Genomic DNA, 288,358 nt, shown 5'->3' with positions numbered 1-288,358 from the left:
TCAGATTGCAGACTCCATTTGAACTGAGCGGGTTCATTGTCATCACTGATACCTTTTGCTTTCATGTTAAGGTAAAGCCTAAAGAAGGTCACAGGAGAAGTTCTTGTACTTGTCATAAAGTTAACAGTGAGGGTCATTAAATGTAGATTATCCATTTAAATAGAGCACCTTTGGAAAAAATGATGTCTAAAATCAGGGGTACTAGTTTTTCAAGGGTGATCTCCTGAAGAAAGTAACTAAATAGCCAGGTCACATTGTGGGGGAGGGACTTTGATCACTGACAAGGCTGATTATTGGGTCATCTGACAAAAGGTGCAAGAGGTTGACAAAAGAGTGGGTCTTTCATTATCCATTTTAGAGAAAGCATACAGAGGTTAGGAGGAAATGGGACATGTTGTTATAGTCAGGGAGACCAGGCAAAGTCAAAAGAAAGGGACCTAGAGGAGAAATAAAGACACCCCGTGATTTGGAAAAGGAACTTTGGCTAGTTTATAAGCCCCTGAACAAAGTTCAGAGAATGCTCTGAGGCATGGAAATACTTGGGGGTTTATTACATCTTTTTTTGTCTGGATCTATGCATCCTCTCTGCTCTCTGAGGTAATTAGTAATCGTATTTAGAAACCTTTGAAAAGCCTATGTGTGTTTGCTTTCATTACCATGTGCCCTTGAAGGAATAACTGCAAATGTAGAGTACCTCTAAGGCTGAATCTCTGGGAAACAGTATGCTTAAGCCACTGGGGAATCAGCAGTAGTCCTGCAGGTCAGAGCAGCTGTTATGCTGAGCTCCTCTTCAGTGTAGAGATAACAAACAGAGCTAGTACCCAGAAAGAGTGTCAGAGCAAGGGAAGAGGCAGTGCTACAGCACTTACAGCAAAGTGGCTTTTTTGAGCACATAGCATAGTGGGATTCAAACACAGCAGCCTGGTGACTGCCCACCTAGGGCAGCCCTACAAAGGCCATGTCAGTATTTTATTTTTCAAAAAAAATTAAAAGATTGTTTCAAGCAGTCACTGGACACTGATTGCCTGAAATTTGTGCGGGAGTTTTTTCTGGGAAGAGATAATTCAGGGCTTGGTTTTCTTTGAGTAATTTTCAGTGGATCAGATATTTTTGGAACTTTCATAGAAATTAATTTCCTTTTCAGCTCAAAATACCTTTTTAGGTACTTGTTTGATGCACATAATTCCCCCTCCTCTCCCTTTCTAATAACCTGCTCACCTTCTGATATATTATGCATAGCATCTTGTTCGTGTTAGGATGGATTTAGACCTTTGAGACTTGACTTCCTATGCTTGTTTGAAACAAATTTCTTCAGAAAAAAGATTGTGATGCAGAGTGCATCCTGAACATTTCCAGTTGTTCCATTTCTGTTGGAGATCCACACTCAGCTGTTGAAATTTCCTGACAACTTTAATTGGCAGTACATATTTTAAAACAGGCCTGTTTTATTTTAAAAAATGAATTAATAAATTATGAAGGTACAAATGGTGCTATGAGGTGAGCATATAAGTATCCATCTCTTCAGGGGCTTGCTTTTTAGAATACATACCTCATTGTATTGCATCTTTTCAGTGGCATGTTGAGCACTTCTGGTGTGATAGTCTTATGGCAGAATTTCCACAAGTTCTCAGGGTTGTCCTGACTCTGTTTCTCTTGAAGTTGTTTGTCACTCCTGTTTATTTCAGCAAGGGCAGAATTAAATCAACATTGAATTCTTTTGAAATTATTCCTTTTCTGAATCATTGTTGGATGGCTTGAGGTGGTGGTTGTGCGGGCCGGGAGCAGTCCGAGGCCCTTTTTTTCACGCGGCGGGCTGTGGCCACGTCAGGTCGGGGAAGGCAGGCGGCATGCTAGAATTAGGCATGGACGCGTAATGGTTGTTTAAGATTGTTTACTTACACCGTAGATGGTCGCGGTGCAGGCTGGAAAACTTCCAGGAATACTTCGCTTAAGCCCCAGTTTAAGGACTCGGACAGAGCTCTGGATTCACTCACACGAAGTTTGCTAGGCTCCGTGGAACTTGCGCGCAGGGAAAGGGTACGTCGAGGATTTCGCTCGGCGACAGGGAGAGGCTAGAGGCTGATCAGACCCCTGATGCCTTCTTGATATTCACACTGGGTCCAATAGGCTCCACAGCGCTTAGAGATCTTCACGAAACGTGAAGTGTCCTCCTCCTGATGTTCGTGGAGTCCTCCAACTTGGGCGGAAACCTCTCAAGCCTCTTATATGGCTAGCAAGCCAATCGCTAGCCGCCACGTAGGAATAATTTAGAACTGACCAATAGTAGGGCATGAATTTGAATACGAATGGTGGGAACTTCTTGCAACATGCATTTCCCTTCTGCAGCTAAGAAATGCACCCTGCAAAGAAAGCTACAAACGGCAGGAAAATAATTTAGCAGTGCCGAAGCACACACAAACAAAAAATCACACCCTTGGGTTGTGACAGTGGTAACTCTCATGTTACTAGTGAAAATTTTAGAATACAAGTATTTTGCTTCTGGAGTTTTGTTTAATGCTTGTTCTTTCTTTTGTCTCCCTGTGATCATGTTTTCGTGGTACAAGCTGGGATATTGTACATGCTGTTGTTATTTAGAACAGGAGTATTTAAATCACATATTTTTCTTAATTGGTGTAACTGGTGAAAAAGCATAACAACTTGGAAAGCTATAGCACCAACTGCTGAATAGCTATCTCGGGTATATCTTTTAGCACAGATACTGATATTTCTGCAGAAATTATCTTGGGAATTAAGAGCCCTAAGAAATAAAGGGTTAATATATTCTTGCTTTACAGCAAACTCATCCTATTCTAAGTGAGCTACTTTTGGGGAGTAAATTAGAGTAGCATTTTTGCTGAACTTGTGTATTTAAAGAAGGATTATGCATAGTGCACTTGTGTTTTGTCAGATTCAGATAGCTACTCAAGAATCATAAATGTTTCAACAGCCTGAAGCATCATTTTGTAAAAATACACTGTGACGTTTGTCCTTTTCCTCTGGGATTTTCAGGGGCTTTTCCTAGTTAGGATACTGTGTTCAGAAACATTTCAGGCTTCTAATATAAGCATTTAGATACTCTATTACCTAGAATAGGAAATAGAACACTATGGTTCCAGCTAACAAATCTGGTCACTTGTTAGGTTGGGTAGTCAAATGGAGCACTGGGGGCTATTTATCAGAACATTCTGCCACACAATGCTTTGTTTGTACAGCAAGGTAAATGCTTAACTGAACTGCTAAAATGCAGGTGTTAGGGCCCAACATACGTTGGAGTTGCCATGCTAAATAAGAGCATCCAGCCTGGGCTACCCTGTCACAGACAAGAGCCAGAATCAGGAACTGGGAAGAAAGTTATGAAATAACATATGGGAGAAATGTCTTCCACCTCCTCACCCCAGTGCCTCCAAAGGTAACCTAAGAGTTTAAATTATGTTGTAAACATTGTATCTAACACCTCTGTCCTGCAGGCATATATGAACAGGTTTAGCTTTATGTAAGTGCTGATCCTGTTGTTATCAATGGTATTTTTTACATATGTGAAGTTCAGCACCAGTTTAAGTCTTTGTAGCAACCAGAGGATAATATAGCTGTGGATGTTATTCCTTTTCATGTACTTGTCCAATTCTTTTTAGCTCTTGAACTCATTGCTATAAGGTAGCAGTAAGTTTCAGAAGCTAGCTTTGGGTTGCATTTTTAAATTAAAGTATATAACATTTAGTGAATAATTTATATGGGTATTGTTTAAATCCTTTATGAAGTTAAAAAATGGGTGGAAGATACACTTTTTCTTCACCACCCATTGTTTTATAATACTATGTGATACCCCCTCTTATTCCTCTCCAGTTTAATCCAGATAAGCCTAATTGAACTATTTATCTCCATGTTAGAAAATTTTCCATGTCTAACATTCATTGCTTTATGCTAGAACCTTCCTTTTCCTGCTATATTTCATTTGAAATGAGATTACTAAAACTGAACTCAGTATTAAAGATGAGGCTTCACCATTGGTATCATATAATGACCTAGTATTTTCAGGATCATTTTCTATCCTTTTCTCAGCATAGTTTAATATCTTCCTTGATTTTTGTGGCCTCTGATGCACAAGAAGCAGGCAGTTTCATTGAGCTGCTCACAATGTTGCCTAGCTCCTTGTCCTGTTTAATTTAGGGACCCATCAGTGTGTGGCTCCAATTGTTCCTTCCAGGATGTATCACCTTGCACATTTCTATCATACTTTAAATGTAGCCAGCACGGTGCTGGTGATTCACTTAGTTTTGCTAGGTCTTCCAAACCCTCTTTAGAATTTACTACAAATTTGGTCAGTTTGCTATTTGCCTCCATTTCTAGATCATTAAAAACAATCTAAATACAACTCCTTGTGATAACTCATTGTTTGCACTCAGATACAAAGGCAATAGGGGAGTCAAAGTAGGACCTAAGATAGTTAATCTCTTCCTATATTAAAAATGATAATTTAATTCCATTAATTGCTTTCTATCCATAATAAAACCTTATCTCTCAGCTTGTGACTACTTAATTTTCCAAATAACCCATTGTTACTGAGGAAACTCTGCATGGGAGGCAACCCCTCACAGCCTTAACATTTGAATCTCAGTTTTTGAAGTCTTTGCCCTCTCGGATCGCTTTTCAGAAATAAATGGTGTTCATTTTCAATAGGGTGAAAATGACCCCATGGTAGAGGGCTTATGCTAGGACTTTTTCCACAAAGGTTTTGTGTTCACATCCACAAACTGTCCTTTGATAGCCAGAGAGGGTTCCCCCTGGTTTTGAATAGGTTATGGAGTTGATGCGGACTGGGAGGGGACCGTTAGAGCTGATATATTGAAGTTTGGGCTAGAAATTCCCAAACTCTAGCCACCATTCTAGTACACAACAGGCCCAGCATTTAGAGAGGGGAATAGATCTTCTACTGCCTTCAACCTCTGAAAAGGTTTTGTGTGGGTTTTTTACATTTCCCCTTCACAAATATAAGCATCCTTCAGAATCCTAACTCATTATTCTGTGCATCCTGTAGGCATAGAGTTATGGGTATAGAGATTACATACTCTAAATGTGGGATTCAGTGAGTAAGGAGTTCATAAAATTCATGCAGTTTTGTGTGTGTGTGTAAATTCTGTGAATTTTGAATCCAAGTGATATACAAATCTTCAGTGAATAGGTCCCCTACTCCCTGTCATTTATTTTTATGGATAATGGCTTTTTTTATATTCCATTTTCTACAAGTTTTCATTTGGCAGAATTAAGCAGTGCACATGAAGTGCTTTAACTTGACTTTGATGCACACTCTGTATCTGAAGGAAAGATCAGGCCTTTTATCTACAAACTGCAGATCAATTACCTTTCTAAAAGCTTGCTTCATAATTTTCCTTTAAATTAAAAAGAAAAAAAAGTAGCACAATGAGGCTATGAAGACAGGGACAATGAAAGGGGCAAAAAATTCAGAGTTGCCCAAGATGAAGGTATAAGAGGAAGTCTGGATTGGCCATACTATGATGTAACTTTACTGGCCATAGTACAATGTGACCTGCACAGTAATTCCTACCTCTGTAACAGAAGAAATGGGACCTGTTTAAAAAAAAACCCATTCTTGAAACAAGCAGATTGCTGGCATGCTAATGAATTAACTCTGTGACAGCTTTTAAGTGCAGCATGACTTCTGAATTGTCAGTGCAGGTGACTATATCATCAACAGACTTTTGATGATTATATGCTTAGGATGAAATAACCACTTGTTACAAAAAAACAGCCTCTAATATTTTATGTGAAGGTCGGTCTCATAGATTTGATTCCTTAATATTCTAGCTGACATTCCCATTTTCTGAAGTATGAGTCTTTAGATACATAAGTCTTAGATATTGTAGTATCAAGAAGGCTGCTATGTTCAGCATTGCAATTAGGTAGAGAAAATCCTCTTACTATGGCACATATGTGACTGGTAAGCCAGAGCTTCAGAATCCTTTTCCATTACAGTTGAAATAATGGCACAGTCTTATTCTAGATAGTAATGATTTTTATTGTAGAAATAAACTAATATAAGGTATTTTGAAGTGCAATTTAATGAAAATAATGTCAGCTTTCAATGTGAGGAACTGAAAATAATTATAGCTAATGCCCTACTAGTAACTCTGATATTTAGGTTCATCTTCTGACTCATTTTTTTTTTTTACCTCTTGAGGTGACATGACATTGAATTATTATTTCAAAATGGAGGAAATGAAGCAGTTATATTATTAGTTTGTATGCTAACAATATTAAAATTGCTGGTTTAAAAAAAACATACTCCTCCTTGAAAACTAACAAAATAGTCAAAGCAAAAGAAGCTGTTCAAAAATGTCTTTTAATAAAAGTTTAAAGTCTTCAAAATATATTTGCCCCTCGAGCAAACTTTTTTCATTTAATATTGTGTCTGTTAATTAGTGCTTCAAATTTGCAAATTCTTTATTGGTTTATATCAATGTAATACCCAAAGCTCATCTCATTGCCAGATTTGAATGAAATATGATCCTGTTTATTCTATTAAAATGAAGGCTTGAAATTGTTACCCAAATGCCACAGGAATTCTTGCCATTTTCTCATCAAATTCCTCATCAGATTTTTTGTTAAAGTCACATTGTTTTAGATTTTGTGCCTTGGCATTTAAATGAAATTCAATGTGCCCCACTGGAGAAAGCATCTGCAGGGACATATTATGTACAATATCCATTCCAATCAAGCAGGAGTGTACTGTGTGACTGAATGAGAAGCTTTTTCTTGCTCCACTTAGATTGACTCTGATGTGGCTATTGAGTCAATCTATGAGAAAGAACATTTAGAAAATTAAACTAGCAAAACAGAAAGGGTTTTTTATATACTCAAAGCAAATACTTCCAGGTGCATAACATTAATTTAAACCAGGGACTTTCAAAAGAACCTGGAAGATTTAGGTGGTCTGATTCCCAGTGAAATTCAATGAGATTTGGGAGCCTAATTCCCTTAAGATTGTTTGTAAATTATTTTCAGAGTGAATAAGATCCAGGCTCTTCTTTTAATGTAAATCTTTGTATATAAAGATCCAGTTAAAAAAACAAAAAGGTTTTTGGTCAAACATGTTCAACGCAATAACAATGTGACATCCACTTAAAAATACAAATAATAAAAAAGCTGCCTGAGCAAAATGCTGGTTGCCCTAGTAGTCACTATTTAGCTCTGAATTGTCTTTATGGCAACTGGACTGCTGAAATTTCACTAACTTAAGGCTAGATGTAGAGAAGAAGGTTGTGCTTAATCAGAGGAAGTCCATTCTTTTTGGAAGCAGTTGCATAATGCCTTACACAGCCATGTGAGCTGCCCCTCTTTTCCCACTTGCCAAATGGCAGTTTGAAAATTGAGATGGGAAATGAAAACCCCTGGTCCAAAATAGCAATAGGAGTCTGTAGAACCAGCCCCCTTCCATGAATTTGGGCAAAAAATTTCAAAGTGTTTCTCAGTGTGTATCAATGTTTGGAGGGCTCTACACCATTAAGTAGAGGCCTTATTTTTAAAGCAGAGCCAGAGACAAATACTTTGCCTGTAATCTCTTTGCTGTTAGATATGAGAATTACATTAAAATGTTGGCCTTTGTAGCCCTTTTGGGTGGAAAGGCTAAGATACAGATTGGGGAGAAGCAGTGACCAATTTCCTCAGCCTAGACATTTCCAGACACTGCTAGTAACAAACTGTTCAATTCTCCTTATTTTGCCTATATCTTTTTATACATTGGTTTTGTGATCTCTACCAGTCCATACAGACCATGGGGCTTGTAATAGGGGTGTCTTGATTTTCCACTTACAAAGCGTGATTGGGAAGCCTGTCTTTCCACAGACTCTCAAGCAAAGCCTTAAGTGGTGCTTCAGTTGCAATTTGTCTAAAATTTTACACATATGTGTCTTTAATAGCTGATATTGCCCAAAGTCTTCCTTTCTAGGTCTAGTGTTAAATGCATGCTTTAACTGTAATAGGCAGACGAGGTTCCTTGGGTGAATTTGATATCTTTTATTAGACCAACCCAAATGGTTGGAGAATAGTTATTAAGCAAGCTTTCGGGTTCAAAAACCCTTCATCAGGCTAAGGAAGCTTCAGCAGTTGCTGTGTGCTCTTCCTGGATGGAATGAAAAGTAAAGAAGCCAGGGGCTGGGCTGGGCTGGGCTGGGGAGTCAGTTGCCAGGCAGATTGTAATGTATCAAAAATCCAATATCTATGTTTAGTCCATGATCTCTAGTATCCAGCAGGTTGATGAAATGGAGCTCATAGGCTCGTCTCTGGGAAGTGCTGTGTAAGTTTCCCTTGAGGATCAGGACTGAGAGATTGGAGAGAGAGTGGCCCTCCTGTGAGAAATGTGCCCCCACCGGTAATTGGGTGTTTCTGTCTTTGATGGATTTCCGGTGTGTGTTCATTCTGGTGCGCAGTTGTTGTTTGGTCTGTCCTACATATCCATCAGATGGATTACAAAAATAGGTTTACCTGACTAAAAGATGTACAGTGTTACAAATAACTTGCTAACCATATCAGAAGTAAAAATATTCAATCCCTAACACTATCTCACGTCTTTTGGTTTCTCAGTCAAAGGTCTGATGGAATAGGAGAGTTTTCTATCATGAACTAGAATTCAACAGATACAGGCATTGACACACCAGTGGGAGAAAGCAATCTGAGTTGGGGACCCCATGCTGAAAATATTCTGCTTGCAGCCTCTTCTCTTTAATGCCTAGGGGCTGTTAGCATAAGTGGAACAGCTGGTCCCAGTTGTCAATGAAGCCCTAGAGAATCCTGGCAGGTTTCTCAGGTAGCCAAGACCCAAACCATATAGATCAAAATCAACACAAAGAATAGAATATGGAAGAAAGTAACCAGGTGGAAAACAGGTGTTATGTGCTCCTTACAGCTGACTCCACCAAACAAGGCATTAGCTATAACTTCTAAATGGCCTCCATAAGTCCATAAAGGATGGTGATATTATTTAGTATTTGTAGTATGATAGCACCAGAGGCCCAAAACAGCTTGATCCTGTTGTGTTATATGCTAGACAGGTATATAGTAAAAAAGAGGTCATGATCCCCAGTTGAATCTTGGTTTATGATAGGATGCAAGTTATGGATGAATCAAGCTAATGGCAGGATAAAAAGAAGGCGAGTGAAGAGTAAATAATTAGGTTCTTTTTCATAGATTAGTTGCCTTGCAATAGATTAAAGATTTGATGGTCTTCTTTGCTAGTCATTAATAGAGACAAATAAGCAGATCATTTGCATTAGAGTTTGTGCTCTCAACCTGCCTAGACATTAGTAGTCAGCAGTATAAGTATATCACAGAAAGATTTGAAGGATAAGAGGGAAGCAGCTTTATGGAATATTTGATGGGAGGCATTAAAAAGTTTTCTGGAGAAAAGGTCCCTGTGGTACTACCAAGAGTAAAAGTGATATTTTTTTTGTTACTAAAATCAACAGATATGACTCTGAAGATACATGGGGAATAGATTTGTTAAATATAAAATGTCCCATTTTTGTAGTCACAAATGTTTACTGAAAAAATAGAGCTGATAATGCAACAGAGATACAGGAATGATTCGTATTATTTTCTCATGTTAATTGCTCAAATGTACAGAGTATATTGATCTGTCAGCAACAGGTTATTGAGCAGGAGTCAGGGATGTAGCAGTATATTATTCAAAACTTCCCTTCCCCTCTCCTCCTTTTTTAACATAGTATTTTTTCATTTATACTATGAATCCTATGTTGCAATAAGGCTAGTGATTAATACTGACACATTCATACTACTTTAAACAAACTAGAAAAATGCAGGGGTTGTACTCAGTGTCAAACCAGGTTCCTTCTTGGCGATAACATTCTGTGAAGATCATTCTCATAGCACAGTATTGAGAATGCCAAGTTGTATTGTGTGCAAAATATTTCAAACAATAAATATTATGTTCGTGAAACTATTTGCATCATTGTTATTAATAACAATACCATGGCTGACTCCTGACATGTTTCAATTTTACAGGACTTTCATAAAAGCAATTCCATTCATTATTCTGGTACATCTTCTGAAGAAAGTCTAACGGTGGAGAAATGTAGTGCTTTTATTAAAATTTGGTCAATATAGTATGCAGTTAAATGACAGAAAGATTATGTGGTGTTATCCAGAACCTGTAATTCATGATGGACATTATGTTCCACTGTGAAGACTTGTTTGTTTGCTTTTTCAAAGCTCCCTTGAAGAGCGAAGGAAAAGGTAGAAATAGGAGTTTTGAACGGTCAGGTTGGACCTACCTGGCTAAAGAAACTAAAATAAAAATGATGAGTTTCACTGTGACACACAACCCTTTGGTAGTTGTCTTAAGATCAAATTCAGCCCCTTCAGAAGTCAATAGATTAATGCATTTTTCCTTCAAAGTGTCCAAGATAAAACTGCAAACCATAAAATTCAATGGGACTAACATACTGCAGTTTCTAGTTTTAATAATTTATTTAGTAATTTTGCACATTTCAGCATTTCTCCCTTTATATCCTCTTCATGTACTATAATATTTTGCAGCTTCATGATAGACAAGTGCATTGTCTAATATGGGGCAGACAATTATTTTTGGTAGAGGGCCGCTTACCGAGTTTTGGCAAGCTGTCAAGGACCACATGGGTAGCCCAGCCCCTTGATGGTTGCCCCCCTGGTTGCCATCTCGTGACTGGAAGTCCCGCCCCCTAACCCCTGACCTTTGCCACCAGAAGTCCCCCCCGTTACCCACCCTCCAGAAGAATACCTTTCAGCAAGGGGGTTTGCCATCTCAGAACCAAAATACCAAATTATATTCTTAAAATCAAACATCTACAACATTTATTAATTTGATTTAAAAAAATTGTTTTGTCTTGTTTACATGCGTTTGTGTTTGTACAATCACAGAGGGGATTGTACAATAGCTTAAAATCAGATCTTACTCTTGTATATTGTGGGGGGTGGGTATAGGATTCTGGGGGCTGTGGGTGTGTGGGTAGGTGGGCTGTTGGGGAGGGTGTGTGTGTGGGGTGAGGGAGCATGTGGGTGTGTGTGTGGATATGTGGGGTGGGGTGGGGGGATGTGTGTGGAGGGGAGGGTGGATGGGGTGTGTGATCGGGTGTAGATGTGGGGGTCTGTGTGTATGGCAGTGTGAGGGGGGTGTGGGTGGGACTTGCCCTATGAACACACATACACACACTCTCTCCCTGTGTGAGGCACTCCCTGCCTCATTGTGCACACATGCGCACACACACACACACACACACACACACACACACACACACACACTTTGTTCCTCCTTCATTTCCTCCCCCCCCCACTGCTTTCACTGCTTCCCTGCCCCCCACTGGCAGCATCAGCACCACGTGGCTTCTGGCTACATAGCCACTACTGCGGGACTCAGCAGGAGCCATCTGGTCCAGCCCCCAGGACTGGGGCGATATCCTGTAGTCATCTCCTGCCTTCCTCCTCTCCCTGCCTTATCTGAGTTTCCTTTTGAGGCACAAGGAAGCAGGAAGAGTCCCACAGTTCCAGCCAGAAGATCTGCTAAGCAGGGGCTCTGGTTGGAGGGGGCGGGGATGCGGGGGCTGGGGGGGTTGGGGCCGGGCAGGCCTTGCTGCCTAGTCCTGCTGCTGGCTTCCTTTGGGTCCTGCTGCCCCTGGCTCCTGTCATCTTTGACAGGCAGCCAGGGGCAGATGCATATTAATTTTCTAAATTTTTTCGGGGCTCTGCAGGCTGGATAGAATGACCTGGCAAGCCAGATCTGGCCCGCAGGCTGTATTTTGCTCACCCCTGCTTTAGCATCTTTCATGCCAGTGGGCCCCAAAAGAAACAGAAAGACTGGTGGCTCTGGAGAATATACTCCAATGTTATTTCTCCTCTTGTCTGCCCTGGTCTCTTCTCACCTTGGGGATATTATATTTAGGATCTAGACTGGGGTCAGCAACCCGGGAGCCAGATCTGGCTCACAGAGCCATTGGATCTGGTCTGCAGACATGGAGCTTCAGTGGCCCCAGGTGTTCTCCCTATGCCATTTATCCTAGTGTCCACCCATCTCTGACCCAGGGTGGGTCAGTGTGGCCCACAGCTGGAAAGGTTGCTTACATCTGCCCAGGGCAATATCCAACCGATACGGGGCAAAGCAGCTGCTCTAAAACGTGCTGCGTTCAGCATACAATAGGCATAACATTAAGATTTGCAGGCACATCTTCTGAGGTCTTTCTGCTACTTACTGACATGCCACTTGCACTGGAGGCAACAGAATATGTGTGTTATAGAATTCTGTAAATTCTTGCTGTTTTTTCTTTACCATGCAAAGCATGAACAGCATTTCCAAACACCTTAGCGTAATAAATATAAGGGGCAATTTTCATAGGTACAAAGAGGAATTAAATGCCCATCTTCTGTTAACTTTCACTGAGAGATGGGTGTTGAACTCCCCTTGGTGTTTTTGAAATCTCCCAACTAATGTTAATATTAGCTTTCATATTCACGCATTTAGTTAATGGTATATTGTAAACGTTTTTTAATGACACCTACTATTTTGCCTCCTTTCAATATGTAGAATTACTCCTCTGTTTGGTAACATTTCTGGCATACACAGCTGTAAAGCAAAATGCATTCTGAGCTGAGTACCTCTGATTCACAATGTCCTGTATGAACTCAGCATCTTTCAAGATCAAGCCCTAGACTATGAGTTTCAAAAATGTTTCTAACTTAAAGGATTAGTGGCTTTGGCTTCACAGAATGAATTTTGTAAGTTACATATTGTAATAGAGTTGCTCCTATCTTCTTAGAAACAGTTGCTCCAGATCAAAAACATTTCCCACTCTATTGTCCCTTACCATATCAAATAACAATTGAAACAGCAACAGCCAATGAACATGGATCAATGATATCTGCAGCCACCGCATTTGTGTAGGTTTAATCCATTTATGTGAAAATCAAGTTACTGCTGGTCTGTTTTTTCTTTACTGGAAACAATTGATAACATTACTTCAGAAGAAATTAATCCAGAGAATTAATTAGCAAAATCTAATATCCAATAAATGTAGGCTTGAGAAAGATTTCATGGGTGGTCAATTGTGACATTTAAATGGAAGGTAAAAGGAAAAAAAAATCCTGAGCTGTGTGTGTGGCTTCTCCCCTCCCCCTAACTCCCATCCATATAGAAACAGCAGTGACAGGAAAGGAATAAGTAGAATGACATTGGTTCTTGGAGAAAATAAATAAGATAATGGTTCTACCAGTCACAACATGACTGAGAGGTGAACTTTTCAGCCAGGTCTCAGTATGTGCCTTCACATTTGGGGACACAATTTGCAATCCCAGAAGTTCAAGGAGGGAAAGCTTTGAATCTACAAAAAAATAATACTGATTAGTTTCCTGAGCTCAACACAGATAGTTAGTTGGTATTGGTTGTTCTTTGCTGTGTATGGTAGCACCAGGACATGAAAATGGAGATCAGGGTGCCATTTGATCTATGCCACATGAAGGCAGATAGAGACAGATTTTAAAAATTGTTTAGCATCCCAAACATTCATACAGGCATCTCGTGGGATCCTATTAGGTGTCTATCTGTATCTTTAGGAATCCATTTTTAAAATCTGGGATTTATTTAAATAGCTCTTAAACTCATGTTCAAGTGTTTTGTGGAAGCATGGCCATATGCAAGGCAAGGTTGTCCAAGTTCTAAATTGCTGATAGTGTTCACTCATACTTGTGCATACCCATCACAAAATGGAAGGAGATCTTGCTGATGACAAGGTGAAAGTTTAACGAAGTCCTATTTTTAAAGACTGGGGTTCTCTACTGGTTATAGCAAGTATCACTTTAAGACGGAAGCAACAGATTGCTGGATATTAGTTTGGTTAACTAATATCTGACTCAAACAGAGGGGTCTCTGGTTTAAACCCCTGGGCCACGGCTTGTAATACAGAATGAGTCCGCTTTTCACAGCTGTGTTCATTCAGCATATGTGCTAACTCTTAGCAAGTGTTCTTCCTCTGAGAGGTAATTTGCTTTGTTTTGGTTTCTGCTCAGTCCCTTTATGTACAGAATATTTTCAGATTTTTACTTTTGGAATTGCTCATGTTGAGTCGAGTAAGTTAAACATGGGATCGTCTGACTGTTGTCAGCTGTTTGAGGGTTTTTATAGGTCCCAGGTCCCTGTGAATCACTAATTTACTACAACTTAAAGTACAGCATGACTAAAAAACAGCCATTAGGAACATTTGTTGTGCTAATATAATTCATATTAGGAGTCATTTTGGTATAGCCTTACTTTCAAACTGAGGATATATTTTTTAAGATATAAGCTTATTGAATGTATTTAAAATTACTAGTTAATTTTTTTCAGGGTGGGAAAAACCCCTGGGGCATGTGTAAAACTAGTAGCTACATAAAGAAGAAGAATCAGATGTCTGCTGGGCAAATTGACAGAACTCATTAATCTTAGATGCAGTGTACTATAGAGTCTGTCCTTTCATGCACCTGCCCATGCCTAAAGTAATTACATGATGGCACTATTAATACTGAAGAGCTTGAGTGGGGATAGGGTTATCTTCTCTTCTTAGTAATTGATTGCTAGCTGATTAGTGGACAACATTTTTCTTGCAGTATAATTGCCTTTGTGCTATTGTAGCCTTTCTAACCTGGGGGTTAGGCCATCTTTACTGGTTTTGAGGCTTGGAGAATAGCACCCCAGCCCTCAAAGTAATGAACTGGAACTCAATCATTGTGAATTCCCCAAACAGTAGATGCCATTTAAAAATATTTCACTGATACTGTCTTTCACAACAGTACAGCGGCAAAAGATTTGTTGGCATTTTTCCCTCTCTTCTGAAGGTACTAGCAGTACTTACAGTTCGGCAGGGGAAAAGCAGGCATTTGATGTACACTTAATCATATTGGTTATGAGGAGAAAGCTGTTGCTTAAAGTTTATCAGATGTGTGGAATAAACTCTTGCGATCTGTGAGTTCCCACAGGAACTGCAAATTCATGGATTCACATCTTTGAGGAGCAGAGCCGCTCATCCACTTCCATAGCTTTTTAAAACTGCTAGTGTACTTGAGGTCTTGCTTAGTTTAGGCAAGTGTGCCTCTCTCCCAGAGTGATGATACCATAATGTGTATGTAGATTGCAAGTTATTTTCAGTCAGTCAAGTTGGTGAATATTCCAGGCAAACCTTAGTGCAGTTATATAATACCTTGAGGGCACAATACAGTTTCTATTAGATAATTTTTCATGAGCAGTTCTGGTTCAAGCTGTATGGCAGCCTTCAAAGCAAAGCAAAACTGGTTTTATTGTTGTTAATAAATTTACTGAGCCCCATAATTTCACTTTGTACTTTACAGACTAAAGGTTTTCTTTTTTGGGGTTTTTTTTTGATGGAGTGTCAAGAGCCTAATTCTGCACTCTGATACAAATTTAATAGAAATCTGCCTTTTAGGGACCAGAGAATGAGATGTGGGCCTATATATGAAAAGCAAGTTGTGCATTTTAGTGAAGAAGGGGCTAATAATAGTTAATGAAACACGCATTATTTTTTCTCCTTCTGTGTAACTTTAAAATAGAATCTATCCTGAGATGCTTCTCTTAGTCTATTCTATTTTATGCTTGCACTGAAATAGGAAACAGTAAGTGTGCTAGGTGAGGTGGAAGCATTGTAGTACAGCTGTAAACTGACCCAGAGCACTCAGCTTTGTGTTGCTCATGCAGCTGAACTGAGTTTCCTAATAAAGTTGCTATTTTTTTTTTCTAACTCTCCTCTTTATTTTAATTAATTTGGTTACAAAGGAATGGTCAATAGCTGTCAAAGTTTCCTGTATTAGGAGACTTTCCTTCTGTTACCTTGCATGCTATCTGTTGTTTCCCAGTCCAGTGCAGTTTTCATATGAACCCTTGAGCCTTTTTTAATTGAATGGATCCTGGGTTTGATGTGTCTTATAAACATGATGAAAGGGTGTTGAAGGCCTATTGGTCCCTCCACTAGTATCAGTCCCATGGACTTTCTATTTCTCTTCCTGAATCTTCAAACTGTCTAATCTCCCTTCCCCCTCAGTCTTCATGGAAGTTGCCAAGGGATTGGCAAGTATCAGCTATACTGCCTCAAGACAGCATGAGTGAGACACTTCCGTAGCAATCCTGTACTAAGTTAGGGCATGGAGTCACAACATATTTACACAAGCATTATTTATATCAGTTTTATATACAGATCTAGATTGCACTGGAATCTGGAGAGGACAGATCTGGGTAGCTGCATGAAGTAGGCACTATTGCAGTGCCACATCAGTAGGTGGGGGGAAACCTTGCTGCTTTGAGTTACTTGGGAAACAGTACCTGTACCACTGTAATTTAAACTAGTGTATTTTTGCTTTTGATTTTTCCTTCGATAATTTACAGTGGATTTGAATGAACTCCTGCAGCATGTTCATAGACTCAGCAGTGCTACGCTGACTAGCACTATGGACGAGAGGGACTTGGGGGTCAGGATTGAGCACAAGATGAACATGAGCCTTCATTGTGATGCTGTGCCTAGTAAAGCGAGCAAAACCCTGGCTTTCATCCATAGATGCTTCTCAAGCAAATCCCAGGATGTCATTCTCCCCTTGTACTTGGCCTTAGTGAGGCTGCAGCTGGAGTACTGCATCCAGTTTTGGGCTCCACAATTCAAAAAGGATGTGGAGAAGCTTGAGAGAGTCCAGAGAAGAGCCACGTGCATGATCAGAGGGCAGGAAAACAGACCTTACAATGACAGGCTGAGAGCTATGGGACTCTTCAGCCTGGAAAAGCGTAGACTCAGGGGCGATCTGGTGGCCACCTATAAGTTTATCAGGGGTGTTCACCAGGATCTGGGGGAAACATTTGTTCACCAGAACGCCCCAAGGGATGACAAGGTCGAACGGTTATAAACTACTGCAAGATTGTTTCAGGCTGGACATAAGGAAGAACTTCTTTACTGTCTAAGCCCCCAAAGTTTGGAATAGACTGCTGCCGGAAGTGGTTCAAGCACCTACTTTGAATGTCTTCAAGAGAAATCTGGATGTTTTTCTTGCCGGGATTCTATGACCCCAGCTGTCTTCCTGCCCCTGGGGCAGGGGGCTGGACTCAATGATCTTCCAAGGTCCCTTCAAGCGCTGATGTCTATGAAATCTATGAAATTATTCCAGGATAAGGATGTACTTTGTGCGTCCACTCTTTTTGTTAAATAATGTTGTAGAGACCAGTTACGCTGGTGTAAATGTGTGTCTCACACCCTTGTAACACAGATGCATAGATGAGCAATGGACCCTATGTGAATCCATTATTAACAGGTCTAGCTAACAGGCTCTGTGAAACACAGTCTTAGGTCACACTAATTTTAAGAAAAGAAGATATTTAGCCTTTTTGTGTGAAAATGGCCTTGAAAGGATAAGCAGCTGGACTCCACTTCTGCAAAGGGAAGGAACTGAAGATCTTTCTCCTCAGGCACATAACACACTTTATGTCATATGTCAGTTCATCCAGTGTTGTGGTCCAGAAACTCATCTTTTTAACATTTGGCAAAATCCTTGGGCTGTCCCTGTCTGCTGAAATTGCAATTCTTAAGCACTGCAGTTAGTATCTATGCTAATATTATTCAAAAGCTGAAAAAAGTTAGGGGGCTGAGACTCCCAGTTCTCACATTTTCAAAGTTAGTGAGACACTTTAGAAAATATTACCCGTTGTCTAATCTGATAGCCCAACTCTAACTAGGCCCACTGTCAGATTCTTTGAAAGAAGGTGCAAGAAACCCCATATTGGACAATTCTGTAATAACCTGCTCATGGAGAAGTTTCTCCCTAACATTCTCCCTAATATTTCCCACTTAGCATTTCTTTTATTTCAAAGATGATACTAAAGTGAATGGGGGTTGAAGGTGTCACAACCCAAAGTTGTGAGTTTTTGTTTGTGTGTGCTTTGGCAATGCTAAATTATGTTCCCGCTAAAATTACAGCTTCCTTGCATGGTGCATTTCTTTTGCATCTCAGAGATGCATGGTGTAAAGGAGTTCCCGCCATTTGTATGGGAGTTCACGCCACATTATTGGCCAATTCTGAATAAAGGCACACGTGGCGGCTAGCTATTGGCTTGCTAGCTGTATAAAAGGCTTGGGTGGTTTCTGCCCAAGTCGGAGAGAAAGGAAACCTGGAGAGAGAGAAAACTCGCCAGGAGGAGGAGACTTTGCACTGTGTGAAGATCTCTAAGTGATGTGGACCCTTACGGACCCAACGCGCCTCTCTTAAGCAGGCAACAGAGGTCTAAATAGCCTTTGGCCTCTCCCCGTCGCCGAGCGCAATCCTAGACGTATCCCTATTCTATAAACCCAAGCCGGATCCTCGGAGCCTTAACAACTCCGTGGTAGAGGGAACCAAACCAAGCCCGCGGAGCTTTAATAACTCCAGGGAAGATTAGTGCCTTACGAACCCACAGAGATTCAGCCACTCCGGAGGGAACTGAACCCACAGAGCCTTAACAACTCCGGGGGAACTGAATCCACGGAGCCTCGACAACTCCGGGGAAAAGAGCTGACTTGTCGTAATCCTCCAATGGGGATTCAAGTGGAGCTGTGCCTGGAAAGCTGTCCAGCCTACACCACTACCATCTTTTGGTGTAAGTAAACAATCTTTTAATCAACCACTACGCGTCCGTAATCAATTCTAGCTCGCCGCGGTCTTCTCCGGCCCCGCGTGCCCGGGCTGCTGGCCACAGCCCGCGTGCGCGAAGACGGGCCCCGGCTTGCCCCCGGTCGGCCCTCACAGAAGGGACTTCACATTTGACTCTGTAAAGGTTCCATAAACAAACTTCCGAACCAAATTCTTTTATCTTCAGAGACATCAAAACAGATTTGTGACAAAATTCCAAAGCTTGAACTGATGGTGTTTTGGGAACCTCATAGCATGTTGTATGTTAAACATTTGAAGAACAGTATGAATTGAGAGTAGGGAAACAGAGTTGGGAACAAGCCACCAGACCCCACAAGTCAAAAAAATATCTACGGCTAGGGACAGACAACACATAAACTGGTTAAAGTGATCAGAAGCTGGTTTAAACCTGTAACAGAACAGATGTTCAGTGCATATAAACTGGCTTGAAGATGTCTGAAACTGGTTTGAGATAAACCTGGTTGAATGTAGTCTCAGACTTAACTGATTTGGGTCAAACTGTCTGCAATGCAATGTCTGTCCCAGACCCCTTCCTGGTTTAAGTTAAATCAGAATCCTCCAGCATCCCAGTTGCTCTTGTCTCTGCTCCAACCCAGCAGGGCTGGCCCCTCCCCTCTGCTTCCTGGCTGCAACTCTGGCAGAGACCGTATGTACAGGGAGTCTGCCTGGCTTCCTCCTGCTCCCCGCCCTGCTGAAGCAGAGATTCCCCTGCTTCCCTCTGCCTTACACAGACACCTCTTAGCATTAGCTAGCATACCACATGTTGTCTACAGTCCATGCTGTGGGAGACAAGGCAGACAGGACAGTGCCACTTAGGGTTTTTTGGAGCTAATCAACAGGTACCTGGTAATGTTCCTCCATTCCTTCTTTAGAACAAGTTGTTTAAGAAGAGCTTGAACTAATGAGAGTTTGGCTGTGTACCTTTGGGTACCTGCCATTTTAAGGGCAGAGTCAGGCAGCCAACAGGTGCCTGATGGCAGCAGCCATTTTCAGAACAAGGGATATAAAGGCTGCGGTTTGCTGCTACCAGGTCAGGCAGAAATATTGCCTGGCTGAGCTGCAACAGGAACATCAGAAGGTAAGAGCAGGAGACTCTTGGTCCCAAGCATGACCTAAAACTGCACCCTGCTGGGGATGGATGGCTTGGTGGGGCTCCTGGTGGTGTGGGAGCCCCCAGAAAATGCCAGGCCAGTTACCAACCTGGTGAAAGGTGGGTTGGGGTGTCTTAATCCCTAGCCCCCAGAACTTGGTGGGAATGAGGACCAGACAAGGCTATGGCCACCTGAGCCCTAGGGGGTGGAAGACCCCAGGAGAGGAGTGGGAGCCAGGCATGGTTGCAGCCACCTGAGCCTGCAGGGGAGGAATACCCTGGAGGCCCCTGGTTGGGGATAGTTGTGTGGCCTTGGAGAGAGAGGGCAGTTGTGAAGGCCCTGAGAAGGCAGGGATGTAGGTGGCCCTGCACAGAGTAGGGTTGAATGGGAGTAGGCCTGAAGGTCTGTGCGTGAGGGGGACTGAGTGGGGCTGAACAGGGAGTATGCCTGAAGGGCAGTCCCAGGGGTGCATTGAGTAGGGCCAAACTGGGAGTAAACCTGAAGGGCAGTGCAAGGGCCAGCCCCATATGTAGTTGATTGTGAAGATGATGAGAAGACCCCAGGGCGGGGTGTGGTATAGAGCCCCTAGAGTGAGCATAGTAGGAATCCCATGTATGGGGAGTAGGCCAAGGTTTGAGGCTGTAGGTGGGCCTGAGGCCAAATAGTGGGGCCTAGCCGGGAAGCTAGAGGTGAGTCCTGACCCTGGTAAGCCCCTTGCTGAGGGGAGGCTGAGTGTGGGTCGAAAGAAGAACATATTTCAGAGCACTGAGCCTCTCTTTATCTCTCTTGTAAAACAAAGGCATACATCATTATTTGATGAAAACTTTGACAAATATTTAATCCTGTTGGTTGAGCTAGAACACACTGACCTGAACCCTTAATCAAGATTTGAGGTCCTAAGACTGGCTAGTCTTTTTAAGAAGTTCTTCCTGCCTGTGACTTAGTTCCTTTTAAGTACTTCCCTTACCCTCACTTATGTTAACTTGGCATAACTTAAAGTTAACACATCCAAAGGCGTACTAAAGCTAGTAGAAGGAAAGCTAAAAGAAGTCAAATTTAACACAAAGGTCTACAGTCCTCAGAGCAGTTTTTACAGCTGTCAACTTCTGACTGCTTTCATAAACTGTTGAACATGGGAGGAAAGGAGTAGCAGTAATTATCCTTAGTACCTCACATAAGTTTTGCAAAGGTGCTTACATAAGATATGTTGATTGTGTGCATATTGATGCATGCAAAGTATGTGATGTGTGTTACACACAAACCATGTTAAAATGTAAAGGTTCCAAAGTGAAGCACTCAAAAGTTAGAATAACCCAAAATTAAGGTTGTTCACGCAAACTTACTTCAGATCCTTTGTGCATATGAATTTTGGTATGTACAATTTTTTTCCCCACAGGACCCTGCCTCATGTAGTGTATCAGGTGGATTAGGCTTACTGAATGAGTAGCTTTTCAGTGTGGAACCTAGCACTTATTGCACATGCAATGTATTCTCCTCTGAATACTGAATTATTAATTTTTGTATGTATTTATGTATGCTGCTCATCACAATAGTAAGTTGAGGAGTCAGAAATATTGCATTAATTTTTTATGGTACCTCACTAGAGGGGGTGCATTAATTTTCCATCTGTAACTAGGGCTATTGAGGCAGGTTTTATGTCGTACTATGACAGGCCTCTGACCCACTTACCACCATGCGAATGTTCTCGTGCCTGGGGGTGAGTCGACTGGCACCTCATGGCTGGAAGGTGTACCACCAGTTGCTCTGGTGCCAAAAGGCTTAAAAGAAGCCCAGAAATGGAGCCCTAGGGAGGAGAAGGGGGAACACTGGCAAAGGAGCCGGTAGCTCTTCCATGGCCAGAAGTGACCCAGTGAAACTGTCCTGGTTTAGTAAGCCAGAAGGAACAGTGCAGGCTTTAGGTACTGATGGGGTGCCAGGGGAGCACCCAGAGGCATATACCTCTTTTAGCAGAGAGCCAGTAACTTTCCCTGAGGCCAAAATCTGCGGAAAGGGTGGTGAAGCCCAGATTGCCTAGGTGGACCCAGACACGGCCGTCAACACCAGCTGGATTGTGGCAGCCGGTGAGTTGGGCAGCTACAACCCCATACTGCTGCATGGCACCTGTGAGTATCATCACAGGAGCACACAGATCAGCTGGGGCTGGGAAAGGGCAGCACAGTGGGCATGGCTGAAACCTCCAGAAGGGAGAAGCTGGCACGGGACCCTACTAGCTGCACACACCCCCATTGAGCATGCACAGAACCTGCAGGAGACCCAGCAGTGGATTTGCAGAACCATGAACAGACTGCAGGCACAGAGGGATGCACCCCGCAACACTATAGCACCTGACTGAATGGAACAGTATCACAGAAGCAGGCCCAGAAGAGGGGCTTCCTTGAGTAGAGAGTCTGTGGGAGATGGGTGCATGGTGCACCACCCAACCTCACATGCTGAAGGAAAGTGCTTAGCATGGGGACATTGTTGCCCTGCCCACCACCACATCTGAACTATTTTGAGTTTAATTTTTGTTTTATTGTAGTTTTAACAAGACTACAGGGTCACAGCCAGACCTCTGGCAACCATCCCTGTTACCAGGCCTCAGTGCAAGAGGGGAGAACCCTGCTGCCACATCAGGAGCATCATCCAGGCTGATCGGAAAGACCCGAGTGGAAAGGGGTGGGGTGCAGAGGAGGAGGAGGAGCCCTACAGAAGATGTACCAGTAGAGTCGCCTAGGGTCACTACTGAACATCACCTGCAGAGGTAAACTTCACTGAATAATAAGTTGAGGTGGGCAAGTAGACCCTGCTGTAACATAGCCAAGGAGGTGAGACACACCCATCAGTTGACATGGTGGTCATGAGCCTGTCACATACATTAGGTCACGGACAGGCAAAGTCTGGTCCATAGTTCAATAGTTTCATAGTTGGTAGGGTTGGAAGAGACCTGAGCAGATCATCAAGTTTGACCCCCTGCCATGGGCAGGAAAGAATGCTGGGGTCAAACAACCCCGGCTAGGTGATTTTCTAGTCTCCTTTTGAAGACCCCCAGGGTAGAAGTGAGCACTACTTCCCTTGGAAGTTTGTTCCAGATCTTAGCCACCCTGACTGTGAAGTAGCGCCTCCTGATACCTAGCCTGAATCTACTCTCAGTCAGCTTATGGCCATTATTACTTGTTACTCCTGGTAGTGCTGGGGGGAACAGGGACTCTCCCATAGCCTACTGGTTCCCCCTGGCCAGTTTGTAGACGGCCACCAGATCTCCTCTCAGCCTTCTCTTGTGGAGGCTGAACAGGTTCAGATCCCATAGCCTCCACTCGTAGGTCCTGACTTGCTGCCCCTTGATCATGTGAGTGGCCCTCCTCTGGACCCTCTCGATAGTGTTCACATCCCTCCTGAAGTGCGGCGCCCAGAACTGGATGCAGTACTCCAACTGCAGCCTGACCAGTGTCATATAGAGGGGGAGGATCACCTCCTTGGACCTGCTCATGATGCATCTGTGGATACATGACAGGGTGCAGTTAGCCTTCCTGACCGTGTCCCCACACTGTCGGCCCATGTTCATTTTGGAATCAATAACGACACCAAGATCCTTTTCTGCCTCTGTGCTGACTAGAAGGGAGTTCCCCAGCCTGTAGGTATGCTGCTGGTTCTTCCTCCCTAGGTGCAGTACCTTGCATTGACTGGATCTGGCCGCCAGTGGGCTCCTTTTCCCAAGAGCCGCTGCTCACATGGCTGGGGCTAGTTTCCATGGAGACCCCAGCAGCAGCTGTGCTGTGGTAACATGGGGCTGAGGTTTCTGTGGAGACCAACCTCAGCAGCGCTGGCAGGCAGCAGTGGTGCTAGCCACTTTCTGGTGGGGGGGGGCTGAGAGGGGGCTGTGCTGCAGGCAGGAGCTAGTCGGGCTCAGCTGCCACCCCTTGTGCAGGGTGTGCAGCGGCAGCAGTGGCGCTGCTGGGAGGGGTGGCTATGGGGGCCTACAGGAAACTTTGGGGTGGTTATAACCCAACCCCTGCCTCTAGTGCTGCCCCTGCTGGCAGGGCACATGGCAGGGTGGGGAGCTGCTCCAGAAACTGGCTGGGGTCTTGTGGCAGTGACAGTGTAGTCTGGAACCAGGGCAGAGCTGTGATCTGCAGCCTGCAAGCCCCGGGCAACTTTGGACCATGCTGTTACCACCACAAGATCCCAGCTAGGCTCTGGAGCAGCTCCCTGCTATGCCATATGCTGTTCCAGCAGAGGCGATGCTAGGGGATGCTTGATGGAGCTATAGCCACCCCAAAATTCCCTGTAGCTACCCCTTCCAGTGGTGCCAGTGCTGCTGCCACTGCCTGCCCTGCACAGGTGGTAGCAGCTGAGCCCACCCTGCTCCTGTCCACAGCACAGCTCCCCTCAACCCTCCTCCCTTCACCACCAGGAAGAGGCTGGAGCCACTGCTGCCTGCCAGTGCTGCTAGGGTCGATCTCCATGGAAACCTTGGCCCCATGCTATCACAACATGCCTGCTGCTGGGTTCTTCATGGAAACTGGCCCAGCTATTTGGGCAGGGGCTGCTGGGAAATGGAGTCTGGCTGCCAGCCGGATCTGCCGTTTTGCCCACCCCTGCATTAGGTCATTGTGTTATACATTAGGTCAAACGTATCCAGCAATTTTGGCTGATGAAATCTGTGAGCCTCCAGCCTGATTTTTTTTCAGAACATTCCACATAGTAAATGAGGTCATTCATCTATGGTCAAAGTACAACCTCTCCTATTCACTTTAGTGGAGACTGTGAGCACTTCTGCAGATGACACCATATAGTGTTAGAGCACCCAGAAAACAAGAACACATTATTACTAGTCACTTTTAAAAAGTCTCTTTTAAATGTCTTCTTCAGCATCATAAGGAATGAGGCAGGAATCCTACTGACAGTGGCTTCTCTCACTGTCCAGTCCCAATTCTTTCCCAGAGCAGGTTTTTCTTGTATGTGGACTTGGAAGAAACACACAGAGTGCATCTACACAAAATGCTATGTCACTGTAGCAATGTGCTACAGTGGCGTAGTGTTGGCAGGCACAAACCATGATATCACAGATACATTACCGTAGCAATGCATTCCCTCGTTATAGCATGTTGCTACAGCAACATAACACCTAAAAATAATTGTGTGCCCCTGACACAGCGCAGTGTGGGCTGTGACTGTGTGCCGTCATTTAGTACTTCCAAAAGGTGCTGTAGGGGCACATGTAGATGTCCCCAGTTATGCGCACACACCGTGGTGTGTGTAGTTCCTTAGGGTGTCAGAAAGCAAACTGAAAAACCAAAAATTTGCTCTTGCCCACATATTCCATTAACAGACCTAGGATCTTCAAACACACCATGTGGACTTACACAATTTGACTTGGTGTAAACTGGTAGTAGTAGCAGGCTGTCACTTCAGTACTAGAGCTAGATGAAACATGTTGATGGTGGGTTTTATTAGTAATGTTGACAGCTATTGAGACTCAACATTTTGGAATCCTGCAGAGAAGTGATTTTGTCTCTGATTCTCATTTAGGGTAGCTGATTCCTTTGCTCTGTCTTGATTCCCCTCTAGGCTGCTTTTGGTACGCTTCTTTCTCTCCCTCATCAGCTAGTACCCAGTCTTGTTCCTTTCCTTTTTATCACGGGAACAGCAAAAGCCATACCACAGGCACTGGCGTGATTTCTCCTTTGCTGAATTTCAAGTCTCTGCTGCACAGCATCGAGATGCTAGACCTGCTTAACTGGTATAAGGATTTTTTTAACAGTTGCAAGACACATTTTTCATTTATCCCATTCTTAGAAGTTGCTGAACCATTTTTACTGAAATACAAATTCAGCCAGAGGCAAACACCTGAATGAAATCTTCAGCATGAACAGTTTTTAAGCATAAAAGTTGCAAGTAACTAAAAATGGGGTTTTATAATAGGAAGCATCTGGCAATTTTAACTATAGGTGGCACTACCACCTATAGCAGGGGTGGGCAATTATTTTGGGCGGAGGACTGCTTACCCAGTTTTGGCAGGCTGTGGAGGGCCACATGGGTAGCCCCGCCCCTTGACAGGTGTCCCACCTCTTGACAGGTGCCCTGCCCCCTGGTCACCATCTTGGGACCAGTGTCCCAATGTCTTGGGACCAATGTCCCAGGGCCAGCATCGGTGAAGCCCAAAGTGGGGCGCAGGCTAGCAGAGGTCTGTGGAGCCAGGCTGGGCTGCATCAGCAGGGAGAGGGTGGAGCTGGCCCAGCTTCATAGAGCCCCTGCTGGCTGGGACCCCGTGCTCCTGCCACCCTGCTCTGGGCCCCGCCGGCACTGGCCCAGTGTGGGCCCTGTGCTCCCGCTGGCTCCCCACGCACTCACTCCCAGTGCCCCACAGCCCCGTGGTACAGGCGGGGGGCAGTGCACAGCCCTGACCCCCTGCTTGCCAGCAGGGAAGAAGCTGGTGCTGAGCCTGGGGAAAAGCGGCCCCTCACCGTCCCCATGGCCGGTGCTCCCTGTTGCAGCTGCTTGCAGCCTGCACAGGGCTGTCTGGAGCAGGCACAGGCAGCCCCACACAGGCTGTGAGCAGCTGCAACATGGGGCACTGGCCACGGGTGGGGAAGGGGCTTCTCCCCCCTGTGCTCCTTCCCTGCCTGGGGTCCCCCCCCCGCCCTTCTCCCCTCCACTTACCTGTGGTTCCGGCATGGGGCAGCTACATGCTCCCAGGCCAGAAGTCCCGATAGGGGCTTCTTGCTGAGGGGGCAGGGCCAGGCAGGCCCCACTGTTGTTGGAGCCTGCTGGGCTTCCCCTGGGTCCTACTGCCCTTGGTTCCTGTCATTTTTGACAGGACAGGAACCAAGGGCAGAGAAATATTACTTTTCTATGTTTTTAGGGGCCCCGTGGGCTGGATAGAATGGCCTTGTGGGCTGCATCCGGCCCGTGGGCCATATTTTGCCCATCCCTGACCTATAGCATATAATATCTAAGTCTAAGCAATGCTCTCCTTCACTGTCATGTTTCCTGTGTTGAACTTCTTGAATTGGGAATCTGAAAATAAGCTGAACTCATTAGTAGATTAGGCGCTGCAGTGAATCCATGTATTTATTGCAAATTCTTGTTCTTCGGCCTGATAGGGTTTCTCATGGAGAGCAATTACATCTGATTGACATGTTTTCATTTGCCTCCAGCCCTGACTGTTTCTTACTAAACAGTTCTAGATCAAGGACAGTGATTTTTCTATTGCTATTAACTAAAATCAGAATTCCAGAGAAAAAGCTAAACCCCCTTTAAGATGCAACTTGAAACAAATTATAAAATATGTATAAAGAAGAATATATTTTGGTTTCATATACTGTAGTTGTTGAAAGTCAAGTAGAAAACCCTGTTTAAAGCATGGGTATGCATTAAAACTAAGAAGCTATTTGGATTCTGTTTTATTGTTGCAGATAAGGAACATTGTAAAATAAAGGACTGAATTCTGTTCCTGAATGTATATTTGGATCGCCCATTATTATAAATTATGGAATTTAATGAATTTGTTGCATACAGAACACTACAATAAATCATAGTAAGTAAAGAAGGTAGAATTATTTGACCCAAATATTTTAGCAAAATATCTCCCAACTTGGTGATTACTAAAACATTTTACACACTGAATTGTTCATTTAGAAAAACCTTAACCATCTGAAAAACAACCTAAACATTTTGGCTGCCTATACACATGCTTGGGGATGCAGCCTTTTAATTAGAGCGGTTCCTGGAGAGCCGTTCTAATTTAAAACGCCACAGTGTCACGTGTATTAATCTCCCACACATTTGAAAGTAGATGCAGGACGCATTTAACTAAAGCTCAAGCTCAAGCATATACATGTCACGCTGTGGCAATACTACAGCATTCTAATTAGAATGTGGAACAGACTCCATTAATAGATGAACTAATTAGAACGCATTGGAGCACATGTATAGGCACCCTTTGTTTCAACCTGTAAGGGTTGATTGGGGCCATAGGTGATCAGTCTGAGCATGCTAGATCAGGGGTTATTAGAGTGTAAGCCAAGGTCAAGCTGGGTATTAGTCCCAAGTATGGGATAGCAAGCAGAAAGTTGAGACAAGTTCATGGTCAGGGCAAGCAGTTAAGACTGGAACTGAGGCAGTCTAGAACAGGAAACAGCAGGAGCAGGCAGGAAGATCTAAGGTAGAGGTCCAGAGCACCAAGTTGGGTTCAGGAATTCAAAGCAGGCCAGAGGCACAACCAGGTAGTGTTGCCCAGACAGCCTTCTGCTGTCTGGTCTGATGTTATATAGCCAGTGCGGGTGAGGCCTCTCCTTGAGAGATGACTCAGCCTGATGGCCCCAGCTAGACTTTTGCTCATTACACAATCTTTTCCTAATGTAACAGTTCTTTATTTTATAAATTCAAAGGGACTTTTAACTTTTTTATGTAATGCTTTTGTAAAATATATTTAAAAATGCTCAGAATAAAAATAAATGGAATTTTAACCCAAAACATGAAGATTTTTAAAAATCTGTTTACATAAATGGTGAAAATAATTTTTTTAAAATGCAGCTTTAATCATAAATCTTGGATCAGCTAATAAGAACATATTATGCTTTCATCTGTTGTCTTTCATAAGCAAAATTCCCTGCTCAAATTTGTACCTACAGCACTTACTGAAAATCCTCCCTCCCTTCTTCTTCCTGTTCAAAGATATGTCACCTCTCTGCCCCTCCCCTGCCTTTCCCCACTGTGGGTGGGGTGGGGAAGCATGTGTGCTATGCAGGAGCTGGGTTCAAAGGCAGCAAGAGTGGAGGGGGTTCCCCAAAGGCTCCCATGGTGTGGTCCAATCCAAAAGTGGGGTGCAGTGGCATGTCTCTGGATTGCTACTCCTGTCCTCAGGTCTCTCTAGGAGCATGTATGTGAAATTAAAAGGCATTTGCAATCATACACTATGTGGATGAGGGAACAGAAGGGGACATGCAGCAAAACAAAACTAGGGAAGACCCAAGGAAGGGCAGTTTGTGCCTGAAAGCTTGTCCAACTCCTCTCCCAACTATACACCTGGTCTAATAAAATATATTGCAAAAGAACCCTTGTCCCATGATTTTTCCATCTAGTCATGGTTCATGTTTACTGGTCAAGCAATGGACTTTAAAGATGCCTTGTCCAGCTGGCTAGGGCTGCAAATTTGTCCTTTGAAGTGTTTGTCAATGAACTGATATAATGAAGGGCAGTTTTGTTCTGCCATGAATCCCCTTTTGTTCCCTCATCCATGTACTGTATGATAGTGAAACTGCCTTTTAATTTTATGCATGTGTTTCCTAGGCTAACTCAAGGAGCCTTTTTCTGTTTTCAGCTCTAGATTGACTACTGGCTTGTACAGTGTGTATGTAAATAGTATTTGCATTTTACTTTTATGTAGCTGAGTGCATGGTGGGTTTCACTAACATTTTTATGGATATTTTGTCCACTTTTGTCTTTTTTTTCCTTTTCTTTGCTAAATAACATTTCTTGAGATTCAGTAATTCTCGCAGGAGTCTTGGGATCAATTTCCAGCTCTTATTCAAGGGCACTGATATCTCAAATGAGATGCAGGTAAGAAGTGGAATGATATATAATGATAGAAGACAACCAACAAATCCTGTGAATACTTTCTGTTGGTTCAGATCTAAGATTGAGAATGAGGCTGAATCAAAACACTGGATCTGATGAACATGCCTGCTATTATGGAGATTTTGACTTCACTTTTGAATATTTTGATTCATACCAATTTCTAATGAGGTGTCTTAAATGCTGGCATAATTTTGTCCCTGGCCTTCAAATTGGCTAGTCTAAGGAACATCCAGTAGAATCAGTTTATGTAGGCCTGTGTTAGGATTACAGAGGATGAGGTGCATCCATTAAAGAGGATCGGGTGTTTCTCTTTGGGGAGTTTCTGTCCTTGGCAATGGTTGTTTATCCATTTGCATTTATATTTGTTAATAAAGATGCAGCCTATAAACTAATTTATTGAGTTTGCCAATGACGGACAGGCCAGGACGTGTCACTTAGACTGAAACATGCTCTGTTAGTCATTTAATGCTTGTACTGAATCATGCTACATCATCATGATTTCTATTTGTTGTTCATTTAGACGAATGTTATAATAAATACCAAAAAATAATTCCTTGGCACTTTATGAAAAGTGTTGTCCATTTTATTTATATTCGTTAATATGGATGCCATGCAGTATGTATTTCCCAAGCAATCCTTCAGAATCCAGTTGAATCTATTGAAGTATGTTTTATACCACACAGATGAAAGCTGTATGAGGTTGCTGGAAAAATGCCAGATTCATGAAACTGCGGTTACTAAATACTGTTTTTGTGTGTAAGACTCACAATTAACATGGCTATAATTTAAACCAAACAAGTTAGGTTGGGAGTCCTTTGGGGCAGGGACTGTACCTCTTTTTCTGTTTGGTACTTTGTCCTTTACCAAAACCAGCAACCACTATTACTGCTACAAAATCAAATAACCTGGGATGTCACCCCAGTGGAAGAATCCTCTTCCCAGCTATTTGGCTTCCTTTCTGTCAGTCTGGTTGCCCCTGGTTACAGCCTACATGACCTTGATCAGGTAAGAGGGTGTAGACCTAGCCTCTATTGTTTTGAGGTCTGACCTCATAACATGGGGGCAGGAGCTTGAGTCCAGGTCGAGGTGTGATGCTTTTCAAACTGACTTGTCAGCATCAAACAACACCTGCCCCTGACTGGGTCTAGAAGGCAAGTCAGGAGGGCTATTAAAGAGAGAGGCCCTCCAGGAAGAGGGGAAGACATATTGGGCCATTTACACAGCAGTTTGAACCTCTGCAACTCCCTCTCTCTCTCTCTCCTGGGACGCTGGAGTGAGTAAATTACCAGAAACTTAACTAGAAAGGTAGCTTACAGGAATTTAGAAGTATATTATATGACTATCAGGCCAGTTCTGTTTGCTTGGGGTTATTCTTTTGATACTTCTCTGACTTGTACCCCTTCCCAAGCCTACCCTCTCTACCCAATAAAGCTATCCACTATAGCCAATTTTGTGGTACATGCTTGGGAGGGTTTGGGCATGCCTTTATGCTCACTTTGCTTGGCTGACTAAGGGAGGCTACTTTTTGTGCTTCAGGTTAAAGGAAGCACCCCAAGATTTTGCAGTGGGCTCAAGCACCTTCAAGGTCTACAAGGCCTGTGTACCTTGAGGGGCACAGGGCCCAAACAAAGACCAGACCCTGAGAAGTGGCAGTGGTTACAGCAGACTTGTGGGTGTGCTCCAGGAAGGGAGTTGGCCTGTCATAAGCACTCCAGGAGAGGTGCTCTAGGTTTGGTTTTTGGTTGGGTGCAGTGAAGCAGGTGGCTCTGTGCAGGAACGCCCCTTACTGGCCTGCTACAACCCTTAGCTTTGGATTTCCCAGTACATCCTTTTCCTTGGGCCTATCCTTTTCACTGATGCAGTAATTGTCTTGTTCTTGTGCCTTATACAATATTGGTGCTAAATAATTAAAGTAGAACCTCATGTTTTTCCTATCAGATTGGTGGCAACTAAAATGGGTAAGAAACAGACTAAGGCTGAGCCACACAGCTGGTTGCTACAGCTTTCATTTCAAAGGGGACATTTCTCTTCTCATTTTGAACTCAGCAGTGGTCCTGTACAACTGATTGGAGAAATAAAGCCTTAGCAAAGCTGGAGCACCTCCATGGTCCTGCCTAGCTGTTTGCTGCAGCTCTCTTTGCCCTCAGGTAGTTCACAAACTTTCATCTTCCCAGGAGGCTAGGTAATCTAACCAGACAAAGAATCTGGGTTATAGGATCTTTTTTAAGATCTATAAGATCTTTTTTTAAAAAGCCATTAGAGTTAATTTGGATTAACATGTGAAACAGCCTCTTGTGTTTACAAACTTGTTACAGACCAGGCTTCATACATTTGGCTCATTTGGTCATCAGAAAATTGCCCAACATATGGACTGGGCAGTTAACCCTTATAGCGCAAGAGTCAGCAACCTGTTGTACCTGCCTTGCAAGGCTGGTATGGTAGTAGGCTTCAGCAGTGAAAGAATTCCTAGTGTCATGCAGCGGCAGGGTGAATCAGTCATGGCTGGGTTGCAGGCAGCCTCCCACCTTAGACTGAGCAATATTAATTCAGCCTGTCACTGCTCAAAAGTTGCTGACCTCTGTTCTAGCCATCTCAACCACTGTCAGAGGTGTGCTATTGGTAGCCCTGAAATTGAGTAGGCCCTTCCAGTTTAAAGGCCATTGTTAGAGGTAAAGCCCTCTGAATAACTGTGCAACAAGTCCTAATGAGGTATGAATAGCTGAGCCTACACTCTGAATAACGCTATAGTGACCAATGGTGAGCTGTGAGAAGCTGGGAGCTCGTTGTTCCTGAACAAATTACCCAGCACATGTAATTTGGCATAATAGGCACCATGTATACTGAAATCGGTGAGATTTGGGAAATGGCTAATGCCATTTATATGATTTAAATAGCTGTCTGCCTTACCCATGAGCATCTTAAATGTCTTATAAGATACATGTGATGCAGCTAATATTGAATTGAACACTTTCAAGATTTTGGGACCATCTTCTTGGGTATTTATACTTGTGTTCTGGGAGTGGAGGGTGGGGTGTTTTAATTAGAGAGGCTCTGAGAGCTGCTTTAATCAAAGCACTTGGAACATCTTGTGTATCAGTGTCTCTGTGCTGAAAAATGGTGGTGGGGGTGCTTTAACTAAAGCTCATTCAATGAGCTTTAAAGTGCCCCTGCTGCCATTTTTCAGCCTGGGGACACTGATACACAAGACGATGGTGTCTGCTGAAGCATGGTAATTACAGCTTGTCTGAGCAGCCTCGCTGCACGTGTATAGGTGCCCCTTGAGTGTTTGTACAGTGCCCACCAGAAAGGGGCTCGTCAGTGCTTAGGCTATGCAAATTGTTCATAATAAAATTGTCATGTACACTGCAAATGTGTCACAATTTGATGCAAGAGGTTGCAGAACAATTTTAAACCTCACAGTGTTGAGCTAACTGTGTTATGTTTATTGAGGCTACTTACTAACTTTTTCACAAAATTGTGCAACATTTGAAACCATTACACATTGTTCTTAAAAAATCAACAGTACTAGGGTGTTTTTATTAAGCTAGTTATTGTCCTACTGTTTTCAGAAGCCTCTCACTGTTATCTACTGGTTATTACACACATTCCGCCACTCACTAATGTGTTGGTGCTACAACAGTGTTAGCCACATAAAGAGTACCCTGGCAAACTTTGATTTTAAAACAGTGAAGACCAAATGACAACTGTGTCTGTGCATTCCCCCTCCCCCTCCGCAAAGTAATTTTAAGAAACTTGTATCTCTGTTGCCCAAATTAACAGTTTGACAGCAATTAGCAAATATTGCCAAATATCTGCTCTAGCAAGGAATTGCATTTGGGACCTTTTCTATCTTTTTCCCTAAGCAGGCCCGCAGAACTTAATTAACTTTCTTTTCCATCATAAATTCCAGTGCAGGCATTGACCACCGAGTCCTCCCCTACTCCTACGTGTTCACTTATGATGAATTGTCCCTTACGCAGCCAACCTGGAGGCAGGTGCCCATGTGACTCTCAGGGGTTATACATACTATACTAGCTATGGGGCTGACTAATGATGATCTTTCCACTGCAACAGCTTGCTTTATTCTGTGTTTATGCTTCACTGAAATAGGGAGACATTTATGGCAGAATGAGCGGGTTCCTCTCCTCCAGATTGCAGTTCTCATTTAAACTAATCTCCTTCAAAATGATTTGCATGTATAGTACTATTGGTAGAAAGATGCCAGAGTTTAATCCTCTACCCTACATGGCTACTCTCATTGTTCTGTTCTGTGGAGAAATTCACCTAGCTGCTTTTTCTCTGGGGCTCTTATATTAATACATTTTCAATATATTTCCAGAGACTCTTTGCATATTATAGGGTGAATGTGTAGAGTTGCTTATTTTTAAAGGTGTCTGACACTTCCCTTTATAAATCTGTTTTCAGGTTCTTGTAATGTTTGCCTGGTGGGATTTTCAAGATTGAAATCAATAGAAGTTAGCTGACTAACATGCTTAAGTGCTTCAAAAAATCCCACTAGGTGTCTCTCTCTATCTTTTAAGCACACAAGTACACCTCTGAGGATGCAGCCATTGGACTTTTAGGGTATGCCTATGCTGAATCCATAGAATTCCCAGAAGGGTTGTTCTTGACCATGCCTTGGCCACCCACTCCCACTTGCACACACCAACCCACAAAAGAGGGGGTGAAACTTCCTTGCTATTGCTCTGTTTCCAGTGTTCTTGAGTGGCAGCAGAGGCTGCCACTCTTGAAGTGGCTTTACCACCTTGTTTCTGGGTGGGGTGTGTGCGAGTGGTTGGGATGCATTTGAGAGTGAAGGCTCCTGGGAGTGCTGGGGAGATGCTTTGGACATCCCCTTAAGATCCAAAATTCCACTGGAAGTCAATGGGACCTAAAGCTTTTATAGAAGTAGATAATTTTTTACAACTGTATGTAGGTTCCTAATGCAGATAGCTATTGAAATGCTCAATGGAAAAACACCTAAACATTTCTAAAAATCTGGGCCGTAGGCAATTCTGGAACATTTTTTTTTCTTGATCTCTTCAATCTTCCTTCGTATGGAAATCTTTTCATGCTTTTAATAATCCTCATTCCCTTTTCCTGGATCTCTTCTGTTTCTGGTAACCTGATCTTGAAAAATGTAGAGTAAAGCTGAACAGAATATTCAAGAGAAGGAAAGTAGCTTTAATTATTTACATGGTATTTTCACTGTGGCTCTTTTTCCCTTTCTTAATTCAATTTCTCACTCTCTCTCTCTCTTTTCCTTTGGACTACTACTGTTTGGTATTATGTTTTCATTGAACCACCCACAAATATGCCCAAGTCTTTCTGTGGTGACTGTAGCTTCTTTAGGACCTGTCAGTGTAAATGTGTGGAGCAAGTGTTAACAATTTTCACTAATGAAGTTCCCCTCTGCCTGGCTAAATTATTCAGGCTGGATGCTGGGGAGACTATTTTGGCCATAACTGGTTCTTGTTATTCTATTCAGTTTCCATTAATAAAAAATCTGGTTTTGTCTTTGTTCCATCTCTTGGAAACTGTCAGTCTCTCTAGTACTCCTGATATACTCCTACCCCTTTTATTACTATCTTCATAACCTCATTGTTCCCTGATATTCTGGCCTGAGACCCATCTATGTTTCTGCTGTAACTATGAGCTACGTTTTGGCCCCATTGACCAGACAAATGGTGAGGGGCCAGTACACAGGCTGGATTGGACCCTGTGCCCTGGTATTGGGCCTTGTGCTGCCTTGCCTAGCCCCACACTCTAGGATCGGGGCTCTGGGGCTGGCACCATCTCTACCCAGCCCCACATACCAGGATTAAGCCCCACTGTGCCCAATCTAGCATGCAGGGCTATGGCCTACAGGGCTCCTCACATGGCCCTGGGGAGCCCCATGGACTGGATGATGTGGTGCCAGGGCTCGGACCTGGCCTGCGGGCTGGGGGTTGAGCACCCCTGAGTTAATTCAATTTAAATATGCACTTGCCCTTAAATTAATAAAGACATTTTAAGGCTCATCTTAGAAGTAACTCTATTTAGTATTCATCTCTTTCTCCCATCTTCATTGTCCATCCCCCTTCCTTAGCATACTTTAGAAAAGATTCAAGCAGCGTAGCAGAAGGGTCAGTACTACCCTTTCTTAACTGCTGTTGTTTTTGGTTCAGAACCAAAGCAAACCATAATTAAATCAAGCTCAAGTGTCTGTCGCCAGATTGCACATGAACATTTTAATTATTAACACATTCCAAAGGGGGAGGGAGAAAGAAATAACTACTTGAAAGAAAAAATTCAATTGCCACATTTTATAATATTTGTCACATGAAGTTGCCAAATTCATTTCCCATCTTGAGAACATCCCAATGAAACTGCTTGCTGGCGAGTGGAGGTTAAGCTGAAGTAATGTTTGGCTACAATTTATGAATCTTCCTCTGTTGCCAAGCAGACTACCACTAATAAGAAGTAAGATATGGAAACTGCGTTTTTCACTCATCATCCAGTTCTAACTACAGTTTGTTTATTATCTTGCATTCAAAATAAAAGCAGGACACAGAAGAACAGTAGATGTCATGCTGAGCCCAGACATCATCAAACAAAAGGCTTCTTTGCACTTAAAGGCTTCTCTTTCATCTTCAGATCAACCCTCAAAAAACGCAAAAAACAATTAATGCCCAAGGGTTTTCTGATTTATTTTTGATAAGGACATGCTAAAGATATGGTAGGTTTTGTTGTTGCTGTTGTTTTAATCATATTCACGTGTAGTGAAAATGAAAGTGAAATTTTGTTTTTAATAGGGAAAACTTAGCTTGTTAAAAGAAAGATCCTGGTTATTTTTAAGGCGTCTCATAATACTGTATTACAATGGCATAATAAATGTGGTCTTTGCTTGGGAGAAGTGCTGTCTGCCTGCATACGGTTTCCTGTAAACATCAAGGGAGCTCTTGAATTCTTGTAACATTTACCTATAATATACTAGCATAAAGTAATGATCACCAATAATGCTTTCCTAGGAACCTAAGCTTGAAGCCTGAAAATCAAGTCAGATCTATTAATAGCAATGGGTGTAGAACTTAGTATACTTTTAATTGCACTTAAAAGAACCTGTTTGCTCTTAGCATTGAAAACCAAGGTCTGATGATTTGCTTTGAGGTCTTCTAGTAGCAAGCTTTGGCTTTCACCTCAGGTAAAATAAAGTGTTTTTTTTTCTTAATTTATTTTTTAGTTCTTGATGCTTTTGCTGAACGCAGTGTTTGAAATGCAAGGAGGAGTTTCCAATAGCTCCTACTGTGGCAGTATGTGATTGGACTAGCTGTGAACCCTCTTCTGAAAAGAAATACTATGGCTGATTTTATTAGTTACACTGCATGTACTACAGGTTTCAATAATATAAAACTCAGCTGTGGCTGTGTATATAAACTCAATATTTCAATAGATCAAAATGCATTTCAGGGTGGGCTTGTAGTCTTTGTTTATACATTGCCTCTGTATGCAGCCACAGCCAGTCTGAGTCTACAGCTTCCCCTTGTGCACTTATCTGAGGGAACTAGAAATATAAAGAAGAATCCCAAGTTCCTTGTAATTTTAAAAGTAAGCTTCTAGTTCCCTTCCTCTGCAAAATATTCTTCAGTATATAACTGATATCAAGTGACAGTTAATCTGTGTCTGTATGAAAGAAGGGCTGAAATCCTAAAGGCTTTTATCCCCCCATAAGAACATATTATACAAAAAGTGCTTGAAATTAGTTGAATTTAGGCTACATCTCAGAGGGTGTATCTACCTACCACAAAATAGTGCTGTGAAGAGAGATGCTGAACAGGTTCTTGAAAGTAATCTTTCAAACTGCCTTTTTGCAGAGAGCATGGAAACTGTGTTCTTTAGTGATGGTGAAGATGGAAAAGGAATTGGTTTGCAAGTCCATCCCAGAAACCTGGGTCTGGCTCTAAATGAGGCAGCTCTAATGGATGAAAACTTCTAAAATAAATGAAATTACTCCTTATTAACACACTTGTAATTGAGAATAGAATTTTCTCTGTAAAAATCCCTCAGGACCTGAAATTCTAATGTAGGATTTTTTAATGTATGCTCCTCAGTAACTATAGTTGGGTAAGGGGGGCATGAGCCTGGAGCACAAGAATAGAGGAAAGATGGCACTGGAATAGACATAGCTATGCAGCTACTCCAGCAGCTACAGGTTCTAGATGTGCAGAGTGTAGGAAGGAGCCAGAGGGTGGAAGCAGGGTGGCTGTGGGGAGTTAACCCACCTTCCCCTTCTGCTGCTAAATGAAGGGTTTTACATCATGGTTCTGCATGGGATTCAGCATACTTGCAGAGGAGCAGGCACGAGACTTAATTATATGGCTGAGGGACTTTTTCCATCTGTGCAGCTGGACCCCATAACTTTCAGGACCTTGAAGCCTCCCGTCTCCACTCCCTGGGTGTATACAGCCATTTGGGAGGGTTGGGGGGAGGCTAAATAGTGTTAAAAATGGCCATCCAATCTAACTTAGTTCACCCAGGTGCTGATCTTACACTTGGATCCATAGTTAGGTCCATCTAAGAGTGAACTGCACAGAAGTTCCAGGAAGGTTAGACTGGTCTAAAGATGGCCAACTTGATTTAAATTAATCCTGCTTCAGTGGTAGTCTAACTTAGGTTGGGTTGGCTGTTTTTAGACTGATCTAACTTTTCTGAACTTCTGTACAGCCTTAGGGCTATGCTACCTAAGCAGTAACTCATTACCTACCTCCTGGCACAAGGCTACTTTTAGCCCCCTGCTGCCTTGCCCCAAACCTCCCCATCCCATAAGCCACTCCTGATGCTGGTTTTATCAGTGTTGGTTGATGCCAGGAGCCAAGGCAGTAAGATCCAGTGAGGGGAAGGGGTGGGAGAGATGGGCGGGGAGTAGATTCACCAGATGGGGGTTGGGAAGATAAAAATAACCCATGGTCTGCCCCCAAACCCTCTGGGCCCCAGCAACCCCCTGCAGATCCCACATGCTCCCCTGATTCCGCCTCCCCCCATGGGTCCTCCTTGCCACCTGATCCCACTGATACCCCTGCCCCCCCCACAGACCCTGCTAACCCCCACAATTGCTCCCCAATTCTTCCCGTGGATTCCGTTTGCCCCCCGATGCCCCAGCAGGTGGTGCCTACCTCCTGATCTCTCCTCAGACCCTCCAATCTCTCCCAGTCTCCCCAACCTCCTCTGCTAGCCCCCTTACCTCATCCTGACTTACCTTAGATCATGTGGCTATTTTTAACTCAATCTAACCTTCTCCTAGCCTCCCCTAATGTCTGTACCCAGCCCTTAAGTCCCAGAAATCAGCTGGAGCTGGTAGCTGATAGCCAGGATGCAAACCCTTCCAGGGACACCTCTGCCATTCCTTGAAAATGTATGTAGAAGTGTAACTCAGTGAATTCTTTAAGTTGAGGTTCATGGCTTGTTAGTTGATATGAGGACTTAGATTTCACAAGAGGCTGTTAATTAAGTTAATTAGAAGTTACCCACTATTCAGTAAGTTGTTACGCTAGCAACTGGCTAAAATGCTGTTGAAACTGCCCTTCATTCAGAATAAATGCAAGAGCCTCTTAAGCTCTTTAGGGGTCTAGTAGCTGAAACAAGTGGAGCCACCACAGAAAATAAAGAGCATGTACAAGGTCAGTCAGAAACTGAGCTATGTAGGTCGGGGGGGGGGGGGTTGTGGTGGACTGACTACAAGAACAAAAGTCTGAATGTTGTTTTTCACAACACTGAGTGTGTTTACACGTGCATTAATGTGCCTTTTCTAAGGCACATTCAATTTAGTATCTCCAATGTGAGGTACTAAATTAAGGAGCATTATGCTGCACTGATATAGAGCATTTGCATGCTTTTTTAGTGAGAATATGCAGTAGACTATTTTATTGTGCATTAGCATAGTGTCACAGTTTTTTATGTGATACTTTAATGTGTAGTAAAATGGTTTACTGCACATTAAAGTGCATGTGTAGATGTGCCCATTGTGTGAGAGAGATGGAGAGATCCAGAAGCAGGCAGAGAAGGTAGCAGGGAGCCGAGAATAGCCAGGGAAACACTTGTTACATGACTCCCAAGTAAGGCTGAGTGAGTTGCTTTGGTGGAGTGCTGACTGGAAAGAGAGGCTTGGAATATTGACTGAAGGACAGTAAATATTCACTGTTAAGATAAGTGTGCTGTCCCATTCACTGGTTATTGACCAAAAGAGCTGATTGTGATACTTTACCTACAATGATCAAATCTTACTTAAGAGAAAACTTCAGAACTCTTCTCAGTGTGTGGTTACTACTATTCAACTTGATAAGGATATCGTAATCTGGTCTTGAATAACAGTAGCTTGTCATCTTTTTAGAAGTGCTTGAAGGTTGGGCTGTTCCCTTGAAGAATAGTTCTGCATTGTTCTATTTTTCTTTTTTTAGTCTTTAAATCCCTTTTACAGTTTGTTGTATGTGTGCCATTCATATCTGAATACAGATAAAATGGCAAACAACCTCCAAAGTATTTTCTGTGTTAACTTTAATAGCTGCTTGGTGCTATTTTGATTATGTTACTGAACTTTCAAGGTCATCCAGTGTCCTCAGTTCTCCTATCAAGGCCTAGTCTAAATGCTGACTTTTCTGACAATAACCAAGTAGTACAAAAAGGGAGTCCATCAAAATTTTATACTCCACTGAGTATTATTGCATTTGTAAAGATAATATTAATACACATTCCTAATGTTCTATGGATCATTATCTGGCAGCAGACCAATAATAGGATATAAAACATTAACAACTAAAAGGGATACTGATTCCTTTGGGTTTATAATTGTTGTTCATTACAAATAGCTACCAAAGTTGGCTTGAGCTGATTCATAGAAAATTAAATAGATTTGGTTTAATAATATCTTCAGGTCTCTGAATAAATTATGAATGCATCATGACTGTTAGAAGGAGACACTGACATTATGAAACAGTAATGAACAGATCTTCAAGAAGAAAACAACCTCAGCTGATCACCCCATTCAAAACCTATTAAGGTCTGATGAAATGAAAACGTTTTTTCCTTCCACGTGTAGATGTGCAACAAGTCATAAGTTGTGGACTTTAATAATATATCTTCTTCACAAGCAGTAACACAGCAATTAGGAAGTGCTCATTGAGATAGAAATAATGGTAACTGCTGTGCAGATTAGCTTTGCTGAGGGGAGCTATCAGACATACAGTAAAACAACATATTCCAGGTTCTTGTTGGTGTATAATTTCGACTTTATTTACTTATCATCTTGCTTAAAGAGGACTCCTGGCAGTAATGAGGCTTCATAAATGCACATCTAATATTATAAGATAATACAGATTATATAAAAGATAAATCTAATGATTACCTATTATAATGACAGCACAATATTGTCTGTACTCATGGGGAAATTGTACAGTTTTGAGAAGCTCAAGGCTGGTGAGAATACCATTGCACAAATGTATTCATTATTTCAGAGTTTACTTTGCCTCAGTGTGGCTATTGATAGGAGTCATGTAATTTGCTTGAACAGGAGCCACTTACACAATTGTTCAAAATCTTTACATGGTACAGCAGTACTAATAAGCAGTATGGTAAATCTGAAATAATAAGCCTAAAATATACGTATGGGTTTTTGTTTCGTTTTGTTTTCTTTGCTGCACATTTTCCAGCCGGGGTTACAACTGTGTTAAAAAAGAGGAAGATAACTATCACATCCTATCTCTTACCTTGTAATTGCCTTAAAAGTAAACATCCATAAAATGCCACATAATGCAAGTTACAGTACAAGATGGTATTTTCAAGTCCATCAGTACTAACTTGGGGAAGTGGATATTAGGTATTGGGGATCCCCAGCAGAGTTTTAATCTTTAAAATCGGCTAGAGCTCTGACTTGTAGTTCTGTGATAAAGAACATTTAAAAATATGTTTGACAAAAAATAGTTAGTTAGTGAATAAGCATGGGAAATTATTTCAAATGTACACAAACCAGGTTTTTATTTATATAGAACAGCACGTTCTAAATAAATAATTTTCAGAGATGTCAAGTTTTCCCCTTTTTGTTTCAATTGGTGATTTATTTAATCCCAAAAAGCATTGCAGAAGGACATAGCTATAACATAAAAAGCAAAGGTAGTATAGGACATCAATTATATAAAGTGCTTTAAAGACATCGATGGGATTCTATGACAAATAAAGTATGTAGAATACCAAAAAGTGAACAAGAAGGAAAAGGAACATTTTAAAAAATCAGCAACCAACTTTACATCCTCTGTGTCTTATGAGATGTGCTACATGCTTATACTCTTGAAAATCAGGCAATTTATTTAGGTATTTAAAAATAGCTTCAATGATGTAGCAGACACCCAGTTTTGAAAATTTTGGCATAGAGGGAGCAATTAATTGTTTTAAGATGAGTTTTATAAACAGATGGAGACTAATGGAGGTGAAAGCCTTTGGTACAGTGGTGATGAGACTATAGCAAGTTAGAAGAAAGAAGCAGGCTTTAAATTAAAGGAGGTAGCAAGGAAGGAAGGCTAGTAAAGAATAATAAAAGTGCAGAAGTAGTCCATGGAAAGATGTAAACAAAGTAGCATTTTGGAGTAGTTCCCAAAAGAATCCAGGTGAGAGCAGGTCTTTGAGGACATTGTACTCAAACGCCTTAGTAAGTTTTAGAACGTACCTGACGGGAATTAGTGTCAAGCTTGAAGGGGCCAAACATTGGAGGGGGACCTCTCATTTCTTTTGTGAGAGGAAGAGAAGGGTAAAATATTAAGTAGTTTGATATTGTATAGGTAGAAAATGGCAGACTTGCAGATGTGTCAAGGAATAGAAGGAGAGTAAAAATATAAACAATGAACACAGATTATGAGGTGTGGAGACATTCTCTTAAGTTTTAGAGGGAGATGGATAGGTACTATTTGAAGCTATTCCTCTTCTCCAGTGGAAGTATTTACATCTCCATGGCATTTATTTGGCAAATAATTATACTACTCTTCTGACAACCTTTGTCTCACTTGTCTGTTTAGATTGGGACAGAGATAATCTAGGTCAGAACAGGGACTTTTTATACTAATGCTTTTCCAATAATTGGCACAACAAGGCCTTGGTCTTGAACTCCTGAAATACCACTAATACAAAGAGTACTGTATTGATGGAAGATGAGATGGACTCTAATTTACAGGGAGCAAGGGTGAGAAGGGAGGAGTCTGTAAATTGTCAAGATTATGAAAGGTTGAGTAACATCCACATAAAAGCATAAAGGTAGACAAACTTATTGAGTGGAAATATAGATTTGCAAATGACTGAGAGATGAATATGGTGAACTTCAGGGACTTCGTAGAGAGGTGGGTGTTACATCTGTGTCTGAGTGGCTGGCTCATAGAGATGGTGGGTGAAATGTTATTTGAGTTTTTGCTTCCCATGCCAGTCCTAAAACAACACTTAATTATAGTTCAAAGCCAGATAGTTTAGCAGGACCTATTTAAACAGAAGGGTAGCTGCATGAACTGTAGAGGACTAATGTGCAGAAAAATAAATGGACAGTCATGCAGCGTGTTAAAAAAATATGAAGGACTGTTTTCACTTGTTAAATTGGAAGTAGGATTCTGAAGGGTAAAGGATGAGCTGTAACTCTGTGTGTGTGTGCTCTCTCTCTTTCTCTCACCCATTGGTCTGCAAATTTTGTCTCATAGTTTGACCTCCAAGTCACCAATGAACTTCCTGGCTAGGGACAAAAGTTACACATAAATTGGTTTAAGTGATCAGAAACCAGTTTAAACCTGTAACTGAACATAAGTTCACTGTACATGAACCACTTTCAAAATGGCTGAAACCAGTTTAAGATAAACCTGGTTGGATGTAGAATCAGACTTAACTGATTTAGGTCAAACCAGTTTGTGGAACTTCTGTCCCAGATCCCCTCCCAATTCAAGTTAACCCACAGACCCCCAGCATCCCAGGATGCTTTGCAGCCCTGGGCTGTAGTGTGCTATCTGCTTCAACAGAGCAGTGTCTTCCCTACCCCACTGCTCTCTAGCAGGAGCAGTATTACTGCTCCAGCTGTTTGGGGGGGTGGGGAGGGGGGAACCCTAGCACTAGACCCCAGCTAGGGTCTGCCTGGCAGGTGGAGGGGAGGTGAGAAGCCCTCAGAGGCTTTTCCTCCCCTCCCTGCTCAAGCAGAGAGGGGTGTCTGTCAGGGATTCACCTGATATGGCTGTGATCTATGCTTCTTATGGGTCTTGGGGGGGTTGTGTCATTGGTGAAGAGGCCTAAGGCTATCTCTCTCTGCAGTTCTGGTTAAACTATACTCTCGCTCTCTTGACCACCATGACTTGATGGAATACTGTGTTTGTAGGCAGGAAGAGTATGTGGATAGGCATGTCCTAAAGGGCATCCACGAGCTCTTCTAGGGGCTCCTCCTTCCCCTACACCCCCAGCCCTTGCCAATCCATTATGATGGTAATGTCCATTAAATCAGTAAAATTCCTGCCCAACTCTATACAAATCAGGATGATTTCTTACAATGTTCATGTGTTAAATCCAGTTAGGCCCAAGGCTCTAGTTCAGTAGTTTAGTCTAATCACCGAATCCCAGGAACAGAAAGGGAAAAAGTAGGAAAAAAACCCACAATGTCCTGGCATTTGCATCTAACCAGCATCACACCTAAAAGTCATCATAAACTTGTTTAAACCTGTAACAGAACATAAGTTAAGTGCACATAAGCCAGTTTCAAAATGACCAAAACTGATTTAAGATAAACCTGGTTGAATGTAGTATCAAACTAAACTGATTTGGGTCAAACCGGTTTATGCAACTTCTGTCCCTTCCTGGTTTAAGTTAAACCAGAATCTCTCAGCATGCTCTGCAGCCCTGAGCTAGGTTGTGCTCTCTGCTCCAGAAAGCAGGGCTGGCTCTGCACCTCTGCTGTCTAGCTGGGGCTGGGGGCATGGCCAGGCACCAACTGGCACGGCCCCCTGAGGCGAAGGGAGCAGAGAAGGGGTTTATTCCTCCCCTTCCCTTCTTCTGCCGGGGGACTATAGCTGAGGTCTGCCTGGCTGGGTTGTAGCACCCTGTCAGGCATTTGTCCCCCTTCCCACTCCAGGGTCAGGAGTGGGGGCATGGCCAGAGCTGGCCGCCATGGCACCACCATCCACCTGCCTTGCCCGCAAATGCGGGGCAGGGGCTGTGAGGCTGAGCAGGGCTGACCTGCAGGCACTGCTGAGGGTGGACACACAGGGGCTAGGCCATTGGGGCTAGGCCCTTGGCTTGGGCTGGGGGGTATGGGTGGCAGCTGGCAGCCCCTGCCACCCCCCTGTCCTGTGCAGCACCTGCTGGCTGCAGCTGCACCACAGGATGTGTGCTAGCTGGGGCCAGAAGGGCTTTTCTGCCTCCCTTTCCTCCAGCTGCTGGTGCCACCACTCTGAGTGGGTAGGTGGGTGGGTGGAAGCTTTAGCTCCATGGCTTCTGCCTAGTGCATGGAGCTCTGGCTTCAGCTCTGGCTTCTTTCCACCTGCCCTGCCCTGCAGGGACTGCTCACTGCACTGGGTGGGCGGAAAGCAGCCAACACTCCAGGCACTGTGCAGAAGCCTCCAGGATAAAGCTTCCACCCAGCCACCTGGAGCTGTGCAGTGGGGCAGGGGCAGGAGCTGCAGCTGCAGGTGAGGAGAGCAGAACAGCTCTGCAAGGCCCAGCCAGTGCACAGCTTCCTCTTTCACTCCAGTAGCTACTTCCCCTTCTGCTCTGGGCAGCAAGGTCTGGTGGTATCTTTAGTCTGACGGCTTCTGCTCAGAGTATGGAGAGCCTACTCCAGCTCCAGCTGCTTTTCACCCACTCCCCCTGTGGGGCCTGCTCATCATGCTGGATGGGTAGAGGAAGCCAGCCAGAGCTAAAGCCAGAGCTCCATGCTCTGGACTGAAGCAACCCCCCCACCCCTCCCCTTGCTTCCTGGAGTGGCATGGAAGGGACAGGAGGGGGAGTAGCCACTGGTGGTGATGGGAAGCTGTATGGTGGCTGGGCCCAGCAGGGCTGTTCTGCTCCCCTCACCTCTAGCTGTGGCTCCTGCTCCTGCCCTGCCATGCAGCACCACTCAGGATGGGGAGAGCTTCAGCCTGGTGGCTTCAGCACAGTGCCTGGAGCTCTGGCTTCAGCTCCAGCTCCAGCTGCTTTCTGTTTTCCTGGCATGGCAAGCAACCCCTGGGAGGGGAGGAGGGGATGGGTGGAAAGCAGCAGGAGCTATAGCCAAAGCTCCATGCACTGAGCAGAAGCTGCAGAGCTAAAGCTTCCACCCACGCAGTCTGCAGCAGCTCTTCCTGCCCCGCCCCTGCTCCCACCCTCACCTGCAATGCAGCCCCCTGCCAGGAAGAGGCTTGTGCTCCTAGGACACCATGACAGAGAGTGCTGCCTGCTCAGGGTCACTCCCTCCTCACCACTTCAGTGGTAGGGACGGGGGCATGGCCAGAGGCCAGCTGGCATGGCCCACTTAGGTGAGGAAGCAGGGAGGATGGTTATTTTTCCCCTCCCTCCAGTGTCTGGTGGAGGGGGCAGGGAAGGAGCTTATCATGCCACTTGCCCTATGCAGGGAGTGATTGGCAGTGGCAGTTGGGGCTGGCAGTCCCTGGCTGCGGTCCCCCGGGGGCAGAGGGAGGAATAAATCCCCTCCCTTCCTTCTCTGCCTCGGGGCCATGCCAGCTGGCCTCTGGCCATGCCCCCACCCTTGCCACTGCAGCAGTGAGGAGGGAGCACCAGGCTGACCCCGGCTTGAGCCATGCTGGTGGGACAGGGAAGGGGGAATTAAATCCCCTCCCTGCCAGTTCACTTGAGGCTACTTCCAGGGCTGGCCATGCCCCACCAGCACAGCTTCCCTCCAGCTGAGGGTCCCCCGGCTTTGGCCTGAGCCACTGCAGTCATGTGCCTGCATTTCCTGAATGACTATTCACTTGCAAATCGGTTCAATCTAGGCAGGATAGACCAGGGGCAACCAGTTATTTCAGGTGGAGGGCTGCTTATTGAGTTTTGGCAAGCTGTTGAGGGTTGCACAGGTAGTCCTGCCCCTTGATGGGTGTCCTGCCCCCTGGTCGCCATGTTGTGACCAGAAGTCCTGCCCCCTAACTCCCAACCTTTTGCCACCAGAAGTCCCTCCTCTTTCCCCCAGAAATACTCCTTTCAGCAAGGGGTTATGCCATCTCAGAAACAGAAAAATACCAAATTATATTCTAAAAATGGAACATCTACATTTATTAATTTGATCTCAAAAATATTTTTGTCCTGATTTATGTGTTTGTGTAGTGTGCATAGAGGTGTTAAGCACAATAGCTTAAAATGAAGTCTTACTCTTGTATATTGTGGGGGGTAATGGGGGTGGGTATAGGTTTGTCGGGGGCTGTGGGTGTGTGGGTATGTGGGGGAGGGTGTGGGTGTGTCTGCAGGGGGTGGATAGGTGTGTGGGGTGAGGGAGCATGTGAGTATATGTGTGGACACATGGGATGTGGGTGGGTGTGGGGTTTGTGGGGCTAGGGTGGCTGGAATATGTGAGGGGTTGTGGGTGAATGTGTATGGTGGGGTGTGCATGTTGGACTCGCCCAATGAACACTCTCTCTTCTCTCTCTCTCTCCCCTCTTGTTCTCCCCACCCCTCATTGGGTATGTGCACACACCCACACCCATCTCCGTTCTGGCCCCGGGGTACTGGCGTGGGCCTTGTGCTCCCATGGTCCAGCAATGCAGCTGGGGACCACGTGGTGCTGGAGCAGCTGGTGGGCATGCAGGTAAGCTGTGAAAGCTGCCGCAGGCAGAGGCTTCCAGTTCTGGGGAGGGGAAGGTGGGAGGGGGCTGCAGGTGGGACAGAGCTAGGCTAGCCTTCCTGCCAGCTCCTCCTGGGTCCTACTGCCCTTGGCTTCTGTCTGCTTGACAGGCAGCCAGAAGCAGATAAATATACATTTTCTAAATTATTTTTAGGGGCCCCATGGGCTGGACAGAATGGCCTGGTGGGCCAGACCCTACCTACGGGCTGGATTTTGCCTGCCCCTGGGTTAGACTAACCTGCAAAGATTGAATCAATTCAGGCTCAGGCTTTTTGAATGTCTGTCCCTAGCCCCTCAGGCTACAGGCTCTTTCATCTATTTCAAAGTTCATTTGTTCATAAATTCCCTCTTGAAGATCTCCTAAATTGCAAGTTGAGCCCCTTAACCCCACTGTGTTCACATCTCTTGCAGGAGATTCGAGGTGGTCTTCATCTAAAGTGACCAGGTTTTTTGAAGCATCACAGATTTCTCAGGAAAACTGAAATTTGGGCCCTTGTCTCCAAAAATTCCTTGAAATGTGAAGTTTGTCTTAAATTTGAGAAATTGGTCCCAAATCTTCTTCCCAACCTCTGGTAGCAGCAGGTCTTTATGGGGTAGGGGAAGTGGGGAGGGTATTGAGCCAGTTAGGAGGCTTGGTGAGAGCTGTAAAGAGGGCCTGTGACAATCTATTTGTATCAGATTCGCCTCAGACTCTCATTTAGTCTCTCCCTCTTGGCCCCATCAATTTCAGCTCAGCAGCCAGGACAGAACCATGACTTACTACTCCTGGTGCTAGCCTCTTGGGCACTTGTTTTTTGAGTTCTACTCAAATATGTCCTATCTTTGGTTAGGTTAGACAGTTGCACCCTTTTAAAGAGAGGACCATGTTACTGTTCCGGCCTCTTTCTTCAGTCCCAACCCAACTAATGCTTCTTGCTGCTTCGGTGGATTTTGTGCTGGTGAGGTGAGGACTTGCAGAGAGGGAAGGAATATAGGTGTCATTTGGTAGGTATGGGCAGTTGGTGCAGCAGATCTAATTAACTTACCTGCAATACAGGGGGTTGTTTCATGTTTCAGTTTACATGTAATAAACCTGTGGAATGTCATGCAGTATTAAAGTCAGTAAGAGGTATGAGTAGTCACATGCTAACCTTTGCAATAAGCTCTGATGATCTCTGATCTGCATACTTCTGACTTGCTGCTAGAGGTAAGCGGGTGTCCCAGTAGTCATGTCAGAAGCAGTCATGCCACAGACGTTCTCAGACCTGCTTGCTGTTCTCTTCAGCCACTAGTTGGGCTGGCTGTCAATCGGAGGATGCCAGCTCTAGGGTATCCACTCCTCCCCACCGTCTTTCCATCTCCCCTTTATGGCATCTTCAACCCACTCTGCCTAGTGTCTGGGCAATTAATTGAGTCCTACGAACATGTGGGGACCACTTGGTGGAGCAGACTAGGAGGGAGGAGCATGTAGAGGTGAGCATTGCTGGGACTGCTACAGCCCTGTCTGTCCAGCTCACCAGTCTGCCCCTGTGGAGGCTTTGCCCAATACCTGCATTTCTTTGCAAAGGGCCCTGTACAGGTGCCTAGGCTGGGATGAAAAATCCTTCCAGCCATCCTGGAGCAGCAATGAAGCTCATATGGGAGCCAGGCAGTGGTGTCAGCTTAGCAGCAGTATCCCCTGCTGGCCTGTAGAGTCCTATCAGGTAGGTAGATTGTCCACAGGAGGGTGTGTGTGTTAGGGGGAGTTTGTTGGGAGTGGTGCACCCTGGGATACTGGATTACTGGAAGTCATAGAATCATTGAAAGTTAGGGTTGGAGGGACCTTAGGAGGTCATCTAGTCCATCCCTCTACTGAAAGCAGGACCAGCCCCAACTAAATCATCCCAGTCAAAGCTTTGTCTATCTGGGTTTTGAAAACCCCCAAGGATGGAGATTCCACCACCTCTCTGGGTAACCTGTTTCAGTGTTTTACTACCCTCCTAGTGAGAGAATTTTTCCTAATATCTAACCTAAACTTCCCTTGCTGCAACTTGAGGCCATTGCTCCTTGTTTTCTCATTTGCCACCCGTGAGAACAGTCTAGCTCCATTCTCTTTTGACCCCCCCCTTCAGGTAGTTGAAGACTGCTATTAAGTCTTTGGTCAGTCTCCTTTTCTCTAAACTAAATAAGCCCAGTTCCCCCAGACCTTCCTCATAAGTCATGTCCCCCAGCCCCCTCACTATCTTGTTGCCCTTTGCTGGACTCTCTCCAATTTGTCCACATCCTTTCTGTAGTGGGAGGACCAAAACTGATCACAGTACTCCAGGTGTGGCCTCACCAGTGCTGAATAGCAAGGAATAATCATGTCCCTGGACCTACTGGCAACACCATTACCAATGCAGCCCAGTATGCCGTTAGCCTTCTTGGTAACAAGGGCACATTGGCTCATATTCAGTTTGTTGTCCACTGTAACCCCCGGGTCCTTTTCTGCAGAGCTGCCACCCAGCCAGTCAGCCCCCAGCCTGTACTGGGGCTTGGGATTGTTCTGTCCTAAGTGCAGGACTTTTCACTTGTCCTTGTTGAACCTCATGAGATTCCTTTTGGCCTAATCCTCTAATTTGTCTAGGTCACTCTGAATAGTTTCATAGTTTCATAGTTGGTAGGGTCGGAAGGGACCTCAGCAGATCATCAAGTCCGACCCCCTGCCATGGCAGAAAAGAATGCTGGGGTCAAGCAACCCTGGCTAGGTGATTATCTAGCCTCCTTTTGAAGACCCCCAGGGTAGGAGCGAGCACCACTTCCCTTGGAAGTTGGTTCCAGATCCTAGCCGCCCTGACTGTGAAGTAGTGCCTCCTGATGTCTAGCCTGAATGCACTTTTCAGTCAACTTATGGCCATTATTCCTTGTTACTCCCGGTAGTGCTCGGGGGACCAGGGACTCTCCCAATGCTTGCTGGTCTCCCTTGGCAAGTTTATAGACTTGCCCTACCCTCCAGCATATCCAGTGGCAATGCATAGGGGGTGCATGGTGATGAACGTGCATCCCCTGAGAGTGCTGGTGCACCCCCTGACAGGCTGTACTCCCCATTTAGGTGACAGGCGGGGGGGCCTGCAGGAGTGCCAGTGCCCCCTGCGAGTGCCGGCCAGGGAGTGGGAGCTCTGGGGCCACTTCCGGAAGCTGGTGAGTATGAGATCGACCATAGGGGATCACCCCCCACCCCCACTGGCTGGTGAGATTGGCCGTAGGAGAACCTCTGGTTGCTGGGGCGGCATGTGTCCCCCCTGAGTAAGGTGGCACCAGTTGCCCATGAGTATATCTATTATCTCCATGAAGTGGTTGGATGACAATGTAGCACAGGCTGGAGATACTTCTTGTATGAAAAGGTATAACTTTATGAGAATACTAGGGCACTTGGCACATTGTTTTCCTGCTTGAATTCATGGATGCTCAAGTTTTAACTGCATTTAACATGTGCAACGTATAATCTGTAACAAGGCTCATACACTCTGTTGTGTCCAGTTTTAGTTACCCTATTTCTACTTCTAGAATTCTGTTGCAGATCTGTCAAGTGTTCCTAAAAATTGGTCTCTCTATCTTCATTTATTATCCCTTTTGAGCACCAGGCAGCTGAACTCTGTATATGACTATTGTTTTGTTCTCCTACAGGGTTTAGCCCTTAGTCACTTTTTTAGATAGCAATATAGTAACTACCAAATCTGTGATATATATATCACATTCATAGAAATTAATACAGATAATTCCCATATTCTTCACAGGGATACAATAATACTGCCACTAAATTGATTTAACTTGCTCTAAAATAGAATTGTGCTGCTTTTGAACCTGAATAATTATATCAATTTAAGTCCAGGGATTTATTGATGGAAACTAATTTCTGCATGGATGCACGTCACCTCCTACCAGAATAATGAGAGAGATATCAATGAAAGTTGTATGTGAAGATTGAACACAAGTGTCATCAGTAAAATTTAAATCATGGATCTAGCTGGAAAGGAGGTTCTCTAAAAAGACTTCGAGGTGGCATGTTTGAGTCTTAATTTTCAAGATTTCTTTCTCCATTCAAAAGATATTTTAGTATAGATTTTTTTCCCCCTGGCAGTCCTGTAAATTCATCCTCAAATCCAAGATTGGGTGCTTATTCCTCCAGGTTTTTTCCATGCTGAACATCATCACTAGTTAATGCAGGCCTCCATTACTAGTTCATGGCTATTTCTGCGCAGCACCATTTTCTGTAGTATGGCAGCACAGCTGGAACAATTCTGCTGATGATGCACAATTAAAAAAAGACTTCGGATAGTTCTCCCTGAGTTGTGTCTTTTCTGCCACTCTAAAAGGAGTAAAAACCCCAACCCTCCTTCCCACATGCATGCACTTTTTAGTTACTTAAGTAAAATGATTTGACTTTGATGATAGGGAAAATCTAATGCTGTAAATAGTGTAAGGAAGGAAATGCCACTGTTCAACATTCACTTTGCCATCTAGATTTACACTTTAAGTCACCAGCACCTGAATAACTTGTTTTTTTTTAATTTCTGCTTCATTGTAACAATTTCAGACTTAAGTCATATTAACGAATGTGTCACAAAGCAATGCTAATCAATCCCAAAAGAGGCAATGCAGCTACCTTAAAGTGGCCTTGAGGGCTTGCCCAGCACTACCCTTAGACTGGGGTGTTGCTTTTTAGGTTTATTAGTGCATACAAGCCTTCTTTCAAGGTAGTTACATTGCATTATTTCCAGGATTTAGTGCTCTGGAGTAGAAATGAGTGGGCATGATGTGTTTTATAGTGGCATTCCTGGGCATTATATGGAAGAGAGATAGATAAATGAATCAGTGTCTCTAATGCTAAAGCACTTCCTGCTTCCAATGTATTGCTCAACAAATAAGATAATGTATCAAAATGGAATGCCACCCAAGTTCTGGATCCATATCTTAAGGTATAAAGCCTAATTATTCAAACTGGCATTTTCAGTGAAGTTAGAGAGTGATGATGAAATTTCAAATTGAAGGGGAGAGCAGCATGGTCAACTTGTGTACATATGTAACCTGGCTGTGGAGCACTATTCTACCAAATAATGCTCCCTATTGCTATTCATTTCTTGTGGCTTAGTCTACATTGTTAAGGGTTGTTACTGATTGCCTATAGGATACAGGGCACCATGATTTCTTTGTGCATGTTTAAAAACAGCTTTTCAGCATATTGCAAGGAGAGCACTCCGTCTTCCATTTACACGAAACTGCAACTCTTTGAAATTTAACTTTTCAATTCAAGAGAAAAGGGTGAGTTTGAAATTTTCTTCAAAGTCAAAATTCTGAGAGAAATTCATTTAGGAAATAGCAGAGCATTCTTACTGAACAGTTCCATTTCGATGAAGAGGAAGTGCTTCATTTTGATTCAGTCAAAGCACTTCATCTTGAATTTATTGCTTCAACTTATTATAAATTATAATAACAAAATTAAGTGCTTCAATGATTTTTCATCAAAACTGTTCCCGCAAATATGTTCCTGCAAATATTTCAGTTTTGTTAAGTCAGCACTTTTTACATGTTCTGTCAGAAAACTTTGAACCAGCTCTAATTACAAACTACTTGCACAAATAAATAAACATGTATACATATGGAAGTAGACAAGCACAGTGTTTGCAAATTAGGTGCACATACAGTATGTGTGTACATGCCTTGATTTGCGCTACTCAAATACAACTACAGCTAAGCATAATGTCATACAACTGTAATTTTCTTGAAAACTGTGTGGGTGGACAGTTCCTAATCTAGCTAAGGAACTTTAAGACAAATAAAAACTTCAAGGCTGATTTTGCTCTCAGCTATACTGGCTACCCCTCCATAGTGTTACTTCTGATTCATATTGGCTTGGGTGGCTTTTGGCTACAGGAAGGCAACGAAAGGGAATATGTTGGACCTTGGTCTCTAGTGGGCATGAAAACAGCCATTGGGATGAAAATATCTGCAAGCATGCTCAGCCCATTGCCCATGAGTATTCAATGCTGCTGCAGCACAGGAAGCCCTTAGTCTTGCCTCATTTCAGTCACAGAGAACACACATTTATCTGAGTCCTGATATCAGCAAAATATTGAGTGAAGCAATCGGAGTAAAGAATTGAGGTCCATCTGCTTAGTGGACATACCACAACCTATACCATTCCATTAATTCTCCTGTAAACCTTGAACATTATTGGTAAGGGGATACTGCCAAAATGTATCTCACCTTCCAGTCAATAAATATTCTGCAATAATGTGCTGAAAAATCTTTTAGGTGGATCAGTCTATCCCTCACCAGGTACCACTGTGCCATCAAGAGTGAGATGACCAATGCCAAGAGATGTTGGACACCTGTTGAGAAGGGTCTAATAACTGCTGCTTTAAGAAAAGCTGAAGGAAGATGTATTCCCAGTCATTCATATAATAGATCCATTGTCTCCCTAAAAGATTATTGGAGGGTATGAGGGAATGGTTCCCAGGGTGCCACTTAAAGTGAGGAAGAGGATTCTGTCCTCTCACCACTGCATAGGTCACATGTACACACCTGGCCTTCTCAGTTTCTGGAAGGGTGAGGGCTGATTCCCCTTCATATACATATATCTGGTGATATGGGACTGCACTGTCGAGCAATGTATGATTTCAATAAGGCATGACAACATATCAGTACTGTGAGCTATAGATTATATCCATATACTGTGCCTGACTCAACCTCCAAATGGTAAATCATGTCAGGATCTGAAATTCATTTCATTCCATAAAAAGGAATAGAAGGAGCCGAAATATTTTGTGCATGCAGATATATGTGTGCGTGTGGCAAAAACTTGTAAAGTCATTTCATGACTCTGACAATCTCTGGGAATAAGTCAGTTTTATCCTAGTGAGCGCCCCAAGGGAAGCAATGGAAGTCCAATCACCTTGGACTTTTACAACTAGATGAGACAAAGCACCTCAGTAATTTAGAGTAGGGACCACTCCTGCACTGGCAGGGGAATGGAATGAATGACCACGTCAGTCTCATGCATCTCTAATACCTGTTCTATCAGTCATTCCTGCACACAGACCTGCATGAACATATATTCATGTTTCCTGGGCAAAATTACTTACTCAGACTTTTAAAAAAGGATTCCATCTTATTATTTTTCAAGATTAAAACCTTAAGGCATGATAGACAATAAATGTATTACTATAAATATTCTTTCTAAAAAGTTTGGCAATTATTAAAAATATCTTAAAATATATAAATCATCCAGCATAGTTATTACATTTAAGTGTTACATTACACTTATGTTATATTAATTCTTAATAGCTCTGATTTTTTTCTTTCTGAAAACATAATTGAAAACAATATTTTCCCTCTTGTTCTAATTAAAATATTTTAATAAATGTTTATTTAGATACTGTGTCATGGAAGGTTACAGCCTTGGCTGCCTAATGTAATGTAAAAATCAATTAGGTACAGAAAAATATCTATTTTTAATTTACAAAGACTAGATATCTGCCCAATCTCTGCTGGGTAGTAATAAACATAACATTTTATATATTAAAATAATAATGCTTATTATTAATCTTGGATATGCTGTAGTATTTACCTATTCATATATTCAAAGGTAATCTGTTTTCCTTGAATGCTGCTTTTGAGTTGCCATGTTGTATAATTTCTTTACCACGATGTCTTCTATAGAGGTTTGAATGAAATTTATAACATGCATCATGTACTCTAAGTTTATTTGTCTCATGCAGTGATCAGCATGCGAACAACGTTGCATATTTGGGCTGCCTATGTAAGCTTGTAAGTAATCTATACAAAACAATGCAAAGATTTGAACATTGTATGGCAATTAATAACATCTCTGCTAGTGTAAATACGTCCCCCCCCATAAATCATTTCCAGCCTGTCAAAATGGATCTGTGCTGGCAAAGAAACAAGGGTAATGTTTCAATTTTCTCCATCTGGCAACATATTTTCTGTTTAGTTTCCCTCCCTCCCTGCTTCAGTTATTGAATTTACATGAGAAGCTACATATCATATGACTAATAAAGGTTCTGTGTGAGAGTGCTGAGAACAATGCTGTGTGGTAGAGACTTGCCTCTGACTAAGTCTCAAGCTGCATGTGATACAGGGCAAATTCTGCTGTCCTTGCCTGCTTGAGATGTGGGATCAAGTTTTCTAAAAGGAGGGGAAAAAACAACCAAACAAAAAATGATTCCTGCTTAGTGCCAAAGAGTGCACAGACTGGATCTGGACCTTTATGAGTCACTGTAGTCTGAATCCAAAGGGATCATTAATTTCCTTCCTCATTGACCAGAAGTGGTAAAATAAAAAATGATGAGAAAATGTATCTTTAAAAAATTTAGTTATTCAAACTTTTGGGCTTCTCCATAGGTATGTCTACATGTGTGCCAGATTGTGCAGTTGTTACTGCACAGTCATTTAGTACTTGCTTAAACAAGTACTAAAGCACAAGTACTTTAGTACTTAGTGCTTAAGCAAGTACTAAATGACTGTGGAGTAACCAGTATTACTGTGCAGTCCTGATGCCACATGGATTTTTCCCATGCTGCTGTGCAATGAACTACAGCTATGGTGATGGCAATGTAGCTTTTCGTGTAGATGTGTCCCATGTGTCCAATCTGTGTGGTTTGGACTGAGAGCTCTCTGAAGAAGGAGCTACCTTGGTTTTGTGTTATGACTGGTGTCAAGCATAGCGCTTTAATTTTTTATTTTATTTTTTGTAAAAAAGGTGTCTAGATGCAAAGATAATGTAATCTTCCCTGTGTGACAAATCCTACATATTGAAAGGCCTTTGAACAGTACTTCCCTTCTTCCATTGGGTTTCTCATCCCCAAATGTTTCACAAACTAGGGAGAAGCAGAGCTTTTTTGTGGCAGAACTTTTGTTGGACCAATTGTATAGTTGGGAGAGCTGTTGGTCAAGCTTTTGGGCATCAGGTGCCTTTCCTCAGGTCTGAAGGGGAAGCAGACACAGACTGCATTAGATATCAAAGAAGAGACTCCATGTAAATATGAACAGTCTGCTTGGAAGGATGAAGGAGGGTTCTGTAACAAAAAATGAAGAGGTGTATAGCAGCCATTATAAAACAGAAGGAGAGCAGTAGAATAGGCAATCTAAGTTAGTGCCAGAGTGAGACCATTACAAAAGTGAGTATTTATTAATTTGTCTGTGAAGTGCAGGGAGATGATTGGCAGTGTTTGTAAGGTTGTAATGAGCCATAAAGCCTCTGTCTATATTAAGAACAGACTATTTAGTGTCTAATAGGCCTGAGAATGGAAATGGAAACTCTATCTTCTGGATGTATTCTGTAAATTCCCTTTGAGTATGAGGATTGTGATGTCAGAGAAGGAGTGGATATTCTGTGAAATATGTGTACCTAGTGGTGTTTAGGTGTTTCTGTCCTTTTATATTTTTTCTGTGGGAGTTCATTCTAATGCATAGCTCCTGTCTAGTTTCACCCACGTAGTTTCCATGGGGGCTTGTAGTACACTGGATAAGACATATACCACATTCTGTGATCCATGTGTAAGATCTGTGGATGAAGACTTATTTTACTGAGGAGAGTTCACTGTCGTGTTGTTGAAGATGTGTTGACACATTTTGCATTCGTTGTTGAGGCAGGGTTGTGTCCCATTTGGCCTAGGAACAGATATTCAAAAAGCCTGAGCCTGAATTGATTCAATCTTTGCAGGTTAGTCCAACCTGGCTAAGCTAAATCAATTTCTAACCACACAGACATCCCAGAAATGCAGGCACATGGCTGCGGTGGCTCAGGCTAGAAGCCGGGGGGCACTACAGCAGCCCTCCTTTCCACAGGATGGATGTAGCCAGCATGTGGTATGCTAGCTAATGCTGAGAGGTGTCTGTATAAGGCAGAGGGGAGGGGAGAATCTCTGCTTAGCAGGCAGTGTTGCAGGTGGGGGAAGAGCAGGGGGAAGCCAGGCAGATGTCTACAGTCTCTGCCGGAGCTCCAGCCACGGAGCAGAGGATTGGGGCCAGCCCTGCTGTGGAGCAGAGAGCCCAGCCCAGAGAGCATGCCAGAATGCTGGGGGAGACTGGTTTAACTTAAACCAGAAAGGTGTCTGGGACAGACATTGCACAAACTGGTTTGACCCAAATCAGTTAAGTCGGATACTACATTCAACTAGGTTTATCTCAAACCAGTTTCAGCCATTTTCAATCTGGTTTATGTGCACTGAAGATCTGTTCTGTTACAGGTTTAAACCAGTTTCTGATCACTTAAACCAGTTTATATGTAATGTCTGTCCCTAGCCTTGGAGTCCGTTAATTGGAGGAGAGTTTGCTCCTGATAATGGGCCAGGTTTGGAGATTCCTTAAAAAGCAGTCAGTCTTTACTTAGGTAAACAGAGAAGGTTACTTTAAGAGGGCCCAAATTCATGCCAAGTTTCTGTGGATAAGGCTGTACAAGCAACAGGAAGTACCTAGATATGGGAGCATGGCAATATATGTGCATGGAGTATAGGCGGAGTTAGCAAAGGAAAAGTATGGCAATGAAAAGCTTTTCTAGCTGCTGGATAGAAACAGGCTTCAAAGGAGCCACTCCACAGTCTAGATGGAAACATCCTTTCCCCCTTTTTCAGTTTCCAGCATGATTACTCGGACTACAAATTTAGCAAATTTTTGCTGCCTTTTTTACAGTACTGCCCAACTCACATATGCTTAATTCATGTTTTCAAGCTTTTTTTCCTGCAGCACTGGGTACGCCTGCACATTCAATTAATGCACTTTAGGTAATGTGCATTAAATCTGGTAACTCCGGGAACTTTTACATGTGCTGTGGGGGCGCACTTTACTTAGAGAGCCTCTCAGAGCTGCTCTAATTAAAGTGCTGCAGTGGCTCATGTATCAGCATCCTCACACTTAAAAATGGCAGTGGGGGTGCTTTAACTACAGCTTGTTCAGTGAGCTTTAGATAAAGCGCCCCCACCACCATTTTGAAGCACAGGATTGCTGATACACGAGACATGGGAGGCTGTTGGAGTGCAGTAATTACCATACTCCAGTAGACTTGTTTAATCAAGTCTGCTCCAATGTGTTGTAATTACAGCATATCAGAGCAGTCTCTGTGCTTATGTACAGGCACTATCCATTGTAAGGTACTAGAAAAATGCATATTAACCTATTTTAATGCACATTAGCTAAAGAGTACTATGATGCTTTAATGTGCATTAAAATTGGTTAATGCACATTAAAGCTCACATGTAGACATGTCCGATGGGGGCTTGATTTTTTTTCTTTAAATCAAAGCTGAGTTACCCAGATGTTCATGTTATTCCAGCAGCTGGGGCTTTAAAAAAACTCATTGGTGGCAGCAGTCTCTCAATACAAGGATGAAAGTCTTCTAGTGTCATCAGTGAGTTTGTAGATGACTGAAAAGGACAATTCAAAATCCACATGTTCAACTGCAGACATGGCAAACAGTTCTGAGATGAAGGAGTAGATCTTGGTGATGTCAGGTTACTGCTTTCCCTTTGTCTCTTATCTTTCCACCACCATAGTGAGGCAAGTTTGTTCAAAATGATTGATGCCTTGGCATACATCCCAGAGCCACTGGAATGATTCAGTGCTTGAGTCTCCCATATTGACATTAATATTGCATTTTTTCAGATTGGCCTTTAAAATGTCCTTGGGTCTCTGCTTTTGTACACCTCTACTGGTGACGATTGGTGAGTTGGAAGTATGTGGTCTGTTTTGGGAGCTGGTTATCAGGCATCTTTATGACATATATGTCCCATCCATTGGATCTGGTACTGTATAAACATTAGTTTAATGCTGATGGTGTTTGTTTGAGCCAGAAAACTGCTGTTTGTTTTTCTGTTCTTCTAATTGGTATGAAAGGTTTTCTTAAGACATCACTGATGATAATGTTCCAAAGCTTTCAGGTGTTTTTGATATGTCATCTGAGTTTCACACCTGTACAACAGGGTGGGGTTACTAGTTTAGAAAAACTAGCAAATAACACAAGACTCGTGACAAAAACATGATTTGGATACATGGACAATGTTCTTGTACTATACTTCATCAGACTTTGAGTACTGAAACTACAGGGTAGCTTACTGGAATCCATATTAGTTATTGCTACATTTCTCTTTATACTAGAGCAGAGGAAGTCCTTATGCAGGGCCTTAGCCTGAAAGAGAACAATAAGGAAGAACAAACATAAATGCTTCAAGAAAGTGTGTGTGTCTGAGCCCACTGTTAGCCATCACTAAGCTATGAAAATAAACTGCTATTCAACTTTGGAAGTTGGGGCATGCTTAAAAGGTGCAAAAAGGCCATACAATCTCATGCCGCAGACACCATGATTACATCTAATGCAATAGCCACATTTTCAAATGATCTCCGTTTTACAAATAGCATCACTGAGACAACTTTTGGGCAGGGGAGGGCAGCAAGCTAGCCACTATTCCACACAACCAGGGAGAGGAATTTGAACCAACTTGAAGATTGTGAATGAACTACTAACCTTTTCAGTGTTCCCTTAGGATTGTTTGTGTACATACAGTTCTGATAAGACAGACTTTAAACTGAAAGACAGTTTACAAAGACACACACACAGGGTACTGAACTCAACATGCATCTCCAGAAGAGTTAGATATTTCTCAGCTGAGGCTCTGTCCACTAAACCCTCTGGGTGCATTTCCATGTGTAATAATGCAACACGATAAACTCCAGAGCCATTTGAACCAGAATACACTGCTCCTGGGTGCATCATCTACATGTGTGCCCAGGACAGCAGCAATTTGAGCTGGGGCAGAGCAGCCCTGGGCTGGCAAGGGAAATGGGGGGTCAGCCTCAGGCTCTGGGTGGTGGCATTGGGCAGTGGAAAGGCTGGCAGGACACAGTGGTCTGGCCTCTGGCTGGCTGTGCTGACTGGGGACAATTTGCACCCAGTGGTCACCATCTACAGGTATGTTTGATCACACTTAATGACTCTGCCATAAGATAGTACTATCTAGCTGTGTGTTTCCAGAGACAGACCTGACCCAGCCCCCGTCCCCAAAAGTGAGCAGACCACCAGCTGCTTCCCAAATAAAAATGTTGGTAAAGAAAAGTGAAATTTGAAAGGGCATTTCCATAGTATAGTATGCAAAAGTGGTATAAATAATCATTAAATCAAATGAAAATTAATTTCCTGCCCAGCCAGATTTCTGATATGCTGTTCATTCCTTGATAAATATAAAATATATCATAAAAGGTAGAAAATGAGGGAAGCAGAAGAAAAGAGTAGAGCAACTATTATAAACGAAAAAGGGCTCTTGTCAAGTAAAATGGGAAGAATTAGGAATTTTGCTTGAAAATCTTTGCAAATTTTTTATCAGAATTTTGAAAATGTATTTTTGAGTTCTGCTTTTGCCACTGTAACTATGCTCCAACCTCCACCTTGTCTGTTTGCAAAAATCTACGCATTTTTTATATTTTGTCCTCAAAAATACATTTGAAGTGACTTTCTTTCCACTAGCAGACAAAATAGTATATAAAGGCAATATCCAGCAGGTATGAGTAACAGCATATGAAATAACATGAATGTACAGTGCAGAAGGGGAAAATAGGTAATGTCAATGTTACTGCTTCTAAAGCCTCATAAATAGAAAAGATCAGTTAATAATTGTAAGATTTTTCTGAATTGTTTGTATGCATCTTGTTCAGATGCAGTACACACAAGTTTTCTACTTATTGTGATGATCATAGGAACCTAGCTTTTTAGGATCTCTGAAATATGTGGGGCCCAGAAGTGGCTCACATTTGCAGGTCAGTCTGGAATTTAATGTGGGACTAATATCTACTACGCTCTGTGGTCTTTTTTGAGGAAAGCATTTAAACAGCTGGGCATTTAGTCAATGGGACTATTATGTACTTAGTTTTAAGCATGCACTTAAGTCCTATTAAGTTTAAATGAGACTTTAATAAAAGCTTAAAGTTTCATTTGAGTCAATGAGACTTAAACACATGCTTAACTTTTAAGCGTGTGCTTAAACTGTAGTTTGGCATTTGATTGGCTGAAGCACTTGTATAGGTCCTGAATTAGAATGTAATTTTTGTGAAATATGTGAGAACATGCATAAAGTGCATGCTTTAACCAGGAGTTATTGTTATGTAATAGCCAGAGTCTTTTATTAAGTGGTTTCATTTATATCTAGCTTTATGGGTAGCCCTACTAATACTGCAGGATGAAATAGTGGTAAATTGTTAATAAACCAACTGACTGGGATTCCACCCAGAAGCAAAACACTTTGAGAATATCTGGGAAGAAATGAAGCTACAATATTAGTGACCCGGCATACTGCCAGTGATAATACTGGACTTTGAACACTGCAGAAATGCTTAGGTATAGGTAATAGACAGACAAGGTTCCTTGGGTGAATTTGATATCTTTTATTAGACCAACCCAAATAGTTGGAGAATAGTTATTAAGCAAGCTTTCGGGTTCAAAAACCCTTCATAAGGCTAAGGAAGTTTCAGCAGTTGGTATGTGCTCTTCCTGGATGGGATGAAAAGTAAAGAAGCCAGGGGCTGGGCTGGGGAGTCAGTTGCCAGGCAGATTATAATGTATCAAAAATCCAATGTCTATGTTTAGTCCCTGATCTCTAGTATCCAGGAGGTTGATGAAATGGAGCTCATAGGCTCGTCTCTGGGAAGTGTTGTGTAAGTTTCCCTTGAGGATCAGGACTGAGAGATTGGAGAGAGAGTGGCCCTCCTGTGAGAAATGTGCCCCCACCGGTAATTGGGTATTTTTGTCTTTGATGGATTTCCGGTGTGCGTTCATTCTGGTGCACAGTTGTTGTTTGGTCTCCTACGTATTTTCCATCAGGGCATTTGGTGCATTGGATGAGATATATTACATTTCTGGAGGTGCAGCTGTAAGATCCTGGGATGCTGATGGCTCTGTTGTGGGGTGTAGTAATAGCGGGGGTGGTGGAGATGTGGGGGCAGGTTTTGCATTTCTTGTCCTGGCACGGTCTGGATCCGTTTGGTGTGTTCTGGGCTTGAGGAAGTTTGTTTCTGGTGATGAGGTTAGTGAGGTTCGGTGCTTGTTTGAAGGCTAGGATGGGTGGCTCTGGGAAGATCTTTTTAAGAATAGGGTCTCTTTCCAGTATGGGTTGCAATTTTTTGAGGATTTTCTGTACAGGTTCAAGGAAGGGGTGATATGTCATAACCAGCGGTGTGCGATTTGTGGGGGGTTTTCTTCTGTACTGCAGCAGTTCTTCACGTGGTATCCAGGTGGCTCTTTCAAATGTGCGATCTACCTCTCTGGAGGAGTGTCCTTGCTGGGTGAAAGCCTTTTTAAGATTGGTGAGGTGGCAATCCCGGGTGTTCTCTTCAGTACAAATGCGGTGGTATCTGAGGGCTTGGTTGTATATCACAGCTGTTTTGGTGTGTTTAGGGTGATTGCTGGTTCTTTACAGATATGTATGTTGGTCTGTGGGTTTCTTGTATACTGTGGTCTGTATTTTACCCTTCTGGATACTGATCATTGTGTCTAAAAAGGAGATGCTGGTGCTGGAGTATTCTAAAGAAATAGGTATAGGTAAGATATTTATTTTCAAAGTAACAGAAATGCACCTTTCAAGGGTGTATCGTTATAATGACTTTATTGCTACTATGTTGAAACCTGATACAGTTGTAATGATTTTCCTGATTATTTTCCGTTAGTGCAGTGGAGAATGACACCCATTCTGACTGACTTAGTAGATGTTCTGTTTTTTCCACAATCAAGGAAGAGTTTATCCATATACACTTTCACAACTGCTCTGCTGTTTTTGGAACAAGCTGATTTCTGACATACCTATTTTTTTTTTTTTCTTTTTAGTAGTGTATAATGGTCAGCCAGCCGGTAATTTGACTGAAAGGCCCAATCTGTATAAAAATATTATAATGAAAGATTTTTGTATCCTATTGTTAATGTAATGGTAAATCTGTTTTGGGGAAATAGTTGATCCAGGAGATTTGATTTAATTTTTATATTCATTTGCTCCGAGGTGGGCTCGGTTACCTCCATTACTACACTGTTCAAATTCTCATCTTAAACAAATTTCAGCCCAAAGCAAATTTCAACAGACGGGTTACAGGCTTGATAAAATCGAATTTATAATAGAAATGCTGATAGGAAAGACTCTTAAAAGGCACAATAATAAACAATTTTGAGCAAACTGCAATAAAACCAATTAATGTTAGAAGGGTGATTTTATTTTATTGTTTTATGTCCTAAACTTTTGTAACACATCTTGAATTGTATTCAAAGTACTTTGGGTTTTAATTTATTCAGTCAAATGTCAAGCCAGCCTTGTTTATCCTGTGGATTACATTTATGCTCACTGCAGAATTCACTAACATTTTGATTTCTAATTATTGTTCTTATCCATGTGGTAGGATGCTTTGCATATTACCTTGTGACCAGTGGACAGTTAGAAATACAATTTCCAGTTTCATAAGCATTTTGTGTTGGAAGGTGAACATCTTGTATATTATGTACATGTCTAGTATATTTGCATATCTTTTTTATTCAGCATGTTAGAGACTTTCCAAATTTAATATATACTTTATTAATGGCTAAAGGACTTATTGATGCATTGCATTTCATTCTTTGGTACCGAGTGTCCGTACATTGTATTGTATAGAAAGTAGAGACATATAGTGCAAAGTAATTGTATACTTCAGGGGTATGTAAATAGAGTTTCATGAATGCTGGTAGAACGACTTATTTAGGCAGGATGCAAAACTCCCCACAGTGGAGTTCTTCGGAGGAGAGCTGATGCAAATACTCACCTAGCTTTTCTTGTGACAGTTTTTGCTTCTGTATAATTCAGGGGAGAAGAACAGTAGTCATTTCCTTCTGCAACCTCAGCTAAGAAACAGATGGGCTTTGAAGTGCACTAAAACCAGGTGAGGTAGTTGTATGTACATGCACCAGTGGGTTTTTGCTTCTTAGGCTATATCTATATAATCAGCCTTATATGTTTGGTCATCGTGGCTGTTTGTGCTCTCTGTGACTGACATGTAGAATGGAGATACTAACCATGGAAGACTAAAAGTGAAGGTCTTAGCCTCTTTAGCGTTATTCTGAAGAGCCCACGTTCCATAATAATAGGCTGGGAAAAGCAGCTGATTTGGGTGCTTGAAAGAGTACTATTGTCTCACCTTTTCCATGATGTTATACTATATTATCACCTCTTCTCTTCACATCCAGGGCAGATCCAGAGTGGATGTAGTGGTGGGGCCTCACCTTCCTTTCTGATCATGCAGCAAGAGGAGCAATCAGGGACTTTAAGTCCCCAATGAAGGTAAAAATTCCTTAGTCCCTTCCTCTCCATGCTCAGAGGCATGTTTCCTTCCTTCCCTGCTGGTTCTGTCCCCTTCCTTTTCCTCCTCCTCCACCACTGCTGCTGTTCCCACTGTCCCAGGGGCAAGAGGAGCTCCTGTCTTGTTCCATCCAGGTTACATGGGGCCTGAGCTCAGCCTAGGACAGCAGCAGCAAGCCAAATGGTTTTCCCCTTCCTGCTTGATCCCATGGGGTTATTTCCCACCAGCTTGAAAGAGAGTGCAGAGCAGAGGAACCCATCCATTCACTGCTGCCACAGCTGCTGTTGTCCCAGGCTGAGCCCAGCTCCCATGGAACAGCTCTGGAGCTCCCCTCGCCCCAGGACAGTGAGGAGAAACCAAAACCTGTGGGTTCACTTCTACCTAGATAAGGTCTTGAATATTTAATGCAGCTCAGCCTTTATCAAGTCAAATATATATATCAAATTCACTAAAAGCTAAGAACATTTTTTTCCACCATTTTGTTGTTGACTGGCATTTTCAAGTCACTAAAAGTATTAACTGTCTTAGTTGCTGGGTTTCCACCTTGAGGCATAATACCTAGCTATTATCAAACATGTTTCCGTTGCTCCAAAACATATTTCGAGGTCAGCACCATGTAACCATTTAATAGGTGAAACAGAGGCACTGGCAGGAGAGTGACTTACCTAAGATTACACAGAAGAGCTGCATTTTATCAAGTGTTGAAAAGCCTTTCTTATTGAAAAGCATACCCTTTTTAAGGTCTTTCAAATTGGGCACCTAATATCAGTAGCTACTTTTGTAAATTTAGGCCACTGCCTTTTCAAAATATATTTTTTGTTTTACAATAAAGTTTGCTTATGTAAGATTAAAAACTCAGATGCCGGCCAGTCAGTGTTCCCTCTAAGTTGTGCGATGTATACGGCTGTGCAGGTGCGCTCATGCCACGCTGCCAGGTGCAACCGCGCAGCTGCGCAAGCCACACAGGTTAGTAGGGGTGTGCGAAGTGGGCCCAATTCGATTCAGATTTGGCCTGAATCAGGGACAGTGATTCGATTACTTGATTTGGATCACTGTCCCTGATTCAATTTGGTTGAATTCAAATCTGAAGATTCGATGCTGATTCAGAGAATTATCTATTTGGCCAAAGACACAGCTTTAAATGCTTTTTCTATATACCTTGAGGTACCAGCGTAGCTTGTGAATGCTGTGATACTGGGGTGCATGGAGCATCCCATAGGAGTGCGGGGGGCCCTTCCACATGCTCAGTGGCAAACCCAGAAGTGGACCAGAAGTACTTTTGGTCCACTTCTGGGTCTACCAGGGAGCATGTTGGGGGGCCACCTGCACCTCCCTGGCTTGGCAATCAGCCACGGGGGGACCCTGGGTGCCCCCCCAGACCCAGGACGCACCAGTCGTCAAGTTGGTGGGCACAGGGGGCCCCCCCAGCGTGCTCCCTGGAGGATCCAGAAGTGGACCAGATGTGCTTCTGGTCCACTTCTGGGTCTGCTGCCGAGCACACTGGGGAGCCCCCCACACTCCTGTGGGGCACCCCATGCACCCCAGCATTGCAGTGTTCGTGAGCCACCTGCTACCTAGAGGTATGTAGAAAAAACATTTAAAGCTGTGTCTATGTATGAATCTCCGAATCTTTCCAAATCTCTCCAAATTGATTCGGAGGGTTCTGATTCGATTTGGACAGATTAAAGGGTCCTCTTATTTGGTTCAGACTTGGAGATTCGGCCACCAAATTGGGCCGAATCTCCACCGAATCGAATAAGGGACCGAAGCTTTGCACAGCCCTACAGCTTAGAGGGAAAGCTGCTGCCAGTCCATGATGTCATGTTTTAAATATGCCTTTACATAATAAAGGACTTCTTACTCCTTTTAAAGCAGCTCAACTTTATTATTATTGCCATTATTGCTGTTGTTATTAATAATACTAACAGTAATAATGAAAATGACAATATGCTAATGTTGTTGCTAATTATGGTATTAGATGTACAGGACTATCTAGACCAACTAGTGCTTAGATGTAAAGATTCTTAAAACACAGCATTTAGGCATCAGTTGTCCTAGACTCTAAAAAAGTTTTGATTGTGATATTCCCCATAGGCCTTTTCTTGTGGTTGGTCTTTAGGGTCCCACTTAAACTTATAATCTATATGAATTTTCCAAACATCCTAAAATACAAGAATCCTACCGTGGTGAAAGAACTGATCAAAACAACACTTGTTTTCAATCACTTTTCATTTGATAGGTATTGAGCTTTTATTTTGTAAGAACATTGGGCTGACACTCATTCCTTTACTCTCGTACCAATTTAGGACCCAATCTTACAGTCTTTTCTCATGCAAAATTCCTATTGCTGTCACCAGGAATTGTTCCTGCTGAATAACTGCGGTAGCTAAAATCAGTTTTGAAAAAAATACAAGAAGCTGCACTGCTACCATTGTGATTCATCTTTGCTATTCAATACATTTCTTATCAGTGCTAACACTGTACTGTGTGTATTAATGTAGTACATTTAAACATCAGCAGATGGGGCCCTTGTTTCCTTTGAAGAATGGTATGCATCTGAATTTTTTACTGTCTGTGGCAAGAATGAATTTTTCTTGTTATAGCACATTAAATTATTGTAGCCTATACAGTGGATATGGATCTAAACACACATCAGAACACCCCAAACTCTAGTGAGTGTTTCCAAATCTAAATAGAGATCTGAATTCCATGGCTGGCCTTGAAACACCTCGGCTCTAAACACCACCAAAGTTTTCTAGGGCTAGGAAACCAGCTCTGAATCTTGTGGGAGAGGCCCCCTCTGCTGAATTTTTTCATAAATCCTTATGCATGTAAAGGGAGAAAGCATATTTATGGCTTATCTCCCCTAGAAGGAAATAAACTTTGAAGCTATTTACAAATCAACCCCCAGATGAAACAGTATAAAAATGTGTCATATATTGCAAAAACAAAACAAAAGTGAATGTTAAGATAACAGTGGGCTTAACTCATGCTTCTCTGAAAAAGCACAGTACCATATGTTGAAGAGTGGCACATCAGACCTAACTCTGAATTTCTTTGGTTTTGATTGGCTTGAATCATGGTGTATTTTAACTAGAGAGGGCCTTATACTTTGCTGGGTTACACCAGCTTTATATCATAGCTCCATTTATTCATCATGGTGGTGAGTGACCTCCTGTATTTGTATTTCTGAGCTCAGTTGTTTTGTTAATAGACTTTTCCATTGCCCTCCAGTGCATGCATTTTATTTTTCAGTGCTAAAAATGTATGAAAGATGAGGCAAGATATTTTGATGCCTTCACCAGTCATATGAGTACATTTGCAAATACATACTCCTATTTTGCAAATGGGTATGTGATGGTTTGGAATGGCTTTTTTGCATTTGTTAGTCTCTGTGGCTTAAATAAGCACAGTATTTGATGCTTATGTACATGTATTGAGCTATGCTTCAAACTGTATGTATTAAAATATACATTTTCATACACAGTATGTTTGTTATACTTACTTTTTAACAATCAGTCTAACAGATATTTTAAAAAGTTCAGCATATTATGGAAGTCAACATTGTTATTAGGAATATGAGGACTTCATTATTTTAATTGAATTGGATACGGTATTAGGGTGATATTTCGGGTTAACTTCCTGCTAAGATTACTTCCCAGTTTAATTAGAAACAATGTGCGAGGCATAGTATTAGATAAAACGTTTTAACTTGATATATATTTTGTTTATACTTACAAACTTTGGCCTTGAAGTTTAACATTATGTATGGACTTGCCTTGTAAGGATCAGTCGTATAACAAAATTGTCCAAAAATGCATTTGCATCTGGTAGTTTAATTATGAATAATGTTATCTCTGCACAGACCATTTGTTTTTCAGGGGTCAGTTTGGAATAAATTTTAATAATGCTTTTTCAAAAAGCGGATGTCCTATCTACAGAAAATGTGAGTGCAGTGCATTTGCACTTGAAAACTTGTATTTGTACACATAATTTGGTTGCTGAATAATAGAATAGATAGCTACATCTTTTGTCTGTTGTCTGCAAAACCAGCAACCAAATGAAACATGGAAGTGCTCATGTGACAAAATTTTTGCATGGTCCTTAGCTTTCATCCTTGGCAAGTATGGACTTTACTGTTTAAGTTTTGATTTTTACATGCACATACTCAATCAAACAGTTAATCGATTTTAGTGGTCTCTTTAGAGCATCATTTCCCCCCCTTAATTATGGATATGTAGTTCATATTAGGCCCAGACACTATCGTTTCTGGTTGATAGTGATATTTTATCCCTCATTTATAGCAATTCTAGTTAGTAATGCATAAGGAAACTGTATTGTGAACTAAGTTTTTAATATCTGCTTTGGTTTGGACGTCTGGTCTTCAAACAAATTATCTCATTAAAACATCACCAGGCACACTTATTCAAAGTAGTTGAAATAATTTTAATCTTGAACCTCAAATTTATATTTACTACTAATTTTCTATACTACATGTGCTCTCCACTTTTAGGTACATAGTTACAGATACTGGACCGAGTTCTACTCTTGGACATATACTGTAAATCCAGAGAAACAGCATTACTTTGAATTTATACTGGTGTATAATCTCAGGCAAAATTTGGTCTTTATATTTATCATAAATGGTGATATTTGATGCAAGAGGAGAAAACTGACTCATACATTCACTAAATTTACCAGCATTTTTTCCTAAAATGTCAGCAAATGATTTTTATGGCTAGTAAGAAATCACAATTTCAATTGGGCTTCAAAGCACTCAGGAAAAAAAAATCCATATGGCATTTTTTATATACACATGGAACTAAAAATCTGTGATTACAAGTTTTACGGTGCGCGTACAATATATTAAAAATGGAAATATTAACTGTGTAATATTTTATTTATAGTGTATCCAATATTTAGTATGGAAAGGGTTTCAGTTCCAAAGCTAAAATGGAATTGTCTCAGTTATATGATTTTTACAGTGTCCCACTGCCATTTTTACTTTAACACATTTTTTGTATTTTTCTTTTAACCATGTATTCATCTCCACTAAGTGTCTCACAAATTCTTTCAAGTGAGATCAAATGGAATTTCACTTCCTGTTATTTAAGAGTGGGCAAAACCATTGAAAATGATGGGTGCCTGAGTTTGGGGGGTGGCAGGAGGGACTTTAAACTAAAGGGAAAAATCTCCCTTTAGAAGTATGGAGCTCAGCTTTAGTTGAAAAGGAAAGACAATGCAGCTGTTTAGAGCAGCTTACATCTTTAGAAATGCTAATGATTGTGATTGAATTTCACTAGGAACTGTTCTGCACATTGTGAAGTCAGAAAGAAAAAAAGATTTGAAGAACTAAGCCTATATGGAGACAAATGTCTTATTTACAGTAAATTATCTCAACATCTCTGCACCGGATCCTTAGTTTTGTGAGTAATCTTACTAAACAAGTACTTGTGTTGACATCAGTAGGACTAGTAATATGAGTTAATTGCACTACTATTACTAGTTTTTTGAGATTATTGGACAGTATATTATCTATATACCATCTGTGTATATAAGAGAGAGATGTGTATATATCTATATATACACATATACATGTATACGCTTTGATTTCAGTATACTAGATTTTATGTGTGTGTATATATACGTGTGTGTGTGTGTGTATACACACACACACACACATACATACATACATACAGACTGTGTGTGTGTATATATGTATGTACATGTAAAATAAAGTGAATTGGACTCAAATTTATATAATATATATTATATTAAATATAAAAATGAAGTATTGAAATCAAAATATGAAAGGAAATGTTAAACCTCTTAGATAATCTCAGTTCTTTTCCATTTAAGAAAAAGGAGTTTTGTATAAATATTACTGAGGGATTTGGGTTTTAGGACTATTAACAAAGCCTTATTACGTATATGGTCTATACACAGAAGCCACGCGGTGGTGAAGTCAGTACTGTGGATTATGTGGTGGTATGTGACTTCTTGTTGGCTTCAGATAAATCAGTGAGATAAGGGCTGTATGGGGAATCACTGAGGGCACTGACAGACATGCAGCTGCCTGGTATAACTCATGGCACTTCACAGAAAGCATCATGAGTTACAGTGACACCTCGCCCACCCCCCTGACCCAACAGATGTTAGCTGTTTGATTGGGGGGGGGGGGTGCGATTGGGCTCCACTTTGGAGCCAGTCCAGTGGAGAGAGGCCTGCCTGTCTCACTGTTTCACCCCAAGCCCTGCCCCCCCCAGCTCCAGTGCTGTCTTCAAGATGGGGTGGAGGGAAGGGCTGGGAGGGAGCTCCGTCTGGGGTTTGTCCAGCCTGTGCTGGAGGGTGGGGTGGGTAGATTGGAGCCCCCCCAAAAGGTGTGCAGCTCCAGTCTACCCATCTTCCATCTCAGGCTGGGCAAACCACAGATGGAGCTCCCTCCCCTCCCTTTCCCCCCTCTCATCCTGAAGGCAGTACCAGAGGCAGGGCTGGTCTGATGTAGCTGAGCCCTGCTGCTCCTGGTCAGGGACAAACAGAAGTTAATGAAGGCACTTCATTTTGGAACACCTTCATCTTAACCCCCATTAAACAAGATGTCCCAAGGGTGCGAGTATAGGGAAGCAAGGAGCCCTGCCCACGGGGGAATCTGGGACAGTGGCAACCCGACCTCGGAGATAAAACTCTGAAAGGAAGAACCACTTACTTGTTTTAGGATGGCGAAGACAAAATGAGCCACACCAGGAAGAAAGACCCACGCGGTTCATCAGCTGTGCTTATCTGTAGCTGGAGCCAGCACAGGTGTGTGACATCCATGGGGAACGCTGCCCAGTGGGAGATATAAAATCTGGCACCAAGAGGGAACCGAGGGGAATGAGAGAGGCAGCGGAGGCTGTAAAGATTCCCCACACCGGTTGCAGCCAGCCAGCAGCAGGCTAGTAGAGGTCCGGTGCAGGGGGAGATGCTGGAGTCAGCAGAGGCTGCGAAGACTCCGCACACTGGCTACAGATGGCATCTGGGCATAGAAGTGGAGCCGGCACAAGGGAGAGCCAAAGAGGACCTCAGCAGGAGCAAGAGCCTGGAGCTGTGCAGCAGGGCACACTGAGGCACAGGCAAGGGCTGGAGGGTAGTGGGGCTGGCTAGTCCAATGACCCTCCCTTTTCTTTGTTTTTTTTTTTTAGTTCTATTTTGAACGGTGCCTTTTCTTTTCTTTTCTTTTCTTTTCTTTTCTTTTCTTTTCTTTTCTTTTCCTTATTGCTTACTTCTTTGTTTCCTATTGGCACAGGTTGTTATATAGAGTTACTTTTTTTGTTTGTTTGTTGTTGGTTGCCCATGATCCTTCAGCGGTGATAGACGGGCAGTATTCCTAAGACGACAGCGGCGTAGAGCCGCCACGCAACCATCAAGCCTCCAGAGAGAGGTACGCCAGAGAGTTGGATATCCAGTTGCCCGAAGTCCAACCCAGGAGAGTAAGACCAATGACTCAAAAGGGCGCAAAGATCAGGAATTGAGGTAACCGGAAGGCAAATCACATAACATCAAGAGGCTTGTCTCAAGGGCTGTTGCATGGATGGGGTGTAGGGAAGGTGGAGCCCTGCATATAATCGCCAGAAGGTGTGACCATTCCCGAGGGACCCTCAACAGGGGACCCCCACTACTGAAGATCCATCCAAAGTCATGGCATGTGAGTTTTGGGGTCCTCCCCGGGGTAATCCAGGGCTCCTTCAAAAGGTGCATGAAACCTCACTGTGCCCGACATTCAGTGCAAGCACTAGAGCAGCACAGGAGCGGATATTCAAATCAAGGTGGGCATGCAAGGATTAATTTGTCCTGCTATTGGGCATTGTTAAAGAGCTCTGCAGCATGTACTTCTGTGAGGATGTGGCTGTAGAGCGCTTTCAAGGGGCCAGTCATGCGACAAACATAACTTCTGTCTATGCCCTAAGGGAATTACAATGCATTCATTCTTGTGTAATTCCACTGGGAAAGTCTCCTAGGTAAAGGGGAGGTGTGGAGGGAAGCAGCTGTGGATCACTTTACAGTCTTTACATGGAAAATGTATAAATTAGTTGTAGTTTTTTTTAAGTCTGATGCTTTGCATGTGTCTTCAATTTCCCTACTGCTACTGTGGAGAAAGCAGTGGCAGGGGGACAGGCAGTGGTGGCATAGGCAACCTGACCTCCACCCTTTGCCTCCCTACCATTTGTCCCCCCAGCAGTGCCTGCGCCTCTGCAGGCTCTGCCCCCTAACATGCCCCTTGCAGCTGCTCCCCACCCAGAGTCCTCTGCCTCTGTACAACCTTGCCATCCCCACATTGAATGAGGGAAAAAAACCTTGTATTGGATTTTAGTAAATAAGGTATATTATTCCTGTAGCAGGGCACTAAGGTGCCTGCTACTTGGAGAGCAGGGATAACTACCCAGGTGCAGATTACTAGAGCAACCAGAGGGAGCTAGTGACCCACACCTGCCAGCGGTCAGCTGACAGGAAGGGGCAGGGCCTAGCTCACATACAAGGCCCAGGCCTGAGGCCAGGAGGCAGTTCCCTGCTGGCAGCCAAGGGGGAAGGAGCTCTGCTGGAGCAGACAAAAAGGGAGAGTCCTGACTGCACCAACAGCTTGATACTGGTGAGAGATGGAGCACCCCTGGGGTGGCTTGAAGGATGTTTCAGCCAGGTGGCTAGAATTTATGCTATAGACCAGGGGCTTGTGTTTTGTGTTTGCTGTTAACCAGTGACTTGGGTGAGGCTATTAGGGGATGGAGGAGGCCTCATAGGGGACTCACGGTAGTGTGGGGACCCCAGCCCCAGAGAGGGGCAGCAGTTGAGAGGCCCCAGAGAGGGGGCAGCGATTGAGAAGCCCCAGAGTGAAGTGCAGGGCGAGACAAGCCCACGGAGAGCATGAACGCCAGTGAGGCGCAGGGCGAGACAAGGCCGCGGAGACAAGGCCGCGGAGAGCCTGAGCGCCAGTGAGGTGCAGGGCGAGACAAGGCCACAGAGAGCCTGAGCGCCAGTGAGGCACAGGGTGAGACCAAACAACGTCCGTTACATCAGCGAGGCTTGGGGCATGGTAAAGGGGTGGTTGGAGCCACGCATAGCCCATAAGGCTGGGGTGTACGGAAACACCCATTACAGAATGGGGCCCGCCCATGTATAACAGGAAGCTGTGGCCAAGGGCGGAAAGGCAGCCTCCCTAATATATATTTTACATCAAAGACGTGGCAGACTAGAATCAAGGGTGCTCTTTTGGCTAACTTGGCACGGTAAAGGGGGTGTCAGGGGAGAGCACAGCCACCCCTAGGATGCCATCCTGTTACAATTCCTCATGGAAATACAAAATTTCACTGAAGCAGAACTTTTAGCAAAGCTAATGCTGATGCCAGGATTTTAAATAAGTTTCACCAAATCTGAAAATGTCTCGGTCTCTTGAATTATAACTTGCCATGCTTCAATCCAAGAAGTTGTTGTTGTGAGCCCACTCTTTTTTGCCCATGTACGGTGTGTCCAGACAAGCTCGCATGTGCCTCTTGCAGCATCTCAAACCGCTTTGAGACCCTGCAAGAGGCACATGCAGGAACAGGAAAAGGGTCCCCTTGCTGCATGTTTGCAGTGTGGGGGCCATATTAGACCCCTGGATATTTCAGCTTTCCAATAGAGAACACCAGAATTCCTGCTAGGGAGGCCAGTAGCAGGACCCTGCCTGCTCAGAGCTGACATTTTGGACACAGCTGAAGGTGGCTGACCTCCTGGCCAACTGGGGCCAGAAGGACCTGCTTTGACAGTTCAAAGCAGGCCACCACACTGGGAACATCTTCCGGGTGATAGCTGCCCAGATGGCCAGGCAGGGGCACACATGGCAGTACTGCCGAACAAAGGCCAGCCCTGCAGACACAGCACACTGGCAGCTGGCCTCTACTGGCTGTGTAGCCCCCATCTGGTAGCAGCAGGTCACAGCCAGGCAGCAGCCCCCACTGCCAGACTACTGCAGTGGGGAAAGGGTGCAGGGAGCTCTCAGGGCTGCTTCAGGAGTCTAGCTGACACAAGGGGTAGTGTCCCCAGGTACCAACTGGCTGGGCCCCAGATGCTTCTGATAGGAAGTAGCCCTGAGCTACTTGACAGGGCAGCTTTTTGTACTGATGGGGCCAGGACAGGGCAGCTTTTTATACTGCTGGGGACAGCACAGGTGCTGGCACCAGGCTCTAGCTCCCCTTGGCTGCAGATCCAGGAGGAGCCAGGCAGGGTTATTTTGCCCCAACTGGCACAACTTGCTCCGCAACAAAGTGCATGTCCGAGCATGGGCACTGAGGCAAAAAGCCCTGGCTCAAATTTGCACCACTTCTATTTGAGCTGCTGCAAGCACATGTGCTTGTGCACATACAGTGCACATGTGTGGTTGTGCCCATACAGTCCAGTTGCTTTCTGGGAATGGGCACCCTTTTCACCCTCAGAAAGGTTGACTTTTTTTTTTTTAACCTAACTCTGACTTTTAAATGTAACTCTGAATATCCTCCCTTTATAATGCTTAACTGTTTAATTAAAATGTTCTAACCTAGTTTTCAGAACCATAGTGTTCTAAATGAGTAATGTTCAATGTGCCACAATGTTTTTTAAATTGATAGATACCTATTTACAGCATTAACTTTTTCTTAATGAAAATTTTTGTCTGGGAATACAAACAGCTGCTGGAAATACTGTTTCAGCTCTCGTTTATAATCTTTTATGAATTCATACCTGACAGCACAGCTATAGTTAAATGGTCTGTTCATTATCAGGGTCCCATGTTTGGGAGGTGTGCAAATATCATTTCAAATTTTCTCAAGCAGACACCTTTTTTCCTGTTTCACCAAAATTGTCGAGATTTAACTTCTGGCACAAGAGCTTTTTGGTGATTTCATCTGAAGGTGCAAAAAGGGTAAAGGATTCACATGATTTGGTCACATAAACTATTTCAGGAAAGTAATCTTTGGCATGACTGACCCTTTCAACATCCCCCTTGTTAGGAATGAGTAGATATATTGGAAATGCAGGCATGGAATAGAGATGAAAAAATAATGTGTTGTAAATAAACTATAAAACAAGTTTAATTCTTTCTGTTTGTGAAATGTCCATGAGCTACTTGTGCTTGTCTTGAAATAATTTTCTATTCAACAGTGTTCAACAAATGCTTAATATGACAGATTTTTGTTGGCAAGCAGTTTGTGTAAGCTGTGTAGATTCACAGGTCATGTGGTCATGGTTTATTCCCTTAGATGAGAAGGTAGTAAAATTCTGAGTTATATTCCATTCTAAATACTGGTGTTTATGGGATCAGGATATGTTTTTCATTAATATTCTTATAACAGGGAGCTGGTCCTGGTCCTGGTCCCAGTTATAGTTTGGGCATGTCAGCTGAACCAGAGACTGATTAAAGATTTATCTGGGAAAAGGGATGTTGGCTACAAATGTCCAACTTGGAATCCTTAAAATTCTGGTTTATTAGGCGGATTGAAGCACTGTAATGAAGTTAAATCATAAACCTTGGGGCTAGTCCCCCCCACACACACACACATGCACACACACAGTAGCAAGCTACAAGAGTCAGGTATACCTATCCCACAGGTGCTGGAATCTGCCGTCGAGGTTTCTTTCAGCGTGGTGTTATCTTCCAGAAGGGGGTCGCCGGCTGGTCCTTCTGGCTGGACGGGTCGGGTGCTGGTCAAGTTGGAGATCAAGAGGGCGCCCCCGAGGGTCAGTTTTCACTGCTTTTTATCTGTCCTTGGCAGACTTTGGTGACTCCCCAGTTTTCAGGTTTGCCCAATCCAGGGGTCGTTGACCCTCGTGGGACTTCCCCCTCAGTGGCTACTGGATGGCATCTGTCAGCTCCAGGGGTTGTCCGCATGTACGTGCAGGTTTGGGAGTCCGTTGATGAATTTTGAATAGGGCTCTGCGAGTGGCTGATCTGGAGATATTCAGCCCAAAAGTTGGTCCCCGGTGTTGATTAACTCAGACCAGGGCTTCTAGCCCTTGAACAGTGACGTTTAGAGATTTCCCGGTTGCTACATTGTCTTCTATTGATTTCTTCCATTGGTTGATCTGCGGTTTTCCTAGGTGTTAATTGCTGTCTGCTACTGTGTTACACATTCAATCACTGATTCACTCGCTCTTTCAGGGGCTCGCCTGATACAGGGAAGCGGCAGTTTGACTCTTGCCCTTGTTAACATTGTTACAATGTATAACTTACTTCTGAAACTAAACACATTTAGTTGAAAGGTGAAGAGTATAAAATATAAGCTACAAAAGTAATGCCATGGCGCACAAATAGATAAAAATACCAAAATACAAGGGGAGATATAAAATGCGCGCACACAAATTTTAAAACACAATTCCTTATCTTAAAGTGAAAGAAAGAGGAAGGAAGAAAAGGTAGAAGAGGAAAAACACATCCAAGGAGGGGAGAGCAACTGCAGGCAAGAGGAAAAGGGGGCTTTCTGCTACAGGGATATTGCAACACACACACAGGAGCCATGGTGGAAAAGTACCATTCAGCAGGCAGAAGCTAAAGGGGCCAGCTGGGGCAGCACGTGCCCACGTGCAGTGGGAGCCAGCTCCCATTGGCCCCAAGTATTCTGCAAGGGACTTAAAGGGGCTGCCAGCACACTGAATACCCCCAGAGAAGGGAGTCCGCAGGGAGCTATGAGAGCTGTGCGAGCTGCATGGAGATGCAGCACTGGAGCTGAAACAGGGCCCAGAATAGAGGCTCAGCTAGAGGCCTGGAGAGTGAAGGGCCCTGTTATCAGATTTGCCTATTACTTTGGGGTGTGCTCATTTATTAGGGATAGTTTCTAGGGTCTTGGTAATTCTGTCAATGTGCTGCTTGTGTTACTATATGGAGCTGTATCTCTCCCTTCTGCAGGCCCTCACCCCCAATGGAGCGATCTTGCAGGACTCAGTTTCAATGGGACTGGGTTCCTCCAGTCACCAAATCAGTCATCCACACAAACACACACAGATTAACGTGACATGCCTGACCCGGCCGGGCTGATCAGCATGGACAGGCTGACACCCTCATATGCCAAGAATCAGTTCATAAGAGCAACGATAAAATGCAGTCAGACACAAGCACACAGGTGAACAGAATCCCTCTGAATCCGGCTGGGTGTCCAGCTGACACCCTCATGGGCCAGCATTCAGTTCATAAAACTGGGTCAATCAGCCTGTACAAGCTGATTCCCTTATGTGTTTCAAACTCAGCACGTCCCAATCTTTGGCCTCTGGATGAGCAGACCCCACAGTATTTTTGGGCTTCACAGGGATCTTTAGCTTAGGTAAAAGAAACGTTGCTGCAGAGCACGGGAGGAAAGAGAAGCAGAGAAGGAAAAATATACCCAGTTACTACCAGTTTGACTATAAAAGTTATTTATTGCTAAGTATATGAAATATATAATGGTACTAATAGTAATAGACATGCAAAAGAAAAACAAACACAAGCAATTACAATACTATCCTGGTTTCACTAAGTATTTGGGGAAACTTAGCTCAAGCTTAACTGATACAGTTCAGGTTCAGAAGTTTATGCCTAGAGAGAAAAGAGAGAGAGAGAGCGCTGGGATCTCACCAGTCCAAGGTACTCGGGCTGCAAAGCTGACAGGCACAGTCCTTGAAGGGAGATGATCTGTTCTTCCAATGTCCCCGGAACAACAGGGGATGGTGTCAGCACAGGAGTTTTTCTTCTTTCTTTCTCTCTTCTTTCTTCTTCTTTCTTCTTGAAGCGCACACACTTTTTACAGATTTTTATACCCTCAGTTCAGCTGCTTCGAAGCATCCTTAATTGTGTAAATCATTGTCTTTTCTATTGACAAGGGGTTATCTGGTTTGGAACATCTCAAGAAACTGATTGATAATCAGGAAACACTTAAGATTAGGGAGTAACCAAATACTTGGGAGCCAGCTTGAAATTCCTATGGATGGCAGATATACTGATGGGATATCTCATGGTTTCTTCAGAAACAATAGATAGCTTGCAGCATCAGGATTTGGGATTTTTACTTGTTGTGCACAAGCCTCAGCTTAGCATGACTTTTCCAGATCTTACTATAGTCTTTTAACAGACTTCAGACAATTATTGGGGTGTTGATAACCTTTTGTGGAGATGACTCCCACCAGTTGTCTCGGGAAAAGTATGACAACACCTGTGATTTAGGGCTCCAACGGGCTGGATGCTGTGATGAACCCTTAACCATTGTTCAAATGTTGCCCATACCCCCTCTGACTCAGTCTCTTGCCTCAGCATTCCCTAACCCGGCAACCGAGTTTTAGTCAATCAAGTTTAAATAGGCTTCCCATAATGGGACCGGGGAATGTACGGTCCGAGATGCCTATTAAATTTAGAGGTGTGTGTGGGGGGGGGGGAAGTCCTTAGTAAATCCAGATTAGAACTGGTCTGATAAATGCTGAGCTGGGTGTGTGTGAACATGGGTTGATTAACATTTGGAGCACAGATTCCCCATCATGCAGTGTTCCCCTGCTTCTCTGGTCCCAGAATTCACTGCAGTCTCTGCTTCAGGCTTTCTGTTCTCCATCTTTCATGTAAATGAATGGTCATATGGTTCCATCTTGGATGCAAATGAGACCTAGGGCAGTTATTTCACTCTTGTCACCCTTATCTGGAGGGTCTTAGGTGTGTCTCTCACTGCATCTTAATCAGTTTTATTTATGTAGAGGAGGGTGCGGGACGGGGCGCGAGTCAGACAAACTGCATCCTGTGCCAGGGTTGCCCAAGAACACAGAGCTGAGGTGTAACAGCCCATGAGTCTAAAACAATGACCGGACCCATAGATGTTGGGAGGAGATAAGATAAGAAGGTATTGGGACCCAAAGAGATAAGAGGGTGAGGCTAGCCTTGCCTGAAGATAATAATAAGAAACTTATTGGCAGGGCAAAGCCAGGTGAGACGGCCACTGGGTGAAATCTGAGGCTGGTGGCTCATAGCCCATTAGTTGATTAAGTTGGGCCTGTGAAGGCAGGAGGGGCTAAGGAAAAGAGAAAAAAAGAAAAAGAAAGCCAATGGACGGTGCCTTGAGCAATCAAGTTGATATTCTACCAGTGGTGGGGGAACCTACCAGCCCGACAAGGAAAGCACAAATGCAAACATAACTAAGTTGACTTTTACTGGTGGTGGTGACAATAACAAGCCAGCCTGAAGAAGCACAAGTGCAAGCATAATTCCACTGACTTTCTACTGGTGGTGGTGACAGTAACCAAGCAGACTGGGAAGCCCAAGTGCCAGCAGTATTAAGTTGATTTTCTACTGACAGTGGTGACACTAACTAATCTAATCGGGAAAGTGCAAGCATAAATATGTTGATTTCTATTCCAATCGGGGGCAAGGCTGATCAGCTGGGACTGGCTGAATAGGTGTGGAACAGGGCAGAGTGCAGGGTAGGGAACCCTGTAAAGAGAATCACTGACCTGGAGTGATACCACTAAGTTATTGATAGCACCATACCTCCCTTTACTCTTATTGCAACACCAAGGCATGGTGGGCAAAAAAGAGGGAACTTGCAGTGATAGCACAGGCCAGCAAAATATCTTTAAGAGCCATCACTTACAATTCTCCAGAATGTGGCATTTCTATGAACATTTTTTATGAATTATCTCAATTACTAGAGTATTGCAGATGACTATATGTGTAAGTCTCTCTATTTAGGTCTGTGAAATATCAGTAACTTTATAACTCAGTTCATGAAAATTCAGGATTTTATATATGCAAAATTTGCAGAACTTTGTCAAGGTATTAGCTTTATCTTATTTTTAATACATATCATCTTCACCAACTGATATGGTGTACAGATTACCCTTTCTCATGGAAACTGCCATTGTCGAAGAGGATTAGAGTGGAGGCTGGTAAAAGGATTGGAGCAGCATAGGGGAGCTGAGGGAATAGACTAGAAAGAGAGCTGAGAATTTCATAGCAGCATAAATAAATCTGTCAATTTAGGGGCCACATTAAACCCCACTGTATCATATTCTTTTAAGATGACAAATCTAATGGAGAGTATTGGAAAGGCTGGGGACTAGAGAGAAGACTGATTTAATTTATCACTTTTATATAGCATTTTCATATAAACTATCTCTAACCAGCTTACAGATAATGAGATATTGCTTTACAGAACTGGATACAATAGCTTTTACATCTAGCATACCGTAAGATAAAACAACATCTTGTAGAAAGAAGGACTAGATAAAATGATCAAAGATGTAAGAGAAACAATGTAAGTTTTTATTACACTGAGGTGAGCAGAAAGCAATACAAAGAGGAGGAGAATCATAATGTACTGTTAGGACTAGAACTGACCAGTTGGACCATCACATCTGATGTCCTATGTGTTTCAGGAGTGAATGTTATAAGGGAGACTTTCACTGGTTTTCAACAGGAGTTAGGCAGGCAGGGTTCTTTGGGTAGATGTGATATCTTTTATTAGACAAACTAAATAGTTGGAAAAAAGTCCTTTGAAGGCATTTTGACACAAACACCCCTCTTCAGGTATTGGGAGACTCTGCTGTTGTTCTAGCTCTCCAAGGTAGAGAAGAAGCTAAAAGTGTGACAAGAAGTCTGTGAAAATGTAGATGAGTGGAAATTTGAAAGACAATGGGTAGAGATAGGAGGGGAGGGGAGGAAGGGGGAGAGAGAAATGTGTGAAGGAGTGCAAATGGTCAGCTTCAGGCAGGTACTTGGTGAATCAGATGTCAGGCAGGGTACAATGTGTCATAAATCCAATATCTATACTAATTCCATCATTTTTAATATCCAGTAGATTTATGAAGTGAAGTTTGTAAGCTCGTCTATGAAAGGTGTTTTGTAAGTGTCCTTTGAGGATTAGAACTGAGAGATCAGAGAGGGTGTGATTGTCTTGTGAGGAGTGGACACCCACAGGTAATTGGATATTTTTGTCTTTGATGGATTTACGTTGTGTGTTCATTCTGGTGCATAGTTGTTATTTTGTTTCTCCTACATATTTTCCATCAGGGCATTTGGTTAACTGAATGAAATGAATTGTACTTCTGGAGGTGCAGGTATAAGATCCAGGAATGGTGATGGTTCTGTTGTGGGGTGTAGTTATTGTGGGGTGGTGGAGATGCGTTTGCAGTTTTCACATTTCTTGTCCTGGCATGGTTTGGATCCATTCGGTGTGGTTTTGGGTCATAGGAAGTTTGCTTTTGGTGATGAGGTTAGCAAGGTTTGGTGCTTGTTTAAAGGCTAGGATAGGTGGTTCTTGAAAGATCTCTTTAAGAATTGGGTCTTCTTCTAGTATGGATTGCAGTTGTTTGAGGATTTTCCATATAGGTTCCAGGGAAGGATGGTATGCCATAACTAATGGTGTGTGATTCGTGGCGATTTTTTTTCTACTGCAGCCATTCTTCTCATGGCATCTGGGTGGCTCTTTCAAAAGTGCAATTTATATCTCTGCAGGAGTGTCCTTGTTGGGTGAAAGCCCTTTTGAGATTTGTGAAGTGACAATCGTGAGTATTCTCCTTGATTCAAATGTGGTGGTATTGGAGAGCTTGGCTATAAATTACAGCTTTGTTGGTGTGTTTAGGGTGGTTGCTGGTTCTGTGTGATGTGTATGTTGGTCCATGGGTTTCTTGTATATGGTGGTTTGATTTTACCATTTTGAATATTGATCCTGGTGTCCAAAAAGGAAATGTTGGTGTTGGAGTATTCACAAAATAATCTGATGGAGGGGTGATAATTGTTTAATTTGTGTTGGAAATCAATTGAAGGCTGCAGGTTTTCAATCCAAATGATGAAGATGTCATCTATATATCTCAGGTATAGCATGGGTTTGATAGTGCAGTTCTTAGACCAACATGGCTACAACCAACAACCCTGCAACACGGAAGATATCAAATTTTGCCATTTTCAACAGGAATTAGGCTTCTGAAAATTCTCCTTTTAGTGGTAATATTATATATTCCAAGGAGGTTAATTAAATCAAATTGAAGGAAAACCCTAAGCAAGGTTTGAAAATAAGTAGTGATTTTTGAGGGACAGAGGACAGTATCTGGCTGTGAAAGAGTGACCGTGAATTATGGAAAGTCAGCCAAATGAGACAATAAAGAAGCTAGTACTGTATAGGCACTGGCCCTCATAGATACAGAGTGCAAGTGTATGACTGGAATAAACCCATGAACATTTTTTTGAAAACCATCAAGGATGTTTTGATTTGGATTAATAGCTAGGTAGTGAGGGTGCATGGAGGAACACTATTTGGATGAAGGGGTAGTCTGGTTGCAGCATTTTGGAGGCTGCTAAAATTGAGAAAGCAGTAACAGAAGCAAAAATAGATGAACTGTTTTAAGAAAACAGATGTGTGAGACTTAGAATCTGAACAAAAGCATGATCAAGGAAAGGGATAATTTTGGCAATGCTCTCTGGGGTACGCCAGGAAAAATTGCAAGCAAGTTAATCACATGAAGAAAAGGAATGTTGAAAATTCAAGGGTAGCACCAACATTTTTGGTTTTGAAGGCAAAGGTGAGATTAGATTATGATCCTAATTATACCCATGTAGCCCTATTGAAGTTAGAAGGAGTTGCATAGACACAGGAGAACAGAACTCAATCCTTTATTTTGCTGATTAGATCAGTATCATAGTGTGTGTGATATAATTTAAATCCACTATACTATTTTAGATTGTATTTCTGGACTTTGCTTAAAGGTAGGCTCACTTCCACACCAGACATTTCTTTTAAAATTTGTATATTATTCTTTAAAGTATGATTTTCTACCACCACTTCTCCTTAGTACACTGTGTATCCCATGCTTTTGGGAATTGCTGACACAATTTCTTATTAATGTTGCTTTACATCTTTCTAGTGAAATCTCTGTACTGAGTGATTTGGGTGGAAATTTGCAATTTGGATGAATAGTTGAGGGTGTACCAAATGGCTGCATTCAGAGGTATCTGACCAAGAATGATTGACAATGTCTGTAACTACTTATTATGTCAAGGCTTCAGCACACCGATTGATGGGAAATGATGTATAATAAATTAGAATGATCACACATCATTTCCCATCGATTGAAATGCCAAATCCTTTGATGGAGTAATGAGTTATGGCCAATACCACTCACTGTCTTAGTGGGAGATTGATTGCATATCCCTTCATCAATGTGATCAAACAACTAAGGAATCCAAAGTACATGTTTAGCGCACAAGTTTTACTGCACTTTTAGCATGAAGAGAAAGTTAGTGGTACTTCTTTCAGTATTATCAGTTCTACTTAAGCTTGCATGGATGTACCGCTCAAATCATCAGCTGCCATGAGGTTAGAACACTTCAGAAATACAAACTGTTTTTCACTACTCGTGTGTATCACCAAATGCCTAAGAATAAGAGGAAACATGTGGAGGTCAGTTATGCAAGTACCATATTTAGCTAAGGAAATTCATGGATGTTGCATGCTTGGTCCTTGCACTTTTGTCAGTATGAGAGAAATCTAAAAGAGAAACCACAGCAGTACTATATGCAGCTGTGCACAGAAGAGTGAGTGAAAGTATATCTTCAGGAAAAAGCATACCTTCCAAAAAGGCTAGCAGTAGTGGGTTGTTTCTAGTAGACACCTAAAATGGAAATTCCTTGCTTTGATATTTTTAATACTGTTTCATAGGAGAGGGACCCAATCAACTTTTTGACCTCTTGCAACTGATTAGCAAGGTTATATATTAGAAATCAAATGGGATGGACCAATCCGTATCTGTATCTAAATGTTCTATCTCTAAATGAAATGGGTGTGTTTATCATACAAGTAGGTTACATTATATATATTATAATATGCATAACTTTTTAATAAAATGCTAGAAGGTGGTAGGCGGTGGTGTCCTTCACTTACTCTAGCATATTGCTTCCTGTATCCTTTGGGAGTCAAACCATTTAGTTTTGCTCCATAGATCTTTTGCTGCAAAGTGCTTGAGATGGCACTCTCCATTAGGCAAGAGACACCAAAGAACATTCATTGATCTACAAGATAGTGCTGCTGCTGAAAATATCATAAAGAATATAAACATGATAGGAGAAGTAGCCTTTTCCTCAGCTCATGTATAGCACAGTCTGTAATGTGAATTCATCATAAGCTGCAGTCATTTATTGTTTCCTTACTCTATAGAAAAGCTCTTTTCTCCCTCTGGGAAGGGGACTGAGTCTCTCTGTACAGGAAGGTTCTCTTGTAGAACTCTGGTTAAACTTTGTCAGGTAAATTCCCCCAGGAAATAAATCGATGTATTTCCCTGGTTTTAAATACTGTTTCATTGATGTATATAAATTGTTTCATGCCTGCTCACTCACTTTGTAAGAGGACACAGTAAATAACTATGAGAATATAAAAGTTCTTACTTGTGTTAATGACTTGAAAATAAGGTTTGTGTGAGTTCATAATTACATACAAAATAACTACAAGGTAACTATCTTAAATGAATGTGGGTATGTTGAGAGTGCACTGACTTCAGTAGAGAGTAGATCAGGGATTCTCAACCCTTTTAGACTCAAGGGACCCTACAGAAAATCCGAGCTCTTAGCTCTCACTTGTTTTTTTCACTATGGAAAAATAGAGCAATTCTACTGTTACAAAGAATGTAGAAAGACGATAGCAAGTCAGAATGTTTTTTGTCACTATGGATTTCTATTTGAAATCTTTTGGTTTATCCTGTGAATCATGTGTAGGTATTTACACACCTAACAGTGTTAATATTTCATGGCACTCTGTGACGACCTCCAAAGAGTCTCACAGTACCCCAGGGTGCTACAGCATCCTGGTTGAGAATCATAGTAGACACACCCAGCTAGCTTTAAACTAGCAAGTTCAGGTATCAGTGCCAGTCTAACCATGGCAACACAAAGCTTGGCCTGAGTTAGTTTAGCCAGGGTTTTATAGTGTTTATTCAGACTATGGTCCTTCTTTCCTGTGACTGAAGGATGTTCCAGCACTCCTCAAAGACAATGCAGCTATCCAAGCTAGACGGAAAGAGCACTTTGAGGCACTTTTGAACCATGAGTCAACTGTGATTGGATACAACCATTGGCTGGATCCAGACGTGCAGGCATGTGTGGTTTGTGGCACTGCAAACCTCTTTACAGCACTACAATTTGTATGTGTTGCACATTAAACCATACGTGATGCTGCAAATATGCAGCTCCCGGGCTAATATGCAGCTCCAGGGCAAAATTTATTTACATAATTGACTTGCTTGCAATTTACAGGTAGCAAAAAACACCTGGAAGAAAAAAATGGTGCAAAGCACACCAAAGTGGTGTGCATCAGGACAAATATGGAGGTGTTGGAGCAGGCAGCCCAGGGCTGCCTGCTCCCCCACCTCCATGTGCTGCAGAGTCCCCATGCTGAGACACCCTGTACCCCAGCCAGCTGCTTCCTGGCTGGCTGGGGCACAGAGTGCCTCAGCATGGGGGAGCAGGCAGCCCTGGGTTGGCTGCTCCCTTGTCTTTGCATGCCTCAGCATGGGGGCTCTGCTGAGAAGCCCCTGTGCTGAGGCACATGGAGACGGGGATCAGCCAGCTCAGGGCTGCCTGCTCCCCCATCTTGAAACACACTGAACCCCGCCTGGCTGGGATGCAATGTGCCTCAGTTCAGGGGCTCCATATGCCTCAGTACAGGGGCTCTGCAGCCAGCTGGGAAGCATCTGGCTGGGGTGCAGTGTGTCTCAGCATGTGGGCTCCACAGCATGTGGAGTGCTACCTGCCCAGGGCTGGCAAAAGTTTCCTGTTCCCCCTGTCTCCACATGCCACTCCTCAGCTGGCTGGGGCACAGAGTGCCTCAGCATGGGGACTGCCTGCCAGCTAGCTCTGCACTGAGGCACCCTTTGCCCCAGCCAGTTTCCCCTGCAGCACATGGAGCAGTGGGACAAGGTATTCCATGGCAAAGCACATGGGCAGGGGCATGCACTGTGGCACAAGGTAGTGGCACAAATTTGTAGTAGTGGCACAAATTTGTGCCACTACTATTTGTGCTGCTGCAAGTGCACACCCCTGCTCGTGTGGATGTGGTCATTGAGTTCATCCCTTAACACTGAAAAAGGATCCCTTGCCAGCATTCTATCCTAGAAGTCTGGCATGCCGTCACATAAACCAAGAACAGCCAGACTACTGGTCCAAATGGCATACCTGCTGATATCTACAAGGCAGATGACAAGAAACTGGCAAAATATTCAAATTTAGCACAATGAATAGATCTCTGAGGACTTGAGGAATGCCAACATTATGACTATCTTCAAGAATGCAGATAAGTCTGTGTGGGGGAAGTATTGAGGTCTCCTTTCCACAACAGGAAAAATCCTCAACTTCATCCTCCTGAACCATCTTCTACCTCTTGCTGAGGAAGTCCTGCCAGAATTTCAGTATGGAACAACATCAGGACCTGTATATGGCCTTAAATGACCTACTAGACCTTTGATTCCATCAGTTGTGAGGCCTTGTGGAAAGTACTAGCCAGATTTGTGTCCTGAAAAATTCATCAAGGTCCTGAGACTTCTCTGTAGTGGATCAGAGATGGATCCATTTGTCATCTGTACTGGAGTCAAGCAAGGATGCATTATCACCCTGTCGCACTAAAGCATGCCTGCTCTTTTAAGGGCAGAAGCAACTTAGCTGGAGAGCCCTGAAAGCTAGGCAGAGCTCCACAACTGTGAGTTGCCTGGGAGGCAGGCTAACAAGGGCATTAGCTGGCACCTGCACCTGGTCAGCTGACCAGGAGGAAGCAGGGCCCTGGGTTCAGACTGGGGCTAGCAGAGTTAGTTCTCTGGCAGCAGCCAAAGGGAAAGGAGCTCTCGTAGAAAAAGCTACTTGCAGATGTTTGACTGCCTGTTCTGCTGTTGGTAGGATTAATGGGCTATAGGAGCTCATATGTACTTGTGGGTAGGAGGCACGTTATTAGGGCTGTGCGAAGCTGTGGTCCCTGATTCAATTTGGTGTAGATTTGGACCAATTCGGTGGTCAAATCTCTGAATCCAAATTGGATTAGAGGACCCTTTAATCTCTCCGAATTGAATTGGAACCCTCCAAATTGATTTGGAGAGATTTGGAAAGATTTGGCAATTCGGACATAGACGCAGTTTTAAATGTTTTTTCTACATCAAATCTTCAGATTCAGCCAAATTGAATCGGGAACAGTGATCCAAATCAATGAATCGAATCACTGTCCCTGATTTGGGCTGAATCCAAATCTAATAGGGCCCACTTCGCACACCCCTACACATTATACCAAGAGAGAAACTTGCCTTCTTAAAAGGCATAGAGTATGGACCCCATGGTCATTGTTATTGTTGTGTGGTAGACTAGGGACTTGTGTTTTCTGTGATTTAAACCAGTGGACTGGGCTGAGGCTATTGGGAAGGAGGAGGCCTCATAGGGGCACACTACAGTGCAGAACCCCAGTGGTGGAGAGGGCTCAGAGACAGGGCTGCAGCGAGTTCAGTGGCAGAGAGGGCACAGAGACAGGGGGTGCAGAGACCCCAGCACCAGAGGGTGCAGCTACAGGGGCCAAGGGCCCAGTGATGACAGGAGGCCGAGTTAGACTGAGGCCTCATCAAAGTAGGGACAATATTTAAATACTGCCTACGAGGCATGGGGTGTGGTAAAGAGGAGGTGTTAGAGTCATGCATCTAGCCCACAAGGGTTGGGGGTACCGTAAGGCACCTCCTGAGGGTGGGACCCAGTAAAGGTTCCAACTACCCACAGGGTTTAGAGGAGTCTGTCAGGACTGTGACCGAGCAGCAACTCAAGGGAAGCCTCCCAATTCATCATTTATACCAGCAACACGTGGCAGGTGAAATTAGTAGGCACCGATAGGGCGGAGCCGGTATGGTCACAACACCCTAGAGACATCACAGCCATCCCTGGGGAGGCCATATCATGACACACCCCAACTCTGTTCTTCATTTTTTTTGAGAGTCATCCTGGTTTTCATTAAGGTTATGGTTCTCATCAAATGGGAAGGTCACCACAGAAACAACAGCATCCTCACTGAAGCTAATGTTACCATCACTTAGTCAGTGATTCTCAGGCACCAACTCCACTGAACTGGACATGGTGTGTGGATGCCTGACTCTTGACTTCCAAAACAAATACTCTACTCTCTGCTAGGTTGCAGCCTGAGATCTCACAGCGGCCCGAGGAAGTGCTACAACCACACATTGAAGGCATACCTCAAGAAAATGGATGCTGACATCAAGAGCTGGGAGGAACTGGTTGCTAAATGACTTCAGCGGCACTGCAACCTCAACCAAGCAACAGCCCATTTTGAAGTAAAGCTCCCAAGACTGAGAAGAGAGATTGGGGAAGGGAAAAGGAGAGGAAACCAAGCCTACAGCCTACTCTCTCCCTGTGTGAAAAGACCTACAACTTCTGTGGACAGAACTGTGGCTCAAGACCCATTAGTGAACCATGGTAGATCATCCTCAAATTGAGGGATTGCTGCCACTGCTGAGGTATCCTACATTAAGGTATTTTTCCATTGTTTAATACATTCTGACTTTTCTGTAACATTAAGAATTATTCTCTCACGTTTCTCCATAGTACCACATCAGTACAATTCAGGCAACCCTTTTCCCATTTTCTGAATGATTTACAGAGTCAGATTCTGTTTTCTATTTCTCTCTTGTAGGACAGCACCAAATGCATTAAAATCAGTATTGTAGCAATATTTTGGATTTTATGCCATTCTAACTCAGAGCAGAATTTGGCCACAGATGTCTAACTTTCCCACCATGGAAATCAACATGACCATGGCACCCCTTTTCTAATCTAAATGTACAATGAGTCAGTGAAGCACTTCTATAAAACTAGATTTTTGACCAAGTATAGTAAATTGTAACAGTTTCTGACCATGTTATGATAATTACATAATTTATCACAAGTATTCTACTAAATAAAATTTTTCTGATGCATCTTGGAGAGGTAGTTTCTTTCTATGCATATGCAGTAGTCACTTTTTAATATTTAAATATCCTGGTGGTTGTATTTTTTTGTTCAAAATGGCAAAAGCACATGTCAAATGTCACAACTGAATCAAAATCAGTTTAAATCATTACAGATGAAAAATCATCTGAAGCTATCCAATATATTTTTTTTATACAATTGAGTAAGGTCAACATAGAGTCTTAGAAAACATGCATATAATAACAGTTGCCTTGCAGTATTTCAGCAATAGATTCCTTTTGTCTTTATGGCTGCTTTAGGAAGACATTAAAGTAACTGGAGATGTAGCAGGGTAGTAGTCTCCAGGTCTAGGTACAGACTTGCAAAAAGCCAAAGGCAGATTCAAACTAACTTATGTGAATCTCTGTAAGTGGACTAGGTTAGTTCAGTAACAAACAAAACGCAAGTTTGCCCCTTGTGAGGTGAGGGGGTGGGGCATGCAAGCTTCCTGCACTAGCTGAGGCCAGCAAGTTGGGGTTGCTTCTGCACTGCCAGGCACAGCCCAGCGGCTGGGCCACCCCTGATTGACTGCTAGGCATACAGCCTGTTCCCTGTGCTTGTCCTCTATCATCCACAGGCATCTGTCAGCTGCAGTCAAGCATCGGAGGCAGCAGCACGGTCTGCTTCCTGGATATGTGCCCACTTGTGGGGGACATGGGGGTCCCTGGGTGGGCTTCATGCCCCCACAAGCAAGCACAGACCCAGAGAGAATAAGCAGGCTGCAGGGGATGGGCAAGTATCCCTCTTTCTTCCCCTCCCCCTCCCTGCCCCGGTAATCATCAGGCACTGTGCTGACTCCACTTTGTGAGAGGCTGGGGGCAGGGCTGGGGGCAGGGGTGGGGCTGGCTGGGTGTATAGCCACAGCAGCTGAATGCAGGCCAAGTTCTAAGATGCCTCCCTGTGAAGGGGGAGTTAGCAGGGACACACAGAGTTGCCTGGGATGCCTGTGTCAGTGAACTAACTTGATTTGTTAGGGGATCTGAAACAGAAGTTTGATGCTGTGGTCTAACCTAATTCTAATAAGTTTGAGTGCATCTCAATCCAGGACCATTTTAGACATAGTCTTAACTAAAAATGGCATAATCTAGTATCCTGAGCCTGGTTTGAATTCCAATAATTTAGAGTGGATTATGTGTAACGTCTGTACCCAGCGAAGGATGTTAAATAGATATATAGAGTTCCTGGTATAGAATTCCTCCAAGTCATCCTGGTATTTGGTTCCTTTGGCACTAGGTGAAGGTGTACTGTAATTGTTACTGAGTCATCATAGCACGTAGCTTTAATTAGCACTAACCAATTTATATACATTGTCCTATGACTAGAGGAAACCAGGGTCTTGAGATGGAAAACCCTTAGAATATTGAAACTTGAGGAGAAATTTGGTCAAAGTTTACTGTGATGCTGTTAAGATTACCAATAAAGCCAAATCTCAAAGAGGAGGTGTGTTTAGACAAACTGTACATTTTATCCAGGGTTTGGAACTCTTCTTACACAGGTGGTTTCATGGAAATTCTGTTAGACTTATTTTGAGCCATATATTGTAGGTGTTAGAATAATAATAATAAAATACCTTTCATATAGCACTACTGTTGGACATCAAAACATGTATAATATATTAGGACTGTGTGAAATTTTGCCAGCGGTTTCGTTCCAAAACTGTTTTGACCAATTTCGAGGTCAAAACAGCAAAATTGGAACGAAACAAAGGCTGTCGAAATAGCCTCAAAACAAAATGAGGCTGATCAGAACATTTCAAAAGTTGAAACATTTCGACCATAGGCTGGGGATGGGAAGTCAGTCCAGCTGGCCTGACTTCCCATCCCCAGCGCAAGATCTGGCAGGGGGTGGGAGGCAGCCCAGCAGCAGGCTGCTTCCCCGACCCCTGTGCTTGATGGTGCCGGGGGCGGGAGGCAGCCCAGCGGGGTTTTGCTGCTGTTTCGAGTTTTGATGGTCTGACTCCCCAGTCCTAGCAAAACTTGAAACAGCGGCAAAACAGCCTTTCTGTTTCAATGGAACGAAACAGAACAGCTGTTTCGACTCTAAATGAAATTTGAGACGAAACACGGTTCCGTCAAACCATTGAAACTCAAGATGAAACGGAACGGTGCTGTTTCGCACAGCCCTATAATATATAATAATACCTAGACTTCTTACATATTTTTGGTACACTAAATGGTTTTTTTCAACTAAATTCCAAAATATTTTTATTCAAACAAAGGATGAAATAGTGAAAAAATATATAAAAGCACTACAATCACATACTGTATGCTAGTATTAATATTTATAGCATAAATATTTAGAAACTTTGCCATATACATCTCTCTCTGTTGTTCTCTGATGACTTGTGGTAGGTGAAATGGAAAGAAAAAAGAAAGGAAGTAAATATCTTAAATATAAGTCTCTCCTAAAATCCTTCTGGCTGCAACCAAAAATCATCTATGAAATCATGATTTTTTTGCTTCTACTATGGAAACAGCTGAATCTCATCACTGGCAACTTCCCTAGGAATTAAATCACTGGGTCTCCAGTACTTCCATGCACACTTAGAAGTCAGATCTATATGATTGTGAACTATCAACCTTTTCTTTTTTTTTAAATAACTGAGTACTCCTAGGATACCCCTTGTAGGTAACATAGATTAATTCCAAAAACGCACTTCTTCCCGTTACAAAATTTAGCACACAGGACAAGGCCCTTTACATTCATTATGGACAGAGAAGTGTCCTGCCCTACCTTCTAGCCATCCTGAAGCATACCCGAGCCTGTCCTACTATAAAATAGTCTCCTGTTTCAGTCCACTTTAAAAGCTAATCTCCCAGTTTTTGCTTCTCATTTGAGAGAGAAGTAATTAAGAAACTATCTGGGAGTTAACTTTGAACATAGCTCTTGGTGCTGCCACTAGCAATAAAACTCTCAGAAGTGAGTTGCATCAGAAGTGAGTTGCACACCAGTTCACAGAACTGAAATCATGTGGTGCTGATGGCTGGCCATATCCTGCTTTAGCTTTTGTGGGGAAGAAGTTAATTATTTATTTGTATTGCCTATTCCTGTTTGTTTATTTTTTGTATTACCTTAATGCCTAAAGCTCCTAATAATGGACCAGGGTCCTGTTGTGCTAGGTGCCGCATAAATAGAACAAAAATAAGGTCCTGTCCTAAAGAGCATACAGTTCTAAGTGTGCGCCAGGAATCATAGGTGAATGTGGATTGATTTCATGGGCAAGTACAAAAAAGCATTGAGACAATCTTTGTCAGCCCCATAGGCAGTGGTCTCAGCACAGTAGTGGTCTAATGCTGTCAATTTTTGGTAGGCACTGTGGAAAAGTAGAGTAATGGAGGATAATGCATTATTTTTCCAAAGATCATTGGGGAGCTCCTCCGAGATGTAGGAGATGGCATGGGAGTATGTATAAAGGTGCTTACTAAAAAAAGCAACAAGTGAGTGCTAGAAGCTGGCATTTTCTTCTTCCAGCTTCTCTGTTCTCTGTGCCAGGAATGAGGACAATCTACCCTGGTGATTTTCAAAAAGCATGTCAATGCCCATCTTGCTGAGGTCATCTGATCCCAGCAGCCTGGACCTGATGATCTGTAATGTCCCTTCCAGCCCCTAACAACTATGAAACTATGTAGCCTTCCACTCTTCTATAGACTGCTTAGCAAGTGTTGCAGAGGCTGTTTAGGGAACTCTGATGTAGATCATTTATAAATCAAATCATCAGCTTTCATTACTTAATAAAATGTATATGGACAAGATAATACAAATAATAATACATTTAGAATAGTTTTTTCAGTGTTAAAATTATGCTCAAATTAATTAGAGTGATTTTATCAGAGATAAAAATTATTGGAAACTCCAGTGTCTTAAATGATGACTTTATACCTAAATGAAGCATTTAGATCCAGAAATAAAAACTTCTGGCATTGCTCATCATTAGAATTTTCCCCCTCAGGCTTTGTCTTTATTAGCAGCTTAAGAGTATATTTAGCACTGTCAAATGTGAAATCTCGTCTATTTGCTAAACTAATATGGGATAAAATGTCTTTTTTTACAGTGTTACTCATTCATTATATAAAAATGAAAGAAACTACTTTAGTGTGGATATAGAACTACTCACTATTTTTATGACAAAAGGGAGGTGACAATACATATCCCTTAGGCACCCAAGGGTATTATGTAAGAGTCATTAGCGTAATTGATATCCATATAAAGAGTGTTGTATCAAACATGATTAAAATGTGCAATATATTATGGAGGTTCCTGTGTTGCAACTGCTTTGTTATAGTCCTCCTTCAGCTGGATACATTTCAGCTTCCTTGTAAAAAAAAAAAAATCATTTCAAGAGAAAGGATCATCTTTTCCCTCTTTTCTCATTTAAGGCGGTATTTATGAAGGACAGGTATTGTCCTAACTGTGGTTTTTCCCATATTCAATGAGATGCGCATATACTGTGTACACATATGCAACAACAATATACCAAGAAAATTCCTTGTTTTATGAAACTCCTTATTTCAGACCATTTTAACAGACTGCTAATACAGAGTTGAGAAAATGAAATAAACAGGTACAGCTCCCATATTTGCATTTACCGCTTAAGTGATGCTTCTTCTGGAAGAGTGAGGTCATGCGACATCTCTAGACACAGATTTTTAACTTTCTCTTTTATCTTGTTCTGCAAATAGAGATTTCCAGTGAATTCTGTTTTTAGCAGTAGCTTTCAGTTCAGTTTTGTAGCAGTAGTTTTCAGAAGAGCACGTTTTCTTGGTTCAAAATCCTCCTGTAACTTTCACACTTCCCATAAACATTTTCAGCAGAAATCTGCTAAAAACTATTTTTAAAATAACTCACCTACAAACTTCCTTCTTAGATGTTAACCTCTCACTGGCCTTTTGGTGCACCATATGTCCAAGTTCATTTGCAACCCTCCTCTTCTTCTACCTGATCCACTGAGCATGTGTATTATTATAGCCTTTACCTACAAAGCTTGCACAGCTGATGTTATGTAGCTCTGGAGGGCCCTTTCAATTCCTTGTGTCAGCCTTGAAGCAGTTGTCATATGGGTGGGACCCGTCCAGAATTTTTATACAAATTAATGGATGTTTTTATAGTGGTGGTTTTAGATTTTCCCTGCCCCAGTTCCCCATCCTCAAATGGATAAAGTGGGAATAAAGATTGTAAAACCATGGGACCTCCCAATGATGAAGGAAAAAATTAATCCCTTTGTATTTATGAAGTGTTCAGACAATCATCCCAAAGAACTGCCTAGGAGGATGTTAATCCTTTTCTTTTTAGTCCAAGGTTTCATGATGTACATTGTATGACGCCAGGGGCCTTCCGTACTGAGGGAAAAGGATAAAAAGAAATGTTCAGAATCTCTTTATTCAATAAAAGAGGCAGAACTCCTTTGGAACATATTGTTTATGATTGTGTAATTAAAGATGGTGTCATCTTGCAAATGCCTGGAGGGCTGGAATTAAGGTTGCACCAGCAAGTGTAACCCTAGTATTTCTAAACCTTTACGTGCTTGACTTTGCAACCTTAATGTTAAAATGGTGTTTTGAATTATGACTTGTTTTAAGCCTCAGGAAAAATTCCTTTCTTTCTGCATGGCAATAAAACTTGTCCGGTTTGCTCCCCTTTCTTTTCTCTCAGGTAACAACAGACCCAGAGCATAATCGGATACAAACAGAAACCTATGCAGTCATAGCTTGTCTCTTCCTGAAATCTCTCTACTGGTCCCATTTCCTGTGTATAAACTGGACTCTGATAGAGATTGCACAGTTTGTGTGCAGTGTTTAAGTACATCTTTCATTCTACCATTCCTACTATAGCATGACCTTCTTCCTGGCCATGCACTAAGGGTTTGACTACCTGGTGAGAATCGTAAGGATATGCTAGGTCCTTCACTGCAGGCTACCCTTCATCTAGGAGAGAAAACCTGGTGGAAAATTGGTCATTAGATCTCATTGTTAGAATGAAGAGGGACTTCCATCAACTTTCTTAAGTTGTTTCTCTCTTGGTCTCATTGACAATCTCCAAACTACTTTTGGGGAGCTGTCAAACTGTCACAGATGAACTGGTCAATGAAAGGAGATAATGAAATCTGAACAAGACTTGGGGGCTTCAAGTGTCTTATGGATGCCTAAACTAGGTGCGAGAAGATTGTGTTCACTGGTTGGTATTTGCCTCAATGGTGAGAGTTTTGCCAGGGGAGGGAATCCACTGCCTCAGTTGTCTTTCCATCCTACTCTATTTTAGGGAAAGAAGTAGCCTGCTTACCTTTGGGGGTTAGTAGGTTTGAATGTACTAGTCTGACAGCCTACAAAGGAGTAGGGTATTTGCTGAGGAGCAGAGACATGCTGCTTCTGCTCTCTTGTGTTTTAGTCTCTGTGTAAGGCAGCCATCTACTTTTCCCTGGCATCTCTACCAAAGCCCTTGTCCACAATGGGGGCAGGTAATAATTGATGTTTGCTATTTGATTTGATAGTCTTATTTTCCTGATAAGGTCATTTTAATGGTATGATTATTCTTTTCCACTATATCATATTTTGGAATGTATCCTTATAGAGAACCACCTTGGGACATGTTACCCAAGAATGAACATGTGCTGCGATCTGATCTCTTTGACCCCATATGTAACTGCTAAATGGATGTGGTTGTGTGTCTGTGTAAGATGACATGTTAAAAAGTATTTGAGACTGCATTCATGGGGGTGGCTAGAAAATATTGATAAAAAGCCGGAACAGTTTCTCAAATGTTTTTTAGTTTTGTTTTCCACTTTCCAAACAGCTCCATACAGCAACACTGTAAACAGCAGGCACCTGACATAGCAATAATAGATATTTACCATACAGAAATGATGACTTATTCTGTAGCAGAAAGCAGAATTCTTTAAAACAGTGAGGCTGCCGTGGGCAAGATGATAGCATGGGCAAAAAGAAGAGAAAAATGCAGGAAGGGAACAGCATCATCAGGCAATAATGGCAGTTGACAGTTACTTTTGGCATGGTTCTCTTTTGCAGCACTTCATTTTAACCCTGAGTTAAGTACTGGAATCTTGCCTGTTCCTTCCTGGTGAAATGGTTACCATTTCTATTATAAATATATATCTAAATTGTTTTATAGTACTGCATACATCGGAGTTTATTGCACTGGATGGCAGTAGTATAAAAAAGTACAAACTTTTTCTTTACACAACTAGAATTATTGATTGTGGTGAACATGCATTACTGGCAGCACAGTAACTTTCCCCACGCAGTAATTGTACATATGCTGCAATTTGCAAAGGACATACCTGATTGCCTGAGAGCAGTATTGCCCTCTGCTATGGTAACCTAATTTCAAATTTGGTTCTTCTGGCTTCTGTTATGTATAAAGTGGCACAACAGTTTTGTACTAGAATGTGTCTGAGAGCAGGAGGATTCTTGGCCCTTGTGGTTTTGTGTTTTCCGTACAGAAACTACTTGTATGCATCCATGTTTCCTTCTAACCTCAGCCTGAGTCAAATTTATGACAACACTTGTGTGGGTGAACCAAGCAATCTGCAGGTCAGGTTCAATGACGACTGAATTGGGTAAGTGCACTTAAATTCATGTAAACCTTTATTACCAAATGTTTGTTTTCAGGGAAGAAAAATCCATACTGCACAGCTTCATTCCAAATATTGGAGTTTTTAGTTTTTAAAAGATTATCAAACAGAGCATTTCCATTGGCCAGGATAATTAACAATTCATCTTTCAGCAGTAGGTTTCGTTCAACTGATTTTTTTTTTTCCAAATTTTATTTGCAGCCTCAGGACTGATGCACAAATATGTGATCTCCAAGGGAAAACCGTTTTAAAAACAACAATGGATTTTTGCCTATCCAAATTCTAATGCACACTCCTCTCAGGATTTAGATTGTTTTGTACACACAATAGCAAGTGAATGTCCAGATGGGAGCTTTGAAAAACAACCTGTCTGTGTGTTAGATGACACACCTTTCACGTTCAAGGAAAAGCCTGAACTTCACAAACATGAAAACATACATCCGCTGTGCACTTGAAAATCAGGGTTTGAGAATAAAGCAAACTCAGATTAAATTGGTTTCATTTTAAAAAGTCAAACCCCATAAGACTTTAATACTTGGGTATATGCTGATGAAATATCATGACTCCAAAGACTATTAATATTCATAGGAAGTCTGAAATAATTCATGACTTTCTAGAGTAATGTTAGATGATGTACGATGGTAAACAGTATCATTTACACTGAACCTTAAAAATTATTGACAAAGACAAGTTTCTAAACACTGACTAAACCTTGTATTTGTTGTTATGATTTCTTGGTTTTATACTTCAAGCAGATTTTCAATTAACTATACTGTATTCAGAGTAATTATTCATTTATTATAGTCAGTTTAGATATGGTAAAGATTAAAGGAGTAAAACAAATCATTTCAGTGACACAGGCTAGTGATACATTGTTATTATTCTGATTCTTTTGCCTCTTGCACAAAGAAGATTTATAGCATCCACTTTTGAATGCCAAGACTGATTCCCTGTTAGTCTGTATTTTTATAGGTCCATATTTGCTAATAGAAAGTATTTTGATAAACTGAACTATCCTGATGAAGTAAAATTTTATTCCTTTTTTCCTTTCCTTCAAGAAGTATAATCATTTCTAGAATTTAAGCCATAAATTGCATAACATACATACTGTCCATGAAATAAGGAATACTTACACATTAATGAAAGAAATGATAGATCATATGATGCACAATTATACTAAAATAACTGCATGTATTGGATGGTGGGAAATTAATGGCGTGAAGCAAAGCAGTCATCCAAGAAGTATGATTTTTCCCTGAGTACTGCAGCTACATGCCCTGCAGTGTGTCATCTCCCTTATAAAAGGGTTTTACATGCTTATAAAAGTGTGTTAAATATTGGTAAAGTTTGTTTTATGCATTATGCATAAAAGTTGTCATTAGGATTTAACAAAGCAGCTTGCAGAGAAAGATTAGAAATAAAACCTCTGTATACAAAAATGATTTGGATGGTTTAGCTAGATGGTAGTGACTTAAAAAAATTAACATTTCACTTACTGCTCTCAAACATTCAGGGAAAAAAGAAATACAGCTCTAACTGAAAAAAAGTGAAATGTACGTTGTTAAAGCAGTGCCTAGTAGAATCGCTGGTACAGAGGTATGTAAGCATTTTCATCTTGAATCCTGATTATTTGGTGAAACTGGTAGTTTCAAATTACATCGTGCTAAATCTTGGTTAATTATCTGTCAACAGAGACATTCAATTTGTTAATGTGAGATGTGTAGACTGTGTTATTCACATACAGGCACACACATTTCTAGCATATATATTTTAAAATAGGCAAAAATTGAAAAACTGTTATGGGTTTTGGTCCAGTTTTCCTAGCCATCTGTTTCAAAGGAAGTTACAGGTAGTTTTCAAAATCTCTATGTTAGTCTAAATACTTCCATTAACTTAATGGTAAAGCACTAATGGATTTAAATGAGAGTAGATTTAGGTTAATGCCAAATGCTTTTGAAAAACCCATCCCAAGTTTAAAAATGTGTTGATGAACTACTTTAATTAATTTTGCTGGGAGAAACTGTTTTTGAAGAGCCTAGATTTTGAAGTTTAAAACTTAACTTTTCATGTCCCATTTAGCTGAAGAGAAAAGGCCATTTGACACGGTATATGTTCACATTTAATGAAAGTATACATATGTAAATAACAGAGATGAATAGCACAGATAGTGTTTGGAGACTAGTAGGAAGTCTGGTAGGCATACAGAGGAAACCCATAGACAATAATGAAAAAGAACATGTTAATGCTTTCACTTTTGTTATCCTTATTTTAACTGTATTTTAGTACTATTTATTTTAAATGTGTATATCTGCATCTGTTCAAACTAGTATTTTATTACAACTACAGGTAAAAATTAGATCACCTCAGCAGATCATCAAGTCTGACCCCCTGCCCCAGGCAGGAAAGAGTGCTGAGGTCAGATGACCCCAGCTCGGTGTTTGTCCAGTCTCCTCTTAAAGACCCCCAAATAGGGGAGAACAACACCCCAGTTGGAAGTCCATTCCAGATTCTGGTAACCCTTACTGTTGTTGGTGCCTGTTTTCTTGAGCATTCTAGTTAATCCCTTGGAACAACAACAGTGTCTTTGTCACAGGAATACTACCCCATAAAGTGGTAATCCTAGTACTGACATTAACATTTTACTTACTTAATGTGATAAATGGTATAACTGTTGTAATGTTGACTGGAAGTTGAGAATAAACAGGACATCAATTCAAAGGTGATTCCTTTTGGGCTAGGGACAGAAGTTACAAATAAACTGGATTAAGTGATCAGAAACCAGTTTAAACCTGTAACAGAATTTAACTTCACTCCACATAAACCGTTTTCAAAATGGCTGAAACCAGTTTAAGATAAACCTGGTTGGATGTAGTATCAGATTTAACTGATTTAGGTCAAACTAGTTTATGGAACTTCTGTCCCAAATTCCCTGCCGATTCAAGTTAATCCACAGTCCCCTAGTGACCCAGGATGCTTTGCAGCCCTGGGCTGTGCTGTGTTATCTGCTTTAGCAGAGCAGTGACTGCCCCGCCCCTGTGCTCTCTAGCCAGAGCAACATTATTGCTCCAGCTGGTGGGTGGAAAACCCTAGCACTGGACCCCAGCTGGGGTCTGCCTGGGGGGTGGGGGAGAGGTGGAAAGCCCTTGGAGGCTTTTCCCTCTAAGTGAAGAGGGGGGTCTGTTGGGGATTCACCTGATATGGCTGTGATCTATGCCTCTTATGGGTCTTGAATAGTTGTGCTGTTGGTGAAGAGGCCTAAGGTGTCTCTCTCCTCCATTCCAGTTAAACTATACTCTTGCTCTCTTGCCCACCATGACTTGATGGAATACCGTGTTTGTAGGAGGAAGAGTTTGTGGCTAGGCATGTCCTAACGGACCTGCATGAGATCTTTTAGGGAGCTTCTCCTTCCCCTACATCCCCAGCCCTTGCCACTCCATTATGATGGTAATGTCAGTTAAATCAGTAAAATTTCTGCCTAACTCTACACAAAGCAGGTTGATTTTCTTACAATGTTCATGTGTTAAATCCAGTGAGGCCCAAAGCCCTAGTTCAGTAGTTTAGTCTAATCATAGGATCCCAGGAACAGAAAGGAAAAAGTAGAAAAAAACCCCACAATGTTCTGGCATTCGCACCTAACCATCTTCATATAGCAGCAGTGGACACAGTGTAAACCAATATTTTGTAGCACTGGTGACAGTTCAATAAGGACTTCTATCAGTTTGTGCTATGAGTCAAAATCAAGACAAAAAAAACAACAACCTATATCTGGCTTACTCTGGGTACTGTACGGGCACTGGAGAACACTCTTGCCAGAGAGGCTTCCCATATCAGCTGTATTGTCAATAATACTGTCCAAGAATCAGGAAACACCTTCTTGAGGGCCAGTGGGCTTATTTTAATTAAGGAGTCTAGAGCTGTATTGGCTTTTAAACAAAGGTGTTTTTATATTCCTTGTCCTCCTGGCTCAGCTTTGCCTTCCAGGGAAGGATCAAGGCAATAAACAGAAGGAAAAATCAAGAAAAAAACTATAAAGACTCACTCTCTGTAAGGTGTTCAGGTTCAGGCTCTGATGTCGTCTCTTGCTCACAGACACCTTGGTAGTGGAGCCAATCTATCCTTGCTCCTAAGGTGTCTTCTTCATTGCCACTGGGGATGGATATGCTCCCTGATGGCAGATGTGGAGCCAGCTATCCTCCCCTCTCTTCCAGCTGCTGGCAACTTTTCTGGCTCTTCTGGTGCTGCTGCTTCTGATTTGGGTGGTTCTGCAGAGCTCTCTGGCTTCCTGTCCCTCCTTTCCAGCCCGAAGAGTTGTGGGCTGCTTTAAGAGGTCCGGAGTTGTGTTCCCTCCTCCTATCTGGAGGGACCACCTGGCTTGAAAAACATTGAGCCGTGCTAGCGTCTGGGTATGTGGGAGAAGGTCCTGCCTATAAATATCCCCCTTGGACTGCCTCAGTCTCTGCTTGCTTGGGGGTTTCTCTAACTCCCTCACAGGGTCATGGCCAGGGTGAAGGAGTCCCTGTGCTGGTGCTGGCCCCCCAAGCTGGGCATCTGCCCACTGGGGAGTGGGGGAGCCTCAAGCTTCAGGGGACTTCCCCTGGCTCAGGGCCCCACAGCTTGGGCTGCCCTTCTCCAGAGAGCTGAGGGGGACCACCACCCTCCCCTCCATGGAGCTGAGCAGCTTGGCTCCATTGTTGCCATAGGTTGGAGTGGGGGAGGATCCCCCTGGGCCAGTTCCATACTCATGAAGCTAGGCATGGGGTGGTGTCTACACCTCAGGGGGCTTTCCCTGGCCTAGCCTCGGGCTGCCCTGCCCCAAGGGAAGACCTATGCCAAAGAGAACCTCCTCCTCCCCTGCATGACTGGCTTGGCTTGGCTCTGCCACTGCTTCATGTGGGAGATGGGGAGCATTCCCCCAGACTGGTCCCACACCAGTGTAGCTGGGCATGTGAGCACAAGGGATCCTGCGGCTGGGAGAAACCCCATGCTGAGGGGAATCCCCCCCTCCCCTTGCCCTCTCCCATGTGGCCGGGTGGCTTGGCTCCACTGCTGCCACAGGTGTGGGGTGGGGGGGAATGGGACATTCAATTAGGCCAGGTGCCTGCCCACACAGACTTGCATGGGGGTAGCCCCATGCCTCGGGGGGGCTTCCCCCAGCCCAGAGCAGGGTCCCCCAGGTTAGGGCTGCCCTGCCCCAGGAAGCAAGGTGGAATGCTCCCCCCCTCCCACTTGTAGCAGTGGCAGAGCCAAGCCTCATGGCCACACAGGGGAAAAGGTGGGAGGGAATTCCCTTTGGTGCAGGGCTTCCCCCAGGTGGGGCAGCCCTGGGCTGAGGGACCCTATACTGAGCTGGGGGAAGCCCCCTGAGGTATGGGGCTCTCCCCCATTCCCCATGTCAGCTGTGTGGGCAGGTACCCAGCCAGGGGGAATCCTGTCTTCCTTCCACCTGTGGCAGCAGTGTAGCCAAGCCACCCAGGTGCATGGGGGAGGGGAGGGTTCCCATTGGGTCTTAAGGGCAGGGAAGACCAGAGCTTGGTTGCCGGGGGTCTGTTCCCTCACCGCTTCCCTCTGCTGCCCTGCAGGGCTGACTGGTGCAGGCATGACTCAGGCTGGGGAGCAGAGGCAGAGGCTGTGACAGCCCAGGGGTAGGGCCAGCTGGTGCTGGGCTGGAGCAGTGGAGTGTGAGCCATGTTTCAGTGGGCTGCCTTTGAGAGGAGATTGTGGTGGGGGGAGGGGGTTACAAAGTATCCTGGGTGGTAACTTGAGTAGGGAGGGGATCTGGGACAGAAGTTTGACAGACTGGTATAACCTGAATCAGTTAAGTTTGTTAGTGCATCCATCCAGGTCTATCTTAAACTGGGTTTGGCCATTTTGAAACTGATCTATGTCCACTGAACTTCTGTTCTGTCCCAAGTTTAAACTAGTTTCTGATCACTTATACCAGTTTATGTGTAATTTCTGTCCCTAGCCCTAGTGGCTACATCACAACATCCATTAATAAAATTGGGCAAATACTGAATAGCCTTGCAAACAGAACACCCACACAGACCCAGGCAGTGTCTCTTCTAAGGTAGAATTGAGAGATGTTGGTAAGGTGTTACAGAAAAGTTACTGCTTCTTCTATCTTGTTTTATAAGCCATGAATTGCAGTGCCTAGTGCAGCAGACCCTTTGCATTCATAATGTTCTATTGTGTAAAAATAGGTTTAGCCAATTTGGGAAAATATTTGTAAATTTGTTAGACATTTTTTGAGAAATATTTGACCCCCAAATAGAAGAGCTTTGAAGATAGCATTACAAAAGAGATTTTTTTCAAAGCCACACATGGAAATGAGTTACTCCACTCTTTAAGGCTGGTTTGAAAATCTCCCCCCATGTGGATATTTATTTGGGCGTATTACCTTGAAAAAATACACTTGGACTTTCAGTAAGATATTGAGACAAAATGGCATGCCAAGTGACAATGGTAACTAACAAAAATATCATTAAGGGAATTAATGTGTTAATTCAACAATTTTGATTCATTTTTAGTATGAAGAGAACTCTTTATGGACTAAATCCAGAAATAGGTTTTTTTTTAAAATCAAGCTTCTCTGTAATTATAGGGTCACACAAAGCTATTCACAACATTTAATATTTTTAAACCTCGCTTAATAGCTTAGCAGTCAAATCTATTTTAATGCTTTTTTGTACTTCCTCAACCTTTGGGCAAAATTAGAATTTGTATTGCTGAGCTGTTCATTTCTGGAAAACAAGGTAAATGATGGAAAAAGAGGTACAGGGCCTAATTTTATCTTCTTCACTAATAGAAGTAAGCTCTGCACCTGCAGGAAGCATCATTACCATGCTACCTAATAAAACCTGTTCTCCAAATAAATGTACAGTGAGGTGAATCCTGTCTCCTTTGTGCAGATTCAGACTACCCTGCACAGAGTGGGGATCATTGCCTTCAGTAAAACTATATCCCTCTGTATCATGAAGCTGTGCTCCCAGGAGTCCAATGAGGAATAGTGTTTGAAGGATCAGATAAAACTGAAGTTAACTAGCTATATTGCCTATTCCCTTATAGAAAGGAAACTTGGGATATGCAGGGGCTACTGGGATCATAGAATGGTTCCGCTATTGTGCCCATAAGGAAGTTCTGTTACCGTTTATGGCCTGATAGAAAGATCCCGTCTCCCATTCCACCTCCCCCTGCCTCCTCCCTCCCACCCACTCCTCACAGAGGTGTGAATTTGACCAACTTTGATGGTAGGTATTTATATTTTTTCGGGATTGAAGGCAGGGTTTGAATTACATTCCAACTCCGGGTGTGGGGGGGGGGGGGGGGGGCAGTGGCAGTGGCAGCCAGAAGCTGGAAGGAGCTGCTGCCACTGCCACCTTAGGTGCGAGGCAGGCTGGGGGACCCTCATCTCTTATGGGGGTGCTCAGCTCCCCCAAGCTCCCCCCATAATTCAAACCCCAATTGAAGGGCTAGATCCTCACATGTACCGGTGGAAATGCTTTGTTCAAATAGAAAGATAAAGAGGGGGTTTGGGTATCTTTCTGCCACCTTTCTGGCCCTGATCCTCAGGACTCGTGGGGAACAAAATAGCCCTGAGCACACAGAGAGAGAGACTTCTGGCTTTTCTAATTGTACCTGTTGCAAACATCTGCTTCACCACCTGTGATGGCTGGACAGCATTGTGCTCTGGCTATGTCTCCTTATAGGCCTTACCATCCTCAGCATGCTGGGGGACCAGGTAATATAGGAATGGCTTTGCCAGCTAAGGAGTCTTTTCAGCAGGGGAATCTCCAGGTGTGCATTTAAAATAGCTTTAAGCCCTCTTTTCAATGTCAGAGTGCCACAAGGGCATGTCAGAATATTTTAAAATAATTTAGTTATTTCTGTAGGATTTTCATAATTATTTGAACAGAATTGCCTTGTTCTGCTTGATCCATTTTATTTTTATTTTTCATCCTCCTTTAATTTCTTCTGTTAATCAGACATTTTTGTATTCTGTGAAAGAGGGACTTGCAGCAATCAATGTGTTATGCCTTGCAATGTCTTCTTTTTTTTTATGAAGTGGAATTGTTGCCTAAAAAAAAGCAGAGATTGCCCTCAGCTGCTATGTATTTACTAGGACATGGATGGTCAAATAAGGTCTTGGAAGCTGTTGCTTTTGCCCTGAAGCAGGCTGTGTTGTGCCATTGCTGTATACGTGTCATGTAAATAGCTGGTGATTCCTCACATCCACCCGCACCCTGCCAAAAGCATAAGTAGGATGGTAAATTATGCAATTGTTGGGTGTTAATTTTCATAGTATTATAATCACTGTTTCTGATTGCACCACAGTAAATAAGGGCTCAGAGTCAAAAATAGCCAAATCTATTTTTCCATTTTTCCCCCTCGTGTTCATGTATGAAGGATAATTTCTTCACATAAACCAAGTTAAAAGGGTAAAGAAGTGAGGACGTGAAAATACATTAACGCTAGATAGTTACCAGAAGTTCTATTTGTCTTGAAATGTTGCTGTTCATATGTAGAAGACAGGATGGCTTCTTTTGTGCCCTATGTTGTGCCACCGATGTTCACGAAAGTAATGCTATTAATTTAAAAGAGAATGGGGTTAATTCTTCAATGATGCTTCTGTATCATCTGTGTGTGTATCTTTTTATTCTAAATTTTTATGGTGCTAAATGCAAGAAGGCCCTAAAGTACTACAATAATAGAAATATTAATATAAAATGTATTGTTGCTTCTGTATTTTGGGGTCAATAATGATTGCTGGTAGATGACAATTGCCCATTAAATAAGGAGATATTAACAGCTATTCTGGTTATGTAACAGATTGTATCTAGTCCTACTGCAGAAACAATTGGTTTTTTGTCTATAGTAGCTCCAGGCTCATGGTTGTAGCATTTACAACAGGATCATTTGTGCTGTTTCAAAGGACCACCATCAGAATGCTTTTGGTTTTCATTGATCATCTCCATTATTGTTACCTGGCAAATGTTATACTGCCATATTTCTTAAGGGTGCAGAGAGCATGCACAGAACATCTATACCACTCTGTGCTTTCCCACAGGAAAATGGCTTTACACAGATTCAGCAGTAACAATCTACATATCTCTTTTGACCCAGAGACAGAATAGAGACTGCAGAGCTACCCTGTTGTTAGGTAGGCAACATTTTTTGGCTGGAGTGCCGAAAAGACCACAATGTCTACCTTGGAAGGTGCCGGAGTGCCAGCATGCCAGAAAAACAGAATGAGGGCAGGGGGCACATGGCAGGATGCACTGCATATTAGTATAGTTAATAATCATCAATGTTGCCTTTTTTATGGTAAATACCAGATTTTCTAAAAATTGTAAACCTGGTGACAACAAATAAAACTTCTGATGCTACCTTTGATCTTGTATATTTGTTTTGTGTGGGTCCCTCCACAACAGCCCCCCAGCCCTGCCGAGGGGGCCCCGAGCTGCCAGGGCTATAGGGCCAGGGACCCAGGTCTGCAGCTCCCTGCCCCCAACAGAAGGCAGTGGCTGCTGCAGCAGGAGCAGGAGCCAGCTCCCCCACTGCTGCTGCCTGCTCTCTGCTGGGGGCTCGGGCGGGGGTTGGGGCTGGCTCCTGGTGGCAGCGTGCACTCCTGGGGAGTATACGGGAAGTGTTGATGTAGTCTTTTTTATGGTATATCTAGCTTTTGCAAATTATATCTAACTGAATACTTAAGGCAGCTTGCTGGTGCTGGGAGGGGTGTGGTATATGTATGTTAAGGAATGCTTGCCCGCTGGGAAAGAAATGCCACGTAGGCAAGCCCAGACAAGTACAGACATGTTCTGTGGCTAAGGTAATATGAGCATGGGCTAAGAGAAGGCAGCCAATAGTAACGGTACAGCATGTTAAGCGGGAGAAAGCTATATAAGGCTGAAGCAAGCCAAAGGGGGTGGTGCTTGCTTTGCGAACAATCGCCAAGCACCCCTCTCTGTGCAGACTTGAAACAATAAAGATTAAGTTGGATCCTCCACCCCGTGTGTTTATTGGCAAAAGCGCACCGGGCACGAACTTACACTGTCCTTTGGGGACATCGGTGTGACCAGGGCAGTGTGGAGCATGCAACAGCAGGCAGCTTCCCTGTGCGGCCCCTCTGTGTGCTGCCACTCTGGGTCACGCACACTGGGCTCCCAGCCTGCTGCCCTCCCTCAGGCCCTCTGGAGCGCAGCATGTGCAACCCGGAGTGGCAGCTAACAGAGGGGTCACATAGGGAAGCTGCTTGCCACTGCAAGCTCCGCATTGCCCGGTCACACTTCCTCTGTGTGCATGGGGGTAGCGTGGCAGCAGAGCAGGGTTGTGCCCCTCACTCCTGCCCCTGGCTGCAGGGGAAATGTGGCCAGGGCAGGGGGGAGCTCGGAGTGGCAGGCAGCTTTTGTGTGCTTCCCCACTGTGCCCTGCCACATCAGGTTCCATGTGCTGTTCTGCAGAGGCAGCAGGGGAGGGCAGCATGATGGGGAACATTGCTGGCACATGTTGCCTCCCCAAAGCCTGGGGCTAGGGTTGGGGCTGGGAGGCAGCTGGGGCCAGGGCCAGGGCCGGGGTCAGGGTGGGGAGACAGCAGCTGATTGCAGCCTCCTGGAAGCAGCCAGCCCAGGCTCTGGGTAGCTGCTGCCAACCACAGATCCTGGGCTGCTTGCAGCAGGGCTTGCATCCTCCCAGCCACCTGCTGGGAGCAGCCTGGGCTCTATGGCTATCAGCAGCTACCCAGAACCTGGGCAGGCTGCAGCTGGGAGGCTACAAATAGCTGTTGCCTCCCTGCCCTGGGCTCCGGGAAAGCAGCAGGTGCTAGCACTGCGCCCATCAGGGCTGGGGCAGGGTGGGGAGGCAGCAGCTGTTTGCAGCCTCCTGCCTGCAGCTGGCTTAGGCTCTGGGGTAGCTGCTCGCAGCAGGGCTTGCAGCCTCCTAGCCACCTACTGGGAGCAGCCCGGGCTCCATGGCTGGCAGCAGCTGCCTAGAGCCCAGGCTGGTGGTGGTCTTATGGCCAGGTGGCATAACACTTTTTGTGTAACTGTACCCACTCTTATAGCTGGGTAGCATGGGGATACTCCTGACACAGCACAGATTCTGGGATGGAGGGTGGGGTGCCATTTCAGTTCCCAGGGCTGGTGCCCCTTCCACCAACTCCCTTCTCCCACCTTGTTATAGTACTGGTTCTGAGCTAATCCAGCAAAAAAGATTTAGCTCAAGTTAGTGAGAGGCACTTTTCAGGATCAAGACCTTGCTTACAAGGTTTCAGTTGTGCTTCTAGTTTATTAAGTAATTACTAGCACGTTAGCTGTTGTTGATGGACGTTTGTGAGTCCAAGGTTAAGGCTGATTTGGATAGATGGGTGTACAGGCACAATTGGATGAAATACCTGATTAGAAATAGAGTGCAAAGTACTGTCTGTGCACTCTCTGCTTGAGAACAATAGGCTATATTTTCACGTGGGTTTTAAACTATTTGTTGAATTAAACTATGTAAGATGCGCTTTATACTTAATATTGCACACATCTTACTGATGTTAAAACACAGAGAGCAGCAGCAGCACGAGTGACTCACTGAACAAAAGTTGCTATTAAAGCATTTGTGCATTAATGGTTTCTATCTGTAATCCATATTACATGATGATGAGAAAAGTGAGGTGAAATAGAAGATTAAGAAAACAATCAATGGCAATTTCTGCCTTCTTACTAAATAAGAGTCAATTTATAGCTTCAGTGTTAGAATCTAAGTACTGTACAAACTTGACCGAAAATTAAGCGTTTGATACTAGAATTCATCTCCATGCATGTGTATCTTTGTCTCAGGACTGAAGCTCTAGTCTAAACAGGAAAGTTTGTATGATGTGCTGGTTGTCTTTAGGGAAAGTAAAGTATCTAATCCTTAGTTTTGTACAGTATGCATCTTGGAAGTAGCTAATATTATTTTTCTTTCTCAAAGGCTGTAGTAAGCTGTTTCTGTATTTCAAGAAAAAATGCGGCAGAAATATATTTCTTATTTAATTTCTACTATTCTTTCAAATGGCAGTTTGCAGAATGCATCTGGGTGTACAGCTAATGACCCATGAGCAATAAGCAACTGTTTAAGTAAAATGCACTATGAAAAAGCTTTTACCAAACAGCATTTTAATATTTTAAATAGATTTTCCATTGCAGGCTCTTTGTAACTGGATTAGTTCTCTGATGTGTTCTGACAGAGCTGTTGTTAGGGATACTCCATTAACTTTGTCTGTCATCTTATTTTCCCCAGTATCCAGCATAACACCCTTATATTTCATAATTTGTATTGCTATCAGTGCTGATTTGTAAATGTGCAAATTATAATTAACAACGGCCACTACTTCTATTAAATATTAAATCGTTCTTGCAGCTTATATTTTCCACAGCAGATGGAGCCCTGTGGTATGCAAATAGACTTTCTTTAAGTAGTCAGCAGTTTTTACCTAAATTTTGGCTTTAAAAATGCATTTTTTTGTTTGCTTTAGGTTTTCTATAGCATTTAGGTTAATATTTATTCACTGCAGATTCCCTTTTTCCCAATAAGAATTTCATGGACTATTACATTCTAGCACTGTGGTTTTGTTTCACTTCATTAATAGCTCCTTAATCATATAGCTTGCTTGTAAAGTAGAAACACTTGTTATTTGTACTTATGCTGCAGTATTGCATAAGAAGAGGCATTTAGTTATATTTTAATATGTATAGCAGAAGCAAAAAATGCTGGGTACACCAACATAGTTTTTAATTTGAAAACCAATCTATGTGCAGTTTTTTTTCCCCCAGAATAAGCAAAAGCATTTAAGGTTTTATATTGTGCCTTAAAATTCTATTAAATGTCACCAGCTGATTCAGGAAAATGTTTTGCAAAAATATTCGAGAAGTATAAAATGTGTAAATGTAATGGATGCTCAGTACATGGAGGGGAATTTAAGTCCCACATTTATCAGGTAACTATAAAGCAATAAGAAATATTGATAGGATGTTATGTTTTTGTGATATGTAGTATCTTAAGCGTAAAACTCTTATTTCTAGTATTTACTGCTGTGCTGTTTTATTAAAGAACACTGATCTAGAATTAGTACAACCATACTTATTTCCAAAAAATCTGAAATACAAACACCTAATTTCAGAAAATGGTTTTGCTATCCATAGGGGCAAAGGGAAAGGGCACTTTTTTCAAATAGTGAACTCAGATTTTAATCAAAAGATAAGAACACCCCATTTAACTGATTTTAAATAGCCACGGAAACATAGAACTCAAAGGTATTAGCTGCCAAATTAAGCAAAGATTAATGAAAACTTCTCTGAGTTTGAAATCATCATTCAGTGAACTGCAACAGCTTCAGCAGTACAGAACTGAATTGTAACAAGTTAGTCTTGACTTTCTGCATTTTTAATAAAAGTTTGAACAACATGCTAAGTAGTATCAACAGCAGTAAGTGACTATATCAGTATGTCCTGGAATACATAGTATGATTGCACATTAGCATTTTGATTTCTCCCATAATTCTGATCCACCCTTTACTTTTGGGTATTCAGCAGCAAGTTTTTAGTCTATATTAGGACTGAGCTAGCATTCTGGAGGGATTTCTGGGCCAGATCATTAGCTAGTTTGAATGTATGTAATTCTGTTGCCGTCAATGGGACTATACACCTACTAAGAAGGTGCCTTTAAGATTATGCTTTGAAAACACCACCAAAAATGAGAGGGATGCCAATAGCAGATTAAGGTGAATAATAAACCTGTCAATGGCCAATCAGGAAGTTGTACATGGTCCGTAACAGGGGTGGCTAACCTGCAGTATATATGCCGCAAGTGACATGGGCTGCCTTTGTGTGTGGCACACAGCAGATTGGGGAGGGGACAGGTAACCCAGCAACAGACATGGAAGGAAGCAGAAAGCAGAGCAGGCAGGGTGCACAGGTCAGGGAGCAGAAATCATAGCAGCCAACTGGGCATGGGAAAGGGATTAGAGTGATACTCCAGGAGATTGGGGGTCAATTTGTAACACCTGCCAAAAATGTTGGCCCCTACTGGTCCATAAGAAGTCTATAAGTCTTTGAGAAGTGAGAGCTTGTTTTTTGTTTGGGCTTTTTTTTAATTCAGGTTTATGATGTCTAGATTTTTAAAGAAATACAGCATCAAGTGAGGTGGAAGGAACCCATTATTTGAACATTTCAGGGGAGATGGAAATGTTCTTTAATCCACCTAAGTGATTGCCTTCATTAGTCTGAGATGAAGTCAGTTTGCAAAGATAAGCGTTAAGCACTATGTTAGTTATGGGGTCTAACATATCTATATTATATTTACACTGAAGATGACGGTGTAGTGTGGAGACACCTGAGCTAGTTTTAAATTAGCAGTAGTAGTCAAGCCACAACAACACAGAAGACTAAATTTTAGCTTCTCTGGGCTAATTTGCTTATCAGGTTGATAAAATTAGCCTCTACAGAGCTCTCTGTTGTCATAGCTGGATTGCTGTAGGTGTCCAAGCTAACTGAGGCATCACTATGCTAAAATGCAGTGTAGGTGTGGCATGAGTTATAAAGGTTTTACCAAGATTTAAGAGAGTGTTGCAAGTTGGCAAAATAGTTCATGTCTTTGAAAAAAAGTCAGGGTGAAAAGATCCTATTATAGAGGCTGAAATAGGTTAAATCAGCATGGCCATCTTAAAGCACATGTGCTGCAAGTGAAGTGGACAGGCCCTTTGCATGGCATGTGACAAACTGGGGAAGGGACAGGCAGCAAAGTGGAAAATAGGGCAGAAAGCAGAGGTGCAGATCAGGCAGGGGAAGGGGAATGAGGTGGTACTTGGGAGGAGGTGAGGCTAGTTTGTGGTATACCTGCCAAAAACATTGGCTGTCACTGGTATATATTATCATACCAAAAATTAAAGTTAATGATCAGATGATCTCTTTTGTTCAAGTTATACTATGAAAATCTAATTAGATCAAAGCATCTAGTGAATGTTAAGGATTCCTTTGTCTTCTGAGGAATATACAGCTGATGGACTCCAGTAAAATGTGAAGGAATGCAAAGTCATTCAGTTTAGGCTGACTTTTCATGCTTTTCAAGAAATTCACTGCTGTGTGTTGAGGGTGGAAAGAGAGTTCATTTTTAGATAGGCAGACCAAATTTGCTGCTTTCATAGCTTCATCTCTGAAGTTTCTATGCTGTTTCTAATTACTGGGAGAGGTCCATTGCCAATTGTCCCCTTAGCGGAACAGAAAGCTAAATTACAGTGGCAGGTGGGTGTTCCTTTTGGAAGAGAAATTGGTGACAAAGGCTCAGGATGATCCTTGGTGTAAATCACTTTATCCACAGAAATACATAAATCTTGTTTTCCTGAGCAACTTACAGCACACTGGCTTTTGAAGAAATCCCAAGCCAGACATTTCAGTGCTGTGCCCAGGACATCGTGAGGTCGCTGGTTCTATCTCTAGGCAGGATCCCGTTACAGCTCATGCTGCTCATGCACACATTGTGAAACCAATACATTTATCCACCTCTGGATCTTGTAAACCCTTTTACCTTCACACTCTTCCCCTCTGCACAGGTTTGCTTGCCCCATGACTTTTATTATGAGACCCATCCATTGTATTCATCTGTTTGGAACAGAGTCTCAGATGTCCAGGCTGCTGAACACAAAGGAGACTATTGTGGCCCATGCAATTACTTTGATGAGTCTGAGTGTCTTTTATGGAAGGCACTTGATGTTGGGCCATTTGTACCGTTAAGTGTATCATGCTGTTGGTGAAGAAGTTAAACTGAGACTAGGCAGGACTGAGTTTTTCCAGAAACGTTGGGTACCCCTCATGCCCACTGAAGTCAGGAACTGTGGGTACTCACTACCTTTGAAAATCTTGTTTATAATTGGTCACAGAAGAATTTGCAAGGTAGGTGAGCTGTCTGTATTAATACTGTATCAAATATACCGCTACAGAAAGAAAGTCAGAGCAGAAGGTATGCTGTTGTATTTGGCCAGAAGAGACCAGGTTGTATGAAAATCATAAGACTTTTCCCTATTTTGAAACACTGGTGGAAGAGCTAAGGAAACATAAGTATATCTCAGAACTGGTCATTGCCACCCAAACTTTATTTGTTTCTATACAGAATGTATAGCTGGTATGCAGAATACATTGCTACTCAGGCCATCTGGCAGAATTTTCTATAAATAGCTAGTGTATTGGGGTATTCTGATTACTTTTCAGTAGCTAAAGCAGCTGGGTTCCTTTCTGAAGGAACCTCACTGTTCTCAGTGTAGAAGGAAGGATAGAGTTGCACCTTATACACTAACAGAATCCGAGGTGCATAAGCTTTTGTGAATAACAGCTCACTTCATCAGATGGTACTCTCAGCATGGGAGGTTTAAATTTTACAAATTGTTTTAGAAAGAGGGTTGTTTTTTTTAATTGGTTGTTTAAAGCATTGGGAGGTGGTACCCATTGGGGTGTGCGAAATGGGCCGTATTTGATTTGGATTTGGATTCAGCCCGAATCAGGGACAGTGATTTGGATTTGGCCTGAATCAGGGATCCATTGATTCGGATCACTGTCCTGATTCAATTTGACTGAATCTGAATCTGAAGATTTGATGCTGATCTGGAGAATCAGCGATTTCAGCCATAGACACAGCTTTAAATGTTTTTTCTACATACCCTGAGGTACAAGGCATGGCTCATGAATGCTGCTATGATGGGGTGAATGGAGTGTCCCACAGGAGCATGGGGTGGGGGCCCTCTGCATGCTCAGTGGCGAACCCAGAAGTGGACCAGAAGTACTTCTGGGTCGGCTGTAGGGGGACCCTGGGTGACCCCCCCAGACCCAGGAAGTGCTTCTGGTTCACTTCCAGGTTCGCTGCCAAGCATGCTGGGGGCCCCCATGTGCTCCCATGGGATGCTCCATCTGCCCCAACATCTCAGCATTCACAAACCACCTGGTACCTTGAGTTATATAGAAAAAACATTTAAAGCTGTGTTTATGGCTGAATCATTGAATCTTTCCGAATCTCTTCAAATTGATTTGGAGGGTTCCAATTTGGATTTGGAGATTCAGCCGCCAAATTGGGACAAATCAAATCAGTGACCAAAGCTTTGCACAGCCCTAGTATCCATTAGTAACTTGGAACTATTCCCTGATTCTTGGAAGGCAGTTATGTGGGATGGAGAGTCTAGAAGAAATTAGAATTTAGGGAAAGATAAACAAGATCTGAGAAATGAAATTCATTTTCATAAACATTCAAATTTCCAGAAAAGTGCTAAGACTTGATTCAGGGGGAAGAGATGTTGCAAATGAATGATGGAGTCTGTACAGTAAGTGGAAAGGTGACAAACCACAATTTTGTTTAGTAGTGGTGAGTATGGGAACAGCTAGTCATTTCCCTCCTACCATACAGTCTGGCTTCTACAAAATTCCCAACTGTCTTTAAAACTGGAACAGACAGATCCCAAATCCAAGCTTACTGATGGAACAAACAGATCTCAGCATCTGTAAAGTTTCGTTGCTTTAGTGGGGCTTTTTTGGCACCTTTATCTAATAGCTGATTGAATCAGCTTTAGCTAAAAGCGCCAAAAAGCCCTGCTGAAGTCCTCAATCTTTACAGATGCTGCAGAGCCAGGTTGAAGTAATGTGCTGCCTCTTCTGGGAATGTGCAGGGCTTGGCACAGGAATGCACCAAGTTTAAATAAAGCACCGTCTTGGGGGTGGGGTTTATGTCTGAAGGCACCCACCGCTGCAGAGCCGGGTTGAAGAAACGTGCTGCTGCTTCTGGTAAAGTGCATTGTTTGTTTTCTTAACATCTGCAAGCAGCCATGGCTGTGGCTCATGGGTGCTGATCACCCACTATTTTTTTTCAGTGGGTGCTTGAGCCCCAGAGCACTCATGGAGTCGACACCTGTGTGTAGAGCTGTGCATTAGTAAAAATTCTGACCAAACATTTTTTCATCTGAATATGTCAAAATCAAAACATTTTAATTAGATGGCTTAATGCCAACAAAGTTCTAATGGAACCCATGCAAGCTTCTACTGGAAACCCACTCACCTACCAGCTCCCCAATCCAACCTCCTTGGCAGCATGTATGGTAGCTTCCAAGTTCCTAGTTCTACCGGCAGTTACTTAGTGGGCTGGTGGGAAGCTTGAGCGTAAGTCTTGGGAGTCTTATCTTTGCAGCTCATTGCTTCTTAGTATGTTGGGTTCCCAGGTATTTCAGGGTTTACTGAGCTGGGGTAGACCTCTAGGGAAACTTCTCAGGAGCCAAAACTCCATCCTTTGCCATGAAGGATTTCATAGTACTGGGTTTCTATCTGAACTGAAACAAAACCAGATTTCAAAATATCAAAATACTCCATAAAATTGATTTACTTTTTTCTACCTAAGTCTAAATTAGTTGACATTCTAATAATAATTCAGTGGAAAGACATATTGTTGTCCAGTCATTTGGAAGTAGAAATGCATTTATTAAAGACTCCAAGCTTCACAATGTGTGATACAGTTTATATTCAGGTTCCATTGAGAGAATTTCAGTCCTAGGGAATTTAGTGTTTAAAACAGAAAACACAACATTGGAGATCCTGTTTACAAAAATTTTTACAGAGGTGTGTTATCCATCTTGTCACATTTATCTTTATTTTTTGTAGTTATATGTTTGTTGAATGTAAAACAGGAGATCAACCATGTTTGGCCACTGAACATTAGAATGGGTTGGGAAATCAAAGAGTTGTGAATCCCTGTTTGGGATATGCTGAGTACAGTGTTGCTAAAGTAGGCTGGATTTCCCAAATTCGAGAATCTATGAGCTTGTTTAAAGAGGGGGGTTGATGACACATTCTGGTGTGAATGTCATCATACAGCAATTTAATTTAATTAGATTGTGAAATCTCAATGACTTTGTGAGAGTAAATTTGCTTGAGGTGAGAACTAGAAAATATTGGAGGAGGTAAATGTTCAGAAGAGATTGATAAGACCATATCAAGGGCAGCTGCGAGTTATGTGTTTTAAAATTGTAAAGGATGCTACTAAATGACTCTCACTTATGATTTAAAGTGAGATCTCTGAACATACTTTACTTTCACCAAAACATCCTTGCATAATATTCTGTTGCCATTCAGAGCCATTATATCAAAATACTCCATATTGTAACTGGAATTGGAAAACCTGAGCCTGGTTCAAACTGCACTGGGGCTCAAGTTCTCCTTCTTTAGCCAATAGTATTCCTTGTCCTAAGCATGTGTCATCTCTGAATTACCTGCTGGGACATTCACCTATCAGCAATATGTGCTTTACAAAACCTAGAAAGGCAGACTGTTAAAACTGAGACAGCTGAAGAGAGTGTGTGATAATGTGCAGCAGTGGTTGGAGTACCTCTTGCAGGGAGTAAGGACACTGTTGGTCAGTAAACACTTCAGAAAGTAATGGCTGCCTGAGAGGTGATGCGTGGTGATATACGGTGGCTGTTGCTTGAGGACAAGTTGAGAGAGGGGAGGCATCATGCTGGATTCAATACTGGTGATGGGGTCTTTCAGGAGGGGTGTCTGAGGAATCTGGTAGAAAACTATTTGATGAGATATAGGTCTGGGGAAAAATTCCAACTCCATCCTACCATCCTACAGAACAGATACTGTATTGTCCAGGAGACAACACTATTCTGTTAATGTGTCACACAAGTCACAGGAATCAAGTTCAGTGCTTCTAAATACAGCAACTAAAAATTACTGGGAAAGTATATTTCTTCTACGCCCTAAGTTAATTATTGCAAAATATCAGAGATATTAGATTGTTCTCTTGGTTCAGAAAGAAACCAAGCTTCCTAACATACTCATGATACAGAAACCCTTAAATTGTTCCAAAAACTGGTGTTGGTTTTGTTGACCTTCTGTAAGTATTTGTCCTATTTGCCAATTTCTTGTTGCCAGTTCCTTGTTATATATTGCCATCCAAATCATATGGCAGCATGATTTACAATACTGTGTGATTTTGAAGCTCTTTATGAATGTCTATTTGAATTATAAGCATGAACGACCGAGGCCCCAGCAGCTGGGGTGGCACTGCAGTGGAGGGAGCATGGCGGGAGTGGTGGGAGCCCAGTGGTGGTAAGTGGGGGAGCTGCTGCCGCCGGTGCTGTATGCCACCGTGGTGTGCAAACACTGACACCATTAAAGTGGTGCAAAAGCATTTAGCCCACTTTAAAGTGTTGTTCACACATGCTTCTTGTTTCGTCTACACAGCCTATACCAATACCGTGTAAAAGAGCATAACTAAAAGACTGATAGTTTGGATTCTGGGTCTTTTTTAAATGCAGTTGTTTTAATTTAACACTCGCTTTCCTTTTGAAGGAAACTGATAGAAGAGTTCAGCTATCTTTGAACAAGTTATTTTGCACACGATTCTGTTAAGCAGTAGTGTTGGAAGTTGCCACATGTTTTGTAGAGCTTTATGAACAGACAGTGACATGTGGACTATTTATCAATAGGGGTCAACCCAGGTTCTCATTTGCACTGCCTCTCTGGTAGTCAGTCCCCACAAGTCATGCCAAAGATTTCATTTTACAGTGAATTTTGTCCTTGAAACAGCTGATCACTTGTAAAAATATCCCCCCCCCATTTTAAAAAAGTTTTAAAAATAAACTAAAATTCTGCATTGTCAGACTGTTTTAAGTGGGTGTTTGCTGACACAAGAATGTCATGGTTATTACATGCAGCGCGCTCCCTAGATAGCATATAGATGTGATATAGGAAAAACAGCTTGATTAACACTTTGAAATAGATGATGGTTCCAACTAGTTAATTCACAGTCACTAGTAGAGACATAACAAGGAGTTTTTGCATCTGGAGCAGTGGGAGTGATGGTAGCTGCCAATCTTACATTTCGTCTAAATCAGCACCCAGGGCTGGCACCCTGCTTGCCTATCACTAGTTACACTACTGGTCCTAGGTCATTGGTCTTTGATACAGTTATGTTGGTCTAAAAGTTTAGCTAAGGCCAGGTACAGACATTACACTTTTACTTCTGTAAGCAATTGGAAACCAGTCTTTACCTATAACAACAGAAGTTCAGCACACAAAACCGTTCTATACCCATAACAGAACAGAAGTTTGACATGCATTGGCTGGTTTAAAAATGGTGGAACCTGGTCTAAGATTTGTCCCTTCCTCCACCAAAGGACAAATGTGTGTTCTGTTTGTTACTGATCTAAACTACGCCATTTACAGAAAACCACATAACTTGGATTCTGCCTCAGGCTTCATGAATGTCTCTACTTAGACTGAGAGAGAATTCCCATGGATATAATAGGAAATGACTGGATGGTCACCTTGCTGGGGTCACCTAACCCCACTTGTCTTACTGCCTAGAGCAGAGAGGGTAGGGCAGGGGCTGGACCCAATGATCTGCAAGGTCTCTTCCAGCCCCTAATGATTTATGAATCTATGAATGTTGGTAGAACTGATTAGAAGTTTCTACTAATTGACATATTTAAGTGCAACAACTGTATACATGTGCTGTTGGTGAGGGCATGTATATGCATATATTATATGTGGTTACATACATATATTTACACATGTTCACAAGCCCACATTACTCAGGGTATCTGTTTATGAAAATATAGGAATCAATAAGTGCTTAAATTTAGGCATGTAGTTAAATTTAGCCATGCTGAACTGGCCCACTATAGCAATCTCTTAAATAAGGATGATGATAGCCTCCCTCCCACCCTAGCCCAAAATGGTGGCTTCCCTGCCAGACACAGCTGTCTCATTAGTAAAACCATCTCCCTCAATTGAAGTGAATCTATCCCTACCATTGTAAGACTACAAAATGGTATATGAATACTCAGAAATTTCAGCAAAGCTGAGATGTTAAGGCCACCTTATGTAATAACCTAATATATGTTCTTCAATATTTATACTTATATGCCCCGTACATAGGTAGTGTATAATTGCTAGTATCAGATCTACACTTTCAAATGATCCTTAGGATACAATCCGAATAAACAAGAGGGAGAGGAACTGTATCTCTTCAGTTCTGTGAAGGTTACTCATCATGAGAGATCTATTTAGGACTCCTAATTTGTAGGACTTAATCCCAGTTTTGAACCATTTTTATACTATATTTTTAGTAGTATACAAAAATGTTTACTAGGAAAATAGTAGCATAGCAGGAATATACGATGTACCTGATTTTGTTCCCATTGAGGAAAATGGCATTGTCCACAGCAAGAGCTGGATCTGACAATTACATGTGACCAAGAACTGGGCATATTTTGGTGCTGTTTTATGTCAAATGAGTGAAATAAGCATTGAGTTGTAAGTGAAAGAGAAAACTGAAGGTCAGAAAGTAAGTTTTGGGGATATTAGAAAAGAATGTTTGGAAAATAGAAAAAGAGAGAAAAAAAGAAGCGACAGACAGACATTGGGGCTTGAAAGTAAAGTAAAGGCATTTGGAAAAAGAACCAAGGTCTAAAAATATATCTGGCTCATATGCCTCTGGGGACCAAGCCACTAGCAGGGATAGTGAATCTGAACAAGTTAAACATCTGGGGTCAAAAATGGACACGTTAATGGATTTTCAGGGACTCAGAGTGGAAGAAGATTGCACTTAGGTGCCAAAGTCTACTTAGGTGCCTAATAGATGGAGTAGGATTTGGTTCTTAATGCACATCTTTCTTAACGTCACACATAAAATAATTTATTAGAGCCCATTGCAGAGAATTTTTCTCTGGAAGGAATATTAGGGAAAAATGTATTACAGAAATATTTTCAGTTCCCTACTGATAACAAGGCTGCATTGTTTTCACCCCTGTAGAGACATATACATAGAGATTGTGTCTGCTCTAAAAACTTACATGCTGAATACATAAAAGCGAAAAAGAGCCCTTATTATTCCCATTTTAAAAATGGGAAAGCAAGTGAGAGGTTAGATCCCAGCAGAAGTGTGGGGAAGAATGAAGAACTGAACCCATGTCTCTAGTCTGAGGCAAGTGTCCTAAGCACAAGCCCCATTTCCTTTAGTACTCAGGTTTTGTTCTGGGGTATGTATAACGAACTCCACTGTGCTTTTGACATTCAAAATTGATTCAAGCATTTTATAGTTGATATTCACCTCTGTGCAGAGTGCCAGCAAAATTCTGTACCACTGAAGTTTCACACTTGTGCACTTAGGAGAGACATTAGTGTTTGACTTGTGCTGGCCCTCTGAAGAGTGAATTTCACCCCAGTAAGTTCTTTTGAGAGAGAGAGAAAAAAATCCCTTTATACCTTTACAATTTAATCTTCATTCCATTAAAATTACATCTGATGTTTCACTTTGAATACCATACATTGTGGACACTGTGAACCAAGCAGTTTATAGACAGCATGGTATCTTGAGGACATAAAATATATGGGCCAAATCCTGTGAATCAAGCTCAAGCAAGTAGCACCTTTAAAGTCCAGTCCTATTTGTCTCACTAAAGCAATCAGGATTTGGCCCTACTTGCCCTTTTACTAGACTTGGCCTTTGCTGCACTGTGCATTTTATTTATCAAGTTCACAATGTACACTTAATTCTGATTTTTTTTAGAAAATATAGCACAGTTCATAGTCTGTATTAGAAAAAAAGAAAAGCAGCCATGTATTAGGCCATCAAGAGTCAAAAGCATAATTTGAAATGATAAACGTATCCATTTTAAGTTACACATTACTTTGCATAGTTAATATCACTATAATTAGTCATAGTTCCTGTAATTTATTGAAAAAGATGCTCAGCCCCTCTAGTGTACTACAGTGATGAATGTTGGAAGTGCAACTTTGGAAGCAGGAATCAAGAAAATTAGTAACAGTTGGAGAATTAGCATGTAAATCAATAATATCCTTTCTCTTGCATCTTGAAAACCAAGGGTATACATCATATGCTGCAGAATGAAAGAGAATGCAAAAGTTAGAATTGTAACCTGCTCTCTGTGACTAGCTCTGATTTTACTGTAAGAAATGTTTAAAATCTTCTCAAACATTAGAGTAAATCTCTAGTAAATATTTAAACTATGTATAACTAGTCACAAATAAATTAAGCTGATTTTATGCATTCTCTCTAATTAGAAGGGCACAGCATTTGTTGAAACGTGATTAGTATTATTCATTAAGCAAAAAATTCTCATTTGTATCTTATTATCACTATTCTGCATAAACCAACACAATTTGTCATGAACTCCCTCATTTGCTGTATCCTCAAAAAGCAGATTATGCTTATTTTTCATTTGGACAGTGGAAAATCAAGCCAGGTGTTTGGCAGCACCAGAGTGTTCAGGTGTAACTGTGCCAGTGATGGTACATTACTAGCAGCGTGGATGAAGAATGAGGCATGGAGAATCTTGGGACTGAGGTGCCTTGAGGCCCATCCCTTTAGAGTGGTCCTGCTGATGAGACAGGTGTTGTTGTACAGGACTGAAAAAAAGAGAAACTTTTTTGTAAAGTCAGCCGTTCACCTTCAACTAGAAACGAAAAGTGCTTGCACAGATTGCTGCTGTGTTGGAGTCTCTAACATGCCTGTGACTAAAGTCCCCATAGTTGATACTTTTGTCTGAAATGATTCTAGGGCTAAAAAAATTCTGACAGGTGTACATTATGTGTTTCTCCATCTGCCTAGGGACTGACGTGGCATCCATCACTGCGGTGTCTGAGAAGCACCCGTTTAGCATTTCATGCGCAACATATTGTACACATGGTATTTATAAATAAGTGACCTTGAGTCCAGCGTATTATACAGGTTAATGAAAGATCTGTATGCATAGACTTTTCCTTCTTTTTTCCTCTGATTTTTTTTCTCTTTCTTAAAATTCCCTTTAACTATCCCACACTTGATTCTCCTTTCATTCACACAGATGTAAATCATTAGTAATAACACTAAAATCAATGGGGGTGCACCTGTGTAAAACTGGAGTGAGGAGTAGAAGGCTTCCTGTTTCAGCTCATTGGCTTCACAGGTTTCAAACTAATGAGCATCATGATCCAGTTGCTGTGGTAGGATTGGAGTCTTGAGGCCTGTATAGTAGCTCTGGCTGTGCCATGATGCTGCAGGAACTGGACAAATCATTTTCCTTTCTATTCATTAGTTTTTTACCTGCTAAATAGGGATAATGATATTGAATCCTCACCTGTGTAAACCCAGGAAAGGGAAAATGCTTCAGCAGAGCAAGACATTACTACTATTGTTTATTCAACAAGGAAACAACAACCTAGGCACTCACCATTATAGAACAGGATAACCCTCAGTAGTAGGCATCCACACAACATTTTTAATATGTATCCACTCAAGTATCAAAGGCACAAATCAGAGGATGGAAAGCGGGTAAAGGCACTTGCACCAGGCAAAACTGGGAAGGGGATAAGTCCTTTCGTTCTCTCATAATTATGTTATCTGACTTAAACTGTTGCGCATCTGTGAGCTGTTAAATAGCAGGCCTGCAAATCACCTTATGTGATACACATATGATAACTCTGTCCTGAATTTCCACAACTACCTGATCCTCGTGGATCCAAGTGTCCTGTGGACAAGTGCTGTGATAATGTGATCAGCTGTAAAATTCCAGCCAGCCAGTGTGGAGGAGGAGAGAGTGCTGGCAGCAACACAAGAAATGAGAATATGAGCAGAATAGAGAATGGGCTTAAAAGAGCCATGGCAGAATGGGGGAAGGGTGGGAAGGAATGAGTGAAGCTGCCTGCCCACCAGAGGACTCTGTGGTTGTTCCGCGATCAGTTTACTTCAGTAGATTAAGTAAAAATGGATGTGAAGGTCCTGGGTCCAAATCTTGCTAATCACTTGTGTAAGCCAAACAGTATTTGAGTGTGTAATGGAGGACAACATCATCAGAATGTACATGTGAGAGGAAGATCAATTAAGGTGGTGAAGATAATCTTAATCTTATCATTTCCTGGCTTGCCTTTGCAGCAGTAATGTTCTGAGGTTCATAGATTTCATAGACATTAGGGCTGGAAGGGACCTCGGAAGATCATCGAGTCCAGCCCCCTGCCCAAAGGGCAGGAAGTCAGCTGGGGTCATAGGATCCCAGCAAGATAAGCATCCAGTTTCATCTTGAAGGTGTTCAATGAAGGCGCTTGAACAACCTCCGGTGGCAGGCTGTTCCAGACCTTGGGGGCTCGGACAGTAAAGAAATTCTTCCTTATGTCCAGCCTGAAACGATCTTGTAGTAGTTTGTGACCATTCGACCTCGTCATCCCTTGGGTTGTTTTTTTTAAAGTAATATGTCTACATCTATCTCTTAGATCATAATTTATTGGGAGAATGGCTAATCAGTACATTCCTAATGATCTATAAAGCTTTACATATTACATCTAGGGCATGTCTACATGTCACTCTATGGTGATGTTGTTACTGCACTGTGCTTTAGTACTTCCTTTTGGAAGTACTAAAGCACAGCGCAGTAACTGCCTGTACTGCACCATGCGCACAGTACATGATTAGTTTTAGCCACTACCTCTCCATAGCGGCACACTAAAACAGGGGAAAACACCACTATAGCGAAGTAGCTGCTGGTCATGTGTAGACTCACGTGATCACTATGTCACTGTAGCATATCATACAGCAACGTAGGGTGATATGTAGACACACCCATAGGCCACCAGTGTGCATCCAGCACAGCTATATAGGGACTAAGGCAGTGGTTCTCAACATTTTTAGACTCAAGACATCCTTCATTGGACTCAACGCACCCCTCAGAAAATGCCTGCTTTTAGTTTTAACTCATTTTTTGTCTACAGAAAAATAGTAGATCAATACTTCTATTGCAAATTGTTCAGAAAGACCACGGCTGGTCAGAATTTTTTTTTAACACTATAGATTCCTGTTCAAAATCTCTAAGTTTATTTTGTGACTCATATTTTCACACCTAACTGTGCTAACATTGTTTGGCACCCCACAGCACCCTTGTAAGGATCTCGGGGAACCCGGGGTGCTGCAAGACTCTGGTTGAAAATTACTGGACTGAGGATTGTTTTTATATAATGGAAATTTAGCAGTTCTCATCGGATGAGTTGGGCGAGTACTAGTGCCTGCTCCCACATCATAAATCCATCACTATATTTTGATCTTTGTCCCCACCCATGTAATCTTCCTAAACTTGGTAGATCCCAGGAAGCAGAGACCATTCCAAGAAGGTTTTCTGCTACCCACCAACTGAGACCCCTGGAGATCATTTAGAGGCCACAGCAGCACTTTAAGGATCAACACTGGAATCTGAAGAAAAATATAGTACATCCTGGGTGCATCAACACATGCACTTTACTGCGGAATTGACTAATTAGCTCCTCAGTGAAGCATTATAGTCTACACGTGCGCCAGTATTATAGAGTGCAGTAAACTAAAGAACTCTGCTGTAGGATAGTACTGTTGGGGACAGCGGAGTACTTTATTGTGCTGAAATGCACATGTAGACAGTGACTGAGGGTGGAAATTGCACCCAGTCAGCCTAGCCAGCTGGGGGCCTGTTCTGCCTTGCTTCAAATTGCTTCTGTCCTAGGCACATGGGTAGACGCTGCACCTAGGAGCACTTTACTCCAGCTTAAACTGCTCCAGAGTTAATTGAGTCGTATTTGCATGTGTAGATGCACTTCCTCAGTTGTAAATCTTTCTGCAAACCTTTTGGCCAGATTTAGCTTTAGCCAGTTGCATTTCATCCCATAAATATACTTGTATAAGCAATGGGCAGAATGATAGGAAGTATTCTGGAGAAAGCTGAGACTGGTACAGTTGTATTCCCCCTCCTTTTCAAAGCAGAGAAGAAACAATACCACATTGGCCATGGCTTGGGAGAGGCCTAGATCTTCAGAGATCTCCCTTTTCCCTAGTTGTTGAAATGTTTGCTTTTATTGGCTAAGCCACATTCTCATTTTCAGGAATTGTACTCTGGACGTGATGTGCAGCCAATGATGAGTTCCTTTTGGAGCACAGAGGTCTTTTGAGAGCCCTATTTGTGTGCTGAAATTGAAATCCATTTCCATCTCTGCAGGAGAAAGGGTGGGAAGCTTTTATCCCATGGTAGGAACACAGTGAGAATGCCCTTTCCCCAACATGCCCAGACTGGTTCTTGAAAGGGTCTGCAGGAAGGAGTAAGGGATGGGAACTTTTCCTGCACATGGAAATACAAGAATGGTAAAAGTACATTTAGATGTCCTCCCTCCCCCTCTTTGTCTTACCACTCTTCAGTTCATTAGTAATACAGATCTTTGACATCTATAATCTATACCTGGTCTTTGAGTACCAAAGGGTGTTTTATTCCAGTTACAATAATATACATGTAAATTAAAAATTCAGATGAACAGTCATTTGAGCACAGTTCACATGCCTAAATAGCTAGCAAGAGAAACAGTTACATTTCCTTCTTTTATTACATGCAATTTTAATTTTCATAACTCTGAAAAGATATATGCCACACAAGCTAGGCCTACCAGGAGGCCTAAAATCTGCAGGGTATGGCCTCTCAGGCTGTTTTCCAGTGACTCATTTTTAATTTTAAAGAAGCATTATCTCTAGCTAGTAAATTAACAACAGCCTATAGTGCATACATACTGTCATCCATCTGCTTAAGGCTCTTGTCATATGACACCAGCCTTGTATCTATAGACTTCATCTCGTATTCAAAAGCTATCAACCCTGCCTCCAAGATAGCCCACCTTCTGGCTCCAGGCTAGAAAAGTGACTCTCCATTTCCAATTCTAATGAATGCATAGCTAGCAGCAGTTTTTCCATTAAGGATCTGGTGTCCTTAGAAAACATAGACAATGTTGGATTAGGATCCAGAATTGTATGGGAGGGGCTCCTAAAGGAGATTGAACCAAGTGGTTCTCACATGCAAGGAAATGCTCCCACACAGCCTGGACATTTTTATGTCTTTTATCTATCAACTCAAATGCTCATTGCACTTTCTGTTTGTGATGTTATAAAGATTGCTATTTATATCATTGCCCTCTTTTGGGTGGTATATGTCACATGGGCCTAAGTTCTTAATATCATTTTGTATTTATGAAAAACCATTCTTACTGAAGGACTCTCAAAAGATTTTAACAAAACTTACACAATATACAGATTCACAGAATTCATAGATTCACAGAAGTTTAGGGCTGGAAGGGACCTTGTGAGATCATCGGGTCCAGCTCCCCTGTTCTGGGCAGGAAAGACTGCTGGGGTCAAATAACCCTAGCAAGGTGTGCGTCCAATCTCCTTTTGAAGATATACAGGGTAGGTGCCTGCACCATGCCCGCTGGGAGTCTATACAAAAATTGTGTCATTCAAATGAACTGCCCAACACTAAAAGGCATCCACTTCTAGGACAGAATATAACCGCTTTTTCATTGCTGTCAAGTTTTGTGTAGTTCTATAAGTAATGATATGGCCAATGTGCATACTTGTATTTTATTTCTATTGGATGAGACATTTTACTGTAAACAAATCTGAAGATTTAACACCTATGAAATATGCTACTTCATCCATGTGCTGGTGAAATGAGGTTCGCTGAGAGGGCTAAGCCCTGATAGGAGGGAAGGGCACTTTCTCCAGGAGTAGTAGAATAGTAAGTCTTCCATCCGAGCTGATCTGGGCACAAGTGAGAAGATTAAGACGCTAGCATGTAGCTGCCTTTAGAGGTGAAGTTCAGATGGAATGAGCAGATGATAATTAGGCAAGGTGCAGAACACGAGCAAAAAGAATATAACATCTTCTTTCCTCTCAGAGAAGTACATGACCCACCTTGCCCCTGCTCCCTTGTTTTGTTCATTTTGTGATTTATGTAGTGCAAGATGTTTGTGCCAAATCTCTGCGTTCAGTAATTGGAGGGCTGTTTGTGATTTTCTCCTATTTGTATCTCCTATATTCTTCTATAGTGAAAACAAATTTGTGCCATCTAGCCTTTGAGTAGTCTACCTTTTGGAAGAGTGAGGAATTGCACACATGTCATTTCAATACACCTGTGCTACAGTGTGGGTTAGCACTGGGATAATATTCTCTATGTTTGCTTAACAAAGATGACAGAAGAATAGTTATAAAAGTCTATTCTACATTTGGCAGCTACAAGAAGACATTTGCATATAAGTGTGTCCTAAATCTCAAGGTATCTTTTTGAAAAATACATAATATGTAAAGAATGTGTGAATTTACTACAGCTGATTTGCAATGCCTAAAAGTAGTGGGGATACAGATGATTATTCTAAGTAGATCCGCTATCCCTGTAGGCAGTGAGGTCTTCAGGCAGTGAGATCTTTCATCTCCCAGACTAGATCTGTGCTACCACAGAACAATGTGACTCCATGACTATTTATGCCAGCTGCTTGTTTGGATGTTATTTCCCAAATTTAGGACCCGATCATTTTGACCTCACAAATTGTAGTCTCCAAGATCAGTTTCCAGTAAGTTAGATCTATTGGATTTGTTAAACTACTGGTTATGAAATCTTTTGTGTTTCTTTCTAGTCTGTAGTATTTAGGATGACAGTGAAATTTAAAATATAAGCAGAAAGAATAGTAAGAAAGAAAAGTTAGTGCAGTATATTGAGAAATACAGGGTGTGTCTACACATTCACTAATGTGCTGTAGTTACTGCACATTAAGTTTATTACTTGGTTAACCAAGTACTAAATTAATGTGCAGTAACTGATGTTACTGTGCAGTAGTACCAGCCATGGGTTTTTAGTAGGGCTGTGCAAAGCTTCAGTAGCCAATTCGATTTGGAGGAGATTCGGCCTGATTGGATCCCGCCCCTGCAGCTTCTCCCGGGGCTGCCAGCACTGCTTACCTTGCCCCGGCAGGGGGGCAGGCAAATGAGCAGCAGCTTGAGCTGGCAGCTGTGGGGCCGGGGGGAATGATTGGGAGCTGGGGAATTGAACCAGGAGCTGGGGAGAAGCCCCTGTTCATTCCCCCAGCCCCCGTTCGTTTCCCCCCAACTCCCAGTTCGATTCCCCAGTTTCCAGTTTGACCCCCAAACTCCCAATCATTCCCCTATTCCTCGATCTTTCCCCCTCAGTCCCCTTGGCTTCTCTCAGGGCTGCCGGCTCAAGCTGGAGCTCATCCAGCCGCTCCCCCAGCTGCTCCCAGCAGCACTGCCTGCCTGTATAGTCTATGGCCGAATAAGATTTGGCGCTGAATATCTTTGGATTCGGATTCAGCCAAATCGAATCAGGACAGTGATTCAAATCACCAAATCGAATCACTGTCCCTCTGAACTGCCAAATCCAAATCTGAAACAAATACTTTATGCTTCTCACAGGCCTAGTTAGTGATGCTAACTGTGCAGAAGCCTAATACTACTACGCAATGGCGTATTAATATAGTTTTTGTCTGGCATGCTACTGCTCAGTGTTATAAGGCAACTGTGCAGTTAGCATCTTGTGTAATCATGCCCACAGTAACACTATTAAAAAAAGCCTAATGTTTTATTTAATAACATGCTTAATAGTACTAGTAATTTTTTTGTAATTTTCATGATGAATGCAAGGGATTTTTTCTGTATATCCTTAGTTTGGTTTAAAAAAAGGCTAGAAACTTTTGTATATCAAATATGTAACTCTACAGCATTCTAATGCTTTAGAAAAAGGGTTTTTTTCTTTACTATATTTTCAGTAAATCAAAATGCTTTTTAATTTTTTTCATTCAGATAGTATAATATCAGAACCTTCCCTTAAGTGAAATGGTTCTTAAAAATTGATGCTTAGCCTTCATAATATGTAATGACTACATTAAATCAGAAGAAAAATAAGTGTTAATTCTTATTCTAGTAGAAAACAATGCATTTTCAGTTTTATGTCAACAATTAAAAATAAAATGTTTAATTTGCTTCCAATTACACCATATGCAAAGTATTAGAAATAGATGCAAATTAGTTGCATTTTTATTTATTTTTTCAGGTACTCAATTATGTCAGACCCTTTACCAAACTCTTTCATGGTCACATAAATACCTCTTCACCTGCTTAATTTTGAGCATGGAGTGATCCCACTCTAATCAATGAGTGCTATTCATGTGATGAAACTTAAGAACCTAAGTGAGGGCTCACCGTTTTGGAGGCCAAGTAAAGAGACTGTCTCTGAACTAAAGATGAATATTGACAACATGAAGATAAGGGGAGGTCAACCTATTTGTCAGGCTTGCCACAAGTTAAGCACTTCCTTGCCAAATCCCTCTCTGATCCCTACCCAACCCAGAGGATAGAATTTGTCCTTAGGGTGCTGGAAGGGAGGCAGGAGGTCTCAAGTCTTTGGCTGTGGGTCACACACAGCAGAGTAGGGGAAGTACACTGCTGCAAGAGAAGTAAAGAACCACGTTAATCCTTCCCTGGTTTTGCAACTGCTGCAGTTTGATACAGTGAATGAAGATCCAAAGTATTGAATTTGGTAGTGGTTGTGAGGCTACGGAAAGGTTAACCTGGCCCTTGGCAGTGACACCTGCCACTTTCTCTCTCTTTTACAGCAGCAACCTGCTCCTGCTCCCCTCCCTGCTTCCATTTGACACTTCCCTTTACTGGGGCTTGTGTGCCATGCACAGCAACGGTTCATGCCACTTGCAGCCCATGTACCATGGGTTGGCCAGTGGCCACACCTACACTAAACAATCAAAGGAACAAGGAAGAAAAATCTAAGATGTCACTAAAATGATCTCATGGCACCATAGCAAGGCATGCATGCACCTTTGTGATTCCTATCATGTTTATTCTTAAATCGCCTTCCTCTTCTTTCAGTCAAAATGCAGAAATAAGGTTTTAAGGAGAGGTAGCTTAGTGAAAGGACATGCTAAGCAAAAGAGACTACGGAAGCAGAAGTTTGGAGATATTAGTTAGGATCCTCCCTTGATGGCAATTTCAATATCTCTAAGAGTCTATTCTGGGGAGGGATCTTACTACGATCGTAGTCATGTGTGGTACAATACATAATCAGAAATGCTATGCGGGGGGTGCTTGCAGTATCAGAACTAATGTTAATGTAACAAAAAAAATCTATTGCCTTTTCAAAATCTTTCCACTCTTCCAGTGGGATTTCAGTGCAATAAAAAAGCCACCTGTCAAGTGTTTTATAAACTTACAAAACATAACGTCAGTCAGGGAAGGATCAGGTGCACTGCAGTGCTCCTCTTGAGTTAAGCAGACATGTAGTCACATATTCATTTATAAGGGACACAAGGTTCATCTACACATGCATTTGATCCAGAACTAGTTTACTTGTGAGTAAACTACTCACGAGTAAATGCTCCCAAGCAGGGGTGTACACATACAGGGATGTGGAAGCAGATTTGCTGCTCCTAACAGCAAACTGCTCCCACCTCCTGCAGACCTGCAAAGGGCCCCTGCCACCACCAGAGGGAACTTGAGGTTCTGGCCACACCTGCCAGCAACTGGCAGCCATCTTTAGAAGGCAGTCCCACTCCCTGCTCCCTGGCCAGCCTCTTTTCTGGCTAGAAGCAGCTTGCAGAGGCTGGGGCCAGCACACGGGCTCTCTTGCCACAGCCTCTGCCTCCCTGTGCCATGACTGTTCCAGCCCCTGCCCCTGGCAGTGATGCCCAGCCCCCCCCCCCCCCCAGCTCCTGCTGGCCCTAGGGGGACCCCACAGCTGAGGCCCTGGGTGAGCCGCACACCCATCAGCAGGGGCCAGCACATCGAGTGTGACAGGTGTTGGCTGACTACCTCCATCTGCACTTCCTGCTGTAGCCTACCTGGACAGCTGCCTTCTTCTCCTGCAGACCTGCTTGTCTCCTGTGCTGCCACCAAGCCCACGGTGCCTGGGCTCAGGGGGTGCAGGGCTCCTGGATGACTGGAACTTGGAACTATCCACCCCTCTTCCCTCCCCACAGGAGGCCTCTCCAGGGAGGCACCTCAGGGCCAGTTCCCCCTATTCTCCGCAGCCCCTCTCTCCACCACGTGCCTCTGCTGTGTGTGTCTTGAGTGTACCATGAGGAGCTGTTTGCATGGACTGGGGGGTGCCTGACTCACTATGCCCTGCTGCTGCTGGTGGCAGTGGTGCTCTGGGCACACCTGCACACCTGGCACGGGATCCTGAGCTTCAGTAGTGCAGTGGGCAAGCCTGCACTGCCCCACAACCTCCGCCACTGCCTTGAGGGCTACCTATGGCTGCACTACATAACCCTGCCCCCTATAGCCAAGGAAGACATCGCCACCAGCATTGGCGTATTTCTTGGTATGTAAGAGGCCCATGTCTGCCTAGCTGTGGGGGCATAGTCTGCTCAATAAAGTTTTGCAGTGTCTCCTGCCTCCCTGTGTGCTCTGTGTGTGTGTGTGTGTCTGTGTGTGGGGGGGGGGGAAGATATGGGGGCCAGGAAAGTGCAGCCAGGCCAAGTGGGAAGCGGAGGCAGGGGGGCCAGGGTGGGGAGGGCCCTCACCCCTAGTGTGGGGCTTACCATGTGGGTGGGGCTGGTGTGCCTGGTGGCTCTGGTTGATCCTGGCTGGCAGCGATGGTGTGAGGCTCCTGGCAGACTTGTCAGGTGGCAGGGCATGGCATGCAGGTGCCTGAGCATGGTTACCTGCCCAGGGAGGAGCTAATGGTGCTGGCAGCTGGTGCTGACATGGCCGGCTGCATCTCGTGCTTGGCGCTGAGGCGTTGAAGCTGTTGGGGCAGGTGTTGGCCTGGGCTCCCCAAGTTGCTGATAGACACTGAGGGTATGGAGCTCAGTGCAATGGGATGCCGGTGGCCTGAGGGGCCCTCTCCCAGTGATACATCACTGTGGGTGCCAGGCTGGAGCAGGGATTCAGGCAAGCCCCCTGTGCTGCAGTACACTGTGGTTATGATCTGGGTCTCGGGGCCCAAGGATGTCAGTCAGCTGCCACATAAACAGCATGGACTTGCTGGCACTCCCTGACTAATGGTTGTGGTCGATGATTGTAACCCACTGTGCCCACAAGGCCTTGACCTTTATGTGGCACTGCCATGCCAACTGATTGTGCCTGTGCTCCCACACCTGGCCTGGCAGCCCCTCGTACATGTGCACATTGGAGCGCCTGCCCCATGTAAACTGCTGCTGTAACTCTGCCTCACCTTACAGTGCCACAAGGTCACCAGTCTTCTCCATGGACCAGTTCGGGTCCCAGGTGGTGGTGTGTGGCATGGGTGACAACACCATTGGGCCTCCATGCAGCTGTCCCTGTGCTGCCGGGAAGGGGCACTGCATGGGATTAGCAGTTGTGCGGCGAGGCAATGCCCCACAGAACCTGCAGGCTCTAGGTAGGCTGCTGGAGGTTGGCTGTGGGCAGCTGGAGCTGGCCCCTGTGGCCAAGAGCTGCCTGTAGCTGGGCCCGGGTGCTGGCAGACCTGGCAGGAGCCTGCAGCAGCCTGCAGGCGTGGAAATTACAGCCCTGGAAGCCACACTGGGGTGCAGGCAGGCTGTCGCAGGTAGCCTGTGGCATGTGCAGGGGCAACAATCACCCCAGGCTCCTTGCTTTTGTGCCTCAGGGCTCAAAATGCTGGCAGGCTTTTAAGGGCCTGGGGCTGGCATAGAGGTGCTCCAGCCCTGGGACAGGAGAAGTTCCCGGCCCCAGGGCCCTGGGGATATAGTGAGGCTAGCCCCCAAGTGGCAGGGCTGACTAGGAGCAAATTTGCATTACTGTGTAGTAACTACTCGTGAGTAAATTTGCTACTGTCATTTTCAGGTAGCAAATTTACTCACAAGTAGTGAAGTTTACTGTGTAGTAAGCATATGCAAATGTAGATGCGCTTGCTTACTGTGCAGTAAACTACACTACTGCACAGTAAAGCATCTCATGTAGATGCTCCCACAGACAGGCACATTATGTTTTGCTCGAGGTTTTACTTCCTGGACCTGTTATCAGAACTGAGGAGTTCCTGGTTCTCAGGTCTGTATTCAGTTCAAAGCACAATGGCATTCTCAGAAAAAAATCTTTGGAAATACCCTTATAATTAAAAATCTTTGGAAATACATATACCTTTATATAAAGATGTTCCTTATTGTGTCCAGTATGTATTCACTACTAGATGATTAGTAGTACAGGAATAATAAGTAATCTTGTCTGTGAGGAGCCTTGCACATCTCCAATGTTGTAGAAATAATCTATTTAGTAAAAGATCTTTGTATTATGTTGTTCTTGCTACACAGGGTTGTACCCATAGACAACATTTATATATGCAGCGTCTGATGTTTCACTGGCTCTTATATGCATTGCTTGTGATATCTATTGTGCGGTTGATTCATTGGACTGAGTTTATCAATGAGATAATAGGTCAACACTGTATTTTATTTTTTAAATTACAGTGGACAAATGACATTCCTATTTGTTAAAGTTAGAAAGTGGGTAAACAGTGAATTCTTGATTACTGCTTTCACTGAAAACCATCACACATCTAGACAACGGAACAATTTTATTTTTAAAGTTTGAAGTTCTAGTTTTTATGAATGCAAACATTTACCAGAGGAGGCAAGTTTTTACCTATTGTTTATTGGCTTTATTCCTTTGCTGGGTAGCTGGTATGGCATGGTAACATGTGAGGGTAACATGTAATCCACAGTGCATTACAGTCAATAAAAACATGCCTGTTGACTTCAGTGGACTTTGCATCAGTCCTATACAGATCACACATCTTCAATAAGCAACTTGAAAGCTGACGCTATTTCAGTACCTGTCTTCTAATTATTTCTCAAGTATTCCTTTCACCCAACTGCCATGTCTTTTTGGCATATTTAATATGGAACAGAAATCCTAACCAACTACATGCTAAATAAAGATCCATAGTCTACTTCCAACTTACTGTTTACAGGCCACAAAACCAAATCTCTTTCCTTTTCTACTTCATACTAGGTGACAGCGCAAGAATCAATGACATTCCCTTTCTTATTCTCTACCGACACCTCAAATTGGAAATCCTAGTCTACCACTAGTATACATTATAGCTGTATTATAGCTCACAATACCTGCTTTATTTAGCAACTGATGATACAAACTGGAATAATGGGCATATTACAACCTATATATATTATATTTGTGGCACATATGGAGCCAGAGGGTCACACTTAAAGCTGTTCTTTGCATGTTAACTCTTTAAGTTTTCTGATTTTTAGGCTGAGAATTTTAAAGATCCTTAAGGGATTTAGATGCACAGCTCTAATTTGAATTTAATTGGAAATTGGATAGTAAATTCTCTATAATGCCAGCTTTGTTTCATTAAAAATAATTTTATTTTTAAAGTTACAATCTCATGGATTTCATGCAGATGTAGCAGTTTGCTTCTACCTAAATCAGTATAGACAAGTGCAGACACTTATCTGTAATGTATTAAGCTAGACTTATCTGGTCAAGAACTTGAATTAGATTTTTTTGGAGCATCTTTCACTGGAAGAGCACACACCAACTGCTGAAACTTCCTTAGCCTGACGAAGGGTTTTTGAACTCGAAAGTTTGCTTAATAACTATTCTCCAACCATTTGAGTTGGTCTAATAAAAGATATCAAATTCACCCAAGGAACCTTGTCTTTCACTGGACTTGGCACTTTATTTCTGGGTTGTTAGACCAATAACAATTCTTGTGTACCTGGGTTCTTCCAGCAGTTGTTTGGAATAGTTTTTATCAGCACCTGGTCTGAACTCCAGGTAGAGCTGAGAAATGTAAATAGCAAAAATAGCAAAATTAATGAAGCAGTACTAAACTGCAAAGTAGATTTGCATTAGAGATGGGTTAGTGGCTTGGGTTAGTGTAAAAGTTGGAGTTAGATCTAAAAGTCCTTAAAGTTTGACGGGACTTTGTTGGAAGATGCTGATTCAACCCACCTCTTTAATGCTTAGGCTTTATTTCTGTTTTGACAAATGGTTTGGTTCAATCTTTGTTTTATTTAACTTGTTTACCCATCTCTATTTTAGTATCTCTAACGGCTGACATATAGGTCAATATTTCCAGGTACCAGACTTCTTTTTTGTCACTATAGAAACTGCAGATGGTGAAGAGATTGATTTTTTAGAGGTGCTAAGCACCCACAATTCTCATGGACTTCAGGTCAAAATGTCTGGCTTTTATTAAATAAGCTGCAAGCAAAGAAAGTTACCATTATATGATTTAACAAAAACAATTATTCTACATAATCAATAGAAGTTTTGAAATTCTGGTGATTTAATTATTATGTTAAAGTTGCTTTGCCCTTTATAGTAATTTATAGTTTAGTATTATCACTACAGATATTGCATAGTAACAGCACACTACTCACTGCACTCTATAGCCCTAAAGAACATAGTTTTACTTCTCTGATGCAATGCAAATACCAAAATAAATCAGTATAATATAACTTTAATTGTTCTGCTCCAGTTCCATGTAACTATTGGTTCATTCATTTAAGTAAAACCAAATGTATTTTGATAGGAGCTACCAAGTGCTGTAGCCTGAAAAAGAGCATACTATATACAGATCTATATATCTACTAAGTATGACTTGTTGATTTGTTATAAGAAAGTGGATTAAAAAATCTTGAGATGATTGGAATTTGATTGCCTGCCAATAACTGATGTCATGCTCATATTTTTTTATTTGTTTTTTTTTGATTAGTGCATGCTCATTAAAGGGAGGACCCCTGCACTACTTTTAGGCAGGAATAAGCATATTCTGTTTAATGAATTGTGTATGCTCACATCTTTTCCAACATGTAGTTTAATATGTCTTGGAATTACTCAGGATGCTTCATGCTTTAGGTGTATTTTCCAATAAGCACTTTTTATATTCCTGGTACAATCTGTATCTGATTAAGGAACTTGTGCCCGTATACAGTGGGTGTCTTGTTGTTTCCTTGTGTCCTTCCATTATGGAAGAGAGCTGGTTGATTTTTCTTTGATAGGGAGGATTCAACTCATTTCTGTTATTCAGTCACTGACTGAGCAGCTGAATTAAGCTTATTCTATGGAACTTCAGGCACTGCCGCATTTATGCATTAATCAGTGCAATGGAATTGAAATACTGGATTTCTTGTGCACTTTTCCAACCTTATGTTGACTTATGGTCATATCATGGAATATAAAGCATTTTTCATGACCTATTTTATTGGATGATTATTTATTTTTTAAAAGATCTGATTTCTTAACAAAGACATGGTTAATTCTTGCTTTGTTGTAGGTTTTGTCAGACTGATTATTGAGATCATTCATAAAATACAGATAATGACCCATCAGGATGGTTGATAGATATGTTAATTTAATGCATCGGCTACAAAATTAAGCAGGCTTAAATTTGTACCAATTAAGCCTTCATATTAACATGCCCCTATGTCCAAACCAGTAAGTGTTAGGGAGTATATTTAAATCTATACTTTTCCTTCAAATAGATAAAGAAATAATACTGTGCAAACGATGTGGTCTCTGCCTACTATAAGATGAAAAGAAAGGGAGAAAGTACAATTTTCCTGGGATGTTGAACTGCAGAAAGACATTTCACTAAACATGCAGAGTTTGTTCCTGAGCATGCAACTGACAGTTTCTACTTCGTACAAGTTTGATATGATTTGAAATTTACAAAATTATTGATTGAGTCTCGGGGGCATGGAAAGGTCAACTGGCATCCTTAATCAGTCAAAATGGTGTTGGCACCTTTTCCCCTTGCCACCATGCCTTAGAATAGGAATGAATCTCTCCTGGAAAGAAAAAAGAAAAAAACCAAGCAAAGCCTAGTAGGTATTACAGAGCTATAGGAAATATGAAACATTTTGCAAAATGAAAATATTTGGGGTTATGCATTAGATTATCACTCAGCTTGACTGATTGCTCTGGAATGTGTTCCCTAACGGATTAGAATCCATGTAAATCCATATAAATAATTTGACATTATGTTTATCTGGTTCTATAGCAACACATTCTTCACGTATAGTATGTGCTATCACATGTTCTTAATGGTTCACAGCACTGGGGCACAATAAAGAGCATGCCAGGATAATGACTCAGCCAAGACTTGCTAAAGATTTTTTTTTCTTCATATGTCTCTGTAGTGTATAGAAAAGCACCTTGGCAGAAATAATAGAACCCAACCATCTATAATCATAAAAACATGCAGATCTTCTACTGTGATGTGCTTTATGGCACTGTAATGTAATGACGGCTTGAGTAGTAAAAAATGAAATTCCATGATCTTGCTAGAAGAAAGAGACATACAATTGTTTTTGTCAGTTGTTTCATGTAGAGTGCCATCACAACATTTTCTGCAATGGTTTTGACACTTGAAAAGGGTCTAAGATTATACTACTATTCCATTCTTTTCTGCAGCTACAAAAATTATCAAGCCTCAGACCAGGATGGCAGCAGCCAGCTAGAAATGCGAAGGGAGATGAGAGAGGCTGTGACAGCAGAAAACACCATAATAATGGGTGACTTCAACTATCCACAAATAGACTGGGTCAGTCTAACGTCAGGCCAGGATGCAGAGACCAAATTTCTTGAAGTTATAAAAGGCTGCTTCTTAGATCAGTTAATCCTGGAGCGTGCAAAAGGAAACACCATTCTTGACCTTGTCCTAAGTAGTGCATAGGATTTGGTGTAAAGGGTAAGTGTATTACTGAGCCATTCAGCAACAGTGATTACAATGCAGTTGGGTTTGACATCTTTGTAGGAGGGAAGACAAGAACAAAATCTACCACATAAGTCTTTAACTTTAAAAAGGGAGACAACACCAAAATGAGGAAGCTAGTTAGAAGTTAAAAGGGGTCCCTAAGGAGGTGAGAAACATGCAAACAGCATGGGAGCTGCTTAAGAATACTGTATTGGAGGCACAAAGCAAATGCATACCTCAAATAAAAAAAATGGAAAGCAGACCCAAAGCTCTGCCATTAAAACAAGTGCTGGCAGTATGTTTTAATGGCAGAGTTGCAGAGGCAATAAGCAGAAAAAAGGCTTCTTTCAAAAAGCGGAAGTCAAATCCTAATGAGGAAAATAAAAAAGAGCATAAACTCTGGCAAGTCAAATGTAAAATTGTAAAATAGCAAGCTAAGAAAGAATTTGAGGAGAAACTTGCTAGACAAACAAAAAGTAACAATAAAAATGTCTTTAATTACATTAGAAATGGAAGACTTGCCATGGAGTCAGTTGGGCCTTTGGATGATGAGGGTGTAAAAGGGGTGTTAAAATATAACAGGGCCATTGCTGAGAAGCTAAATGTATTCTTTGCATTTGTCTTCATGGTGGAAGACATTAGGGACATTCCCTTACCAGATCCACTTCTCCCTAGGAACAAGTCAGCGGAGCTGACCCAAACTGAGGTTTCAGTAGATGAGATCATAGAGGAAACTGATAAACTAAACAGTAGCAAATCACCAGGACCTGATGGCATTCACCCTACGGTCCTGAAGGATCTCAAATTGGAAATTGCTGATCTCTTAACTGTAGTGTGCAACCTATCACTAAAAGCAGCCTTGATATCAGGTGGATTGGGGTGATCCAGTTGACATAGCATATTTGGACTTCTATAAAGCCTTTGACAAGGTCCACCATCAGAGGCTCATCAGTAAATTAGGTAGTCATGGGATTACAGGGAATGTCCATTTGTGGATTAGAAATTGGCTTTAATATAGAAAGCAAAGAGTGAGTATAAATGGTCAGTTTTCCAGATGAAAAGAAGTAAATAGCAGGGTCCCCCAGGGATCTGTGTTGAGACCAGTGCTATTTAACATATGAAAAAATGATCTGGAGAATGGGGTGAGTAATGAGGTGGTCAGATTTGCCAACAACACAAAATTATTCAAAGTGGTAAAGACCAAGGCGCACTGTGAGGAAGTACAGAAGGATCTGGTATGATAGAACAAACAGGCAACTAAGTGGCAGATAAAATTCAGTGTAGAGAAGTGTAAAGTGATCTACTTGGGCATAAATAACCTAAACTATACCTACACTATGGTGGGCTCTGTGTTACCTGTTACCACATAGGAAAGAGATCTGGGAGTCATTGTGGACAGTTTGCTAAAAACATCATGTCTGTGCTCAACAGCTAACAAAAAGGCAAACAAAATGTTAGGGATTATTAAGAAGGGAAAAGTAAACAAAACCGAAAGTATCATCATGCCTCTTTATAAATCTATAGTGCCATCCACCTTGAATATTGTGCCCAGTTCTGGTCTCCACAACTCAAAAAAGATACAGAAGATTTAGAGAAGGTATAGAGAAGGGCAACAAGGTTGATTAGTGATATGGAGGGGCTTTGATATGAGGAGAAACTAAAGAGGCTAGGTCTATTCAGTTTAGAAAATAGATACTTGAGAGGAGATGTGATAAGGGTTTACAAAATACTAAATGGTGAAGGGAAAGTAAATAGATTTTTAAAAGATTTATTATTTACTCTTTCTCACAATACCAGAACTGGGGGAAGTGTGTGTGTGTGTGTGTGTATGTGTGTGTGTGTGTGTGTGTGTGTGTTGGGGGGGGGGGAAGAGGGGGGTGGTGTCATAAAATGAAGCTTGTAGGTAGTAAGTTATGAAGCTCTTATGTTCTTAAACTATTACAATGAAGTTCTGAAGCCTAAGAGGAAGCCTTTGGAATCAGATCTAGGATTTTATTAAGAACCTAGCAAACCTTGCACTAAACCTAAGTTTATGAATTGGTGGTCATTAAATGACAGAATTACCTGATAAACTGAAAAAGGTGCTAGATCTTTTAATAACTTGTTGCTATTCAATACAGTAGATGTTGGTTCTAATTGGTATTACAGTTGGGTTATACTGTAAGACTGCAAGCTTACAATGTATTACTGCACACCCAAAATGCTCTGGCATGGAACCCCTTGGATTTTAATCAGGACAGGTTCAGCAGTTTTAAATTTTGAATATAGAATATATACAATGCAAACTTACTAAACAAATAGGCTGCCTTCCTATGGAAAGTCTGGAATCCTATGGTCATGAGAAGGACATTCAAACTGGAGGCAGTTTTGCCTGGAAAAGTACAGGAAGATACCCTCAAATGGTTCACGCTAGGTTGTCCAGTACATGGATTTGTATCTTCCTGTGACTGCCTCCCAACCTTCCAGTTCTGGGACTTCTTCGTTCATCCCCGATGTTTTCCTGTCTTTCTCTAAAATGGGTTAATAGCTCAGTTTTGCCCCAGTACAGTTGTTTCCTTCCTTACTGAAATGTTATATGCCTTTGCACACTGAATGTTAGGCAGTGTAGCAGTTGGTAAATTCCCAATTTCATGCTTTGTTGGAATATGTAACACTACATGGGAAGTGATACATGAGAAAGTAGAAAGTACAGCCACGCAAATCCCTCCAATACTATGATTGCCACTGGAAGAACAAGCTTACTGGTAGGCCAGGAACTAGCCATTACTGCTCTGACTGTAAAGATATCAGATGCTGAAAAAACCCCAGGCCGGATGAATTGAATCTAAATACTTCAATGTAATTCTTCTCCAAAGTGGAGCCAGGGGAGAAAAACCCAACTCCAACAAGAGAGAAATTTAAAATGATGAAAAGTCTATTAAACTAGAGAAAATCAAATCACTGCCAAATGGACTTCCATTTCTCTTTTATTTATAAACATGCATATAAAATTACAAGGAAAAAAGGAAAAACCTTGAACTCCCATGAAAGACATTCTGTACTGCATCTGTTGAGTTACTGCTAAATATGCACCTGTCTTAAATAGGTTCTTTCTGTAGTCTCTGCATCATACATCTTAATGTCAGCAACATCTGCAATGGAATTGCAATGTGGATCAGTGCAGATAATCAGAAGATAATAGCAGTGGTTTTCAGCCTGTGGTCCACGGACCCCTGGGGGTTTGTAGTCTGTGTCTAAGGGATCCACAAAAGATTATGATCAATAAAAAGTATGTGAATACCCACACTTACAATTCAAAGGGGTCCACACCTCCATTTGAAATTTCCAAAAGGGTCTGTACCTTCATTCAAAAAAAAATTTAGGGGTCCACAAATGCAAGAATATTGAAAACAACTGGTTAACAGAGACTCAAAATCATGTTTCAGGTAGCAGTCTTTCTTCAGATTGTTTCTGTGGATAATTCATGCCTGTGTTTTAATAAAAGCTTATGTTAAAAATGAATGCTGTGTACAGGAGGAAATGTGAATTATTGGCATGGAGTTATATTATCCCATCCCCAAAGTGAAAACTGCAGTTTGATCTGTCAATGCGAACCTAATTCTTTTTTTAGTTAACAGTGAACTGAAGAATCATTCTAGTTCGCATTTTGGCACCATTTTAAGTATGAGGAAAGTCTCTTACCCTTATGCTCCATGAGGAAAGTCTCTTACTCTTATGCTCCCACATAGATACCCAGAGGGAAAAAATATCAGATTAATAAACTCACATGTTTTGTTCCTTAAACATTGCTTCTCAGAGTGGAAGCTGGAGAGGTATCTTTCATTATACCATCATCCACTGTGTGATTTACCTGGTAGCAAGAAGTCCTGGAACAGCGGAAGGGCTTGGAGCTGATCAAAAGTGTGGGGAGAATTTCTGGAAACCAAGTGGTCACATATTTCTAAAAAATTAGAAATTTTAACAAATGTAATCAAAATATCAAGTTTGGATCATTTTAGCCAGCTTTATTAGGGTATCAGAAAGTCTTGGATGTAATTGTTGGCTGACTGAATTTACAAACTTGGCCAGTTGCTCAGTGTCTAACAAATTCTTAAACTGTGGTTTTCAAAACCATGTGATTCAGGTGCCCAGTTCACAATACAATAAAAGGAAATTGTGCTCATAAATCCCAGAGATAGTTTTGAAAATATCATTCCAGTTATTAGTAGAGATCATGCAAAAGTTTTACTTTATTTTGGCCATTTTAGGGAACGTATTTCTTGAATTCATTATTTTTGGGGGTTACATGTGTCCCTGAAATGATTTCCTTCAAATGATGGGCCCAAATGACCGATTCTGTTAAAATACTAAAATTTACCCATGTTATCCTAACTGCTTTAATGCTGAATCCTTCTTAAACTATTCCTTGTTTTGATTATTAATTATTAATGATTAATACTTCTTAAACTGCAAAACTGTACTTGATTGCGTGATAACAGCAGACAGTGTATGCACGTTTGAGCAAATGATGTATTCGATCTTATGATAGCACAGCGCTACTGTCATTATGGATGCTTCCATAAGCTTTACATGTCAGTGTATCAGGTTGAGCTGTTCCATGCTGTGTTAAGTGATATAAGTGCATGTGTTCTTCAGTGATATGTCAAGACATCATAATATGACATTGTGCTGATTTAAATGACATGGTGCTATACTGCATTGAGGTACCTTAAAAGGAAGAGGAAATGAGCCACAGAAGCATATGTTTTCATTGTTGCATATGTTTGCAAGACTTTGTGGATATATCCACCAGATTAAGAAACACTTTCAGAGAACTTACTGCACCTTTTCCTGGTACTGCACTTGACCATTCAGTAACTCATCATAACTGCAGCTTTGTTTTATAAGCATGATCTACTTACGAAGCAAAATCTACATATGTTAAAAACTAAATAGATTTTAATTTTTTGCTAATACAAGTCTTACTCCTTTCAGAGCTGAAAACAAGCAGCTTTTGGAAGTCTGAATGCAATTCTTTATCCTAATCAGTTATGTTCCTAAAATAAATAAATAACCCTTCCGTCCTTCCCCCCCCAAGCCCAAGCCCCACTTGGAGCACTGAACATGCCAGTGGCAAGTTCTGCTTCAGACTCTAAGAGATAAAGTACATTAGTGCATATCGGTTAGTCTAATTTATTCAGTGTCACCGCCATATCACAACCTTATGTTTGATTTTCTTATAAACTAATAATTTCCTGAATGAACTAATACTGCCACAGCCACTAGTACCTCTGCCTTGTAGAAGTTTTTATTGTTGTGTATGCAACTAAATTGAAATATCTTTCACTTGAAATATTGACTTTAATATCTCATTTGAAAAATTCATGAAGCCTTTGATGTTAAATCCATACTCAATTTAGCCAAATGCCATTAGAATATGCAATATGCCTGAATACAGAAAGCATTATTGTCTGTGTTTCTGCAGAAGAATTACATTTTATGACTGTAACGTCAGGATCTTTTTTGGATTTGTGCATGAAGAAAAGAAAGGGAAAGGCAGCGCATTAGAAGCAAAATGAAAAGTGGTATTGATTAGGCTCTCATTTACCCTCTCTCTGCTTCAATCCCTAAATGCATGGAAATAAGGGTTGTGCCACAGCAAGTAACAATACTCAGTAATGAATGAAACAATCTTTAGAAAATTAGTGTAAACATGTATGATAGTGCACAGATGTTGCTCTTAGTAACTGTCATACATTTCTATTACATCTCCATTTACATAAGTCTCTTTATTTCCTAATAGTATCATAATAGAAACATGACAATAGTTAATGATTTCATAAAACTTAGAACGTAAAGACTGTCACAGAGGTAGAATGTTAATAGAAACCTATAGCTATAGTACATTAGAATTACATCTCCTAAATGACTCATGATAAAAATATCTCTCTTTTCCTGAGAAAGACAAAGACAGGTTAAAAAAAACCCTAGGCTTTCAGCAAATTAATTTTTTTTTCAGTAAAACACAGACTGGCAAATGTTGCAAAATCTCCTGAGTGCTAATAGAATGGTATTTGCCTTTAGTAATTTATGGGCACTTTTCCCCTAGCTATCGATCACATTTAAAAAAGTAAACTGCATTAACATTTTAGACAATAATGGCTCCAGAAAATGTTTGATTTTTATCACTACCAAAACTGATGTCATGGTACTTGCTCCTTCAACAGACACGTGAGAGTGGATAATTCTCTGGAAGTTAAAGTGCTTTGTGTGTAATGTGTTTACACAGAGAACCCAGGCCTAATCTAATGAACTGGATGTAAAACAATGCTTTGAACTTGCTACGTTATCTTAAAAATATAAAAGGACATGTTGGTGGCACTAGGCAGGAGACCCTTATTTGACAATGTAATTAGGTGTCTTGAGGATCTTGGGGTTTCTTATGGGTAAGAGTATCTCAGTAAAAAAAAGCTGAGGAAAGGGGAAGGCCTGTTCCATAAGAAGTTGCTGACTGCTCTTCAGCACCATCTTCTGGCCACTCCATGAGAGTTAATGTCATCCCTTTCAGTTCCAAGAGGGGTTAGTTTCCTATTGTCTTTACCAGGGAGATGATTATGTGACTCTGCTGCTTTAAGAAATTCAGTGTTCCACCTGTGAACAATAGCAAATGATTTGATCTATTTAGCAAGGGACAACCAGACCTAACCACCCATCTACCACGCAGTGCATCGACCTAGTCACAATATCAGACTAAGAAGCTTAATTAAAGTCCTTTTCAACTGGCAACATTTTTATCCTGCCACTGTAAAACACATTCCCCCAAATTGTATAACATATTCTCCAAATGTGTCATACAAGCTTACTGAACCCATTATAGTAACTGTATTAGAAAGTCTGCACAATACTTATCTGTGTCACAGCAGAAAAGTTTCCTTTCAATAATTGCTGTTTTTAAAACTGAGGCTGATGCAGAAGGCAAGGTCCTATAACAAACCTTGTGCTTATGAGTAGCACCATTGATTGATGGGAGTCCTACACGGGCATAAAAGGCATCTGGGAGGATTGGATTCCTAGTGCCCCTATACTAAGCTTTTTTTCTGCATTTCTTGCTTTTTCCTGATTTGTTCTCATTTGTCACATGACATTTTTGGAGTCTATATTAATGCTACAGCTAACAGTGTTACGGTGGGAGCAAGATAGTTGGGCTTTGTGAAACAGCTTGTGAAACAGCATCGTTTCGTTTCGACTTTCATTTCACTGTTTCAACGAGACAATGTTTTGTTTCAACATTTCATTTAATTTTGAAGCACTGTTTTGTTTCGTTTTGCTGAAACTGTTTTGCTGTTTTGACACTGTTTCAATGTTTCGCCCATAGACTATAATGGGGAATCATGAAAATCATGAAAATGCCTATAACTTTATTGTCTGACTCTGCTGTATATTGCAAGAATGGTAGCCCCTTCTGAGGGCATGAAGCCTGCCAAGTTTCAAGGAGATAGGTGCAGGGGGTGAAACTGCACCTCAAGGTGCTGACAAGCAAAACTTGTGTCAGTTGCAGCAGCCTTCTGTCATCCTGCGTGCAGATCTGGGGGCCTGCACCCCCGAGAGGGCTGTGGGGCTATGCCAGACTCCTCCCAGGAGTGCGGGCCCCCAGTTCTGTGCTCAGGATGACAGGAGGCTGCCGCTGCCGCCTGAGGCCAGCACTGGGTGCAGCCCGCACCCAGCACTGGGAAGATTGGTGCTGCTGTTAGCCACTGGCAGCAGCGGCAACCTCCTGTCTTCCTGCACACAGATCTCAGGGCCCATGCCCACCGGAGGAGTCTGGCAGCACTGGGAGGGCAGGTTGAGCTTCATAGGGCTGGCAGAGCTGCTCGTAGCTTAGCCCTGGCTCTCCCTGCCTGCCGCCACCAGGCTGCGCTCCAACTGGCTCCGCCAGCACCATGGAGATTAGCCTGGTGGCAGGAGATCCAGTGGCAGAGCCACTTGGAGCACAGCCTTGGCTCTCCCCCACCCCTTGCTGCTGGGCAGCACTCTGAGCAGCTCTGCCAGCGCCACAGAGCTCAGCCAGGCAGCAGGTGGTGGCGGGAGAGCCAGTGGTGGAGCTGCTCAGAGCACAGCCCTGGCCAGTGGCTCTCCCTTGCCTCCTGCCACCAGGCTCAGCTCCGTGGGGCTGGCGGAGCCGCTCGGAGCGCAACCCAGTGGCGGGAGGCAGGGGAGAGCCAGGGCTGCCCTTCGACTGGCTCTGCCAGCCCCATGGAGCTCAGCCCAGCAGTGGGAGGCAGGGGAGAGCTAGGGCTGCGCTCCACCTTCTGCTGCTAGACTGAGCTCTGTGGGGCTGGCAGGGCCACTCAGAGTGCAGCCCTGGCTCTCCCCTGCTTCCTGCCACAGGGCTGCTTCGAAGTTCAAAACATTTAGAAACATTAAAACATTTTGATTGCCCTCGTTTCATTTCAAAGCTGTTTTGAAGCATTTTGTTTCATTTCAATTTGCTGTTTCGAGCTTGAAACGCATTGAAACAGCTTTGAAATGAAACACTTGGCAAAATTTCTCACAGCCCTACAAGATAGCCTACTTGATAGTTGGCATTTTGGAGACCTCTGTTCAGGTCCTGGCTTTTCTGTTGGCCTAGGGCTATCCAGGGGAAAATTGCTTTGTCTTTCTGTATCTCAGTCTTCCCATTTGTAAAATAGGGATAGTGATACTTTTATTAAAAATACCAATGTATTTATAAAGTACCTTGAGATCTCTAATAGAAATGGCTGCATCAGAGGCAGATGTTGTTGATGATAATAATAGTAATTATTTATTATAATCTAGAGAAGTGGTTCTCAACCTTTTTAGACTGAAGACACCCCTCATTAGACTCAAGGCACCCCTTGGAAAATCTTCCTTAGCTGTCACTTGTTTGTTTGTTTTTATACTACAGAAAAATAATATAACAATTTTTCTGTTTCAGAGAACTCAGAAAGACCACAACAGGGCAGAATGTTTTCAACACTATAGATTCCCGTTTGAAATCTCTTGGTTTATCTTGTGAATCATGTTTGATTCACAAGTGCTAACATTGCATGGTATCCTGCAACACCCTTGAAAGGCTCTCAAGGCACCAAGGCACTTAGGTTGAGAATCACTGATCTAGAGGGTTGTTTGATTGTCATATGACTAATTTGGGCAGAGGTAAATAATTAGGAATTCTGTACTGAATTTATGTAATCTTTAGAATTCCCAGGTAACATTCTGCCTGTAGTATCCTTATGGTTATGTGTAAATGCATTTCAATGAATGACCATGGCTAGCAATATCCAATAAATAAATATATTTTAAAAAGAGATTGCCTGTAAGTTAAATAGCAACTAATTCTAAACACTGAGTCCCCTGTGGTTCAGTGGTAGAATCCATGTCTGCCACACAGGACACCTGGGTTCAATTCCTGGACACTTGTACAAATACAGCCATGGAGGCACCAACCGTCTGGACTCAGTCTGGCCTTTGGATTCTGTCTCAGTGGCCTAAATGGGGGATGAAAAGTCTGGGCAGCTTCCACACCTCCCAACAAAACCCTCCTGCCTGCCTAGGCATATGCATTGAAGGTCTGGGTGACCACTCTTGCATACACCATGATCCAGAAGGAACAATGGTTGCCAAACCAATTCTAAACACTGTATTTTCTTTAGAATAGGTAAAACCACCTCTCTTATAATTGCAAATGGCAGATATCTATTCCTACTCATGCCTAGAAGTACTTTGTGAGTGGTAGATCCTGTCCACTATTATCATTGTCTGTATTATGTTGAATAAGATTAATTGATTTGCTTATTTTAAAAAAGAAACTTGATTATTTCAGTAGCTGCTTTTGGCCTGGATCTTGCCAACTCACAAGAGTAATTTTACTCATAAATATTCTAGTTGGGATGTAGTATTGGCAGGGTTAAGACCTATGTTACCTTAGGCAGAAGGTAGGGCAGGGTAGCACCTTATAGACTAATTTAACACTTTGGCAGTTGCCTACAAAAGATTATACATTTCTGAATAAGTTAGTCCCTGAAGGTATATGCAGATACTACAGTTAGAATGACTTAACTAGAGTTAGGTCAATCTAAGTGCCAATCTGTAGGGACATTAGGGGAAGTTAGATCAGGCAAAATATGGCCAGCCTGATCTAACATAGTTCACCTGAGGAGGTGAACTAAATTGGATTAGGAATGGGTTATTATGATTTAGTGGAGTCTGTACAGGTTTGGAGTGCAGCCCTGGGGCTGGGAAAGCCCAGCTGTTCACCCCAGCCCTGGGACTGAGCTCTTCCTAACTCCCCCACCCCTGAGCAGGCTATTTTTATTCTCTTGACCACCCTTCCCACGCCCAAAACACACACCTCCAGACAGACAAACCTCCCTCCCCTGCCCCTCAAACCCACTAACTTCCTCCTGATCCCACCCACCCCTTCTCCCAAACAGCCTTGCTTAGATGGGGTTCCCAGCACAGCTTTCAGCACCAGTGAATGTCTGTATAAACAGGACCTGATCTGTGCTTGAAGCAAGCCTTGTGAACATAGATCATGAATTGTGAATGCGTGCTGTAACAGGGAACCCAGGCCCTGTTACCAGACGGCAGGGTGGCCCCTTTAAGACCCAAATCTTCAAAGCACAGCCTCACAGCAGGGCAGGGGTTAAGGGCCAAGCAGGCCAGTTGGCTGACTATGACTATCAGGTGACTGTGAGAAGTTCTAGGGCCAGAAGTATTTAACCCCAGGTCTGAATAAGCCGGGGAGGAGGAGATTGAGATGGATGGTAGACTCCAGCAAGTTTCAAACAGAGCTGCAGCTGTTCTACAAGTGAGAGCATCTGGCAATGGAGACTGAGATGGGGAGCCCGTAAAAAGAAAGCAAGTAAGAAGGGTAAATGCTGCCCTTAATTTTGTTTTATAGCCCAGGGGCTTACTATTTATGTTATAGTTTAAACCAGTCATTTGTGGCTGAAGCTGTAGGAGAGGTGGAGACCTCATTAGCATCTGCAGGGCACAGTTGCAGAGGAGCCAGAGTACCCAGCACCAGAGGGGTGCATGCCACTAGGGGCTGGAAAGACCAGTGCCAGAGGGGCACAGTAGACAAGGGTCAGGGGCTCTGCAATAAGAGCTAGAGCCTGAGTCAGGCCCTATCTAGTGGGTTTAGGCTGGTAGGCCTAGCTAAAGAGAAAGGGGTTAGAAGCTGAATAGGCTGAGACCCCCAAGACATCATACAAGTAATACCTGCGAGGCATGGGGAATGTTAAGGGAAGGTTGGCGCGTACAATTAGTCCTTGAGGCAAAAGCCCCTCACCTTTGAGAGTGTGAGCAGAGGCAGGAGACCCTGGGGCAGCTTCCGCTTCAAGAACCAAGGAACATCTAGGTGTGGAAGGAAAATGAAGGGGAGCTTATGCTCAGAGGAGAGGTGGAATAAGAGATTCTGGGGTGCCCTCTGAAGATGGCATTCTGTTACATGTGCACATACCCTACGTTGCCACTTTGCCCTGTCTTCTGTTTGACTTTGACTACCTTTATCTATGTTAACTTAGACCTTGACTATGCTGCCTTCCAGCTGAGCCTGGGCTCACCTTCAAAAGATAAGCCCTACACCATTTCATCTAGTTTCCGTATCCCCAAATCTGGCAATTAGTTAGCATAAACACCTTAGAGAGGTCCTGAGCCTGCACACCAATAGACAGCCTGACCATGCTGCAAAGGCACATACATAGGACCCCTTTATATCATCTACTCTGTACTGGGCTTGGGCATGCATGGAGTAGAAGGAAGCTGGTGGAACTTGTTTCCCAGGCTTGGTAGGGAGGCAATACATACAAGAATGAGTATATATTTGCAGAAGCACTCATTATGATCAAGATAATGGGATTGCTTAGGTAAGGATAAGTAGCATGAGTTTGAAAAATGCAGCACTTGTAGTATCTAGAGTGAGGGAATATTTTTTTCTCCATTTTTTAAATTTCTGTATGTCTTTACCATAGGATAGATTGTTTTCTGTTACAGCAAGTAGTATGAATAACATGATGTATACAATAGGTTGCAACGCACATTTTATACATACTGCTGGATCAGATACTGACAAATGAAAATTTAGAGAAATACCTTTGCTACACTTGAAAACTTTGCAGTGAACAGCCTTACAGAATTTGTTTTTTTGATTAAAATTTTATTTCAGAATCTTTAGAAGGCTCACTAATGAAGAATTTCAGGAAAGAATACAAAAATTCTACCACAAAGAAAGAAAGCTTAAACGGCACATTATGAAAGTTCAAATCAGCCCATGACTTTTTGCATATTGTGCACCTGTCAGCATGTGCTTTCTTGCCCAAATTACTTCCAGTGGCTGATGAATCTCTTTCTCAATATTTTTGAATTTCTGACTTTTAGTTGCAACCAGCTAAGATGTGATGGCATGTTCAACTTATGTTATTAAAGAAATTGGTTCACCTTTTTTATTTCATGTCACTGTAGTTCCAGCCATTCATTTGTTCAATAAACAGTTTGGTATGTTCTGGGAAATAATGAATATTGATCAAAAAATCGATCACTTATTAAGAAACAGACTAAGGGAAATTGTTTATCCAATCAATTTTAATTTTTGATTTGTTATTTATATTTTCCAATTTAATCCACCCCTCCCTTAGGCTCCAAAACGACCAAGCAAACCAGGAGGAAGGGCAGAGAAACCTGGCTGCAACTTCACAAAGAACACAAACACCAGTGCATTTATTATAGATCACACTAGTTGAAAAAGGCCATAATAAAAGAGATTGTGTTTGAGAATTGTGGATACATTACCTCATGCACCTGTGGCTATTGGACTGAAACTTTAACTTTTAATGGGTTTTATTAGGCTCTGTGCTTACTGCCTGTTATGTCAGTCAGCTCAGATAGTTTCTAAATGTAATAGTTACAAAATATTAGATCTTCTTCCAAGCTAACAGAGATTTTGAATGCTGTTGCAACACTAAGGAAGTGAGATCAGTTGTTCAAAGATTCAGTTTAAAGGGAATTCATTCTGCAAAGTTTCTTTAGTACAAATCAGTTTATTGAAGTTGAAATTCACTCTGTGCAAAGGACCAGCCCCAGATCTGTGCTCCACTGAACTACTATTTGCCTCTTACTTTGAAGAGGGATTTGAGTGCATAGGCCATGTACTGGCCTGCAGCTCAGGAGTGAGTGGCACTATTAGTGTGTGAAAAGAACACGATAACCATCCAAGTCATGCTTCATCTCTGAGTGTATGCTATAGTTCTAGTTTCATTGTTCAGCTTTATTAATAAAAGGCCATCTTTATATATCTAGGCAATAGGTAAAGTGTATCTGTCTCTCCAGTGACTAATTAAATCTCATTGAGACATGAATTCAAAAGATTGCTTATATTGGTACTGAGTTTCTTTACAAGTAAAGAATCTTACTTTTTTTCCATGTACAAGGTAATCTGACTGAATATATGTCCTTCTCTTCAATTGTTTGTGGAAAGATGCTGGTCTCTTTATGTTTAATTGGCATAAGGCAAATGTTGAGGTATGTTGGCCAAATATTAGGAGATGCAATGATAGTTTGAATGAGATTATCTTGCTTTCTCAACCTTCTTTTGGTGCATGTCATAGAAGTCAAGAAACTCCATAGTCGGGAAACTCAAAATATACGTATATTTGTTCCTTAAATGGTGGGGCAGAGACGGTACTGGAAATACATATTTATTGAAAAACCTTTGCTTTATCTTTTGGGCTCTGGAGGTTATGACTTCAGCCTAGCCTTCCATTAGACAGGGAATTGCCTGAGAACTACAAGGTGACAGCTATATGTTGAAGCAGAAGTCTAGTCTGAAGGCTGTGAAGGAAGAAGCATAATTGAGGATAGTCTGTGAAGGGGCAGGCCACATTTTGGAGTAGTATGTAGGTTTTAGAAACGTGTCCCTGAGCAATACTTAACCCTTTTAAATAACCAACAGAGATCTTGCCGGTTACAAATCTTACATAGGAATTAAAGTTCTAAATATATGTCAAGCACTGAAGAGGGGAAAAGAAAAAACCTGGAGAACATTTTTTTCCTTCAAATAATACAAATTTTATTTTGGAATTTCAGAATTTAGGTTACAAACAAATAACAACAAACAGACAGTATGAAACCTCCAGACTAAGTTAATCCAAGTAGCCTTTGCTTTGCCCCTTTATCAATGCCTATTGCACTAGCTAAAGTAGGAGATAGTGCTATCCCTAGAGAATTTTGGTATTATTACTATATTTTAGTTCACTGGTAGATCATATCTCAGTTATTGGATCTAACTTTCCTACTCCGATTTCTCTTCAGAGCAGCAGAGCATTGTGATCTAATGGACACAACATTGCAGTGAGACTTGGGAAAATAGGGTTCTTCTACTCCTGGGCTACTGGGTAACTTTGGACAAGTTGCTTCAAATCTTTGTATCTCAATTTCCTTATTTGTAAAATGGGGGTAATGATACTGGCCTTCTTGGTAGGGAGGTAATTGTTAGATGATACTATAATCATGATGTTGATGATTATTTAACTCATGTTGATAGATGAAATCTCTGTATGAATCTATCATTTCAATTTAATTCTGTACATTAGTACTTTACCCTGCTGTTCTTTAAAGCCACAAAGGCACTCAGAAAAAGAAAACAATGCCAAACTTTTATACTTCTTCACCAAAAAAGAGCACCTTTCTGGATAATTGTTGGATAGGGTTGCCCAAAATAGTATTGATCAGCATTAGACCAGTATTATACCATAAGACTTACCAAAGAAAATCTAGGTTGAGATTTTCAAAGTTCTGCAGTGGGTTTAATGATCTATCTTGTAATAGAAGATCTGTGACTAAATCCCCTGAGTTACTTTATGCCTATTGCATGTAAAGCCATAATCCTTTTAAGGGCTAGATCAAAACATGGTCATTTCCAGTACCAGGAATCAAAAGTACTGGGTAAATCACATTTTATAGATATGCTGACATAATTTAACTGCAAAGGTAAAAGCTTTTGCATCAAAATGCATACAAAATGCATCTTAGATACAAAATGCAGAAGTATGTATAATGGTGTAGAATCAGAAAAAATATATGCCTTAAACTTTGATTATTTTAGTTATAAGATGACATAACCGCTTTGTGGAGAATTGCTGGCTCTGTATAGTAGAACAGATAAGAGAAAGTGTTTCTTCTTTGTAACTCCTCTGCAACCGCTTCGCTCACCGCGGCCTTGAAGATAGCAAAAAAGTATGTACAAATCTGATTTCCAGGTGCAAGAAGGAGGTTTGTGAACTAACCTCACCTCCCCCATTAGTTCCCATCCTGATTACAGCAAAGAAATGATGAAGTAATATTATAGCCGCTTTTCATGCTAATTTCACTATATAATCACGTGAGTTGTAAGCAACTGTTAAAAAGTATATAAGCCTCCTGATTTTGCTCTTGGGGGGGGACCCCTTCCAAGTGCTTGGGAAATCCAAGTCTTCCCTCCGTTCCTTGGGGAAGACTTGTCTGTCCCCTGTGTCTCACTAGCCATGTGTACCAGCAACCGCTCTGTGTCTGGCCCTTGCTGGTTCTTCTGGTGTAGCCTCCCTGGGGCCCAGCTGACCTGTGGTCTGGTCGCTCTGGTCCCTCCAGCTGGTGCCGTCTACTCTCCCCTCCTGGGGCCTCATGACTCCCTGTGCTCTGCCTGCTGTAAGGCTACCCAGGGATGCCTCCAAGCCTGAGGAGCCGTCTCCAGCCCCAGCATCTGTGCTCCTGATCAGAGCCTCCCCTCTTCCCAGTAGTGTCCCTTGGGGCTGCTCCCTTCCAGTGGAGCTCCCTTGCCCGCAGGGGCTGCCCTCTGCCTCACCCACCTGGGTCCTCCGGCAGGTGTCTGGCCCCTTTTTGTCGCAGCTGGGGCTGGAGCACCCTAACTCCGCAGCTGGCATCTCCCAGCCAGCGTTCTCCTCTTCTCTCCGTGGCGCCAGCACAGCTGACTTCCCGGCTGCCTTTTGAGCAGCTTGTGCTGCTCGGGAGCCATGCCCCCAACTCTCGCTGATCCGTAGGCTCAAGCAGCTATGGAATCACTGAGCCTACTTTTGTGTTTTCGTCAGCATCCAGGTCTCCCTCCAGCTGCTACCCATCTCTGTTTCTGGGGTGAATATTGGGGTGCGCTGATCAGGGTCTGGGCCATGCTAGGGGGAACTCCTGCCTTCCCTCTCACGCACCCATTTTCTCGAGAACTTTCTGCTCGACCTTGTCACAGGGCACTAAGGTGCCTGCTCCTTTAAAGGCAGAAACTGCCTAGGTAGAGGGGCCTAGCAGTCAGGCAGGAATCCCACAGGTGCAGGTTACTGTGGAAGCAGGCCTAAGGAGGGAATTAGCCTGCACCTGCAACCGGTCAGCTGACTGGAAGAGGCAGGGCTCTGGGCACATATAAACCCCAGGGCTGGGACTAGAAATGCAGTTCCCTGCCAACAGCCAAGGGGGAAGGAGCTTCCAGGGAAGAATTGCCCAGAGATGCTGCAGTTGCCAGACATACTGCCCTTAGGGCTAATGGGGATCCAGGAGCTCACCAGGTACCTTTGCCTATGACGCCCTTAGTGCTGGGAAAGAAGTTTGACTCTTTTAAAGGGACAGGGCACACCTTGAACTTTTTGTGTTATGTTATTAGCCGAGGGGCTCATATTTTTGGTTGCTGTTTTATAACACTGGAGGATCAGGCTGAGGCTATTGGGGAAGAAGGAGGCCTCATTGGGGACCCACTACAGTATGGGGACCCCAGTGCCAATGTGGGCACAGTATTCGGGGTGAACAGACCTGAGCACCAGTGTGGGTTCAGTGTTCAGGGTGAATAGACCCCAGCACCAGTGTGGGTGCAGTGTTCGGGGTGAATAGATCCCGGCGCCAAGAGACCAACCTGATTGCTCCTGTCAGGCCAACCTGATTGCTCCTGTCAGACCAACCTGATTGCTTTTTACAATCAGGTCACAAAAGCATTGGACGCAGGTGTCGCGGTGGATGTAGTCTTTCTGGACTTCAGCAAGGCCTTTGACACTGTCTCCCACCCCATTCTCATCAAAAAACTAGGTGACTGTGGCATTGATGCCTACACAGTCAGATGGATTGCAAATTGGCTGAAGGGTCGTACTCAGAGGATAGTGGCGGACAGGTCTTTTTTGACCTGGAGGGAAGTGGGCAGTGGAGTCCCCCAGGGCTCGGTCCTTGGGCCCGCACTGTTCAATTTCTTCATTAGTGACTTGGACAACAGGGTAAAAAGCAGCCTGTTTAAATTTGCTGATGATACCAAGATTTGGGGTGAGGTGGACATGCTAGTAGGGAAGGACAGATTACAGCAGGACTTGGATAGGTTACAGGGGTGGGCTAATGAAAATAGGATGGGTTTCAATACTGACAAGTGCATGGTGCTACATTTGGGCAGTGGGAACCAGCAGTACAATTATAAGCTGGGAAACTCCCTTCTTGAGAGCACAGAGGCAGAAAGAGATCTTGGAGTCATTATTGACTCCAAGATGAACATGGGCCGACAATGCGAGGTCACAGTCAGTAGGGCTAACCGTACCTTGTTGTGCATCCACAGGTGCATCTCAAGTATGTGTGAATGGCCTTCAAGGAGGTGATCCTTCCCCTCTATGCAACACTGGTCAGGCTGCAGCTGGAGTACTTTGTTCAGTTCTGGGCGCCACACTTCAGGAGGGATGTGGACAGCATTGAGAGGGTCCAGAGGAGGGCCACATGCATGATCCGGGGACAGCAGGGCAGACCCTATTAAGAGAGGCTATGGGACCTTAACCTTTTCAGCCTTTGCAAGAGGAGGCTGAGGGGGGACCTGGTGGCCGTCTATAAACTCACCGGGGGGACCAGCTGGGTTTGGGAGAGACCCTGTTCCCCCTAGCACCCAAAGGAATAATGGCAACAAATTGTTAGAGAGTAGGTTTAGACTAGACATCCAAAGGCACTACTTCACAGTCAGGGTGGCTAGGATCTGGAACCAACTTCCAAGGGAAGTGGTGATGGCTTCTTCCCTGGGGGTCTTTAAGAGGAGGCTTGATGTCTACCTGGCTGGGGTCATTTGAGCCCAGTTTTCTCTCCTGCCCAGGGCAGGGGGTCAGACTTGATGATCTACAAGTCCCTTCCAACCCTACTTCTATGAATCTAAGAGACAGGGCTGCGGAGAGCCCAGTGCTAAGGGGTGCCGAGAGAGACAGGGCTGTGGAGAGCCCAGTGATAACCGAAGGCCAAGCTAAAATGAAGTCTTGGAGGAACAATGAGTGAATGCCATCTGCAAGGCTTGGGGCATGGCAAAGGGGCGGTTTTGAGCCATGCATCTAGCCCATAAGGCTGAGGGTGTCCTAAGAGGCATCCATTTTGGAGCGGGACCCAAAAGGGGTCCAAGAACCCACAGGGGTCAGTGGGGTCCATCAGGACCATGCCCAAAATACAAACTTTAGGGCAGCCTCCCTATCTAGTACAGTTACAACAAGACGTGGCAGGAGAGAAAGAGGGTGCCCATTGGGCAGGATTGGCATGGTCAAGGAGCCCAAGGGGTATCACAGCCATTCCTGGGGACCCCATCCTGTGACAGACCTGTGGAACTGGGCGACATATTGCCTGTTCACCCACCCAGGATGTTAAATACTCACCGTGGACTTTGGTGAAGTATCCATTACTTGCTGACAGTGGTGAGGTGTTCGATCAGATTGAGATAAGAAAAGGCTTAATTTCCAATTAAGCCTTCCCGGCTGGGGGCGGACAACTGGAGATTGTTAACAGCTGAGTGAAAACATTGTATAAAGGACTGTCGGTACGATCAGATCTTCCCCAGAAGGGGAAGAGGAGCCGAGGCTTTAGATGCCAGAAACGGCAAGCAGCCCTATGTGGAGGTGCAGGTGATGAGAGAGAGATTCGCCAAGAATTTCTTGTTGAAGTGGCAAGTGTCGGGGTATCTGGCCCATTGAAAGACGGATTGCTGATTCAGTTGGATTATTGCAGCTCCATCCAGATCCATGACAAGGAATTTGTTGCTTTGAGTTGATAAATGGGGCGGGCTTGCAGACGCCCACCCAGTGAGTATTCATTGCAGGACTGATAAGTGAATTGGGAACTTGTAGGGAGAGCTGGCTGAGGGACTGACAGCGGGTGGCTAGCTGAGTTACACTTCCTGTGAGAGGGCATTGCTGATGCTCATTATTAAAACTAAGTGAGGACTCCTTTTGTGTGGTGTCTCCCTCTAATTACTTCCATCAAAGTCATGGCAGGTGAGATTGATACCAAGACGAGGGAAGATGAAGCTATAACATCTTATTATGTGCCCTAGAAGAAGAGCACGCTCACATGCTTCTTTAAAGGCCTAGCTTTTATCTGTACTCAACCTTTTTTGATTGGAGGTACTTGCACTCACAAGTATCACTGTATCTGGTGGTCTGGATACACAAGTGTGTGAAGCCCTTTCAAAAGGGGAATGTTCCAAAAAGGCACCAACTGGTACATTCTAATTGTTATGTGTGAATGGCCTGAGAACAGTTCAGACACAGCATAACCACCCCAATATTAATACTCCTTCATCCAAGGTTAAAATTGGGGCAGTTCTGCTGCATTTGAATTGTTCCAGTTGCTGTCCTTTTGAAAAGTTCCCCCTTTGAAAGGGCTCCCAGCATTTTTGTGTGCATACCCTGGAAGTAATGGTAACTGTCTTTGTTGATTTAAGTCATTACTAATAATAGGGCATATACTTCTGTTTCTAGCTCTTTCGTTTGCCGTACAAAATTAAACCACCACTCTCTATTCTGTTTTCCTTGTATTATTTTTTTTAATTGTTTTTCTTACAAATGCCCATTAATTTGAATGTTTTCTTCTACCCTATCCTACTGTTCTGATTTTCTCGCGTGGTGGTCCCATGATATTATCTTATGTCTTCAATGGCTGTTGTCTTTGCAATCACTTCGAAGCTAATGACAACTCATCCATTAAATTTCCATGGATTCTGTCTCTTGGTTGCCTTCTCATTTCCACTTTACTTTTCTATTTAGCCTCTGTCCATCTATTTCTTAGTCAAACTTGTGATCTGAAGTTGTGTTACTCCATTAAACTAAGGAAGGTTGTCTCCATTTTTCTCTTAGTTCCCCCCAAGTATGAGCTGCTACTTCATAATACCTTTCTAAGATCAGGAACAGGACAGATATTGTCTATGCATACAGATTTCCTGTACCCCTTTCTCCTCAATACAAAAGCTGTCTTCTCTTTCATAAAAAATCAATTAAAAATTGTCTAGCTCTACTCTGAATCTTCTCTTGCTGTATCATATCTGTCTCCAGAAATTATCTTTCCAGACCATCCTGCAGCAGGATGCTGTTTCATGGTCAATTACTTTTGACCTCACCCATTATTTTATGTGCTTTCCTGCCGGCTTGTACATTCTGTACTATGTTTAGGTTCTACACTACTTTCACTCAGTTCTTTTTTTCTCCCTCCTGGCACTCCCTCCAGTTGTGCAAGTTTTAATTTAGTGAATCCATACAAGTATACTGGGTTAAAGTGCTAATTTGAAGAGTATACTAAGCAGGCAGACTGATTGTCTTCAGCTTTAGCCATGAATGTGACTATATTTTTCATCATTACTTTCTACTATTTTACCTTCCAAGATCACATTTCAGTACAAGTGTAAGATGTGGCAAACCAATTTAGTTTCTTCCTTTGACTGGGTAACTGGTGTAGTAGGTGTGGGGGAAGTAGTGGATTTGATATATCTTGACTTCAGTAAGGTTTTTGATGTAGTTCCATGTAACATTCTTACAAACAAATTAAGGAAATATGGTATCCATGAAATTACTATAAATTGGGGGCACAATTGGTTGAAAAACTGCATTCAAACAATAGCTATTAATGTTTTGTCAAACTGGGAAAAATGTATCTATTGGAGACCTACAGAGATCTGTCTTGATTCTAGTTCTATTCAATATTTTCATTAACAACTTGGAGAATGGACTAGAGAGTACAAATTTAAAATTTGTTGATAATCCCTAGCTGGGAGTAATTGAAAGAATTTTGGGGAACAGGGATTCAAATTCAAAATGATCTTTATAAACTGGAAGAAGAGTCTGATATTGATAAGATGGAATTTATTAAATATAAGTGCAAAGTACTACCTTTAGAAAGGCACAATAAATGGAAAATTAACTGGCTAGGCAGTAGTATTGCAGAAAAGTATCTAGGGGATTAGTGCAGGGGTGCTTAATCCCTGGCCCACAGGTCAGTTTCAGCCCACAGCCCCATGCCATCTGGCTCACTGGGCTCCCCACAGGTCTGGAAATTTGGTAGCAGGAGAGCGGTGGCATCGTTCCCCTACTGCCAAACCTGTGAACCCCTGGGGAGCCCTGGGCCCTATGCATTGGATCTGGTGCCTGATCCAAGCATGCAAGGCTGAGTAGGGTTGGTGTCAGGCCCCTGGGGCTCAATCCTAGTGCACAAGATTGGGAGGAGGCAGTACCAGGCCCATTGGACCCAATCCTGGTTACAGGAGCAGGTGGCACCAGGCCCCTGGGATCCAATCCCAGGGGCAGAGGAAAGCTCTGGGATTCCAGGGCCCAATTCTGGCATATAGGGTAGGGAGGGGCAGTGCCTGACCCCAAAATCGGCTGTAGCCCACAGATTTCCCCCACTCCACTCATCTGGTTTGTGCTAAAAGGTTGAGTACCGCTGGATTAGTGGATTACAAACTGAATGAGTCAACAATGTGACACTTAGATGTGTTACCAGGAGTGTCATGCGTAAGAGACGGTAGTACCAGTGACCATTACTAGTGAAGTCTTAGAGCAATGTGTCCAGTTTTATGCACTTCACTATAAGATAGATGTAGATGAATAGAGGGAATTGAGAGGAGAGCCATAAAAATAAGACATATGAAAAAAGGTTGAGAGAATTAGGTTTGTTTAGTTTTCGACAGGACTGAGTGGGTACACAATGGCAGTCATTAAATACTGAAAGAAATATTAAAAGGGGTGGCAACCAATTGTTCTCTTTGTCCACTAATAGAAGAACAAGCAATAGTTCACACAATCTGCAGCAAGGAAAATTTAGTTTAGATGCTGGTAAAATAAATATATATAAAAGAATATTTAAGCACTGGAAAAATTGGTTTATGGAGGTTATGGAATCCATTTTTGGATGCCTTTAAAAACAGATCACAAGTTATAATGAAGCTAGGAGTGATAAGTAGTAACTTAAGTGATAACATTTGGGATTTGAAATTACTGTTGCTTCCCAATGCTGGTTTAGCTATTTCATCTCAGACATGGAGAGCTAAATGTCCATGGCACTGATGATTTTGGAGGCAAGAGCAAAAGTAGGAACAATTTACATAGCTTGATGAGGAATAAATTAGGTTCTGATTGTGTCCTGGGGTTTATCCACAATATCAAAAACCATTAGATTCTGGGCCCAAAGCCCCATTAGCTACAATTTGCCTTGCATGAGAACGTTTTAATTGCTCTAAGAATGGTCAATATAGAAAAAGCTAAACAACATAATTTTCTGCCTTAAAATGCATCTAATAAAGTCCCTGCCCTGTCAGGATGCTTTCATGGAGAGTAAGTCAATATTAAATTGGCCATTCTTCTTAAAATTGAACAGCATCCACTGTCTACATGTTCAAAGAGATCACATTAATAGAGATCACATTTGGAACCCTCAAGTTTTTCAACTCTGGAAATGTTTACGGATAGGTATTACAAATCAGAATGATTTGAAGGCACACATTCTTATTTTTTTGTTCAATTTGGGAAGCAGTTTGGATTGTTGTCTTTGGGATTGTTTGGATTGTTGTACTCTTTTTTAAATAGAGTATTGGCCCCTCAATTTTACCAGCATTATTTTGGTGAATGCCAGTGACATTGCAGTGACATAAACAGATGAAACAGACTGGAGAATGGGGTCATTGTGTTTTGTTTTAAATAAAGCCCTCAGTCTGATATGAGCTCCATTAAAAAAAATCATTTATATTAATTTGGCTGATCAACCAGATCTTTGAAAATCCAATAATTGTGTATGCTTAAATCTTAAAAATCTCAGATTTTTCTTTGGTTTTATCCTGCAAACACTACTGAGCACAAACTGGATACTAGGAATACCTCTTTTTCTTTATGGTAGTGAACACTGTAGCCAGTAGGGTTTAGAGCAGCAGGCCCCTGGTTTAATAGAGTTGATTGATGTATCGAGTAATTTTGATAGATTTCAGGTGTTTCTTGTATTAATTTTTTGTGAGATTAGCAAAGCTGTTAAGTAGGTATGTTTTGTTCTTGATTAGCAAACTGACTCGTTAAGGCTAATAGGATTCCTGTACATTTGCCCCTGTGTACTGAAGGGAGTCCACATCCCTGAATATGGGACATGACTAGCTATCATAGTGTGTAGTTCTATTTTCTCATATTTCCCATAGTATTCTAATCTTCTCCAGATGAGTGGAATTGCATCCCTTTTTGCTTGACAGCCAAAGACAAACACCAAGCTGTCCAGAAGATAGAGTGCCATTTTATTCCTCTGTCGAAATTCCTGATGAGATGGGCAAAACATCAGGAAACACTCAAAAGAAGACCTCCTGAACCTCCAATTATTCTTGTTGGCATCTTTAAATAGATAAAGATATTTTTTTACAATAATTTCTTTTTTGGAGGTATATTAAATCTTTAGCACTTTTAAAATGTTCTGTTTTATTTAATTGCTACTTGGTCAAAGCCTAGATTTTATAGTATTCCTGATTTAAATAAAGTTATTTTTTCAGAATGTTGTATGTTTCCCCCTGTGAAAACTTTGGATGAAAAGGACTGTGTACTACACATAAAATAGCTATTTTAAAATATGTTTTAGACTGAATGGCTTAAGCCAACGTTATTTAATTTCATATTATATATTCTTTATCATATTGCTTCTGTATACTTATGGTAACATGTTTTAGAATTACTTATGCATACCAAATGGAGAAAAGCATATTACACACATTATTCAAAATATAAAACTATTAAAGTACTGCTATTCAAATATACCTTTTTGAAAGTACTGAATTAACAGTGCTTATTGGCTTAAAATATAAATGTTCTTATAGAGACAAGTAATATTTTTATTTTTAATACCCATATTCTCTTCCTGATATTTATACAGATGCAGTGTTTGTCCAGAAGAATTGTTAAATTATCTTTAGGAGGGTAAATATCCATTGTGATTATTTCTCTAATTCCCACAGCCATCTTTTCCTTTTTTATAGAAGAGAGTAATAAGTCACTATTTAAGGGAAGAAGGCCATTACTGCTTTTCTAAGTGCTGTAATATTTGTGGAAGATGATCCTGTGCTCCCTGTTTATCTCTGTAAATGCATAAACCTTGTATTGTGCCTATACACTAGCTTACTGCATCCAGAGTATGCTAAAAACAAACTTGCCTCCATTTTTGTGGTTTTGTTTAGAATAGTTGCATTTGGGATCATTGCCATCTACTAGCAGTGTGTTGTACATAGACATTCTTCAGAATGCAGGAAGTCTGTGCATCTGTTTTGAATTGGTTACCTTGATAATTAGGTGGAAATATTTAATAGTGTTAAAAATTGAGAAAGCAGTTTAAAGGAATGTAAAATATTGTATATATTCACATGCACGGTGACAAAATCGAATATGTGCAGAACAGTTTGGGGGCCTAATAAGTCCAAGTCCCGATGAATTGGTTCTTGACAGTTATGAATGGTGGACTAGCTGCATTAAAGCAATGAGGTAGCTAACAGCAGGTTTGAAACTGGGTTTGAATAAATCATCAACCAAACACATAACGGCATTGTAACAGTAGGCCAAAACCTGTACAGCCATGTGATTGCTAGTTGCCAGGAGACCATGAATCTTGGGCATTCTAAAAATATTGAAAGAATTTTAGCAGTCTCAAATTTACTGAACCCTTTAAAAAATATAATACATTTAAATATATTAAAATGTAGCTAGTTCAGTAGACTGCATATTAAGCTTTTCAGCTAAATCAGCCCCCACTGTATGTTGGTCGTGTATCTACATAAGATGCCTAAGTGTGCAGTAGCCTAGTTTACTACACAGTAAGCACGTGAGTCTACATGTGTGCATGCTTACTTTGCAGTAGAAACCCTTAATAGCGCATAAATTTGCCATTTGCAAATGCAGGTAGCAGATTTACATGGGATTAGTTACTGTGCAGTAATGAATGTGTAGACATGACCCAGGAGCATGTTTGCTTCTGGATCTGCCCTGCCACTGGGGGCAGGCCTCAGGCAAGCCCCAGGGCTCTGGGCTAGGAGCCTCTCCAGCCCCAGGGCTAGGCTGCCTCAATGGAAGCCCCTACCTCAGGCTTTAAAAGCCTGAAGGCATTTTGAGCCCCAGGGCACACCACTAGGGAGCCTAAGGGCACTCCAGACTCCTGTGTGCCCCTGGGCAGGCTGCAGCCTAACTGTGCCAGCCTACCTGCACCCGAGCATGGCTGCCAGGACTGCACCATCCAGGCCAGCAGGGTGTTGCAGGCTACTGCAGCTTCTAGCCAAGTCTTTCAGTGCCCAGGCCCAGCTGTAGGCAGCTTCACTTGCCCTCAGTGCACTCACAGCAGCCTACCTTGAGCCTGAAGGTGCTGCGGGCATTGTTTCTGCTTTGTGGCTGTCAGTCCCATGCCATGCCCCTGCGCCTGTGCTCACCACTGGAGATCCAACTGGTCCAAACTGGTCCAAAGAGGAGACTGGAGACCTCATGGCACTGCCACCCACACCGGGGGATCAGCGGCCACTGTTGCGCCAGGGCAAGCCCCCTATGTGCCACACTCATGGCAATATGTGCTACCACAGAGGAACAGTCAGAGGCCAGGGTTCTGGCTGCCTGCCTCCAGACTTTCCCCACTAGGCACCCTCCTACCACCCCACCCAATGCCAGACAGCCCACAAAGGACATTGTAGGTAGTTTTCATGGGGAAGAAGGTTTTTTTTTTATTGTGGGTGGTAGAGGAACAGTTTGTTGAGGGGTGATGGGGGTTCTGTTGGGGAGGGAGGGGAGAGGGGTGTTCTGGTTGATGTGAGGGAAATATAAACTTGTTCTTGTGAGATATGTGTACAGTGAGTGTGGTGCTGGGGGTAGATGTGCGGGGAGGGGATCCATGGGTGGTGGTGCAGGCAAGCTAGAGTGGGGATTGCAGGAGAAGATGGTTAGCCAGGCCCTCCCACATCCAGTGCCTTGGTCTCCACTGGCAGGTGCATGGCTCTTCTGCAGCCTCGGTGGAGGGGCCTGCTATCACAGGTGGTGCTCCTGTTGCCAGGCATCCTTCTCACACTGTGCCTCCTCTACTCAGGCCTTATGGAAGAGCTCCCCCTAGGCCTCGCAGATGTTATGCAACGCACAGGCTGCGACAATGACCTGGGGAAGGTTGTCGGTGATCTTGAGGCAGGCAATGAGGGAGCACCAGCAGGTTTTGAGGTACCCAAAGGCGCACTGCACTAGAGTGCAGGTCTGGCCCAGGGAGTGGTTGAAGTGAGCCTGGTGGGGATCCAGGTGCCAGTGTAGGGCTGCATAAGCCAAGGCAGGAGCGGGTAGTCAGGGTCCTTGATGAGGGGACAGCCATGGTGCCCAGCTGCAGATTTAGCACCCCTGACATGAAGCAGCCATTCTCCACCAGGCTCAGCAGGCTGGAATTCCAGAATTCATGGGTGTCATGTGCACTGCCCAGCCGGTACTCATGTTCATGAAGGCCCTGCAGTGGTGTGCAATGGCTTGGAGCACCATGGATTGAAAGCCCCTCCAGCTGTAGTAGGGATGGTCTCCAAGGGGTGGGCAGGTGGTGGGGATGTTGGTCCCATCCAGGGCCCTGATGCACTGAGGGAATCCCAGGGCATGAAACCCCACCATCACTGCCAGGGGGTCATGCACACGGAGCATAGTGTCTGCCAGTATGTCCTGGAGGGCACTGTACACCTGCAGGATGGCCTTCCTGGTGGTGACTTTGCCCATGTCAAACAGGTGGTTGATGTACCACAGGGTGGCGGGTGTGGCCAGCTTGAGCAGGGCGAGGGCCAGGCAGATATCTGCAGGGAGGGGTGGCCACATGCTGCTGTCCTGCTGCTCCAGGTGTGGCCAGAGCTGCTCCATGAGGTCCCAGAAGGTGGCCCAGGTCATCCTGAAGGCCTCCAACCACTGCTTGTTATCCCAGGTGTGCTGGATGATGTGCCACCACCGGTCCTGGCTGGCGTGGCAGGCCCAGAGGTGGCGGGGCTGGAGGTCCAGGGGAGTGATGGTGGCCCTGGAAGTGGCATCCTGAAGCCCCTCATCAGCATCCCTGCCGGTGGCAGTTGCACAGTGGTAGTGGTGCCCTGGGATGGGACACTATGGCTAGGCAGATGGTTGCTGGTCATGGGGGGATCTGGGTGGGTCCAGACAGCCATGGGCCAGGAGGTGGTCGGCACAGCCAGCCAGCAGGGCCAGTATGGCAGTGAGCAGGAGCCCAGGGCACTGGTTATTGCTGCCAGGGACAAGGGCTGGAGCAGCCATAGCGAGAGGAAGCAGAGTGGGAAAGGAGAGAGCTGCTGAGTGCTGCCCCTGCACTGGGCACACTGCTCCTGGCCAGGGAAGTGGCTGGCAAGAGAGCAGCATGCGAGGCTAGCTTTTGAAGAGGGCTGCTGACTGCCGGCAGCTACAGCCAGACCCTGGAGCTCCCCCCAGTGGTAGCAGGGGCCCATTGCAGGGCTGCAGGAAGTTTGGTGCTAAGAGCAGCAAATCTGCTCCCTAATTCCTGCATGTAGAGATGCCTGCCTGGGAGTGCTTAATCTGCAGAAGGTTACACACAAGTAAACTGAGCCTGGATCAAATGCATAAGTAGAGGTGCCCAAAAAGTAGTATATTTTAAAATCCAAAACAACTTTTAAGGTCTTAAATATAATCATTCAGTATTATCATAAGAAATATTCATAAGAATGTCTGCACTAAAAATGTTGCATGGCTTAGGTCTCCCTCCTGCAGTCATGTCTTAGCTAAGTAACTCTAGGTTTGAGAGCAGTGCCTTTGAGTTTAAAATCACTACTTTTTTGTGTAAAGTTAATCACATGCCTCTGTGTTTCTAAGATCAAGAGTTAAGATTGTTTTTGAGATTACCTCACTCCCAAAATAAAATGATCAAGTTGTATCAGCAGTAGAAGCATTACAGAAAATCCATTCCATTTTTTTAAACTTATTGTAGCGGTGGTTTTACTTGTGTAGAAGTGGTGGTGGGCCTGATTTAGAACAGGACCTTAGTTGGACCTCCTGACTTGTGGACGAAATTTTGAATTGAACTGCAGGCACAGCATAATAGTCGTTAGAAATTTATCTAGCTGATTTGTGGGCACAAATAAGCAGGGAACAGAATGTTTCCATATAGGCGGTTCATCTTGTTCATGAGCCATCCTTTCAAGAAGAAGGCAGCATGTGCTGCATAACTACTGCATGCCACACATTTCTGGGGAAACTGGTTAACTGGGAGACTGTTCCTAACTGTTCCAGGGGTTCAGTTTTTTGTTCTGCAACAGATTTCTGCAGTCACCTTGAGTAGTGAATCTCTCTGGGCCTCTGTTCCCCTTCTGTAAAATGGAATTAAGACTATTTTGCTGCCCACAAGGATCCTGGGAGAATGAATTATGCAACTATTATAAGGCTACTGCATACAGTGGTGAGTGTATGAGCAGATGTTTGGATGATGTACTAGACTTATATTAAAAGAAGTAATAGGAGAAAACCTTAAAAAATCTGATTCAATCAAGTGTAAATTCCTACTGCATTTGAATTATGTCTTAGTAGATATAATGAATACACCAATTATATTCTTTTGTAAACTAAATTAATACAGATTTAAGTGTTCCTTTTAACATAGTACTTTTTATGAGAGGTTCAATCAACTGAGACTTTCCTTTTCAGAATACTTTTCTTTGCATAAAGCAGCTACATTATAAAAAAGGCACTAGCCAGAGCTTTAGGAAAGAAATAGAGTGAATGAAACTAAGGGCATGTGAAGAACAGTCAGTATCCAGCAACAGCAGCAAAACAGTTTCAATTTTCTGGATTATTAATTCAAATTCAAACGCACATGCCAGTTAAAATTAAAGGCCTTTTTTTACGGCTCTAGTTTAAATTAAAGATTATATTCTGCTCCACAAGTCTGAATTAAATAGCTTATTTTGCACACCAAGCTCTCATTTTAAAGCTAATAAAGAAAAGACATAGCATGTACGTGCAAGCTTGAGACAGGAAGGTTCTAAATTACTACACCTGTTTCACTTGGGAACTACTTTATTAGTGTTACAAAACTTGGCTTTCAATTTGGCAGTCAGAAGCACATTTAGAACAAGCATTTCTTTGTTTTGACAGAAAGACTGCGGTAAATGAATGACGTTTGAGGTAGGTGTGAAATGTGAAGGTACAAAATTAACTGGTAAGATAATTACTGTTCTAATTCTGCATAAACAAGCGTTTTGAAAATCATTAATAGTTCAGGGAAATAATGTTAGTGATTAAATAAGGTGGTTTGCATCACTGAGCACAACTAAGCTGCTTTAATTACATTTGAAAGCAAGGGAAAGCAGCTAATTAAAATTAGCACAGGGTTCCTGAATGACCAGCATTGCATTGTTGCCCTAACCTGTTTAATTGTGTGTTTATTAATATGTCTTTATTTCCTCTTCTTCTACATTTAACAAAATTATTAAAGAAATGTAAACCTGTAAGGTGAACATGCCTATGTAGTTATCAAAATATGCATTGTAGATATAACCAGGGAATTATTTACAAGGTAAGCTACCATCATTCAAAAGTCATAACTTTGTATTAATAATATTTTTTCCTGACTCACATCCACATGTCAATCACATCCATGGTCTAGAAAAATGGTACTTGGCACTATTTCTGAAATGTGGCATTTTGTAACTGTGTTATTTTTAACCTCTTGAATACTAAGTTGTTAGATAAAATATATGCAATAAATCTAGAAATAATCAATAATGAACTATGGAAAATATGGGATGAGAAACACTATATAAATTAAATAAATCCTTTGTTGATACCTGAGTCATCCCCAGCAAAACTTGTACTAAAGTGGTCACCTGCAGTAGGTAATGTTTCTTAATAGTAATAATTTAAAAAATCAAAGTTTCAAGGTAGCCAGTACAATGTAGCTTGCCCTTTAGTTAAGGACTATCCATACTGATTCCTCACTCCTGCACCTCCCTAAACCCTTTAAGTAATGATTTAAGATGTCTCACTGTTTTTAGCATGAAGACATGTATAAAAATTAAATAATAAATAAAGCCAACTATCTTCACATTTTTAACAACTGCACAATATAATACAATGAAGACAACTAAAAATAGATAAAAATGCTAATTTATATGTTATATTTAGGTATAATCAAGTCAAGTTAAAACAGACACGATGTTTTCCACTTTGATTCAGTATTTATACTGTACCTCTGATGTGAAAGACTCAGATGAATAATAATTTACATACATATACATTTTAAACAGTAAAAATTGGTGAAAAATATAAAGTTCTATATGGAAAGGTAGCAGAACCTAAGAAAGCAGGTTAAATCATGGGAATTATGCTTATGAAACTGATAAGCAATTAAAACAAGAAGTTCAAAATTAACTCCATGAATAAAACAGAATATTCAGCAGGCATTCCATACATTATTTTATAGTAACATGCCTCTATGAACAAGCAGACCTGGATTCTACTACGTGTTAGATGGATATAAGTAAGGATTTCAATGGCATTTTACTGCTTTACCCCAATGTACATATTTAGCTGATCAGATTGTAGCTCAGAGTACATAACAACCACAGGAACTTTCAGTGTAATATCTTCAAGTATTTGGTGCTGTGCAAGGGGTTAACATTGTTAGCATTCAATATTTGAAAACATTAAATGGTAGGGGAAAATACCCAGAAGGGCTTTTTGAATAGCAGAAGTCCTACAATATTTTTAAAAATCCTTCTAAATACTAAAGAAAACCAAAACCCCAACCAAACACACACACATACACATGAGAAAGAAAGAAATGAAAAGAAGCTAACAAATTAAACAAATGACCTAATTAAGTCCTTAAAAGAATTTTTAGTAGCATCTCATTGCCATAACAACCATCTTGCATCATCAAAGGAATACATGACAACTTCTTAGTAATCAGTGTGGGATATAATTAATGGTGGCATTTCCTTGTGTTCTGGCAACAGGGATAAATAAAAGTTTGATTTTTTAAAATTACAAAATTCCTAGTTCTTTTGGCCCTTTGGCAGGTCATGATCATTGAAATCATGACTAAAGCCTTTCATTAACCCTTTTCTAAATTATTTTCTCAAGTTAATATCAGTATAAACATAAGTCACAAAAATGTGGTATGTTTAGTAAAGAAAATGGTATGCTTGGTAATCTATGTTACTAGATACTTGTGGTACATATACTAGCTTTTAATGTTGCAACTTCTACTTATTTAGTGAATTCAAGGGAGGAACCTTGTATTTGTACCCATGTGAGTAACAAGTGTGTGACCCATATATAGGTAATCCAAAAATATTTTTTTATGTTCAGTTGCATCATATTAAAATAATGTAAAACAGTGAGACCTCCAATAGCCCAGTGTAAAATGAAATTCTACTGTTGAACATATTCTAAAAGAAGGTGCTTCATAATTATCATTATACTGTTTGTTCTACATATAGCTCTTTTGAAATAGCTATATTTTAGTGGGTGAAGACAACCCAGAAAATCAACTTTCTTACAAAAACTTTAATAATCTGGAGGCATTTTAATGACATGGTGCCAGCATTTTCAAATATTGACAGATTTCAGGGGGCTTTTTGTTACTTTCCTTTCACCTACAGCCAACAGCAAAAAGCCTCAGTTAGGCTCCAGGAGCAGTGAGAGATACGCAGGTGAAAGCCCGCTGAGCCCCTGCTCCCCCGAAGCCCCCCAGAGTCCCCCAGCAGCCATGGAGCCCCCCCCCAACCCCCAGCACAGCTGGAGGTAAGCGGAACCCGTGGTGGGAGGGCGTTAACCCAGAGAGAGGGGGAGGAGGTGGCTGAGTGGGAGCCAGGCCGGGTCTCACCCCACCCAGGCCCCTACTTCGCTCAGCCCCCCAGGGAGACATGTGACCAGAGCGGCGCAGACAGGCTGTGCAAATAGGCTGTGCAAACAGGCCCACTCATGCCGGTGCATGAGTTAGCGGAGAGTTTGCGCAGGAGGGTGTGCAGGAGGGCCCAAGGCCCTGCCTGCGAGCCCCCTAGGGTAGGCATGCTGTGGATGGGCACTCACTGCACCCTCAGGATCCCCTCGGGGTCTGTGGCCCCCACCTCTGGCACCTCAGAGATGGCCACCCAGACGGAGTCCATGGTTCCAGGCTCCATGCAGACAGAGCCCCTGGCTCTCGGCTGCTGGGGCTGTCTGTTGCTTTTTCAGGCTCTGGGGCCCGGAAGTATGGCCACCTCCCCTTGTGGAGTCTGCTCCCTTTTGGGGTCCCTGGCACACTAGCTGGAGGAGCTCCAGGCCATAGTCCAGAGACTGTGTGCTATCAGGGACTGCGAGCAGGAGATAGACTCCTACTGCCAGGCCCTTCTCCCCTGGGAGCTGGAGAGTAGACCACGGTCTCCCTCCAGGACAAGGGAGGACTCTGGGACCTCTCATTCTGTCCAGTCAAGGGGATGGACCAAGGTGGTCAAGGGCCCTAAGGCCTGCCGCACCAAGGCCTCTGCTCCACTGGAGCTCAGCAACAGGCATGAACCTCTTGCAGCACCAGCAGAGCCTGCTAAGTTGCCAGCTCTTGCAGGCAACACAGGCTCAACTGTAGCTACCACCACCACCCCCTCTCTCCCCAAGACTAAATGCAAAGTGTTTGTCATGGGAGACTCCATCCTGAGGGGGCAATCTGCCGCCCTGACCCCTTAGCCTGGGAAGTCTCCTGCTTCCCAGAGGCCCACATCTGAGACATTGCAGAGAAGATCCCTAAGCTCCTCCAGCCCACAGACCACTATCCCATGCTCCTTATTCATGTGGGCACCAATGACATGGCTTGGCGCACTCCCAGCCAGGCCATGAGGTGCTACAGGGATTTGGGAGCGGGACTAAAGGGTCTTGGGGCACAGGTGGTGTTTTCTTTGATCCTCCCAGTCTCGGGGTATGGGCTGAGGAGAGAGAGGAGGATCCAGGTAGTTAACCAAAGACTGGAGCCCTGGTGTCATCGGGAAGGCTTTGGCTTCCATGACCACAGCCTACTCTTTGGTGAGAGAGGCAGTGAGCTGCTGGGAAGAGATGGCTTCCACTTCTCTCCACTGGGGAGGAGGCTCTTCTCAGCCAGACTGGCTGACCTGCTCCATTGGGCTTTAAACTAAACCCGCTGGGGGACGGGGGACTACCGCCACTTCTCAGCAACCCTTGCAAAGCCAGCAGGCCAAGGCACTTAAGGGAGCCCACCCCTGCCTCATCCCTGGTACAATCTGTGGGCAAGACAAGAGACCCCAAGGGGACACTTGCCTGCCTGTACACAAATGCGAGGAGCTTGGGGAATAAGCAGGAGGAACTCATCCTCCTGCTTAACACAAATAATTACAACATCATAGGGATAACGGAGACCTGGTGGGATTCCACCCAGGACTGGACCACGGGTATAGATGGCCCTGTACACAAGAGATCGAGTAGATAAAAAGGGCGGGGGTGTAGCTCTCAATGTCAAGGAAAGCTACACATCCCTGCAAGCTGATATTGGCAACCAGGGTGGAAGACTGGAGACCCTCTGGGTTAAAATCCATGGGGAACATGGCACAGGGGACACAATGGTGGGAGCCTACTACAGACTTCCCACCCAAAGTCAAGAGCTTGACCAGTAGTTCTCCCGGGAACTGGCTGAGGCCGCATGCTCCAGAACCATGGTTGTCATGGGTGACTTCAACTACCCAGACATCTCATGGGAGGATCACTCAGCAAAATCCAAGCAGTTGCAATGCTTCCTATCATGCATGCATGACCTCTACCTGACTCAAGAAGTCTCTGGGCCAATGAGAGGTAAAGCACTGCTTGACCTGGTACTGGCAACTGGCGATGACCTAATCGGTGACCTAAAGATCGATGGGAAGCTGGGTGACAGCGGCTGATCACCTTCACCATCCGCCGTAAAGCTGGCAAGTCAGTCAGCAACACGGAAGCCCTTGACTTCAGGAAAGCCGACTTTGAGAAGCTCAGGAGACTTGTCAGTGAGGCCCTAAGGGACCATGACCCCGGGGGGAGGGGACTTCAGGAAGAGTGGTTGCTCCTCAAGGGAGCAATCCTCAGTGCACAAGCTAATTCTGTTCCATCTCGGAGGAAAGGCAGCAAAAGGGCACAGCAGCCCCCCTGGCTCTCCAGGGATCTAGCAGACCTCCTGAGGCTAAAAAGAAAAGCCTGCAAAGGATGGAGGACGGGATTCACCTCCAAAGAGGAATATTCTGCACTGGTCCAGTCCTGCAGGGAGCAAACCAGGAAAGCCAAGGCTGCAACTGAACTCCAACTGGCTTTGAGTATCAAGGACAATAAAAAGTCCTTTTTCAGATATGTGGGGAGCTGGAGGAAAAGCAAGGGCAACATTGGACCCCTGCTAAACTAGATGGGACAACTGACAACTGACGACCAGGAAAAAAGCCAACTTATTAAATGGGTACTTTGCATCGGTCTTTCATTGGTCCCATGGGATGCCCATACCCGCCATGGGACAGGGTGGTCTGGGTGCAGGAGATCCCCTGCCCTCCATCTATGCTGACCTCGTGAAGGAGCACCTTGAGAGGCTGGATACCTTCAAGTCAGCTGGCCTTGACAATCTACACCCCAGGGTACTTAAGGAGCTGGTGAGCATCATAGCCCAGCCCCTGGCATGGATCTTTGAGAAGTCCTGGCACTCTGGTGTAGTGCCTGAAGACTGGAAGAAGGCCAACATGGTGCCTATCTTCAAGAAAGGGAGGAAAGTGGATCTGGCAAACTACAGGCCCATCAGCCTGACCTCTATCCCAGGGAAGGTTTTGGAAAAGTTTATTAAAGTGGCCATCCTTAATGGACTGCCCGACGCCAACATCCTGAGGGATACCCAGCACGGGTTTGTTGCAGGTAGGTCTTGCTTGACCAATCTCATTTCCTTTTACGACCAGGTGACATCACCAGCACTAGGGAGAAGAGATTGATGTCATATATCTTGACTTCAAAAAAGCCTTCAATCTGGTATCCCATGATCACCTCTTGCCAAAACTGGCCAACTGTGGCCTTGGGTCCACCACGATTTGGTGGTTGGGAAATTGGCTCTGTGGTCGGACCCAGAGGGTGGTAATTGATGGAAGTCAATTGTCATGGTGCCCTGTGACAGTGGGCACAGGTCCCCAAAGGCTCTGTCCTTGGACCCATATTGTTCAACTTCTTCATTAATGATGTGGACATTGGAGTCAGAAGCAGACTGGCCAAGTTCGCCAATGACACCAAACTCTGGGGCAAAGCATCCACACCTGAAAACAGGAGGGCGATCCAGGCTGACCTGGACAGGCTCAGCAAATGGGCGGACGAGAACCAGATGGTGTTTAACACTGAAGAAAGCAAGGTTCTCCACCTTGGGAGGAAAAACCTGCAGCATCCTTATAGGCTCAGCAGTGCTACGCTGGCTAGCACTATGGAAGAAAGAGACTTGGGGATCATCATCGACCACAAGATGAACATAAGCCTTCGATGCGATGCTGCGGCTAGTAAAACAAGCAAAACACTGGCTTGCATCCATAGATGCTTCTCAAGCAAATCCCAGGATGTCATTCTCCCCTTGTACTCGGCCTTGGTGAGGCCACAGCTGGAGTACTGTGTCCAGTTTTGGGCTCCACAATTAAAAAAGGATGTGGAGAAGCTTAAGAGAGTCCAGAGAAGAGCCACACACATGATCAGAGGTCAGGAAAACAGACCTTACCATGACAGGCTGAGAGCTATGGGGCTCTTTAGCCTGGAAAAGCGCAGGCTCAGAGGCAATCTGATGGCCACCTATAAGTTTATCAGGGGTGACCACCAGTATCTGGGGAAACGTTTGTTCACCAGAGTGCCCCAAGGGATGATGAGGTCAAACAGTTATAAACTACTGCAAGACTGTTCCAGGCTGGACATAAGGAAGAATTTCTTTACTGTCTAAGCCCCTAAGCCATCGGAGGTGGTTCAAGCACCTACATTGAACACCTTCAAGAGAAATTTGGATGCTTATCTTGCTGGGATCCTATGACCTCAGCTGACTTCCTGCCTCTTGGGCAGGGGGCTGGACTTGATGATCTTCCAAGGTCCCTTCCAGCCCTGATATCTATGAAACCTAGACTTCATCTGCTCTTGTCTCTAAACTGCACTCTTTGGGTGCAAGAACTGTGTCTTTGAATATGTTTTGTAGGAACCTAAGAAATTATGGCAGTCTGATGTTCAGGTAAAAGCATAATAGGATCAGATACACAATCCATACAATTGTGCCTCTTGTTATGCCACACATGCATGGCAGGAGGTGTGATTGTGGGATCCAGCATTAGATCCAATCATGCCTTACCGCTAGTGTCAGGGGAGCTTGGGATCATGATCCTGGGATTCCCCTGCACTGGCAAGTAGCAGGCTCCCATAGCTGGGAGCCCACAGTTGAGAGGGGTGCAGCCATAGGGGTGCTCTATGCACTCTCATAGCTAAACACTTGTATCTGATGGAGCCATGGGGGAGCACTTGAGGCCATGGGGGAGCACTTGGCTACATTGATTGAATGTGTGGGTCACAACTTAAGGCATGATTAACTAGTCAATCATGATTGACTGGTTAATCATGCTTTAAGTGTAATATGTGACAAGGGCCTAAATAACAACTACCTATGATCTCCATTAATGTTTGATTGCTACACTTTACAACACACATGTCTTCACAGGACCCAGAGGTATCCTAGTTTTACAGAGATAGGCCAACTGGCTTGCCTAAGGTCACACAGGAATGAATAGAGCATGAACTTGAACCTCAGTCTCTCAAGTCCTGGGCCAATGTCTCAATCATTGAACCATCCCTCTCTTAAGCAGTAGTTCAGCCTTGTCTTGATATCCTAAATCAGGACATCAGTGCTGTCCATAGCAATGAACTGTTTATAGGTTAATTTATAAGCTGTTTATAGGTTAATTTATCCCTCATTTCATTCCACCAGACATGTACGGGCATTATAAATATTTTGTAAATGAATTTTACAGGTACGTTGAAGAGGCCAAATGCTAAAAGATGCTGGGTCCCTTGTGCTATTCAGTGAGAGTTTCAAATGCTGAGATGTTTGTTTATATTTTAACAGAACATTATGAATAAAGAGCTGATGTAAGAGGACGCGGCTGATGCCGAGGAAGTGCCAGACAGGATTTTGACATTTTACGAGGTAAGCAGAGTGCTTCTAGCATATACCCAAAATTCTAGAATAGTGCAGCAGTGCACTTGGGTCTAGATGTAAATTCCTATTGAACAGTTAAGTGGATGTTTGAGGGAAGGTGATGAATTAGTTATATTTTATGTATTTTGAAAGCCATGTGTCAGATGAACATTTACCTGGAAATATATGAATAATTTCTTCATTTATAAAAAATTAAAAATATTAATTTGCCTCACACCTAAAATACTCCAGCTTTATTATAGATTGATAGCAAAACACAATCATCTTGTAGATTATCCCAAAAGGGAAACACAACAACTTCTTAGTAGTGAGTGTGATCTGATTAACCATGGCATTTCACTACATTATGACAGGAGGGATAAAAGAATGTGTTTAGGGAGTTTAATTGTTAATGCTGCCATCTCTCTGCCCCTTTGCTTCATCATGGTCATTGCAATCATGACTGAAACCTTGCATTAACCTTTCTCTATTTAATTCAGTCTTTGAGTTAATAGCATTAGAATACAAGATCCACAAGATGTGTGCCATTTTACAAAGACATGCATCACCTTGAAAGCTAATGAAAAAGGTACAATACTTATTTGCTTGTTAACGGTATGGATTGTTTTAGGGTGTGATCCTGTGTAATTTTGAGCGCACAAGCGAGGCAGGATCATGCCCTAATAAGACATTCATGTGACCCTTCTCTTTCTTAAAAATGATGAGCGCATTAAATTGCAGGTGGTGAAAAGTGCTGCATTTGGAGATATGGAGTAACCTGCTGAAGAGTGGGAATTGAGGGCATTTATAAACATGCTCCAGGAGGTGGGTATGGGTGCCCTAATTAGAATGGCTCTGAGATCTGCTCTAATTAAAGCGCCCAGGGTGTCACATGTATCAGCATCCCTGTGCTGAAAAAATGGCAGCGGGGGAACTTTAAATAAAACTTGTTCAACAAAATGGCCCCCACTGCCATTTTTCAGTGCAGGGTCACTGATACATGCAATGCTGGAGCCTGCTGGAGCGCAGTAATTACCACGCTCCAGCAGACTCGATTAATCGAGTCTGCTCTGACGCACTGCAATTACAGCACATCAGAGCAGCCTCAATGTACGTGTATAGGTGCCCAGATTGTCTAAAAGACAGGGAACTCCATAAAATGTAGGCTGTTAGTATGAATATATTACTACACCACCTAACAGCAAGGAATGGTGTACAGTAGTTTTCAACCTGTGGTCTGCAGCCCCATGTGGGTCCACAGACTATGTCCAAGGGGTCGGCAAAAGAAGGCTATGATCAATCAAAAGTATGTGAATACCCACACTTACAATTCAAAGGGGTGCACACCTCCATTTGGAAATTGTAAGGGGTCCACAAATGAAAATAGGTTGAAAAAGACCATATCCTTTCAGTTTCTTCTTTTTGTGTAGAACATCAAATCAAACAAGGCTGTCTGCATCCATCATTAGAAGTAATAAGGCCTACCAAAAAAGAACTTTGACTCCCACAGAAAAAGGAATTGCCCAGATCCAGAATGCTCTTATTAGAGCATCAGGGTCCATAACAAAAGGGGCTGAATTAACATAGTTTACCACTAATCCTTGTCTATCTAAGCCAATCATTCAATTGGAGGCATTGAAACTGATAAGAGAAATCTGTGCCAATACACTCAGATCTCTCATTAGAGGTGATGTCAATGAATTCACAATAGAGTGCAATATAAATGCACTCTGAACCAGGCAATAGTCCACCAGCATGCAACTTCTGTTTCAGACCTGGAAAAGTAGCAGCCTGAATCACAAATAGGTGATCCCCTTTTTTGCCAAACATTGTGGTAAGACATCAAGCTTGTGTAAGCTTGTGTAATCACTTTGAAGTTTTAGCTGAATGGGTCACTTGCCCATCTTTGGAATATAGTACACAGGAAACAAGAGAACTATATTCAACTGTTTTGGGAGGGTTATAATCAGGGACCCTAGTTTTCCCTGATAAAAAAAATCACAAACTCTCTGATAAAAACTCCAAAATCTGTGCTTAAAATGAAAGGCCCCCTCCCACAGCCCTGCTGGTGCCCCTCAATCCCGCCCCCCCCCGCCCTGTAGCTCTGCTGGTGCCCCTCACTCCTCCCACAGTCCCCCAGTCCTGCTCCTGCCCCTCACTCCCCTCGAAACCCCTCCTAGCCCTGCTGGTGCCCCTTGCCCTCCACCCACAGCTCCTTCTCCCCAGCCCTGCCAGAGAGGGCTCCCAGCTGCCAGGGCTATGGGGCCAGGGACCTGGGTCTGCAACCCCCTGCCCTGGCAGAAGATGGCGACTGCTACAGAGGAGCAGAGCCTAGCTCCCCCCAAACTGCTACTTGCTCGCTGTGGGCTCGGGTAGAGGGGGCTGGCTCCACACTGCTGCATGCACTCCCAGAGTGCAGAAGGATGTGTGCACCCCAGATTTGTGCATGAAGCAGGGGCAGTGCAGTGCCTACTGCCGGGTCCCATCATGCTGCCCTTCTCTAGTGCCTCTGCAGCCCGGTGTTTGCAACCGGCGCTGCAAAGAACAGTGGAGCTAAGCAGGAAGCTACTTGCTGCTTTGAGCTCCGTGCTGCTCTGGCGAGGCATCCCCTTCTTGTGTGGCTACAGCAGGGGCAGCAATGCGGGGTTGCATGTGGGGGACACGGGCAGTGTGGAGCTCGCAGCTGCAGGCAGCTTCCTGTGTAGCTCTCTTTCCGTATGGGGGACTCAGTTGCGCCCCCTCCCCCCCCCCATCTTAATTGTGGGAGCTGCTCTCCAGGTTGCCTGGTGGCCATGTGCATGTTCCCCAGCCTGTAGGTATGCTGCTGGTTCTTTCTCCCTAGGTGCAGTACCTTGCACTTTTCAGTATTGAATCCCATCCTATTCTCATCCACCCATCCCTGTAACCTGCCCAGATCTAGTTGTAGCCTCAAAGAACTTCCCCAGAACCGAGGTAAGGCTAACGGGCTTATAGTTTCCCAGGTCCTCCTTCCTTCCCTTTTTGAAAATAGGGACCACATTGGCCCTTTTTGAGTCCTCTGGCACCTGGCCAGAGCACCATGAGTGCTCATAAAGCCATGCCAAGGGTCCTGCAATGACCTCTGCCAATTCCTTCAGGACCCTGGGGTGGAGATCATCTGGACCTGCTGATTTGATCACATCCAGCCCCACCAGAAGTTCCCTAACTAGGTCCTGTCTGACCCTAGGCCTGGATATGCCTTTCTTGAATCTGTCCAGAATCCTGATGTGGGGGATGTCCCGGTCCCTGCTTAGAAAAATGGAGGCAAAGAATTTGTTGAAGAGGTCAGCTTTATCATCTCATGAGGAAGTAGAAGGATTGTGGGTTAGGTTACATGGGGGGCAAGGAGAAAGGGATTTGGTGGTAGGGGTCTGCTACAGACCCCCACACCAAGGGGAAGAAATAGATTCAGGGCTCCTGAGGCAGCTCTCGGAGACCATAAAAGCTAAAGAGGTGAAAGTCATGGGGGACCTAAACTACCCAGACATCTGCTGGGAGACGCAGATGGCAAAGTCCCACCATTCACGCAGGTGTCTAACCTGTGTACAGGACCTCCACCTGACACAGGAGTTACATGGTCCCACTAGGGGGAATGCCTTCCTAGATCTGGTATTGGCAACGGGAGATGACATGGTAGGGGACCTACAGATCGGTAGCCATCTGGGGGACAGTGATCACCTAATAATAGAATTCTTCATAAGACGTCGAGTGGGTAAGGTAACTAGTAGGGTGAAAGTGCTAGACTTTAGGAAAGCTGATTTCAATGAACTCAGACGATTAGTCAAGGATGCACTGCAAAGTAGGAGTTTTGAAGTGATGGGAGCCCAAGAAGGGTGGCTGTGCCTTAAGGAAATGATCCTTCGGGCACAAAGCGAGACTATCCCGATGCGAGGAAAAAGAGGGAAAGGGGCCAGGAGGCTTCCTTGGCTGACCAGAGAAATCCAGGGCAGCCTAAGGGCCAAAAGGGGAGCACATAAAAAGTGGAAACAGGGAGAGATCACCAAAGACGAATATACCTCCTCTGCTCATGCTTGTAGGGAGGCAGTTAGATGGGCCAAAGCTACCATGGAGCTGAGGATGGCATCCCAAGTAAAGGACAACAAGAAATTGTTTTTTAGATATATAGGGAGTAAAAGGAAGGCCCAGGGAGGAATAGGTCCCCTGCTAAATGGGCAGAAACAATTGGTGACAGACAGGGGGGACAAGGCTGAACTCCTCAACGAGTTCTTTGCCTCAGTGTTCCTAAGTGAGGGGCATGACAAGTCTCTCACTGGGGTTGTAGAGAGGCAGCAGCAAGGAGCCAGACTACCATACATAGACCCTGAGATGGTGCAGAGTCACTTGGAAGAACTGCATGCCTTTAAGTCGGCAGGCCCGGATGAGCTCCATCCGAGGGTGCTGAAGGCAGTGGCCGACATCATTGCACAGCCACTGGTGGGAATATTTGAACGCTCGTGGCGCACGGGCCAAGTCCTGGAGGACTGGAAAAGGGCCAATGTGGTCCCCATTTTCAAGAAGTGGAGGAAGGAGGACCCGGGCAACTATAGGCCAGTCAGTCTCACCTCCATCCTTGGCAAAATCTTTGAAAAAATTATCAAGGCTCACATATGCGAGAGCCTGGCAGGACAAATTATGCTGAGGGGAAACCAGCACGGGTTCATAGCAGGTAGATCGTGCCTGACTAATCTAGTCTCTTTTTATGACCAGGTTATGAAACGCCTGGACACAGGAGGAGGGGTGGATGTCGTATACTTAGACTTCAGGAAGGCCTTCGATACGGTATCCCACCCCATACTGGTGAACAAGTTAAAAGGCTGTGACTTGGATGACTACACAGTCCGGTGTGTGGCGAATTGGCTAGAGGGTCGCACCCAGAGTCGTGTTGGATGGGTCGGTTTCGACCTGGAAGGGTGTGGGCAGTGGGGTCCCGCAGGGCTCGGTCCTTGGACCGATACTCTTTAATGTCTTCATCAGTGACTTGGACGAGGGAGTGAAATGTACTCTGTCCAAGTTTGTGGATGACACAAAGCTATGGGGAGAAGTGGACACGCGGGAGGGCAGGGAACAGCTGCAAGCAGACCTGGACAGGTTGGACAAGTGGGCAGAAAACAACAGAATGCAGTTCAACAAGGAGAAATGCAAAGTGCTGCACCTAGGGAGGAAAAATGTCCAGCACACCTACAGCCTAGGAAATGACCTGCTGGGTGGCACGGAAGTGGAAAGGGATCTTGGAGTCCTAGTGGACTCCAAGATGAACATGAGTCGGCAGTGTGACGAAGCCATCAAAAAAGCCAATGGCACTTTATCGTGCATCAGCAGATGCATGACGAATATGTCCAAGGAGGTGATACTTCCCCTCTATGGGGCACTGGTCAGACCGCAGTTGGAGTACTGCGTGCAATTCTGGGTGCCGCACTTCAAGAGGGATGCGGATAACCTGGAGAGGGTCCAGAGAAGGGCCACTCGTATGGTTAAGGGCTTGCAGACCAAGCCCTACGAGGAGAGACTAGAGAACCTGGACCTTTTCAGCCTCCGCAAGAGAAGGTTGAGAGGTGACCTTGTGGCTGCCTATAAGTTCATCACAGGGGACAGAAGGGAATTGGTGAGGTTTTATTCACCAAGGCACCCCCGGGGGTTACAAGAAATAATGGCCACAAGCTAGCAGAGAGCAGATTTAGATTGGACATTAGGAAGAACTGCTTCACAGTTAGTGTGGCCAAGGTCTGGAACGGGCTCCCAAGGCAGGTGGTGCTCTCCCCTACCCTGGGGGTCCTCAAGAGGAGGTTGGATATGCATCTAGCTGGGGTCATCTAGACCCAGCACTCTTTCCTGCCTATGCAGGGGGTCAGATTCGATGATCTATTGAGGTCCCTTCCGACCCTAACATCTATGAATCTGATGCAACCACCAGATTGCCAAGTGTGTCCTGCAGGGGCCCCACTTTACCTGGTGCTTTCTTTTTACTCCCTATGTATTTAAAAAAGGACTTCTTGTTATCTTTGATTCTGGTCGCTAGTCCTAGTTCTGTCTCCACCTTAGCCTTCCTGACAGCTCCCCTACAGTCTCGAGAAATGGAGGTATAATCCTTCTTTGTGATGGCCCGTCCCTTCCATTGGGTGTACGCCACCTTTTTAGCTTTCAGGCGTTCCATAATGCCTTTGGTTAGCCATGGGGGCTTTTGAGCACTCTTGCCCCCTTTGACTCATGTTGGGACTATCACCCTTTGGGCTCGGAGGATCGTCCCCTTAAGGAACGACCACTCGTCTTGGACTCCCAACTCCCCTATCCTCCGGGACCTCAGTGCCTCCCCAACTAATCTCCTTAACTCATTGAAGTCATCCCTCCTGAAATCAAAGGCTGCTGCCTTGCTGCAGGCTTTTGACACCCTGCTCTGGATGGTGAATTCCAGTAGGTGATGATCGCTATCGCCCAGGTGGTCGAGAACTCGTAGTCCCCTCACCAGGTCATCGCCTGTGGCCAGGACCAGGTCCAGCTAGCCATTTCCCCTGGTGGGACTGTGCACCTCCTGGGTTAGGTGGAGGTCCTGTATCTTGGCTAGGAACCTATGTGAGCAGTCAGACCTGGCTGACTGCATCTCCCAGCAGATGTCTGGGTAGTTTAGGTCACCCGTGATGACCATGTTCTTTGACCTAACTGCCTTTGCAAGCTGACCTGAGAATTCCTGGTCCATCTCTTCCCCCTGGTTGGGTGGTTGATAGTAGACACCCACAGTTAAGTCCCCACACTTCGTGGGGCCCTGTGGGCAGTGCCATACAGGCCCCGCTGCAGCCACCAAGCGCTGCCACTGAGCACTGCCAGCTACAGCCGGCAGCAGAAAGGGGAGGCTAACAGGGCTCAGTGCCCCCAAATGGAGGGCAGCAGCAGGCATAGCCCTAGGCCACATGTGGGTTGTTGCAGCGGCGGGGAGGGGCAGACACACTCAGCTACCCTGCACTTGCAGCCAGCACCACAGCTGGCCCAGCCACACACAGGCAGGTAAGTTTCTTTTAATCTTCTTTATCACCCTGGGCTTGTGTGGGGGTGGGGGATAGGTCAAAACCCCCATAGTGCAGGAGACAGTGGGGTAGAGGAAGGGCAAATCATTCACTCCTGCCCCTGGCCCCTCCCTGCTGCACTGTAGGGATTGCCCCATGACCCAGCCCAGCCCCGTTCACCATGACTGTGAACATGGGGACAGTCGGAGCCCAGTGGCTCATCCAGGGGTGTGGGTGGGTGGCTGATGCATGTGCTGTTGCATGTGCTGTGGGGAGCCAAGGTGGGGGGGGAAGGGGAGTTCCACTCCCCTCCCAGCTCTCCCACGACAAGCCTCTAGGCAAGCCCCTGGGCTCCAATTGTCCCACGACTGGTCCAGCCGAGGCCCGATTCTCCTTGCCTGGGGCCCCAACCGGGCAGAGTTGTGGGACAATCAGAGCCTGGTGGCCCCTCCAAAAGTGCAGCACCAGGCAGTCAAGTGGGAGGAGGGACATGGCCACCCGATCTTTGCATGGGCAAGCGGGCCACAGCTGCAAGCTGTGCTCTGCTCCGCACCTCACTGCCACTCCTTTGAAAGCAGCGTGGCATGCCGCCATGTGTCTTGATTCCTGGCCCTCCCAGCGGCAGAACACACATGACGGTGCCTGCCACTTTTGAAGCAATGGCAGCAGGGAGGTGCGGAGGCTTGGAGCCCTCCGGCTTGGCAGCGCAGCTGAGGCTTGCCCTGCTCTGGCCCCCAGCTCTCAGCACCCCCTGGGTGGTGCACAGCTGGGGCTGGGGCAGGGAGGCAGCCAGGGCCTGGAGCCGGCCAGGGCTAGGGCTGGAACTGGTGTGTCCATGGCTGGGAGGCAGCCAGGGCCAGCACAGCACGGCATTGGGTAATGCAGCTCCCCCCTATGGCCTTTTCTCCTCCTCCCACTTTCCATGGTGGGGGCACATATGTCTATGCATGTTTGCCCCCCCATTTTTTTTTCTTCCTCCACCTATGCCACTCACCACCCCTTCCCACACCAGGCCCTGTACAACCCACACACCCCTAGGGACAGCTCTGGTCATAGCACATATATATGGCTATCTAGCCTTCTCTTTTAAAGCAATACCATCACCTAGCTACTGTGGTGTAGATGTACAGAAAATGCTGAAACATCTAGCTCCAAATTGACCCAGGCAAATTGGCGGTGATGCTGATGCAGAGGGTGCATCAGCATCACTGCCAATGGGAGTTTGAAAATCTTTTACATACTGCAGTCACCCACAATAGATTAATGGGTCAAGATGATCAATAGATTAATGTGTCAAGATGATTCCATGTAAGAGTCATACTGAGTCTGCATTACACTTGGAAACTTTAAAACAGCAACCAGAAACTCCTTTTTCAGTCTCCAGCTGGCCAAGAGTTATGCCTGATGTACAAAAAGAAAAAGGCAGGACCCCATCATTCTGTACTTCTCTAACTTCAGGCATGAACAACTTCAGTAGCAGTAGCCTATCACCTAGCAACAAGAGGTGTGAACATTATCATATCAGTATTCTGTTCCCTGGTTTCCAGTTCCATGTTTAGATATTCCTGGTTTGAAACCTAATTACATAAAAGACCATCTCAGTTTTTACAGCACAGGTATAATGCACCTACTGGTATGCAAAGCAGTTTCTCAGAGTGGGACACAACACATTCTTGGTAAAGAGAACTGTAGAACTGTTTGGTAAGGGTAATCAGGATAGTCTTACACCTTTTCTTCAGCGCATAGTATAGGACTCAAAAACTGTAGCACACACACACATAACACCTTGTCACTTGTGAATGCACAGGCTTCCCATGGCAAGGCAAAGAATGTAGTCCCTACTTAAGACCAGGGCCAGTCCAAACATTAGGCGAACTGTGCAGTTGCCTAGGGTGCCAAAATTTGGGGGGACGCCAAAATTATATGCAGAACAAAATAACAAGAACATCATTCTAAATAACAGCCCTGGCTAGCTACGGCTCCACCTTGATTTAAGACCTTTGGTTCAGTAAGGGGAGAAAGACCTCTGAAAAGGTCTCAGAGGAAAGATCACTAGAATCATGACTCCTACCCTTTCAACTCTCAAGTGGACATATGACAAGAGCATACCGCTGGCAATGTTATCCTAATTTTCCTCTATATTGGAAGTGATAGGGGTGCCGAGGTACACGGTTAACCTAGGGTGCTAATTAATTACCCTTGGACCGGCCCTACTTAAGACTGTGCTGTAACTTAAACATTCTGTATTTGGTACCTACTTATTTTGCTGAGTGACACAAGATATAAGGTGAAATGGCAGAACTCCCATTGACTTCATCTCTAGAAGGAAGTAATCCTAAAGGTAATCACTGGAAAAGGCGGTTGCTATTGCACCATTCTGGAGCTGCCACCTGTAAAGGGTGAGATGATAATTTAGCCTCCTGAGCGATTGGTCTCCAAGCTGAGAAAGGGAAATCAAAAAGTGCTTAGCTTGAACCAATCTAAACAAATTAAAAAGGAAATAAGGAGGATGCTTAAAATACCAGTCAAAAGAGAAGAACAAACCACTTTACTCAGGCATTGAAAATCAATCAAAACGAATGAATCCACCTTCTAAAAGGCACAAAAGTTGCCAATATAATATGTGTAATTGACTGAAGGAAAGTTAGTGCTCTAATAACCAACCTGAATAGAACTTCTCTGATAAAGAGCCAAAGCACAAGTGTAAACAAAGAACTCTCATCCCAGTGGAATAGATGCAAATGACAGACAAGCGTGAGATCTGCCTACCCACTGAAGTATTGGTGAATCCTTGCTTCAGAAGAGCATAGTATGATCTGAAACTTCAGTGAGTTACAGGCTTTTGGCTGCCAGGGTCTCTTCCTTGTATTACATTTTGAATTATTCATTTACATTTTTTGTCCTGTTCAAGTTATTTCTGAAGGAGATTTTCAAAATGTTGCTCATTCGGTTGCGTGATTGGAGCCTGCACATGTTGAAATCAATTCAATGTCCTCAGGACTGAAAGCCAGGTCAGATCATTGATGGCTAATTCTGTGGGAATTGTATGCTGATTTGTTTTGATTAACTAGCTTTCGAAGTGCCAAAAGAGATATCTTTCAATGTGAATACCTGCTCCCTTCTAACAGAACTTCGATTACCAACCCATTTCATATGTCAGGGAAAGGTATGAAATGTGTAACTTCCAGTTGTTATCAGCCCTGTTATATTCATGTTGTAACTATTGTACTTCTGTTGTGACTAATGCGAGCAGTTTATGATTTCCTCCATATGTAGCCAGGAGTAGCATGTTCTGAATACCTGACTGTGGGGCTTCAAGTTAGCTCTTTAACACTGTTATTTGTATTTAATTTTATATAGCACTGAGCTATTACTTTGCCCTGAGCTGTAGAAGATACTGCTATCCTTTCAGTTGCTTCTTTTTAGCACCCTGTCCTTGACTTGATAATCCTGAAGCCCCAAGCTTGGAAATCTGCTTCTGGCAGAACAAGATCTCTTCATCTTTGAGGTCACGTTCCAGGCTTTTGTTCACTCACAAGTTCTGTTGGGATTTATCTTTAGTGTGTCTGCTTGAATATTCAAAAAGTCATCAGCTAGTCTAATTTGTTTTTTTTAAAGTCATGTAAAAGACTGATTTGCTTTGACAGGTGGATCAGAAACAGAATTGGAGCTATTTTATCTGGACCTAATTAAACAACCTTCATTACTGGCAGGTATGTGTTTGTGATGACTTGAAATTAGCTTGATTGGAATTAAAACTCAAAATATAAGGCATTGAATTGGCTGGTTTTAAAAAAATATGGTTTAAAAATACATTCTCTGCAGCACACTTTTAGATGTGGCAAGTGCATGTCTAAATGTTAAATCTCTCATCATGCCAAATTCCATTCGGTGTTTTACGTTAATGGCACTTATCACAGGTATTCATGAGGATATTACCAATGCTTATAACAATTTTCCCATGCTTGTTCAGGGCAAGAAAACTTTTATATGTACAAACATTAATAATGTTCTTATTTTTCTGTTGCATTGACAGAAATTTTGTCAGTGTTATGTAGCTTATTTTGAATTAAATTTGTTCCTATGAGTAAGGTTAGAATGGTCGGATGCATAATTATGCTCTTAAAGTAGGGGATTTAAATGGGGGCTAACATCAACTCGAGGGCAGCGTGGGGGAATAGTCATAAGATTGTTTTTCCTGTTTGGAAGTACTTAGGTTCTATAAAGGTAAAACAAATTCTCCCAACATAAGACTGAGAGAACATTTCTCTTCCTGCCAGCCACTGCTCCAGTCTGTGAAATAAAACCCTCACTTTCACTTAAATAGAGAGGCGTTTGTGCTTTGGGACCTTTTCTAACTCCCTGGTCTGTAGCCAAACCAAATATACTCATAGATCCTAAATTCCTCCTCTGACCCTAAGTACTCACCCAGTCCAAGTATATTGCCACATCAACAGTGTGTATGAGTGTAGCAAATACCAAAGATACTACCTCTGGCTGCTAGCACTATAATTCATCTTCTCTGAGGGGGAAGAGTTTTGTGCAGGGAATTTGGGGGGAGGTGTTACAATGCATTGTTGCAACAATACTTGCAGTGAGTGCAAGACACAGCGCAACAGGCTTATTACCCCAGGAGTGTAGTGTGTATGTGCCATAGCATTGCAGAGGAAAGTGCTGTACCAAGAGTGGAAGGCTAGCACCATCTAGTTAGGCCTGATGCATTGGTCTAAGGAAAATGGATATATTCTCTTTTAAATAACACACAATATTGGAGCAAGACTATCTGTGTCAAATGAAAATACAGTATTTATATTTCATTGCTTTATGTCCTCCAGGGAGTGTTAAATATCCAAGTGGTATCTCTGAGAGCTTTATTTTGCATTCAGATCTCTACTTTAGCTGACAGATATGAAAAATTTCATATAGCCAGGCAACTACCTATTGACAGCATATCTGAAGGAGCTCAAGTTATCCTGGCTATTGTCAACACTAATTTAGGAATAAAATATCCCCCCCACCCCTTCCAGTTCTAGGAGGTGACAGGCAAATAAGAACTGCACAGAGCTAATTATACTACCCCCTCCCCCCCCCCCCCCCCCCCCCCCCGTACCTTAAACCACGCTGCTTTTGGGGTTTCAGCACTTGTCAAAGATGCATGGACAGATACTGTATGCCCTTATGAAGGACAAGAGCATATTAACAAACTCTTTGCTAAGGAGCAGGGCTGCTGAAATCCTGCTAAATATAAAAGGGAGGGAAATCTTAAACTATTTGTACAGATCAATAAGGCAGCTCTATTGGGCACCATCAGGTCTATATTTTCATTCTATAGTATAATATAAAAAAATTAAAGCACCAAGCGCAGTTACAAACTATAACTATAATGTGTTTGTTTATTTTTAGTTTTTTAGAAATGATTGATTTGCAAAAAGTCCCAGGATGTAGGCACACAACAATGCTGGAAATTGCACTGTACATCAAAAGTGGACAAAACAAAAGCATGGCAACAGAAGATCTTTGCCCAATTCAAATACTAACATGTCAGCAAGAGCTTCCAGGAAAGCTGGATGTTATGCTGTCCATCAGCAAGCAACAAGCCCTTGATTTTTTCCTTTTCCAGGATATGTTTTAAGTGTTTCTACTCCTCTCTGTTTGTCTTACTAACCAAGCCAACCCACCTGGTTGGTCCTAGTAAGGTGGTACATCCTTTGTCTAGCTTCTTTTGAATGACATAAACTAAAAAACTAAAGAACTCTCTAATACAAGGGTAGGCAACTCCCAGCATGAGTGCCAGAGTGTGGCATGCAAAGGCATTTTGCTTGGTGTGCACACCTCAGGGCGAATGGCAGGGAAGGAGCCAGGGCTGTGCTGCCACAACAAGGATCGAGCCCTTTGCGGCTCCCCCACCATCCCCTGCTGCCATACCAACATCTTACAAGTTGTGGGTGTTTTTGGCACTCTGCCCAAAAACATTGCCAACCCCTGCTCTTATATCTGACAATACTATTGCCAGACTAGTCCATCAGTTTCAGATTATTTTCCTTTAGAGAAATCTGAAACTGAAAAGGGTTGCCATGAGTGTAGAGAAAATGTCTGGGATTAAATTATTACTTTAAAACATTTTTCTATACATAAATCAGATCCTATTAGAATAAAGCAATATCCTGATGACCAACCCAATGGGAAGACAAGGTAATCTTGGAGACAGCATGCCAAACTAACTCAGGGGAACTTGGTTTTATGCATAGTCCTGTTATTGGGTGACTTTGGGGTGTCATTTCACATCTGTGCCTCAGCTCCCATCAATAAAATGGGGATAGAGAGGTAGTTAACCGTGCTAGTCTGAAGTCAGACAGAAGGCAGGGTTAGTTATATTTGCCTCTTTTGTAATGTGCTTTGTGATCTGCCTATTTGAACTTAGTAGCAGTAATATTTTCACAAACAGAATCATAGATATAAAAATGGCAGTCTCAGAATGGCCATATTTTAGTATTGCATTGGAAATGTTCTGCATTTTCTGTACCTCCCACAGAGGATATGTAAAATATTTAAAATAACATTTTACTGGCTGATTTACAAGCCATGACCTAGAGCAGTCACAAACATTTATTTACAAAGCTGCTTTGCATTAATTATATTCCTGTACAAGTTGCTTAGTTTCTGTGAACTCTATTCAGTATTGACTTATGCACTAGTTACAGGGAATTCTCAGAATATTTATTTAGAAAAAAAATATGAAGCACGCTAAGCAAGTGTGAGAGAGAATGTGTGTGTGTGTGTAATTTCATTTCATCCCTCAGATAGTTATTTTCCCCTGTGCATTTAGCTTACTGATACCAGGCAATGATCAATGTGTAAGGCACTAAAATAGACAAAACCAGCTGAAAAAACAACCTCATGCCTCTTTAAGAAAGGGGGAAACGTTTCCAATGATTTAGTACTTCATAAATTAGCCCAGGGACAGTTTTAAATTGTGCTCTTATTATGTATACAGGATTCTACTCATCTAATAATTTTGCTACTCAATAAAAAGTCATTCTGAATATCAACCAAACGTCATAGGAATATGCTGTCCATGTTCTATAAAGAGAAGTTGTTTAGAATTCCACCCCCCCAAATGATCTCTCTGTTGTTTAGTCCTCAGTTTAATTACTTTCTGTCTGTTTTTATTTCAAGAAGCATGTGAATAGATAGTCTAGAAGTAAAGGTTTTAGGTGTGTCATTCATCCAGCATTACTTATTTCAATGTATTAAAATGTGACCTGTGGGGTGATAAAGGGACAAAAGGCAGTGAAAACATCCCAAATGCAAAACAACTTATGAAATAAGAACATTTATCTTGAGGACATAGGAAAGTGTAAGGCAGTGTTCCCCAAACTGTTGATATCTGGGGCACACTTTTTTCTAGATTAAAATTGGTGGTCTACTTCACTTATGGGCCCAATCGCAGACTGTGGAGCTGGCCCAGTTGGGGACTGATCCTGCATGTTACACTTGCCTGACCAGGACTCGATCCCTCCACCTGGAATGTGCCTGGCAAGGGCCCCATCCAGCTGCACAGAACCTACCAGGTAGGGGCTTCTTGCAGCCACATGGTGCCCACCGACCAAGGGGCTGATCCAGCCCATTTTTCACAGCACACTTCTGTTGCTGCCTGTCACAACCCAAAGTTGTGATTTTTTGTTTGTGTGTGCTTCGGCACTGCTAAATTATTTTCCCGCTAAATTGCAGCTTCTTTGCACGGTGGAGTTTTCTGCTGCAGAAGAGAACCCCGGTGCAACAGAGAATTTTCCGCCAATTTGAAGCTTTCTTTGCATGGTGCATTTCTTTTTGCATCTAAGAAATGCTCGGTGCAAGGAGTTCCCGCCATGTGTATGAGAATTCGAGCCACATTATTGGCCAGTTCTAAAATATGCACACGTGGCGGCTAGCGATTGGCTTGCTAGCCGTATAAGAAGCTTGTGTGGTTTCCGCCCAAGTTGGAGGACTCCACGAACACCAGGAGGAGGAGACTTCACGCTGTGTGAAGATCTCTAAGCACTGCGGATCCTCACAGACCCAACACATTTCTTAAAAGGCAACAGAGGCCTGAACAGCCTCTGGCCTCTCCCCGTCGCCGATAGATTCCTAGACGTATCCCTTCCTGCACGAGAAACTACTGAACCCACGGAGCTTCAACAACTCCGTGGGAAAGAACAAATTTGTCGTAGTCCTCTAACGAGGATTTAAGTGGAGCTGTGCCTGGAAACTGTCCAGCCTACACCACGACCATCTTTGGTGTAAGTAAACAATCTTTAAATCAACCACTACGCGTCCGTGACTAATTCTAGCTCGCCCCCGGTCTTCTCCGACCCCGTGTGCCCGGGCTGCTGGCCACAGCCCGCATGCGCAAAGACGGGCCCGGACCGCTCCTGGCCCGCACACTGTCATGGCACACCAGTTTGTTGTGGCACACTGTTTGGGAATCCTGATGTAGGGTCTTGTCCTTTAGAGATGATGCCAGTCAGGGTAAAAACATCCCACTTGAGTTGCTTCTGATTGATTCCAGTCAAAACCTGGGAGTGACATAGCCCTTTTCACATGTAGTTTGTCCCTGAAATAAATGGCAATAAACTCAATTGTTAATTGATTGTTCTGGGAAAAGTGTTACCTTGGATAATTCACAGGTACTTAAAGGGGAACAATTGGCTTGTACACCTGTAGAATCCTCAGGAAAAGGCTTTATCCTAGGAGAAACCCAACATCTATTTTTACCATATGAGAAAGTCTTGGAAGATTTCCTCTGTGTGTCCCCTAGTTTTACTAGGTGATACCATCATTTTAAACCAAAGTTCATAAATCTCTTTATGGTTGCCTGAAATAGTACTGTTTAAAGAGTTACAGTGATGTAGCTGTGATGGTCCAGGAATTATGTGAGAGGCAAAGATTTCTTTGGATTTTATCTTTTACTGGACAGACTGTATAGCTGGGATAGAGTTAGACGAGCTTTCAAATGCAAGATATTCATCTTCAGGTCCCTTTAGGAGAATCCTTGAAGAAGAATGTCTTCCACTGAAAAGCATGTCTAATTCTGTCTCAACTACACAGTTGATCCAATAAAATATCTTGTGCATCAACATCCTCTATTTTAAAGAGAGCCTTTTCTGATATCCTCTAAATATACATGAAATATTAGCTAAGGCTTCCACAGCATTTTTATCCAAACTACAGGAAATACTTAAGCTCCTAGAAAGGGGCACTGATCCAGTAGCTGGTAAATGGCATTTAGCCAGTACATCATCCTAAAGGTTTTTACTGTGGTTATAAGACTAGTTTTTCATCCCTCAAGGCCCATGGCACTAAAAATGTGTATTTACTTAGACGGTATCTTAATCAGACAAAAGCCAAAATATCTCCTTAGGCTGCATATTGGGGCCAAGATTTCATCTGGTAAGGATTCTAGGGTTACTAGTGAATACAGAAGTACATATATTAACCACTTCTCTCAGCTTGGACTTCCTGGGATTCATAGGAGATGCCAGAGCTTTCATCTTAAACTCTCACTGGTCAAAAAAGAAATTAGAAAAGAAAAAAGAAGGGTCATAGTTTCATTGTTGTTAGGGACAGAAGGGACTTCAATAGATGATTGAGTCCAACCCCCTGCCCTGGGCAGGAAAGAGCACTGGAGTCATATCACTTCCTGCCCAAGTTCGCAGATGACACCAAGTTATAGGGCCAAGTTAACATAGCTGAGGGCAGGGAGAGGATTGAGGCCGATCTGGACAGGTTGGAGCAATGGGCAGAAGGAAGGAGGATGCAATTCAACAAGGACAAATGCAAGGCACTGCACCTAGGGAGGAGGCACCCCAGCACACCTATAGGTCGGGGGAAGACCTCCTCAGCAGCTCAATGGCTGAAAGGGACCTTGGAGTCATAGTTGACGCCAAGATGAACATGTGCCGGCAGTGTAACGAAGCCATCAACAAGGCCAATTGCACCTTGTCGTGTATTAGCAGATGCATGACCAATGGATCGAGGGGGGTGATGCTCCCCCTCTGTGCAGCACTGGTCAGGCTGCAGTTGGAGTCCTGTGTCCAGTTTTGGGTGCCACACTTCAAGAGAGATGCGGAGGATCTGGAGAGGGTGCAGAGGAGTGGGACTCGCATGATTAGTGGCCTTCGTGCAAGACCCTATGAGGGGAGGTTGAGGGATCTGGATCTCTTCAGCCTTCACAAGAGATGTCCGAGGGGAGACCTTGTAGCAGCCTATACCTTTATCATGGGAGGAAAACAGAGAGTTGGATATGCGCTATTTACCAGGGCACCCCCAGGAGGAAGTAGGAATAATGGGTACAAACTAGTGGAGAGTAGATTCAGGTTAGATATTGGGAGAAATTTTTCACAGGAAGGGTGGCCAGAATCAGAACGGGCTGCCAAGAGAAGTGGTGCTATCACCTAACTTGGAGGTCTTCAAGAGGAGGCGAGATAGGCACCTGGCTGGGGTCGTCTGACCTCGGTCCTTTTCCTGCCAGGGGCAGGGGGTCGGACACGATCCTTCCGGGTCCCTTACGACTCTCCAATCTATGAATCTATGAATCTATGACTTCAGCCAGGTGCTCGTCCAGTCCCCTCTTAAAGATCCTCAAGGTAGGCGAGAGCACCAGCTTCCTTGGAAACTCATTCCAGATTCTGGCAACCCTTATTGTAAAGAAGTTCTTCCTGATGTCCAACCTAAATCTGCTCTCTGTCAGTTTGTGGCCATTGTTCCTGGTTATTCCAAGGGGTGCCCTGGTAAACAGAGCATCTCCTATTTCTTTTTGCCCCCTCTACCCCCTCAATGAATTTGTAAACACCCACAAGATCTCCTCTCAGCCTTCTCTTGTGGAGGCTGAAGAGATCCAGGTCCCTCAGTCTCTCCTCATAGGGTCTTACCTGTAGGCCCCTAACCATACAAGTGGCCCTCCTCTGGACCCTCTCAAGGTTATCCATATCCCTCTTGAAGTGCGGTGCTCAGAACTGGATGCAGTACTCCAACTGCAGCCTGACCAATGCCGCATAGAAGGGAAGTATCACCTCCATGGACTTGTTCATGATGCACCTGCTAATGCATGATAGGGTGGGGTTAGCTTTACTGATTACTTCATCACATTGATGGCTCGTATTCATCTTGGAGTCAACTATAACTCTGAGATCCATTTCTGCCGCTGTGCTGCCGAGAAGGTCATCCCCTAACCTGTAGGTGTGTTGGTGATTCCTTTTCTCTAGATGCAGCACTTTGCACTTGTCTTTGTTGAACTGCATCCTATTCTTTTCTGCCTACTTTTCCAACCTGTCCAGGTCTGCCTGGATTCAATCCCTTCCCACTAGTGTGTTTACTGTACCCCATAATTTTGTGTCATCTGTGAATTTGGACCAGTGCTCTCCATGGCCTCATCCAAGTTGCTGATGAAGTCAGTTTGTTTATGAGAATAGGATGAGATACTGTAAGCCTTCTTAAAATCCAAGTGGATGACATCTACCTCGACTCTTGCATCTAAGCATTTTGTGACCTGGTCATAAAAAGAAAAATGTTTAGTCAGGCAGGATATACCTGCTGTGAATCCATGCTGGTTGCCCTTCAGCATTATTTTTCCTTCTGGGCTCCCTCAGATGTGATCCTTGATAATTTTTTCAAAGGTTTTCCCAAGGGTACAGGTAAGACGATAATTACCTGGATCCTCCTTCCTCCCCTTCTTGAAAATAGGGACCACATTGGCCCTTTTCCAGTCCTCTGGGACCTGACATGAGCACCATGAGTGCTCAAACAGCCATGCCAGTGGCTCTGCTATGACAATGGCCAATTCCTTCAGCACCCATGGATGAAGATCATCCTGGCCTGCTGACTTAAACACATTCAGCCCCTCCAAGTGTCCCTTTACTAGGTTAGTGCTGACTGTTGGTGGGCTGGTGTTCCTCCTGTGCCTATCTATAATGCAGTTGGGAGATTTGTCTTGATCTGTGTTCAGGAATACAGAGGCAAAAAACTCATTGAAGAGTTCAGCCTTGTCCTTCCTATCCGTCACCAATTGCCCTAGCCTGTCCTGTAGGGGTCCTGTGTTACCCTGCACCTTCTTTTTGATCCCTGTATACCTGAAGAAGAACTTTTTGTTGTTTATAATTTTTGTCACCAGCCTGAGTTCCATTCTGCTTTGGCCTTCCTAACTGACTCCCTGCAAGTGAGAGCCAAGGAGGTATACTTGGGGGTCAGTAATGGATCTTTGCTTTATTCATTTCCTGGAGGAAGGCTTTTGGGGTATGTGGTAACAGTACTCCCTCCTTGCTTGGTATCTGTTTTCTATTACAGAAGCATCCAAAAATGATTAATGAGGAAAAGACAAAGGAAAGCAAGTGAAAAACAATCATTTTCTTGTCACAGGACACCTGGATGACTCTAATATGGTGGAGTTAGAACGTAGTGTTGTCAGAACCCCATTGCTTTTTTTTAGACCTTCTTGCTTCAAAGAACCTAGCTATAGATGCCTCAAGCTAGTTGGGCTGATTCACTACAGGATGGATTAAAGGGCCTCTGAGCATAAACACTGATGACTCACAGCCTGAAAAGAAATATCTAAATAGATTACAAATAACTTGGGACATCAGTGTGCAAATTGTCAGATGACAGTACTACAGTGCCCTAGTTCTCCAAACAAGACAGAACATGGGTGTTTTGCCTCCCAACTTTGGTATGTAGGTACTGGCAAAAAAAAGTGGGGCAGAAACATTTGAAATGTTTCATAGGACTCCCATGGATAACTCACAAATGAAGAGATGCACAGTTAATTGCATAGGCCTGGAGTTCCCCAACCTGTTCGCATGTCCATAGATTTTAAGGTCAGGCAGGTGGAGGGGGGAAAGGGAGAGACCATTGTGATCATCTAATTTGATCTTGTGCAGAACAGATCAGAGGCCTTTTTGGAATCAGTTTCTGCTTCAAGGCTACTGGCTGTGCTTCTCTTAGAGAAACATTCAGTTTTGATTTTAACATTTTCAGTTGCTCTGGCCTTCACTCTGCTGGATCCAGAGCAGGAAAGATGCAGAGTGCTGGGGAGGAGTGGGGGTCAAACAGATGCAACTGCGCAGTACTGGCCAGTTATGCCTCTAATGAGCAGAAAGGTTGGACAGTACATGAGCCAGAGCATTTCCTGGATATTTCAGGAGAGGAAGTCATAAGTGGCTTTATGTCCTCCTCTTTTTTTATTGTTTGTCTTTTCTCAGAAATACTTTATCTTGTGCTAAGAGACAATGACACTCAAGGAAACTTTGGTTAATACTACTGAAATACATCATACTCTGGTACAATTCTGGCTAGAATGACCCCAAAGAAACAAAGAAATCTCTTGTTTTGGGTGAATCCTCAGCTGCTAGTGCCAAGGCAAATTTAAAGTACCGAGCCTTTACCCTTTTCTGTAAATGTATCAGGTTCTAGCAGTCCAGTTATATAAGGATGATATTCCACTAGAATTCCTCTCATTACACTGGAATATCATCCTTGTATGACTGTAGCTTCAGTTGGTGGTCTGCAGACCCCTGGGCATCCTCAGACTGTGTCTAAGGCAGGGGTGGGCAAAATGCAGCCCGTGGGCCAGATGCGGCCTGCCAGGCCATTCCATCCGGCCCACGGGACCCCTAAAAAATTTATAAAATTAATATTTATCTGCCCCTGGCTGCCTGTCATGAGGCCCTCGATGGCTTGCCAAAACTCGGTAAGTGGCCCTTTGCCCAAAATAATTGCCTGCCCCTGGTCTGAGGGGTCCACAAATGATGACTGTGATCAATCAAAATAATGTGAATACCCACACTTACAATTCAAAGGTGTCCACGTGTCCATTTGAAATTTCCAAAGGGGTCCACACCTCCATTTGGATTTTTTTAGGGGTCTGCAAATTAAAAAAGGTTGAAAATCACTGTTATATAAAGAACCTATTGTGGAGAAATAACGTGGCTGTATTTCCTGGTTTTAGCAACGTATACACATATATACACAGCGTTGTTCTTTTATCTTTCCCTCCACGCTTTTTCAATTGTTCAGGAGAAGATATGGTTCTACATTGCCCCTGCCTAGAGTAAGATCAAGCCTATGTTTGCTATTCCTTGTACTAGATGTTGATTTCTCATTTCAGGAACATATATAAGCCAAGATACTCAAATTTGACTACTTAACATTAGGGTCCATTGTACCTATGTACAAACTTGAATAAGGTACCTGGTCTTAAAAATGCAAGCATCTAGCAGTTCACACTGAATTTAGCAGATGATCATCAACATGAAAATTAGCACATTTAATATGCATTTTAATAAAGATTATTAGCTTTCATTTCAGGAAATATCTAAAAAACATCATCCTCATTATACTATAATAAAATAAAATAATATAATAATAAGGCAACCCAATGTTTAACTGTAAATAATTCACCTCCATCACAATTTAAAAAATATGTCAAGGCCCTCACCTGACTCAGTAAGCATGGCTGGCTGCCACCTGGTGGTCTTCCTGAGAGAGAGAGAGAGAGCAATGTCAAGGGGATCCTCTCGAACTGCAAGAATATACTATACTTAAGTTTCCCTGATTGTATTCCAATGAAGTCATAGCAGCTGCCTGGGTGTCCCATCCCCATGCACAGTCCTCCCTGGAGCAAAGGTGGGTGCCTCCTGAAGTTTGGACTCTACAGACTGCTTCTCCCACATGGGTGGAGGGTCTTGGCACTGGCAAAAGCCTCTGACAAGAATCAGAAGGAAGCATCAGGCAGGCAAGTCGAGAGGGTCTGTCCTGGAAAAGGTAGGGAACACAAACCTCTTACCTGGGCTGCCTGTGGCTGGTGGGAAACAGAGAGGGAGTCCTCAGCTGCTGTGGTTGCAGAGACTGCAGAACATACTGAATGAGGAGTACAAGCCAAATCTACCACTGCTTCAAAGAACACAGTTTATAGCCTATAGCCAGCCCAGCTGGTGAAGCTAAATAGTTGCATAGGCCCCTTGCTCTGGTTCCCTGACATCAACCATACCTCCTCCACCTAGCTTGGGCTCTGCTGCCATGCACAGCACTCATCACCCATGCTGTACACCCACCTACTCTGTTTCCTGCCTGCCCTCCTAACTTCTCAGCTCAGAAAAAGGGTCCAGGTAGCCTGGTTCCACTAGGATCAGACCCTTGACTCCTGCAGATGGCTGAAGTTGAGAAACAATTGAAAGGGAAGGGACAGGAAACTGCACCTCACACCCCCTGGAACTATCCCTGATTTGATCCAAAGGACCTATGGAGTCAATGGAAAGACTCCCTTTTGAATCAAGTGCTGGAGGAGCAATAAGCTATTTTGGTGAGAAGTTTTTTTAGAGTTTAAGCTTGAAAATGTAGTTATTTCCCTAAAATAAACAAAAATACATTATTAAAATGAAAAATAATTATTTTTATTACATTCAGCACCTGTATCATACAGAATTCCCCTTCCCCTTAATATACCTATGTAAAAAGCCTGACATGATTAGCTAGGGAGTGAGCCCATCACAATTTCTCTTCAGTGACAAGAATTTGCTCGTCATCCAGGATCTCATGGCGCATAGATAGGGGGAGCTGTACTATAAATAAAGTGAACTACTGCTTTCAAAAAGTCCTAGATTGACAGTGCTGAAATTTTCTGGTTAGTGTCCATGCCCACTCTGTCTGTGAACTTTCTGAGATTCCCAGGAAGGGTAACAGTTGCAGTTATGATTTCTACATGGAATAGTCTGAGTTCACCAGATCATTTTCTGAAGGTCATCTGATGGCATTCACCTGTTAACGATCCAGCTTGGATTTGAATTACATACATGGCATATCTTTGTCAAATTACTAACTCTCTGGCACTATGTGGTATGTGAAGCTAACTCAGCAACTAATTTGAAAGATACCTGCATTCCAGAAGTTACACTTTACCTCACTGACTACTGGGCATCCCTTATATGCAGTGGCTCTATTACAATCTGGTAGGAACTTAGCCCACCCAGCAAATTTGGGATCTCAGTTCCCTTAGTACCACTGTCATTTATTTTAACAGCAATTAGATATGTATCATGATTAGAAATTCAAATTACTTTACCTTCCCTAGGTACTTGTTCATGTTGTATTATATTTCAGGTAGCTCAGAATTAGGAAATGGGTGCAGCCACTACTGGTGAACTTTTCTGGATCTAACAACCATCCTCCCTCTGTCACCTTAACAAGAGTGCCTCTGGTATATTAGCATAGCTCTCTTGGCATTGTATGGTCAAGGATTTAATTTCACTACAACAAAAGCTACCATCAAAACCTTGTCATTGCAATTTGTTGCATGCTTTATTTTATGTTCTACATCTCACTAAAGTTTCATCTTTCTATCCCACTGGTATTGATTACCCGTCTGGAACAGAGATAAATCTTAAGCTTAAAAAAAAGGGGAAAAATCATGACAGAGTAAGTTGGCCAAGAGTAGTAATGAGGTTATAGCTCTGGAAAGTAGAGTCAAGGGTACACAATTCTGATGTTTTCTGTCAGTGGCATACTATTTAGCAGAACAATCTGCTAATAATGATGTCAGTGATAGTTGGCATCCTAAGAAAAGCAGTAAAACTATAAAAGGAAAGTGGAAACACTCAAACACAAACGATATATTGTATACCTACACCTGCCTTAGGCATTGGTCACTACCAGATGTTTTAGAAGCTTGTGAAATAAATCTCATAGTGTTTTATGGAAAACCAGGCCCAGAGGAAAAGTCTTTTCCTAATTTCTGTTAGACCAAGCTTGCTTTATACTCCAACGCAAGCACATTTACATCTCTTCTATTTTTTGTCTAAAATAAGACAAGGATGTTTCTGTAATCTATACAAATATCTATTCCTTTCCCTGAGTTCACTAATTTCTTTGGTTTCAGCTGTAACCTGTGGCAGTAAGATTCACTGGGAACAAAGGGAACCACACATTTTTCTTATTTGAAAGGTAAGGGCACAGAAGTATTATAGACTGAAAGAACATGCAGTGGATAATAAACTAAGACCATGCAAGACAGACAACCCATAGCCATCTGATTTCTCAACCAATGGTCATCTAGGCATTAGTGATAGAGAGTTGAGACAAAAGAATAGTTGTTTAGTTAGAAAAGTTCAAACTGACCTCTTTCTTTGTGCAATAAGAGTGAGGGGCATCACTCCACAAAATGAACCTATGTGTCTGGATCACAAATGCAGCATTACTTAGGATAGAATACATCCCCCGTCATTTGCCTTGCTAAAGATGATTTTTTGGAATTCCACACGAGTGTCCAGACCACAACCAAGAAATATTTTGGTTTTCAGAGGTCTTCTCCTTTTGACTCCTCTCCCCTCCCCTCCCCTCCCCCCCCCATATAAGTTGTTGAGGTGGCACCAAAGAAGTTATCCTGTAATTGCAAAAGTGTAATGCTGAACAGTGAACAGCTGCACCTCAACCACCAAGTTTGAGTAATTAATTTGGGCCCAGATACCTGATTTCTGTAGGTAATTGATGGTTGGGTAATCTGCCTATTAATTTCTTAAAGTCTGGCATGTCTCTAGTTAATAATCAATAGTCCTGTTTTCTAATGAAGAAATGGCCTTGACATCATGGCCTTTGTGCAGTGTTAAAATACTATTGATCATTATCATTATCATATGTCCTTGATATGCTGTATAAGGGCATTAATATGAGTTTTACAGTAAATAAATATTTAAGACCATGGAGAACAAGAATATATTCTGGAGAGGGCATTCTCTTTTCTCTCATTGATGTTGGACAGAACTGAAGAAAAGAGCTCCTTCCCTCCTGTCTTGAACATTGCTCACTTGGTGATCCCAAGATGGTCTGTCGTAACCCTTTTCCTTTTTGTTGGGGAGATATATATGCAAATCTGAATGTAATGAGTCAGATGCTATTATTTGGGTTTACTCTTTTCTATTAAGTCATCCTCTCATGTGACGTTCAGCTTCACAAGCTCTTCACTGCATCTGCTGCAGTAGCCTCTTGAGCCATGTTCTAAGAGAAAATCAAAGTATTAATTGAGCCATCCTGGGCACTATAAATAGAACTTGTGATCATTTTTCATCAGAGACTTATTGCAGACCAGAGCCTGGTCTATATTTGGATCTTTTGACTAAGGTGCAGTATCTAATTTCAAAAATAATGATACAGTAGATCTTATTTTACTATTCTTCCACGATAAGACTTTTTCTTCTTCCAAAATTTATACTCTGCTATTTAATAAGGAAAATCTTTTGTACGCTAGGTGTAAAATTACACCATCTTCAAGTCATTATTTAAAACAGACAAAATCAGATACCCTCTGCTGAGATGAAAAAATCCGAAATAAGCTAGGTTTAAAGTGCCTATTGCTTACTGATGGCACCCACAGTATAGCTAAACATAAACTTGGCATAACAGTGCCAATTGTGTTTGATGCCTCCGTGTTTGGAAACAGAGCTTTGAAGGGCAACAATGCTTTTGCCAGAACACTAAAAAATAAGTGGTGTCTGAATGTTGTTGAGATGGAGTTTAGGAATGTTCATGCCCTTATGCTGGACATGAAAACATTTTCCAAGTCTACTTTTGCTCTATACCAACTAGCACACTATTGCTCCCAGTAGCATAGAGATTAATACTATATACATTTCTTTACAGAACTGATAGATGTGTTCTTAATTATATCCAGCTGCAATATATCAGCATAGGCTTTTTACCCCAAGGGTAAGTGTAGATTTATTCAAGATGTAGAGTATGCATAATGCAGAGTAGTACACTTGTTACAATATGACTCATAGACAGTCATGAAGAACTGTGGATTAGACACGCGTGGGGTGTCCATGACTGCATCAAGCCAGTAAATTCCTAACAAATACAATAAGCACATTTAGTATGATTTGTTTATGAACCAATATCTAAAATTGTAAATTTTCTGTATGGTAATTTATGTACATATATATAATATACTTATGTTAAAAATAAAGCAATTTTTTGATAAAATAGGCATAAGAACATCTTGAATGTGGGAAAAGCTATCAAAATTGCTGTGTGTAATTCACTCTTTACATGTGTACCATTCCTATTAGCATTCATAAGGAATAAATCCATGAGATGGACAGATTTTTTAAAGAGATGTTGTTATTCTTATTAGATTATTTTAAGACTTACAGATATCCCATTTATAGTTTAAGTAGTGTTTTAAGTAGGATATAAAATTCCCTTTCTCAGGGAAAGCTTAAAATTCAGAAGAAGATGTTCTTAGCATCTGCTTTCAAGCAATATTTTGACTTGCACAAAAAATTTAGAAAAATAAAACGATGACAATCTTACACTTTGTTTTGATTTTTCTCATAACTATTTAAAAGCAATGGGGGGGTAGTATTATATATATAAATGTTTGGCACAGCATGGCCTTGATATCTAATCATGTCTGTTCAAAGAATGTCTGTTGAACAAAGGAACTGGTCTTAGGGCACAAGTGGTATCCTGAAGCAACTGAAGGATACAAACCTTGTCACTTCTTGTCTTGGTATCATTAAGAAGAAAATCATGTGGTTTAGCTTTAGGGGGAGATGAGCCAGTCATGTGACTATAGATAGAAGGCCATTTTAAAACATCTTTTCCCCAATATGAAAAAAGAGGGAGGGGAGTTTTCAGCTTCATAAAATGTTCGCTCACTGGCCTGCCAAGAAGTAAATATTTTTACAAATATATTATTTACTACACAGGAAGCTTTTCCCTGAGAACACAGATAAATGTGCTTGCTACAGGAGCTTTATGACCACTACAGGCCCAACTGTCATTCCTTCGGTACTTCCTGTCAGTCTGACTAAACTCTGTCATCCTTCAACCCAGTTTAAATTAACAGGTAATTTGTAAATGTCACTTCAGGTTAGGCCGCTCATTTTGTTTCTACTCTACCAATGCAAAGTCTAGGACTAATTTTTCTTGTCTTCTTTTAATAGGATTTTCATTTATAAATAGAATTATGTTCTGAAAATAAATTACAGTAAGTGATGCACAGAACTGGTAGCAGCAGCACTTTCATAGAATTTCAAGCACCTACATCAGAAGAGATTAATAAAAACACTTCAAAGGCTAAATTCTATTTAAGCAGAAGACAGCTTTTGGTTAATATTTAATCTGAGTAACTGAGATCTTGGTTGAAAATATAATTTTTTAATATCTAAATTAATTTGCAAAACAAAACCATTAATTTTGCCTGAGAGCTTTCATAGTGCAAAAGTTTTTATAATTTATTTGGAAAAAAGTTTAAAATGTAATTTGATAGTAAAAGACCCCATTTTAATACAGAATTTGTGTCTATTGCAATATATTATATTTGATCAGGTATAGCATTTAAGTCTAGATCTTTAAATGGATTTTATTGTACATTTATGTATTAAGACTTTTCATGAGTTTCTGAATTATAGTGTCAGAATGCTTTTAGAGGAAAGATTGTTGGTGAGTAAATATAATGTCTTACAAAAACAAAAATATCAATTTACTTTAGATAGATTTGTTTTCACGTGTCATAGGAATTAATATAGTATGGGATCAATGTTTCACATAGAATATTTAAACAAAAATGCTGTACCCACGGTATCTGGGTTGCCTGTTCTCCTCTGAACATCTTCATTTTCAAACTTGTCAGGGAGATCTGGGTATAGGGGAACAGGCACAGTAACCTGCACCCTATATCTACTCTGTTGTGCTGGTATAAAGCACCTCTTTCATTCCAGAGACAGTTTGTTCCTGAATAACCTAATTTCCAGCAGAGAGAAGAGTTCAGTTTAGGTATAAACTCCAAATTATTCTGGTCCTTTTAAGTTTTCCAAACTGGGATGTGGACTCTTCTCCCACTGTAGCAGTCAATGGCAAAACTCTTGACTGCAGTGGCAGGAGGATTGAGCATTTTCCCTTTCATTACATTTCTTTCAATCCCTCCACATTATATTTTTATCTTCTTTTCCCATTATCTTCTTTTCACATTATCTGTGTGCGTGCATGTGTGCGTGCGTGCATGCGTGTGTTTGTTTAATCAGTTTTCTTTCTAGTTGATTAATTTTGTAAATCCTCTACTTTAAGCATAACTTCTCCTGCATCTGCTTCAAAAGGATATGATAAAAGGGTTGATACAATGTGTCCGAATCTAGGAATGTTAAGGTGGTGTGTTTCACATAAGGGGCTTTTTTACTCCGTATGTAACATAATGTCATTATCAAGTAAGATAAAAAATTATTTGCACACCTTGTTCAGTTGTACTGGTTTCTCTAGATACATTGCTGATATCTTTAAACACTTCTGGTTATCTGGTGAATGTGTATGTGTGTAGTGGGTCCCACACCTACCCATATGCCTGCTAATAGGTCCAATGGTTGGTGTGACTGCAGACAGAATAATAGAGGTTCTAACCCTCTGTACTAAAAGGCATGATCCTGATCTCCTGGAGATCAGTGGGGGAAGATTCTGTTAATTCAAGATCAAGCCCAGGATGCTTACTGCTTTTAATTGTCGTTTGTGCTTTTACAGCAGTCATGTAGCTCCAATGCAAGTATTACCCCAGTGGCTGTCAGCAGTTCTCAGTAAATGGGAGCAGGTCTGTGTGAGATGGGGATAAACAGAGATCTGTACAGATTAACTTTTCTTTTGACGTGGAACTGCTATGAGGTCTTGTGCAGAAAGGGAACAGGGCGTGTTTCAGCTGGCTCTGTGTCAGGAGGTGCCTCAAGTGCAGCTGTTTTCTTACTGCCCTCTGTACTCCTCTACTACGTGCCCACATTTAACCACTCCTTCATGTCAGGTGACCTTATAGTGTCTTCAGTGCCTGTTGTATTAAATGACAAATACAAATTCTATTTTTTTTTTTCATTTTGCAGGTCTTGAAATAAATGAAGGCAGCTCCTGGTCTGACTCTTCATCGATACATTTTGTGCTTGTTTAATTTTCCATAAAAATATTGTGTGCTCATAAAAAATATCAACAGCTGTGCCATACTAGAGCCTGACTAGGTCTTTTGCTACATTAAGCTAGGGTAGTATGTAGCAGCACTGCTACTCACCCTTCCCTCCAGCACAGGAATCCACTTCATGCTGGTGTCATACCTCATTTCTTTTTCCTTAAAGGTGTCCTTGTGTCTGCTTCCCTTTAGCAGGCACACTTATCTCCAAACATGAAAGTTTTTGCATTGGCTGCAGTGGTGCTTTGAAAAAAGCATTCACTCTACCCAAAAGATTAGGATCAAGGACACTTCTGGAATAGGGAGATGGTGAACAGAAACTCAACAGTTGAAAAGAGTGTTTGAAATTGGGACTGACGATATAATCCTGTCATCTCTTTGGCTTGGGTAAAGCACGCCTGAGAGACCTCTCTATTGTAATCTAGTACTTATTAACTAACACACTATTCAATGGACATGGTAAAATCTTGGGTCCAATAAAGTCAGTTAACTTCCTCTGCTCAGGATTTCTTCCTGAGTATGGACCACAATGGTAATAAATAAAGATGAATTTGTAACTGTCATTGCAGAGGCTAGTTCAGATAATCTAAAAATTACAGTTTTTGTGACATTGGGAATATCTGAACCCCTTTGTTGGATACTGAAAAACCAATTTTCAGCATGCGTTAATACTGACTTAATATCTGAAATATAAGTTCCCTATGTAAATATTAACTATTTTGTTTAAACATTAAAGGTCTTTTTTATCCAGAATGTTAAATTAGCATTTATACTGAAAAAAGTCCAAAATTTGAAGAAAGTGCCTTGATATATTAGGTAATAGCTGAAGTTCTCCCACCCTGGATTAATTATAATTAGGAGAGATGCATGTACAGTTGGAATGTCATTCATTTCCTTGGGCTTTAGTGGATTTTAGCTGTAACTGCTGCATCAGTCCAATTTTCTGCATAACTTACCTTAACAGGGTTTCACAAGCTGATCTATACTGATTTGTCACATTTTCCCACTGTATACCTTACAAAAGATCTCATGGTGAAGCAGAAGTAAGCTCATGGTCCCACAAGATGTGGCCATAATATAGATCAATATAATGGAGTATGATGAAACTAAGGAAACTGACCTTTATATGAACTAACTGCTGGTATTCTTGAAATTTGAACTAGCGCTTTAGTTCTGGTAAGACTGCAAAAGAGCTAATAATCTGCAATGCTGACAAAAAAGAATTCACTATAAAATAAATGCCCGTCTGCCTGCCTGACCATCAAAATTAAAGCAGGGAACTAATTTATTGCCACCTGTCCCAGAGACAAATATGTAAGATAAATGTGCACCGTGCGATCCAGGATGACATCTGGGGGAGCATTTATTGTCTGTCAAAGTTATTGAGAAAAGAGCAACTATGCCAGTTGTTGCCCTAATTCTTTTTAAGTATGTAAGCAATTTACAATGAAAAGCATTAAAAATGGTGTGTGTTTTTGGAGTGATTTGTGTCCATTAGGTATTTTAAGATAGATAAATAAAACTCTGGGTTTTTTTTCCTTGTGCTGCTTCTGTTTTCCGCCCCCATTGCTCTTTAATTATAAGAGTTTGGCTTTTTTTTCTTTTTTTGAGAAGGCCAACCATGAAACCTGTCACTTGGGGAACTCTTTAGAGCTTTCTCCTTGATGTCACAGCAGGGGTGTCTTGTAAGGAGAGGTCCAGAGGTGGGACCTCACTTCTCTTTTTAAAAATTATACCCATCATGGGCTATTATAGATCCTGATCTTTACTTTTCTATAGGTGGGAATCAAGCCACAATTAAGGATAATTGCTATGTAATAAGTCTTCATGTACTGTGTTTTATTATGCATCTCTTTGCATGTTTGACATAGGATATTTGGGTGCATCCTTTTAGATTTGTGTAGAGATTTTCGTACGGACAATGATTCCATTCATATGGTCAAGTAGGGAAAGACTTACAGGTGTTCAGTTCCCGTGAATATTTAGCAGCCCACAGATTTGACACCTAAAATCAGTGACAGTGTTAGCCTATTATTTTTTCCAAATATTTAGTTACTAATGTTTGTATTTTATGCTTATTTGGCTTCTTTCAGAGATAGTTACACATACAAAACTGAGATAACTATGAACACCCACATGATAAAAAAAATGTAGTAATGAACAGTAGGTTCAAGAGTTAACTAAAAGTTGAGGCACATGAGTGTAGTCTGTCCTAGAGGTGTTGCTTTTGGCTGGGAAAGGTTACATGCATATGCATTTGGAAAATGTTTCTTTATAACCAGGGGAGTTAGAGACTTAATTTCTTAGGAATAGGGAATCTGTCACAATGAAGAACGGCAGACATTTCACCGATTTCATACTTTACTGTAATTATTACTACAGGAGCATCCAGGGGACTCAAATCAGTCAAGGTTCTACATTTTGCTAGGTGCTATTAAAATGTTGAGGAACCAGTCTGATCCAGACAGCTGGCGAACTGAGTATAGGATGAACACAACTAGGTACAACAAACTTTTCAGTTTGGATTACCTATGATTTTCTGAAAATAATATCACACTCAATACTACTTCTAGTTTCCTTGTTTTACTCATTATTTTCCCCAAGTATTAACAGCTTGTGTGCCTGTTATGTAAAGATTTTTATTTGTAATATATATTTTTAAAATAGTATATTGCTTTTCTGTTCAATTTGATAAAAAATGTCAAGGCAGGATTATCTAAATTAATCAATTTCTTTTCCATTGACAATAACAAAAAACTTGAAATATAGCTTGTTTAAAGAAACTGTGATCATAAATATTTACTTGGAGATATCCATTATGCAGGCTGCATTGTTTCTTCACAGGACTTATAAACTACTGTATAGAGAGAGGTTCAGTATGGGAAAGAACTGTACTATTTCTTGTCATTCTCTCACAGGTCAATGAATGAGAGAGAAGGAAAAATGAATTTAAACTGTTCCTTTTCCTGGCAGGTTTTCTTATGGGAGGTTATAGTAGAGTGAATATGTATTTCTTTATCAGTCTATCTGTAACAGGGCACCACCCCCAGGGTGGTTGCAAGCCCCTGGAGGTCCCTAAAATCCTTCTTTTCCTTATTCACTCTGGGAACAGCCTTCCCTTCACTCAGCCACCAAGTCTTGATGTTCCTTCTGGTTCTCAAGGGGAGGCTTCCCCAGGGCTTCCCAGGTCTGGTCTTACTCCAAGGAACACCTGGAGATGTGGATCTCTTGCCTTAAGAGCTAATTACCTGGCTCCCCACCCTGCCTACGCCATGACCCATGCCTCACAGATTTCAAATCTCCAGTCAGGTGGGACCCTTGTCCTGGCATCTCCAGGCCACTCCAGGCCTTTCTTTTCTCTTTTTGTTGGGGTTTTAGCCTTCCCAGTTTCTTCCCCTCTACTCTGGCTGGTCTTGTAGCCCAGGCCCACTGCTTTAAGCCTGGCTTCTGGGCCCCAGCTCACACTCTGCTTTGAATCTGCCCCAGCAGGGCTCAAGACAAGCATGTACCCCTGGGGATACTATTGGAACATCCAAAAACTGCCCCTCACAGTTCCAGGACAAAGCACTGGTTTAAATTGCAGTAGAAACACTAAGCCCCTGGGCTATAATATAAGAAGAAAAATAGGGGCTGCGTGCTTGTTTACCAAGTGTCACAGCACTGCTCAATCAATAACTGATCTTAGGAGTACCCAAAACAGGATCTATCTCCTCAAGTCTCCTGCCATGTCTTGATGTTATCAGAATTTTTAAGGAGGGGTTTAGTGGTGTAAATAAATGCATCCCCACTGGGGTTATTCATGGTTTGGATGCAGCTGACCTTGGGACTCTGCCTCCCCTACACCCCATCCACATGCCAACCGTAGGTGCTGAGGCTTTATGATCTATTGCAGCAGCATGAGCATTTTTGGGTCTACTCCTCAGTCATCAACCTATGTCCCATCTTCTGATGCTTCAGTGGGTTTCTGTCAGATTCAGTTAAGTTTACATAACACCCCTCCACCACTTGCTTCTTTCCCGCTCTCTAGGCGCTATGCCCAAAGCTGGTCCTCACTAAATGGACCATGAAGACACTGGCACAACAGGCCTCTCAGACTCATCAAAGAAAATAAAGAAGAAAACCTCCACTACGGAGGAACTATCTATGAAGGGGCTCAGCAAACCCCTTTGGATTTATATTCCTTATCTCCCCTCCTTCAGGAGATAGCCCTGTTGTCCTGTGGGGCCAGGCCAACTCTTATGATCTCAAAATTATGCTGTTAGATGGGAGAGTGTGACACAATTGCACATATACAAACACACAATTAGGTGAATACACACACACACACACATGCATACTAGGTGTAAACACATACTAGGCACATACAGACCCAGGATTACCAGTCTAAGCACATGCACACCTATCACCAATTCAAGCACATACACGCTCTATGCACCAAAAATTAGACAAAATCAGTTGCCAATACCCACACACCTAATACACATACATGGATTACTAATTTGTATATCACGCACACAATTATATATATGTATGCCAGTTCTCACACACACCACACACCTACACATATACACAGGTGAGTTCCTAACTTGGGTGGTGTGGTATGTGAGTACTTGCGGTACCTAGGGTGCTCGGTGACTATGGGAGGGGAAGTCAAGGGTCAAAGATTTCCGGAAGGAGGGAGATGGATGAAGTTAAGATGAGAAGGGGGAAAAATAAGAGTGAAAGTGCCAGGAGTGAAAGTTGCTGGGGCTGGTATTAGAACTGGAAGGCTGGAGGGGAGCTGGGGTTACTTGAGGTTAGTTGATGTTAACTGATTAAAGAAAAATGCCCAAAGCCAGCAGAGCAGAGGAGCAATGCCAGGAAGAAGCCGGTACAGAGGCTGGGGCCACAGCCAGAGCTACAGGGGAACCAAAAGGTACTGGAAGAGGGAAACTGGGGCTGCAGAGGGAACCGGGAGGCTGTGGGGGAGCTGGAGAAGGGATCTGGGTGCTGGGAGGAGCTAGGAGCTACAGCAGGGACTGTCGGGGAGCAACAAAAAGCTGCAGGGGTGCTGGGAGCTGGATTGGGGATCTGGTGGGCAGCTGGAGAGGCTGCAGGGAGTAGCGGTGGGCACCAGGAGCTGGAAAAGAGCTCCAGGTGCTGGGGAAAACTGCAGGGAAGAGGCTTCAGGTGCGGGGAGCTGCTGGAGGTGGTGGGGCAGAAACGAAAAGCTATCAATGGAGTGAGATACAGAGAGAGATTGTGGAGGCAGCAGGGCAGACACAGGAAATGGGAACAGAAGGAGACAGAGAGATCCGAGAGAGAAAGTGGAGGCAGCAGGGCAGAAACGGAAGGCTAGGAATAGAGTGAGACACAGAGAGAGATCGTGGAGGCAGCAGGGCAGAGACAGGAAGCAGGGGAACAGAGAAACACAGAGAGGGATCGCGGAGGCAGCAGGGCAGAGTTGGGAAGCAGGGGAAGAGAAAGAGAGATAGGAAAGATTGAGGAGAGAGGGCAGGAAGAGACCGGGATAAGGGAGAAGGCAAAGGCAGAGAGAGAGAGACACAGGAGGAAGATCAGAGGGTCAGAGAGCAGGAATTGGAGTAGGGCTGGGAGGTCAGCAAGACAAAACCCAACTCGGGTTCTAAATTAACAGTTTTATTAAACAAACAGTATGCTGTACAGCTCACAGAGTTATTGGTTCCTACACGCACACACATAAGCACTTGCATACATACCCGCATAATGGTAGCAGGGGAGAAAAAAGGCTTGGTGGAGAGATTGAAGTTGAAGTGTGCAGGGACAGAGTCCAGATCCTGTGTTTGGGGGAAGAAGGTGGGTGATAGCTACCTATCCTGGGCTGTGAGTTGATCCTCGATGGCCAGTCAGGGTCTTCTCCAGCAAGGTGTTGTCCAGAGGGGGTCACTGGCAGGGACTCTGGGTGGATAGGTGGTGTGGCGCAGTGCCGGTCCAGATGGAGAGGGCGTCCCAAGGAGGTCACACTCTACCACCCCTTTTATAGGGGTGGGCTACCTGTGTCTCCTATGGGAGGGGTATGTCCAGGCAAGGACAGTCCTGCTCTGATGCCTGAGCTGATCATTCAGTAGAGGCCTGCTACTATTGTATCTCAAGCACCCTCATTCATCCCCATTCATTCAGGAACCAATAAGACTGGTTAGACATGAGTCACAGTTACAACATAGGTTACACTCAGGCAGAGAACACAAGATGGAGGCTGACATACAAAATGGAAACTTGACATTACTTGACATTACTTTGCCGATACAGGCCTAAACCATACAATATTAATATGAAAAAATAAAAATCAATGAAAAAATGCTAGGAATACAATATAATACAATATAAAACAGTAAAACCAGTCCCCTCTCTTTAGCACTACTAGTACCTTTTAAATTTCCTGCGGTGGCACCTGTAGCTGATATCAGCTGGGCGCTACCTAGTTTGATTGACAGCAAGCTTAGAAACTGGCATGGCGGTGCCACATGTTGCCTCAGTCCCAGCTCTCCCTGCCCTCTAAGTAAGTGCTCTCTTTCTCCTGGGGCTCGCTGTTCAGCCCATTCGGGATCAGCCAGGGTTCCCGGGGTTTCTGGCCGCTGTGTACAGTCCCTACTGTCACACCAAGCATCTCTCTTTCTCTGGGTTGCTTGGTCTTGTCTCCTGGCCTGCAGAGTTGTTTTCTCTCAGCCTCCTTGGGCTTTCAGGAGCTCCACACTCTGCAGCTCTCAGAGCTGGCTGCCTCTCCCCAGATGGCTCAACCCCAGGGCTTATATAGTTCTGGCCTGCATCCTCTCTCAGTGGTATGATGCCCCCAGTCAGCTGACCTGCTTACAGTGCTGTCCTTTAACTGGTGCTCTGCCAGCTGGCTGTGCTCTAACAATTCTGCCCTTAAAGGGGGCGCACCGCTTTCTAGTAGCAGGGCCAGGGTTCCCTGTTACACCATCCATCTCCATATTAGACGTGTCAAAATGTGCTCTTTATCTACTATATATTCAGCCCAGGTGGTCATGCCAATAATTAAAGTTGCCTAAAAGTTCCCATTACAAGTGCCTGTCCTCACTTACAATTTCACTAAACTTTTAACTATTTTGAATTGAAAATTTCTATATCAAACAGATTTTTAATTCTTTTTTAGCAAAACTGATCAGCCATTTCAGAGAACATTAGAGAAACATGGAAAAAGAGGGCTGGAATGGATCTCAGGGGGTTATCTACTCCAGTCCTCTGCTTAAAGTAAAATCATCTATGTCTAAGCAATGTCAGCCAAGTATTTGTTTAATTTATACTTAACATTTCTAACAAAACAAACTCCACAATGTCTCTAGATAATCTGTTCCAGTGTTTTACCATCCTCATAGTTAGATAGTTCATTAATATCCAACTTAAATTTCCTTTGTTGCACTTTAAGGAAGGATTTGAAAAGTCTTCAAATATAGAAGGTGTTGCTCTGAAGAAAATATTCAATATGGCTTTGCAAAGCTTTGGCAGAGGTTCGGCCTGATTCAGCAGCCAAATCTCTGAATCCGAATTGAATCAGGAGACCCTTTAACCTCTCCAAATTGAATTGGAACCCTTTGAATCGATTTGGAGAAATTTGACAATTCAGACATAGACACAGCTTTAAAAAAATTTTCTACATACCTCAAGGTACCAGGCAGCTTGTGAGCACTGAGAGGGTGGGGCAGATGGAGCATCCCACAGGAGCATGGGGGGATCTGCTGCTGAGCACGTAGGGCCCCGCCCCCCCCCGCACTCCCGTGGGATGCTCCATCTGGCCCACTATCTCAATGTTCACAAGCCACCTAGCCACACCTGGTACCTCGAGGTATATAGAAAAAACATTTAAAGTTGCGTCTATGGCCGAATTGCTGATTCTCTGAATCAGCATCGAATCTGCAGATTTGGATTTGGCTGAAGCGAAATGGGACAGTGATCTGAATCAATGAACTGAATCACTATCCCCCGATTCAGGCCGAATCCAAATCTGAATCAAATATGGCCCGTTTCACACACCCCTAATATTCAATATGTCCTACCGCTAGAGGACAAGAAGTAACTATCTTAAATTAAACATTAAGGAAATATACATTGTTTTGTCTGTGCTAATATATAATAGACATGATGTGATGTGTGTGTATAATTATATGTATGTACACACATATATACACACGTATACAGAAATATGCATGCGTATATTTATTTCAGATAATATATATTACAATATAAAATATATTTATATTATATACATATTTTATATTACAATATATGTATACATATATTATATAATGTAAATATATGCATGCATATTTCTGTATATGTATGCATGTATATGTGTGCATCACATACATAGATATAAACACACACACACACACACATATAATAGGGCTGTGCAAAATTTTGCCAGCAGTTTCATTTCAATGCTGTTTTGACTCGTTTTGAGCTCGAAACAGTGAAATTAAAACAAAACAGAGAGCTTTGAAACAGCCTCAAAACGAAACAAGGCAAGTCAAAACGTTTCAAAATTTTTGAAATGTTTCGAGGCTCAAGCTGGGCTTGCCTGCTGGAAAACAGAATCCAAAGTGGGGAGGGGGAAAAGGGGGGAAGTGGGGGTGGAAGGACTGCCCTCATTATTGACTGTGTAGCTGACCAGTGACTGTCATCCTTTCCTGAGGTCCTTTCCAATCCCAGTGCTTTGGGGGAGGGATGGAAAAACTGCTTAAAAGGCAGCATTGTTTGCACTGCCCTGCTTTCTGCCTTGGTGTCAGTTGAGTGAGGGTACATCTTCACACACACACACTGTCACCCACCCATGTCATGGATTTTGCCTGTCAGCCACTAGAGGTGCAGGGCCCCAGAACCCAGAACCCCTGCACCTAGCTCCTTGACAGCTGGCAGGCTTTGTGGCCACAGCAGGGCCTAGCAGGCCTGCTGTTTTCACCCCACTATGCGCCAAGACAGACAGTCCCACAAGCATGCATGTCATGAGTTTTGCCTGCCAGCAAGCAGAGGTGCAGGGCCCCAAAACCCAGAATCCCCTGCACCTATCTCCTTGAAAGTTGGCAGGCTTCGTGGCCTGAGCAGGGGCCACCATCCCTACAGTTTTCAACCTGCTGCGCCTTAACATATATACAGTGTCAGCCATGTCACGAGTTTTGGTTGTCAGCAGCTTGAGGTGTAGTTTCCCCCAAACCTCTGCACCCATCTCCTTGAAACTTGGCAGGCTTTGTGGTCCCAGCAGGTTTTTACCCTGCTGTGGCTTAACACATAGATGTGACATGAGTTTTTTGCTTTCAAGACCTTGAGGTGCAGTTTCCCTGAAACCCCTGCACCTATCTCCTTGAAACTTGGTAGGCTTCATGCCTTCAGAGGGGGGCTACCATTTCTGCAAGTTTCATCCAAATCAGGCCAGAAATGACAGTTATAGGCTGTTTCAAGCTTTCCCATTATAGCCTATGGACAAAACGGAACAGCGGTTTTGCATCTAAATGAAATTCAAAACAAAACACTGCTCCGTCAAAACACAAGTCGAAACAGAGCCCTAATATATAACTGCTTCCTTAATTAGCTTGTATACCCCTAATTTGGAGGAAGATCTTGAAATTTGACATTGGGGATGGCATTTGGCTCTTCCTATTCTTATCGGGAAAAAAATCTTGGCACGTGCTCAGTTGATGTTTATTAGCTTGGCAATTAAATATATATATCTATATCTGTAGCTATATCTATATATAAAGATTGGGCCTGCTGCACTGACTATTTACTCTTTCTCAGGTCCTGTCTCCTTCTGGATGGAGTGATACCCTGACATAATGATGGAGCAGGACTTTTCCTTTCCAGCTGCTGATAGCTATTGTAGTGCTGAACACAAGTAAGCACAAACTGATTGTCTTTCCTGTGATCTCAGTGCTCCAGCTGCTAGAGGCCAGGCAGCATAGAGAAGAAAGCTTTCTGATTTGAATGTGGAAGTTAGGAGAGCCAGATGGGGTGGGAGGGAATGGAGAAAAGGAGTTGGATTAGGCAAAATGGGAGGAAATGGAGGAAATGCACAATCCCCTTTGTGCTTCTACATAATGACAAAGCCTTTAATTATGGCATCACATATTATTTTTTTCCACAAAACATCTGCCTCATTCAGTGTACAAAATGGCCTGCTCTTTGGATGAATCAGGGTTGTGGAGTGAGGGAGGGTATTGTTTACAGGATACTTGCATCAGCCCCTGAGAAGTTGGTGTTATCCAGTGAATAGGCAGGCAATTGTAGGTAGAGAATGGTGAGTCTCATAGTTAAGCCATGAGTGATGACCTGAAGAATTGACTTTTACCTTTGCTCATGCCACAAGACTCCTACATGATGTTAAGCAAGTCACTTATTTCAGTTGGGTCAATAATTATGTATTTCTCATTTTCTGGAGGCCCAGCATGGAACATTTGCGATCTGGAGGAGTGCTATCATTCAACCACAACTGAAGTCAAGGGCAGAGGTACTTTGTGCATATAAAATGTGTTATAAAATTGGGAAGTCTGAGAGTATAGACAAATGTGTAACCACTGTATTGATGGCAAAGGGTGCAGTTATAAGCTTTTGGGTACAAATATTATATCTGCATGATTTTATGGTGAAACAAGTGTAGAACTGCTACAACTTTAACCCTGTTTCATTCAGAGCCAAAGTTAGGACAATTTAGCTAAATTGTATAGCTGCAGGGTCTCTGGGAAATCACATCCCAGACATCTTGAGCTGAGCACCCCAGAAGAGCAGATACTTTTGACTTTCATCTCTCTGAGCCTCATCTTCCCTATTTTAAAATAAGGACAATATACTCACTCTAGTTGATGAAAAATTAAGGAATTAATGTTTGTAAAACAGATAGATACCATGGTGTTGATTTGTGAATATCCCACAAACGAATTAAAAATTCTGTCTTCAGAGCAGGTTCTAAATAAGCCAAGAGCTATACTCAAATAGTGAGGAGAAAATAAAATATCTGAATATCTGTTCTTTCCCTAAGTACCATGCATCTTATATACTGAATGAGGCCTGGGTCCTGTGAGGGGAAAAGGAATATGTGATTGTGAAATTAGACTGTATCATAAGGCATGTGCATTAGGAAACTGACTTAAAATTGGACGGGCAACCTTTGTACTGGCATTTCCTAGATTCAGAGTCCTTGACTTTGTAACATTACATTCTTTTACTATTGTTTTCTGTGAGCGTACATAAAGTTGATATATGTTCTTCAAAACCAAATAACCCATTGAAATGTACTCCAGGAAGCAAGTCCTTTCAGCAAGTTAGTTCAAACTGCTGGGTACTGAAACATCTCTTTAAAAGCCTGAACCAACTTATATTTCAGTGGAATCTGAAAAAAAGGGAAATTATACTTCACCAAACTCAGATTATTGCTGACATCTAATGCTGTTGGGTAAATGTTCATTTTTGAGCACAGGGATTTAGCTGCAGAGCTCCCATTAATACTTATGGTAGTCATCTGGCTAATCCCTGCACATCACACTGAAAATTTACACAAGTCCAAAACACACAAACCTGCAAGGTGATTTTTAGAGGGTGTGTGCTAGAAGCTGCCTTAGGATTTCTGATGATTCTCAGAGTAAAACTACATTTGAAAAAAGTAATATGAGGGCAGCATATGCTGAATTATGAGGGTGGCATATGCTGAATTAACTCTGCTGCTACTCTGCGTGCTCAGCCAAGATACTTTGTTTTTCAGGCATATCCCCCTCCTTTCTCTAACTTGTCCCTGTGAAACAGGTCTTCAAGACTGTCATTGGGTCCCCAAATGTTTCTACTTGCATAGACTTTAATGACCATCCTTTGAGAAAGTAGAGCAGGGCTTGAGTCCCAATGTCATTCCCCAGTGGCTGGGGAAGCATTGATCTTTCTTTGACAACTGTAGGATGGCCTGCAGAACACTTCTGCCAGTGGTACTGGTGACCTTCTATAACTCAGTCTATGCAATATTTGCCAGATAAACCATGGAAAGTGGTTGGCAATGCCCAACAATCTGAAAACCAGCAGAAGTTTTTTGAAAGTGGTACCCATCAGCGTCCAGGTGTGGAAAATCTGTCAGTAAGGCTGAGACCCAGAAGTAAGGGTCTGCACTACTATGTGGCAGACTCTCTCTTCATTTTATCCAGATAGCGATAATGTAACATCTAGAGAGCATAGCTGGCACTAAGAAAATTAAGTTTGCATCCCAGTGTCCCCATAAGAATATTATGTAAGAAATATATTATACTGCATTTCTTGTTTTTGTGTGACACCACAACCCTGTAGTACCAATCTTCCCATTTTTAAGTGTCTTTACTAATTTGTATTTCAGTTTTTACAAAAATAAAGATATTATAGCTTTAGTGATTATGTTAGGAATAGTTAGGAAACCTCCTAGCTTAGTCAGGAAAGCTCAGTGCATAGGGAAAATTCAGATACATTTATTCTCTGCTATACTCAAATTAGAGTCCTATCCATTAGGTACTAATTAATTTCTAGCAGTAAATGGACTGACTCTTCCTATGACAGCTCTATGGCAAACCAGATATATTTGAATTTTATCATTGATTAAAGTGAGTTGAACTCTTGCTTCATTGAAATGTAATGAAAAACCAATTTGTGTGTGCAGTTGGTACCTGATAAACATATACTTTTTAGGGCTGTGCAAAGCTTTGGGTGGTGATTTGATTCGGAGGAGATTTGGCTCGATTTGGTGGCCAAATCTCCGAATCCAAATCAAATCAGGGGACCAGTTTAAAAGTTTGATCGATTCAAAGCTCTCCAAATCTTCGGAAAAGATACAGAGAGTTTTGATGATTCAGGCAGTCCCTGGTGGCTGCAGCAGGGAGCTGCAGTTGAATCTGAGCTGATAAGTACTAGGAGGGGCTGGGGGAGGGGACCATGGGGGTACCCCTGCCAGGCCCCCTGACCCCCCTGCTCCCCAGCCCCCCAAACCCACACCCACTTCCCCAGCCCCTGCCATGACTGCCCCCACCCACCCGAGCTCCTGGTACTTTAAAGAACAGCCCCGGTACTCACTGGGTGCTGCCGGGCGGGGGGGGGAGGGGAGCAATCTCCACTTCCCCACATTGCCCCACGCTGCATGGGGGGCTCTGCATGAATCCCCTGACCTCCTCCCCTGCTCCCCCAGCCCCCCACAGGTGCCCTGCCTGAGCCAGCTCCAGCTATTTAAGAAAAAAAACAAAACAAGAAAAGCCCTGGGACTCACCACTCCTGCAGCAGCCTTGGGGCTTTGGAGGCTTGTGCAGAGTTCCCCACATGGTGTGGAGCAATGGGGGGCAGTGGGGATTGCCCCCTGGCAGCAGGAGCAATGAGTGTGGGGGGGGGTTGTTTTTTGTTTTCTTAAAGGGCTGGAGATGGTCCAGGTGGGGCACCCATGGTGGGGCTGGGGGAGCAAGGGGGAGCAAGGGGGGCTTGTGCAGAGTCCCCCATGCTGCACGGGGCAGTGGGGGGCAGCAGGGATCGCCCCCTGCCTGGCAGCACCCAGTGAGCTGGAGCTTTTTTTTGACAAGTACTGAGAGCTGGGGCAGCCATTGCCAGGCTGGGAGAGGGATGGGGATGGGCTTGGCCTGGCTAAGTCAGAGATTCAGAGATTTGGCAGCAGCCTAATTTCTGAATCAGATTTGGCTGAATTGAATTGGGACAGTGATTCGAATCACTGAATCGAATCACTGTCCCCCAAATCGGCCAAATCTGAAGCGAATACTAGCCACTTCACACAGGCCTAATACTTGTCTATTGGGAAAAAAACCAACTTAAACTTTAAGACTAAAAATACCACACTGCATTAGCCCAGATTAAAAAATAAGGGATACACTTTCAGTGTAATGTGTAGAGATTTAGTCATGTGATTCAGTCCTCCCATTAACATTTAAAGGCAGCTGCATAGCTTAATCTTCAAAACATCATGCTAAAAATGAACCCCTAAGTGCTTGCTACATTTTGTTCTTCAAAACTCTGTGCTTTTGCTAGAGGTGAGCAAAAAATCACCTGGAGCCTCATGAACAATATATTGCTCTTTTCTAACGAAATATATCACCAACTGACCATTTTTTATTAAGGGAGATGTGCGTGCCTGGTGGTGGGAAATCCTTCACTCCCTCTAATCTTGTTTCCAAAGGGATTAGTCTCTTCTGTAACTCCATTAACATTGAAGAACTGTGTGAAAACATTCAGAAAACAGTACTCCATGAATGTTCTTGCCTTTGATACCTCCAAAAACAGCTTGATACTAAAAGTCCCAATGACACTTTGGCTAGGGACGGACATTACACATAAACTGGTTTAAGTGATCAGAAACTGGTTTAAACCTGTAACAGAACAGATGTTCAGTGCACATAAACCAGTTTGAAAATGGCTGAAACCGGTCTGAGATAAACCTGGTTGAATGTAGTATCAGACTTAACTCATTTGGCTCAAACTGGTTTATGCAATGTCTGTCCCAGACCCCCTGCTGGTTTCAGATAAATCAGAGTCTCCCAGCATCCCTGCATGCTCTCTGGCTGGGCAGGGCTCTCTGCTCCACAGCAGGGCTGGATCCTTCCCTCTGCTACCTCTCTGGAGCTTGGCAGTCTCTGCAGGCATCTGCCTGGCTTCTGCTCCCCCCTGCCCCTCCCCAATTTGTGCTAAGGAGGCATTCCACCATCCCTCACAAACACCTCAGCAGCCCACATGCTGGCTACGGTTCATGCTGTGGGAGATGACAGAGGCAGAGAAGCTTTTTAGAGCTATTCAACAGGTAGCTTAATGTCCTTCCTTGGAAAAGCTGTTTAAGAGCTGTTTGCTCCACCCTTCCCCTCACCACTGCCTGCTAAGCAGGAATTCCCCCATCCCCTCTGCCTGCCTGTGTATTAGCTAGCAGACCACATGCTGGGTCCCTGCTGAATTAACAGGCAGAATCAACAGATAGCTGCTAATGTCCTTGTTTCCTTAATGTGGCAATAAACACTGAGATAGGGGTTATCATCTCCCCCCCCCGGCTTGCTTGGTTGTCAGTCTTCTGCAGACAGTGTACAAAATCAGGGAGGGAGATTGAAATGCTCCATATCATCAACAGATGCATGCACTGCACACACCCCTCTTGCCTCAGTGCTGGCTGGGGCTGGGGGCTAGCAACACTCCAGCCCCTTGAGCAGCGAGCCAGGAAAAGCCTGGGACTGCAGGCAGGCTGGGGGTTTACACCCCTCCCTAATCAGAGCCTCCTGCTGGGACCTGGCCACACCCCCTCAGCTCAGTTCTGCAAGGGAAGGGAGGGCTGCTCTAGTGACCCCTGGCTTCCAGCCTGAGCCATTGAAGGCATGTGCCTGAATTTCCTCAGTCCAGAGGGATTGTCTGTATGGTTGGAAACTGGTTCAGCCTAGCCAGGTTATACTAACCTGCAAAAGTTGAATCAGTTCAGGCTCAGGCTTTTTTAATGTCTGTCCCTAGCCTTTAAGAGGTACTTGTTGCAAATATTCTGTTATAACATTTTAACATTTATAACATAAAACATTTATACTATAATAGTATTTAATAAAGTTAGACATGGCTGTGGGCATTTTTACATGTGTTCCGGGGGGGGGGGGCGGGGGGAGGCACTTTAATTAGAGCATCTCTGAGAGCTGCTCTAATTACAGTGCCCAAAACATCTTGTGTATCAGGATCCCTGAGCTTCAAAATGACAATGGGGGCCCTTTATCTAAAGCTTGTGAAATGAGCTTTAGTTAAAGTGCCCCACCACGATTTTGAAGCACGGGGACACTGATTCATGAGACACAGAGGCTGGCTGGAGTGTGGTAATTACCACGCTTTAGCAGTCTTGATTAATCGAGTCTGCTCTGATGCACTGTAATTACAATGCATTGGTGCAGCCTCCCAGCTCGTGTACAGGCACTAGTGTCTGCTGGTTCTTAGGATCATTTCAGGCAGAGCATTTTTTATTCTACTAAATAGCTTCAAAGTAAAGTAAGCAATGTAAAAAACCCATGAGGTGTCACACACAGAAATTCTACATAATTTCTTCACTATATTTCAGTCACTGATTCTAAGAGCCAGCATAGACTGAAGTTTAAGATTTTGATATTTATAAGTGGTTGATTCCATGAAGTGAGATGCAAATAAAGGCAGAAAATGCATGACTTGGGCATTTGTTTTGAGGGGTTTGATTCTAACATTTGGCTGATTCTATTAGGTGAGATTCTAATCACCAATGGACATCACACAATTTCTGCACTGGTTTAATTTCTATGACTGGCAAATAATTTCTTAAAATACTTAATTTCTTAAGTATGGGCACTCTTCTTTCCAGGGTTCCCTTTTATAAATATTCAACGGAAGGAGAGAAGCTTTAATACTTGCTTTTCTCCTTCCAGCCCAAAGCAAATAGACACTGACTTGCCAGGTTTCTGTCTTGGAGCCCAAATATTTAGATGGGGAGAACAAGTGGAATCAGCTAGCCTATATAATTACAGTTTCACATTCACTTTATACCCAGGTGTAGCCTTTAAAAGACTTAAGGGAATTTAGCTCTAATCTAGAATGAGTCTCTTCCAGCTGAGGACATGATGGGCAGTACAGAGTTGTAATTGGAGGGGCACTAAAGGGGACTCAGCAGGATTATAGGAGAGAAGGAAGAGAGGATTAAGCAAGCACAGGAATGCATAGTGCAACTTCAGTAAATTACCAAATGTACTGTAGTCCCATATCTTTACATTAGCCCACATGCTAGACTTGTCAGAGTAGAACTGCATACTTTTCAATTCGGGTATGGAAATCTGCATCTGTGAACATGATCCATTACTGAAAAAACCTTCACAAGCAGAAGGATGCACTTTGAAAAGATGCAGGCAGTTTATCAAAGGTTGTCTACTGTTAATCCTTCTGTACATAGAATCATTCCTCTCTACCATCAGATCTGTCACAGTGGAGCAACTGACCAAACTCTGGAATACTCTTCCTTAAGTATATATGATATATTGGCCATGGGGCACTGTAGCCATATGCCACAATCTAAAACTCCTCATTGAAACGAATTTGTTTTGGGGTAGGTCTTTTTTAATTCACAGAGCTTGAAGGCTAAGTACAGACATTCAAAAAGCCCAAGCCTGAACTGATTCAATGTTTGCAGGCTGATTCAGTCTTGCAGTATAACCTGCATAGATTGAACCAAGAAGCAAGTGAATAGACACTCACTTTTGATTCTGAAAATGCAGCCACATGCCTGCAGAAGCTGGGGGGTGCTAGAGTGAGCTCTCCCTTCCTTTTGGCAGTTGCCAGAAGGCTGGAGGGAAGCTGAGCTGGGGGGCGGGGGGTGGCCAGACCCCTGCAGGCGACTGTGTGTGACTGGGGAAGGGTTTAAACCTCCACCCTGGCCTGCAGTGACCCCAGATGAGCCAATGTGGTCCCCAGCTTTAAAAAAGGGAGGAGGGAGGACCCAGGCAACTATAGGCCCATCAATCTTACCTCAATCCTGGGGAAACTCTTTGAGAAGATCATCAAGGAGCACATCTGTGATGGTCCGGCATCGGGGATGGTGCTCAAGGGCAACCAGCATGGTTTCATTAGGGGCAGGTCATGTCAGACCAACCTGATTGCCTTTTACAATCAGGTCACAAAAGCATTGGATGCAGGTGTCGCCGTGGATGTAGTCTTTCTGGACTTCAGCAAGGACTTTGACACTGTCGACCTCCCCATCCTCATTAAAAAACTAGGTGACTATGGCATCGATGCCTACACGGTCAGATGGATTGCGAATTGGCTGAAGGGTCGTACTCAAAGGGTGGTGGTGGATGGGTCATATTCGACCTGGGGGGAAGTGGGCAGTGGAGTCCCCCAGGGCTCGGTCCTTGGGCCCGCACTGTTCAATTTATCAGCGATTTGGACGATGGGGTGAAAAGCAACCTGTTCAAATTTGCTGATGATACCAAAATTTGGGGTGAGGTGGGCACGTTAGCAGGGAGGGAAAGACTGCAGCAAGACCTGGATAGGTTGCAGGGGTGGGCTAACAAAAACAGGTTGTGTTTCAATACGGACAAGTGCAGGGTGCTGCACTTGGGCAGTAGTAATCGGCAGCACACGTATAAATGGGAAACTCCCTTCTTGAGAGCACGGAGGCAGAAAGGGATCTTGGAGTCATTATTGACTCCAAGATGAACATGGGCCAACAGTGCAAGGTCAAGGTCGGCAGGGCTAACCGGACCTTATCGTGTATCCACAGGTGCATCTCAAGTAGGGCCAAGGAGGTGATCTTCCCCCTCTACACGACACTGGTCAGGCCGCAGCTGGAGTACTGTGTCCAGTTCTGGGCACCCCACTTCAAAAGGGATGTGGACAACATTGAGAGGGTCCAGAGGAGGGCCACCCACATGATCCAGGGACAGCAGGGCAGACCCTACAATGAGAGGCTATGGGACCTGAACCTGTTCAGCCTTAACAAGAGAAGGCTGAGGGGGGACCTGGTGACCATCTATAAACTCACTAAAGGGGACCAGAAGGGTTTGGGGGAGACCTTGTTTTCCCTAGCACCCCCCGGGATAACACGGAATAATAGCCACAAGTTGTTGAAGAGTAGGTTTAGATTGGACATCCATACGAACTACTTCACAGTTAGGGCGGCTAGGATCTGGAACCGACTTCCTAGGGAAGTGGTGCTGGCTCCTACCCTGGGGGTCTTTAAGAAGAGGCTCGATGCCTACCTGACTGGGGTCATTTGAGCCCAGTTTTCTTCCTGCCCAGGCAGGGGGTCGGACTTGAAGATCTACAAGGTCCCTTCCGACCCTACTTCTATGATTCTATGATTCAGATGGGGTGTGCCTGGAGGGGGAAAGGAGAAGCAGCCTCCCTCCTCCATTTTCCCTCCTGCCCCCTTGCTTTTATGTTTTCCTCCTTGTCCTTCCAAGTTCTCTTCCTTTTTTCTTGCATTTTTCTGTCCCTCATGTAAATCCTTAACCTTGTCCTTTGTCCACTGAAGTCTCCTTTTGCTCATAGCAGTTCATTCTCCTTTGCTATCCTTCTCCAGAGCTTGAGTTTCTCATGTAGTTCCACTCTGCCAACCTCCTTGGCTCTGTAGGATCAGCACTCTTTTCTGACTGTAATGTGTACAAAATTTGGCATGAAGCAGAGCACCAGTTTTGGAGAGTGAATGCAGTGAAACCAGATAAAATCCAGTGAGGGACTATGAGATCCAGATTAGACAAGAGGGATTATTTAAATTAAATGCTGTCATTCAGACTGGGGATAGCTTTTCTCTGAACTGGAAGGGTTTGGCATCATTTTCTAATGCTGCTGTTTTGAAGTGAAAAGATTCATCTTCCCTTTGATCCAAGAGGCCAGCCAAAAATCCAAGATTTTCTGGTAGTTCTAATCAGGAGAGAAAACTGGTGATGGAGTCTAGTGTTTATTTGTTTATTTGCAAAGAAAGTAGAAAAGTATTGATTTCCTGCATGCAGGATGAATTTAGCAACCAAAGGCAGTTTCCCTGCTGCAGGCCCCAAATCTTTTTCAGGTGATGCCATCAAAATACTCTCCAAGCTTTTCCCAGGGTTGCAATAACAGCTGCTTGTTCAGGCTTCCTCCTTGTTTCTACATGCTGCATCTTGCTTCTCTCTCTCTCAGCCTCCACATCCACCTCTACCATCAAACAATATGCAACACTGCCCCACCCCCACTCTTTATACTTCAGATTCATGGGTGGTGACATGTGCTTAACTACCTCCCTATTGCTGTCCTTCCTCATGAAAGGGAATGCTTTGCAAAGCACCGTCAATGAGGGCTTAATTCAACCTATAACATGAGCATTGATGAGTTTGGTTTTGAAGCAGAATGCTCTCCTGTCTTGGCTTCAATACCCACAAAATAAAAGCTATGTTGTTTGAGACATAGGAAGGTAGTTTGTGTCTCTTCTGTTCATGGGACAGAAGTATCCCCCTCTCTGCTCTTTTTCTACTGTCTGCAGCGCCCATTGTTGCATCTTTTGTCAATTTTAATTGTAAGCTGTTCAGGCAAATCCTACCCTGTGTGTGCACATACGTATGTGTATGCATGTGTCCTGTTGTTTCTAAGTGCTGCCGCTATAATGAAACCTATATATATATATATATATATATATATGTTGAGATTAAGGCTTCCTCTTAAGTAAGATTTACTGAGAACACTTGAGAGTTGTGGGCTTTGCAGGCACAATCTTCTCCCAGGTATATCCTTGGTGTGAACTCATTAGCTCATGTTTGGCAGGACTCATTAGGTGACCATGAAGTCTTGGAGTAGGTATTTTACTTTCACACCTTCATTTGCCTTTCCTGTCTGCTCCTGTTGCAGAATGCCCCATTATAAGGAAACTACATAATAATGTGTATCCACCAATGAGGTGTCAGGATCAAAAGAGTGCCTACTTTAGAATAACTAATAACAAAAATAAATCAAATATCATGCATGCAAGAATTATGCACATTATCAAAAAGGGGCAGCAACCAAAGTCACCAAACAGACCCCTCAGAAGCTAACAACCAAAAGAACAATAATTTATAACCATAGTACCCAGTGAAGCTAGCCAGAAATTGAAGACAATACAAGGAATTTAATCACAACATCCAGGCTGGCCAAACTCCTCAAATGTATGAAGGCCTGCCAACAGCAGAGATTGCCATGCAGCCCCAGGGAGAGGGGGGAGGGTATTGTACCGTATGATAGTGATCCCTCTGACAGATTAAAAGGCAACACTGATGGCTTCCAAAAACAGTCCTGTCCAATCCCCATCTGAAAGAATGATGACATGAGGACAGCCTGGGTTTAAGCTGTGGGAGAAGGAGACATCCATTGTGGAAGCTCTGCAAAGTGCATGTCAGACCTGTGTAATAGCTGTTTTGGAGATTTGTTTGTAGTTAAGAAATTAATTTCTGTTCAACCTAAAATTTAAATGAAATGGAAAGTTGAAAAAAATGTGGAAGTCTAACATGGGAGGGAGGAGTCCTGGGTTCTGGTTCCAGCTCCAAGGGCTACTTCAATCCAATGAGTCCAGAATCAAGACTCATTTGTTGGCCTCAAGACTCACCCATACCTGGTGAGTGCTCTAATTACTGGCCTGCTCCTCAACCCAATGAGGCTGGAATCTTTGCCGCACATTGGCCCAGCTTCAATAAGATGAGCAGAGGTACCTTTGCCCAGAGTAGTCTATAGCCTGCTGGTTGGGACGTGGGAGATGTAAGCACTATCATAAATGTATATCAGAGCATTGCTGGTCAAGATGCATTGTTAGGCTGATTAAGTTCTAGTACTGTACATTCAATGTGGCTGATCAGTACCATACAGGTTATGAACTTCACATCTTTTTAATCTTTAAAATGATAGAAAAGCTATTTAAAATGAGTGCCTTACTGTAAATAAATGGACAAAGACCACATTCAATAACTAAAGTGCTCATTCACCAAAGTGCTTTAGCAAGGTTATGTTTTGTTAAGGATTTTTATTCTGGACTTAATGTTGAAGTGAAACCTATCAACTCTTCATATAATTTATTTAGATTTGCTGAGTGATCTGAAAAAAAAATCAAGCACCACTACAGAAAGGTGGGCATGAAGCTAGTAGGTAGCAGTTAAGTCAGCAGTACACCCACTTTGGTGTTTTGGATGCCATTTAAAATGACATGCAATGCATCAAGAGTGTGACACATCATGTTTTATCAGAACATGGCATTTGTGGTATGCTGCTTTTAATATGAATTGACATGGCATTTGACACAGACTCATGTTGCCCCATGACAAGGTAAAATGTGATTCACTGTACATCCCAAGTGCATGTTTAGATGATGTTGGTATTGATTTGCAGAACAACTTTTTGCCTGACATTTTCCTGAAACTTCAATGTCTTTCCTGAAATGTGAACCATTTGCCAATGTGCCCTGGATATAGGAGAAGCTGAATACACAAATACTAACAAATATCAGCTTATAAAATCTAGCTTTTCAAATACTATTTTCTAAACACTAAACCTGCCTTAAAGCAATGCGTACATTAAAATTATGTCCAAATAATTGTAAAGATTCAAACACATTTTTCTGCTATTAATTTTAACAAGTGTTCTTATTTCTATAGCTGACTTTAAATTTGCTTCAAATATTAAACAGACACAAACGATAGTAGTTAGTTGAATTGTTTATGGAGCCCAAATCAAACTAAACATTTATAAATTTTTCAGCAAAAGATTCCAGTTAATGAAAGCACCATTTGTGATGTGCTAAAACATGTATACACATAGGTATTGCCCCATTTATCAGACATGAGAGCTAATTACCTCGTCCACGGCTATATTTCTTCCATCCTCTGCATTTCAATTCCCAATATTAACACATACGTGGTCAAGCTGACCATCGAATAGCCTACATGAGCATGAATGCATTAAATAATTTAATGTTAGAAGAGTTTATTAAACTGCCACATTCTAATCAGCATGCGTACCTGCCTTCATTAATCTTGCACTGGTCCATGGTGTGTCTCCACAGCCAACATAGAGTGTGCTAATGTTAATAGGAGCTCTTAACAAACAGGACCAGTTAATCAAGGAAAATTTACTATTAACCACATGACCATGCATACTGAAATATAATTACAATCAGATTTAACCTCTTCATTACTGTGTTCATCTAAATACTTTCTTTATCCCTTGCAACACTGAACTATACAAAACAAAGGCAGCTATTCTAATTCAAACCTGATATACTTGCATCTGCTCACACTTGCAAAGGATAAAGAATCTTTGTCTGATACAGTTGCACAATCTATAAAATGTATTTGTTATGTTTCTTATTCTCTAAATCTGTTGCAGTTTAGAAACCTAGGGCCACCACCTACCCTCCAAAAACCTTAATAAAAGGGGTGATTACTAGAACAGTGTGTTTAAAAACAAACTATGGTAATCTGGATTATGGTAATTCAAATGAAATTTAACATTTTGGAAATTATCAGCTATTATTATGTAAATACACTGGACATAATTTTGAACATTTAGTTATTTTGGTAGGTAAATAAAATCTTTTAACCTCTTAAATGTCTTAGCCCTTTTCGGTTTTAATTGGACCACAACTTTTTATAGCTTCCTATTATTTTCATTGGATAATAGACTATGGCAGGAAATAAAATTCCATCACTGACCATTATTTCTCTGAGTCTGTTCTCTGGCTGATAGAGAAAGGATGATTGGATACAGTTCAGATTTAGAGCTATTGATTTTTTAAAAATATTTTTTCTCTCTGCAGAAGGTAGGATTCTCAAGGATTTTAAAATGCCGAGGGTGCTATTTTCATGACTAGTTTGTTAGGTGAATAGTGGTACAGTGCTACATTTCTGATTCACAAAGTATACTGTGTGTTGGGTGATAGCAGTGGCATTTGCTAACTTTTCGCTAGGGTTCAAATACCAGCCTTGGGGGCACTACAGAGGCCTGCATTAGTCTTTTACCATAGCTAGGGACAGAAGTTACACATAAATTAGTTCATGTAATCTGAAACTGATTTAAACCTGCAGCAGAACAGACGTTCAGTGTATATAAACCAGTTTCAAAATGGCTGAAACTGGTTTAAGATAAACCTGGCTAAATGTAGTATCAGACTTAATTGATTTGGGTCAAACAGGATTATGGAACTTCTGTCCCAGACTCCTTCCTGGTTCAAGTTAAATCACAGTCCCCCAGCATCCCAGCATGATTTCCAGACCTGGGCTGGGCTGGGCTGTCTGCCCTGGCAGAGAAGGGTTGGGGGTGAGAGGGGCGGGAGGCAGGAACTGCCTCCTCCCAGGCAAACCCCAGCTGGGGTCTGGGGCCAGAGAAGGGGGTTAAACACCCCTTCCCCCACTCAAACTTACTGCTGGCTGTGATGGTGGACTACAAATCCCAGAGACACCTGGAAGTAGGAAGAGGAAGTGATGAGCAACCCTACAGAGTCCTGCTGCTGTAATTCTGGACTCTAAATCCTAGAGAACTTGGGGGCAACAGGAAGAGGAAGTGAGCACACAGCCTGTGCTGGCTACATGCCAGAGAGCTGTGCTCTCTTACCCCCTGGCTTCTGGCCTGAGCCACTGCAGGTATGTGGCTGTATTTCCTGAATCAAAAGTGAATGCCTGTTCAGTTGTTTCTCAGTTTAATCTTTGCAGTTTAGATTAACCTGCAAAGAATGAATCAATTCAGCCTCAGGCTTTTTGATTTTCTGTACTTAGCCCATGTGAGCAATTCTGTCACTTCTCATGCTTACAACTCCATCTCTCCCTTTTTCCATTCTTTTTGCTTCTCCTTCACTCCACTGTTTAAACTGATTAGCTTATACAGGGAAAATAAAGCCCTGAAATGGTTTCTTCTCTGGGGAAATATGTTTTTTTTTTTTTAAATACCAACCATTTTTCTTTGGCCAATGGCAAAGAAAGCATCTTTGTGAGATAAGGCAGAAGTCATATCTGAGGAAAACAGTGTCTAGAGAGGAAATGATGTTCATGAGACAGAATTCCACTTCAGTAGCTGCTGAATTGTGAGTGTTTCTACCTTGGCCTTTAAACAGATTTAATCAGCCTTAAGTGAATTTTCCTCCTCTGGATCCTATTATTCTTCCTGGTTCTCCCTACCTTCCTCCTTCCTCTCTTGCTCCACACAGTGGCAGAATTGCTGCCTAGGGCAAGCCTTGCAGGAGAGACGCACAGGTTCAGATAGCAGGGGTGGAGAGCAGGTGGTGGGAGGCGTGGGCATGAGAAAGAACAGAATCTGAGAGTTGTGGAGGGGATGTGCACAAGGGGTGCAGCAGCAGTATTACCCATGCTGGGAACTCCACAGTCCTGGCTGAGCTGCTGGTGCTAGCACATGTGGTCTGCCCACCCTGCCTAATGCCCTTAGAGCAGCAGCAGCAGCTGGGGGCTGTTTGGAATTGTTGACATGGGAATGCTGCCAGGGTGTGGACTCTTTGGGAGTGGGGGGCAATTCTGGTGCCCCTCCCAACTTGGCGCCTGGACTGGGTGCTGTTCTCACCCACTAGGCTCTGGAATGGGCTCCCAAGTGAGATAGTACTCTCTCCTACCTTGGGGGTCTTGAAGAGGAGGCTGGACAGATATTTGGCTGGGGTGATATGACCCCGGCACCTGTCCCTTCCTGGGTCAGGGGGTCAGACCTGATGATCTGTTTAGGTCCCTTCCAACGCTAAGCACTATGATACTATGATACCCCTAGTTATGCCACAGCTCTCACAGATCCTTTTCTCTCGCTTCTATTTCTAACTTTGTAACCTTGATCTCACTCCTTTGCCTACTTCCAACTTCATGATGACCAGGCCTGAAAAAAGCTTTGAAGGCAGCCTGCAATGGTTCAATCATTTTATCATTCTGCTATCCCTTTCCTGTTCTTTTTTCCCTCCTCCTTACCCCTTCCAGGTTGCCTTCCTATGTGTCCACTGCCATTCATTTCTGGGGAGAATTAGCCAAGTAATTTCTGACAAAACATGGGTTTTTTTCAATGTAAAGTGATCAGTTGAAACCAAAGTTTTCCGACAGAAATGTATCTACCGTTACAATGAATGTGAGATCTCTAGTCAATAGGAGAGAGAGACAGTTTGACTTTAAAACACTACAGATAAAAATAATACATTAGGAACAAGAAAATTAGAAATTAAAAAAAGGCCCACTAAATTCAATGATCAAAATAATATATCAGAATAAAATATTTAAAGACTAAATAAAGATAGAAAAGCACTACAAAATAAAACAAATGAACAAACAACCCCACTTACCCTCAAGGAACAAAAAGGAAAAAAAAGAACCCTGAAGAACCATTAGGTGCTTAAGAGCCAGTTAATTTACCTTCTAGGTTTTCGAAATAGCTATCTTTGCATGACCAAGATCATTTTAAGGCAACACAGCATATCTATTTGTAAACATATATAGTTATCAGTAGAAATAATTACAATGAAAACAAATCAAAAGATAGACTAAAAAAATACCCTGAAGCAAAAGACATGATGGATGCAACCCAGATGGCTAAAAACATATAAGAAAACAGTCTTCTGTACATCACAGATACATCACATGAAGTACCTGGAATAAAATAAATATGCACAAAGGCTTTCATAGTCCTGTGTGGAATCCTCTATTGGAGACTACCCATTCTCTTTGCATCTGGAGGCTTATATGCAGTGTGCCATGTTGGATGGATGGAGCCTGTCATCCAAAGCCGTCATTTCCTCATTTAACTGGGACAATCAATAAGCTCTTGAGAGTGATGCATCTGAACAATAATCACATACAGTAGTTTATGGTGTAAGTCATTGCAATTAAACTCATAAGAATCACAGAAAACAAATGAAAAACATTGGGCTATCAGCTTTCCACTCTACTGCTGAAGCAACAGGCAAAGAAAAAGAAACATTAGTATTGTCAGGGATTGTTTGCTTGAAGAGGGAACTGTCCAAACAAGTGATACTGCCCCAGTAAAACCCAATACGACTTAATGGCGAGGACAGCCACTAAATCTATACAAAATTATTAAGACTAGACAAATAGCAAAAGTGTAGTGTATGTACTTAAATAAAAGAAAAGGCTGAATGCCTAGAAATAAAACTAAGAAACCTTATGCCTGGATTATAAAAATTGAGCTCATCAAGCAAGCATAGAAGTTTCAGTAGTTTTATACATAGTCTCAGCTTGAAAAATCTCTAAGACTTCAAAATGTTTTGATTAAAACCCTGGTAATACCACAAAAGTGAGCAGCAAGGATTCAACAAGAAAAGCTTCTGGTGAAAACCTAAGTCTCCCTGCTGCTGAAGAAAACCAAAAGGCCACTGCCTCCAAGAAACGGGCTCATCCAGAAATCACCACTGCTGCAGTGCCTGTGACTGAAAAGTAAGACTGTTCACAAGGTCAGAAAGACCTTGACCTTCCCTGCCACAATTGACAGATACAAAATGCTCTGCCTCAGCCAATGATGGCTGTCCCAGAACAAGATAAATAGGACCTTCTGAATCCCCTCTAAAAAGGAGGGGCAGGATTTTAACAATATACGTATGCTACAGCATAATAACAATTAAATCATTAATGACTAGCACCTGCCTTTGGAAGCAGAATCAAGGTAAACACCATTCTGCCCCTGCAAACTCTCTGCCATCTTTTCTCACAGTTCATCCCAATTATGGTGCCAAATATCAACTGGAACCAGCATAATTCCCAGTGTCTAAAAAAACATTTAACTGGCATGATGAATCTCCCAGCAAAGTCATGGGGCAAGAGAGTCACCTAAAACCCCAAGAGGGTGTCACTCTTCTCCCAATTAACATGAGTTGTAGACACCTGATGAAAGGAATGCTGACATTCAGTCACAACTCAGACATCATGGTCATGAATAATAAATACAGTAATATTATAAGCATATGCCAAGACTCTCACCAAGGTACAGGTGGGAACAAGGAAAGAAAGAAGATTTTTATGACTTGCCTAACAGAACCTCAGTAGAAGGAGCATATAGCAACCTAAATAGACAAAAACAGTCTTCCTCCCTTCTATGATAGAAAGGGGACACTCAGAACACCATTCACCCTAAGAAAACTATTTATAGAATGAGACGAAACCAAAATCATGAGAATCAACCCACCATACAAATCACATTTTTGAGTGCCTGAAGAAGTACACATTATAAAATATAGTCATATTGGTATCATAATAGATCTGACCAAGGGTGTACCCAATAGAGCTAATCACAGCTTTCAGCCTGTTTACCAAGATCTTTGAAAACAGTCATTGTAAAGCAAGGAAAGTTCTATAATACCTCACCTCCCTAAGATCCACCTACCTCAGCAACAAGCTAAAAAAGACTTGACAACAAATAAGCAATAAAACTTTCTCCTTGAAGCACTCCTGAGAAGCCTGAAACAAGTCAGTGTCCACAGGTCTTGTGGAACTCAACAGGCAAAGCATCAATGCCAGATGCCTTCCTACAGTAAAACTATTTCTGCTAAAATACTAACCACAAAAGTAGCTAAAACACAAAAAGGAAGCTTACAAGAAGTGGAAACTTGGACAAACAACTAGAGAGGAGTATAAAAGTATTGCTCAGGCATGCAGGGATGAAATCAGGGAGGCTAAAGCACAGTTAGAATTGCAGCTAGCAAGGGACTTGAAGGGTAACAAGAAAGGTTTCTACAAGTATGTCACCAACAAGGGGAGATCAGGGAAAGTGTGGCTTCTTTACTAAATGGGGGAGGCAACCTAGTAACAGAGGATGTGGAAAAGGCTGAAGTACTCAATGCCTTTTTCACCTCAGTCTTCACCAGGGATCTGGGTTTTCCGTTTCCCAGAGAAAAACAGAGAAAAACATGGATTTCCCCTTTTTATCAGAGAAAATGTGGATTATTCCTTTTAACAGAGAAACCCGTGGATTCCCTGCTTTTGCAAAGAGGTCAGCAGGCTGATTGAACTCCAGCCTGCAAGAGCTGTTTGCAAACAGAGTGGGAAACCCCCAGCTCTGCCTGGAGGGGGAGGGGCAGGGCCTAAGGCTCTCAGTCAGCCACAGCTCTGGACTCAGCTCGGCTTCACTCTTTGCTTCTGGAGCCTGTGTAGTGAGTGTGGCTTCCAGGGGGCTGGGGGGTTGCAGGTCATGGCTGGGGGCACCAGCAGGGTTGGGGGGGCCAGGAGCTGGTCCTGCCCCCACTGGAGCAGGCAGAGCAGTGGGGGAGCCAGCTCCATGCTGCTTCTGTTGCAGCTGCCTGCTTTTGGGGACAGGGAGCTGCAGACTTGAGTCCCTGGCCCCACAACCCTGGCAGCTGGGGGCCCCTCTAGTGGGGGGGAAGGGGCTGTGGTTGGGGGCAAGTGGCACAAGTAGGGCAGGGGGACTATTGTGGGGGCAGTGAGGGGCACCAGCATAGCTGAGGGAGGCATTGGGAGGAAGTGAGGGGTACCAGCAAGGCTGGGGGATCTTTGGGGGGTACATAAGGGGCACCAGCAGGGCTTGGGGTCTTTGGGGGGGCACATGAGGGGCACCAGCTGGGCTGGGGGAGGCATTGGGGTTGAGTGAGGAGCACCAGAAGGACTGAGGGGTCATTGGGGGGTGAGTTAGGGGCACCAGCAGGGCTGGGGGAAGCCCTGGGGGGCAGTGAGGGGCACCAGCAGGGCTAGAGGGGCTGCAGGGGCTTTACATTTTAATAATGGATTTTGGGGGTTTTAATCAGAGAATCTGTGATTTTTTATCAGAGAAAACCAGGATTCCTCATCTTCATAGGCAAGGTCAGCTCCCAGACTACTGTACCTGACAGCACAGTGTGGGGAGGAGGTGAGCAGCTAACAGGGACAAAAGAACACTATTTAGAAATGCTGGATGTGTACAAGTCCATGTGGTTGGATAGGGTGCACCCAAGGGTGCTGAGGGAATTGGCCAATGTGATTGCAGAGCTGCTGGCCATTATCTTTGAAAACTCATGGCGATCAGAAGAGGTCCCAGATGATCAGAAAAGGGTAAATATAGTGTCCATCATTAAGAAAGGGAAGAAAGAGAATCCATGGAGTTACAGACTGGTCAGCCTCACTTCAGTCCCTGGAAAAATTATGGAGCAGATCCTCAAGGAATCTGTTTCTAAGCACTTGGAGGAGAAGAAGGTGATTAGCAGGGATCCTGGTTTTCCCTGATAAAAAATGGCAAATTCTCTGATAAAAAAAATCCCAAATTCTCATATAAAATCTCCCAAATTCATAGTTAAAATGAAAGGCCCCCCACAGCCCCCTGGCCCTGCTTGTGCCCCTCACTCCCCCCCACAACCCCCCAGCCCTGCTGGTGCCCCTCACCCCCCACCCACAGCTCCTACTCTGCCAGCCCTGCTGCCAGGGCTATGGGGTCAGGGGCTATGGGACAAGGGACCCAGGTCCACAGACCCCTGCCCCTGGCAGGAGGCAGTGGCTGCTTCAGCGAAGCAGAGCCCAGCTTCCCCCCGCTACCTGCTGCCTGCTAGCTCCAGGCTCAGGTGGGGGGGCGGGTCCAGATCACCATCACAGCGCACACTCCCAGGGGGCAGGAGGACCCATGCCCCCCAGATCTGTATGCGGGACAGGGGGCTGCATGTTGCCCACTGCGAGCTTGGGCTCCTACCCTGCTGCCCTTCCCCAGGGCCTCCACAGCCTAGCGTGTGCAATTTGGCACTGAAAAGAACAGTGGGACCACACAGGAAAGCTGCTTGCCTCTGTGAGCTCTGTACTGCCCTGGTGATGTGTCCCCTGTTCATGGGGTAGCAGCACGGGGTTGTGCACACAGGGCACTTAGCCAGGACAGCATGGTGCTTGCAGTGGCAAGCAACTTTCCTGCATGGCCCCATTGTCTTTTGCAGTGTCAGGTCACACATGCTGGGCTGTGGAGACACTGGGAAAAGGCAGCAGGGCAGGAGCCTTGGCCCACAGTGGGCAGCGCACAGCCCCTGCCCCATGCACAGATGTGGGGGGCACAGGTTCCCCTGCCCCCCAGGAGTTCACACTGCAGCAGGGAACTTTCCCCTCCCCCCTGCCTGTAGCAGACAGCCCATGCCTGCCCCCACTCCACACACAGGTCTGGGGGGCACCCCCTGCCCTCCAGGACTCCAGGAGTGTATACAGCAGCAGGGAGTGTATATGTGCCCCCCCCGGTGAACAAGCCACCTGTGGCCCTGTCCAGCTTTCTGCCAGGGCCCTGAGGCCACTTGTTGTGGCCCCAAGCCTCAACTCCCAGGCACTGCCCAGCTGGGCAGCAGCCCTGCCTCAGCCCTTTCCCTGCCTAACTCCCTTCTTCCCTCTCCATGGGGGCCTCAATCCCTCCCCCCACTTACCTGCAGGAGCTGCTCTCCAGGCTGCTTGGAGGCCATGTGCATATACATACATATGGCGCCCCCGGCTGACCACCCTCCTCCTGCTCCCTCCCAGCCCTTTGCAGGCTGGAACTCTGCCAGCCTGCAGAGAGCTTGTTGCAAAACTGCAAAGTCCACAGGTTTCTCTGGCAAAATGAAAAATCCGCATTTGCCTCTGGTAAAAAGTAAAATCCGTGGTTTTCTCTGTTTTTCCATGGGAAACAGAAAACCCAGATCCCTGGTGATTAGGAACAGTCAGCATGGATTCACCAAGGGCAAGTCATGTGTGACAAACCTGATTGTCTTCTATGATGAGATGACTTACTCTGGATGTGGAAAGAGCAGTGAACATGATGTACCTTGACTTTAGCAAGGCTTTTGATATGGTCAGCGAGATAAGAAGTATGGACTCGATGAATAATCTGTAAGGTGGATAGAGCACTCGCGTAGGCACTGGTCCAGATCACGTCCCTCTACCAGCAGAGCCAAAGATCAGCTTGACACCAGCCCTCATAGAACCCTGACTATCACACATCCACTGGAGGCCAAGTACCTTTAGGGGCCCCACTGGGGTTCATGCTACCCATGGCCCCAGGCTACCCAAAGGGCTTGGCTTGGGACAGGCTAGCCCACTCAGACCGGGCTCATAATAGGGCTTAAACCCTGAACAGCACCGACCACCTGGAGAAAGGCAGCCGTGTTATGCTGCTGGGCTGAGGCAAGGCCTGAAGCATATGCAGACACAATTATTTAAGTTATGTTTGTTTATTGCTTTTCTTACATGGCCTGGATTCCATTGACCACAGACCTTTAACAAGACCCCCAAGTTCAGCCAACTTATGCTTACCCCGGGCCACTTGCTTTTCTTCCCACACCTATCTGTCTACCTAGCATATGAAGCTAGGTGCCTAGGAAGACCAGGCGCCTACTCCGATCACCAACAGAACACCCGAGTGGAAAGGGGTGGAGTGTAGGGGAGGTGAAGCCTCACAGAAGACTCTCGGACATTGTACTGCACCAGTCTCAATGAACCCTATACAATCAGGTACCACCTTTTGTGATATCCTTTATAGTTACATCAAGTCATGGTGGGCACGATACAAAAATTGGGGAATGAGACACTTGTTGAGCGTGCGGCACCTGGTCCCCATCCTGGTGTGGCCGCCTGGCCTGGGTATGTCTACAGCCATGCTCTGGCACCTGTGCCAGGAGTTGCCTACCTCTACCTTTGGTACTCATATAACTTGTAGGCATGTTTGCTGTGGCCTAATGTCTGCATCTTTCAGCTTGAAGATCATGCAACTCAGCAGGGTGGCAGCAGGTCTGGCGAAAAGAACCTATGAAAGCTCTTATCTGGGCTTCAGCACATTCCTGGCATAAAAGAAAGCTCTTTGGGTCCATTCAAGAATAGAAATGTGTGAGAAAAAACTTTCCCATTCTGCAAAAGTTATGGACTTCAAATATTGTCCTTTTTTGCATCAGGTCAAACAAAACCATTTCCTGTGGTGGAACAGGGAAGATAGGGGCAATGCCCTCTATTTTGGTGGCTTCTGGTTTTATTGTAAGCAGATGGATGCAGTTCAATTTACAGATACTTGCTTAGGAAATTATTTTGCCCCCTTATTATTTAGGTACTTTTGGACAAACTGTCTTTTAATGGCTATTTATGTTCCTGATATCAACAGAGACAGGTTGTTTCTGGGATTCTCCTTCCTTCCTTCCCCTGACCCTGAATCTGGGTCCTCTTTTGGTAAATCATTTGACAAGTGATATTTTGATGTTACAGGTAATTTTAATTAATCTCTCAAGGAAAAACTGTATATGAATCATTAAGAACCACATTCACTGTCTGCTCATTGCCTTAACTGTTTTTCAGGCCTCTTGCCCAACTGGTGTTTAGCAACATTTTTTCATATGAGTGTGAGGTAATACATAAAATGGAGCTGGTTGAAATCAGCTATGTGTTTATAGCTTATTTGGACTAATTTTATATTTTACCCATTGTTTTTATAATTTGTTTGCCATTTGTACTGTCCTACCAGAATTTCAGGTCATAGTTTGATCCAATATGTACTAATGTTTATTTTTATTCAAGCCATTTTGTCCTGCTAACATTTTAATACTCAACTGCTTTTTTCTGGGTTCCCTCGAAGGATGTTTTTCCATCTTTCAGGCAATGATAGCACATTGGTAAAATTAATATATTAAATGATTTTGCCAGCTATTCATGCAGCAGAAAATCCTGATTCTTTGTCAGTGTGGATATGTTAGACTTGAGTATTGTAAAACATGAAAAAACTTTTCATTGCAGTTGTGATACTGGGTTGTTTGAAAGTTTGTAACATAAAAACATGACTCTTGTGGGGCCTGTTGGATAGCACAGTTCAGAGTATACTGCTTAAAGTCCATATCAGAATGTTTCTCAAATGGATAGGCTTACTCAGGGTGATTTTTGGCTTGAAAAAGTAAGCCACAGAGTAGAAGATGTATGGTCACTTCAAGACTGGGCTAAGTGTTCTTGCATTAGGAACTGATTTTTAGATCTGTCAAGATGAGTATTTTTTTGTCTGTTAACATGTTTGACTTGGTTTGAGGAGACAGGAAACAATAGATGCTACAGAGCTTGTGTGTTCACCTTAAAGATCTTCCCAGAATTTCACAGTTATGCATGTCCAGGTTTAGAAGGAACCATTAACACTCTCATCATTGACTTCTGCTTTAAATAGAATTAGAAAACTAGGGTTGGAAGGGACCTTAGAAGGTCAACCCCTTGCTCAAAACAGGACCACGCTCCCACCACAAATGATCTCATCCCACCCAAGGCTTTGTCTAGCCGGGTCTTAAAAACTTCCAAGGATGGAGATTTCATCACTTCTCTGAGTAACCTGTTCCACTGTTTTGTTATCTTCCTAGTGAGAGAGTTCTTCCTAATATCTAACCTAAATTTCCTTTGCTGCAACTTGAGACCATTGCTCCTTGTTCTGTCATCTGCCACCACTGAGAACAGTCTAGCTCTTTGGAAGCACCCTTCAGGTAGTTGAAGGATGCTATTTAATCCCCCCTCAGTCTTCTTTTCTGCAGACTATATAAGCCATTCCCTCAGACTACCTTCATAAGACATGTACTCCCTAACCATTTTCACTACCCTTCACTGGACTTTGTCCAATTTGTTGACATCCTTTCTGTAGTGGGGGCCCAAAATTGGACACAGTAGTCCAGATGTGGCCTCACCAGTGCAGAATAGAGAGGAAGAATCACTTCCCTCAATCTGCTGGCAACAATCCTACTGATGCAGTCCAGTATGCCATTAGCCTTGTTCACAACATGGGCACACTATTGGCTTATATTCAGCTTCTTGTCCATTGTAATCCCCAAGTGCTTTTCTGCAGAGTTGCTACTTAGCCAGTCAGTCCCCAGCCTGTACCAGTGCATGCCATTGTTCCATCCTAGGTGTAAGACTTTTCACTTCTCCTCATTGAAGCTCATGAGATTTCTTTTGGTTCAATCTTCCAATTTCTGTAGGTCTTCCAGAATCTTAGTCCTACCCTCCAGTATATCCACTACTCCCCACAATTTGGTGTCATCTGCACACTTGCTGAGGGAGTCAGAATTCTTGTGGTAGAGGTGATATCTTTTATTAAACCAACTAGATAGTTGCAAAAATTTTTCTTTATTTGCAAGCTTTCAGGCTCACGTGCCCTTCCTCAGGCAAAGGAGAATGCAAAGATTGTAAAATTTCTCTGAGGACATTGCTGCCTTATGCAGGAAATTCCAGGCCAACCTGGACCCCTGCTTGCGCCATGTGCCCTGTGACTGCTGCCAGGTGCTGAGAGCAATTGCAGCTTCTAGGTCTTAGGTTGTGCAGGCTGTTCTGGCCACCTGCCCTCATCACAGGCTGAATCCCCTGCCCCTGTGGAGCCCAGCTTCTGGCTATTACTCTGGCCTGGGGAATGGGCCCATGGAGAGTGTGCTTCCCGCTGGTTGCCCACCCCACCCAGGGAGCAGAGATGCAGAGGAACACACTGTTGGCCGGAGAGCTTACTACTGTTCTTTGGGGCCAAGTGCGAGTATGTTGCCTGTGGAGCAGTTTGGTGGTCATCACCCTGGTAAGTGCAGGGGTCAACCAGGTCCCTGCTATGGTGACGCCCAAACGCATTTTGCTTGGTACACATGCCTCAGGGCGGATGGTGAGGAAGAGGCAGGGGCTGCACTGCCACAAAAAGGATTAGGCCCCTTAGAGCTCCCTTGCCATCCACCCCTGGCATGCCAACATCTTACAAGTCAAGATCACGGATGTTTTTGGCACTCTGCCCAAAAATGTTGCCAACCCCTGGGCTATAGCATACATCAGATCTGTCCTACTTATAAGCAGCTGGATGTTCGCACAAGTGTGAGCCACAGGTTCCTGGGCCATTCTACCCATCACCATTGCACTGTGCATGTGGGAAGTGCCCCTCCCTCAACTGTGTACCACCATGTGGGTGACCCCTGCCTCAGTTTTTTTGTTGCATCATGTTGTAGGTTATCTTGGTGCTGCCTCAGCCCTGGGAGCAGGAGCAATAAGTGAAAGCTGAGGAAGGGAGTGGGAGCCTTGAGACCCTTGTTGCAGGAGCAGCTGGAGCAATAGGGAGAGCTATGGCTGAGTAGGAGCCTGAGAGCTTCACATTAACCCCTCATAGGTCAAATGAGGCCTGTGGGCCACCAGGTGGATAGCACTGGTATACATGGGTATCCCCCAACCACCATTAAAATTCTTAAGGCTGTAGTGATGGGTCTCACCTTCACTGACAAAATAGGGTGTTCTTAAATTGTTACCTACTTCAGATTAAGAACACACCTGTTTTCTCAGTGAAGATAAGATAATAGAGGATAAAGGAATCTTGAGCTTCATGAATAAAAAGAGAAAAATACTATTCTCCCACTGAGAAATAACAGACTTTTCCAGCATAACATGGCAGATGCCTCTTTCCACAGGGACAGATGTTTCACCACCCTGCTACACATGCTTTACTTTTTCTAGTTTTCTTGCTGTGATTGAAATGACTGTATTAACTTGATCACAAAGGATAATACTGATAACTCAGAAAATGTACGAATCCAGTGTGATAGAAGATTTTAATGCAATAGTATATGACTCAAATATAATTTAGTTTGGAAATGTCATATGATAATCCCACATAAGGCCTATTCGTCAAAAGGCTTCTGCTGTCAGGTCATGATAGTGCTTTGATTACTTTACACATTATTTACACAGGATAGAATCAGAAGGCACATTCCACGCATGACTCAAAAGAAAAGCGGTGCTTAAAAGAAGGGTGTATCCTTTTTAAGCAATCTGAATTTTGATGATATAAAAGGGGAGATATTTCTTAAAAGGTCAGAGCATGAATTGATTTATAAAATTAACATTAAATTGGCTAGATTTGATATAAATTGGATGGATATATTTAGTAAATATCTATATATATATAGACATGTATATGTGTTTATGTGTATGTATGTGTATATGTGATTGTGTATGTAAGTATGTATGTCTTACTGGAAGTTTTTAAAATGATCAATTAGATCATTTGATGCAGGTGGTTGCCTGAGTTCAGAAACTGAGATTTCATAAGCACAAGGAGATATGACATTTACTGTAATGGAATCAAGAAAGCTGGAGAAAAGACTGAAAAAGGACGTCAGAGGGCAGGAAAGAAAGACATTCAGTACTGATCTTTGGCAAAGTTCTTGGCACCACACATCACAGGGGTAATACTGAGCCCCTAGGAGCTTTTCAGAGCTATGAAAGCATGTTGCCCAGTCCACTTGAATAAACAAAGTAGTGATGGCAAGTGGAAAAACAATTGGACATGCATTCAGGATGTTGCATTTATACTGATATTTTCTGTAATGGGAAACTTGCTAGTGGTAAGTGGCTAGCAGAACTAGGACTATTTAGTCTGGAGGGTCAAAAAGCCCAAGGCTGAATTGATTCCATCTTCACAGGTTAGTCTAAGATGTGTAGACTGAACTGATAAGCAAGTGAACAGACATTCACTTTTGATGCTGGAAATGCAGCCACATGCCTGCATGTGGGAGGGAGTGGGAGCTAGGCCAGAAGCCAGGGGGTGCTGGAGAAGACAGTTTGGGCCAAGATAGTTTGCCTGCTATTTTGAAAGCAGTTAATGTGCACTGAACTTCTGTTGTGTTCCAGATTTGAACTGGTTTCCAATCACTTATACCAGTTTATATGTAATTTCTGTCCCTAGCTGAGAAGAGAAAACCCAGAGGAGATTTGATAACAGTCTTCAAGAACATTTGTTTTTTAATGAAGGGGATGATCATCAAATGTTCTTTGTGTCCATAAGGGCAGGACAAGAAGTAATGGGCATAAATTGCAAAATGGCAGATTTATGTTGGATATTAGGAAGAATTATGAAGGTGATTAAGAGCTGGAACAGATTACCTGGGCAGACTTTTGAATCTCAGTTGCTGGAAATTTATAAGTGGATGTTAGGCAAAGATTTGTCTGGAATTAAACATCCTGCCTTGATTGGGGTTTTGGACTAAAAGACTTCCTGGGGTCCCTTCCAGCCCAGTTTTTTTATAGTTCTGTGTTTCTTAATACAAGACTGTCGTACAATTCTTGGCATAACCAGTGAGATGCCCAGAGCAGCGGTTCTCAACTCTTTTTGTATGAGGACCCATTTGTAAACGTCCATGGCCAGTCCCAACCCAGTGACCCTCACTCCCAGCCGACTCCCCCAGCCTCCTAGTGAGTGGGGTAGGGTGTGGGTATGTGGGGCTGAGGGGGGGTTGTGTGGGGCATGGAGGGCCCGAAGCAGCCCCTTGCAGACTGGACTCTGCCAACCTACAAGGAAAAAGCCATGGTTTGTAGGCCTGTGCAAATAGGGAAATATTTGATTTGGATTTGGCCGATTCAGAGGACAGTGATTCAATTTGGAGATTCAGATCACTGTCCCAAATCAATTTGGCCAAATCGACTTCAAAAGATTCAGCACCAATTTGGAGAGATTCAGAGATTTGGCCTTAGAGTATAATGGGGAATCATTGAAATACCTATAACTTTATAATTTTCTAGCTGATTCAGATACAAATTACAGGGATGGTAGCCCCATCTGAGGGTATAAAGTCTGCCAAGTTTCAAGGAGATAGGTGAAGGGGTGTCTGGGAAACTGCACCTCAAATTCTTGAAAGCAAACGTGTCACTTGTAAATATGAAGGCACAGGGGGTGAAAATTGCAGGCATGGTAGCCCCTGCTGAGGCAATGAATTCTGTCAGCTTTCAAGGAGATAGGTGCAGTTTCCCAGAAACTGCTTCACCTCGGGCTGCTGAGAAGTAAAACTTGTGACATAGGTGACTGTGTGTATGTTAAGGCGCAGTAGGGTGAAAGCTGCAGGCATGCTAGGCTCTGCTGCAGCCATGAAGGCTGCCAGCTGTCAAGGAGATAGGTGCAGGGGGTTCTGGGAAACTGCACCTCAGGCTGCTGACAAGCAAAACTCGTGACATGGGTGGATGATAGTATGTATGTGTTAAGACATGTCCTCACTGGCACTGGGGCATCTAAACAACATGGTAGCGTGCCCCAATGAGGTCTCCTCCTTCCCTGAAGCTTCAGCCCACTCCACCACTTTAAATGACAATGGGTAGGTACTGCAGTGCACTGCAGCACAGTAGCACTAGCATTTCAGGCAGCCAAACTGTGACAGAGCCTTTCTTTCCTCTCCTGCAGGAGCTTCTTCTCCAGCAGCTGCCAGAGAAGTCTGCCAGCCAGCCCCAGCCCTGGGGCTTAGATGTGCCCAGGGCCCTGCGTCCTTATGCTCAGGTGCTAGGGGTGTTGGTCTAAGGACATGGCGCTGGCAGACAAGGTCCTTTGGATCAATCTGGTATCTTTCAGTAGACCAACTGAACAGTTAGAGAAAGCCGGGACAGTGAGAGGCTGTGTTTTGATTTTATGGAGAGGGGTTTTCCTTGACTGTCGGATGGGGCTAAGTGGCTTATGGTTAATGAAATGAGAATTTTTATAAAAGAATTGAATGGTAGAAATAGAGATGTTGCTTTGGATATATAAATGATGCGTTACTTGAGATGTGTGATGGGTTATGTTGTGTTTTTATATTTATATGTTTATTATTTTAAAAAAATGAATAGTTCAAGGAATATATCTTAGCAAGCTTTCGGGTCGAAAAACCCTTTGTCAGGCTGAGGAAGCACCTACAATTTGTGTGTGCTGTTCCTGGATGGAAGGAATAGTAAAGAAGCCAGAGGCTGGCATGCAATGCAGGCAAGAAAGCCAGGCAGTGAAAATGGAAATGGAGGCATCAGGGGCTGAGGGACAGACTGGGGGTGGGGAGGGGGAAGTAGCGCAGGTAAAAGTGCAGAGGTACCTGTGGAGTCAGGTGTCTGGCAGGTTGTAGCGTTTCATAAATCCAATGTCTATATTGAGTCAGTCCATGGCTTTCTGTACCTAGGAGGCTGATGAAGTGAAGTTCATAGGCCTGGCTCTGAAAAGTGTTTTGTAAGTTCAACAAGCACCAAAACTTGCTAACCTAACCTCATGACCAGAACTGAAGCCAACTTCCTACAGCTCAAAACAAAACCTGTCAAGAATCTCCAGTACCCCCACAAACAGCACACCAGAATCTATCAAAGACAAGAATACTTAACTACCTGTGGGGGCACATTCCTCACAAAAAAACACTCTGTCTCCAGTCTCTCAGGCCTGATCATGAAAGGGAATTTACAAACCACTTTTCACAGCTGGGCCTATGAACTTCACTTCATCAACCTCCTAGGTAGTAGGTACAGAAACTCATGGACTCAATATAGACAGTGGAATTCTGACACACTACAACCTACCAGACATCTGGCTCCCCAGGTACCTCTCCACTTTTACCTGCACTGCTATATTCTCCTTCTGCCCCCCAACCTCCAAGTTTGTCCTGGCATGGAAGCTCAGCAGGGAGATCTTCTTCTTCTGCTGGCTGGTGATGCAGTGAGTGCCCCCTCCAGCTCTGAAAGTGGGGCAATAACTGGTGTAAAAAAAATAAAATGGAAATAGGTCCAGATGGAAGAAGGAGGGTGGCACTCACTCCATCTGCAGGTGGAGCTTGGGGAATCCCAGCAGCAGGAGGTTCACCTTCAAGAACACCAGCTACTCCACCAAAGCAGGATCCAAGCAGGTGCGGTGGGGTGTCACAACATCCTCAGCAATGCTGAACACCCTCTCGCTTGGAACACTGGTTGGTGGACAGGACAGGTATTCCTGGGCAACCGTGGCCAGATCCTACCACATTTGGCTGCGGCTTGCCCAGTAGGACAAGGGGTCGCAGTCCAGTGGCTCCGTGTCCTTGATGAGATAGGTAGCCATTGAAGCCTCAGCGCTACCTGCCCAAGGCTGGGATCTTGTGTGTCTGGACCCCAGCATTGAAGCCACGCCCTTGGCCCACATTGGCAGTGGCTGGCATGGAGGAGACTGGCTGGTGCTGGTGCTGGGAGTGCTGGCATGGGAAAGTGGATCCCTCTCTTCCACATCTCCTCACTCTGCCCTTCTGCCTCCCTGACTCCATTGACCAGCACCTGCATCCAGTGATCGAGGGGTTTGGTGTTGCAAGTGCACATGCTTCTCTTCACCCTCAGATCACACATGCCCACCAGCATGTGGACCGTACTGGACTGCAAGGGATCCAGCCATCTCCTGGATGGAGCCATCTCACCAGTGCCTGCACATCTGGTGACAGCGGGTTGCCCCAGCCAGGAACATTGTTCCCTTGGAACTTCTCCATTTCGTTCTCAAGTTCCCTCACTATGGGGATCACCTGGCTAAGGAGGGCATCGCCAGTGCTGAGGGGCTTGGTGGCCTTGAGGAAGTGTTTGAGGACCAGTAAGATATGGGAGATGGTATCCCACTCAGCTCTGTTAAGGGGACTGCTGATCCCAATCTCCCCGAGCAAGGCCATCTCATGGATGGCCTTCTGTTGCTTCACCAGCCTTTTCAGCATCAGGTATGTGGAGTTTCACTGAGTCTCCACATCATGCATGATTTTGTGCTGGGGGATGCTCAGCTCTGCCTGTTTCTCCTGCAGCATCTTGCTCCCCATGATGCTACGGTGGAAGCAGCCCACCACCTTCCTGCATTTGGAAATGAGCTGGGTGGTAGTGACAGCGCCATCACCAGCAGCCCTGTCCCCCTCCAAGGCATCCCTGACTATGAGGTGCAGTTTGTGTGCCACACAGCGGATGCCAACAAAGTTGGCATCACAGATAGACTTGGCCGTATTGGCCCCATTGTCAGTGACCATAAACCCGCAGGTGGGCTCGCCTTACCCAACAAGCCACCCCTGTACCAGGCTGTTCATGGCCACCATGATCTCCATTGCTATGTGGGACTTATCCATCACCTCGGCTTGAAGGAGAGCCCACCGATGGCCTGACTGATTGCACCAGTGCCCTGTGAGGGAGATGTAGGCATGATCTCCACTGTGGCTGCTCCAGATGTCAGAGGTGAAGTGCAAGGCTACCTGCAGCCCTGTCTTGTGCAGCTCCTCCCTCCAGTACTCCCTGCATGCCTCATATAGGGACAGCACCACTGTTCTGCTAAACGTGGTGCATGCACACACTTGGTAAGATGGGGCCATAAGCTCCATGAACCACCTAAACCCTGGCCGCTCAACGAAGGAGAAGGACTGGCCATCCAGAGCAAGCATCTCACCAAAGCTCTGGGTGATCTCACTTGCCCTTGCCCTCCTTTGTCTACAGCTTTCCTCCTCTGCTCCAGGGTGGCCTGCCTCTGTTTTGAGGGGACAGGGGCTTTGGAGTGAGTGGGGGACTTCCCTTTGGGCACACTCCCACTGGTGCCCGGCTGAGGAGGAAGAAGGGCAAGGGGGTGTGCCTCTTCAGATGCAGCAGCATCACTGTGGTGATGAAGTGTTTCACCTCCTTGCCCTGGCTGATCTGCCTTTGGTAGTGCTGGCAGATAGCATACCTAGGATTATCTGCCACTTCAAAATGATCCCACACTATGCTACTCCCCCTCTTCTGGGTTGAGGGTGGGGATCCTGCGTTATCTCACTCCTCAGCAGGTAGAGGCACAACAACAGGAGGAGCTGACTCAGCTGAGCCACTTGCCTCCACAACCTCCTCTGTGGTGCCTTCCTGACAAGGAGACTTGGATCTAGGGGAACCTTGAGAGGTGTGGAGTACAAAGTCAGATTCCCCCTCGGTCCCCAGAATTTCTTTATCTAGGGTGCTCAGATCTAGCTCCTCCTCTGTCAGGGGGAGGCTCAAACTGGGAGATTAAATTGGGTTGGAACAGACTGTTATTCTGCTGCTGGTGCCTATTTCTGGAGTTAGGGGAGGTGGTGCATCTGCAGGGACAGGTACTGCTCCCACCTCCTTGCTTCCACTGGCAGCAGAAGACTCATGGCTGCCAGGAAAGAGGATGCATCTATGTTTGGGGGATGGGGAAGGAACTTGCAGCTCTAGCTCTCCCTCTACCCCCTCTAGCCCCTCTCTCTCTCCTGCCAGATGACCTGGCACCTGCCTTTCCAGCACACTTCATATTAATCTTTCCTGTGCTGGAAAATGTGTCTGTGTGTGTAACTAACTAATAATAGAATATAGGTCTTCTTCTCTTTCTCTGATATATGACTTTGTCTGACTTCTTTTGTGTTGCATTTACTGCTGTGTTATGTAGTGTACCTAAAATAATATCTCTTCTTCTTCTTTGACTCTCTGACTTCTGTTGTGTTCATCTGAATCTGCATCTGATTTCTGTGTTGTCTGTAGTCTAAATGTAATTATGATTAAAAATAATAACTATATATAATCTGATCTCTTCTTCTATATCTCTCTGACTTCTGTGTTATGTTAATCTGAATCTCTGACTTCTGTGTTGTGTTTACTGTTGTGCGTGTGATTAAAATAATCTCTTCTACGACTGACTTCTGTGTTGTGTTAATCTGAATCTTTGACTTCTTCTGTGTTGTCTTTAGTCTGTATGTAACTAACTATAACTAATAATATTAATAACTATATATAATCTCTTCTTCTTCTATGAATGTCTGCCTTCTATGTTGTAATAATATCTGACTTCTTCTTCTATGATGTATGTTTGTGAGTGTGTATAATGTGTGCTTCCCTGCACAGAGATGCATCACACAGGGAAAACACAGCTTTCTTTTTAAAAAGTATTGTACCCCCCCACCCAATAAAAAATATAAATTGAAAGAAATGGATTGGATAGGGATAAGTAGAGGGATTCTAGTTACTAAGCTAAGCTATATCCAATCCTTTCCAAGAACAAAAAGTAGCAGGAGACTGACTAGGAAGCCAAGCCAGTTCAGTACCTTTCAGGTGCTGTTGATTAGGCAGAAACAGCTCACAAAAGGCACAGAAAGACTGCAGACAGAGGCTTATATGCTGTTTCTATGTCCCTCCCCCTGAGCACTGTATTGGAAGGGGACTTAGGGAGAGATCACAGTTACTGGCCAGCTAGAGATGTCAGTCCTTCCCCCCCCCGCTCCGCCTCCCTCTTCTCAGTTTCTGTTCCCCTGAAAGACCACCTCTGAATCTTCGAATCTACAAATCTTTTCCAAATCGTTTCTGAATCAATTTGGAGCCTCCAAATCAATATGGCGCTTTTTTGTGTTTTCTCCCAATTCAATCCAGATTTGGAGATTTGTCCTCTGAATTGGGCCGAATCTTCTCTGAATTAGATTATGGATTGAAGCTTCACACAGCCCTAATGGTTTCCCATGTTTTTTTCCTTTAAAGAAGAATCCAATTTTAAAGTTTGTTCATGACCCTGTCATATATTCTTTTACACACTTTTGACTCGTGACCCATGGGTTGAGAAACACTGGGCTAGAGAACTTCAAAACTGAGAGAGATAATCCTGATATTGAGAAAAGTAACTGCCAGGATCTACCTTCTTGTCCACTTCTCTCCTGCTTTCATTTCTCTTCAAGAGCTTCCATTCTGTTTTGGAGAGAGCAAAGTCTATGCCTCAAAATGAGTTGGATTCTCTAAGGCAGATCCTGCAGCAGACTTCATACTGTTACAGAAATTCCCTATAGGCCTTCAGAGACTCACCACCTTTGGTTGGCATGTCCTAAAATTCCTCTGGGGAAAATGTTATTTTCAAAACCATATTATTTACATAATTTTCCCCTTTTTTGTGTATATTTTCAAATTTATAATAACTTGACCCATTTGCTGCTACATACTGATATTGCTGAAATTTTAATTTCTCAGAAACATTTTGGGGATTAGAGCTAAATATTCTTCAAAATGAAAATAGTTATGCACCAACAACTGAAAACAATTGGCCAATTAAAAAACACAATTGTCTACCAACATGTTTTATCATGGTAAGAAACCAAAAATTAGGCATAAATCTTGCCATTAGAAAAAGAAATAATTTCATATAGTAAATTCCTTGTTCACCAGTTGCTTAATTTGTCACTTGCATGCAGTAGCCAGGGTAACAAAAGGGGACATAAACAATTTAATAAAAAGTTAAGTTGCGAGGAATTTGCTGAAATAGCTACAAGGCTACATTAAAACATTTGCCAGACCTGCTAAAAGTGTATCTTAATTTCTGATCAAGATAATTGTTTTATTTTCCCCTATGGCAAAACTAGGAAGAAATCCCTAGAAAAATAAGAAACTTATGGTCAAGGTAGAGCTGCGATATGGTATTACCTTCTTACACAGATTTTCAGTTGAATACATTTCAACTACCAATTGATTATGTAAAAAGAATGAAAATCAAGTGGCAAGATCGAGCTTGGAGAAATGCTCAATATTTTGCTATTTCTGACTCAATTTCTCATAATTCAGCATCTATTTCTCAAAAGCCAAATGTTTCCTAGTGTCAGTTTCTAAACCTCCAGTTATCTGTAACTGGGTTCTTCTAGAAATGAAAATCAAGCTCAGATTCTTCTAATCTTTCTTGAACTCCTGGATGAGGAGCATGGGGTAGTGGTTGGAGGGCTGGACAAGTTTTGGGATCTTCCCGGCTACATCCTGAATAGGCTAATGCGCTTTAATGCATCTCATATCAATTCTGGCCATGTTTTTAACTTCTAACTCCCTAGGTGGTAGGTTAAAGGGAACCAGGACTCCAAGGTCACCTGCTAGCCTTTAGGCCCTCAATAAGGCCAGAAGGGACATCATAGAAGAGATAATACAGTTCTAGACTTATGTTGCAGGCCAGATACAAATGTGCACTTTGTTTTGGCCCAGTCTCCACTTCATTTCTTGCTGTACTCCCTTTCCTGCATTGAGTGGACTTTGCAGGGGAGATAGCTTGGATGGGAGCTCCACCACAGCTCATATAATCTCTGGCCAGTGAGGTAAGATCTGTACTTGAAACTACCTCTCTGTGTATGGATCCTAATGTCTATTGGGCCTGTGCGAAGCGGCTAGTATTCACTTTGGATTCGGATCGATTTGGCCAAATCTGATTCAGAGATTCGGCTGCTGCTGAATCAGCTGAATCTGATTCATACAGGCCGCCCACCTCCTGCCCTCTCTCAATAAATGCCTCGCCCACCCCAGCTCCTGGCTCTTTGAAAAAAAAAGCCCCCCCAGGTGGGGGGGTAATCCCCACTGCCCCCCCACTGACCCATGCTGCATGGGCGGCTCTTCCATGAGCCCCCAGAAACCTCAAGGCTGTTGCCAGAGCTGGTGAAACAGGGTTTTTTTTTAAAGGGTCAGGATATGCGGCAGGAGCTGGGGTGGGCTGGGGCGGGCAGCCATGGGGTGGGGCTGGGAGAGCGGGCGGGGGTTGGGAGGTTCATGGCAGAGCCCCCCACATGGCTTGGGGTAGTGGGGGGCAGTGGGGATTGCCCCCCCCCCACACCTGGCAGTAGCCGGTGACTGAGGGCTTTTTTTTAAACCAGGATCTGGGCCTGGGCACGGCAGCCATGGCAGGGCTGGGACAGCAGGCAGAGCAGGGGTTGGGGACCTCAGGGGGGCAAACTGGGAGTGGGCCTGGGCACCAAGGGGGTCGGGGGTCTTGGGGGGCAGAGGGGGGATTCTGGTAATAGCTCATTCACTGCTGGCTGATCCAATCAAATGTGTTGGATTTTTCCATCACTGCTGTATAAGGTTTGTAAAGGAAGACTTCTATCACACAATCCTTAAAATAATGCCATTAGTATTGCATCTTCAGCTAATACAAGATTGTTCATAGTTATAACATCTAACACACTTCTTAACCCAGCTGGTTGTATCTGTGAGTGAATTTGATCTTCCAAAAATGTGTGGTCTTTACCAAATATCTGTCCAGATCTGCCTTGGCTCAGTAGTCTGAATGGAAGTTGAATTGACTATTTATCAGATCTTTTATCTAGTATCAACTGCCTTGCTCTTTACCCTTTATTTTACCATCAAGCCAATGCAGTAGTTTGTATGTGCTAATTAATACAAATAAATTCCCAAACTTCCACATTAAACTTAAGGGCTTTGGATAATTTTATTACTTTAATTCAGTATGCATTAAAGTTCCACACACTGCCTGTTTTTACTTAGTTTTTTATTAACCAGAACTTTCCAACCTTGTGTGATCTCTTTATAATTCCCTTTAGAATACATAATTGTGCTCGATCAATTTGTTAAAGGCTTTTGAAGTGTTAAAAAAGCTGCATTAAAATTATTTTCTTTCAGGTTTTATGTTAATGAACATAGGTGCTATTCAAAGCAGAGTCAGTGTGTCAAGGGAACTTTAACTAAAGTTATTCATACATAAACTAAAAAAGGAAACATCTTTAGTGGAGGAAAATACATTTAATGAGTAAGTGCAGCACACAATTCCTCCTTTCAAAAATGTCAGTTCATATTGAACCTCCATTCTAGATATCTTACAATTACTTTGTCAACAGAAGGTAGAGTAGTGATGGATGATGCATTGGTTCTTGAATCCAAACTTTCTGCGAGTTACTTAGGCTGAAACTAAGTGCTTTTACATTCCAGTCTTATTGATGATAGTGGTTTTATATTTATCACCCTGTCATTTCAGTTGACTGTATCAGCCTCTTCAGTACAGGAATATGGACACTAATGGAGGTGTGTCCTTAGTGCTCTAAAGGGTCACAGATTCATTCCACTAACATGTTCACGGCCCAGATATAAGCTTGGAAACTGCTTTGCCATTTTAAACAGCAATTTGCAGCTTGGGGTGTTTTAGGCCTTTAAAATTCAGTTTCTTATTGGCCTTTTTAGACCATGCTACCTGTTTGACACTGAATATGCTTCTTTCACCTTTCACTAATATAATGTTACTGTTCTGCAACCTGCCCTATAATAGGCAGAATTCTGCTAGGACCTTGGAAAGTCCAGGATCAGATTGCAACATTTATTTATAAGAAATTCTGTCAAGAATCAATAATAGTCTTGGGTCTCAAGTTCCTTCTTTAATAATACTTTGATATGATTTGTCACAAGCTAGCCCACAGTATCCACCAGATTTTATTACTTAGCTTGCAGCACAGTCTCTCATCTTTGAGTCATGAGATCAGCCATGGGGAGACCTTTAAAAAGCTATATTCTTTACTGTTTGGTTATTACAGAAAGTCTATATTACTCAATAATATCTTTTATAAGGTGTGCTGTCACATCTTCACATAGATGTTTAACCCCAATGTAGATATACTGAATGCCTGGAGGCCATTTTAGTGACATGAACATTGTTTTTCATGATTGGATGCCAGATGTATCAACAAAAGCAACAAAAGTTGGTCCTTATTTTCACAGCCTGGTATTTCTGACTCGATCTCATACTAACTGTCGATAGCAACTAAGATTTTATTTAGAGTATGGAGTGTAACATTTTTATTACTTGAAAGTGGTAGAAATTCTGTGAAGGCAATTTGGATTTCTTTCCACTGTAATATCAGTTCCTTAGGTTCTACTGTATATCTTAATAAACAAGATCCAACTGTGTCAGTAGCATATTGTATCTCTAAATATATGAGATTTTACTCAGATCTGAAATTCAGATAGTTTTTAACTGAAGTTTCCTTGTACAGGATGGTTTACAAAGTAGAACACTGTACAGTGCTGACCTAAGGGACAGCGTGCACCATCATATACATTTCCAACAAAGTTAATGACATCTGCCATAGGATAAATATTAATCAGTAGAACTTAGGGTACTGACAGAAGTCACATTTTTGTCACATGATATGCCACTGAAAGTGCTCTACAGCCATGTCACTGATTGCATGACAATCTGAACCTTCATTATATGAGGGCTCAGATGAAGGTGCTGCAAAGCAGAGCATCTTCATTAACTTCTGTTAGTGTGTGCTGAGAGTGTTGTCTTTAGGATGGGAATGGGAGAAGGGAGGGGAGGGAGTTCCATCTGGGGTTTGCCCAGACTGTGCTGGAGGATAGTGGGGCAGGTGAATTGGAGCCCCCTTCACCTCCAATCCACCCCCACCAGTGCAGGCCAGGCAAACAGCACTGGAGCTGGGAAAGGGGGAGGGGGGCTGTACTAAGGCAGGACTAGAGAAGAAGGGAGAGGGAAGAGGCTGCAGACATGTAGCCTCTCTTGCTGGGTCAGCTACATACTGGAGCTCAATCCTTCACCCTCCTGATCCAACAGTGAACTTCTGTTCGGTTGGGAGGATTGGTTTAATTTATGGCACCTTCTATGAGGCACCATGAGTTAGGCCAGTGAGCTGTACATCTGTCAGTGCCCTCAATTTTTACAATATCTGGAATATAACATTTAAGGAAAGTCCTTTTTTGTCCATTGCAACTTCACTGTCTGCAAAGAGTCACTTACACTAATACCTCAGTTTAAATAATAACATTATCAAATATCATAGCTTTGTAAATTTTCTACATATACCTATTATGTATTTTCTTTACATTCAGGGTTTTTTTTTTAATTTTCCAGGTTAATATTAACAAAATAACCCTAATGTTCTTGATGGTTCATTTGACTAGATATGCAAACATGCCTTCACCAAAGAAGGAAACATTTAACTAGAGCAAATGAGCATTGAAAATTGAGCATGGTAATATCTGGGTTAGGTTTTCTTGAGGGTAAATGCATGCACAGTTTTTGATACTGTAAATAGTGGCAAGGTGTATGCTTAGAGGGGTTGGGGTACAAAGGGTAGTGTTCTACAGGATATAGACTGTATCCCTAATTTATCACTTTTTAAAGACTGTTTGTGTAAACCTCCCAAGCCAGAGAAATTCCTGACAAAGCCAACCTTTAATAATAGGAAAAAGTCACAATTTCTGTTTCAGCTCTGAACTGAGACTGCAAACGTTAATAGAATAAAATAAATATTTTGCCTTCTCATCCCCCTGTCTGTAAAGATATTTGATTGTCAGATGACACCATCTCACTCCCTGACAGGCACAGGGAGATATCACTGAGTCTGTCAACATTTCCTCATTGGTTGGCTTTTGGCAGCTTTCTCTGTAGTCCACCAATGCCTGAGAATGCAGCAGTAATATTGTATAAGATTTTGGCCTGTAAGTGAAGTTCCTCTATTAGGAGTAAGAGAAACACAGCCCTGGGTGCACATTATTGATGGAGAAAACAATTTTAAGACTTAATTTTATACCTGAAATGTATGATTAATGATGATTTTTCAAAAGCTGACAGGTCTGTGGAGGTGTTTCATTGCACAGCATGTGATATTAAAAGTATTGTAAATTATTTATTGAGGGTTATAGTAAATTCTGTTGAACTGTAGGCAAAGTTTTTTAATTCACCTTATAAAATGTATAGGATACATTATTATAAAATTGATATTGTCCCACTAATTATATCAACCTTTCTTCTCTCTCATGTTTTTCTGCATTCACCAAATTGATTACACATAATAGAGTAAAGCTTCATTAGCCAATTGTACATATACTTCCCTTTCTAAAATAGACTCCAGGCCAACCAATAAAATTGTACTGCTGCATTTCTATTGTAACTGATCAAATCCGATGCTATAAGAAGTCCGCAGATTGTGGGCCCTTGTATGTATCTCATACATATGGACTCTGATACAACATGCCCATTGCTGACTGGAATGACAGAAAGGACCTGTGCCAGGTCTACAGTACTTTGAACCTGAGGTGTTTCAGGTGTAACATTCAGACTTTTCAGTGAAGAGAAACTTGCAAACCATTGGTATCAAGTACTGATGAATCAGCTGATGCAACTGATGCTGACCAATGCACATCTTTTTTCAGTTAGTACATTGGTTGTCATCAATTCATAACTCCAGGGATGTTATCCCTGCTAAAGCAACAGCATGCTGAATACAACCAGCACTTTGTGAAGTCTACAGTGATTTAAAGAGTCATTACTGGTAGCAAAGGATGGTCCTTTACCCATAACAGATATTGTAAGTGGACTTATTCACTTTTCAAATTAATCAAATCCTGATGGGGGTACAGACAACTGTATTCATTTTCATGTGTTGGTACTAAAGTAGAAGATTGATGCAAAAAATCAAATTATATTTTACTCATTGGTGCATGTCTATGCCACTATTTAGGGTCAGCCCTCAAACCTATATATGCTGACCCTCTATGATGAAAACTCCTAAGCTCAGTCCCCAATGGCAGCCCAGTCCAACCCCTAGAAACTGTGCTGACTTTCAGCATCTCAAGCTGAACCTCTTTTCTAGCACTTTTCTGGCTTTAGTATGCTTGAAACATACCCAGGTGTTGCAGATTTTAGGTAGGGAATGTCCACCAGCAGCAATTTCACTTCCTTTTTTTCATTTTGATTTCCAATCTTTTGGCATCCTACTTCCTGTCCCTTCTGATTCCAGTCTCCACCTAACAGCCAAGATCAGAAGACAAGTTGAGGAGTCTGAAGACCAATTCCTAGAAGAGGATTGCTTCAGGGATTTGCTCTGAAGCTGCAAGGTGAGATATAGATAGACCGATGTGGCTTCCTTAACTTAGAATTGTTGAAGGTGGCTCTCAGGGTTAACCATAAATCTTGGTGTAGACACATCCCATGATGCTCCTTAGTGGAGTAATGGCTATTTGTTCTGGAAATTCATTAGTGATTTCTTTCATAAATTCAAATGGTTTATATCAAGTCACTGAATAAAGAGAAGGTTCCAAAAAGAGTTTTGCCCATTGAAGCCACTGTAGCATAAATATGGCCCAAGTTTTTGGAAAATTTGGGCCATATTTACATAAAAAGAAGGTGCTTGAGGCAAACTGGAAAACAGGAGTTCCATATCTATATGAAACACTATGCTGGTTTTGCAAAACAGTTGACATTTCTGGCAAAACACCTAGAGAACAACACCTGAATAAATATAGTGACATTATTTTAGTAGTAGTAGTAGTAGTAATTTGATTTATAGGGTGCTCTTCACAACACAGGCTTTGGGTAGCTAACATTAAGAGAACAAAATAACTTACAAAATGGGGGGGGGAAAAAACTTAAAAACCAAGTATGTTGAGGATGCAATGTTTAGATCTAAAGCACAGCAATATTAGTCAAATGAGAACTTGGAACTATGTTTTTGAGAATGTTGTATTCCTCGCAACTAAAACATACTCTATGTTTGATTTTCAATGAATATTTTAGATGTATGGCTGCATGTAACTGAGCAGTAGGAGATGTTTAAAAATATTTTTTAAATTTTAAAATATTTTTCACCTGTGAAACTATGTTCTTGCTTGTTAATGGAGCTAGTGGTCTACTGTAACGTGCACCATTTTTCAAACATCTAAGGAACTAGCTGTATAGTTCATGGCTTTAAATCCAACCAGAGCTCAAGTTAAAACAAATGATCTCCCTGGTTGTGAAATAATAATGTAGTGCATAGGATTCAATCCCAAAAAATTTATAAGAAAAATAAACAAGCAAAAATTCAGTTGCATAAAGGAATGGGACTAATAAAAAGGTGCAAAGTTGAAAAAAGATAATCCACTTCAACAATCAATAGCGAAGGCAGAATTAGACCTCCCACAATTTTGAATTTAGGGAGAACAAAGGGGAGAAAGACGTGTATTGTTTAGCTTAGTTGTGAAGAGAGAATCCTGTTGTAACATGACTATAAACTGTGCTTAATTGTTTAAAGCTTCTGTGTGCCTTGTTTTCCTGTATAGGAAAAACACAAATGGCAAATTCTAGTCTTGCTTAATGTACTTCTGATCGGCATTCTTATCATACACAGTAATATAGAACCTGTGTAAAATAGAAGGGTGGTCTGTGTAGCACTGCTGATTCATAAGGCTAAGCTAAGTGGTTCACAGCTTGAACCAGGCGCTCCAATTCTATAGCGTTTTTGGTTAAAAGTTTGGTGATAAGGATATATGGTAGTCCATGAGAAATACTGAGGGTTTACGATAAGCTGCTGGTCCAGAAAGTCCAAAATATCCACCCATTTCAGCCTGCAAATATTATAAAGCACTATACAAATAATTGACATTTGCACATTTTTGAGTGTTGGAAGCACAGTCAGCTTGTCAGGGTTCAGCACTGTGATTGTAGATTCTTGTCACTGTATTGACCTCTCATATACAGCACCGTCCAGAGATACTTAGATTCTGCATACCTCTTTTGCATGAGCTTGGTGATATAGTATTTGATATTGGCAAGCCATTGGCTGTTGCCATGGTTGGTTAACCTTATAGTAATAGGTCCCATGAAATTCTTCAGAATTCAAAGCCAAATAATACAAATGGATACTCAACTGAGCTGGATGATTTTAGGGAATTTATTGTTTACAGGCATCATTAGTTTTATTGGTAGCAGGCCGACTGTGGCAGAGCTCGATTTAGTATCTGATCGGAGAGCAAAAGAAAGTGTTAACTTGGGTTTTGATCTTATCAGCTTCAATCAGTTCCATAAATCTGTGTTCTAGAAATGCATCTAAGTTTGTCCTAACTTTCCTGGGAAGCCCATATTTCCCTCTAGTCCCATCAAAGTTCACTTTATTAACCCAGGAGTTATAGGTTTCAGCAGAAATAAATTCTTTTAGCAGCAACAAAATGTGCTTGTCAGGCTTCCCACCAAATTCTCTAAAAATCTCATTCTTTCGTATAGAAGCCACATTTTGAATTCTTACATCTGGCAGCTGCTCAGCAGCAATAGCTCTGCCAGCTCCTGTACCCACAGCCAGGCCAGTAATATACATACTGATACTCACAAGTCCCCTCACCCTCACTTCATATATATATAACACGCACACATACTTAAGTTGTGTATGGTAAAGTGTGTGCTGTTGGTTGTTGTGTATCATGGGGGGTTTGTGTCTGTGTTTTTCATGTGGGCAAAATGGCCCCTGTTGTTTTGGCTATGTGCTGTGCACATGGAAAGCTGGGGCCTGTATCTGGGCAGCATATGTAAAATCCTCTGGCCACATTTGCCAGAGGATGCAGAAGATTGTCCAGGCAGACTGAGTAAGAGACGGGCTAGTGTGTGGCACTCCCTAATTGGACAAGGCTGGTGTGATGTCACACCAGGTATATAAAAACAACTCAATTAAGGTTTTTCTCTTTCTCCTACAGCTGCTAGGAGCTACACAACTGAATTAGGAACCAGAAAAATTGCTCCCCATGACGGGGTCTCCCCTCCCTCTTCACTTGAGAGGCAAGCAAAAGCTATTGGAAGGGAAAGCCTCAGGCACAGGGAGAAAAAGTTTGAGTGCCCCCGAGCTTGAGAACCCTCCTTCTTTCTCCCCCTTTTTTTTGAGTGGGATAATACCATGGGGGCATTAATCCCTGGAGCAGACTGACCAGGAATGGGGTCCTGGCAACTACTGGCCCCATGGGCCTGGTCCCCTCTGTTTTGTAACTGTAGTATCAGCATTGTGGTACAGCTGAGACTGGATGTCCAGGCTGCAGCCATAGGCCTGGGCCCTTTTTGCTGTTTCACAGCTATTGCATTTCAGCCTAGCTGTGTGGCTGGACCCCAGCAATATGTTTGGCTGGGAGGTTTGGGCTAGGGTGAAGCTTGGCACTTCTTGATGGTGATTCAGGCCTCAGTGCAGTATAGGCCTGGCTGGCTTTTGCTGCCCAGTTCAGGCCCAGTGAGACAGGCTGAGGCCGTCTTCTGTCCCTTTTGTAGTTTATGTCCCAACCAAGCGGCGTGGCTGGGCACTAGTTGTAGTTTAGGCCCAAGCCAAAATAGGTCTGACCTTTCCTTCAAGTTCTTTTGCAGTTTTCTGCCCAGCAGAGCTGGGATTGGGACTAGGAATTTTGGGGTGAGGTTTGCTGATGAAAGCCACAATGTGGAAATGGAGGTCAGTGCTCTACCACTTCTCCAGGAACAATGGGGCCCCTTGCAACACAGAAGGACCCACACTCTCAAACAGCACCCCATGGCATAGCAAACCCAAGGAACCGCTCATCAGACTGTCTGGTGTGGGCCCCCCTCTCCAGCCCATTGCTGAAGGGCAGGTATAGAGGTGCAGACCCCCAGAACTACCCTTTATGGAGCCCCAAGTCCCAGACTGACTGGGCATAGGTGAAGCTTCCCCAAGAGGGTGCCACCTATAGACTTGGTTTTATAGTTAATAGTGTTTTAAAATTATATTTAGTGTTTTCTTTTCTGTTTGTTTGTTTTTATTTTCTGTAAAAAATTCACAGTTTTGTGTTTATACTGCTTGCAAGGGAGGGGGGGGGTTATTTATATGGGATGCCTCATCAAATTTAGTGTTCCTAGATTCTGGGTGGGGGCTTGAAACACTGGTATAATTTATGGGGTACCCCAAAATGTGAACCCGGCCCTTTTTGCTGCTGACCGATGCCCAGCAGAAGGGTTACATATATATATATAGATATATATATACGTATGAAATTCTAAGAAGTGGGGAGAGCCACAGAGAAAAGAGACTTCTGCATCTTTCTCAGCTGAACCAGGACCCTGCAAGAAAGGGACTAGGTGCGGTTTTATACCCCTGGATATTCTCAATACCTGAAAAGGGTGAGAGAGGAAGTGAAACAAGACTTAGTAGTGTGTCCTGCGCATTCTTGGCTTTCCAATGCAGCAGGATAAACATGCCACAGAGCAGATAAAGGCTTGGGACCTGATTATCTGGGAAGTAACCGCTCTCTTCACAAAATGCAATATTGTTGTGGTTGTGCTTGGCAGAAATTCTTCAGCTGAAGTCTCTTTGCTTAGTAATGGAAAGGGAGGTCTTTATGAAAGATTTCATGATTGTTCTCAGATTTGCTCCATCAGCACCTGTATTTTGTTGACTCAGAAAAGTCCCTTCTATAAGAGAATTATCAATGTTAATCTGAAGTTAGGCAGAAGGCAGGGCACAGTGGCACCTTATAGATGGGGACCTACTGAAGTCGAGGTTTTGCAATTTTCAGAGATCACAAAAAACAGTGATCTCAGCAAAAAATAGCATTGGCTGTGATTTCCCAGGAAATCAACCAAAAAAATAAATTCTTGGTTAAAGTAAAATGCTGGCTCCCCAGTGGGAGGCAGCAGTCCTTGCTGTTGCTGCAGCCCAGCCTCACAGTCGTGAAGGTGCCGGCTAGTGGGGCAGCATGAAAGGCAGCAGCCAAGAAGGCAGCTGCCCCCTCATGACTCTCCATCAATCAGCACTGATGGCTGGGGCCGCACAAAGGACAGCCAGTAGTCAAGATGGTGGTCAGCCCTTCATACCTCTTTCCCCTGGTGCTTCTCTGCCAATCAGCACCAAGGGGCACGGCTGCTGCAAAAATGGCTGAGAAATCAACTCTTTGGGCTGTGACCAAGCAGTGAATATTGCTTTCTCTCACTGATACTTAGATAGGTCCCTACCTATAAACTAATTCTAAGAGGCATGAGCCTTCTTAGGCTACAGCCTACTCCAAAAGAAGCTATGGATATAGTTTATAGATGTGTAAATAGAATGCATTCATAGTAATCAATTATTTATATCTGTGTAGAGATGTGTGTAAAGACTTTCCTTTTGAAAATTGATAACTGATTAGTTATTATTTGTGTACTCAGATCTGCAGAACCAAAAAGTTCATGGCTCAGTCATGGCTTAGTTTAACCCCACTGATACAAAAGCTGGAGCTGGTGGCCTTACTCAGAGGGGTGCAAGAGCTAGGCAGTGATCAAGGGGGGAATTCTGACACCAGGAGCTTGTAAGCAGTTGAGAAGCTGAGCCTCTCATGAGTCGGGGAAATGGAGACTGAAGAGATGTACACAGTAAATTGGATCCCAGAAGAATGAGGAAGGGGACACCCAAGCTAAGCTGTGTCTATCTACCTGAGACAAAGACAAAGGCTAAGTTAATGTAAAATAATATGCCTGTAGGCATATTCCTCATCAGTAATCAAACTAAGCCCTTGTCTGCCTTATAAAGTGTTGCTGTCAGGGGTTTGCCAGCTACAGGTATGAAAATATCACACCCCATATTTGACTTAGTGGTGCTAGCAAAATCCCTAGTGTGGTGTTGATCTTTTAGCAGGCTCATATTCCAAGACTTTATCACAGGCTGGCAGTTTGATACTGCTTGAATTTTTAACCTTGGCCACAGTATTATTAATAAAATGTAAAGGATATCCATTCCAAATGGGGTATGCTCCCCAGTTCATACCAAGATCTAGACTCTGCTGTCTCCCTGAGGACTTTGAACTCTGGAACATTTTTTTTTCCATATGGTACCTAATATATTTCTATTGCAGTGTGTAAGCAACAAAGGCCCCTTCGATAATTTACCGACTGTAAGTTCAAATGTATGTTAGTGGAGGAAACTGTCTGCCTTATATTTCAAAAGTAATGAGTTCAAATTCTGTTGGGATTGTAGTTTTATTAGAAATTCTGAATATCTTTTATTATTATTATTTCTAGGTTGGATAGATCATTACATTGATTGATCAATGCTTACTTTGTTATTATATATAAGTACTCAGCAAATAATGAAAATATCCATTCATTTTGGTAAAGGGTACAAGCATAATATATAATATCATGTTACTTTTTAATTAATTTTTGCATATGTGTAGATCAAGGTTATTCATCTCTAGAGGTTTGGTGGGCCACTTTAACATCTGGCAGGAGAGTTGAGTAGTACCATAATTTATATATGTAATAAAACATGCTTTTTTTCCAATCTTCCCTGTAAAAACAAACAACATTCAGGCGATAAGCTTTGTGATGATGCTGCAAGTTAACTGCCTTTAACACAGGAGCAAACTTTTAACGGTCAGGCACATAAGGCTAAGTCCTATTTCAGTTTGATATGTAAGTCATATGTATGTGACTTCACGTCTTGAGTTTTTGGCACTTACACTACATGGCAATGTACAATTGCCAGGTATGTGCATAAGGCTACATAAGTCCAGAAATGTTAGTGGGATAGAACGTATGATGAGTGTGTATATTTGGGGGCAAGGGAAAAGGATCAGAGGAGGGGATGGAGGAAAGGAGAAGGAAAAAGACTCCATGTTTTAGCAAAATAACCTAGGGGTTAGGGCATTCACCCAGGTGTTATCCTGACCTTTTCCCAGCCTTCATTTTGAATTTGCGCTATTGGGCAGCAAAGAGAAGGAGATGCACGTGGCCAAGAGAAAAAAATTTAACCTAAGGGTATGTGGCCCTGAATGGGAGGGAGCCCTGAATCCTAGGTTGAGTCCTTGTTCCATATGGGGCAGAATTTTTCCCAGTGCTATTTATCTCTGTTGTTCAATGAACGTTAAATGCAAGGTGTGTGGTGTGTCAGCTTCCAGAAGAGGCCTGGAAATATGTCTGGATCATCTGCAGCCTAGTGGTTAGAGCACTTTGACTAACAAGGGATGCAGGTTTCAAACCCCTTTTGAGTGAAGGAGGCCTAGAAGCTAGCCTTTAACTCCCTGGGCAAGGGTTCTAATTACTAGACTATCAGGCTAAAACATACTAGGCCTGTCCTCCTCCATCACATTTTTGCTTCCAGCAGGTAGGTTCTGTTTTGCTAGAGGTTAAAACGTAAGTGCCCAAAACTGCAGTTATGCAGCTGCATCTGTGCCATTTAGGAGCGTGAAGTGAAATAGAATATATCCATTTTTGTTTAATAAATTTACTAACAATGTATTCTAATTCACAAATGTGATTGATTCTTTTGTATTTGTCCTCTATATGCTTCTCTTACTTCTCAGTCTCTATATAACATAACTACAAGATATCAATACTGCTGGGGGGAGAAAGAGAGAGAGATTTATTATTAATGTGCATCGGTGTATATGTAATATCTTTTCCTGTTATTTGCAACTGTTGAAGAAAGGACACTTGGCTTATTTTTCATCAGTAAGCACATGTCATGCAAATTGAGTCCAATAGAAGCTTTAAATGTATATTATCATTATAAAGGAAACCAAGATGTCCTCAGCTGGGCACCTGGTATCTGAAGAACTCCAAAAATCTTTGTTCTAGAAAACATAGAATCATAAGGAAGTTTGGCTGGAAGGGAGTTCACAAGGTTACCTAGTCCAGCTGCCTTATCAAGGCAGGTTCATCCCTAATTAAACCATCCTAGCCAAGTGTCTGCTCAACCTGCTTTTAAAAATGTCCAGGGATAGAGATTCTACAACTTCCTTATGTAGCTTGTTCCAATAGTGGACCTTCATAGTCAGAAAGTTCATCCTAATCACCAACCTAAATTTCCTCTGCTGCAGTTTGAGGCCATTGCTCCTAGTCCTGTTCCCTACAGCCCCAGAGAAAAGCCCATCTCTATTCTCTCTACAATCAGCCTTCAGGTATTTGAAGATTCTTATCAAATCTCCCCCTTTACCCCCAGTCTTTTCTTCTCTAGATTAAATAACCTTTGGTCATTCAACCTTTCCTCATACATCTTGCTTTCCAGGCCTCTAATCATTTTTGTTGCTCTCCACTGGACTCTTTCCAATCTGTCCACATCCTTCTTGAAGGACACAGTGCTCCAGATGAGGCCTCACCAGCGCTGAGTAGAGTAGAAGAATCACTTACCTTGATTTGCAAGTGACACTCCTGTTAATACAACCCATTATGCTGTTGGTTTTTTTGGCAACAAGAGGATACTGTTAGCTGATATCAACTTATGGTTCACTGAAACCTCCAGGTCCTTTTATCCAGCGCTACAGCCTAGCCAGCTATTCCCCAATCCATATTATTTTGTCCCAAGTACAGGGCTTTGCACTTGTCCTTGTTGAATTTCATCTGAATGATTGTGGACCATTTTTCCAGTCTATCCAGGTCATTCTAAATCTTAGCCCTACCCTTCCGAGTCTCTGCAGCTGCACCCAACTTGGTCCTCACATGCGCTAAGTGTGCATTTGATCTGATTATCCCAATCATTAATGGAGATATTGAACAATACTGGATAGACCCCTGAGGAACCTCACTTTACACCTCCTAACAACTAGACATTGAGCCATGGATGATGACTTGTTGAGCAGCTACCTATCCACTAAGCCTGTGCGAGTAGGCAGCTATTCAATCTGGCTTTGGATCTGGCTGCTTTGGATGCCAGTGATCCAATCCAGAGCTCCAGACCAGGTTCCCACTTTGATCCGGCCGAAACAGCTCCGAAGGTTTGGAGCCACCTTGGAGATCCGGCCATAGGGTATAATGGGGAATCAATGAAATATCTATAACTTCGTTGTTTTTTGTCTGATTTAGATGAAACATGCAGGGATATTAGCCTCTGCTAAGACCATGAAGCTTGCTAAGTTTCAAGAAGATTAGTGCAGGGGTTCGGGAGGAACTGCACCCCAAATTCTTGAAAGCAAAACTCATGTCACTTCTATGTGTTTCACTACAGGGGAGTGAAAACTGTAGGAGTGGTGGCCTCTGGTGAGGCCACAAAGCCTGCCAAGTTTCAAGAAGATAGGTGCAGGGGTTTGGGGGGAACTGCACCTCAAGCTGCTGACATACAAAATTTGTGACATAGATGACCCTCTGTGTGTTAAGGTGCAGCGGACTGAAAACTGCAGGGATGGTGGCCCCTGCTGAGGCTATAAAGCCTGTCAAGTTTCAAGGAGATAAGTGCAGGGGTTTGGGGGAAACTGCACCTCAAGCTGCGGACAAGCAAAACTTGTGACATGGGTGCCTGTGCAACTGTGTCTGTCTTCGCAGGGTGGGGGGAGAAACTACTGCAGGCCTGGCTGCTAAGCTACTGTGTTACGAGTTACCAGTTAATCATGATTCACTCAGGGACCAGCTCAATACACAGTACCTAGCTATTACATAACGAGTTAACGAGCATGGATTAACACCTGCAAAACCACAGACTAAGGAGAGAAAATAATTGATACAGACAATCAACTGCCCCAAGACAGACACAGTCAATTGCACAAGCACCCACCCATGTCACAAGTTTTGTCTGTCAGCAGCTAGGGGGGCAGGGCCCCAGAACCCCCCTGCACCTATCTCCTTGACAGCTGGCCACAGCAGGGGCTAGCAGGCCTGCAGCTTTCACCCTGCTGTGCCTTAACACACACTGTCACCCATGTCACGAGTTTTGCCTGTCAGCAGCCAGAGGTGCAGGGCCCCAGAGGCCAGACTTCCCCTGCACCTATCTCCTTGACAGCTGGCAGGCTTTGTGGCCTCAGCAGGGGCCACAACTCCTGCAGTTTTCAGCCTGCCATGCCTTAACACACATAGCGTCATCTATGTCACGAGTTTTGCCTGTCAGCACCTTGAAGTGCAGTTCCCCCCAAACCCTGCACTGATCTTCTTGAAACTTGGCAGGCTTTGTGGCCTCACCAGGGGCCACCACCCCTGCAGTTTTCACCACCCTGTGGTGTAACATGTAGACGTGACATGAGTTTTGCTTTCAAGAATTTGGGGTGCAGTTCCCCCTGAACCTCTGCACTGATCATCTTGAAACATGGTGGACTTCATGCTCTCAGCAGAGGCTACCAGCCCTGCAAGTTTTATCCAAATCAGACAAAAAACAGCAAAATTATAGATATTTCATGGATTCCCCATTATACCCTATGGCTGGATCTTCGAGGCGGCTCCAAAGTTTTTCCGAAGCAGTTTGGAAGCTCCGAACTGCTTCGGAAAGCCTAACAAAGCCAGTGCTTCAATCCGGATATGCTGCTTTGGATGCTGAAGCATCCGAAGCTTCTCTGGATCCAAAGCACTGTCCGAAGCCTCACACAGCCCTGCTCTCCACATTACAGTACTTTCATCTTGTCTATATTTCCTTAGCTCCTAATGAAGAATATTGTGGGAGACAGTGTCAAAAGGCTTGCTAAAGTCAAGATGTATCACATTCACTGCTCGTCTCCCTGTCCACAGAGCCTGTCACCTTGTCATAGAAGGAAATCAGGTTGGTCAGGTATGACTTGTTCTCAGTGAATCAATGCTGGCTGTCCCTGATCACCTCCTTCTCCTTCAAGTACTTCATAATAGATTCCTTGGGGACCTGCTCCATAATTTTTCCAGGTATTGAGGTCAGACTGCCTGGTATGTAATTCCTTGGTCATCTTGCCTTCCAGAAAGATGGGCACTATACTTGTCCTTTTGCAATCATCCAGGACTTCACCCAATCTCCACAAGTTCTCAGGGGACAGCCAATGTCTCTGAAATGACCTCATCCAAAATGAGTGTTAAAACTCTTGTGCCTTGTTTTCTCTACTTACTGTATACAATTGACAGGGTAATATGTACTCTAGTAAGCATTTAACACTTGACAGGACTTGCTTTTATTTTTTTGTCATGGCCGCTAGGCTGCAACCAGAGTTAAGAGTCCTTAGTCTTCACACTGATTCTACAAGCTATCATCATATTTGCTTATGTATTGTAAATTGTTTTGAAGTCTTCAAGCAAAAGATGCAAGAACACTGCAAAGAATGATGACAACTAATATTTATTATAACTTTGTTGATATGTGTAAAATGTCAGGCAGTTCAGGTGTAATTTCTGCATGTTGTTCCATCTTTGTTTTGGCATAACTTTTGCTATAAATATGGCACAGAGTACAGTAATATTATAAATGGTATAAATATGATTATAGCGTGAATTTAGAGCAAATATGTCTTTTTGTGTAAGCATAATCAAATTTCCAGTTTTTGGAACTGTTTACATTGCTTACAAAATTTTGTTCAATGTCTAGATTGGAAATTGTAGTTCAGTGTTTTTAACTGGTGTTGAGTTACTACTGATGCACCCAAAATATGTCATAAAAAGTAGATTGTAAAACTTTGTAAGTTACAAATTTGTTTCTCAAATTTATTGCTGTTTTAAATAAGTTAGCAGAAAGTTTATGGAATATATTAAAAGCATTGATTTATCACAATAAATCTCATCAAGAAGTAAAATTTATGTGATGGATTCGGCTAGAAGAATTATTTTATATACTACAGAATATATTATAATTTGGCCTCATTCTTGCCATTACATTAGAGACATTTTTTTCTATAAGACTTGAGAATGTCTCAAGAATTACCATATTTACCCAGACAACTTTGAATTTAAGATGACCCCCCATAATTAGATTCTATATATGTAAAATGTACACGTTATAATTTTCAGATGCACAGAATCTAATTATTGGAGGGTCGTCTTAAATCCGTACCCCCTACTTCTGCAGTGGAGAAAGCAGCAACTGGGGGTCAGGTGCCCCCAGCACTTGTCCCCCTGCAGTCTGCCCTCCCCACAGTGGTGCCTGCGCTCCTGCCTTCTGTGCACCCTGCCACCTTTCCCCTGTAGCCTCTGCCTCACCACCCACTCCCTGCAGCCTCTACCCTTCCTGCAGCCTCCGCCTGCCCCCCTGCACCCTGTGCTCCCCCACCTGCTCTCCACAGCGTCTGTCCCCTCCATCCCTGAAGCCTCTTCCCCCTCTTCCTTCCCCCTAGTACTTCCTGTTATGCATGGCTTTGGTTTCAATACAAGCTCTAGGCTTTGGGCCAGAGCTGAAGCCATAGTAGCCTCCTCCCCTTCCCTCCCTGCAACCCCTGCCTTGTATTTGAATCTATGAGGGGCTATTTCCCCCATGTTGAACTGGGGGGAAAAACCTTGTTTTGGACTTGAGAAATTTGTAGTATGCTAGTAGATGCATGTTTGTTACTGAAAGGTACTTCCTTACCATCATATTAAGAGAAGAGGAAAAATTAATACTTCAAAATGCAAGAGCCTTTTGTTCTCATTTAAAATTTGTGTCCTGGCTTGAGCGGACGTTTCTTTGATGTTTTCTTTTAATGTTCTGTACCTAAACCACTTCTTTGTAAGAATCTTCAGTTTATTTTTCCATTTTAAAGATTCTTCAATACAAGCCCAACTATAATAAAACATGTTAATTGTCTGAATGGAGAAGAATGTTTAGTTGGAGTAGAACAAGGTTAGTAGTCTCCTAGAAGCTGTATCATGTGAGTATCCTATACAACTGTAGATCTCTCTATTCTTGCAGTAGCATCATATGTGATCAGATGTGATCATATCACATAGGATTTCCTTCAGTTCTTTGTAGTAAGGCTTTCTTGCAGCATACATCTCATTTAGATCCCAGTTCCTCAAAGAGACCTGGAAAGAAGATGGATTCTTGCCTGTAAAACCATTACATTCAGTGGAATTACATAAGGGGCATGTCTACACATTGATTGCTGCCTCATAATTACCATTGTGCATTAGTGCAGATAAACGCTTTTTGTGTGACACTTAATGTGCATAAGATGAAAGCTACTGTAAATTAGCACATTAGCATGGCTTTTGCCAGCTGTGCTAATGTACAGTAGAATTAGTCCAGTACGCATTAAACATCTAGTGTAGACTTGCCCAAGGATGCCAAAGTCCCATTCTGAAATAAACCTTGCAGGCTCAAAGCCTTAGGGTGTCTGTAGATATGCAGGGATGCTTCTGTGATGCGCTGTAATTACAGTGTGTCAGAGCATGCTTGATTAATCGAGTGTGTTGGAGCATGCTAATTAGCACACTCCAGCAACCTCCACATCTCATGTGTTCAGCGTCCTTGCACTTCAAAAGGCAGCATGAGCACTTTAACTAAAGCTTATTGAGCCGCTCTAATTAAAGCACCCTCCCCTGCACCCCTAGAGCGCCTGTAAAGACTCCCTTAGATTGTACCTAGCTGCTGCAACTCTCTCAGGCCCATGCTATACATTACACTGTTACCTAAGAGTGCTCCCAGCCTCAGGAGCTTGAGATTTGCCAGTGCAGGCAATAAGGCATGATGGGATCTGATGCACGATCTCACAATTACGACTCTTGGCATGCACATGTGGTATGGCAGAAAGTGTGATTGTGTGTATCATGGCTCAGATCCCATCATGCCTTTACTTGAACATCTCACAGGGGCCTTAGAGGTTAACTCTTATTAACTTCTGGGGATTGGTTTTGGCTCCAGATTCTTTGGGGAAGGATTGTACATATGTCTTGGGAGGGGGGTGTTGTGGAACCAGTGCTTGCCAAAAAGTGACAATAGCAATTGAAGTCTGAAGTTCTGGAGTTTTCCCAGTCAGTTTTGCCAGACCACGATCTGCACTTCCATGCAAGGGACCTTCTGGGATGCAATGGGCTTTATCTCTCCACAAAAGGTAATAGCCTCTTTTCTTACAGGTTGACTGGCCTCCTACATTGGGCTTTAAACTATGACAGGGAACAGGAAGGCAGAAGATAGAGAGAGTCTAGAACCGACAAACTGCGAGACCTGCAGAAGTACACCCCAGGTAAGTACCAAGGGGCCCTTTGGGCATCAGAACAGGGGGGCACCAAAGGCACCATTCGGAGGGCTCAAGTGCCTCTATGCTAATGCTAGAAGCATGGGGAACAAGCAGAAAGAACTCTCACTTCTGCTTGCAGATAATAACTTCGATTTAGTGGGGCTAATGGAAACCTGGTGGGAACCTACCCATGACACATTGAGGGCTACAGGTTGTACAGAAGGGACAGAGTACGGAGGAAAGAGGGAGGGGTTGCTCTCTATGTAAAGGAGCATTATACATCTACCCTAATCAAAATGGGGTCAGAGGAGGAGAAAGTTGAGGCATTGTGGGTTAGAATACATGGAGGTCATGGGCCTTGGTGGTGGGGGTCTGCTACAGACCACCACACCAGGAGGAAAAGCTAGACTTGGAATTCTTGAAGCAGCTCTCAGAGGCCATACAGTCTAGGGATGTGGTTGTCATGGGGGACCTAAACTACCCTGGCATCTGCTGGGAGGAGCAGTCAGCCAAATCCAACCGTTCATGTAGGTTCTTAACCCGTGTGCAGGGCCTTCACCTATCACAGGAGGTATACGGTCCCAATATGGGGAATGCCTTACTGGACTTGGTGTTGGCTACAGGGGAGGACCTGGTAGGGGAGCTGAAGATTTGTGGTCACCTTGGGGAGAGTGACCACCAATCAATCAAATTCACCATACGTTGTAGGGTGAGTACGATAACTAGTAGGGTAGAAGTGCTTGACTTTAGGAAAGCTAATTTCAGTGTGCTCAGGAGTCTAGTCAATGATGCACTGCAAGATAAGAGTATTGGTGAGATGGGAGTTGAGGAAGGGTGGTCGTTTCTAAAGGAAGTGATCCTTCGGGCACAGAGGGAGACTATCCCAGTACAAGGGAAAAGCGGAAAGGAGCCAAAAAACTTCCTTGGCTAAACAGGGAAATCCAGGGGAGCCTAAGGACGTAAAGGAAGGCATATAGGCGGTGGAAGCAGGGGGAAGATACCAAGAAGGAGTATATCTGCTTGGCCAGCACTTGCAGGGAGGCAGTTAGAAAAGCCAAAGCAACTACAGAGCTGAGGCTGGCAACACAAATTAAAGACAACAAGAAGTCTTTTTTAGGTATGTAGGGAATAAAAGGAAGGTGCAGGGTAGCATAAGACCCCTACTGAACAAGGAGGAACAACTAGTGATAGACAGGGGGGACAAGGCTGAGCTATTCATTGAGTTTTTTGCTTTAAGTATTCTTGAACAGGGAGCAAGATAAGTCTCCTAATGGGTTCTTAGATGGGCCTCAGAGGGACACCAGCCCACCTACTGTTGACGCTGACTTGGTGCAGAGTCACTTGGATGGACTGGATGTGTTCAAGTCAGCAGGCCTGGATGAGCTGCATCCAAGAGTACTGAAGGAACTGGCTGGTGCAGAACCACTGGCACGGCTGTTTGAGCACTTGTGGCGCTTGGGTCAGGTCCCAGAGGACTGAAAAAGGGCCATTGTGGTCCCTTTTTTTCAAGAAGGGGAGGAAGGAGGATCTGACTAATTATAGACCAGTCAGTCTCACCTTCATCCTTGGAAAGGTCTTTGAAAAGATTATGTTCATATTTGTGGGAATCCAGCAGGCAAAATAATGCAGCAGGGAAACCAGCATGGATTCATAGCAGGTAGATCATGCCTGACCAATATGATTTTGTTTTATGACAGGGTCACAAAATGCTTAGATGCAGGAGTAGAGGTAGATGTCATTTGCTTGGACTTTAGCAAGGCCATTGATATGGTATTTCATCCTATTCTCATAAATAAATTAACAGGCTGTGACAGATGTTTACATGGTCCAATGGGTGGCAAATTGGCTTAGCAGTCACACCCAGAGAGTGGTGGTAGATGGGTCGTTATCGACCTGCAAGGATGTGTGTGTAGTGGGGTCCTGCAGGGTTCGGTCCTTGGACCTGTACTCTTCAATATCTTCATCAGTGACTTGGATGTGGGTGTGAAGTGTACTCTGTCCAAGTTTGCAGATGATACTAAATTGTGGGGTGAAGTGCACACTCCGGAGGGTAGGGAACGATTGCAGGCAGACCTGGACAGTACACAATAGGATGCAGTACAACAAGGACAATTGCAGAGTGCTGCACCTAGAGTGCAAAAATATCCACCACACCTACTGGCTGGGAAGTGACCCTGTCAGCAGCAGAGAAGCGGAAAGGGATCTCAGAGTCATAGTGGATCCAAGATAAACATGAGTCATCAGTGTGACGAAATCATCAGCAAAGCTAACCACACTTTATCATGCATCAGCAGATGCATGACAAATAGAACCAAGGAGGTGATACTTCCTGCCCATGCGACATTGGTCAGACCACAGTTGGCGTATTGTGTCCAGTTTTGGGCACCATACTTCAAAAAGGATGTTGATAGACACAAGGGGGTCCATAGGAGGGCCACTCGTATGGTTAGGGGCTTTACAGGACAAGCCCTCTGAGGAGAGACTGAGGGACCTGGACCTCTTCAGTCTCTGCAAGAGAAAGCTGAGAGGTGATGTGGCCACCTACAAATTCATTAGGGGGATGCAGCAACGGGTTGGAGATGATCTGTTCACCAGGGCACCTCTTGGGGTAACAAGGAACAATGGTCACAAACTGACAGAGAGCAGATCTAGGCTAGATATCAGGAAATACTTCAAGGTAAGAGTGGCCAAAATTTGGAATGGGCTTTCAAGGGAGGTGGTGCTCTCCCCTACCTTGGGGGTCTTTAAGAGAAGGCTGGATAGGGATCTGGCTGGGGTCATCTGACCACAGCACTCTTTCCTGCTTAGGCAGGGGGTCGGACTCAGTGACCTGTTGAGGTCCCTTCCGACACTAGCATCTATGAATCTATATCAATGAAGACATGGTTTCACTCCATAATCAGTAGGTCAATGGAATAGACACCTGGAAGAAAAAAATTAAATTGTCTAAATTTATTTCTGATAATACCTTAGTATTCTGAATGATTGCCATGACACAGCTGCATCCTTACTTGACTATTGTGCAATAGTCACAGCACCTGTTAATATATATTTATCCCTAATTTCAACCCTTGAGCTCCTTATGACCAATTAATGGTATCCCAGACAGTGTTTACACACAGGAATAATTATTGGCCATTTTATATTTTCAGTGACCTGTTATGTAGCTTTGTGACTCCAGTAATGAAGTCAGTCTCCATCACCAGTGAAGAAATGGCTGATGTCACACAGTGGCTTGTCAGAAATGAAGGTCATCATAACTATTACCCACTTCTTTATGCCTTTGCCAGTGATCTGGGAACCCATCTACTGTGTCACAGACCTTTGCAAGCCTAATCGTTCATTCACTGTGTTTTTTCTGAGCTGGTGCAGATGTCCTTTTCTGTAACAATTTAATTAACGCTTTAAAATAATGATGCATTAATTAATGCCACATTACAAAGGAAATCCTACAGAATTACACTTTATATCAACATTAATGCAAAATGAGTTCCTCCTGGATAATATTTCTTACAATGAATACAAAAAGAGATAATACTAATTAAGCCATCAATTTAAATTTACCATAATTTCAATCCATGTCACTTATCTGTTCTCTAGCACAAAACATTCAGTTATACCATATATTTTCACTGAAGTGGTGAGTGATATCTGCATGGCAACTAAATGTGGGGTCAAACTGGTTCCTCTAATGTGCCCTTACTTGTTGAAAATAAATACTAAGAAGAAAGGGCAAACCCTATGATGTGCTGACACAGGTCTTTTATGGTGCGATAGTATGTTAGTAAAAAAAAAAGCTATTCTAATAAAGAATTAGACTTCATATTGTAAATGATATAACTCACTGGACTGTGACACACAATCCAGTTTTTACTTTTTGTGACATGACTAACATGTTACTGGAACCGACACACCTACAAATCATGAGCATTATTTTTATTATTTGAACTGCTTAATGTTTGAAGTGTTTGATGAGGCTTTCATGAGAGAAATAAGAGAATAAAGTCCCTGCTCCCAAATGGATTATGCTCTAAACAGCATCTTCCTTTTCTCCAGAGTGAAGTGATTTATTTAAAATGCATCTAATCTACACTTCATTTTTTTCTCTGACATTATTAAAGCTAATGAAGGTCTGCATCTCTTCGTAAGTTTTGTGTTTTACATGGACAAGCAAAGATGCCTGGTTCTATAATAAAGAATGCTAAGTCCAAAGTTTGGAGGCTTCCATCTTGCTTTGTACTCTTCAGACTCACAGGCTTCCATCTGCCCTCCACACCAGCAGATGGGCTAAAAGGAACTAGAAGCCAGGGAGCTTGGGAGTCAGAGCTTTCTGCCTTCCCTGCAGCCCACCAGGTAGAATTTAATTAGAAATGAAATGGCTCGGTTTTGCAATATGAAAGTTTTTTTGTTTTAAGGAAAATTTCAACAATTTGGGATTTTGTTTCAAATTAAAACACAATCAAATTTTAGAATTCCCTGCAAAGAACAATTGCTTTTCTCTTCACAGCTCAATTTTTTTTTTTTTTTGAAATGGTGTGTTCTGTTACATGGTCATTAATTAGACTGATATATATATTTTTTACACTAATGTTTTCCATTAACATTTGTCTACCTCATAGAAATGGATGAGCTTGTTCAGTATAGATGCTGTAGATGCTGCTGCTCATTCCTGTTTAGGAGCCAAAATTCAGGGCCAGATTATTATACCCTCACATACATATTCTCACATTTTATTGGATCTCATACTATGAGGTAAGATTGTGACACTGTGTGCAAATCAACTCAGAAAAAAATTAACTGGGTGCATCTACATGTGCTATTAATTACTGTGCTATTATTATTAAAAATACTACAGAGTAAGCCTGCTGGGGAACATGTCTATACATGCTCCCTCTTGGGAGCAGATTTGCTTTCATCCTGCTCTGCCTCCCCTGCATCAACCAGGGGGAGCGCCAGGTTTCTCCTGGATACTAGCACAAGAGTTAGCAGGGAGCACAGGGCCAGTCCCCACGTGCCTGGGGCCAGGAGAGCTCTGCTGGGTGCAGCGGCAGCTGTCTCAGGGCCCTGTACACTTTGGGAGGGGTCCTGATGTGCATGGGCCCAAGAAACAGCAGCTGCTGCAGAGCTCTCTCAACCCCTTGCACATGGGGACGAGCCCTGTGCCTAGTGGGGCTTCTGCACGCAGCCTGTGGCTGGCTGGGAAATGTCCCATTCCAAGGCAGGTCCCAGCCAGCTCTGAGCTGTACAGGCAGACTTCCCTGTTCAGCCTGGGGCTGGCCGGGAACTGTCCTTTTCTGGTGCAGGTCCCAGCCAGTTCCAGGCTCGGCGGGGAACTCTCTTCATGCAAGCAGGCCCCAGCTCCATGATTGGAGCAGGGGCTGAGACATTGCTCCCTCCTCCAGCAGCTGCCTGCTGCTGGGTCAGGCTCCAATAGTGGCATCCAGCTTGGACAATATCCCCCTGCCCCAGCAGCTGGCAGATCCCAGCCCTGGCTCTGCAATCAGAGCAGGGGCTGGGATATTGATCCCTGCCCCCAGCAGCTGCCTATTGCCAGGGCAGGGAGACATTGTCCTGGCCCATGCTTCATGATTGGAGCCCACTCCAGCAGCAGGAAGGTCTCGGGGGAGGGGATTGCTCTCTTGCCCTCTGCTGCCCGGGCTGACCAGGAGCAAAGTGCTCGCAGTCAGGTACCTAACCATGTGCTACTGCGCAGTAGCTACTGCATGGTAAATCTACCACCTGTATTTATAGGTAGTAGAAAACCACACAGTAAGCTAATCTATGGTGGAGTAGCTCCTGTGCATGGTTACCTAGTGACACTTTACTGTGCAGTAGATTAGTCTACTGCTCACTAAAGTGTCTTGTATAGACAGACCCACTGGTACTATAAGTTGGAACAGCAAGGAAATTCTGGGGGACACAGAACTCATATACATGGTCCACCTGGTATTCTCTCCATAGAAGCACATTTGCTCCTTTATTTAGGTCTGCATAATAGCCTAAGAATATAGTATGTTTCTAAGGTCTATATATATCTATATATATAGCCAGGCCTGTCTTTGTTATAGATTCTGAGTGAAGTTTGTCTTTGTGCACAGGGTCAGCAGAAGACTTTCACACCACTCAAATCTCACTTAAACCCTCAACCAGGGATTACATGGGTCTTGACCACTGCAAAGTCTGAGTCCTACTTTTTGCATTGCTGTGAATTACATACATTGGGTACATTGTTCGCTGTATCCAGTTTAGGTTTAGGTAGCTTATGTTAAAGCTAACCTGGAAACGGTGTGTAGCCATACACCAGTGTCAGGCATGGCAAGGGCACCCCAAATTAGGTACCTTGGGGCGAGGGGAGGGGTAGAGGGATGAAAGGGGGTGCCAAATCTGGCAGGGGATGCCCAGCTTTGGGGAGCTACAAATAGTCAGGTCAGGGTTGGGGCAGGGGAGGGAAAGCACAGGCCCAGGGTTGGGGTGAGTATTTAAGCTTTCCCAACTTTAGGGCTGTCCTGTGAATTCATGCAGATATTTGCTTTATCAGGTTACCCACTTTGTTGATTGGGTTAACCTTTTCTTGCTTGAAGTTAGTGCACCTCTTGAGACACACTAACTTAGATCAGATGCACCATATTTTGGCCAGTTTAAGCCCTCTGAATGTCTGTACAAGTGGGCATTTTGATTGATCTAACCCTGGTTAGTTTGATTTACATGTAATGCTTGCATGTACCCATTGTGAATAAACAACAGCTGCTTCTTGTGCTTTGCTATAATGCTGCATATTCCTTTCTCCAAAAAAAAATAATTCTGGCTTCTCTGTCACATAAGTACATTAAATGACTGCATAGCTTTTTTCCTTTGGAGAATTTATTTTGAATTTGGAAAGGATCGTAATACAAATCGGCTGAATGACTTAGACCATAAAACTACCGCTTAATTTAGAACAGTACACCACAACTGGCCATCATTGCCCAGGGCTAGTAAAACAATTTATAACTAGAAGTAAATGAGTGTGTTTTTAATAGACTTAGTATGAAGAAACTTTTTTAAGGAGAGGCCCAAGTAGTGGACCAATTTGTAAGGACAAAGGGAAAAGTTTCCTCATAAGAAGTGCTTAAAGTATAGTGGACAATACACTAGAAAATATACTGCGTTATGTCTTTAAGGACCTAATTTACACTGCTCCCTAGGGTATGGATTAAGAGACCTGATAGACCTTTTCCATTTCTAATTTCTGTGTGGACTAGCATGGAAGGGATTTTGCAGATCATGACTTGAGGTATAGTGAAACAGCATTGCTCTGTGGAAAAATCTTCATGGTGCCAACCTACACTGTGCTTTCCCCTGAGCAGTGCTATTAATCCCTAACTTTCACAAGCAATAAAAATGTTGGGGAACAAAAATGAAATGATGATTATTTTTAGGTTTTCTGTGTTACATCAATTAGAAACTAATTGGATTAAGCATTCTCATATAAAAATAGCACTTTTTTATTGCAGACCTTCGCTGTGAAAGACCAGTTTTAAATTATGTTTTTCTTTCTTTTTTCCATTCTCCATGTTGTTTGTTCCTCCCTACTAAGTTATACATGTATGGCTTCACAAACAAATAGGTTTTTATTTTGTTTTTAAAAACATTCCCAAATCATGCATCCCTTTGCTGTCATGGCAATCGACACCATAGAAATATCTTAGATAGACAGACATCTGCTGGTGTTGTGTCTTGCTGAGCTCCACAAGTGAACATTTGGAGGGGGTAGAGAGAGGGTGGCAATGGGCTCAGCTGACTGCCTAAAAGAAGAAATCTTCATGGAATATAAAAATCTAAATGTTCATGTGTCAGGATTAAGTACAGGTATTTCAGTACCCACACATTTTTAGTGTGTTTTTAAAATGTTTCTGGCATATTGCCAGCTTTAAATCAGACATGGAATACTTGCTAGGTGGCAGCTGATAGAGGGTTTCAGCAACTTTTAGATTTTAACTTTACTTTTAAGGCTTCTGCAGGAAGTCTTTCTTCTGTGACAGCACAAATGCATTGGCAACATTTTCCTCTTTACACTTGATCACACCTGTTGACACTTTCGTGCATTAACAAATTGGCTAATGGCCTTCTCCTGGCTTTCTTTTTTTTTTCATTTGCATTAGCACTAGGTGTTCTGTGAATAAAGAATTAAGATATACAGTATATACCATGTTTAGATGGATTTTATTAAGTGCTGATTTTATTGAGTACTAATTTTTGTTTGTATTGTTTAACAGTATTATTGAATTATATAAATATTTCGTTATACCTTGCAGCGTTATCCTAAGAGGAGAGAGACCACATAAAGACTTTTCAGTAACCTTCTTCAAGGAATGACCCATGAGGAGTGCATCTTTAATAATGCCTTGAAGACAAAACAAACAGTTCATGGCCTAGCTTCTTCTAGTTAGAGCCAGGAATGGTAAAGGCTCTAAAAAAGCTAACTTTCTGACTGTAACTCTAACCCTAAACTTTTTAGTATCTTTGTATCAACCCTTGATTTCACTCACAATCAAATGATCAAATTGCTTTGGCATGGGAAGACAAGCACATTTAAAAAATTGCATACAGAAGCATAACAAATAATAAATTAATATTTTCACCAGCCATATAGACATGTGCAGTTATCCAGTCAGAACAAAAAAATATCAGGTGCGCTAGCTGACCAATCAAACCTAAATCAAAGCTAAACTATATAGACTGGGTAACAAATTAACACTTGAAGACAAATGTTCACAGTCAAACCATAGAATTACAAATTGAAAAAGTAGAATGAATTTAAAAAATCATACTCATGGATATTCAGCAAGAGAGAAGAAATGTTTCTCAAATTATTTGTTATGAATTATTTACTCTGCTCAAACAATTATCATGCTATGTCAATGGCCTTTTTATTTTAGCCCCTAGAACATTAAAAAAAATCTGTGAAAGCTAGTTGAGAGCTTTGCAAGCATTTCTGAATGCAGAATAAGCTGAGGTAAGTTGGAGTTTATGTCCCTGAACATATTGTACAATCAGTGGGGAAGACAAGGTTTAAATATAGATTGAAAACCACAGGGTATTAAGTATCTAGGAGTATTTTACCGTATGGAATTGAAGCCTACAACTAAACGTAACAAAGAGGTAATGTGAAATACAGTGAAAATTTTAATTCCAGGGTGGTCCCTGCCACGCACTGTATTATGTGGTGGAGAAGACAGCAATTAGAAAGGCATTGGGAGCAAACCTGACATGCTATAGATATTAAGTATGTTACTATTTACCTTCTGAGAGAAAAATATAGAGTTTGTGGGTTTGTTAACAAAATCTTAAGGCATGATCGGAAGCCCAGAACCTGAGATGAAAATACAAGTGGTAGCCAAAACTTTAGGTGGAGCAAATTTTCCAGAGCTACAAAAATATTGGTTCTTTTTTGAAGCCAAGGAATGGATACCATAAAAGTGGATCTCAGCTCAATTGGATTGAAAAAGCACAAACTTTATTCTTCCATTTGTTCTCATTAATAAAGGTGAACTGAAAAGTGGTTTTGGATCTAAATCCAGCAATGAAAACAAGTTCTGTGGATTTTGAACTGCAAAGAAGATGGAAGGGAAAATATGAAATTAAAAGAAAGTAAGCCAGTTTGAACAAACCTGGAATAAGAGTTTGTTTGCTGCTTTGTTTTGGTTGGGTTTTTTTGGTGGGTTTTTGTGGTTAAGATGAGAGAGTGTTTTAGTATTTCAAAATGTGCCAGATGCCATGTATGGAATTCTGCTTCTCTCGCACCTATTTGCAAAAAATATTGAGGCTCACACCAAGACTGCAGATGCATATAATTGAAGGACTTCCTTCAAAATAGTGACATAAACATTGAGAGAATTTATTCTGATCTGTAACTAAGAGTCAGATCCAAAGCCAATGGAAGTCAAGCAGTCTTTCTACTAAATTCCATAACCTTTCAGTCAAATCCAAACATTTTATCTTATCTTCATCCTCACATTTCCCCATCCTCAATTAAATTATGTTTTATGTGTAAAGACTGCTAACAGGGACAAATGGATTTGATGAATCTTGAGAGAGAGTTTATAAACTGAATATAAAACCAGATATTTTGGAGGACACGGTGGTTTTCACAATCTGTCTGCTGCTTTCTTCCTTTCTCTTTCTTGATTAATAAGATTCTCTGAACTCCATTTAGAAGTAGCTTGAGTGATCTAGACAGCTGCTGGCCTTTTAACTCTTCAAAGGGTACCACTTGGCATGTACTGACTTAAATATTCTGTGGTTCTACAGTTCTGGATGAGAGTTGGTGACTTCATTCACCTGTACTGGAATATACAATTACACCTCAAATACTTGCACTTAACAGCAGTTTTGGACTAAACAGCTAAATGAAAAATGAGCAAAATCTAGTGGATAAGTTAATAGCAATCAGTCTTAAGATAATATTTTGGAGGAACAGGTCCTGACCACCTGGGGTTATTAAACATCCCATGCCATTTTTCATTACTTCATTCACAATGTCCCTCCTAAAACTCACTTAATATAATTGAATACTGCTGCATAAATTCCCCCTGAAGTATCAATTGACTATAGTATTCACCCTGCCATAAACCGTTGTAGTATTGCTGTTAAAAAACTATCTCCTTCCAGCCCAGAAATGGATGCACATTAGTGAAATATGAAGTGGTTTCACTACATAGTTAAAAAAAAGGTTTTTTGGATACTGTGATGTTTAGCATTCTGTAAAAATATTTGAGGTTTTTGATGATGGGTTTTTTTCAGAGCTTCAGTAAGACTACTCATTTGCATTAATAAATATAAGAATAATAATAATTAAAACTATACACATACATTTATACCTATAATAGCTATTCCTCAGAGCTTTGAGCAAATACTGGAACCTGAGGTGAAACCATTATAGCTTGCATTTGCATGAACACCTAGCAGGTGAAATTTTTTCTTGTCTTTCATCAGTAAAATGTTGGCATTCCCATGTTAAAATCTCTTTCTCTTTCACAAGCAGTGGAAAAACTGAGAGCAAAAATTTGTACCCATAGGCACAAAAAACTGTTTATTTATTTATAAATTTTTTCTTAGGTAAGTGGTTGGGTGGCATGCTATCCTTTTGCTAAAAGCAAATAAATGTCTCAACATTGTATTTAGAAGTATTGTTCTTTTTTATGTTCTATCTTCTGAAAGACATGAAACCAAATTTCTGAGTATCTGCAGTTGTTCAAAATCCCATAATACCTTTCCAAAAGGAAAGTTAATCCTAGTGTTTTAGCCCATTTCCAGGTTGGATAATGACATTTTGCCCACCTGAATCCCTATTATTGTTTCATCTGGGCACAGTAGATTTTTAATTTTTTGTTTTAGGGATTGATATGGTAGCCAAATTGGCTGTGCAAAGCTTTGGTCCCTGATTCGATTCGGTGGAGATTTGACCCAATTTGGTGGCTGAATCTTTGAATCCGAATCAAATTAGAGGAACCTTTAAGCTCTCCAAATCGAATTGGGACCCTCCAATTTGGACATAAAGACAGCTTTAAATGTTTTTTCTACACACCTCTAGGTAGCAGGGGCTCGTGAATGCTGCAATGCTGGGGCACATGGAACATCCCACAGGAGTGTGGGGGGCTCCCCAGCATGCTTGGCAGCAGACCCGGAAGTGGACCAGAAGCACTTCTGGTCCACTTCTGGGTCTGCTGGGGAGCACACGGGGGGACCCCTGCACCCTCCTGGTTTGACAACTGGTGCCTCCTGGGTCTAGGGGGGCACCCGGGATCCCTCTGTGGCCAATTGCTGATCGGGGGGGCACAAGGGGTGCCCCCAGCATGCTCCCCGGCAGATCTGGAAGTGGACCAGAAGTACTTCTGGCCCACTTCTGGGTTCACCACTGAGTATGTGGAGGGCCCCCCCACCCCAACTCCTGCAGGATGCTTCATGCGCCCCAGCATCACAGTGATCACGAGCCGTGTCTGCTACCTCAAGGTATGTAGAAAAAACTTTTAAAGTTGTGTCTTTGTCCGAATCGCTGATTCTCTGAATCAGCATCAAATCTTCAGATTCAGATTTGCCTGAATCAAATCAGGGACAGTGATCTGAATCAACTAATCGAATCACTGTCCTTGATTTGGGTCGAATGCAAATCGAATAGCGCCTGCTTCACACACCTCTAGTAGCCACTGAATTCAGTGGAAAGCCTCCAAAGACCTAAATAGTGAATGATAACCCCATAAACTATCATTCACATGCAAATTGCTTGGTATGTATGGAATGGTTATCAGTTTGAGTCTGCCAAGTTCTTCAAGATCCATCAGGATGAAATGGACTATACCTATGTGGAATGTATAATGACTAGCCATTATCATAATATATCTTTACTATCTTATTTTTGTGCTTTTTCCACTGTACTCTTATTTGTAGTAGATACTGATATAGAGGGCCTGATCTAAAATGCATTGGATTCAGTAAAAATCTTTTTCTTGGTTTTGTAGGAATTTTTTTTAATAATACCCTAACTGATGTAGCCTCCCAAAATCCTATTGCAGTTAAATCCCTATTGAAGGAAAAATAATTATTTCAATTTTATGGAAGGGGAGCTGCACAAAAGGGATATTATATATTTTACCTGCCCAATCCAGGTCTTCTGAGTCTTGACTTAGTGCAGACTCTTCATCTGCCCAGTTCTTTCTCAAAAAAGACAAATGTGGTATAGTTGCAAGTAATTGGTGCTAGGTTATCAACAAACTTTGTAAATTTCTCAAAAAAACGTTTTACTCCCATGATATTTCAAGAAGTAAAATAAAGAATTTAGTATCTTCTTCCCTGTTGCTTAGTAATTCCTGGAAGGAGATGAAGAGTATGTATGTTGCAGAGAAGAATACAAAGTAAAAACATCCGAAGCCATAATATTCACATCCAAATCTTAGTTTTTCTAGTGTGCTGGAGGATGTTCAAGCCTACTTCTGATATTTTGTTTAGTAAAGCAATGAAAAATTGCTCACTAGCACTATACTTAAACTAGATGAGTGGAGATTGTTCTCTGTAGTCCTGGAATTCATCTCCTTACTGTCCATCTTGGGTCTTCTGTAGCACCATTATTTCCTATACCCATCTTTGTAAACATCAGGATAACTGCAGTCTGGGAACAGTGTGAGATAGAGGTATAGTGGACTGAAGTGGAAATGGAGATTAGAAAAAAAGTGAAAACACAAGATGTTACAGAGATAAGAGAAAATGGTATTTACTGAAACAGTGAGAGCTAGACATTTGCAAGTCAGTTTATTTTGTCTTCTGCCACATGAACTCTTGCCTTACCTGAACTAATCTTAATGTTCTATAACTTCCTTGAATGCTACTGCATGAAAAGTACTTTCAAGTAGCTCTTCAGACACTGATTTAGTAAATAAACAGGGATTTCATGAAGGACTAATCAAATGCACAAATTCAAAATGGGAAATGACTGGCTAGGCTGCAGCACTGCAGACAAGGGTTGAAGTGGGTCACAGAATGAATATGAGTCACCAGTGTACTCTTATTGTAAAAAAGGCTAATTGCATACTGGGATTTGTTAACAGAAGCATTCTATGCAAGTCACGGGAGGCAATTCTTCTACTCAATTCAGCACTGGGTAGCCTCTCCTGAGTATTGGGTACAGTTTGGGGCACTACATTCTAAGAAGTGGACAAATTGGAAACAGTCCAAAATAGAGTAGCAAAAATAATTAGAAAATATGACACATGAAGAAGGGCTGGGAGAATTGAGATTATTTGCTCTGGAGAAGACTTAGGGGGATTCAAATACATAAAGTGTTATTATAAAGAGATGTGATTGTTCTCTATGTCCACAGGGTACAGGACAGGAAATAATGAGAGTAATTCCAAAAAAAGGTAGATTTAAGTTAAATATTATGAAGCAACTTTCTAGCTACGAGGGTGAGTAAGCACTGGAACAGATTACCGAGAGAGGCTGTGGAATTTTTAGTCATTGGCAGTTTTTAAGTGCAGATTAAGCCACCTTAGACAAATGGCTGTTTAGACATTGATGATCCTGCCTAAAACAAGAAGTTTGATGAGATGTCCTCTTGAGGTTCCTTCAAGCCCTATTTTTCCCTGATTTTGTTTATGTGTTAGTGTACTCCAAGTGGCAATATATAATTAATTGACCCAAGACAAGTTTGGGCTGGAACCATTAAGTCTGTTTTAAGAATAAACATCCATCATCCAACAGACACATTCTTTGCACCTTCCGAGGGTAATTGAACCTTCAGAATATTTCAGTCTCCTTATTTCTCTTTCCATTTCATGAATTCTTCTGCCCATACTAATTCCTATAATGTTGGACCATATTCTTTTATGTACCAGGATTCTTGGGATGGAACATGGATCATGGGGGAACCAAGTATAGTTCCTCGATACTCCTCTCTACACGAGCCTGGTCTCAGCTGTGGCCTGTGCTGAGACCTGGATATAGCTGGTCTGAGAGCTAACTGTTACCAGCTCTACACCAGTTGCTTCCACACTAACAAAGGTAGCCAGATCTGCTTCCACCCCAGCAAAGGAATTCTCAGCTAGCATGGTAAGGTCAGCACCACTGCATATCCTGAAGGATCCAAAGGGGCTGGATTAGTGGAGAAAAACTGACTGGTTGTATCCATGATTCTTAATGAGACATTACATCAGGAGTCCTTTACATCAGGAGTGAAAACAAGAAATTAAATATCATACTATTACAAAAAAATATTGTATAGTAATTCTTAAATCCCCCGAATCTGAAGCCCTGTAAAGATAGGAAAGCTTGCAAAACCCCTTCTGACAAGAAAGCTGGTTGTTTTATTAAAAAGAATGCTTCTGCAGTTTGCTAGGCTCATAAGCCTAGGGCAAGTTTAATTAAAGTCAATGAAGCAGTTTAAAGTGAAGAAAAAATTAGGACAAGAAAATGCGTTGATTGTTTCCTAATTATGCTGTGGACTCTTTTTGAAATGGATTCCCCTCCTTTTTTACCCTAAGTAAAGCAACTGGCATGTGATATGTTAGGCAAAAGACCTGGGAAATTCCTGCAAAAAGAAATTTACTCCTTTTTATTCAAATAGAAACCACAGGATTACACTGATTGTGCATAAGATCATTTCATTGCTTATTTCCAACAGTTGGACAAGACAGATTTTGTTTCCAGACAACAGCTTCCATGCCCATGACAAAACACATTTTCATTTAGACCTGAGGCTTTAGGTATATCAGTTTAGCAAATACTAAAGATATATTATTTTTTGCCTTGAAATCTGCTTCTCTTTCCCATTCTGTGCCATCACTCTATGAATGTATAATGTCAACAGACCTGATACAGCAGGGGCGAGCAATTATTTTGGGCGGAGGGCAGCTTACTGAGTTTTGGCAAGCCATCGAGGGCCGCATGACAGGCAGCCCAGGGCAGATAAATATTAATTTTTTAAATTTTTTAGGGGCCCCGCAGGCCAGATAGTATGGCCTGGCAGGCCGCATCCGGCCCCTGGGCTGCATTTTGTCCACCCCTGTGATACAGGCTACTTAAGGCTGAAGTAGAATGGAGGCCTAGGTATCCAGATGACAGAATCCCAGTGAAAATAGTTCACAATATTCAGCTATCAACAATTGATCTTAGACTTAATCTTATACAACAAAAGATCATTTTTCATTTGCACTGAACTCCCTCTAAACTTAAAATATTAAATATATTGCCAGTAAATATATCCTGGAGGTGTGATGCATTACAAACTGTGCTTGGTCACTTGTTTTGGTCATACTCCAATATCAATTGTTTTTTGGAAGGAAATTATAACAAGAGTTCACATGATTTTGAACATAGCACTAATACATTAGGCAAATGTGTGTATTCTTAGGCACATAACTAAAGAATTTAAATAAAAACTTTCCCAAATCTCACTCTTACATTGGGCGTTATTAATAATGTGCAGAATTATATTGCTGCATTGGAAAAGTAGGACATTTCCAAAGGTTGTAATCTGGTACAGTGAGATGGCACAACTAGTATTTATGGAGAGGAACACATCTAGCAGGCTTAACTGCTTTGAAAAGTTTGGTGCAATTTGGAGGGCATTCTTTAAAGCTAGATAGTTGCTTATTACATACATTTCTTTTCTTCTTCTATCTCTTCCTCTTCCCTCCTCCTTTTTCTGTTCTATTCCCTTTTATTGCTTACTGTTTGTGACATAGATTGGGTTGACATGTATGGTTGTTTTATAAGGTTTTTTATTGTTATTTTTGTATTGCATTTAAGATTAAAAAAAGAAAAGAATACACATTTTCAAGTGTGTGTGTGAATATGCGTCATACAGATTTTTTTTCATGGACATCTCAAGCTCTTTGTTAGTTTTTGGGAATCATCTAGTTAGAAAGAAGAGTTTTCATGGTGTTATTTAGATGATCAAATTCAACTTGAATAGAAAAGTACATAGGGTGAATATTCAAAGTTAATAGTTGCAGTGATTAATCTTCACAGTCTGTTCTTGGTCTTTGTTTCATTTGGCCACAACTGAACAACAGATCACAATACAAATGGCTCCTTTGTTGGCAGTTTCAGTCAAAAGGCCAATTTTTGAAACTGTCCTGCTTGTCACTCACAAAGGAAGTTCCTCCAGCCCCATTTGAGTTACGAGCAAAAGCATACCTCCATCCTGATTCTGGCCAGGCTGGCTGATCCTATTATATGAATGCATGGAGGATTCTAGATTGGAGTTTTCAAAACTATGTGCCTGAAATTAGGTTTCTAAATATTTACTGGTGTTCAGGCACCTACATATATAACCAGATTTGAAAAGTTTTGAGAATGTACCATATACAAACTTCAATCTCTCATTTTTATTTTTTAAATATTGATGCAGTCATGGCTATATTTCCAAGTACTTTTATTAAGCACTAAAATGTACTTTAAAATAGACTTAATCCTTTCTCTCTCACTCCCCCCCCCCTTCAGTCTTCTTTGTTCTCATCTGTCTGTTTTTTTAAATGAAATAAAATGAGAATTGCAGTCAAGCCAAAGCTTTGGATCTAAACAACCCTGACTTATGAAGAAGCTAGGATCTTGATTTGAATTTTGTGATTCATACCCTGCTCTAAATTGAATTTTAAAAAGTCTCCAAAAAGAACACACTTGGAAATTATTTCAAGAAATCCTGTTTCACTTTTGGTTTAGGTCCATCTGTCCCTAGATCCAAATATAAAATGATCAGGTATATTGCTTTTTCTATAATGGTCCCATTTTTCAACATACTTTCCTGGACAACTAAGTGCCCTGCATTAAGCTCAACAGATTCTCTCACTATGCCTCTCATGGTACCCCACTGTGAGCTCTAGAAAGCCATTCTCTGCAGCCACTGAGGACAGCAACTGCAGCAGCACTTCCAGAGAGATACTGATGGTTTTACCATGGCAACACCACTGTTGAATAACTCCCACTGATGGGCAACGGTAGGACACATTGCAATCATAATATTGACTGGCAGGAACTGAGACTGGCCTGTGGCAGCACCAGCTCAAGAGTGGACTGGAATATGGACATCATTGGTTAGGAAGTAATAGATCTTATGCTTTTACTGACTACTTTATCCAAGCACCTCACAAGGTAAGAAGCTCACTTGTCTCTAATGATGTATATGTCTACACTGTGAGCTTATAGTATGTGCCAGGCGTGCTGGGCTGCTTTACACGGGCTGTCTTAAAATGGAAGCAGTGCAGCCACATCTGCATTGCTTTGGGTGAGCTAATTAGAACTACTGAGTGACAATGCCAATTAACTTGCTGGCCCACAGCATTGTTCAGACACAGTTTGGGAGGGAAGCTCATGCAGAACAGTGTGGCCTATATGGGGGTGCCACTGCCTGGCATCCTCAGTTTAAAAAGCAGATACGACTTATTTGTTTAAATCTTTTACTAGTAGGAAAGAATTGAATGGAGTCAAAGGGCATGTGAATAAGTACAAACAATAGAACTATGCTTTGACCTTCAGTGTCAACTTCTCTAGCTATCAGTTCAATCTCTGTAGAATATACCAGTTCATCCCCCATCTCACACCCCCCAATATAAATTATGTACGACCAATTGTGCCTCAGCCATCTCATTCAGGACATTACCTTGAGGTGTTATAATTTTAAATCTATCTGCATATCTGTATATATACCGAGTGAACTGCTATGAAAAAGACAGTATTGAGTGATACCAGCCATACTCTTAAATAAAATCAGCTTTTGTAGCCAGCTTTAAGACCCTCCTGTTTGCTACTGCACATTAAATAAAGTATGTAATAGAACTTTTGGTACACTTACTCCTTTATTTTATTTTAGATGATTTATTCAGCCTTCAAAATCTTTCCATCAAGATTTTGGCCTGATCACTGTCCAGAGGGCCTCTTAAATTATAGCAGGTACATTAGGTCCTGCACTTGTGAATTTCTGAATTGTCCCATCGTTCTTCATTGCTGTCCTAATGGACATATTCCTAGTCCTGATGAAGAAAGAGCCTGCCTGGCAAGCAGCAGTAAACTAAGCATGAGCTTTGGGGGGCTTGTTGCCAGTTCACTAGAGGAGTGAAACATTGACAGAAGCACTGAAATGCTTCTAGCATTATATTTTTACCATGAGAAATTGGTTAAATGTTCACAGAATCCAGGCTACAAATTAAATCTTATTGCATTAGTCCAGAGAAACAATGACAGCATTTGATATTTATTTTGAAAATAATTCAATTAATTCTTTGGTCACTAGAATAAATTATTATAATTAGGTATCAAAACCACCACAAACAACAGAACAGCCAAACAGAAAACAAACAAAAAACCCTTATGTTAAAAGAAAGTTTTTAGGCTGCAAGGTCAGGTACCCAAAGATTAGAACATGCCAGAATTAAAGTTGTCCAGAAATCTTAATTCACCCTCTCTCTGTTATAGTACAGTCTTTTAAAATTTACACTTATATACTATTTTGGCACCCATGATTCATTCAGTATATAGGATGGATGATGCTCAGGGGAATGTAGGAACTCTTCATCAGTTCTTTTTATCTTCATCACTCAACATACAGTCCTATTCCTTATTTACTGCACATCATCTAAATCTACCATTGAATACAGACTTATTTGTTTCCTCATAGTCTTTTTATGGCACCCTCATTGTAGTATTATGTGAGTGCTTCACAAACATTAATGAATTTATCTGCACAAGTTATATGAATAAGAGAGTATTATTGTTATCCCCATTTTACAGATGGGGAATTGCAACTTGCCTGAGGCCACACAGAGCATCAATAGCAGAGCCAGGATAAATAAAATATTTCTTTGTATGATTTTTAAATGTGTTGCCTTTCCATTTCATTGAATGTTTTTTTGTTTTTGTATTATGGGAAAGAGTAAATAGGGGCTCCTGACCTACCTTCTCTCTACCGTTTGTTATCCCATAGCCCTCTATCCTGTTACCTCTTATTTGTTTTCTCTCAGGCAGCCTCTGTCTTTCAGTCTCTTCAAATATGTATTTCTCTTTATGCCCCTTATCATTTTCATTGCCCGTCTCTGGACACTTTCATTTTCTGCTTTCAAGAGGATGAGATGAAAATTCCATTTTAATTCTCCAGCTCAGAAAACCTCAGGAATAATTTTTACTTGACTGATTTTTTTAAAGTAATTATAATCCCCAGAGGATGTTCAGTGTGGACAGCAGCAGCATGAGTTTCTTTAAACAACCCTGCTGATGCACCCCAACCCCTGGCTTGAAAGGGACCAACTCAAGAGGCAGCATGCCTGAACATTTAGGTTTTGATTCTCCTCTTAAGCCTGCCCCAAATAAGAACACAATTGATGTAACTGTGGTAATGGTGATTTCCTGAAATGGGGGCTTGACTGTTGGGAACTGGGCTAAGACCATCAAAGTAATTTAATATAGGCCATTAAAGAGTAATCCAATGGTAACAGCTTTAATAAGCAATGACCTGGGTCAGATTTGGAGTGGTATACAACACCAAGGAATCTGAGCCA

General features: G+C 42.9%; 2 long non-coding RNA genes across 2 annotated transcripts; both read left to right on the top strand.

Moving 5' to 3' along the window:
* The first annotated feature begins 64,013 nt into the window (after window positions 1-64,013).
* Window positions 64,014-205,478, top strand: LOC106739145 (uncharacterized). Its single transcript, XR_002087561.2, has 5 exons — window positions 64,014-64,083; window positions 64,388-64,481; window positions 174,895-174,975; window positions 185,627-185,692; window positions 203,861-205,478. It is a non-coding gene; the product is annotated as an uncharacterized LOC106739145 (long non-coding RNA).
* Window positions 205,479-254,567: 49,089 nt separating this feature from the next.
* LOC109281040 (uncharacterized) lies at window positions 254,568-279,891 on the top strand. Its single transcript, XR_002087562.2, has 4 exons — window positions 254,568-254,657; window positions 266,922-267,001; window positions 268,234-268,343; window positions 276,632-279,891. It is a non-coding gene; the product is annotated as an uncharacterized LOC109281040 (long non-coding RNA).
* Window positions 279,892-288,358: the final 8,467 nt, after the last annotated feature.

Source organism: Alligator mississippiensis, chromosome 5, assembly GCF_030867095.1.
Source record: "Alligator mississippiensis isolate rAllMis1 chromosome 5, rAllMis1, whole genome shotgun sequence".
In the NCBI taxonomy this organism is placed as follows: Eukaryota; Metazoa; Chordata; order Crocodylia; family Alligatoridae; genus Alligator; species Alligator mississippiensis.
The sequence above is the reverse complement of the archived record's forward strand: the minus strand, read 5'-3'. Positions and strand labels throughout refer to the sequence as shown.